Consider the following 288,358-nt stretch of genomic DNA (forward strand, 5'->3'; position numbering starts at 1 on the left):
ACTGCATTGAACTGAAAGCAAATCTGCAAAGGCTGTTTGCTAACGATGAAGATATTTATTAGATGAACACCGCGTGTGCTGTCTACTGTTCAACAGGTAATAACTTGGGCTACATTACAGAAAATGATACCTGTGACATTAGTTTGTTGTACGAGTGACTTATAACAGAAGGGAACCAAGTTGAATGAATCTTCCAAAAGACAAAAAATAGCCAATTAATAATAATAATAATTAATAATTCATTACATTTATATAGCGCTTTTCTAGGCACTCAAAGCGCTTACATTGTCAGGGGGTATCTCCTCATCCACCACCAGTGTGCAGCATCCACCTGGATGATGCGACGGCAGCCATAGTGCGCCAGAACGCCCACCACACACCAGCTTATGGTGGAGAGGAGACAGAGTGGTGAAGCCAATCAGCAGATATGGGGATTGTTAGGAGGCCATGATGGTCAGAGGCCAATGGGCAAATTTAGCCAGGATGCCGAGGTCACACCTCTACTCTTTTCGAAAGACTTCCTGGGATTTTTAATGACCACAGAGAGTCAGGACCTTGGTTTAACGTCTCATCCGAAGGACGGTGCTTGTTGACAGTATAGTGTCCCCATCACTACACTGGGGCGCTAGGACCCACACAGACCACAGGGTGAGCACCCCCTACTGGCCTCACTAGCACCTCTTCCAGCAGCAACCTAGTTTTCCCAGGAGGTCTCCCATCCAGGTACTGACCAGGCTCAGCCCTGCTTAGCTTCAGTGGGAAACCAGTCTTGGGCTCCAGGGTGATATGGCTGCCGGCTAATAATATTTTATTAATATTAATACAATCACACCTGCGTGAGAACGTTCAGCGAGTCATATCATCAGCTGCTAAATTCAGATCTGTGATCGCTTGCTGGCGATGAGCCAGAGACAGACGCGTTTTTACAGCACTGCTCATTATAACCAATCACACACGATTCTGTTGAGCTTTTGAATGCAATGGCCAATCAGAGGCGTTCAGATGAGTCATCGCTACAATTCCGGTTCTTCCTTCACTCGCTCACTGACTGAATACCTCTTTCTGGCAAATTCTCTCGTCGGAAACAACAAAGTGCAGATGTGTGTGCGAATCTGTAAATAAGATATTGATTTCACAGTGTTAACAGTTTCAGTGATTTTAATGGGAGTTTCTGAGAGTGATTGAACTCTAGACTGTCAGTGAAAATGATCTTTGATAATGTAAATTTTATTTGCTCTCTTTATGAACAATTAAATATTAGTAGCAGTTTTTATATCACATTGACTTTCAATGTTAAATTCACATTTAATATAAAGTCAGTCGTATTAAAAATATGTTATGGCATGACACCTATATCTGTTACTTAAGTAAACAGACAGATGTTCTGTAACTTAACGGTCATGTGAGGAGTTTTCTCTCTTCTCTGTGTCAGAGGTTATTTATACATATATAATACATACTTTAAAATATAATTTATTTTGTGATGCAAATCCGAATTTTCATCAGCTGTTACTCCAGTTTTCAGAGTTATGATCCTTCAAAATATAATTCTAATATATTGATTTATTAACAGTGCTGGAAACAGTTTTGCTGATTAATATTTTTTTGGAACCTGTGACATTTTGTTTAGGATTATGATAAAAAGAACATAATTGATAGTAAATCAACATATTGGAATGATTTATGAAAGATTATGTGACATTGAAGACTTGAGTAAAGGCTGATGAAATATATATATATATATTTATACATACACATATTACATACCTTTTATCTATATATCTAAATAAAAATAGGCTCAGTATATATGACCCAAAGTAACTAGTAACTAACTACTTGAGTAGATTTTTTATACGATACTTTTTTACTCTTACTCAAGTAACTATTCAGACTAGTACTTTTACTTTTACTTGAGTAAACATTTCTGTAAGTACTTTTACTTTTACCTGAGTACAGTTTTTGGGTACTCTACTCACCTCTGATTGTGGCACAGTGGGAAAAACGTGAAGTAATCCACCCGGGAAAAACTAATTTGCTTTTTAATTGCACACTTTGAACAATACAATGCTTTATTCATCTGAACTAACAGTCTTCAAGGCTGAGAGCTCTTAATAATGACCTTTGATGACAAATCAAGATTTTGGATCCTAAATCTAGATAAATGTATGGCTATAATATTAAGACCTCAATTAAAGGAATAGTTCACCCCAAAATGAAAAATTGTAGACAATGTACTCACCTTCATGCCATTCAAGATATAAATGAGTTTGTTTCTGTAATGATGATGTAGTGACATTGGGATTCTGGTGGTGATTCGGAGGGAGCCACAGAGGCACAATTTGTGACAGAGCCCCCTCCCTGCAAGTTCCTATGAAAGTCAGTGGTAAGAAAGGGATCTAGAATGTCCTCTGTGTTGACCCAAGACCACTTCCCAGGGGGCTCCCTGGTCACCTCTGCTCCTCTCAAACCACCAGTTGGCTTGAGCAAAGACACATGAAAAGTGGATGAGATACGATAATTTGAGGGCAAAACCAACTGAAATGAATGGGAGTTATTTGTATGAGAATCTTGAATGGACCCAAGTACCTGTGACTGAGTTTCTTGCAAGGGAGCCACACGCGAAGATCACGACGAAGACAGCCAGACCCACTGACCCAGCTGATAGTTGGGATTGGCCCACCGCCGCCGATCACCATGTTATCCTTATCCTTGTTGTTATCCTTATCCTTGTTCGGCCCTTTAAAGGTGGACATGTGCCTCATTCCAGGTCTACTCGCTATGTTGGAGCTATGGATTAAGAGCAGGTAAGTCTGAGGGCTCCCCGGACCATGGGAATAAGGGAGGTTGATTTTGGGAGGTGAACTGTGGGCCCTGATCGGAGACTATGTCTTCAGGAGGACCATAGAAACTGAACACGTAATTGCATAAGTATTCAGCTGTTTTGAGAGCAGTGGGCAGTTTGGGCAGAGGGATCAAGCAACATGACTTTTAGAATCGGTCAGTAACTGTGAGGATAGTGGTATGACCCCTGGACAAGGGTAGATCTGTGATAAAGTCTATGGCTATATGTGACCAGGGGCATTGTGGAATGGGTAGAGTTTGTAAGAGGTGAGAGGGTTTGATTACATTACATGTGGAACAGTCCCGGATATATGCTATCATCTCTGTCTGCAAAGTGGGCCACTAGGAGCACTTGGTGAGTAGCTGTACAGTGGCGGCAATACCTGGATGACCAGGACTGGGAGTCGAGTGAACCCAATGAATTACTCTTTGACGTAGAGCACAAGTGTGGTTTGGTTGACTTTCGGCTGGTTGTGGATCAGTGGCTGGGAGCGAGAACCAGGGTGGAATGGATGATGGATTTACAGGAGGGTGGTTACAAGGATGACTCATAAAGTCTTGACAGAGTGTCTGCTTTGACCCAGCAAATCAGCATGTCTCAGAACTCATCATTGATGAATGCTTGAAATATGGAAGGACTGTTGGACAGCCCGAATGGCATAACAAGATATTTGTAGTGCTCAGATGTAGTGGACAAGGCTGTCTTCTATTCATCACCTTCCTGGATATGAATTATATTGTAAGCATTGCGAAGATCAAGCTTGGTGAAATACTTGGCCTTCCGCAGATGTTCCAAGGCTGCTGGGACTAGTGGTAGGGGGCAACGGAGTTTGATAGTGATTTTGTTGAGACCACGGTAGTCAATGCAGAGACAAAGACCTCCATCCTTCTTTTTAACGAAGAAGAATCTGCTGAAGCAGGTGGGGTGGATGGTCGAATGAAGCCCTTAGTTAATTCCTCTTCAATATATGATTTCATGACTTCAGACTCGGGTTGTGATGGGAAAAACTCAGCCTTTGGTGGGATGTGAACCAGATAGAAGGTCGATAGCACTTGAACGATGGCGAGGTAGTTGTGACACTTTAGTTTTGCTGAAAGCCTCGATTAAATCGTGGTACTCCACAGGGATTTTGAGTGCAGTAATGGGCTTATTCTCTGTCTTGTGGGGAGTCAGGTTCAGACAACGTTGGTGGCAGGATTCAGACCACTTAGTTATCTGTTTCTTGGACCAGGAAATACACAAGTTATGCTTCTCGAAATCCCAGGATGATGGGTGTTTGAGGGGATTGAAAGACAGATAAACGGATAGTCTCAGTGTGGGGGGCTTCTGTGCACAGTGTTAAATCCTCTGTGATGAACTGAATCCAACCGGAGCCCAAATGACGTCTGTCTAATGCTGCCACTGCCAAATGAGATTTACATGGAAGAAGAGGAATATAATGAGTCTTGGAGAATTCAGAATCAATTAAATTTCCTGCTGCCCCAGAATCTATAAGAGCTGTGGTGTCAATAATCCCCATTAACCCTTAAAGTGACTGGTATTTGTAATACAGTAACTAGACTGGAAGTCTGACTCTCATATGTCCAGGGAGACAGCAGTATAGACATAGGTTCTGGCGAACAGGTCTCTCTTCTCCTCCATTCTGAGATGAGCATAGCTGATCTGCATTGCTTAAGTTTAATGTTGTAGAGGTGTCATAACTGTGGGAGCTGAAGTGATACGAGGTTGTCGTAGAGAGCGGATGAGTTTATCAATGCAAATTGCCATATCAGTGAATTGTTCCAGAGATTTACCCTCATCACGGCAGGCCAATTCAGACTGCAAGTCAGCATTGAGACCCTTGTGGAAGAGGAGCTTGAGAGGATCATCCAACCACCCTGTCTGAGCAGCGAGCGTGTGGAACTGAACTTCTTCCTCGATGGAGAGATAATAACTGCTCATCTAGCTCCTTGCCACCCTCAGGGTGTTCGAAAATCTCCCTGAAGCATTGAATAAAACTGGCAAACGAGGGGAAAACAGTGCGGTCCTCACTCCACACCCCAGTGGCCCATTCCAGCACTCTTCCAGTTAGGAGCAAACAAAGTCGATGCGACTACCAGAGGTGGGTAATAACGAGTAACATTTACTTAATTACATTTACTTGAGTAATTTTTTTTGGGTAACTAATACTTTTGGAGTATATTTAAAGATAGGTACTTTTACTCTTACTTAAAGTACATTTTAGTGAAAAAACTGTACTTTTACTTTGTTACTGTGGGCGGCGCTCCTCACGTTACTTTATCTTAATGCAATACAAGTTATACATGCTTCAGTTTATTCCAAACGCACCGTCTACTTTTCTCTGGGCAATGAGCGATGCCCATTCGCAGAAGATTCATTCTTTTGAGTCAATTCTGTTTAAACTAGTCAGTGAATTGTTTGGCGAATCAGTTTGAATGATTCGTTCAGTTACCTGCCGCATGCACTGAGCCGTCTGAAGTGGTTCTCACTCAGAGTTGTACCAGATAAGAATGTCAAGGGCGTTGAAGACGTGGCTTTGGATCTACACTCAATTGAAAGCAAATCTGCAAAGGCTATTTTTTGCTAGCAATGAAGATCTTTATTACATGAACTTCGCATGTGCTGTCTGCGGTTCAACAGGTATAGATAGGCTACATTCCATTACAGTACACGATAGCACTATGACATTAGTTTGTTGTACGTGTAACTACATTTAATACAATATTATTTTCTACACTAAATAAGCTGTCACAGAGTATGAAATAAATACCCACCAAACCTGCATTAGCTCTGTTCCAGGAGGAATGCCTTTGCCTAGAGAAACAATTAATATTGATTTTACACAATATTTACTCTTGCAGAAATATCCATTTGTTTACATTTTGCAGAACAGATGGAAGAAGATCCATCAATGTGCATTCGGTTTGTTATGTTCAGACATTCGGTAACCTAGCCTGATGAGTTTTCACTGTTCTCTGTGTCAGAGGTTATTTATATGTAAGGGAAACAGGTCAATTTAGCTCAAAGGGAATCATTTAATGTTTTAAAGGGAATTTGAACAGAATCACTGTTTCACAGCTGATCACTGAGACGGCCAGCGATTCATTGAACGAGCTGTATAACAGCAACTCTGCAATGGATATTAATATCTAAAGTATAGTGACAACACTATTAAATTAGCACAGTAACAAGATTGGCAGTTTAAGATATTAACTTGTAAGCAAAAAACACAAGATACTTCTCTTTTCAATATGAATAAGGCTTTATTAGATAAATCTAAGACATATAAACTAATCTAACACATAAGCACACGCACTCACATTCACACAAGTTGCGGGAAGATAGAAAGTTAGGGAAGAATGAGTTTAAGAGAATGAAAATGTGAAATCCCAAGTTTATAGCAATACGCAAAATTGCATAGACAATTAGACATGAAAGGCCATTAGTCACTTAGTTAACCCTCACATTGAGTTCCTCAATGAGGTTAAAATTGTATTAGATACACCAGTTCAGCTTAGTCTGGAGGTATGTTACTTGCGTTGCCTGTGTAAAGGGGGTTCCCTTTGTTGCCGTTGGAAAGGGGGTTTCCTAAAGTTGCTGATTGGCATTGAAGATCATTACACATTGAAGTGACGTCTTGGGATGCAGAGTTGTGGGCTGGTTGAAGTTGAATGGGCACTCGAGGTCAGACTTGGAGACACAACATTAAAAAACTTCTCAGAACACGAAACTCTCAAATGACTAAAAACATGACTAAAAGCAAAAGCTATGAGCAAAATTTGATGGTGTCCTGAGTATTTAAACTGGCCTTTTGGCCGCACCTCATATGTTGTCTTGACCAATTAGATATTGTCTTTGCTCGGGGAATCATAAATCATATGTTATCTTATCAAGCACGTGGTCCGAATTTTCCCGCTCTTGCAGGGTATAATTTTGGACATGATTCCTATAACAAGAATATGATACATTTGACAAATAACTGACGGTCAGAAACGTTTCAAGCAGCCAGATTGAAACACATACATACTAAACATGAATACGAATCCTTATTAAAAAAGACATACACAATAAGTGATTAGAAACATGATAGTCAAATGTGTGGGTTTCATAAATTATATGGAGTTAAGCAATGGACCGATATTCCTTTAGAAGTCTTTTTGAGTTCATTTTGGTGCATCTACATCTGTGAAAGACAGTTTCTCTGCCATTCCTTGACATAAAGATGTTCTGTGGAAACCAGAGGTTAAAAGGTCCCCTTAGGAATTTCAGTCTAGTTCTTCTAAGTGGAGGAAGTCAGTCCAATGAACTTGTGTACACTCATGGGTTTACATGTGATGGTCAGGCTGTGCATCTCTTTGACCACCAATCTTGAATACTTGCCCCAAATTTGACAATCTCTTTTCCGAATTGAAATTGTCAATAATTGTTCTAATAGTGTTAATTTTGAAAGCTGTTCTGTGAAAGGGTTGGTTGGTTAGTGGCCTTGCTTCTGACTTGTGGCACTAGGAATTGATTTACAACATCCTGTTGCCTTTCTGAGGAATTTGGCTCCTCATGTTTCAACCATACTCCTCATCGAATCTTTAATTTGTCTGGTTCGGGTCTGATATGCTACATATACCTATATAATACATAATTAATATACTTTAAAATATAATTTAATTCAGTGATGCAAATCAGAATTTTCATCAGCTGTGACTCCAGTTTTTTTCAGAGTCATGATCCTTCAAAAAATAATTCTAATATATTGATTTTTTTACAGCTGTAGAAACAGTTTTGCTGCTTAATATTTTATGGAACCTGTGAAATTTTGTTTAGAATTATTTGATGAATAGAAAGCTAAAAAGAACATCATTCATAGTAAATAAACATATTGGAATGATTTCTGAAGCGTTATGTGATTGTGTTTTTCTCTTAATCAAAAGTTACTATTCAGACTAGTACTTCTAGTTTTACTTGAGTAAATATTTCTATAAGTACTTTTACTTTTACTTGAGTACAGTTTTTGGGTACTCTACCCACCTCTGGCGACTACTGTCTGTGGTGTATAGCATGGGCTGTTGGTTAACGATCAAAAAACATTGAAGCAGAAACCCCTTACACTTTGTGGGTGATCCATCAAACTTTTCTGGAAATGCTAAGCAAGGGCTGGTGGTGACGGAAGCAGTTGCCAGAGTGTGAAGAGGTGGATTAAGTGGGGGAGTGCTGTCCTCGGGTGGTGGTATTCAGGTTTGGAGAAATGTAGCATTAAATCTCTTGCTCACCAATGGATCCTCTGCAGTGAATGGGTGCCGTCAGAATTAGAGTTCAAAGAGCTGTGATAAAAACATCCACAAGTAATCCACACTACTCCAGTCCCTCAATTAACATCTTGTAAAGCAAAAAGCTAAGTTTGTAAGAAACAAATTCATCAAGACATTGACTAAATACAAGTCCATAGTCCATAGTCCATATCAATGATTCATTTAGTGAAAAAGTCTATCCCTGTTGTCCTCTCACATCAAAATCCACTGAGATATGTGACCTTGGACCACAAAACCATAAGGGTAATTTTTTTTTGAGATTGATTAATCATCTGAAAGCTGAATAAATAAGCTTTCCATTGATGCATGGTTTTTAGGATAGGACAATATTTGGCCAATATACTGTACAACTATTTGAAAATCTGGAATATGAGGATGCAAAAAATCAAAATACTGAGAAAATAACCTTTACAATTGTCCAAATGAAGTTCTTAGCAATGCTTATTACTAATCAAAAATTAAGTTTTGATATATTCACGGTAGGAAATTTACAAAATATCTTCATGTAACATGATCTTTACTTAATATCCTGCTCATTTTGGATAATTTTGACACATACAATGTTTTTTATTGTATTATTATTATTATTATTATACATTTTTTGCTAAATATTAGCAAAAAAAGTATATTGCTAAAAATATACCCAAGGGACTTAAGGCTTTATGCTCCAGGATCACATATAGTGTTTGTTTTGGTCTGCTTTTACTCGTAAAGAGTGCTTGATATGTGCATATGTCTCTCCTGATTCAGACGAGATAAGTTTTTTCACTGAAAGCAATACTATAGGAAATAATGGTTTGAAGGTAAAACATCCTGATGGATTTGTTCCTTACACCCAGCTATTTACTTCACAAGAGGTTAACTGATATACTGGAGTGTTGTGGATTGTGATGTTTTAATCAGCTGTCTGGACTCTCATTCTGACGGCACCCATTCACTGCAGATGATCCAATGGCGAGCAAGTGATGCAATGCTACATTTCTCCAAAACTGTTCTAATGAAGAAACAAACTCATCTTCATCTTGGATGGCCTGTTGTTGGGTGACCTTTTCCTTTAATGGCTAAATTACAAAATAAAGTAAAATCATAAAGAAAACACTGGAAAAGATTCACTTCAGAGGTCTCAAACTACAAAACTGGAAAAAATGATAGAGCCCCTCAAGATTTAATACTTCATTATTAAATCCAGAACGCAATATGTATTAATTTTTGCGACTGCAACCTGTCTGATCTGCAGGAGAACACTGCCATTCATCTCAGGTGCCATTACTCTGCTAAACATGCAGAGCCGTATATGAGGATGAGATGAGGTATTCAGCTCTGAAAAGGCCCAACTATGCATCAATAACCATATTACTAGACCAACAGTTAAAATTCATGGTCGTTGAAACATTTATTTGTTGTGACTATTCAACTGACCTGTGCTACTGACCCTCAGGTAATTTGTGTTTGAGACCCAAAAATTAGTTGATGGCAGTTTATACGCTTATAGATTCTGAGTAAAGGCAAAATCAATTCAGCAGTTTTACCATTTGCCTTTCATTAATATGTAGCTCTTAGTAATCTTATTTCATATGGAGCTTATAAAATGACAAAACTGTTTGAATTAGCATTGTATAAATTAGAATTGACAAGTGGCATTTATCAAAACTGAAAATCACACACACACACACACACACACACACACACACACACACACACACACACACACACACACACACACACACACACACACACACACACACACACACACTTATATCTACCATATTGTGGCATTTAACATAGTTCTGAATTAGATTTTTTTAAACTTAAATATTGAACATTTGAAATTTAGCTTATTTGAATTTCAACTTTGTTCTGAATTGTTTGACTGCAAATATCCAGTTTTTAAAAATTTTCATGATTAAGAGGAAATTCTAAACATCAGATTCAATATTCTAAAATTCAATATGCAGAAATTCTGGGAGGAGGACAACAGGCGGAGTCCTGGGAGGAGACGATGGAGGGAGGAGCCAAGTAGAGAAAGGACGGACCCGGAGCAGGAGGAGTCCAGGCCACAGCCATGATGTCGACCCACGTAGGAACCGACAGAGAGAGGAGCCATGGAAGAGGAGCCCGAGACGGTGACGGAGAGCCAACGAGCCAGGGGGATGCAGAGGATCTGGAGCGCCAGGGTGGAGCTGAGGGCTCTGGCGACTGAGGTGGAGGTGGAGATCCGGAGATCCGCAGCGGAGCCGGAGCAACTGAGGACCAAGGTGGAGCTGGTGGAAGGAGGGCTCTGGCTCTGAAAAGTTTGGTTCCAAAACACGATAAACGCCATTTTTAAAAAGTTGAGTAAAGAAAACACATTTTTAATCAAATTAATCAATATGGATTTATAGTGTTTTGGAACCAAACTCTTTATTTCAAATGTTTAATATCCAGGCAAAAAATTAAAATAAATTAAAAGAATATAATTCAGAACTATGTTAAATGCCATATTCGGTTTTAATAAATGCCACTGGTCAATTATTCAAATTTATACAATACAAATTCAAATAGTTTTTTCACATTATAAGCTCCATAATTTCCCATTTAAATGTAAAAGCACACTGTTTAACTTGCTACCACAGCAGGTACCATAATGAATTTACTGAGCCCCTCATGTGCAGGGAGATACTGTAGCTTATTTCCAAACATCTGCCTAATTAAACATGGAATAGGTGTCATTTAAAGTCTTAATCTGTCACTATTGTTTATTAATCAATACATTTAACTTTTAATTAGTGAAATTAATCATGTTGTTTCTGTCTAATTAAAAATTACAGGATGAGCTGCCCTGACTAATACTGTACGGTATGACAGGATCTGCAATCCATCTCATGCTTTTAGGATCCAGCCAGTCGACAAGTGGTGAAGCTCTGGGGAGATGAGGAGATGCCAAGTTTTACCAGGATCCAACAAACAAGCCTGGAGAATGCGTTAAGGTTTTATGATTTGAGAAATTATGGGGCACTTTTAAACCAAGAGCTAATTTATTACGATACGGGAACAAATGGGATGATTAATTCAGAAATTAACTTGTGTAAATATCTCATAATTTGACAGTTTTAGTGATTACCATTGATATGTTTTCAGTGCTTTCAATGTTGCTTTTGAGCAGGGTTGCTATCATTAACTTAACTAAAAATAAGACTTAAACCATTAAAAACACCTGCAATAAAATGTTACCCTGTATTTGAAATCCAGGCTAAAGTCTCAAAATCTAATTATTAGATAACAAGCATTAAAGTTTGATGTCAACCATTAATTTCACTATGATTCCAATCTTTGACATGGCTTTACTCAGTCAATATTAAAGACATAAAGGTTATATTTTCACAGAATATTCTACATCTTTAGGAAGCCAGCCTGAGAGACTGGGGAGTTGAGGAGCTGGGTCCTATCAGACTCCCTCATGCCTGCCAGGTTCAGCCATAGGTAGCATTCCTGGACCACCAATGACCCAATGAACGTGCAGTCGGTAGCAGTGCACGCCTCCTGCAAGACTTCCAGGTCAGCACCGCCCTAGTGCAGCTCCTTGAGCACCTTGGCCTTGTAGACCTGGAGGGTGGCCATGGCATGCAGGGCAGAAGCGGCCTGACCCACAGCTCTGTATGCCTTGGCCACAAGTGTGGATGAGAACTTACAGGCCTTTGATGGGAGCTTGGGACAACCACACCAAGTGTAGGCACTCTGAGGACACAATTGCATCGCAACAGAGTTCTCCACTTGGGGTATCTTTGCATACGCTTTGGCCACCCCGCCATTGAGGGCAGTGAAGGTGAAGGTACCACCAGAATGGTTACGGGCAGTTACCAGCCACAAACTGGTAACTTTCTGATGCACCTCCGGGAAGAAAGGAACTGGAGAGGGGTGTTGGCGGTCAGCACGTGCAGCCCTCAGGAACCAATCGTACAGCCTCAAGCATTCGGGACAGGGTGGAGGGTTCACTCTACCCCCGATGCTCTCAGCTGCCCGGGAAAGCATGGCCATCAGCTCGGGATCAGATTTGGACAATACTGGCATCCCAGTGGGAGGCAACACAGCTGAATCCTCGCCTCCCGAGGACTCAAGCCCACCCTGTGATGCGGCAGTCGACATGCTGTCATCCTCGGGAGCCCCGAATGAGATGTTGGGGACCTGGTGAGAGCCGGAAGCACCACGGACTGTGGTGTTTGTAAGGGGGTGGTGGCCTGAGGAGGTTGTCTTGTCAGGGAAGCCCAAACCATCACCCTGAGATCACCCTTGCCACCAGCCAAAGTAGTACTCTCAAAGGAAGAGGAACTAGATTGGGGTTACAATACTGTTTCATGTATTCCGAGTTATTTACACTGTTAAAGAGTTGGATTTTAATGCTAAGCATGGACAATTTGGACAAAAAAAGGTTGAACTCCTTATATGGGTATTTCTCTCAGAAAGCACACCTGCGCACACATCGTCCAGAGCAATGCACCCATCAACATGCTTCATCTGGTGGCAGTGCTGCACGGGAATTGTTCGAGAAGAACGTTTCCAATCCAAAGAAGTGCGTTTTTGGTTGTAAGGGAAAGTTAACTTTTTTCAGCTTCCTAAAGAACACAGCTTTATGTAAACAGTGTATACAGTTTGTTTTTCCATGGCAGAAATGGAGTTTCACAAGTGTGTTTGTTGACGAACGTTTTATAAACAAGGCCCAGTTCGAAGCTCGATTTGCACATCATTTGATACTGAAAGATGGAGCTGTCCAAGCTGTAAAAGATCCCCGTCATGATTCAGAACTGCAGACGGTAAGTGAAATGATATCAAATATCTGTGTTTTGTTGGCAGTCGGAGCTGAAGTGCTCGTCACTCTTTAGCTCCACCCATGGCGCGCCTCCAGGAGCTTGGCTTTTTTCCGGAGAGAATCGTAAAGCTGTATCTTTCTTTTATAAATATGATAAAACTAAGGACTTTTTAAAGAGATCTTAAAGAGATATGGATGTAAGCAAAACAATTTACTTGCAATGATATTAACATCACAACATGATTCTTCTGAGAAACCATTATCACTGTAGCCCTTTAAAATAAAACTTCAATCACTGATAGATAAGCTGTCCTGTTTATACTGGCAATTTTGATATGCAGAACATACTGTACCCGTATCCATTAACTCTGCTTCTGACCCAAAAGAGATGATATAGTACATCTTAAGAGTGGTGTGACATGAATCCAGACATGAAAATTTATGAGTTCTTGCTTTGATTGCATCCTTGATTGCATGCAAAATTAAAAGAGAGAGAAGGATTTCAGTTTTACCATGAAGTATGTCTTTGTAAGAGTAACAGAAGTTTTAATTCAATTTACTCTAGAAGAGAAATGCTAATTCTCTTCTACACACCTTTCATTGTTCTTTAGAAGTTCCTTTTTTTTCGGTGTCGAACCAGATCCACTCAAGCACTTAACATATCTGAACCAAAGCGACTGCACACAACACGAGACCTTAATTTCTTTTGTCAAGAGTCGCTGATGGAAGTCCACAGGTTGCCAACATGCAGTAAGAATAAATGGCAGACACTTATACCTGCTGACACACTTATATATCATTTGCGGCTGCTGTATGTGTGAAATAAACAACAGCATTACAGCAGTGATAGCTTTTCTGATTTTATCATGGAAAAAAAAAGATGAATTAATACTCTTTGTATTCCAGTGTGTGTGTGTGTGTGTGTGTAAATATAAAGAGCAGGTTACATGTAATCTGAATTATGTAGGCACTCTGAGGACACAACTGCATCGCAACAGAGTTCTCCACTTGGGGTATCTTTGCATACGCTTTGGCCACCCCGCCATTGAGAGCAGTGAAGGTGAAGGTACCACCAGAATGGTTACGGGCAGTTAGCAGCCACAAACTTGTAACTTTCTGATGCACCTCCGGGAAGAAAGGAACTGGAGAGGGGTGTTGGCGGTCAGCACGTGCAGCCCTCAGGAACCAATCGTAATTATGTACAGTAATCAGATTACAACAACATTTTTACAAAATCATGTAATGTCAACATTTTGATAATGAATGAATAGAAGTCTTTACAGCAATATTTCCCTTATAAGATTGCCCTAAAATGTAGGATTCATCTGGAACACTTATACATTTACAAATAAATGATTTGAGTCAGGACATGAACTGATTATCTGTACTTGCCAGAGCTGCTTTCTCTATTCAAATCTCAATGTAACGCATCCAACAGTTATGCACCCAATCTTTGCAATGCACACTTACATCCATCATGCATTAGAAAATCTCTGTTTCCAAAATTATTCAAATAACTTGGCAAGAGAAGGAGACCTTGCACAGTGGATCAAAGAGTGTGAGAGGAGATCATAGGGTTTTTTTCCTTCCATTATTATACAATGCAACAGACGACGCTACTTTCAAAGAGTATGTTTCCTTTCAACTCAACATTTCTGCAATACAGCGCAACAATGACCACCTACTTTTTTACAGTGGTCTTAGTTCTGGAACTAGTTTTTGCATTTATTTTCTCCATAGGGGTTTGAAATAATTCTTCAGTTAAGAGTTCTTGTCATGAACAAAACCAACCGGCTGAGATGAATCACACCATTGCACACTTTGATTATAAGTAGAAAAAAAAGAATATGAAAATCAAAAGACACAGATTCAACATTGTGTTATAATGTTAATATTATACTACAAGTAATACATTACATTAAATTTCTGTATCATAATCCATAAAATGAGGGTATAATATAAAATGAATATTATTAAAGAAAATGAATGATTTAACATGGATTACACCGCCCTGCGTCATATTTGCTGAATGAAATCCAATACTTGTTTCTTACTAATTCTGTGGTACTGATTTGTAAGGTGCCATTTGGCACCATTTGTAAGGTGAAGATGTTTTGTATTAAACCTTAATCACTAGAAAAAAAAAGAAAAAAAAAATTAAAATAAAAAACGTACACAGAAAGACATTCCTATCTTCCTCTGAACCAGATTACAATTACAAGCCATTTTTTTACATTTATGAGTGATTTTTAAATCTTGATTTGTCTAATCATGTTTTCAAATTTAGAAACGAAATTTTCCCGGTTAGTTTAATCATACTGTCATGATCCGGGTTCTTTCTTTCTCTGTCCCCCTCTTGTGGTCATCCTACACACTCTTTCTCTACATCATCACTTTAACTTCATTAGTCCCAGCTGTTCCCACTTACCCAATCCTTCCACCTGTTTCCCCTTTTCCCTGATTCCTCCTGCTATTTCTACCTCCGCTTTCTCTAACCCTTTTGTCAGTTTATTCCTAGCGATCAATGCTGAAGACGCATCTCTTACCTGCTGTATCAATTGTTGTCCTGTCTCGTCCTGAGCGGTTTGTCTGGAAGTCATTCCCCTTCACGCTCCTTCCTTTGCTCTACCAACTCAGACGCTGTGGTCCTGAATGGACGCAGAATCCAGTCTACGGTACCCACGCTCTCTGCAGGCTTCGCCTCTCGCCATAGGCTCTGTCGGAATCTCCCACTGCACCTGGCTCGGCTGCCGCTCATCCCGAATCCCAGTAACCTGTTTACTTTTGTTAAAGCTCAGGGTTTACGAGCGAAGATTTCTGTTTGACTGATACCTCTGTCTCCAGAGTGGATTTATGTTTCCCATTTGATTCTTTGACTGTCTCATTTACATTAAAAGACAGTGATTGAGAGTCTCGCTTTTTGGTCCTCTTTCTCTTCCATAACAGAATAAACTGACCAGTTATGGACCATGTGAGCAGCAATCCCTTTCAAGCGGCGGTCAAGCTCCAGGGTGCTATGTTGGGCAGACACGAGCAGGAAATATCCACCGCTCGCCAGGCTGTCGACTCCCTTGCCAACCAGATGGCTGACCTCTCTCATCGGGTGCATCAGATTTGTCACAAGCCACCCACCACTGAGATCCGTGAGGTGCCTGAACCGCAAATCAACAATCCCCCTGACTACTCCGGCGAGCCAACTCAATGCCGCTCCTTTCTCACCCAGTGTGAGGTAGTCTTTTCGTTACAGTCCGCTACTTATGCTCAGGACCGGGCCAAGGTGGCCTACGTTATCTCCCTCCTCGCGGGACGAGCACGGGAATGGGGAGCGGCAAACTGGGAGGCGGAGAGTGGTTGCATCACCGACTTTACTCTCTTCAAGCGAGAGATGATCCGTGTCTTTGACTGGTCGGCCCACGGAGAAGAGGCCTCACGACTCCTTTCTTCCCTTCGCCAGGGTAGGCGCTCTGTTAGGACTTCTCCATAGAGTTTTGCACCCTGTCCACGTCTTGTGGGTGGAACGAACCGGCTCTGGTTGCACACTTCCTGGAGGCATTAAATCCTGATCTCAAGGACGAGATCTTCATGCGCGAGGTACCTGCTCGTCTTGATGCTCTTATTGATCTGGCGATTCGGATTGAGAAGCGGTTCGACCAGCGCCTTAGAGCACGCCGCGCCAAAGCCGCCCTCTTCTTGACTCTGCCTGCTGGTTCCGCCCCTCAAGCCTCCAACACGGACCCCGAACCCATGCAGCTCGGTGGGCTCCGTATTTCTGCCAAGGAACGCAAGCGACGCATCCACAATCGCCTGTGCATGTACTGTGCTTCAGGAAACCATTTCGTCTACAACTGTACGGTAAAAGCCAGAGCTCGTCAGTAGGTGAAGGGTTACTGGCGAGCGCGATGTCTAGGACCTCTCCATCCAAGTCCTGTACTACCTTTTTCTGCTCTTCTTCGGTGGCCCGTCTCATCTGTCTCCTGCAAGGCTCTGGTCGATTCGGGGGCAGAGGGTAATTTCATCTGAGTTGTGGGCTCAAAAGCAAGGTATTCCCCTCTTAGACTTAAAAGACTCCATCCCTCTTTTTGCCTTAGATGGTAGCGCCCTTCCTAGGATTAAGCTAAAGACTGTGCAATTTCAATTTCTTTTTTTATTTTTCATTCCCCCTTTACTCCTGTGGTTCTTGGTCACCGTTGGCGAGTACAACACAACCCCTAGATTAACTGGTCAGATGGTACCATTTTGTCATGGAAATTGTCCTGTCATGTTGAGTGTTTAACCTCTGCTGTTCCACCTGTCTCTGCTGTTTCTGTTTTTCAGGAGGAACCCGGTGATATGTCTGGAGTTCCGGAGGTCTAACACGATCTGCGGGAGGTCTTTAGTCTCCCCCCCCCCCCCCATCGTCCGTACGATTGCAGTATCGACCTTCTCCCAGGGACCACGCCCCCGCGCGGCAGGTTATATTCCCTGTCGGCTCCCGAACGGGAGGCACTGGCGGATTACCTGTCCGATTCCCTCAATGCCGGTACGATTGCGCCTTCCTCGTCACCCGCCGGAGCAGGGTTTTTTTTGGTCAAAAAGAAATATGGTTCGTTGCGTCCCTGTATTGATTACCGAGGGCTGAACGAGATCACTGTCAGGAATCATTATCCCTTGCCTTTAACCCTCTGGAGTCTAAGGGTATTTTTGGGGCCTGGAGAAGTTGTGTCATGCCCTGACATTTGTGCTTTTTTCAGTTTCTTATAAATATCTGAATTGGTAAAGTCTAATCTCACTGTAAACAGCACAAACTGGGCTATAATAATATGTAAAATGCATGTATGTACATGATTGTGTTTTTGAGAAAAAAAATATTATGCGTGGTTAGTGAAAAACTAAAAATGTTAAAACACTTGAAAAAGGCAAAAAAAAAAAAAACACATAGAGAACATTGGTTCCCGGGACTTTTGAGAACTGGAGCTTGTAGCCTAGAATTTTTATTTCAAAATTATGTGAAAATCATCTTGTTTACTCACTCACAGAAAACAATATATTGATTTACATTTTCTAAGACATTTTTTGTTTGTAAAAGTCTTATGCGAGTAGGCGTCAACTATCATGAATATCATTGTGATTTACACCTGAGAAGACAAAGGCCTGCATAATGAGCTGCATAATGAGCCATTCAGTCATCTGTGCCACTGTGAGGGAAGAGTTACAAGAAAGAATGTGAGAACAAAATAAATCTATATAATTTTATGTTTGTAGTTTATTTAGAATATATTTAATTATCCCACAACATACTTTAATATCCACTTGGGGGAGCAGTTAAACAGTTTATTAGGAACAATCAAAGCTGACTTTCAAACAAAAACAAGCCCACTGGGCTCTATTTTTTAACGCGTTTCGACTTCTCCATTTCCTATCGTCCGGGTTCTAAGAATGCCAAGGCTGATGTCCTTTCTCGCCTCTATGACCCCCCCTCTGCAGCTGAGATCCCTGAGGTTATTATTCCTCCCGGTCGAGTTGTGGGGACTGCCGTGTAGGGAGTCGAGAAATGGGTCAAACGAGCGCAATCTCAGGTTTCCGCACCCCGCAACTGTCCAGAGGGACTCCTTTTTTTCCTGTGGCCACTCGTCGCGCTGTCCTCCAGTGGGGACACTCGTCTAAATTGTCTGCCCATCCCTGTTAACGGGGCTCTCTCGCGTGTATTCCTCAACGTTTTTGGTGGCCTACTATGGAGCGTGATATGCTCCGTTTCATCGCCTCCTGTGTAACCTGCGCTCAGACTAAGACCGGTAACTCTCCCCCGGCGGGTTTACTTCGTCCTCTCCCCGTACCATCTCGTCCCTGGTCTCATATTGCTCTTGATTTTATTACGGGGCTTCCTTCGTCGGGTGGCAATACGGTAATCCTTACGGTTGTCGATTGCTTCTCTAAATCAGCTTGTTTCATCCCGCTCACTAAACTTCCTTCTGCCAGAGAGACAGCCCAGATTATGGTAGATCATGTCTTTAAGATACATGGTCTACCCACTGACGTGGTTTCAGATAGGGGTCCACAATTCTCCGCCTTTTTCTGGAAGGAGTTTTGTCGTCTCATTGGGGCAACGGCCAGCCTCTCATCAGGGTTTCACCCGCAAACCAACGGGCAGGCCGAGCGCGCCAATCAAATTGTCGCTCGTATGCTCCGCAGCCTTGCTCATTGTTGTCACGTGTCATGGTCTGAGCAGCTGGACTGCTCTGTTCCCTCCCTCCTATCCTCTGCTACGGGTCTTTCGCCTTTCCATTGTTGCCTCGGTTATCAACCTCCTTTATTCTCGTCTCAGGAAGCAGTGTCCAATTCGCCGTCTGTTCAAGCCTATATCGATCGTTGTAGGCACACTTGGAGGAGGGTGAGAACTGCACTTCACTGCTCTAACGCCTGCATGCGCATCACTGCCAATAGGCACTGAATTAAAAGTCCACGTTACGTTCATGGCCAGAGAGTGTGGCTTTCCACCGCTAATTTACCATTACAGTCCGAGTCCCGTAAGCTGGCGGTTTGTCTGGAAGTCATTCCCCTTCACGCTCCTTACTGTGCTCTACCAACTCAGACACTGTGGTCCTGAACGGACGCAGTAGCCAGCCTACGGTACCCATGCTCTCTGCAGGCTTCGCCTCTCGCCGTACCCTCTGTCGGAATCTCCCACTGCACCTGGCTCGGCTGCCGCTCATCCCGAATCCCAGTAACCTGTTTACTTTTGTTAAAGCTCAGGGTTTATGAGCAAAGATTTCTTTTTGACTGATACCTCTGTCTCCGGAGTGGATTTATGTTTCCCATTTGATTCTTTGACTGTCTCATTTACATTAAAAGACATGATTGAGAGTCTCGCCTTTTGGTCCTCTTTCTCTTCCATAACACATACATTCTGAATACTACTTCAAAACTTTTAAGATTTGAGTACTTTTAGTACTGATTTGATACGTTTGTTAAAGATGATATAATATAGAATTTTAAAATCTACAGTGTTCTTTTTTAGTAAACTGTACATGATGGAATTTTTTATTAGATATCTGTGAACTCTATATTTGTTTTGTGAACATGATCAAATTAAGTAATATTATGTATTTTCTTCAAATCATCACAACATTTTTAAAGATGCAGGGCTGTGTGTAAAAAGTAATACTACTTAAATAAATAATAAAATTTTGGTTCCCTGCCGTAGTTGCCTCTGGCTTGCTTAGTTGGGGACACTCAATTTCCAGTGATATCATTGACTTAATTGCACAGTTACTGTTGAAACTGAACTGAGCTGTATGATGACATCACTGAATTCAATAATGAACTGCCTTTAACTGAAAATTGAGTTTTTACTATTGTCCTTTTGCATTATAGACACTGTTTTCCTATTCCTATTTATAGCTGCTTTGATAAAATCTGTATTGTTAAAAGCACTATATAAACAAAGGTGACTTGACTTAAAAGTCAAAAATAAAAATCTAATTCAGTCAAAAAGTGTTAGTAAATTCTGAATTTCAAAAATAATTATGAAGTTTCATGAAGTTACACACTGACATTTTGAAGAAAGCCTGAAATAGTTTTTTCCTGCATACTCCAGTAAACTTTATTTTAATATATTGTTATTTAATACATTATTGTTTTTTATTTATATAAAAATAACTATAAATATATCGTATTTGTGTGTGTGTGTGTGTGTGTGTGTGTGTGTGTGTGTGTGTGTGTGTGTGTGTAGTTGTTAAGCATCAGTTTCTATAAATACAATGGGAAAAAAATAAGTTTCTATGAAGAAAAAAAATATTTTCACTATAACCTAGCTGTTGGACTCAATGTACCGTACTGACATCTCTCTGAAGTCTCTACTGCGCGTTTTCTGTCTCAATTCATCCTCCAGCAAATGAGTGGCAGTTGTACTTTCTGTTTCTCCCACGTCATTATCTTTCCTTCCTCTCACCACTTCCATTATTATCTTTCAAATTTAATAACCATCTCTCCAATAAATGGACGCATATCTTCGCGTCTTCATCTATCGCCTGGCAACCGGGGTTCTCGTGGCACAGACCGCACACAGCCATCCCACTTTTTAGTTGGTAAGAAAAAGACATTCTTGTCCAGCACTCAGTTAATTGACTCTCTCTGGGAGATTTATTGATAAGGAAATGTGGCTGAAATGATGTGCTGTTTTCACACGCGGCAGATCACATTTACATAGTTTAAACAAACAATTATCCCCGTTGTGCAATTATAATGATGCTAACATGATATTACGCATGCATATCATGCCTTTGTGTTCCACCATGACCATGCACAAAACAATTCGTGCAGCGCGAGGGATATTGCTCTTGTAGTTATGAAAGTGCGGCGGAGGGATAAATAGAGTGGGCTGAACATGTTTCAGCCATTATCACAAAGGCACTTAGTGTACTTTCAAATGTCGAAAGATTTGGTTTCTGAAATTACAGAGGTAGAGTCATTCATATGGAAATGACATCCCTTTTCCTCTTTTGCCACTCCTTGTTTTCGTGCTGAGTTGATATGTGGGTATAAGTATAAATTCTAATTTATACCGTAGGCCTACATTTTCATAGCCATATGGTGCACTAAGAAAAAGAGTAGGCCTATTAGTTCTCTTTCTAACTCGGTGCCTGTAAAATCAAGCTTAACCCCCTCTTTTTTATCTATAAAAAAAAAAAAAAAAAACTTTGGGTTTTTATGATGTTAATTATGAACTGTGGGTTGTAAAATGCTGCAATGGTAAAACATTACGAACATATTATGTGTCATTGCAATTTCTGTAAAGGGCTCTTTACTCAACAAGACCGCTGATGCGATCTTTGAAATATACAGCCTTGATTATGTCATGAGTCATGGTGCATATTCTAGCATTCACCACGTAATTGATCTGCAAGTGCTGTTCAAGATCTCCTGCTATCAGTAAGCTAACATGCTAATTAGCCAGCAGTTCTTCATTAAGATTCAAGGAATGCTGTGGTACATAAAACACATATACTGTAGAATAAACCAAAACATGTTTATTAAATGACAGCTCTAACATGTCCATTTGTTGGCTGTTTAGAATGATCTCCAGTGAAATTGAAAGTATTTCAGACAATGTAACTTATTTGGTTATTTAATTCAAACATTTTAATGTTATGTAATGTAACATAATTGGATACCTTCATTTTGTAATTTCAAAAATACGCAAAACTATTTATTTACGGCCTTTTCTGCTTTTATTTTATTTAATGGCATGCTCAAAACTTTGCAGAAATGTACTCACCTTCAGGCCATCCAAGATGTTTGTTCACCAGAACAGATTTGGAGAAAGTTAACTGACTTCACTTGCTCAACAATGGATCCTCTGCAGTGAATGGGAGCCATCAGAATGAGAGTCCAAACAGCATCTAAAAACATCACAATAACACTCCAGTGCATTAATGAATGTCTTGTGAAGTGAAAAGCTAACTGCAAAGCAGCTATATATTCTTCTCTCCTAATTCAGACAAGTTGTCTTTTTCACTTGGAGAAAGCAATATTATGCAGAATTTATGCAGAAGCAACGGTTTGAATTTAAAAATATGAAAAATGAAGCTTTTCTCTTCTCAAGGAGTCTCACAAACATTTATTGTTATGCTTGTATCAGCTGTTTGGACATTTTGACGGTACCCATTCACCACAGTTGCCCCAGCAAATATACATTTTTCCAAATCTGTTCTGATGAAGAAACAAACTTATCTGCATGGCCTGATGGAGGCCCGAGACTGACTATTTCCAGCATGTATTTTCAATTATTTTATTTTATTTTATTTTATTTTATTTTAAATAATCTGTGAAGATTTAATGCATGTACGAGCACTAGCACTATACAGCCCAAATAGCCCCAAGTCTCTATGATATTCCAGTCCTTACATACAATTATATTCTTCAGAAAATTATATTCTCTAATATTTTTTGGTCTGTTTTATCATCTGCCAAGTACAAAACCATAAATCTGTTTGCTTTGAAAACAAAATGTAAATCTCCCCTAAATCAGCCACATAATTTGCGACATCATTCATGTTTGCACCACTTAAGATTAATATTTTAAATAACACCTTACCCATATGTGCAGTAATAGTGTTTGAAATACTAATGCTTGCCTTAGCAAGCGCCGCTAATGATTAAAAATAAAGTCTTGAGTCACCTCTGAGTTAAAAGAACATCTGGCATGCTAACAATAAAAGTAATATTAAATCGAATGGAATAAAAACCAAACCTTCCCTTCAGTGAATGTTTCAACATTTTAACAAAATAAACAGCGGCTGGTTGTTCCCGTAGTGCAGGTAAATGTCCTATTACATATTTTTTTGCACAAAAAGGCAGTTTTTTTTTTATCAGTTCAAAGTTTCTGCTAAAACCCATCACAAATACACCCCATTTGCCTCTAATAATGAGAGTAAAAGCATCTCCACCTGAAGCCAGTCATTTCCTGGATAATTGTACATCAACATAATCAGCCTCTTTGTGCTCACATTCACAGCCATCTCTCTTAGGACTCCTCTGCGAAAAACTCTTTTGAGCCGCATTGCTAGCTCTTGACTCAATATGCCTGACGGTTTTTCTTCAGAAGCATGATTGATGCCAAAACAATACTTGGTCTTGACAGAAATGATCGGTTTGATACATTGATTGATTACCGTGAAAAGAAACAATAGCTGCTCTCAGAAAATCATTTCTTTGTGGCTCAGAAAAGCAGGTTGATATGTGTGTGTTAAGGCGGCAACGGGCAATTTTTCTCACGTTAGTCCCTCTAAAGCCATGGCAACAAGGAAGGGTGATTAGAGGGTGGCTTTCTTTGATATCCTTTTTCTTCTGATCCACAGAAACCCATAGTTAGGTTCCTGCATGGCCATTTGTACTTGTGAAGGGTATCTGGAGTCGTATCTCAAGAATGCATCCCAAAGTATCAATATTCCTCATGAAAACTGCCGCTTCAGCCCACTTTTGTGAAACGTAATGGACTTTCACAGTCTTACTAACAGCTTGATGCAGTGTAAAGACAAAATTTAGCAAAGAAAATGGATATTTATGGGAGGGGACGCTTTTCTTTCTCTTGAGTGACTTGTGTAATGGGCACTTTACCACAGCCCTGCCTTGAGAGACTCTTTGGAAACTTACAACTTTTATGTAACTCAAGTGTATGGATTGTATTCGCACCGCACAAAGGAATCTATTGTGACACACACACTTCAGGTAATGAGTGCAAAGAACTGTAATTTCATCGGCTGATTACAGATGGTAATTAAGACACTGATCCTGTAATTATTCTCAGGCAGATATTGCATGCCTGGAATACTGTTCTTTATGAAACGCATCCGGCTCTAGAGGCTGATCGGATGAGCCGCGTTGTAAAATAGCCCATAAACACACATCCGTGACTGCCACATCATAAATGCGATCGCTTCAGTATCTCATTTGCTACCCCCAGACATCAATAAGATGAAATGGAGAGCAAATGGACATTGTTGCTCAATTCTCCTGCTTCTCTTATATTTCTAAAAGAAAATCTAAGTTGAGATTTGATTAGATATTAAAAGTATGCAGGTTTCAATATGTGCTGAGATATTTCTGAGCACGTCCTTCAAGACCAAATGATCTGAGCTGCTCAGAAATGTTTGCAGCACTGTACTCTGTTTTTGGTTTTATTTCTTCTGAGGAGTTCTGGGAGAAACATCAAGGAGAGACAAGGCTGAAACGGATGATTTCAACCAAAACTGAAAATTCAGTCATATTAACTCAAAACCTTTATGACTTTCTTTGTTCATTGGTATCTTTTATTATATTACAACACTGAATGTCCAGCATTACTTAACTTCAGATCATGGCACACAATGGCCCTTAACCGCAGCAGCCTTCAGTGGCTTATTGCTTATTTTCTTTTGTGAGGAGGCAGTATCCACAGAGCACTGGTTTCATCATTGATCAATTATGGATCACCCCAAGGTAAATACTGACAGAAATTCTTGAGATGCTTGACTTGTCGGTGTACGTATGTTTACTACCATTCTACCTGGGAATGAAAAATAATAGATAATAAAATAAGATATTTAATAATACAATATAATTCTATTAATATAATAGTTATATTAAATGATGAGTAATTATATACAGTACAGTGTAAATGTTGCCCTGGTCAAGAATTTTGATGTTTCTAGGTTTGTAACAGAAAATATATAATAGACAATAATATATTATTTGTGAATATACACATTCAGAAACTCAATGCAAAAATAATTGCATTAGTAATTTGCAGTATGTATAAATAAATGATATCAAAAGTCACAATGTTATGTTTTTTTGTGGGGCTCTTTTGGGTTAAGTTTACCTTCGATGTTAATGGTGTAACAATACGATAATTTACTTAGTTATGTCACACCTAGCCTTAGTAATTTATGAATGGTGGGTACAACTGGCCCCTGTTGCTTTAATATGAAGTCGGCTAGAGAAACAGCTACAGAAGTCTAGCCACTCAAGTGATGTTTTGGATTTTTTTGCAGGGAGGGGGTCATCTTCTCTCTGTGTTATCAGCAGCATGACACAAACACCTCTGCCTTCCCTCTAAATAAATATCTAGACAGACAGCTGTTTCAGGAGACGAGTAACTACACATTCTCTCTATGAAACACTATTACTCACTGGCACAATTGTGTTTTCCACCCCGCATTAGCCTTTTCATGCAGCGACCGCTCACGTCTGAAGCAATCTTGAACATGCAACATCACATTTGCTGTTATGGTCTTTATGAAGTGCTTTGATTACTATGAATGCTCATTGTTTATTGCATACTGCATCTCTTTCTTTTCACAGACAAGCCTTGCAAAGCATGGCTTGTAATGAATGTGTCCATCAGTAACCGCACTTGCAACTCATTTAGAAAACTTTAAAATAAAAGACGCTTAGCATTTAATTGCTCTTTTTTGCATTAAATTTCTACACCATCAATGTCAAAGTCATTTTATATTATGAACAAAGATTATAGTGGCCAATTATGACATTCTATGATTATTAAGGTACTTAAAAATGGAATTTTATTCATACATTTTAATGGAAAGGTAAAGGTCTTTAGATCCTAATGCATCTGCATATCAGATGTGTCACAAACAAACCTTTTATCTACAGTTGTAAAGAATGAGTGCCTCTGAGAAAATATGAAACTTAGACAAGCAAATAACACTGACTTCTGTGAAAACAGCACATTCTATATTAAGCCTAAAGGAAAGAATGAATGTCTGCACTAAATTCATTGGTATTTTTGTCTAAAAAAATATACTTACAAAACCCATAACAATCGGATATAAGATAAAATATCCTACAGTACATTGCAATTCAGTCTAGTTACATTCTTGTTTAAAGGAATAGTTTACCTAAAAATAAAAAATTAGCTGAAAATTTATTCACCCTCAGGCCATCCAAGATGTAGTTGAATTTGTTTGTTCATCAGAACAGATTTGGATAAATTTAGCATCAAATCACTTACTCCAAACAGTCCAAACAGCTGATAAAAACCTCACAATAATCCAAAAGTAATCCACTCCAGGCCATTTTGTGAAGAGAAAAGCTGCATGTTTGTAAGAAACAAATCTACGAGTAAGGCATTTTAACTTTAAATCACCACTTCTGTCCAAAATACGAGTCCATAATAACCCATAATAAACTTCCTCTAGTGGAAATGTCTATACAGATGTACTGTATAGCAAGTCTATAGAACTGCTTTGGACTGGTTTAACTTGTGAACAGTGCTTGATCTGTGCATATTTCTCTCCATATTCAGATGAGACAACTTTTTTCACTTGAAAAAGCAATATTATGGACAGAGGCCTCGCATTGTACCTAATTTACAAAACATTAATTGATGGAGTGGAGTCATGTGGATTACTTACGGATTATTGTGATGTTTCCATTGGTGAGCAAGTGATGTAATGTTAAATCTGCTCTGATGAATAAACAAACTGATCTACAATGGTTGCCCTGAGGATGAGTATGTTTTCAGTAAGTTTTCATTCGTTCAGCAAAAAGAAACATTGATTCATTCCCACAAAATTAGTCAAGAAGCAAAGAGAATAAAAAGCAATTCACTTTTTTTTTCTTGCTTTATATTTTAAGCTTTGCTTATTTAAATGACAGCGAACACTTTGAGAATGATAAATAAGTGTTATTGATATAGCTTGTGATACAAAGTGAAACAGATTAATCAAGTAGTTTGGCTCTATCGTTACCTTTGTGATATCTCAGAGAAAAAAAGGATTGGAATCTGGGATTCAGGCAAAGCTCTCCACTGTCACAGTGCCTTCACTTTAAAAGACACTACCAGCTTTGAAGTTAACAAGTTTACACTAAAAACAGTATGTTGCAATAAAAGTTCAGCGATAACAAAAGAAGGAATTTCACCCCTTTTATCTTCTTTTGAAGTGAAGAACACTTCAGGTCAGTTTCTATATATATATATATATATATATATATATATATATATATATATATATATATATATTCTTTTTTCTTTAATTAACTAATGACAAAGTGGACACAAACCTAGCAGAGGCCATTTTCAATATTGTAAATGTCTTTGAAAAGTTGAACCTTGAATGAAACTGAAGCACAATTACACATGCAGTTGTAAAGGTGTGTAATATTTGACTGTAATAGCAGGATGTGTCAGATGTAAAAGAGCCCAACCATTAGATTTCTGATGTGTGGATTTTCAAAGCAACAGAAAATAACCATGTGTCTCAGAGGTTAAATTGCCAGAGCAATTGCAGGTCCATTGGTCACCAAAACTGGAAATTATTTGATGTGTCAAAGGGAATGGTCTCATATATAATGGCTGCTCATGCTAAACGTGGAAAAACTGTATTGGCAAAGAGCAAAAACAATTGTAAGCAACGGGCAGATGGCCACATAGATGTGCTAATTGGTTGTGTTAAAAAAAGGTACAGTTTTGAAAGTTAAATTGAAACAGAATGATTATCCAATCTGAACAAAACAGCTTCACAAAGCTGTAATTTATGGCAGAACTGACATTTGAAAACCGATTTACCTAAGACCATCAAATAAACACAAATAACCGCTGTGAGTTGCACAAAACGTAGACATCTTGACAAAGTAATGCAGTTGGTGGAGTTTTCAAACTATCCTGATAGCTTTACATGAAGAAAAATGCTTTTAGTCTAAAACTTCATTGCCAACTGTTGCTAGCACATGGGTGCCATTAGTTTGTATTGCTTTGAATGCATATACTGCCAAGGAAGATGAACCCATTTTGCAGTCTAGCAGCACCCTATTGTGAAACATATATTCCACTGATGTTCCCATATACTAGAATTATAATGGCAATAAATCCATTATGGCAAGTTTTGAAGTACATTTTGCAAAGTAGTTTTTCACATTCTGAATAGAACACCTCCTGTGTGCACTTTACAATTTTGATATACGAATACAAAGTGTAGTTTGTTTTGCAGGTGAAAACATACACTTCTTGTTTTGTGCTAGTTGAGACATATCCAACATTATGATGTATTAAACAGGACAGATCTGTTTAATGATTAGCTTTTACTATTATGAACAATAAGTTAGCAATATTTAAAGGGGCAGTTCATCCCCAATTTTTTTTTTAATTCTGTCATTAATTACTAACACTCATGTCGTTCCAAAGAGTGGTGTAAGGGACAGGCACGCACTGCAGGGGCCCCCGCGATAAGACGATGGAGTGTGTTGAAAGATGATGATCATGTTTCGACAATAGACAGAGATATTGTCATAAGCATTAAATATTGTCATTATTAAGAGTATTTGGCATTTTCAATTAATGTAGGCATGTTACAGTCTGGCTATTATTATAAGTGTTACTTTAAAAATAATATTACAATTAATTTGCTCCGCAATAATTTCATAGCGCATCACCACATAACTGACGCACTGTGAGGATAATCAAAGATTAGGCTATTAGCTTAGGCCTATTATAGCCTACAGGCCTATTATAGCCTACAATAAATTATAGGCCTATAGCCTAAATAAAATAAACACTTAAGCCCTCAATGATATGGAGCAGCTTTATTTCATCAGCACTGACTTACAAAAGCTACCTGTTCAACATGAAATACATTTCATTGTTTTCACTATGTTTGGGCCACAATAGAAACATTAAGGAAATATATTAAAACAGTTAAATACCAAATATTAAGCAGGAGAATTGTTTCTCATTGTCTCTGAATATTTGCAGTTAATGCGTGCATTGTCAGATGCGAAAGCTCCGTCAGTTTTTACTTTGACTTTTATGGTGAATGTGTCACGGTTGGCAAACCGTGATCTCTGGGTTTAGCACTTCGTGGTGAAGTCTGTGTGTTTCGCGTCTGCACTGATTAGTTTGTGGGCGTCTCCATTAATTGTCATCAGCAGCAGCTGTCACTCATTACACACTCCCTATATATTGGCTTGTCTCACGTCTTGTGTTTGTGAGAACGTTGTTTCATGTCTGATCTCTGTCTCTTGCTTCTGTGTTGTTTGCGTTGGATGTCCGTGTCTTCCCCCGGAACCTCATCCACTCTCCGCACTTCCACAAAACATCACGACTTACCTTCGGCTCTATTCCCCGCAGTTCCTGTGCCATCCTCTCCTGCTGCCTTCTCACCGTCACCATCCGGATTCCTCACCGCCTCACCGCCGTCTTGGATTGTCGTCTTCCCAGCATCATGTTGTACCCTTGTTTGTCTGTTTCATATTCATTAAACTGTTTAACTCACACTTGTTTCCAGCTCCTCCTTCACCCAGTCGTCACAGAAAGATGTTCACCGGCATTAGTCTTGCACAGAGTTTTCAGGTTGCTTGTGTGATACCCACTGGCTCGCCTTCATTGTTTAAAAGAGAACCATTTCCAAAATTGTGATGCAACCCCCAACCCCCTCAAATTTTGATGAAATCTGAGAGCTTTCTGACCCTGCATAGACAGCAACGCAACTGACACGTTCAAGGCCTAGAAAGCTAGTAAAGAGATCATTAAAGTAGTCCATGTGACATCATATGTGACACCATGTGACCCTAATATCATGAATTTACTAGAATACTTTCTGTGCACAAAGAAAACAAAAATAACTACTTTATTCAACAAATTCTTCTTTATAGTATCTTATTTTTTGTTCTACAGTAGGAAGAAAGTCACACAGGTTTGGAGCAACGAGAGAGTGAGTAAATGATGACAGAAATGTCATTTTTAGGGGGTGAACTATCCCTTTAAAATTCATTTCGTTACATAAAATTGAAGTGTACTATAGCTCAACCACTGTTATTGTGATGGACATGGTGAAGTTGTTGAGAAGTGGTGGCATATTCTTAAAGGAAATTGCTCTCTCAAACAGTAGCCCCTCAATGTTTTTCTATTAACTCATCTGAAGAAAAGAGATCTCTTCTCTCGGTGCTTGAGACTCCTCTTCAGACAGCCGACAACATCTATGACCAATGGTGCAAGGGACTGTAGTCTCCCTATGGCCGTCGGCATGCTGCGTTGGTGATTATTTTTTTTCCCTGAGTCATTAGACCCCTACCAGTGAAGTCCATGCCCTGCTGGGACCAATGTGTCTTGATAAATTTGCCCTATTTTGCTGATAAATTAGTCCATCTCCAAAACGTTCGGGGGCTCTCTGCAGCTGTGACCGGGGGCAATGCTTCTGTCATTACACTCTTTTAAATGTCATTCTATTATCTTCCCTGAGCACAGAAAAAAAAAAACAAGAGGCAAGAGGCAGAATTTAGATGAGTATGAAAGCGGATTCACTCTTAGTTGCCGCGTTCACATTAAATCCAATAATATGTTTTTACAAATAAGATTGTTAATTAATGATGTTGCATTAGGTAACAAAATAAAGCCAAAGTAAATAGCATTTACTGAATAAAATAAACACAAACACACTTTTCAAGAATATTTTAGACTGAAATATTTAACATCAATAAGCAAATCACTCACACTGAACACTGAAATGTTCTAGACAACGTTGCCCTCCAGATAAGAGTTCACCTTCAGATAAAGCAACAAAACAGGTGTTTATTCAGTAGAACGGCATGATTTTACACAAAATGTATGTGAAAAGCAGCGTTTTAGCTGTGGAGTAATGGTCTGCTTGTTTACCTCGACCAAAGCAGCAAATCATTGATATTCTGATGTCCTCTTTCATATATATCAAAAGTGAAAGTGGTTCCACCTGTATGGTTATTGCATCTGTTTGAAATCATAATCCATTATGTAGAATGTTAAGATTCTCCAGAGATACTATGAAAAGCCTGTTTACTTTAGGTGAACATTGTTTTTCTTTGCGTGGAGAGAGAAAAAATAACCCCTAACAACAGCAGAAAACTTTCCCAGAATGCTTTCATGCATGTGCAACTCCTACTCCTCTCCACTATTAAAGTTCACAAAAAGGTCATTTTGGCTTTCAAACACTCTCTTCTGCTGATGCTCCGGGCTGTTAAATGAAGCTCCTCCATCCTGCTTTGTCTTGCAACCATTATTAAGTTTAACAGCTATGTATGTTTCTAACAGAAAATCGGTAACGGGGCATCAGAAAATGTTGGCCTCTGGATTCCTTCTTGACAGTGTCTGTTTTCCCAGTCATTCACTATCAGATGGCCTTTATTACACAAAACCTTTAGAAGAACCTGGCAATGATACAGCTTTAAAGGGCATGAGCGAAATCACACACAGAATAATTATGAAGCCACTGACCTCTTGCTCATGCAGCAAACGCCACTGGCAAACATCTGGAGCGGAGAAAACGGGTGAGTGAGTTTAGTATTTCTGTAGTGTATCAAGTATTGGATTCTACAGCTTTACTTAAGAGGAACCTCATTTGAGGCCACATCCATTCATCAATACCACTTTAAGGATTGAAGTTGCATTAATATGCAAGATTTTAAAGCCTTGGTTTCTATCTTGGAAATGCAAACAAGAGCATCTATTGCAAAAAGTAGCTACAGTACACTGTTTACAGAAGCATGCCAGTAGCAAAACAGTGTAGCTTTTCAAGTAATGAGCTATTTTATCCATCAAGTAGGAATGTGTTTCTTGTCACACTTTAATGCTTTACCGCCGTGCAAACTGGGATAGTAATGAAATGTGCTCACCTAGTATAGGTCATCTGGAAAAGGCCCAAATGATGCATTTCATATGGACTTGCAGTCACATTGTCTTCGCTCATGGCTCCTGATATGTTCACAAACACCCATTTGAGTTCATTATACACAACAGTCCATTTGCATGTGGATATTTTTTGTTTGAATATGTTCATTCAGAAGGTTCATATAAACCCTTGAAACTGTTCATTTCGATGCTTCGTTTAAATTAAGCGGTTCAGAAAAGATTCATAGATTCATTTAAATTATATATATATATATATATATATATATATATATATATATATATATATATATATATATATATATTTTTTTTTTTTTTTTTTTTTTTTTTCATGTGCACACTCACACGCATGCACACACATACACACTTGCTGACATATTTGCTCAAGTGCCCCCTCATAAAGTTTGGTAATCTGCTTAATTAAAAAAAAAAAAAATTATAGAACCATTTAAATGAATCTATGAATCTTTTCTGAACCACTTAATTTAAATGAACCATCTAAATGAACAGTTTCAAGGACTTTTGGTAGTTCCTAGGACAGCAAAGTCCACTAAAGGAGGTAGAGCTTTTTCACAATTGGCTCTCAAACTCTGGAATAGCCTTCCTGATAATGTTCGGGGTTCAGACACACTCTCTCTGTTTAAATCTAGATTAAAAACACATCTCTTTCATAATTTGTGACTGCAGTTATATCTGATCAAATGCGCATCATTATTCTTTAGCTTAGGTTAAACTAATTAATTTGACTTTGTTGGAACAGCGGCTACGCTAATTATGTCTCTATTTGTTTCTCTGTTTTGCTGTAACTAGGATTTACACAAGCTCCAGTCTGGATCCAGAACACCTGAGAAGAGATGATGCTGACCCCTCAGAGGACCCCAGATGATGCTAACCCTGAAACAACAAACAGAACTAACAAATATTGCTACTTACTGTGCAATCAAATAATAATTGCTTTAAATAATGTTCATGGTCTGGGTGACTACATCTTGTATTAATTTTTCTGAAAATTCCTGTCATATGCACATAAACTGACAGTCACCACTTATAAGCTACTACTAAATATTGTAGAAACTTAATTTTCTGTAAAGTTGCTTTGCAATGATTTGTATCGTAAAAAGCGCTATACAGATAAACTTGATTTGAATTAATTTGATTTAATCTGTTTATTCAGTTACATAAACTGTTTTAAAAAAAGATTCTTAGATTCATGTAAACTCTTCAGTGTGTGTGTTCATATAAGAACCATATGGTTCAACAAATATTTAAATATTCATTATCATTCATTCATATATATTCATTCATAAAGGGGTCATATGACGTGTTTTAATATTTCCTTTGTCTTTAGAGTGAACTGCAAGCTGTTCGTGCATGTATAAGATCTGTAAAGTCGCAAAGATTACGGATCTTTGAAGTCTCAAACACAAAGAATATTCTTTCTAAAAGTTAAGACTAAACCAAGCCTTCCTAAAACAGCTGATTCAAACAAGCCCCCACATGTCTATGTCACTGTGTGGAACACCATCCAAATGTTTTACACAAAGAAGTGTGTAGTATTACACACTTGCTGTAGTATTGTTGTTGTCGCCACATTTCGTGAAGACACTGTGTGTTTCCAAATATGGTAAGGGACGTAACAATCCGGTCACACGCTTGAGGTATTCGGCCTCAATAGCTGGCCAATCAGAGCACACCATGCTTTTCAGTCCGATGAGCTCTGTAAAAATCAACACATTTCAGAAAGTCAGGGTAGAGAGGAGCAACAATAAAGAACAGTATGTGGAAAATAATGTGTAATGTAAAATAATGGGTAAATAACATTGCATTACACCAAATACACATAATAACGTTCAGTGCTCAAACCTTCAATCTTCTTCTTCTTTTCTAGTGATCAAAATGTTTTCTTCTTGGTTATAAAATTTGCTTGTGTGCTGTTATCGTTGAGCTGGGAACTCATATTCATTTTATGCAATCTTTTTCTTTGCATAGATGTTTCATTTAAATGAACTGGCTCAAAAAGTGAGTCACATTTTTGTATTACAGTATATAGTACAGCTAAAAACATTTCAAATGGGTAGCTCAGAAGCAGTTTCGAAAGTAGTTTTAAAGAAGCTTCCCCCACACTGCAGCATAAGTCATTGGTCTCATATGGTAACATGAAATGATAACATTTATTGAAGTGCTGATTGAGCTAATCGAGCAAAGAAGAAGAAATGCTGTACTACATAAGCAGCTTAAAGCTTCTCTCGGGCCCAGTTCATGTTTAAATGCCCCAGCGGGGTGCCTAACCTTTCAGTTAAAGAGGTTTTCAACTGGACTTTTTTGGCCCCACAAGCTGGACATTAAATGTCTCATACCACCATTTCAGCAAGGAACAGATGAGGACATCTAGAATGACAGCTTTCTTCTTTGAAGTTGAGAGGAAATGAAGGAGGGAACAAGAAAGGAGTGTCCTGACCTCTGATACTGTATCACTTTAACACTGACTCAAAAAAGGATCGAAAAAACCTGGCCCACCATATAAAATGATGGGACATTCTGTGATGATGGAAATTGCTGGCACAAAATTTCTGTTTCAGAATCTTTTTTTTTTTCTTTTTTCTTTTTTTTCCATGAGGCTGTCGATTAAATTAAAACGATATTTAAACTATTTACTATAAATTAGAACGAATAATGAAATGTGTTCATTCTGAAAACCCTAGTCCCCCCCCCAAAAAAAAAAACACACAAATGATGTTCAAAGTGAAAAAGTCCTGTACATTAGATCGTTAAATTACTTTATTTTTGATCTCATCATCAAAATTTTTACAAAACATTTTTTTTTTCTTCTGACAATAAAATACTCAAAGAAGAGCCACATTTTTGCATTTGGAGCAGGTCTTCACAAAACTGTTTTCAGTCTGCGTACAGACAAAAAAACAAAAAAAACAACAACAGCAAACTAACAGAAGGGTTATAACAATGCATATTTACATCCCACAGAAAAACAATAACTTGTAGCCTGAGACCAGGCAAAGCCAGAGAAACATGATTTTCATGGAAGTTAATGGGCCTACAGAGGATGAAGTGGAAGGTTAAAACACAGGGGGAGAATACAAATGAGAGACAATATTGCTTTTCATTGTGTTTTTGCCCTACGTAATCCATTAATAGATTGAGTGGGGGAAAATGAATCGGAACCAAAAAGCCAAAATTCACTTGATTCATTAGTTTGACTTCTCCATAAATCAACGTTTGCCAGATTGTTGAAATCTACACATTTAGCAGCGATGTTTCTATAGCTCTTGTATAAAACTGTTTCAATTCAAAGAATGGTGTTTGAGGTCTCATATTCTTTCCTACAAAGTAGCTCTGCTTTACAAATGGAACAAAACATCCGACTCAAAATGTTATGCTGAGGAACCTTGAATATGCTGGATGGGTTTGCAGACAGCCAGCTAACAGACGTCATTTTAACAAAAGCGTTTTTTTTTTCTTTTTTCTTTTTTGTGTTGATACATCAAGGCTTTAGGTAACAGTGAAAACGGATACATGGGCGCTACTGTGACAAGCAGGCCTGCTGTATATCAGTCGAAGTGTGAATGAAACGTCTGTCTATATCAGATGCTTTTTCCAGCAGATGACACTCAAAAGCACAAGAGCTCTAACGGCATTTCAAAATCAGCATGAAATACATAAAGCAATATGCTTTCGTTGATGCAATACTGAAACGGTCACAAACAAAAACAGCACTCTTTGAGATGGATGTACAGTCAGTTCAAGTTCTGTCAGTCATTCACACGATAAAACATTTATATTTCCAGAAATGTTCAATGATAAAAAGACTCCAGAAATCATGGGCTCGTGAAAAATAGATGATCTCAGACCAGCAGGACACACTGAACAGACCGTACTTCCATCCCTCCAGCCTGTTCGAATTTTCCCTGCCTAATGTTTGTAATTTCCTGTTCATTGATTATAATACGTTCAGGTCGGAGTGAGTTTTGTCCCATGGAGCTGCATTATAACCAATTTTATATTTGTAATGAATGTTTATAGCATATCAGAGGAAATTGTGTCTCGGTTCCAAAACATAGCGTGCTGCCTACGTAGGCAGCATTTTAAGGCATTATTGGCATGTTCCCCATTTAAAAGCATTCCAAAAGGTAGGCAGCATGATTAAGCTGCCTTCTAAAATATCTACTTTTGGCCAATTCAGTTCAAAATAGCAGGTCCACAGGCCTTCTTTGCTTGTTGAATACTTGTAAAACAGATGATTATGAATACAGTTTAATGTTCTATACATACTATTCTATGTATAATAGTCTACTTGGTTCATAAATTGGCATGTGTGCCCCAGAAAATCTGATTCATTTGATTGAATCAGTTTATTCAGATTGTTCACAAAAAAGTTTCATAGATTCATTTAAATCTATTTAATCCATTTAAAATTGCTATGCTTTTTACTTGATTATATAAATTTGCTTGTGGGTTGGCGAATCAGAATCATTTAAGTGGATCTGTTCAATCAGATGGTTAATTTGAATAAACTGTTTAAAAAAATACCTTTTTTAACCCATCCCCCCATCCTTTTTTATAACAGAGATCACTGTGTTATAGAGATCACTTGTTTATATGGATTTGCACTTGTGAAATATGATTCATTTGAGTAAATATGTTCAAATGGCTCATTTAAAAGAACTGGTTCAAACTTTTTCTTTCTTTCTTTCTTTCTTTCTTTCAATTTTTTTTTATTTTTTCTACTTAGCAGTATGAATGAACACAATTTGAGTTGGGAAATCAGATTCATTTACGTGAATCTGTGTATTCAGATGATTCAGAAAGTGCTACAAAAAGATTTGTAGATTCATCCAAACTTTTCCATCCATTTTTTTATTTTTTTTCCCCAAGTATTTTTTCTACAGTATTTGGTTATTTTAATATTAATTTTATTTGAGTTGGGAATTTTGAATCACTGGAATCAATATGTTCACTCAGATGATTCACTAAAATTAACTTGTTAAAAAAAGATTCAGATTTGTATTAGTATTATGTAGTGTAGAGTGTTTTTTTTTTTTTTTTTTAAATGAGTAGTCCATTACATGTCAAGTTTAGACAAGTTATAGAATATTTTACCCCAAATTAGTGTGCCATGTTTTTATGTTTACTAACATACAAGCTTAGCAACATGCTAACGCTCATGTAAAATGTGGATGTCTCTATGTAGAACGCTCCAAATTGGCCACTTCTGTAGATTCATGCTGGTTAGAATGCTGTCGACGTAGGTGGCGAGGGAACACGCTAGATTTTGGAACAGATCCTTTGGCTCCATTTTCACACCCGGCCGTTCTGTCCAACTTTCACTTGCTAAACTACAACACTTGATGTGTAGATAGTTTGTGGGCTAGAGTTCTGGTTAAATGTGGCAGATTTAGTAGAGAGAGAATAAGTATGGTGACAGAGCCAAGTCCACAATAGCAGCAGATGTTAGCCCCATGGGCCAACCCCCGCTCACTGACAACAGCGCAACCTCTCAGCCATGTGCAAGCCTGGAGATAAGCAAAGGGTTTTTTCTCCTCCAATTTCTGCACAGATGAGCAGATGTATGCATTTGTGTGTTTGTCGTATATAGCTCCTTTCACCAAGACTTTTGACCCAATATTTATATGGCTGCGCAGCAGAGAAGAAAACGGCCAGTGATCTGAAATTCCTTCCCTCTGACTTTCCTGTCCTTCTGGATATTTGCATTAGACACTCATTTAAGAGTCAACACAGACATATAAAAGTCTTTTCTGTTCCTTTAAATCCTACCCTTGAGGAAAAATGTGTTCCCAGAAGACACTGGAGCCCAAATCACAAGGGGAAAAAAGAACGACCAAAACAAACAAGCAGGAGGGATACTCAGTGAAGCTGTGATTTTTTTTCATTTTCTTTTGAAGCTCTAATTTCACTTTTATGTGAGTAGACTGTATTGATACATTCTTTGTATGGAAAGTTCTCTCTGAATATTAGCAGATCATGCCTACTGCTGTTAGACAACATCCTTTGCGGACAAAGACAAATTAATTGGAAATCTGCATTAAACTTGTTTGTTTTCTGCCAATTAATAACACCTGCTTGGATAGTTCCAGGGAAAAAAAAATCCTTGAAGTGTTTTGTTTTGTAAACATTAACACAGGTTTGATTTAAACCCCCTCTTGTCGCATGAAACTGTGCCCACCTATGATCCTTGTGCCAAATTGAAATGTGATTGCATTGGAATCCATTAATAATTCATGGATTCTTGATTAGGGATTATTAACATTAAGTAGAATGTTTTTTTTTTTCTGCTTGTAAAGTGTATTATGATTACAGATTTAAATAAAAAAATTATTTGTGTAAAAAGGTACACATTAAGGTTTATTTTGTATTTCACAAATAAATGACTAACATTAAAAATCACTGCTTCGCAGAAAGTGCAAGGCACTACATTTATTTTTATTATTATTATTATTAATATTTTTTTTAAATGTCAAGTATTTTGGGGTCAAATATTATTTACAAATTAAAAGTATACAAAACCATTCAAAAATGTGCGGTCTGTCCAATTTTGTAATGATTTTGAAGGAGTCACTTAGGCTGCATTTATTTGATTAAAAAAATGTTTCAAACTAGAAACATTGTGGAATATTTAAATATTTAAATAACTATTTTAAATTATTTTAATGTAGTAGTTTATTCCTGTGATGGCAATAATGAATTTTTCCTGCAGCCATTACTCCAGACTGATTTTGTTGCTTCATTAATTTAATGATTAATAGAAAAATGAAGATATAAATGATTAATAATGCCAAATCTGATTTTTTTTAAATAGTTATTTTCATACAAGAAATTATTATTATTATTATTATTTAGAATTGTGTTAAGACATTGTCACAAAGCCAGATTTTAATCAAAACTGAACCAAAATGTTCATATTTTTTATGTATTGTTTTTACCAAAAATAAACAAGACAACAGGAGGGTTAAAGACGTAAATGGCAAAATGTGAATGACAAGTGAAGAGAAGATGCGGGGCGTCCTCAGCCTTAGGTAAATGACCGTAAAGCAGCAAATTGTCAGAATAATGGGAAGAGACAGTTACATAAGGCGCCATGATTTGGTAACTCTGTGGAGGAGGAGAATCGTTGCTTTGAAAGACGGTTTAAGAGCTTAGATTATCTAGTCAAGGTAACTCATCCAAATAGTGATAGGATCAGATGCTTTCATACACATTTCTTGTTGAAATTTTGTGGTTCTGAATAAATTAGTATGTGCTACGTATATTATCCAGACTGACCAAGCAGAGAGTCCCAAACAGGAGGTCTATAATGCATGGAGAACATTAAATAAAATTATTTATTTAATTTCAATTAGAATAATTAGAACGAAATATTCTAGTTCCCCCTGAACAACAATCTGACTTTGCCTTTTCAAATTAAGGACACAGAAAGTGGTATGGATTTTCTGCAACACTGCCGTCGAGCTAATGCCTTGCTGTAAGGAGCGTTTTATGAGGTTGTAAAGTTCTTGCGACTTACTCAGAATTGAAATGCGGTGGGCAGGTAACCCTATTAGCATTTACTTAACAACATCAAGCTTATACTTGATACATCATGCATGAAGCCTCGGAGCAAAGTACAAGCCACTCTCATTGAACAAGTAGATATTATTTTGCCTGGGTGTCTCGAAAATACAAACTGAGGAGAAAGAGAGATAGGATCACAACGGTTAGGGGACATAGCAGAATCAAAGTATCAAAATGAGCATTGATATCAATCTTTCTATTCCCAAACAGATGTCAGCAGTAAAGCGATACGAAGAAAATGAAAATCTATGATGCTAATGAGATGAGGAACCCAATGAGACGGCAGATAGAAAAATATCAATCTTTCAAATGAGGGGTCATATCCAGTCTCTCTAGAAGCATATTCTTTGATCTGGGTGCGCGTTTAAACAGCTGAAGCTTCGGCCTTTTTCACAAAACTTGCGTCGAAAGAAGCAAAACAATATGTTTCTTTATACTCTCTATTTACAAGATAAACATACGAAGACAACTGGTGCCGGAAACCGTCAGGACATGTTTCAAAATGATCGTCTTGACAGCATCACTTCTCTTGAAGAGATTGAGACATGACAGTGTGAAATCCGTTTCTTAGCTCGCCAGCACATTTCCTGTGATGTCATTGCGTTTTATCCATCATTGTCCGTTATAAACATGCCAGCGTAGAGTCCTGGAGGGGCCAAAGCAGTTATCGTGGCTCCTGAGGAGACGGTGACATTCCGTCATTGTTCCGGAGGCCTTGAACAGGTTGAAATTTGCAATATCCACACTGACTGTTGGTGAGGTACCATGTCCACATTCATTGTGTGAAGTCCAACAAACAGGCACACAGGGTGAAAAAAAAGAACAAACAAACAAAAAAAATCTGTGTTTACAGGCAATAATTCTATATTCTCAAAGTCCTTGAAGGTTGAAAGAAAGAAAAAAACAAACAAAACATTAACGCAATTGGACAATGGCAACAGTTTCTTGAACAAAATGCTCTGTTTGAACCTCGGCGAGTGAAACAGCAAAATGAGTAATACAGAATCAGTGAAATGTGACTAATGGATGACCGCAGAAGTCTATTAGACTAGTAATAGTCCAATGTTCAAACAAAAAAAAACACACAGGAGCATCTGGTCTGCCTTAATCTCAACTCAAAATAAAAATGAACAGGCCCTCGAATGACTATGGGAGACCGGAGGCTATTGTAACACTTATTCAGCATATGCTCACTAGAGATTACTTTCTGCTTGAGGAAAAGCATGATCGTTTGACTTTGTGAGAAAAACCATTGATTTTTCTCCTTTGTTGTCTTAAAATAATAATAAAAATGATATAAAGCATTTTCCACTTAGACTTTGTGAAAACGATTCAGTAATAAACATATTACATCACTACCTATTAAATCAATATCACTATTATTTTGATTTGCACTCTTATTTGAGATACAATGGGATAATAATTTTTTTTTGTAATTGTTATGATTGCACCTCGTCACTGTCGCAATCAAACCCATAACCCTCTGACTACTTGTATTAAATTCATTGTAATGATACTATTACATTTGGGACATATATACATTTTGTTCATCAACACATGACATGTAGATTTGTAGAAGTCTGAGTTATATAGGAACATTGCTATTACAATTGTCTCCGGTCTCCCATACGTCTTAATGTTATAGCCAGTTATAGCAATTCCATCCATGTAGCTACTTTGTTGAGTGACATCTGGAGTCAGAAAATATTGGTTTATTCAGCTCTTTGATACAACTGGAGGCTCTTAATAGAGATTCATGCTTTGTTATTGTTAGATCATTGCAAAGCCATTTGAAAATGGGTTAGAAAGATTGTTTTGTCAGAAAAATGTCCCACACAAGCATGCAAACACTTCTAGCCAAGGTCCATTTCACACATTGTCATCTGCCAGAAACTCAAGTATGCGTTGAATTTTCAGCATTCTCAGGTTTTCCATTCAGGTCAATTACTGTCATAGCGTATAGCAACTGTTTGAAGAAAATATGGCTAAGCAAGTTAGCACACTTCTCAATAACGTATAGCTAGTCACCTCGATATAAACACACACAGTGTAATACCGCTCCCACTGGAGGTGTGTTACAACAGTGTTTGCACTTGCGATGTGTTGCATACTTGCGAAGAAGATATTTCCACAACTGTAATGTAACTCCAACACGCTAAGCGAGTGAGGGACGTTTGCTTTGCCCCCCTATGATTCTTCCCTCTTGAAGCTGAAGTGTGTAATTTTTTGGCTTTTTAGCAAAAAGCAGAGACAACTAGTATTCAGTAACAAGTATGAACAAGAGTATGGCTTCGCAGACACATATAAATACTTTTGCACTATCAAAATTTTTTTTGTTTGTTTAAACTCCAACAAGCCAACATAGCAACACTGGCTAAACCAATAGCATAGGTTTGAGGGTGAGGCTTTCTGTTTGCCTGACCAATGGCAGATTAGGGAAACCTTTTCGAAAACAGTCATTATTTTTCACACCACTGGGCGCAGAAATTACACACTTCAGCTTTTAAACTTAAAAAAACACATACACACTCACAAGCAAACACACACATACGCTATCTAGTCAACATGTAGCGTTCAAACACTGAGCTTGATGTTTTTCACACAGTATTGAATCCTACAGAATTGAAAATTAGTCATAAACTCCGGCGCCCGCACATTACAGTATGCAATAGACACATACCGATTAGTCTGATTACATTTTGAAAAGAAAGACAAGCTATGTACATCTAAAGTAGCTTGATCTTTGGTACATGTGCACTCTGAAAGACCTTGCTTTGTAAGACTTCATTTCACTTTTAATGAATGCTTTTTTTATACTCAAGAGATCTTCCATCTGAGATGCTCATGTCTGGACAGATCTGTCTTTTTAATCAAATAATGACAGCATTTATGAGTGCTCCCTGGCAACTAAATGAAAATAACAGCGAGAGGCCTTTGAGCTCTGGTGAACATTAATTTGTTTCGTTTCATTTTCTCGTTCTCACACTCTCTCCTTGTCAAAAAAAGAAAGAAAAAGACTTATTTATTGCACATTCCTATTCATTCTTCACTCAGCATGAGAGAATCACCATTATCTACTCTTCAGAGAAGGCGTCCTGTAGAGTTGGTACAGAGCGAGGGCTGAATGAAACCAAAGCCACGTTTAACGTCTTATGCATGTTGCATTGGATTTCAATTTGCCACTGAGCAGAATGGGGACAACAAAACGTGTACGGGCCTTTGAGTCGGAACAAAGAAAAGATGGAAAAAACAAATGGAATCCCATTTTCCAGGATACACTGCACTCCACAATGAAAGTGTACCATTTGCCAGATCCTCGTGTCCTCCAGTGATGTCGTTGGAATGTTTTTCACTTCTCTATATTTGCGAGAAACAGTTAGTGCACAGCAGTACGCGCAGTTTTCAGACGTGCCACTGCGTAAATGTGGATGTGGATCACCGCCCAGGCACATCCTCTTTTGAAAGTACCCATCATGCCTTGATTTGCGAGCGAAACTATTGGCGTCTAAAAGTGAGGGTGCTGGTGGAACGTTCTGTTGTTGGATAGTTAATGGAGCGTTCTGTGGTGGGGTATGCGATGCTGGGCCCCTCCATGGGTGCTCTCTGGCTGGGTGGGGAGCAAGGTCCCGTGGTGCCTGTGTTGATGGTGGGCACTGCCGGCAGGGCCACAGTCTGGATGGTGCTCCTCTCACGGAGGGGAAGCTCCTCCAGCCCCTCCAGGCTTTGCGGCGGCCCCTCGTAGCTCATGTTGAGCCGCAGGGGCTGATGAGCCTGGCAGTAGTCCACTATGGGCTGCTCATACCTGTAGAAGGCTAGAGTGCTCATCTGGTGAGGGACCTGTAGGGGGTAAAGGAGAGAGAGAGAGAGAGAGAGAGAGAGAGAGAAAGAGTGAGCTGAAGATCCCTAATTAGAATAATTAAGTCATTAACAGTCATTAAATTGTCATTAAAATGATTGAAAATTGAACATTTTGTCATTTTTTGCTGACCCTCATGTCAGTTTAGACCTGTATGACTTTCTTTCTTCTGTAGGACACAAAAAGAGAAATTTCTAAGATTGTGCTAGTTGCTCTTTTCCATTTGACTAACATAAATAGAGATTGAAAGATTAAAGCTTCACAAAATGATACAAAACAGCATCCATAAAACAGCGCTTCTCAATTCCAGTCCTCGCTTACCCTAGCTCTGCATATTTTGCATCTCTCTCTTTGTTAACACACTTGATTCAGATCATCAGCTCATTAGAAGTGAGCCCAATTCATGGACTGTGTTTTGTTTGATATGGTCCCTACACAGTGTCCATTTCCCCTACTCCCAATGCATGGAAAATCCATTGAAGTTTACTTCACTTCAGAATATTCATTCACAAATTTGCGCTGCACCACTGCCTGCAGCGTCTTCACACACAGACAAAACTTACTGGAGAAGTGTGAAGTGGGACAAAATATACCTCTGTAAATAAATACAATTCAAATTTACATCTCGCACACTTTAACGCCCTTTAACTGGAATCATTGTGGAATATCCAGTGATGTCCACTTTGCAGGGCACTTAAAGTCAAATATAACAAACGTCTGAAGCGATGAGAGAAACAAACAAAATGTCCAGGGCGGGGGTACGTGACGACTGGAATTAAGAGCTGCTGCCATAAAATATAAAAAAGTATTGCATTTGAGTTATGCTCATCACTGTAATAAATGTTGCATTTTTATAATTTTTTTTTATTTGAGTAAATTTCAAATGGTAAATTCATTAGTTTTTCTACATCAATATTTCAAGATTATTTCAATGTAACTTGCCATCTCCATGCCATTTTTTGTTAAATTTACTAGCAATTTATTGTATGACTGAAAATTGCTTCAATGTAGGGCCCTATGAAATCCATTTTCTTTTTTCCCAAATTCTGTTTTCTTTTTTTCCAAATTCCATTTTTTCCATTTACATTTTTCTGGATTCTGTTTTTTTCTTTTTTAATTTTTCTCAACTCCTTTTTAATGGTTAAATTAAATTGTATTAATCAAAAAGCATGTCCAATTAATTAAAATCATAAAACTTATACATTTTCACATCAATTTAATAAAAATTTGACAAAAATAACATGTTTAGGGCCCTATGAAATGGGGCACACACAAATATTTTTTCTTCACCATATGTTTTATTGTTACCTAATTCTGTGTTTTAGCATGTGTACTTATTTAAATGATTAAAAACAACTTAATTAAAAAAAATAGCCTTATGAAATGTTTTTTCCCCTTGGAAATTCAGTTGTGTATTAACATTTTTCTGGTTATCAAATGAAGGCATAAAACATTCATTGTGATTTTTCTTTTAATTATTGAAAATTAAGCAAACTTTATTTTTTGGTAAACAAAGGGGATTTACTAATAAAAATAAAACATGGAAGAAATGTTGTTTCATTTTAGTAGTAGTAGTGGTGGGCAATGTACATTCTGCTGAACAATAGTAATAGTACAAATGGCAAATACTTGTCATTAAATTAAACCGGATAGACTCTGCAGTTCTGGAGATCATGTTCATGTGTTTACTTCCTCATTTAGTGAGACGGCAGACTCTGAAACCACTGCGAGCTTCACGTGTGCTTCCGTGTGTGTAATAAACGAAACCGCGGATCTGTGCCATTCGTTAACACAGACACGCAGAACATGTCACATAACACAGACTTTTCCGGCTTAATATTTACAGATATTAGTCAATATCGTGATTTGATGTATGTGCAATGACCTACTTTTGATTAATTCAAAAGATTTGTTCACAAATTGCACATTGCTACATCTCCCATTAAGAATTTGAATCATTCAGAATGGAAATTTGGACTGGAAGTTTCGCTGAAAAGATCAGATAAAAAAAAAAAAAAGATGATTTGATTCAGTGAATAAAAGTGAATTTTCAGTGAATAATGACTTACATTTTGATCTTTATTTCATCACACAAAGCTATTGTATGACTCTGAATACTGCACGTGCTTTACAATACATGCTTTTTTGTCCTTTTGGAGCTTGACAGCCCATGTCCTCATTCTGTTTCCTTTATGGAAAAAAGCAATCAGGAAATTCATCAAAAATTCACCTACAGCATTGTGTTCCAAGGACGAATAAAGTCATTCAGGTTTGGACTGCCATGAAGCCAAGTAAATAATGACATTTTTCATTTTTGGGTGAACTATCCCTTTAATTAGAGTAATTAAAACACCCCCTTACCACAAGAGTCATTAAATAGTCATAAAATATCTCTGATAACGATTCTACCACCAAGAGACATGCACACACACAGAGTTCATTCCAACATCCCTCATTCCCGCATCGTTCTCAGCCCACTCGCAACTTCCTCTTTAAGCTCTGCTTCCGTCTTCATTTAGAAGCTGCCTCGTGGCGCCGCGTTTTCAAAGAGGCACCGCGCTGGTAGGGGTAATAGCTTTTTACACAGAGTGCACACCCAGCATCTGTCTTGCTTCCCAGTGTGTGTGCTGTGCTCGCTGGTGACTCACTCTGTGTATACACAAGAGGCAGAACACACACACACACACACACGTGAACCCCCGCACAGACTGCTGCAGCTATTCCTATGATAAGTGACACAAGCAAATATGCCTTTCCTTTTCATGGCGTGACTCCGGGAGAGTCACTGTGGAGAAACATGCCACATGTGGCTGCCTCATATATAGTGCAACAATCTATATTTTTATTTTTCCAGAAAAAGTGCACAAAATATTGGTCATGCATTTTACTGTATACGTTTTATACTGTACATTATTTCCAGAAAACAAGACAAAATCACGGATATATATATATATATGTATTTTTTTTACAGAGTTATATATAACCACACGCATGATAACACATTGACAAGTCAGCTGAAACGAGTTGCCATTTACTTCCACTGAAAAATCAGAGACCATTGCTTTTAAAGGAGCAAATTAGTGAATGCTTATAGTGAAGAGCAACCTGAGCGCGATTACCGTCGACGAGGACTAAGTGAACATTAGTGACAAGAGAGCTCTGCTGGTGTGACAGACGAAGAGGTTTTACAAAGAGACTCCTGACAGGAAGAAAAATAAATAAACAACGTCAAATGCAGGGCCGACTCTCAAGTGATAATGAGATGCGTTGTGTCAGCGGCTCGGGTTTAAAGCTCTTTGTATGCCACAATTAATCCACTTCCCCATATTCCCCTGAGCAGAGCGAAAGGCTTCTTTGCATGGGCACCAGCAGAATGCACAGCTACTTAAAAAACTGCTTTACTTAGAGTCTCATGGGATTTGTTAGGAGGAAATGGATAGTCATATACTGTAGGGTCACTACAAGGGATGCCAGAAGTACTAAAGCCGATACTAAAATGCGAATAGCGATTTTATACACTGACATGCCTGTTTGTGTTTATATGCATGTGAAAAGCACTTGCTCAACAAGATACAGCAATGCTGCAAAGCATGCAAATAATAAAATCAGATATGTATAAAAAAAAGTTCATCTGTGCTTTAGGTCTTAGTGCAATTTAATAGATCTGATGCTGTCTGTTACGTTTATATATATATATATATATATATATATATATAAATTAATCAAAAACAATATTGACACTACAAAAGATAAATGCTCACTTATGATAGCTTTAAGTCTCTACAATCAAATATGAGCACAAAATTAGGCCTAAAGAAAGCAAAATAATTAATTTGCACATTTTGATTACAGGCCTGATTCTCATTTAAACTCAAACAGCATCCAATATTAATGCATCGTATCTAATAGTCATGCAGTGAAGACTGTGCCAATTATTTAAGTGGTTTATTTTGCATTTGATTACTTGAATACATGATTCTGCTTTTACATAAAACTTTAAGCACTGTTGACTTCATTTGTTCTGTGGCTTATAACAAATATAATTTCCTGATGCAATTACGTGATGCAATGTTTATTTAATTGAGAAAAGCTGAAAACAGATAATTTTGTTATTAAGCTAAAAGTTTTGTGATTGGTTATCGGCAGATGATGATAATCATACATCGTCAAGTTTCTGCTAATTAATTGGCTTATCTGACACAGTATGTCAGTCCGGTTGACAATATCAATCACAAAGAAGCAGCAATCTTACAAAAACACAGGAAGAGGCTAGGAGCTGAGCTATTAAGTGATCCAAGATCCTGTTGAATTTGATGAGTTATTGGTGTGTTTAGGACACAGGTGGGTCCAACCTTCAGTCTACGAGGACCCTCATAACCATCAAAAGGTGCCCGGGTAGAATGAGCACTTGCCAAAATCCGAACCATTGCCCCAGGTGATTTGGAAAAATATAAAATAAACAAGAAAGAGGAAAAATCATTGTTGTCAAAATGAAAGAACCTTCACTATTATTTTTTCCCCCTCTTTTTTCTACAATCTGTCATAGATATTCGGAACCACAATATTGTAAATATTTAATAAGATACTATTGTATTTGTTGTTTCAAATGTTAATTTAAGCATACATATATTGTTGCCAAGTAGATTTATAACGTTTAATGCAAAAAGTTAAATACAGTAAAAATCTAGTTTAAAAAAATCATTACATTTTCTACAGTTTTACAATAAATGAACACAATGAAGAAAATTCACATACAGTACATTTGTTTAAAAATTCATACAATTTTTTTAATATATATATATATATATATATATATATATATATATATATATATATATATATATATATATATATTAGGGCTGTCACTTTTCGTTCGAAAATTGATTGCACAACCAATCGGACCAACCAAAAAAAGTTTCGAAAATGAAAATAAGGAATCGATTTTAACCAAATATGTACACTATTCATTTTAATAGAATTAAACAATAAAAAAATATATATATGTAACAAAACTTACAAACAAGCAAAATTATTTCAATATTAAGTCAATGTAAAGACGCATTTACGCGCGTCTGGAGGTCTCGCGGCGTGTTAGACGCGAATTCACCTCATCCGCGCATCTAGCTACAGGAGATTCTGAGTTATGAAAAGGACCATTGCAAGTTGACAGCGACCGGCTTTTGTGGTGGAAAATTGGCAGTAATACCCCCACCTTGCGCAGCTGTACCTGAGTGTCCCTGGGACATCAGTGCGGTCGGAGGGACGTCTTCTCAACAGCTGGACATATAGTGAATAAAAAACGCTCTGCTCTGGACCCCGAAAATGTTGATCGACTTGTTTTCCTGTCCAGTAAATTTGTAATGGCCCTAGCCTTTTTGCGCATTTCATTATGCCTGCCTAGTGCCGGTAACGTTCAATAAAAAAGCACCCATGGCCTGTTCTCAAGTCCATTTAAAGTTTAATTTTTTGAACAGTTGTTTGAAATGGATTGAATCATTATTTAAAGTAATCTTGGAGATTTTTGAATTGCCTAAATCATAAATTCAGCCGGGTTGAAGCCTGCAGTGATGTTTTTCTTTTGTTATGCCAGCCGTCCCCTCTGCATATATATTTTTTCGAGAATGTTGCACTCCTGTTGCTGTTTGTTATTCTGCACGAAACATCATGCCAATAAATAAGAAATATTGCTGACGTTCCTACGTTATTTGACGTTGAAAAAGGAAATGTCTTTTTTTTTAGACATGGAAAATCGATTTTACAATCGATTCAATGAACACTTCAATGAAAATGATTTTTTCACAAAAGTGACAGTCCTAAAAAAATAAATAAATAAATAATATATATATATATATATATATATATATATATATATATATATATATATATATATTTACCAAAGAACAAACAGCAATATTTCTCTTCATATATTTGTACATACATTTATACACTAACGTTGAAAAGTTTGAAATTGGTAAGATTTATGTTTTTGAAAGAAGTGTCTTATGTTCACCAAGCCTACATAAATTTGATTTAAACACACTAACAAACAAACAAGCAAATCAATCAATCAGTCAACAGTAGTATTATGAAATACATTTACGTAAACAGTTTCTTTTTTTAAATTGTAATTTATTCCTGTGATGCAATTTTCAGCATCATTACTCCAGTCTTCAGTGTCACATGATCCTTCAGAAATCATAGTAGAATAATGTAGATCAACTTAAAAAGTATGTCTTAAAAAAAATAAAAAAATAAAAAATAAAATAAAATGACCCCAAACCTTTGATCAGTAATAAGTTCGAACACAGTGTTTGGCTGTTGTCTAAGTTAAAGTGAAGCAAATTTTTCATACTGACTAGAAAAGACAAACACTTTTGTTTTATGCAGAATAGCACACACAAATGAATTAAGATTCATTAAGAAAGTAGATTGCTGATTTTGAGTTGCTGTTGGCTGGAAGCATCTACTCTGATGAAGTGGCAAGGTCAAATTGTGCTGAGCTACAGTGTGTGTCAGAGGAAAAGAGCAGTCAGCTGAGAACACAAATATTTAGACCAGGATGTTTATCCTACCGTGAATGAAGTGGACTATGCAAATGAAGAGACATATAAATGATAAACAGGGTGAATCCTGTACACTGAGGCAGACATTACACTCACAGTGAGTCAAACCTATCTAATGAGCACTCAGTGCTACCATAATATCACTCCTTCACTCTCTCCTGCTCAAATCAACTCGATTAAGCTACGTTTACTTATTGTAGACACTCAGTGGGTTAACACACACACACACACATACTGTACACACACTTTTCTCTCTCATCGCTATTCCTTCCTTCAGCCACTCCCAACTGATCTTCAGTGAAGTTGCATTGATTAATTATAATATATTAACTACTAACTGTTTCAGTGAATTCTGAAGAGTGCAGGGACTCAAATCTAACCTTAAAGTGTGTGTGTGTGTGAGATCGAGAGAAACGGTGTGTGACAAGTCATAACTACACCTTTCAGCATGGCAAAGTGACAGATGTGGACCTTAGTCAGGGTAGACACTATATTTAATTTAACACGAATGAAAAACGGCTGTGAGGGACAGACGTATGGTCCATTTAATGGGTTTCACTGGCTTAAAGGAACAGTTCATCCAGACCGGGTACCATGAACAGACTTGTGGGTTAATGACATGTTAATTTTGTAATAATAATAATAATTTTATATATATATATATATATATATATATATATATATATATATATATATATATATATATATATATATATATATATATATATATATATATATATATATATATATATATATATATATATATATATATATATATATATATATATATATATATATACATACAGTATATATAAGGATACATTCATAAGTACAATGAGTTGAATACACAGAAAGAAGCCTCATTGAAAGAATAATTTATTGAAAATCTTGTTAAGCAGGTTGGCATAATCTTTTATTATTATTTCATAGGGAAAAATATTTATATTAAAAATATACCTTTCATTGCTAGCTACTAATACTATTAATAAAGCAGAAATGCCCCTGCAGACCCTTTTGAATGTAAGTCAATAAGGCTCCTAAATAATTATTTTTGATTACAAAGGCAAGGTTAGTTCAGGATGTAAAATGTTGTGTGACTATAATTGCATATTAAAGCCAAAAGTCTGGGGTTTGTAGGATGTTTTAATGTTTTTGAAAGCACTATTTTTGAAATACTATTACAATGTAAACAAACTGTTTTCTATTTTTAATTTATTTTAAAACCTTTTTAGAAATCCTTCAGAATTTATGCTAATTTAGTGCTCAAGAAGCATTTCTTATTATTCATGTTGAACACAGCTGCTTAATAATACTGGTGCTTAATATTTTTGATGAAACAGTGGTAATTTCTTCAGGATTCTTTGATTAGCAAAAGTTTTTAGCATTTCTTCGAAACAGAAATCTTTTGTAACATTATAAATGTCTTTACTGTCACATTTAATCAATTAAATGTGTCCTCGCTATATTATAAAAAAATAATAACAATAAATATGACCCCAAACTTTTAAACTGTACAGTGTTTTAAAACTTTTCTTCACTCATATTTAATTACATTTTTAATTCCAAACTTTTCTTTTTCTTTAAATTAATTCTTTGTTTTCATCTCGGCTATTCTTATTTGTCACTGACCCTTATAATTCACCAGTCTTTTGCCATTTTTTAATGCTTATTCATAGTACACTAGTCAAGCTTTTTATTATTGGTAACGTACTGTGGTAATGACACATCATCAGTCATCTGTTACAGCTTGAAGACAATCCCATAATGCCTTTGGATGAGGTTTAAATAGCTTCTATTCAGCGTCTGTCACGAATCTCCTGTTCTGTTCCCGGGCTCTGGTGCTTTTATTTGGAGTGGTACATATTGTGATGTTTCTCAACTCACTGTCTCCTGCACCATTACCCAGACGACAACACTGCGGCCAACTACAGTCAAGTGCTGGGCTGTTTGTCCATTACGGGTGATGGTGAGAGCAGGGACTCATCAGTATGTGAGGGACACGGTCTCTTCGCCACTCCTGTTTATTCAGAGCTTAACTGGGAATTCTTGTGTCCTGGCCACTAGTTATGCAAATAAGCATGCTCACGTAGCATATTAAAGCAATAAAGTCAAGCGACCACTTTGATTTGTTGCACGCTGCTGGCCTTAGAAGCGTGCCAACTAGCTGACAGCAAAGGATATTAGATTGCCCCTTCCGAGCTCTGTAAGGAATCTATAGGATTCATTTTTCCCAATGTTCAGGCCAAAACCTTTCTATTACAAGAAACATTACTGCAGTGCATTTGCAGTGCATTCATGCAGGAGGAAAATCAGGGCAACAATGTATTTACCATGTCTAAAATGCTAAACAAGGCGAAAGACATTCACCATCTGCATGCATGAGTCATCCTGCTATAGCCAAGCGTGCGCAGTATAGAATCCGCTAGATCTTTAGTTAATAAGGTGACAAGTATGATAAGCAATATTAAATTACTCAGGTTTCCAAGCACAGCCTGCATGTAATGGGAAAATGCATGACTACATGAGAGAGGATGTTAAGACATTGTGCAAGTGTGAATGTGGTGCAATTGGAACAAATTTTCTATCATTATTTATTCTTCTGTATGTTGCACAGAAGAGGATTTATTTATTTATTTTTAATACCTGGACAAATAGGACTAAATATATAAATAAGAGGGACTAGATAAAAGGACTGAAAAAGTAAATAAATAAAATGACTAAATCAATACACAAGTATAAACAAACAAACAAATAAATAAATAAAATGACTAAATAAGTAAATAAATGTCAGTGAATAAAACCATACATTTTAATTCCTAAATAATTAAATAAAATGACTAAACAAATGAATAAAATCACAAAATTAATAAAGGACTTAATAAATAGATAAGTAAATAAAATGATTGAATATATATATATATATATATATATATATATATATATATATATATATATATATATATATATATATATATATATAGTGACTAAATACATAAAATGACTATATAAATGAATATATACACATATATACATAGCCAATCAATGTTTAAGTGCTTTTAAGTGGTCAGTATAATATTAAAAATAAAAATAAAAAAACCTTGAGGTAATTTATAATAATAAATAATGAAAAAGTTTCAGTTCGCAGGTATAAAGATCAGAAATAAAGTCACAATTACAAACAAATAAATAAATAAATAAATAAATAAAATTGTAATATAAATTCACAGTGTATAATATATACACATACTGTGAAAAAAACTGTAACAATTAAGCCAAATGCAGTGACAAAAAGAAATAAAAGTTGCCATTAAAATAAATAAAATACTTATTTTGAGAAATAAAATTGCAATCCTGAGAATTAAAAAAAAAAAAAAAGTCGTAATGTTTCTCACACAAGTCATAGTGGACATTTTTATGGTGGAAGGTTTTTTTTTTTTTTTTTTTTCAACCGGTTACTTGTCCTTTAGTTTATTTATTTATTTTGTCATTTTTGGAAGTTGACAACCTCTAATCACAATAGACTACTACTGGTAGACGAGAGTTGCTTGTATGAGTCTTTATAAATTGCTACTTTCTTTTGTTCCATGGGAAACATGAGGGAGAGAAAATAACAGCAGAATTGTCATTTATGGGTGAACTATCCCTTTTAGTTTGTTTACCAAAGCAGCAAACAGACACCAGGACAGGATCCGTAGTTACAAATTATCTTCACAATAGTGTGGCAGAAGTATTTTTATCACTGTCGAGAGAGTTTAAATCGTCCTGATGGGGCTTAAAAGTGTTCGCATGCATGTGCGTGAGAGTGTTGCATCAGGGTACGTGAAAAATTCATGTGTCTGTGCTGTGTGGAGGAAGACGACACAGATGCTGCATGGGGAGCCTGTGTGACACTAAAGACATCTGACACACTTTCAATGAAGTAAAACACATGTCTGAGGGCGAGTTTGCCTGAGCAGCATTACATTTAAACAAGCAGGAGGGCAAGAACATGTTTAAGAGAGAAAAGGGAATTTGAAGATGAAGTAACCATGACAAGAGTTTGCTTTTCATTTATGTAACAGATGAACTCATACATTATCTGTCAGAAAACTGAAGGCTTAATTGCATTTATCCAATAAAGGTCTGTGCACTGATCTTTGGGAAATGTTGGCAGAGTTGGTACACAGCAGAGGTGGAAAGTAACGAATTACATTTACTCGCGTTACTGTAATTGAGTAGCTTTTTTGTGTACTTCTACTTTTTAAAGTATTTTTTTTAATCTGTAATTTTACTTTTACTTAAGTATATTTTGTTTGAAGTATTGTACTTCGCTACATTTTAAAACACATTAATTACTGAGTAAAAAAAAAAAAATCGCTCCCTGGAAGCTATGTCAGTAAATAATGGGCAGGAGGGCAAACTGGCGCTAAAATCACAAGAAAGATGCAGACGGACAAAACAGGCGTTAGTGGTGGTGCAGACACCGCTGAAAACGAAACCCCGTCATATTCTGAAGTTGAACTCAATGAAATGAAGTGAACCCCTGGCCATATGTATGCTCTATTATGCTGTGCTTGCCTAGGGAGACCAAACTAGCAGTTTATAAAATCTCGACAAGACATCAACCCCACGTAAGCATATAGAGGTGAGCTAAATAATTGCGTCATTGCATTGGTGGTTAAAATGATGCTTTGACATTTTAGCAAGAGGTTTTGCACAAATTAGCCAAAAAGACTGCTGCGGAGTGTGCGATATATATTGTCTGCGATAATATCATAATTGTTGTTTTAATGATGTACGCGCGCATTTAGAGTGTTCTTTCACTGTGTGATTCAGTCTGTTGAAATGCATTTAGAATGAAATCAATCAAAATCATTTAGAATCAAAATCACACAAAGAATGCTGTCTTGTCCTCTAAAAATCATAATCACACACACACACATATATATATATAGTTAGATCAGTGGGGATTTCTTTAAGACTGTAAGGGAAGCTCAGCTTCCCCTCTATTGTAAAAAAAAAAAAACCCAACGGTCAAATATGTACTATTGTGTATTATGTATTGTGTTAATCAGCTACATGTCGGCTGACTCGATTTTCTTCTCCTACATTCCCGTAGCGTCACAGTGCATTTCCCTGTTGAAGCCGAGCGTCCATTGACTTCGATGGGGCTGCTTTGAACAGTTTTTTTCAGTGCTCCGAAGCTAGACGGTCATTGGATAAATGCTGCGATTATGTCCCGCCCACGGACGCTCAGCGTCTCTGGAGGTGAATGAAGACTGGGCTTCCGCGTGATGATTGGAGGATCTGTCGATCTCCTTTTGACTGACAGCGGTCTGCACCATAAGAAGTCGGTGAAGCTGTTTCACGCTCAGTCCCATGATCGCGGATTTCTCAAGTGTATTCGAAAGACAAACTGCGGCAATATTTCTTGATATTTGTAAAATACAGAACCACCACAAAATTAAATTGGTAACTAAGACAGATTGAAAATGTGCGCGCGCGCGCACACACACACACACACACACACACACACACACACACACACACACACACACACACACACACACACACACACACACACACACTATAGCCATCTAGTGGTTAAAGTGATTTATTACAATTTTTTAACTGAATTTTCTTACAAAAATCTTACATTAAACCTTATAAAATTATCCATGGTATCCCCATGTATGAAAGTTAGAAATCTGGGTCTTTTATGAAGTGAATTTTACCTGAAATGCTTTTTTCTTTTTTTGTAAAAAAAAAAAAGCCTATTTAAATAAATATTTATTTATTTATAGAAATGTAAAAGATTTAAATCCTCCAAAAACTGTACAAAGTTTAGTAAAAACATAAATGAACAGAGTAAAATTATATTTGTAAAAAATTTAAATATTTTACTATTACAAAATGAAATGTTATTGTCTGGGGTCAAAAAGACCCCGAGTGTCACTACAAATGAAGACCATCAGAGGGTTATAATGTAGGCGGGTTATAATGTAATATAATATAATATAATATAAAATTTTTTTTTTTTTTTTTTTTTTTTTTACAACAGGACAGTAAACTAAGAGACTTGCGTTTTAGACACCATATTACCATTGTTTTTGATCTATTTCTACAACAAAAATGTATTCCAAAAACAGCCACCAAAGCAAAATTTTGCATCTCTGAGCAACATGACAGTGTTTCGTTTCTGAATGAATCAACTGTTTAAATGATTTGGTTCAATCGCAATGACTCACTTATTAACAGTGACTTGCTGACACATACTGGCCATTTTAATTTCACATTTAAAGTATCTTTTGATTTTTTTTTTTTTATAATTAAGTTTTTATAATTTCAAATGAGTATTCAACATTTTATGTCTGGCATATCAAAACATTATTCATGCATTTGTAACTGCAGGTTAAATGCATTCTTGTCCTGCACTAAACAGTGTAATACATCTAAATGCCACGTCCGATGAAGCTTTTGCATTTCCTCTGTATTGAAAAGATGAGTTTGTTGATACTGATTTGCCAGATAACAGCCCAAATGTTTTATTATTCTAAATAACTGATTCCTTTAATTAAAAACAACTAGTTTGAGATTAATAGACCTATCCCAGGGGTGTCAAACTCAGTTCCTGGAGGGCCATAGCCCTAACCCTGCTCCAGCACACATATCATGTAGTTTTCAAATAAACCTAAATGATTAGATTAGCTGGATCAGGTGTGTTTAATTAGGGTTAAATCTAAACTGTGCAGGACTGTGGCCCTCCAGGAACTGAGTTTGACACCCTTGGTCTGTCCCATTTTTGACTCCCTCCCACTGTTAAAATGTAACTAAGTAATTTTTACTCTGAGTAAATTTTAAATGAGCTACTTTTTACTTTTACTTGAGTGGATTTTTTAGACTGGTACTTTTACTTGTACTTAAGTAAAATTTCATTAATGTAATGGTACTTTTACTTGAGTAGAATATTTTTTTACTCTTTCCACCTCTGGTACACAGTGACATTTTTAAAGGAATAGTTCACCCCAAAAACTTAAAACCTTAATGAGTGATTTGTTTTTTTACAAAGACACAGCTTTACTGTGTTAAGATGTTAACTGGGGGACTGGGGTAGTGGATTATTGTGATGTTTTTATCAGCTGTTTGGACTCTCATTCTGACGGCACCCATTCACTAAAGAAGGTCCATTGGTAAGCAAGTGATGCAATGCTACATTTCTCCAAAGGTCTTCTGATGAAGAAACAAATCTACATTTTCAGCAAATCAATCGATTTTCATGTAAATGGTCATATTTACACTCCCTCGTGCCATTTCTTTATTTCCGTTTCCTAAAATAAAATAATAATAATTTAACCAGTATATATATATATATATATATATATATATATATATATATATATTTTTTTTTTTTTTTTTTTTTTTTTTGCCTTAAATTACAATTCTGGAATTATTTATATTTATTTATTTATTTATTTGTGTTTTTGAAGAACGTTTCAGTTGGTTTTCTCAATATTACAAAAGTCAATGGGGTCCAAAGTTTTTACAATAATGTAACGTTTAGAAGATTTTAACTCTTTTAAGGATGTTTGTCTTTAAAGGGTTAGTTTAAAGGGTGTTTTATTCACCCTCAAGGCATCCTAGGTGTGTATGACTTTCTTCTTTCAGAGGAATCCAGTCGGAGTTATATAAAAAATTGTCCTGGCTATTCTTAGTTCTGTCATTGCAGTCGGCGTGTGTTACAGTCAACGTCGTCAAATAAAGCGCACACATCCATAATAAAATGTGTCTCACATGGCTCTGGGGGGTGAATAAAGATAATTTGTAGGAGGATTTCGATATAAACCAAGAGTAGACTGGTTTTCCTTTGCCAAAGTAAGGAAACTTTGCTTCATTTGCTCCTATGAACAAACTCGCGAGACTAGCATATCTCAGGAGCGCGTGCGCTGAGCATCCGTTGCTGCGTCATCCGCTGGAACTGCTTCAGTGTATAACAGTCAGCAGAAGTGAGAGAAAAGTATTTATTGTGTTTGAAATATGGATATTTTTCTTACAAAAACACATGGATTCGCTACAGTAGGCCTTTATTTACCCTCCGGAGCTATGTGAGGCACGTTTATTATGAATGCCCACACTTTAATCGACAACTTGTTGACTGCAATGAAAGAATTGTGAGGACACTTTTTAATATAACTCCGACTGGATTTGTCTGAAAGAAGAAAGTCATATACACCTGCTTCGAGGGTGAGTAAAACACAAGCTAATTTTAATTTTTGGGTGAACTAACCCTTTAAGGGTGAACTGTCACTTTAAGAAGAATTTAATTCTCTGATTAGACAAAAGCTTTAAACGATTTATCAATTCTGTGTTGGTGGTAACAAATAAATGACAAGATCGGAAACATCTAGGACGATCTGCGTTCATTTTGTGGCACTGCGCCATCTCCATCATCCTTTGAAAAGGTAAACTCCGTCTGCACGCCCAAAACTGCTGTGTCCATCCGTCCGAATCTACTTTCATTTTTACTATGTCTAGCTGACGAACATTTCCAAAAAAGTAAAAAGGATTTTTGGCTCTGTGGTCGCCACCCCTGTCAACTTTTAATCAGGGATATTGAAAAGGAGTGTGTGAACGGGTCTTTTTAAGCCGGGGCTAATCAGACATGCCTCCGTGAACTGGACCGAAGCCAGGCCTGTGTGAAGACCTCGCTCCGTCTCTGCCTTTGTTTCTTTCCCTTCTACTTTCTCTCTCCCGTCTGATTTCATTTCAGAGAGGGAGATTATCTAAAATGAGGCATTCTATCTAGAAAAGAGCACTCAGGATAAGCCTTTACTGAAGATGCGTCTGTTTGAAAAGGATCGATGCGGATTGTCTCTCCCTCCTGTGCATCTACGTCCTGGATTTCTGCTTTAAGGTGCTCTTGAGAAAGAAATACTAAGAATTTACTGCTCTTTGGTAAATGGACAAATCCCTAATTCTAATAAATGGAGCTGTAGACAACAGGTTTTGCTCCGCTGCTGGATCTCCTAGGAAAACATGTCATTTTTATTTATGTGTCTGTTTAGTATGCTTCTCTCCACCTCTACTCTAGTGGCAGCCTCAGACGGTACACCCACAACCTGTTCATTTACTGTCTGATGCAAATTGCACACACAACTGGCATGAAACCACTAATTGTGTTCTGATTGGCTGTTGCTACGCATCTTCATCTTATCGTCATTTCTTGTACCAGATCGAAGTGTGTTTCCCCAAATATACAGAAGCCCACTGTGGTCGTACATTACTAATCCATTGGTTTCTCAAGATCACAGTTTACTGTATAGCCATGTTGTGCCACCAGTGCAAGAAATTGTACAGTTCATCTTTACAGACAGATTTCAATTATTATTATTATTATTATTTTTTTTTTTTTATTACATTTTAAGAGAAAATGCATATTTTATGTGCCCTCACTGGATTTTAATCACTGTTTTTTCGACTCTCTTTTAATGTTTTAACACTATCACAATAATCCAAAAGTAATCCACACAACTCCAATCAATCAATTAATGTCTCGTGAAGTTAAAAGCTGCATGTTTGTAAAATTTTTTTAAAATCAATAATTTATTGAACTATCATGATGTTTTATCAGCTGTTTGGACTCTCATTCTGACAGCACCCATTCACTGCTGAGGATCCATTGGTGAGCAAGTGATGTAATGCTACATTTCTCCAAATCTGTTGTGATGAAGAAACAAACTCATTTACATCTTGGATGGCCTGAGGGTGAATATATTTTCAGCAAATTTTTATTTTTGGGTGAACTTTGTGGTAGTCATTATTCAACAAGTAAAACAATTATGAAGCAAAAACTGACAAATGAAACAGCAAAAATGCAAAAAAACAAAACAAAAAAATTACAAAAAATAATCAAATCATTGATTTCACCGAAAAAGTTCATAAATAATACATTTTATAAGTTTATAACCATTAAAACCTGTGACATTAAAACCTATCCTGGCCTAACATTTGTTGTGCGGAAAATGACAACACCATTTATTTTTAAATTTGGTTAATGTGTTTACTTGTTTAACTAGCAGCTAAAGCAAAAAGTTTCTTTGGGACGACAGGATTCACAAAAAATTATATTACATCTAGCCCTGGACTCCCTACCTATATTTAATTTGATCAATTTGACGATCCATTATGCTTTTTGCACAGTAGTAATGTAATTTGCCATCAAGTTATATCCAACCCATTAGAAAAACCTCTCTAAAACCATATAAACAATGTCATTTGCGCCACAGACACACATATACGCACCTTCAATTTTCAAAATCAGTCCACTTTCATTTACAGATTACCAAGCTGCAAAGGGCTGTGGAGGTGTACAGCTGATATGTAATTATATTGTGGTGTAATATCTCTCCAGCTCTCCTTGCCTGGCGTGTGATTACATTAGCAGAGAGCTGCAGTGCTGTTCAGCTCTGCCTGCTGTGGTGCTGGTGGGTTTGTTACCTTCATCGTGTGTGTTCCTGTGCTGGCACACTTCTGCATGCCGCGTCTAGACCACTAATCTGAATTAAAATGATAACAACAACTTATTTGGTGGTAATAAAGATAAATTGTATGGAATAAAATTAATGAAGGGGCATATGTTTTCATCTGCAGAGATAATTATCACGTGAAATCTATGGAAACAATGAAAGATCATATAGTTGCACATGAATTGATGACAGGATATGACTCGGTATGAGTAATTTTTATATCAAAAGTGGAGTAACTCACATTGTAGTAATATTTAACAAAATAATGACTTTTTTTGACTTGTGTGTTAGTGATTAGCAACAAATGTCTTGTCTGGGCTTCAGAGTTTATATAAACTAAAATAAAAGCTAAAAGCTGAGTTGAAAAGTTAAGGTAAAGTGCCAAAAAAAACAAAAAAACAAAAAAAAACCACCTGAAATAAATAATTATTTAAAACTACATAAAATAATAATAACTATATTTCAATAGCTAATTATATAACAATTATTTTAAAATGTAAATAAATAAATAAATAAATAAATAAATATATATATATAAACATGTCCACTGACCTGTAAAAAAATAAAATAAATAATCACATCGATTTAACAACTGGTTTAATGAAATGATATAAAATGAAAATAAAATAAATAAAATGCTTGTAAATTCACATACAGATACACATACATTGAGGAGTAAATAAGCACTGCCATTTCTGACTTACAGTTCACTAGATTATCTCCCCTTTAGATTCTGAACTTTGCCATCTGACATTTGAGCTCATATTTGTGTGTATAAACTGCTTCACTGTATATGGATTCAGATGTCTTGTGGTACAGTTTGTGTTGAATGCTTGGATCAATAGTGCTAATACAGACATACCAACCCATACAGCCTCCGACACTGAGCTCCTTATCAAAGCGGAGGCTGTGCTGCTTTGATCTGATGTTCAGTGAGGAAGAGATAAGACAGGACATCCAGGCATCAGACCTTGACCTCAGGCTTACGGTGAGCAGATTGTGCATTAGCAACCATAAACATTTTACAAACATACACTATTGCAATTACTGCTTTTTGACTTAAAAAGTTAAAGTGAACTCTAATTTTCACTTGCATTCCAATCCTCATTTTTGATTTCTGGCTCATCACCTCTTAAAATACTGCCAGTGATAGTTTGAGCTGTTAAACAGTTACCGAGGAAATGTCACATGGTTTATTCATGGTTTATTATTCCCCCTCTCCATCAGTGTGTAAACATCCGAACAACTGATCATAGTAGAACCAGAGGTGCAGCAAGGGGAGATTGTATTATTCCCTTTAGGAAAAGTGTATATTGCCAAACCGCTTTTTCTGTTCGAGCTGCTACTGGGTGAAATCTCACCCCCATAAACATCAGAAATCTAAACACATATAGTACATTTAAGATCCAGTTAAAGAAATGGCTCATTGATAATCAGAGCTGTCAACATTAGCTTACTACTAGACCTACTCTCGCTGCCCCCTGTTGTTTTTTGTTTGTTTGTGTGTGTGTGTGTGTGTACCTGTTCATGTATTCTGATGTTTGTCACTGACATCACTTGCTCACCAGTGGATCCTTGTATTAATCCACAAGTAATCCACACCACTCCAGACAATCAGCGTTATGAGAAGTGAAAAGCTGTATGTTTGTATGAAACGAATCATCATAAAGACCTTTTTAACTTCAAACTGTTGCTTCCAGCTAAAAAAACAAGAGCTCTTTTTAAAATAGAGTGAAAAAAATCAGTGAAAAAGCCATCTTGTCTCAAACAGCAGAGAAATATGCACAGATCAAGCACAGTTTACACGTGAAAACAGTCCAAAATAGTCCCAGTGGATTTTGATGTGAACCAACAACAGGGGATGGAATTTTTGGAATTATGGACTCACATATTTTGACACTTTTAAGTGAAAACCACTTAATAATGGATTTATTTCATATAAACATGCACCTTTTAACTTCTCAAGCCATTACTTGATGGACTGGAGTCATGTGGATTATTGTGATGTTTTTATCAGCTGTTTGGACTCTCATTCTGACGGCACCCATTCACTGCAGAGGATCGATTAGTGAGCAAGTGATACAGTAATGCTAAATTGATCCAAATCTGTTCTGATGAAGAAACAAACTCAGCTATATCTTGGATGGTCTGAGGAATACAAAGAAACTGAATAGGGAAATGGAACAGGGTCTAAAACTGCATGTGTGTGGTAGCATATTATTGATTAATTACTTTGTGATGCATAAAATTCAAGACAATTAAACCCCTACTGAACATATGCCACCTCTAACCTATAAAAATGATGACTCAAGTGGTCTTAATTCTATCCATTCTCATTAAAATAGTCTACATTCCTTAATTACTGTCTGAATCCTTTGGCACCATAAAGCAATACATTATGGATTAAATCATTCTGAGATAAATAGCTTTGGACAGACATATAACTACATTATTTAAGCTCCAGTGGGAAAAATGTGACACTTCCAGAATTACAGCAACAAATCCAAAGAGGTTTATTAATAATGCATGTGTGAGTATTAAGTATGTAAAAGTGCATTAAGAATGTGTTGTGTACGTTTACGTTTCAAATCGATAACAGCACCCTAGTTTCACTAGTGAGGCCACGAGAGGGTGCGTTTATCTCACTTACATCCTACTGTATTTACGCCAATGACACCCGTCCCTTGGTACTGTTTTTAAAAGGTCATGTAACAAGTGTAGTGAGATATTCACAAACACACTGGCTTACGGATGTCTATTTACGACTGCAGTTCTGCAGATAGTCAACAAATAAAATCTCTGAGTCAGCAAAGTGCTACAAAGTAGAAAATCTCGTCAAATCTAAATGTAAAACTTGCTTCTCACCTCACCTGGGACCAAATAATGTGTTTACTATTGCATGACTGGGGCTTCACATCCCGCTTACAATGTCAGAGATGAAATTCAACCTCAGTGGAAGATGTTGGGGTGGAATTAAGTGACATGAATAAAAATTTACAATATGAGGAAAAATGTAACTTATGGTAAGTTTAATTTAATGGTGTATTTAAAAAAAATGAGAGCACGGCAAAACATGGTCCCAATTGTTTAAAAGAATAGTTCACCATAAAATCAAAATTTACAGAAAAATCGACTCAAACTAATCAGATTTGGAGAAATGTAGATCCTGTGCAGTGAATGCTGACATCAGAGAACAATTAAAATTATTGTATCAATGCATTCTATGGCACCTTTAAAATCATTGAATTAATTTTGTTAACAAGAACTGTCAACGAGCAATACTTCTACAGCATTTTTTTCATCTTAATTCATTTTATTTCAACATCTAGGCTACCAATAAAAAAAAAAAAAACATTATTAAAATTCAAACGCATCAAATTAATAAATGCTGCAAAAAACAGTATACAGTATATTGCTTGTTGTTGGTTCGTTTTAGCTAATGCATAAATTAATGTTAACAAACATATTGTTAAGTGATAACCATAAACCATATTAATATATAATGTGGTTTATATGCAATATGAGAAAATGAGTTTCCGCAAACATGCCCTGAAAAATTCAAATCATTTTGTAAAGTTAATTTCAAACTCCCTCTTTTCACCCTTTGAAGCACAAAAGTGAAACTCTTTATTAAGTGAGGAGAATAAAAACCCATACAATGCCAACGACAGACAGCATCTTGAGAGAAAATGACTCTCTTTGAGCAATTCCCGCTGCTGATCTTTCATTCCTCAGTGGTTTATTTGAAAAGTGACGCTCAAGCACAGCAGGAGTCCACCGCCATTGAGAGATGAATGGAAGGCTGAGTAACCCCCAGAGCTGCAATTACCCTAAAGACTAAGTGGTCTTTTTCCCTTTAACCTCATTGTGACCCTTCATAGAAAGCATGAGCCGTCTTATGCACGCCTATAACACACCGAACATCAGCAGGCTCTAATCAAACTTTAATAAACACAGTTGATAACCAGTTACTTGACTGCAATGAAGATGTCCTGCTGGGTTGTCCTCTGGTGACTTTCGTCTAGCAAACCTTTTGCCCCCAAAATCAGGCTTCATCCTGCTGAGAGGGAAAAAAAAGTCCTTTGGAAAAACACTTTTGTTCCAAGACAGCTCTTCATATGTTGTGAAAAATAGTTAATCTCATGAAATGGTGGAGAACTTTAATGGTGTGCTCAACAGTTCCAGAGCACAATGCTGAATGATACTCCCACCGCTTCTTTCTCAGCCTCCGAGTTGCTCTTTGGCCCTGTGTGCCGAAAGTAAGAGTCTCTACAGAGGTGTTCTGATTTCAGAACAGCGTGCCCTGGCTAGCCCTCCTGTCACATCAAATCTCTTCCTGAGCTTGGTGGATGTGCTTGGAGCGAAATGGGTAAATACTGGGCCTAGGCTTGGTTTAAGTTGGCCAGATATACCATCACATTACAGATGGTTGTTTTAGGTTGCACGATTTACCCAGAGCATGTTATTGGTAATGGTACAGTTGCAATGTGCTGAGAAAATGATTCAGCCAAAACTTAAAGACTACATGGTTTTCCCATTTTTTGACTAAATAAATTTAATTTTTTTGGTCATTGTATTATTTTGAGAGGTTCACATAAATAAATGACACATAGCAAATAAGCACAATGAATATGTACATAGGTTTGGTATTGGTAAGGCTTTTATTTTTATACAATACAAAATACAGTAATATTGTGAAATAGTATCACTATTTAAAATAACGGTTTTCGATTTGAATATGCTTTAAAATCTATTCCTGTGATGCAAAGCTGATTTTTCAGCATCATTACTCCAGTCTTCAGTGTCACATGATCCTTCAGAAATCATTCTAATATGCTGATTTGCTGCTTAAGATTTTTTTTTCTAGTGCTTTCAAACGATTAATCACGATTAATCACATCCAAAATAAAAATGTTTTGATTCATATATATATATTTATTTTGGATGTGATTAATCGTTTTGACAGCAGTATTTTTTATTATAATGAATGTTGTGTTGACAGTTGTGCTGCTTCATATTTTTGTAAAAAACACAATACATTTTTGTGTATTCTTTGAATGTTATAGAAACAGTATTTATGTGAATTTCTTTACAATGTTAAAGTATTTACTGTCACTTTTGATCAATTTAATGCATCCTTGCTGAATTAAAGAATTTATATATTTTCAAAATTTGTTTATTGTATAAAAGTAGTAAACAGAAAATAAACATACAGGGCGACACCTATAGCACATTATAACTTAATGATCAACTCACACGATCATTTTACAGGTGCTGGTCATATAATTAGAATATCATCAAAAATTTGATTTATTTCACTAATTCCATTCAAAAAGTGAAACTTGTCTATTATATTCATTCATTGCACACAGACTGATATATTTCAAATGTTTATTTCTTTTTAATTTTGATGTTTATAACTGACAACTAAGGTAAATCTCAAATTCAGTATCTCTGAAAATTTGAATATTGTGAAAAGGTTCAGTATTGAAGACACCTGGTGCCACACTCTAATTAGCTAATTAACTCAAAACACCTGAAAGCCCTTTAAATGGTCTCTCAGTCTAGTTCTGTAGGCTACACAATCATGGGGAAGACTGCTGACTTGACAGTTGTCCAAAAGAAGTCCATTGACACCTTGCACAAGGAGGGCAAGACACAAAAGGTCATTGCAAAAGAGGCTGGATGTTCACAGACCTCTGTGTCCAAGCACATTAATAAAGAGGCGAAGGGAAGGAAAAGATGTGGTAGAAAAAAGTGTACAAGCAATAGGGATAACGTACTCTGAAGAGGATTGTGAAACAAAACTCATTCAAAAATGTGGGGGAGATTCACAAAGAGTGGACTGCAGCTGGAGTCAGTGCTTCAAGAACCACTATGCACAGACGTATGCAAGACACGGGTTTCAGCTGTCACATTCATTGTGTCAAGCCCCTCTTGAACAACAGACAGCGTCAGAAGCGTCTAGCTTCAAAAAGGACTGGACTGCTGCTGAGTGGTCCAAAGTTATGTTCTCTGATGAAAGTACATTTTGCATTTCCTTTGGATATCAGGGTCCCAGAGTCTGGAGGAAGAGAGGAGAAGCACACACTCCACGTTGCTTGAGGTCCAGTGTAAAGTTTCCACAGTCAATGATGGTTTGGGGTGCCATGTCATCTGCTGGTGTTGGTCCACTGTGTTTTCTGAGGTCCAAGGTCAACACAGCCGTATACCAGGAAGTTTTAGAGCACTTCATGCTTCCTGCTGTTGACCAACTTTATGGAAATGCATATTTCATTTTCCAACAGGACTTGGCACCTGCACACAGTGCCAAAGCTACCAGTACCTGGTTTAAGGACCATGGTATCCCTGTTCTTAACTGGCCAGCAAACTTGCCTGACCTTAACCCCACAAAAAATCTATGGGGTATTGGAAAGAGGAAGATGTGATATGCCAGACCCAAGAATGCAGAAGGGATGAAGGCCACTATCAGAGCAACCTGGGCTCTCATAACACCTGAGCAGGGCCACAGACTGATCGACTCCATGCCACGCCGCATTGCTGCAGTAATTCAGGCAAAAGGAGCCCCAACTAAGTATTGAGTGCTGTACATGCTCATACTTTTTATTTTCATACTTTTTAGTTGGCCAATATTTCTAAAAATCCTTTCTTTGTATTGGTATTAAGTTATATTCAAATTTTCTGAGATACTGAATTTGGGATTTTCCTTAGTTGTCAGTTATAGTCATCAAAATTAAAAGAAATAAACATTTGAAATATATCAGTCTGTGTGTAATGAATGAATATAATATACAAGTTTCACTTTTTGAATGGAATTAGTGAAATAAATCAACTTTTTGATGATATTCTAATTATATGACCATCACCTGTAAATGGATTTCAAACAGAAAACATCTTTACTTAAACATATTTATGTATCAGAATATAAAATATGTTAAAATGTCATTAACAAGTTTATAAAAAAAGAAAAAAAGATAATGGGTAATACTAAATCAGGAGACATATTGTGAAAAATTGTGAAATAACACATGACAAGCTTAATATGCCGCCATGAAAAGAAAATCTTGGTTAAAATCTCAGTTATTATTATTATTGAATTCAATGAGTTTTTCAGATCTGTAAATAAGAAATGACAGATCCCCTGATATTTCTTTGCTTTTCAGAAATGTGGCAACCTTATATTTATGTGCTATATCATCATTTTCCCCTTGGCTCTACATCCATTTCTCATTTTTTTTTACTTTCCCTGTCCATCTCTCTCCCTCCTTCGCCAATTTCTCCCTCCATTACGCCCACAAACAGCAGCTGAAAAGGTCTGGCACTTGTTCAGAATCCCAATGATCACCCTTCCCAAAAATGTCAATGGATGGAAATCAGGCAACGTCATTCGACCGAGGATTGAAGCGTGGCATTATGGGAGAGCGAAAAGCTCCGGCTGTGTGCGGAGATGGGGGAAGTGGTCCTCTCGCCACCCCTGCCCAGTCAGAGGCCTGGTGAAGGGTATAAATCAGCAGTTAAAAGTGAGGCGCCTCCGGCTGATTGGTGTATAATTGAGTGTCTTTTCCGGACATTTCTCAAGGCTCTGGCTCTGATCATTTTAATTTTGTAGTGTGACTCAGGGTTCTGGCCTAATCAGAAGAATCTGTGCCCTGTGAGATTTGCACACCAGAGCCAGTGTGAATGAATGGTGTTTAATATAAGAGAGTTGGTTTATAAAGACAAAAAGGGAAAGGAAATTATGCTGCAGGGAATTAAATTCATATCTGGAGTACGCACCTACTAATATGCACCTTCAATTTTGGGTGTTCATGGGCGAATGGAAACGTAAAAAAAGTGTGATACAATTTGGCAGTACTTTGAAAGGTCCAGTATAGTTTGGTATTTGATATTATGATGTTTAATCAGATATCAATTTAAGAAGAGTGATGGGATTAATAAATAAATAAATAATAATAACGATGATCATGTAAATAAAAACTCAAAAATCTAAATCCTGGACTTAATATATATATATATATTGATTAACTAGTACTCTATATGGATCTGTTTGGAAGACCAGAGCTAGAGATATTTTCTTTCTTTGATGGGAATCTCAGTTCTGATGAGTGATTGGGTCGGGGTAGATTCCTCTGAAATATCTCTCTGCATCTCTTTGTTTCAACATCATAACATCCATCATTCTCAGGTGCCACCTCTGCTGCCCCTTTTCATCACCTTCATCCTTCCTGTTCCACTGTTTCCATAGTGATGTGTGCTTGTGCCCATAATGACTAAGTATCTCTCAAAAAGGCTGCAGGGACTGGCAGGAACCCCTCTAATTTCTCTCGGCCCTTTTCTTTTCTTTCTACCACTCTTGTCACATTGATGCTAGCTCACCTTTTAAGAACAGTCTGTAGAGAACACATAAGCGTCTGAAAATGCAAAGTGCACATGGTGTCTGAAGAGGGGTGTATAATGTCACCGTGCCCCTTGTGTATGTTAGTCACAGCAAAACAAAACTGTAAAAACAAACCTGTTTAATCGAAATAGATCTTCAAATAGTGACGTTTTTTAACAACCTAGAACCAGGATTATTATTGTTAACTAAAACTATTAAATTTTTTTTTGATAATTAATTAAATAAAATGGGGTCTACAGCATTTTCTGAAGTCTAGTGTGAAGTAGTGTAAACGTAATGCATAACCGTAGCAAAAATTCAAATTTTGCCTTGCCAACTTACTGAAATAAGTTTAAGCTGAAGTACTGTAACTAAGTGTACATAGATTTGAAGAAAAATAAATTAAACCTAACTAGTAATATAAAAAAGAACTAATTAAAATTACAAATAAACATAAAAAAATTACTAACTAAAATATAAAAGGTAATTCAAAATATAAATTCAAACTGTAATAGTATACAACTGCCGTATTTTCCGGACTATAAGTCGCACTTTTTTACATAGTTTGGCTGGTCCCGCGACTTATAGTCAGGTGCGACTTATTTATCAAAATTAATTTGACATGAACCGAGAGAAATGAACCAAGAGAAAACATTACCGTCTCCAGCCGCGAGAGGGCGCTATATGCTGCTCAGTGCTCCTGTAGTCTACACTGAAAACATAGAGCGCCCTCTCACGGCTGGAGACGGTAATTTGTTCTCTTGGTCCTTGGTTCTAAATAAATGCGACTTATAGTCCGGTGCGACTTCTATATGTTTTTTTTTCTCGTCATGACGTATTTTTGGACTGATGCGACTTATACTCAGGTGCGACTTATAGTCCGAAAAATACGGTAATACTTATGATACCGCCTGGAACACAAAGGTTGGCAATTTCAAGCTGCTTCTTTTCCATACAATGAAAGTGAATGGTAACCATGACTGTCAAGGACAATTATCAGTAAATAATTATTTAAAATATAACCTGTTCCTCAAAGAAAGCTAACTAAGCTTAATATATATATATATATATATATATATATATATATATATATATATATATATTAGGGCTGGACAATTATGGCCTAAAATCAAAACCTCGGTTAATTGAACATTTTACCTCGATTACTGTTAATGAACGATTATTTTGTTTCTGTTTTTTTTTCTCATAATTCACTGACAAGGTTTGTACTGTAAATATGATTGACTATTAAAGGTGAGACATTTTTTCCTATTGAAAGAGCGATCTGACATCATAGCTCACTATCAGCAGTTATTTTATCTATGTTTGTAACATTTCTTACAGATTATTGCTCGGTGTAAGAGATAAATAAAGATCAGATAAAGATAAATTAGGACAGTAGTACGAGTGATTGCATATGTGAATTAGTCATACCCTCTATAATTGTGAAGCTGTGGGTTGTAAATAGCCTAGTTCCTTCAAAAGTAGAAAAATATGCTATAATAAGTTTTGAGATTCAAAGTTACTTTAGTGATAAATCACAGGACAGTGCTGACAACTAGTTTCTGGGTTCCTCTGTGCGCGCAATCTTCACAGCTACTGTTTATATGAGTGTTCGTGCCACAATGCAGCTGTGCGAACTAGGGCTGTCAAAATGGCTGAAAAACGAAATTCGAATTTGCAATTAAATATTATCCAAATTCAAATTATATTCGAATTTAAAATGCATAATTTTAGTTAGGGTGAAGAAAAGCTTTTGGCTTCTCTTCTGAGGCTACAAGAGGGCACATTTTGCAAAATATTACTAATGCACGTTTATTCAAAGCATAAGAAAATATGACTGTGAAAAAAAGTGTATAATATTTAAAAATGTTTATAAACCAGTTATAATTAAGTAGCTTAAATAACTATAAACAAAACAGCACCATGTGTGCATGTATAGTTTAATTCAAGGGGTGAAAGCCAATAACAGAGTACATTTTTTCATTAAAACATGAGATGCAGATGGGGAAAACCCACCATAAAGTCTCAAGAAATGTTTTTGAAAAAAACTGAACCCACCTTAATTTTACATGGCTTTCTAAACATGCGGCTGTATTGTGTGAGACCAGAGGTGAGACGCGAGTGCAAGGGTAATAGAAGACGTCCCTCTCTAGAAAATGCGTGAAATATGCGTTCTCCACATTCTCTTTTTCCGCAATATTTTGAATGAACATCGCAGAAGCACTGCATCTAGTTGCTTCAACTGTATACGTTAACAAAAACATTATAATGCAATGACACTTTTATATTGTCATCGCATCTCATGCGCCACTGATAAAGGCCAAAGTATAATTTGGCCATCCGCATCCGCATCCGCGCACCATCCGCATTATGTAATTTTCGTCATCAAGAAGGTTCTCGCTGACAGCCGCGCATCAGTCCACGCGGTCTCAAAAAGTGCCTGCACGCAGACGGGGTGCGCGGCTGTCAACAGCGCATGCATGAGGTGAATGATGACAGAAATGGTACTGCTCGTCGAGCTCGTCCGCCTTATGAAAGCTGTGCGGATGTAGCTGTGTAAGACGGAACAGAACACGGAATGTGAAGTATACCAGATGCGGGCCTTAAAGCTGCCTCCTTAACGGACACCTACAATTCGAATGCAACATTTTTTTTTCTTTTAGAAATATTCTTAATTCTATTTTTTTTTGACAGCCCTAGCGCGACCATGGTAGCTCGATATAATAATACACATCCGATCATCTAATCGCTTGAATGTCCAAACAAATACAACTGACAAAGTTTAGTGAAGACACAAGGCCATCACTATGTGTTGAACCAGCGTTCACCTCCGTGTTTTGCTTTAATGCCACTGACTGGACGGGGCAGAGTCATGTGGCTACACACGCGCTAGTATGCTTTTGAGTGGGAAGTATTAACAGGATTAAAAAACCGAAATAACCGACATGGGAAAATTACGTCGATAAGAGATTATTAATTTCGGTTTCGATTACTTTTCGATTAATCGTCCAGCCCTAATATATATATATATATATATATATATATATATATATTTATATATATATATATATATATATATATACACACAAAAATACAAAATACAAAATACAAAAAAAAAAAAAATCCATGGAAAAGTGGAGCATGAACATTCTTCTAAACTTCAAATTTTGTGTATCACAAAAAAACAAAAACAAATATACAGGTTTGGATCGCCACTTTTGAGTGAGCTATCCATTTAAGAAATGCAGAGAAACACAAATTTCTTGGAAGAAACCTTAATGGAATAAGACAGAAACAGTGAGGGATAGCACAGGGAAGAGAAAACTGGGACTGCTACAGCTGCTAAAGCAGAAGAAAAGAGCTTTTGCCCAGGAAAACAGAGGGGAAGGCTAAGCAGAGATGGAGAGCTGTAGCAAGACCGATCCAGAGGAAGAAGTTGGGGAGGGGTGCAGAAGAGCATTGAGCCATGGCCTGTGTAGCAGCATGCAGGCACTCGTTACTGATGTGGCAGAAAATATGTGCCGACAGGAAACGAGGATGCCAGCTGTCCCTCGATTATGACATTACCGCGCAAGAATGGGCGACAGCAAAATCGTATATGATTCACAGACAATGAATAATAGAGGCAAGAACCATGACCTTCTGGCCCTGCATTAGGGGCCACATACACACTCCCATCCTCCCTATGCAAGACCAACAATGTATATAAACAAAGACACTAAACCACCATGAGAGGCTTGATAGCAATAGCAATTAAAATGACTGTCTGTGCATGCAAAAAATCACATCTGGAACAGCTGAAAGCCATGCCTCTAGCAAAAAAAAACCAAACAAAAAAACTTGTTTTCCCTGCCAGTAACCATGCAAACATCCAAACAACAGCATTGGTGTGTGGGCAGCAAACAATTATTATGCGGACATTCCATTAGTTTTTCAGAATAAGTGACCTTGCTTTTATAATCTACTGGTGCAGAACTGTAGAGGAGTGAGAGAAGTCTAACACCACTACACAAGTATACAACCCATATTCACGTATGAATACTGCATTAACATAAATGCATACTAGAGATCCTCAGATTGGTCGTTTTGACTCTTTGAGTACTTAACTGCAAAATCAACCCAGCACTCCAGGATTCAGATGGTCAACTGGCTGTTTCATTGCTGTTTGAACGTAGCTTTTTAAAATGCGATGTCAAGTTAAAAATAGTTTTTAACATTTCTTTTGACTGGGGTGGCCATGTGTAATGCATAATTGAATAAAACAAGATTGAAAATGACACACACAGCGATAATAATACACTTTATTATTCATATTATTATTCCCACAGTCTTAAATGCAATTTTTTAAGTGTTCAATCAGATTTTATTGGTGGCCCTGTAAGTACAGACATCCCGCTGCAAAAAAGAGATTATCATACAATATGTGCATAGTTATTCCACCATCTCCATGGGGGGATCAGCCAATGTGTTCATACAATGAGCTGTGGACTCCTTTTATAAATGCACTGTAATCCGCTTCCTGCAGCGAACGCAGTTGCGGTAATGTGGTTACATATGGAAATTTCCATTTGACGTGAAAGAACCAGCTTTGTCCTTGGTACTTGTCAAATTAGTAGTCGCACTATTTTCGAGTCCAAAAGTTGCGTCAAAAACACTAGCATGGGGCAAGAACTATGGCCTGGCAAGCAACTGCTGCGATGCAATCCGGATGCCAGAATGTGCATGCTGCTAGTTTGGTCCCCTCGGCGACATAATCTCTAGAGAATAATGTTCAGCATATGAGACAGGGGAGAGCCATCAAGACTTAGCCATGTGGCCCATGGCACTGGAGATCATGCATATTTCATGGAAATGGCAAAAACAGACAGAAAGGGCCGCTAGGTCTCTCTTGAATGACAGCGTTGTGCTTTGGGCAGAGGATTGGTGGGTCGTGTTTGGTAAGCAATATTGGTAAGTAGCATAATAGACTTCTTAAATGGCTTTATAAAGGTATTTTGGAGAAACTCATGAATACCTGAACTCTTACACGAGGGAATATAATATCATAAAAAGAAATGAGTTTCTAAAATGCCAGTTGTTCATAATGCAATTTCAGATAACACACAAAATAAATAGCCTACCAAAACTGCTTCCAATGCACTGTTAAATAGACTACAGTAATGATCACTTCATATTATGAGACAAGTCTCTCTCTTTCTCTCCTATTCACACCCACACACACACTATGACATCAATAAATGCAAAAGACTGGAGAGATTCAGAATCCCTCTAAGATCTTCTATTTTATCCATGCTGGAGTAATTGCCACAGCTGGTTTCAACCTCCTCTTCCATCCTTCTGAAGAGCCCTAATGACTTCATATCACACAAGTAAAGTAAAACATTGATGGCTCACACGTGCACAGCATAATATTAATATCTATATAAATTGCATTTGTGAGGATCTCCTACATTAGAGACATGCCAGTTCTTTGCACCTGCTGAGAAACTGCTAATTAGTGGATCACATGTCCCCAGTTCACTGTCCCAATTGCAAAGAGTGCAGTGATATGGCTGCAGCCCCCAGGGGCCTGTGTACACGGCCCTGAATGAAACAAACCCAGTGCCATGTCTCTAAGATACTAATGGCACTTTTCCACTGAATGTTACGACTCGGCTTGGTACGACTCAGTATGGTGCGACATGACGTGACTTGGCTCGGTTTGCTATTCCACTGTAGTTTAGTACCGCTTTAGAGTGGGTGGGATTATTTAAATTGTTGCGCAGCCTCTACTGGCGCGACTCGTGAAAAATGTTTTCATTCCACATTGCCCCATCAATCTCTTGGAGGATCCACTCCTCTATTTTTAATGAGAGGAATGTATGTACTTCCTCAACATACAGTGAAACAGCCATTTTTGTGTTGATAAAAAAAGTGTGCTCGTTCAAAACAGTTGCGTTCAATCCTTGAAAAAGTACCAGGTACCAGGTACTGTACCCAGTGGGAAAACCCCTCAAAAGTGAACCGTACCGAACCGTACAGTGCTGTTCCATGCAGTGGAAAAGTGCCTTAAGATAGACCTGTATGGCTTAGGAGTGTTGCTAAAGGGTGTTTTGGACAGTTGCTAGAGTGCTGAGTCAAAAGAGCCCACCCCGGAGTCTCATTCTGTTCCTGAGATATAATGTTTAAATTCAGGGTAAATCTATGGGATTCTTTTTTTGTCAGATTTTTCATCCACCAGGCAAAAACTATAATTTGGACAGCTTAGAAATTTAAAAGCACAATAAGCTGCATGATTTGAAGCTTCATATCCAGGATAGGTTATGTGCCAAATTTCTTGTCTAGAAGAAGAAAGAAATATATGCCTTAAGAAGTTTTCAAAAAGGTTCCCCAAATACTCTTTAAGTGTTCAGATTAACCTTGGGCTGAACAGCATCGATCATGGATGGCCACTGTCCTGCAGAGTTCAGCTCTAACCCTAACCCAACACACCTGAACATGCTAATCGATGTCTTCAAGATCACCTTAAAGCTACAGTCAGGTGTGTTTGATTTGGGTTGGAGCTAAACTCTTCAGGACATTGGCCCTCCAGGACCCAGTTGCCCAGCTCTGGCCTAACCGGTAGTCCTGCCCCAAACTCAGTCCAATGTTGCTGAGATGGTTGACTGAAACAAGCACAGTTACGCTGAAAGCCCCACAGAGCCACCCTTCGGTGAAATCATCCTATGAAAAGCTTAACTATATTTGTCTCTCTGTGCACGTTAAGCTTAGATAGGAGTATTTTAACACCGAAAAAATTACATCAGATTGGCTCTCTCTTATTCCTGATATCACACTATAGAGCTGGTTGGGGTTATGTGGACTTAAACATCAACCCACTTTTAAGATTTATGATTACACAAATGTGTGTATCCAAAGTGCACTGTCTTTAAACTGTAAACAAAGTCTAAGTTGAGATGGAAATGCTTTGCAGTTTGTTTAAGGCCATCTGCTGAGAGCTTTGCTTTTGCTGTGTGTTGGATTTAAAGCTTTTCAAACAGGCTCAGAGATGATACTCCAGCCACAGTGGTTTTAATCTCAGTCATGGCACCGTCTCGATGCCCTCTGCCTTATATGTTTGGTAAGTGTCGGCCTCTACGTCAGTGTCAAAAAATATAAGAGATGTGCACTATCTGTTTACTCAGCAAGGTAAGAAATAGTGCACTTTTATTCCCAGCATCTTCAAGAGCTTTGACTATAGCTTCAGTAATGGGATCCTTCCATATAGGTGAGGCAGCAATCAGAAAAAGCATGAAACTGAGATTGAGAGGGGGAAATAGAAAGATAAGGCGGAGACAGGAAAGAAATAAAAGAGACATACTGTAGTAATTCTCATTGACATTTGAATAGACTGCAACAGCATTTCAGAGGCTTAGAGTGTGCAAAAGCTGAAGAGCCAGTGAATAAAAATATCATGTCAAGAAGAGAGAGAAGAGAAGATGCGCAGAGACATCGATAGAATGGGGGGTAGATAGAAAATCACCACTAGACCCAGTGGGTGTAAAGTTCAGCCTCCTCACAAATTGGACGGGGGAATTTGTTCTCCATTGACATTCTATGCAGAGGTGTCACACAGAGGAGCTGGCTGTCTGCTCTTTGGAGGGAGATGACAGGGGCATTGTCAGGCCAAAAAAAAAACACAGGCCCCACTCCCCCTGCGCTATCTGTTGTACATCACAATACGAAGGCAGCTTTTTGAATGCCAGAGCTTACCTCAAAACAGCAGGGTGGAGAGGGAAGCGATGTAGGCACTCAAACGGACTCTTGTGAGAGGCTGTTTTGGGATCAGCAGATAAAGAGGTTGTAGATCACGGTGTGTTTGGGGGAATACGGTGAACGTTCGTCTTAATTACCTCCCTGACATCTCGCAGCTATCTGTTATGTTTGCAAGAGACCTGATGAATTCCTGTGAGGGTTAGGAATGTCTGAATACAGAGGGAAGACAGCGCTCTGTACCAATTTCTTCATCAACCACATCATCATTTCTCACACCCAGCTTGCGATGGTGGCCACATGGGAAATGGTTGGAAACTACCCACCCTGCCCCATCTGACAGAATTTCACATGCCTCACAAAATAAACTCTACTTTATCTGGGGAAACAGACACAGACACCTTCCAAATTAACTGCAGCAAAAAAGAAAAAAAGAAAAGAAAAGAAAAGCTAGGCATGATCCCTCGATGTTTCCAGCTTATCACGGTACGTTTGGTCATTAGCAGATTTGCCAACACAAATGTGCAAGCTTATCCTAAAGGGACACATCAAGGTCCGATTTTTTGCATACCGCTGCTTTTCAAAAGCAAAACCAACTAAAACCGACTTGATTACTGCATGATGCTGAAACCAATGAGGTCTTTAATATCTGAAAAAAGCTGTTCGTTAGAATACATATTGATCTGAATGGTAGTCAGTAATAACTGTCACAGGAGACAATTCAGACTCTGCCATCTTCACTCATGTTACCATAGAACAACTCCTACAGTCCTATGCTGCGATGGTGTAGGTAACATTAAGCATCTACCATTTACCTGGGGTGTGTCAAATCATGCTCCTGGAGGCCAAGGTCCTGCAGAGTTTATCTGCAATCATCTCCAAAACATCTGCCTGGAAGTGTCTAGCGAGTCTGAAGACTTTGATCATGTATGCTGGTTTATTTGCGCTTAATTAGGGTTAAAGCTAAACTTTGCAGGACAACAGAGCTGTCATTGGCATTGCCAGTGCCATTCTTTACTGTTTATGTTGACAGTGAGGAAACCAACAGGGGTTAACTGGGATACTGTATATTAATGAGCCAAACCTTAACCACTCTGAAACAGAGAATAGGATATGTAGCTGTCCTTGGTCCTGAAACTACATCAGTTCAGTAATTGAGCTGTACTGAACCAAGTGCATCAGGTAACTGTCCAGGGTCCTAAAACATTTCACTACACATCTGTCCAGAATCCTAGCCAGCTGTCTGAACTCAGCTGACACAATGCAGAGCTCATATGAGAATCAGTGTCAGTAGGTTGGCACAACAAAACAGAGAACAAAGAGAATATGGGCAGCAGACGCACCATGTCGAGACGTCATGCGACCGGATTATAGGCAGAGTGACACTGCAGAAGCCCTAATCCTTATCTGGGAGATTAGGAAAACATGACACTGTGCTCATCAAATCCTTTTAATCATCCAAATGTTCTGGTCTCCTCAAATTCAGAAAAATGTGGCCAAATGGAAAGAGAAATAGAATCTGTCTGGAAGTTACTGTCTGGCTGCATTGCCCCACATTGCCTTGACACCATTACAAAATATATCTGAAAGTAAGCATAAGGTCATGCAGTGCAGTTGTCTGCAATAGGCTAAGAAGAAGACCTCTTCTTTTGGTTTTGATGGATAAGTGTAAGGCATGCATGTGAATCGTATCAAACAAGTCTTGCTCAGATATCTGACAGAGGAAGTATGTCTTCCTCAGGCGTCAAAAGTGGTACAAAAAAGAAGAGTTGTATGTGCACTGAGAACTCCTAAGGGGTTTCTAGGCAAGGCTTTGGATGAGATTTTAATGGAGCAATAGAAGAGGAAGTCATGTAAAATTAAGTGCCAACACAAGACGAATGAGTCATTGTGACCCCTTAACCTAGTGTCCCGACTCTGATCTTTGGTTTTCTCATAAGTTTTGTCTTTGGATGCTTCTCTTCAAGAGCATAAACAGAGTTTAGACAAGAGCCAATAATGGTTTTGTCTGAGCTATGAATCAAGTATAACAATTAAAGAATTAACATTTTATTTGTATTATCATATTATTTTAGTGGTTAGAATATGTACGTTTTGGGCTAAATTGGGACTCTCTTTTCATTATTTTGCCGCTTTAGCAAGTTAACAAATATTTGTTGTTTCCGTTGTGTACTGAGTCATTTTTGGCTGAATTGCACAGGGGATTTGAAGCAATGGCCTTGATTGTGGTGTGTGATGCAGTATTAATTTTAAGCATGTATGCAAGCCTTAAGATTGACCCTCGGCTTGTGACAGCTGAAGTGGATATTGTGAAATGTCGCTGATTCCTCGAGAAACTTAAAGATGTAGTAGGCTCCAAAAGAAAAATATACAGACTTTTTCAGACTACTACAGTTTGCACTCATTGGTTCGACTACATCAGAAAGTTTCTCAGTTATGAAGAGCAGTGTTGGGAGTAACGCATTTCAGAAGTAATGCATTACAGAAACATGTTACTTTTTGCTGTAACGCAGTAGTGTAAGGCATTACTAATCAATAACACTTGCATTACAACACACTTTTAGACCAAAATGTAATTGTTCAAAGAAAATAAAAAAAAATAGCAAGACCGCAAGACATTAACAAATCAAAAATGCAGCAAATAAGTTATATTTCCTGTTTGTGGTCAAGCAATAGCTGCGTGTGGTGTCCAAGTTCGATAATGAAGATTTAACGACAGCTTTTCTTATATAGTTGTTTAGCATTTTATTTTTTATTCATCTCCCTCTTGCTGGTGGAACTTTGTATTGTGTGACGTAGTCCAGTGAAAGCATTTTTTTGGGCGGGTTTTACAGGAGTGCCGCGAGGATACTGGAATGTCGCAACATGATCTTGGCCTCTGTGCTCGAGGTCCGAGGCTATTTCATCCGCCCAGCTCGCTGTTAGCCCCGGCTCGCACTGGCCAGTGGAAAAGAGGCTAATGGGTGAAGATGGCAGAAGACTGTACATTCACAAGATTTATGTATGCGCATCTGGCATTGGAGTTTACATATAATCCTGTTGTGTCTAATAGTAATAGACCCAAGCAATTCACAGATATTGCCAGATAATCACTTTACTTCTACCATACTCTTAACAGACTTGAATCATTTGTAATTCTGGCTGTCATCTTTTCTTGCATTGTAGCTTAACTCATAGCACGTACAATAAAAAAAGTTCACTGAATACACCGAATGGAACTGTTCTGAGGCGTGGAAAACACCGCATGACGATAAATAAGTTCACTGTGTTCACTGTGAACGGAGACATTCATACAAATGTGTGCTCTTCGGTTTGAAATGCACAGCGCAAACAGACTTGATGAAGAGATTAATCCATATTGTGCCTTTGGTTTTAGTTAGTTTGACAGATACTATACCAAAGCATAATGGCCCAAAACACAACATTAAAGACCTTTTATGTTAGAATAAGTTTAAATATATTTTAAAAACTTTTTTGCCGGAAGACCTATAGTTTCATTTTGTTTTGTGACCACGATAATATCTAGAGAGTTTTTCTATCATAATATCACGATATTGATATCCATAGCATATACACATAATTGTAAAATATAAATAACTTGCTACTAAAGCTAAACCAATTCTGATCCTTGGTTCCAACAAACATTCCAAGTGAGAAAACATTACACTGAGGTAGGAAGCAATAACAAAAATCATATCATACATGTGTTTGTGTGCACACATTTATTACAACAATATCCCAAGGCAGAAGACACATGCTGTACCTGGACCGCTGTCATGTGGAATTGTGTGATGGTACTCAAATTAAGTCATTACTACCTTTTCCTTCATGTCACATACAGCAACCACAGAGGATTCAGCTCAATAGCCAATTCTACACACATAGGCTCATTCTGATTCAAACACAAACACATGCACACTCCAGAGTCCTCAAGGGACTTTCTCAGAATCTTAAAATACAGTTATCTAGCATTTTATCTGCTCTACAGTGGCTTTATACAAACACATTCATATATTTGCACTGGGATGTGCAAAACCTGAGTAGATGAAGGAAAAACAAGGAAAGGACGTGACATGTGGGCAAGTATGGTGCCACAAACAAACACACGCACACACGGTGAGTACACAATTGCAAGCAACAGGCATTCATTTTTGCAGTGGCGCCCGGGGAGCTGTGGGGGGTTCAGTGCTTTGAGGGTGAAAGAAAGCACAGGTCATTCAAAAACTCACCCTTAGGCCTTCCAAGGTGCATATGAGTTTTTCTTTTTTCTTCATTTGAACAGATGTGGAGAAAATTAGCTTTATATCACTTGTTCACCAATGGATCTCCTACAGTGAATGAGTGCCATTATAGTTGATTAAAAGAATTACAATATTCCGCAAATAATAAACACGTCTCCAGTAGATAAATGAACATCTTATGAAGTGAAAAGCTGCTTGTTTGTAAGAAACAAGTCCATCACCCAGGTGGTTTGATTTTAAACGGTCGCTTCTGGCCAAAATAACAGTCCTTAATGTATATTAACACTTGTTGCAATAAAAACTATTGATAGAGAACTCGTATTTTAGCCAGAATTTGATTACTTTGTTTCTTACAAACATACAGCTTTTTGCTTTGCTTCATTGGAGTTGTGTGGAATACTTGTGTGGATTTATTTTATCAGATGTTTGGAATCTCATTGATGCCTCTGCAGAGGATCCATTCTTGAGCAAGTGATGTTATGCAATAATGTAAGTTCCCCAAATTTGTTCTGATAAACAAACTTAACATCTTTCTTGGATGGCCTAAAGGGTAACTTTACATTTTTTAACTTTTTTTCCTGTAGTTTTTTCCTTGAATGCCTACAAAATAGGGAAGTCGTGGCCTTATGGTTAGAGAGTCAGACTCGTAATCCAAAGGTTGCAAGTTTGAGTTTTGGGCCGACAGGAATTGGCAGGGGGTGAGGTGAATGTACAGCGCTCTCTCCACCTTCAATACCATGACTTAGGTGCCCTTGAGCAAGGCACCGAACCCGCAACTGCTCCCCGGGCCCTGCAACATAAATGGCTGCCCACTGCTCCGGGTTTGTGTTTATGATGTCACTGCTGTGTGTGCACACTTTGGATGGGTTAAATGGAGAGCACGAATTCTCAGTATAGGTCACCATACTTGGCTGTATGTCACATCACTTTCACAAACAAATCCCTGCAGCCCATTATAGTATCACAATGGCAAAATGTACACACAGTACAAGGCAAAGCTTCGCCCGCTGCTAGTATGCTAATTAAAGCAACATTAGTTAAAAGAAAAAGAAAAGAAACAAGACAAACTGCTCTGCCTCCCTAATCAACTGCTCTGTTGAACTTTGATGACTTAACCACCGTGACTCATTCCTAGCAGATGAGCTTTTTGGCAAAAATCCACTCTACCCCTACCCAGCAGGCAACTAGCCACCTGAACTCTCTCTAACACGTCCAACAAAGAATCATTCAGTGCTGCTGACTCTGTCACTGTGAAAACATTCTCACAAGAAAGCCCTTTCCCCTGAATTTATTCAGAAATCAGGGAACATGTCCATATGCACGGGCACTGTGATAAACTGCTCAATTCCACTATTGCCAAGTCTACAGCAGAAAGCCGTGCCTCCAGTGTGTTGTAATTGTGATTCTTGTTTCAGAGTGTGAGCCTTCAGGCTGCCCTTTTGGTTTATTCATGAGTTGGGTTTGAGGATGGGAGTGGTGGAGAAGAATCTTTAATTTTACTATCAGCCTGGGCCTGGCAGATCTATGTGAAGATGCCTCTAATTAAAGTCAAAAGGAACATCGACCGTTTTCTAATGGAATAATTCAGATGAGCCATGTTTGTCCATGCCAGTTTCTCTTCCTCCATTCTCATTCATTAGAATGCATTACACTTGTGTGATTTCTGGCAGCAAGTATTTGCTTCAAGATCACAAGCCAGTGTTGCCGTCAAAGAGAATTGCTCTCGCCTTCTCTCCCTCTCAAGTGTGTTTGCCAGTTGGTGCAGGAAGTGACCCGATGAGGAAAGCAAGGGATTATGTGCACTGGTTAACCCTGTAAAACCTGACATATGAAATAATAAATAGTCAGAATGATGATATGATGTGATGTGAGTATGATGATGAAGAAGACAAAAAAAAAACACATCAGTGTTATACAGAAGCCTTAACTGAGCATAAACATGCAGTTTGGTGCAGTTGTTAGATGCAGTTTATTTTGTTATTTAAATGGCAAAAAAGTATGGTTATGAAGAAACTTTCATCAATCATTTAGATCTTTTATATATAAAATGCTTACAAACTGGCATTCTATATCTCCCAATAACATGTCTTTAAAAAAATGATACTTAATGCTTGGTTTTACATTCAAAGCTCTTTAGTTCTTCTTATAATGGGGCAAATGTACATACAAATGCAATACAATGATGAGTGAAAGATACAAATTCCTAAATTTCACAGTGATGTACAAATCATCAAGTAAACCCAAGTTGCTTCAGTCCAACAAGAATTCATCTTAAAATATTACTAACAACATAACACTTAAGTTTGCTTGGAAAAAATCATTAAAAGATTTCACAGCAAAAAGACACCCGAATTACAACGTGATACTAAAAGGTGTTTTACTCACTAAAAAGACGACAGAAGGAATGTAGAGGATTGTGTACAACAGGTGGTTTTGAACATATTGATAATTCAGAAGCCTTAGAAATGTGTGTATTAAATTGATACAGTAGGCTTTATAGGGTTAAATAGAGGCTGAAATGTAAGCAAAGTTGGGCTGGAGAGTGGGCTAGGAAACTGCAGGTAACACCGGGATGGAGACCACGCCGCACACACCGTGCATGAAGCCATCAATAGTTTCACAGAATAGAGGTGTGAAAAGAGGATATCAGAAGAGTACATGGCTATAATACACTGTAAAAATGGCACATTAAAACTCTGTGGTCTTGTGAAAGTGGCCATTTTTGTGTGTGGTTAAACGTACAGTCTATGGGTTAAACAGACATTCAACCAGTTATTTAATACTCGACTGCAGTGAATAAAGTAACTAAGCATCAACCAAAAACAAATCAGGTTAATCTGATTAGTAGCACCTGAGGGCAAATTATATTGAGATACTATCTTTATTAAATCTAATTTTGAAGATAAATAACAAATAACCATGATGCAATTAAACTGCCAGTAACACTTCAATAAATATTTATCCATATAAAATATTAAACAGATTGGCCAACAAACATACTTTTTCCTGCAATCCATTAGCGCAGATACATCCTGAATGGCTTTAAGTACCATTTCAAAGCTTGTGGAAAAACCTAAACAGGAACTCAGTCGCAGAGAGATCTAAATTCGCAGCACTTTGAGGAGGATGTCACGCCATGTGGTTCCTTAGCGGATTGTGAGCAAGTTCCACTAAGCCTTGGAGACAGATGCCTCTCTAGTTCCCACTCACTTGCCTCTTGGCCTAGCGTAGATGTTCACCCAATGGTTTTTCTGAAGACGCACTGTCAACATAACAACATGACAAGCACTCATGAAGCCTGACGGAAACGTTTTCAAATATGCATTAAATCTCACGACTAGCGATGCGGAGTCCCTCACAACATTTGTGGAAACGAGTCACGTTGACTGAGTCATGCATGGTTTGTTGCCGTTACGGGACGTTGGGGAGATGTATTATTCCCCCCAAAAAAACAGGATAAAAAAAATCAGAGCTACTTTGCTCTTGGTGTACATGTTGTACGTTTGCTCAAGTGATCAATCGGAATCTCTTGAGATGTTTTCTGAGTTTCAGATTCAGTGTGGCTCCATCCTTATTTCCATTAACACCTAGCTAAACCCGTTAATGAGATTCTTTAACCTGTGCCTAATTAGGCATCAGTAAGGACAGCGGGAGCTGATGTGGGATTTAATCTCCCAAGATTTCGCTTTGATCATCCCTTAACCCCGTGCACGGCTCTGGGGGTCTGGTTTTAGCGGCCGTCTGGGGGTGAGAATCAAAGCGGCAAGGGTCGAAAGTCTAGAGGACTGTGGTTGGGGATGAAAGCCAGGATTGGGAATACAAAGGCAAAACGAAGGACTTTGCTATTAGGAAAGGTAAGTCTATTTACAGCAACACTGTCAGGGGAGGAAGAGAGAGAACAAGGGAGTGAAAAAAAAGGACAGCTTCGGGAAACATTTCCCCTGATTGGGGAAGAAACAAGGTGAAACAAACAAACCAAGCACACGAAATGCAGAGAGAAGAGCTTCAAAGCCTGCAGGTTGATTTAACAATTAACTTCATTAGCATATGGTTGACTTAAGTACGTGGCTTAAAAACACAAAGGCGTCTTGTCGAGAAACAGCACAGGATTATACTCAGAAATAAATCATACATGACAGTGATACTGTTCAGTAGCACTAGAGATACAATGTTCATTATACTAAATACTCCCACATACTGTAGGCTTATCTCTCCATATATCCCTTAGAATGTACAACCTGAGCTAGCATTTCATATCAGTGAGTGCAAATCACATAGGCTGTCTCTAAAGGTATCCTTTCGTATTTTTCTGTCTCTACACTTATGGTAAAAACTGAGGTGCTTAGTCAAATCACTGAGGCTTGAAGAGCAGAGAGGGCTAAATTATTTACACTCAAATGAGGGCAACACTGCCGACTTGTACGTTGTAAACAAAAGAGCCGGGACATTTACTGCAGTTATTTACCCTGGAAAAACTTGAGCCTGTTAATGAAGTCCACTCAAAAACGACAAGCTAAAGCAAGTAGCAGCTAGCATAAACAAGCTCTTATTAAGGAACAATGCCAACAAAGCATTCTGATGCTAATAAAGTTAAGGTCATGCCTTACAGTCCCTTAGAAAAAAAGTACTGTGGTATAATTAACTGTATGTATTCTGGTGTAAAAGTAATAAATTCAGAAAAAATAAAATAAAAAATAAAATAAATCCACAGAAATGGCAGATAGAAAGAACAAAATGTTGATTACAAACCATTTTACTTTATCAGCCAAAAGTTGTTAACATAATATTTTTTCTTTCTCTTTATACCTGTATAATAGTGTTAGCATTATAACATGCAAATGTTAAACAGTTGAAATTGAGTATCTCCATTCATTTTGTGTTGGATGTGTGCCATTTGAACAGTTGCTGCCTAGGTAGGGAACTCAAATCTGGATGACATCAACAGTGTTCAGCTGTTGTTAAATCTAAGGTTAAGTCTTAGAGTTCTTTACAAAAAGTACTGTAGTAAAAATAACTACGTCCCTAATGAAAATTAACCATGGATTTATTATAGAAAAATTGTAGTAACCATGTTTTTTTTGACAAACAGATCACTATTTAGTTTTCCTGTAGAGCATTGCGTTATCAAGCGCAAGGTTGGGGGTTCGATTCCCCGGGAACACATGATAGGTAAAAATTGATAGCCTGAATGCATAAATTTTTAATTTGATTTTATTTATTTGTATTACCACAGTTTTACTTAAAATACCATAGTTAAACTAACAAAACCATGGTTCATTTGTGGTTACCATGGTTTACCTTTACCTTTTTTTTACTGTATTTATTTACTGTATGTAGTAGTAAAACCATGGTTTTTGTAAGAGGTATTCTGGTGGAAAAGCACTGGATTCACTGAAAAACAAAATCTGTCCAAAATGCCAGATAAAATGAGCAAAATGTTCTTTACAAACCATTTACTTCATGAGGCAACACCAAAAAAAGCTCTAAACAAAAAATGTCTTTAACACAAAAATGTATTTACTATGCTTTTAATATTTATTAATTTATTATGGTGTTAGCATAGCAACATGCTAATGTTAAACTATTGAAATCAACGGAGAATCGAATTTCCTGTTCATTTCATGTTGGAGGTGCGCCATTTTAACAGTTTCTGCCTATGTAGGGCACTCCATATATGTCACTTTGGTTCCACACAAGGTTTATGACAGGAAGAATAATGCATTAATAGCAGACAACAACACAGCTTACTTGGTTTTGAAACAGAGCCAGTGTTTTACAAAATTGTGGGTATAGTTAGTTTTAAAAGGGAATAGTTGACCTACCATTGATTGACATGGCTGCGCTGCAAGAACTACGGTAGATTTTCAGATATAACCACATTTTGCTGTGGCCTGTTTTGTGTCATAGATCGATGCTAAATAGCTAGCTTCATTTGATAATTTGAGCTCTTGGCGCACGCTGCAGCAGGCTGAATTTGACAGCTGCACATTTGAACTCCAAAGTCTGTTTTCCCCGGGTTTCTTGAAAGAGATGTTACTCCCTGCGCTCAGTGGGGGGACATTTTTATTTGGCACCAGACAAAGTATTATCCAAATGTACCTATCTACATCAGATAACCCAGCAGCTTCAGTCTGTCTCTGGATTTTTCCAGTTCAATTTCCGTGCAGGAAGTCCTCAGAGACGGCAAATTATACAGTCCATAGCAACACAGGTGCAAGCTGGCTGATATACTGAACAAAGCAGCAAGGCCACCCAGCATCATCTCCTTAGAAGCAGATAAAAATGAAAATCCAGACATTTACTTGTGGATTAAAAGATTAGATAGGCAACAGTGTATACGAGACATACAATGACATATAGTAACATCAAAAAACGTTCATGACTGTAGTCAGTGTTTTTTGTAACGGAAATAGTTGCTCACCCACACATTCAAGGGCGCTAGCATACACACAAGCAAAAAATGACAAACTGATAGACATGGTTTTCTCTCCGACATGTGTCAATTTTCAAAAGCGCGAAGCGACTTGTGACTGAAACGGGATGCAGCGAGGATCGCTCCATCAAAACAACATAACCTTGATGTCTGCAGTTCAATAGTTCCCGTCTGAGCTACACACCATTGACTCCACCATCTCGGGCTTCCTGTGGATAAACAGGTGAAGAAAAATAATAACGTGGGAGAAACGAGCAAGAGAATTCAGGAAGAGAAAACTGACTAAACTTGACAAAACTGACAGATAGAGGTGACAGACAGACAGAAGATCAATGGGTTTCTGACAGGGCTCTTTTGACATGACAGCTGTGTTAATAATGCTAATGTGTTAATGACTGTGACATATGCAGTTTCAGATCTGCGGGCAGAGAAGAAATAGATGAAATCTGTGGTGCAGGGAAGGAGTTATACTGATGTTCAAAGATGACTAGACAGTGCATCGTCTGAATAACAGTTTGTCAGACATTTTCATTCAAAGGACTCCTAAACGTAACATTTACTTTGTAAAGGTAAAATTCTGGCCATATATTTTCATGTATAAAAAAATATACAATACTACTAAAAAGTTAAAGCACTAAAAGAAGTGTCTTATGCACAATAAGGATACATTCATTTGATAACAAATATAGTAATATGAAATAGTTTTAAAATTTACAATAACTTTTATATTTTGCTATATTTTAAAATGAAATTTCGTCAGCCGTTACTTCAATCTTTAAAGACAAATGCCCCTTTAGAAATCATGCTAATATGCTGATTAGGTGCTCCAAATAACATTTATTTTTTTTATTTATGTTTAGCATTCATTGATTTATATAAAGCATGAACAGCATGTACTGCATTTGCAAAAGATTTGCTAAATAATTTTTTACCAATTTAATATTTTCTTGAATTAAATGAATTAATAAAACAAATAAAATAAAATAAATAAATTTTACTTCCCCCAATCTGGAAATGTATACAAAATTATCATAATAAAAATTATAATGATATACCATGTTAAAAAAAGAGTAATACTAAATGTTATTATTTAAAAATATAATATTAATTAAATAGTTGGCTTTTTGTCACTGTAGTAAACCCACATTTAATATAAACTATTTGTATTAAATTTTACTAAATTATATTATATTATAGTATATATATATATATATATATATATATATAATAGTGTATATTATATTAATATAAACACATAGTATTTATTTTAAATAAATATTCCCAATATAACACTTTTTTTGTATATTGTTTTCTAAAAGAAAAATGTTTCAAGTTATTTCAATTGTTTATTTTTTTTTTTTTAAATGTTTTTGTTGAACTACTTTGTCATTTAAATTACACAAGATATTCAATACAAAAGCAACTGTGTCTAAATTCACCCCCTGCTGCTGAAAAAAATACTAAAGCTAAAATTCAAAAAGCTCACCTCAACAACTAGTTGACCAGCCTAGCCCTGTTATATGCTAAAAATTGGCAGAAAATAATTATCCTCCCTAACATTTGTGATTAGAGTTGGTTGTGTTACGAGCCTCTACTCATTGGCCACTTTATGCACTTCTCTAATACTGCGTCTGCTGCGTCTAGTGCTTTGTAACATGGTGTGTTATCCAACTGCAAACAGCCATGACAAGATAGGCAGAATGAGGCTATAAAAGGGTGCACATGGTCTGCGACAATACTCAGGTATGCTGTGACATTTAAACAATGCTCAACTGGTGTTAAGGGCCTAATGCGGGCCAAGAAAATATTTCCCACATTACACCGACACTACGAGCCTGAACGGATGACACAGGGCAGAATAGATGCATGGATTCACAGTTGATGTCAAATTCTGACCCTACCAAACTTATACATTTGTAACTGACAGAGGTACAAACTGAAGTGGTCATTTGCTGCAGTGGCTCATCATATTAGGTTTGATTCAAGGTACATTCAGAGATTCTCTTCTGCATGGCATGTTGTAAAGCTTGCCTGCTCTCACCTTCCTGTCAGCTTGAAGCAGGCTGGCCATTCTCCTCTGACCTCTCTCATTACCAAGGCATTTTCGCCCACAGAACTGCCTCTCACTGGATGCGTTCTGTTCTTCGCAAAATTCTCTGCAATCCCTAGAGTCTCCCGTACATGAAAAATCCCCGGAGATCAGCAGTTTCTGAGATACTGAGATAACATTTTGTCCCAATTCTGATGTTTAGTTTGAACAACAACTGAAGCACTTGATCACATGTGTGTTCCAATCACCTCTAGTTTCCTGTGAATTGAACTCTGGAATTTTTAGAAACAGTTACTAGGCAGTTGTCAGTATAAATGCACCAAATATGTAAACCATGCCATTGCCATGATCATAACGTAACATAACATAGTTTCAGCAAATAAATCACTGTAAATAAGTAATCTTTTCTTATATAACATTTTAAAAAATTATTCTTATAAATTGTATAATTTAAATTTAAAACTAATCTTTTGAGAGAAGAGATTCAAATTCAATTAGATACATGCCACATGATTGGCTGGTTATATATCTGCATGCAATCTTTAATTTTCTTTTATTTATTTTTTTGGCAGAGATTATTAGAGTTAGACAACATTACAAAAAACACTGGTTAAAAGCAGCTCCAGTGGCATAAATAGTAACGTGCGTAAAAATGACCTTTTGTTGCGACCGAGTTCAAATCCACCTTTTGCTGAACTCATTCTTCTCTCTTTTTTGCATCGCATATCACATCAGAAAGGCATTTATTTTCAATAAAAATGAAGGAAATAATCGAAAAGTGGAAAATAATGTGCCTCAATGCTGTTTATTGGTTAGGGTTAGTTATAGGGAGGGCTTTATTGTACCAATTAGCAGCATCCATTTAATAATTTTAATTAAAAAAATATATAATTTACACTTAGTACATTAGTATTGCATAGTGTCTTATAATGTACAAAAAATCTGATGAGCAGATATCTGCCACTATTTGCATTAAGTGGTATAAATAGCACATTACTAATAATATAGTAAAGAAAATTATCCTATTTTAAACAGTTTAAATAGAATCTATTGCTATTTTCACTTAGTCTAAATAGCCGCTGCCTATATTAATATATGAAAGTTTGATAAAATGTTCAATAAATTCTTATTTAATCATGAATGACTATGAATCACTGACTTATCCGATTCATTAAAAACATTGACGCAAAGCACAAAAAATACATTTGTTTTTGTTCACCTACTGGAATATCAATGTAACCTACAGAAAATGCCACCAAATTAATCAGTAAATTAATCTGAACTAATCTTTTTGCCAAACTGATTTAAGGATTCAAATTCACTAAGATTAATCAAAAATGACCATCACTAATTTCTGCTGCTCAAGTCAAGCTGCTGCCACATTGACTGGTTAGGTATTTGCATGCATACTTTTCATTTCCCCCATGTTTCCATTTTTACATACTAGGCTAATATGATAGGTAAAGTTGATATGTTGATTAGATATTTGCATTAGCAAGCAGGTTCCTGAATGTACACACATCACACATACCGAGACCCCAGCAGGCAGACACAGGAATATAGTCCGGCCAACATCCACTTCACTTCTGCTTGAGTTATTACAGCCATTCGAGGCCTTTAAAACCCCTCCATCAGCCACAGCTACCGAACAGGATTAAAGGGGTATTAGATATCACCAGGAACTAAAGGTTTAACCTTTAATTTGAGTTTAGAAATGATATTTAGCAATTATTTAAATTCGGCTTCCATTAATTCCACAAAAAACTAAGGGGTGTAGTGACATTTGCACTCGCTTCCTCTAGTACCTGCCCACCGATGCATTAGATACAAAGAGTCAGGGCTGTTTCTTTAAGGTTATGAGTGCCTTAAAATAATATATGCATATCAATCCCTTTGACCTTTATTGAATTCTGTCTGGCACCTGGTGAACGGGAGTTTAGTTTTACGACTAGTATCCGCACCATAGATTTAGCATGCAACAGCATCTTCAAGTAAAAGATCTTTAGGGATCAGCAGTTGTTTCTGATACAGAAAACAACAGTTGTTTCCCATACAGAAATGATGAATTGGTGAAACGGTAAATGTTAGAGAATATTTTCCAAATACGACGGCCTGACACAAAACCTGTAGCAGCAAAACTGTCAGTAGTCTAAAAAATAATGCTTCTTCAGTCTGGTGCTTTGTTGTTCAGGCTCAAAGCCGGAGTTGTGATTTTGACTAAGAATCGGCTCAGGTATAAGAAAAGTTTGCAATATACGTCTAACCCATTTTTCAGATAAAAGGACATGTGTCAAATCCAGGCACGACAGATGCATTATTCTGTATCTGACGAAACCAGACTGTCGCACTTGTTAGGGGACTACATCTAGCAAACAAAATTCTAATAGTGGATGGGATATAAAGAGGGCATTTATCTTCAGATCGCACCTAGCGCTTTCCACGGGGTGCCGCTTCGTTCAAAGAGCAAAGATAAAGAAATGGAAGCTCATCTTTGTCATTTTCAGTCTCAGTTAACCGAATAGTTAGCGGGGGGCCACCAAATCGAAGATAGTGCAGCGTTCTAGCTGCGGGTAACCCCTGCAGAGTTCAGATCTATCTTCTGACTGTCTGCCAGAGCTCTTGAGGCAAAGAAAAGGCCATCAGAGGAATTTTTTCTCCTCAGCTCAGCCATCTGAAATGTAGGGTTGTGGGATCCGTCGTGGACGGCCTCAGAAGTGAGACTGCGTCCTGGGGAGGAAGCTCTCTGGGGAGGCTGCTCTAGGGGAGCGTGGGGAAATGTACCCGGAGTCAATCTGCTGTCAGCCTGCCAAACACAGGACAACGTGACAGGCAGGAGAAAGGAGACATTACTGGTCCTCGGGGAGACTTTTCAGAAGCCGGGCTGGTGCAGGTGGATGTGGCAGAACAAATGGCAAATGTTGTGTTTTGAATGGTAAGTCGCAACAGAGCGTTCTGTGGCTCTGAAGGACAAGGGCACACTTCAACAGGATCCTTTCCAGATACCTTGTTTTTCGTTTTTTTTTTTTGCAGGGAGGGTGACATCTTTTAGACACAGTCCCTGGAGCTACAACCTCAAGTTCCCATTTTTTATCGCTCTACACACTCTCTATGATGCACTGTCAGGTGAGGCAGTCGATTTTGGGAGACCTCGTCAGATCTGTGCTCTCGCTTGAATGATGGGGAACTGTAAAACTATTGATTCCTCGCTTGAGGTTATGTTGTATTTAAAAAGTGCTTCTGTTTTAGTTGCTGCGACAGACGGCATTTAAAGTGAGGTGTGTAATTTTTATGACACTAGGGTCAGCAAACAGAGGTTCACCAAACGGACTTAAAAAGTGATAAAAAATTGTGAAAAACTTTGGGGATCATTTACATGACATATATATCTTGAACAAACCTCTATACCTCTCTAATAACTAAATACAATTAACTAAATAAATGAGATTTACAAAATATACAGTATTTATGTTTTACATGTAAATACCATTTCAGTCTGTTTATAAAAAAAAAAATATATATATATATATATATATATATATATATATATATATATATATATATATATATATATATAAGTCTCGTAAATATAAGATCATTTGACAATTTTATGACAAAGTTTAAAACAGTAAAATTGATTATGAATTACTAATTCTTATGTATCATTTTAAATTAAAATATTTTTTTACTTGGAAAAATACATTTAAAAATTATTAAGATTAAGTGTACATCTACGTTACTTTTTTTTTTTTTTTTACTTTTCAGAGGAATCAACCTATGAACTGTTTACTTCTACTTGTTTCTTCATATTCAGCTGAAAAAAAAAACAGCCTCAACAACATAAAACATTAAATAACAGGCACAGAAGCAAGGTCATCCACATTAATTGCAGCCAGTAAAGCAAGAACACAGTATTTCTTGCAGACATTGAGGTGAATATATCTTGGCGTACCTTACAAAATGTTCCACTTAAAGGTGAGTTGAATCTTTACTCTTGGTCTATGTGCTCTACTTAGAGCCTGTGTTATAAGGCTTCATAACCCAAACTGAACGCCTTTGTAGCTCTCTGCTAAATTCACCTTTCTCTTGAGGCTCTGTGTCTTTCCTCTTTTTCCCCCACTTTAAATGAATTAATTTCCATTTGTCTCTTCCCATGTCTTTCCGTTTCCCCGGTATGTAAATGACTGTCCTAGATAAAAGTGTGAAGCACCTACTGCAATATTCACACGGATTATACGTCTAATCTCAACACTTCATCATATCATTTTCAACGGTACAGCTCATAAAAGCCGTAGCAGTCCATAATGTGAGAAAATGTAGAAAAAAATACACCAAACCTCTGTAAGTGTCCTCAAAATAAACAGGCTCCTGAGAAGTGTGGATGTGTGAATTATTGAGAAGCAGTGATGAGAATGGTAAATTCGGGTTGTGATTCAGATTTTTGTCTCCAACAGCAATTGTTTTAGTACTTTTGAAAAAGAAATATGTGCAAACACAAAACAAAATTCTTATTACATTTACAGCCCTCAGCAGTCTGATGACACATGATGAGATCATTTCAGATTTTCAGTGTGTTTTCATGCTTTTCAGAAGCAGACAATGCAAATGCAATCCAATAACCGGCATTAACTTCAAGAAGTATTTTCTTCTTTGAAGCCTTTTTTAATAAAAAAAATAATACAATAAAACTGTAATATTGTGAAATATTATTTAATTATTTTTTTTAATACATTTAAAAATGGAATGCATTCCTGTTCTGACAAAGCAGAATATTTAGCATCATTACTCCAATTTTTGGAGCTGCGTGGTCAAATGCTGATCAAGTTATGATTCAGTAAAAGAACTGCATCCTTGTAATTTACTCAGATTTGCTGAAAAAATAAAATAAAATCTCAGTAGAGTCATGCATGGATATGTTAGTAAGTCATTCTGTCTGCACATCGTCATGAAAATACTTTTACTTCTTTTTCTTTTTTTAAGAAGAAAGAAATTATTCTTTATTAGTCTCATTTATAAGTGGATGCACCCTAGTTAAGCTATGAAATGTATTATATAGACATTGTCTTATTAAAAGAAGAGGACTACACTGCAGAGAGATGCAATGTAGGACCCACGGGACAAAATCTTCCCCACCACATGGTTATCAGTGCCAGTTTATCACAATCCAGACATATTTTGAAAATTCACTTGCCCCTTGTGCACTGCGACTGAATGATGCATCACAATAAATCAGAAATCTCCCGTAATAATGAACCAACTTGTCTGCACTTCCAGAGAGTTTGAAGATTATAATTTGTCTACACTGCAAACAAGAGGACAGTGTCAAAACTTGATGCATGTACCCATTATTACAAATGAAGCCGTGTGACGATCGCGTTCCAGTAAGACACCGGGAGAGAGATAGATCCAATTGCAGGTATGATTTATTATTGGGGTAATCCAAAACGTAATGAAAACAAGCCAGGTTCAAAACCAGAAAGCAGTCCAAAAACAAACAAACAATGGAACAGAAAAGGAAATGGAACGGGAACTCGGAAAACGAGGGGTCTCGGAGGACGAGAAGACTGGGATACGCAAGGAAAGGACTCCATACAGACAACAGGAAAGGACTGGCAAATATAGGGAGGCTAATGCCAATTAAGTGAAAGCACCTGGTGCAATTAGCAGGAGTGCAATTACTGTGATGAAGGGACAAGACTAGTGGAATTCTAGTGCCTACGGTGAAGTGCCTAAGGGGAAGTGAGCCCACTAGTGGACACCCAGGGAAACAGAGACTAGACAGCGTGACATTACCCCCTCCTCCACAGAGCAGCTGCCAGATGCTCCACCCGAACCCAAGAAGAGACCAAAGACATAAAGAGACCAGGAGGGAGGTGGAGCGGCGGAGGACCAGGGGGAGGGACGGAGGGCCAGGTAAAATGGGGAAACAGAGACAAGAGGACCAGGTAAAATGGGGAAACAGAGACAAGAGAAGTAAAACAGAGACTAGACAGAGTGACATTACCCCCTCCTCCACGGAGCAGCTGCCAGATGCTCCACCCGAACCCAAGAAGAGACCAAAGACATAAAGAGACCAGGAGGGAGGTGGACTGGCGGAGGATCAGGGGGAGGGACGGAGGGCCAGGTCCATAGGTGGAAAACAGACAGAAGAACAAAAACAAAACAAACACAAAACACAAGTCCAGGAAGGACCTAACGTGAAGCCCACCAGGGCGGAGCAGAAGACCAACAAATCCGTGTGGTCGAGACAGAAGCCCACCCGGGCAGAGCAGAAGACCACCACATCCGTGTGGTCGAGACAGAAGCCCCCCAGGGCCGCGCAGAAGACCATCACATCTGAGAACATCAGAGAACATGAACAAGTTAAGGGTAGCCTCCGTGGCCACGACAGGATCAGTCGAGCGCTCAGAGAGTTCGGCTGATATGTGATGATGCTCTGGAAGTTCCGCAGAGGCGAGGAGAGAATCTGGTAATTCAGCCGAGACGAGGAAAGGCTGTAGTAGTTCAGCAGAGACCTGGAGAGGCTCTGGTAGTTCAGCAGAGGCATGGAAAGGCTCTGTTAGTCCAGCAGAGACGTGGAGAGACTCTGGTAATCCCATGGTGTTTAGACTGGACTCCAGAAGATCAATGTTGACTTGACTCTGCTCATGAAGATCATTGGTGACTTGCATTTGTTCATGAAGATCATTGGTGACTTTTATTTGTTCATGAAGATCATTGGTGACTTGCATTTGTTCATGAAGATCAATGGTGACTTGCCCTTGCCCATGAAGATAGTCGGTGACTTGACCTTGCCCATGAATTTCACCGGGGACTTGACTTGACTCCGGAGTGTCAACGGTGACTAGTCCTGACTCTGGAAGGTCAACGGTGACTAGCTCTGACTCTAGAAGGTCAACGGTGACTAGCCCTGACTCTGGAAGGTCAACGGTGACTAGCCCTGACTCTGGAAGGTCTACGTTGACTAGCCCTGACTCTGGAGGGTCAACGGTGACTAGCCCTGACTCTGGAAGGTCAATGGTGACTAGCCCTGACTCTGGAGGGACTCTGGCAATCTAGGGCCAGTCTAGTGGCACTGGGCTGGCGGCCATCCTGGGCAATGGCGCTGGGCCGACGGCCATTCTGCGCAGCGGCGCTGGGCTGGCGGCCATCTTGTGCAGTGGCATTGGATCAGCAGACGTGCGCTTCCTCTCCCCTCTCCATCCGCCATGGTGAGACGGCGGCTCCGATCCGTTCCACACGAGCCCAGGGTCGAAGGGGGGCCATGGTGGAGAGCGATGCCGGACCTCCTCTTGACCACTAACTCCCCTGCGACCTCCCCTGGTCCCACGGAAAACAACCAGGCGGGTTCCCTCAAAACCACTCCTATCCCGCTTGGTGGCTGGGGAGGAAATATCAAAGAACATACCGCTGGATCTAGATTGATGGAGTCCTTCTGTGACGATCGCGTTCCAGTAAGACACAGGGAGAGAGATAGATCCAATTGCAGGTATGATTCATTATTGGGGTAATCCAAAACGTAATGAAAACAAGCCAGGTTCAAAACCAGAAAGCAGTCCAAAAACAAACAAATAAAGGAAGGAACAGAAAAGGAAATGGAACGGGAACTCGGAAAACGAGGGGTCTCGGAGGACGAGAAGACTTACGAAGAATCTCGGAGGACGAGAAGACTGGGATACGAAAGGAAAGGACTCCGTACAGACAACAGGAAAGGACTGGTAAATATAGGGAGGCTAATGACAATTAAGTGAAAGCACCTGGTGCAATTAGCAGGAGTGCAATTACTGTGATGAAGGGACAAGACTAGCGGAATTCTAGTGCCTACGGTGAAGTGCCTAAGGGGAAGTGAGCCCACTTGTGGACACCCAGGGAAACAGAGACTAGACAGCGTGACAAGCCGACAACACTTGTAAGTGCTTGTAATGGAAGTTAGAAAACTTACTCACCCTCAGGCCATCCAATATTTAGATGAGTTTGTTTCTTTACATGAACAGATTTGGAGAAATGAAGCACTACATCACTTGCTTACCAATGGATTCTGTGCAGTGAATGGGTGCCGGCAAAATGACAGTCCATCAGTTAATGTTTTGTGACGTGCAAGGCATTTGTGGATTATTGTTTGTATATTGTTGTATGTTTTTCATCAGCTGTTTGGACTCTCATTCTGACAGCACCCATTCACTGCAGAGGATCCACTGGTGAGCAAGATTTAACAAAATCTGTTTCAATGAAAAAACAGGATGGCCTGAGGGTGAGGTGATAAAAATAAGATCCTGTGACTGTTGAAAGCAAATAAAACCCAAGTAACATTACAATAACAAGGTCATATTGATTCACTGGGCCTTGCATTTTCTAAAAGTGGCCCCTAGGCTGTGTAATTTGAATATCCCACCTATACTATGTAGTCAAGTCAAGTCAAGTCACCTTTATTTATATAGCGCTTTAAACAAATTACATTGCGTCAAAGCAAGTGAACAACATTCATTAGGAAAACAGGGTGTCAATAATGCAAAATGATAGTTAAAGGCAGTTCATCATTGAATTCAGTGATGTCATCTCTGTTCAGTTAAATAGTGTCTGTGCATTTATTTGCAATCAAGTCAACGATATCGCTGTAGATGAAGTGACCCCAGCTAAGCAAGCCAGAGGCGACAGCGGCAAGGAACCGAAACTCCATCGGTGACAGAATGGAGAAAAAAACCTTGGGAGAAACCAGGCTCAGTTGGGGGGCCAGTTCTCCTCTGACCAGACGAAACCAGTAGTTCAATTCCAGGCTGCAGCAAAGTCAGATTGTGCAGAAGAATCATCTGTTTCCTGTGGTCTTGTCCTGGTGGTCCTCTGAGACAAGGTCTTTACAGGGGATGTGTATCTGGGGCTCTAGTTGTCCTGGTCTCCACTGTCTTTCAGGGCAGTAGAGGTCCTTTCTAGGTGCTGATCCACCATCTGGTCTGGATACGTACTGGATCCGGGTGACTGCAGTGACCCTCTGATCTGGATACAGACTGGATCTGGTGGCTACGGTGACCTCTGAATAAGAGAGAAACAGACAAATATTAGCGTAGATGCCATTCTTCTAATGATGTAGCAAGTACATAGGGTGTTATGGGAAGTGTTCCCGGTTCCGGTTTACCTAATTAATGCAGCCTAAAAATCCTTTAACGGATTTGGATATTAAAAGCATATTAGTATGTTATGTGTAAGCCAGGTTAAAGAGATGGGTCTTTAATCTAGATTTAAACTGCAAGAGTGTGTCTGCCTCCCGAACAATGTTAGGTAGGTTATTCCAGAGTTTAGGCGCCAAATAGGAAAAGGATCTGCCACCCGCAGTTGATTTTGATGTTCTAGGTATTATCAAATTGCCTCAGTTTTGAGAACGTAGTGGACGTAGAGGATTATAATGTAAAAGGTGCTCATTCAAATACTGAAGTGCTAAACCATTCAGGGCTTTATAAGTAATAAGCAATATTTTAAAATCTATACGATGTTTGATAGGGAGCCAATGCAGTGTTGACAGGACCGGGCTAATATGGTAATACGTCCTGGTTCTAGTAAGAACTCTTGCTGCTACATTTTGGACTAACTGTAGTTTGTTTACTAAGCGTGCAGAACAACCACCTAATAAAGCATTACAATAATCTAACCTTGAGGTCATAAATGCATGGATTAACATTTCTGCATTTGAAATTGAGAGCATGGGCTGTAATTTAGATATATTTTTGAGATGGAAAAATGCAGTTTTACAAATGCTAGAAACGTGGCTTTCTAAGGAAAGATTGCGATCAAATAGCACACCTAGGTTCCGAACTGATGACGAAGAATTGACAGAGCAACCATCAAGTCTTAGACAGTGTTCTAGGTTATTAGAAGCAGAGTTTTTAGGTCCTATAATTAACACCTCTGTTTTTTCAGAATTCAGCAGTAAGAAATTACTCATCATCCAGTTTTTTATATCGACTATGCATTCCATTTATTTTTCAAATTGGTGTGTTTCACCGGGCCGCGAAGAAATATAGAGCTGAGTATCATCAGCATAACAGTGAAAGCTAACACCATGTTTCCTGATGATATCTCCCAAGGGTAACATATAAAGAGTGAAGAGTAGCGGCCCTAGTACTGAGCCTTGAGGTACTGCATACTGCACTTGTGATTGATATGATACATCTTCATTCACTGCTACGAACTGATGGCGGTCATATAAGTACGATTTAAACCATGCTAATGCACTTCCATTAATGCCAACAAAGTGTTCAAGTCTATGCAAAAGAATGTTGTGGTCAATTGTGTCAAACGCACAGTGTTGGGAAGGTTACTTTGGAAATGTAATAGGTTACAGATTACAAGTTACCCTGTTTAAAATGTAATAGTAGTGTAACTTTTTCAATTACTTTATTAAAGTAATGTAACTAATTACTTTTAAATACTTTTTGATTACTTTTCTAAATTTGTGAAAATTAAAGAATAATGAATAAAAGCATATACATCAACTCAAATACAGTTATCTAATAAGCATGTGTCGTATTCTGTGTAATAAACTCCTGAAACATTGGTGTTTTTTTTAAACTGCTGTCTCTTTGTATATGATATGATGATAGTTTTCTCAAAATAAGTAAAATGCACATGAAGTGACACAGAACAGTTCTAGAAATTATGTTTATGTGCTCGTGTACTCCTATATTGAGGCGGCAGGGGTTGAAAACACTGCGAGCTTCAGTAGGCCTATGTGTAGTAAATGAAGCCATGTCTTTGCCATTAATTTACAGGAGGGGCGGACTGGGAAAAAAATTCAGACTGGAAAATTCAAACTCATACAAACAAATTCACGGACAAAACTATTTTTTGTATGGACCTAACATAAAAAAGGTTTAAATCTTTAATTTGGGGACATGCTAAATAATTAAAAGTTCTCTCCTGAACTGCACCTTCACTTCCATTTTTCTCTTCAGTCTCTTTATTTTGCCCTGTTATCCATCTCTCTCATGACTTTAATACTCAAGATTGAACAAAACTATACTTTACAATACAATACGCTACAATACTACAATATCTTTATAGAAAAATCCTAATACTGTACACGAGTCATGTTTTCCTTACAAAAATTGACCATGCTTTTTTTAGCCTATATACAATAACCTTTTTTTTTGTTTAGTTTTTTGCAAATGGATTTGTATTTATTTTTAAATAACTCAATTTGTCAAATCATTTTAAATTTTTGGTTACCACAGTTAAACAATAGTAACTATTTTCTCTGGATTTATAGAAATATATTAAAACGTTAATTTTCGTAAGGGTTGTGTTGTTGTCTGTCCGTAGCTCCCCCTAAACCTATAAAAAAAATCTGATTGTTTTTCAGCTAAATTACTACTGTAACATTACAACTGATAATAATGATGTCCTTTATATAGTATTTTGAGTGATGACTGATGAGCAACGTGCTGCTGCTTGATTAATTAAATAAATTGCACTTATATAGGAGACAAGGATTAAATATTAAATAAAATTTATTTAATGCCTAAAAATGTGTATGCGTGGTTGTCATCGCGTGACAACGAGACGAGGAGAAAGAGAGAGAGGGGGAAAGATGGTGAGTTTCACACCGAGTGACCAGGTCTCGAAAAAGAACACAACTTCTGCAGTTTGCCAGTATTTCGGGTTTCGACCGAACGAGAAGGGAGAGGTGGTAAATAAGGACGAGGCTATTTGCAAATTGTGCCCTCACGAAAAAAGATGACTATGGGAATATGCAGCAAAAAAAAAAAAAGCCGATGCAATGGCAGGTCCTGTTGGCATCGGCAACGTAGAGGACCGAATCGGAGCTGAAATAACAGCCTACTGTTTAGAGCCAGTTACTCAAGGAGACGAGGACCCTCTTCATTCATGGAAAAAGGCTGCCTGGTGTTTTCCCCAGATGTCGCGAGTGGCACGAAAGTACCTGTGCGTCTGTGCCACAAGCACACCATCAGAGCAGGCTTTCAGCACCGCAGGTAAAGTTGTCGGTCCACAACGTGCCCTAGCGAAAAATCTTGACTAGATTGTATGCCACTTGCCATTCGTTCCTATTGGCACTGTGTTTATTTTTTATTTATTTAATAGATTCAGGTATTTTTATTTGGTTTTCATTAAAAACTATTTTGGAAAGAAGACTGGAAAGAAGAAGTTTTTATTTAGACCTATTGCTTTTCAATAATTTTTATTATTTATCCCTTGTCGGTTGTTGGGGACGTTTTCGTCCACTAGGGGGTAAAGTTGAGTCTTATTTTGGCCACAACTTTCTCTGTGTTTGAGCTAATAGAATGATTTTTGGTGACAAATCTTATTTTGACCCATATTTTGGGAAAATGCTTTGAAATTTTTCACAAACTCAACGATACACTGTGGGCAAATTCACTACCCTTTCGGGATGTTCGTGGATGAAAACATCCACTAAATTAAACTGCTGTAAAAATGTATCAGATAAATATTTTTTTCAATTTTTTTTGCATAAATCTATTAATCAGCCTCAGTCCTGATCAAAACTACCAAATTTTTAAAAAAAATTCCAAGATTTTAACTTTTTAATTACCAAATTCATAAATTATGTCACTGATTTGGGGAAAAAAACACACAAAATTACATATTTTCAATATAAAAAGTGATTGTGGACTGGATTTTTTTTACCTTTTATCACAGTCTTGGGCATGTCAAAGATTAGTAACAAGATTGGCTTTGATGCATTGTTAGTTTTTGTGCAGCATTAGATTAAAATTTTTTCTCCCTAATTAGCTGTTGGTGGCTGTTTTTGCCCCATTGACTTCCATTATAACGACATGTTTTGATTGCAAAGCCATGACACCATATAATCATGCATTCTTGATTGTTTGTGGTTTTCACTTTTGGGAAGAGGTAAAAAAATGTATTTTTACAGTTGATCACTAGGTGGGACCATTAACCCTTTAAATAGGCATGTGCAAAAAAAGGCTTAGTTTCTGGCTTGTATATGGAGTTATATGGAGTATAACAGCAAATTATAGTGTTTGTGTGTGAGATTCTTGATTGTTGGTGGTTTTTCCTGTTGGGAAGAGGTAACATTTGTTATTTTTTACAGTTGATCACTAGGTGGGACCATTAACCCTTTAGATAGGCCTGTGCAAAAAAAGGCATAGTTTCTGACTTGTATGGGGTTATATGGAGTATAATAGCAAATTATAGTGTGTGTGTATGTGTGATAGAGAGAGAGAGAGAAAGAGAGGGTGTGAGAGAGACCTTTGTGCACTTACCCTGATGTACAGTATTTGAAAAAATCAAAAAATGCACCTCATGCTCTCAGAACTACATGGAATAAACAATAAAAAAAGAAGTGTGTTTATGCACCTGCTTCCTTTTGATGGTGAAAAGTACATATGGCCTATAAGTGAAATGCTCCTCTTTTCTTGATGGTAAAGCCAGTTTAAAACCTTAAAATCCTGTAAAAAATATACTTTGCATCAAATTTATGAACATAATGTATTATGAACCAAAATGCAATACCAACTTCAAATAAGCTGCAGCTCGCTGGAGGGGTCACGCTACATAATCATTTCTATAAACTTTGGTACAAGTCAAGCCCTTTCTCGTGTTGCTTGCTGCTTTTCTCACCATTAAATATCCAGCACGATGGCATGCAAGTGTTTAAATCCACGTACTTTGCTTTTGTTTAGTCTATTCGCTTATTAAGTCTGACGTCACGTAGCAGCGCTTCCGTGTCCAAACGCTCTATCAGTTACCACGAGAAACAACAAAAGGAGCTAATATAAACTGTGATAGAATACTAGTGAAAAAGTTATAACATTAACCTTTAACTCCATACTGAAGCACCAGATAGCCAGACAATGAAAATATAAATATAAAAAAAATATCTTAAAATTATTTGTGTTTGGGACGCTGTGAGCACGGAGACTGTAGTGTATATCGTAAGTTTGAAAGCGTTTAACTTAAATTATCAATATGAATAATCAGTGCTCATAAACGGCTGCTGAGGTCATATTCTCAAGTGAAGCGAGTTGAGGCCTGGACCCGGAAACAGCGCTTCTTACGTCATCACTTAACAACCGAATACTTTCACCACCATTAAAAGGCAGCAGGTGCATAAATACACTTTTGTTTACTCCATGTAGTTCTAAGAGCTGAGGTGTACATTGTGATTTTCTAAATAACTTTAAGGATAAGTTCGCAAAGGTCTCTCTCACACACACTCTCTCTCTCTTTCTCACACACACATACACATACACACTCAATATAATATGCTGTTATACTCCATATAGCTTCATATACAAGTCAGAAACTAAGCTTTTTTTGCACAGGCCTATCTAAATGGTTAATGGTCCCACCTAGTGATCAACTGTAAAAATAAAAAAATGTTACCTCTTCCCAACAGGGAAAACCACCAACAATCAAGAATTTCACACACACACAAACACTATAATTTGCTGTTATACTCCATATAACTCCATATACAAGCCAGAAACTAAGCCTTTTTTTGCACAGGCCTATCTAAAGGGTTAATGGTCCCACCTAGTGATCAACTGTAAAATTAACAAATTTTACCTCTTCCCAAAAGGGAAAACCACAAACAATCAAGAATGCATGATTACATGGTGTCATGGCTTTGCAATCAAAAAATGTCGTTATAATGGAAGTCAATGGGGCAAAAACAGCCACCAACAACTAATTAGGGAGAAAAAAATTAAATCTAATGTTGCACAAAAACTAAAAATGCATCAAAGCCAATGTTGCTACTAAACTTTGACATGCCCAATACTGTTATAAAAAGTAAAAAAAAAAAATCCAGCCACAATTACTTTTATATTGAAAATAAGTCATTTTGTGTGTTTTTTTCCTCAAATCAGTGACATCATTTATGAACTTGGCAATTAAAGAGTTAAAATCTTGGATTTTTTAAAAACATTTGGTAGTTTTGATCAGGACTGAGGTTAATTAACAGATTTATGCAAAAAAAAATTGAAAAAAAAAATATGAATCTGATACATTTTTACAGCAGTTTAATTGAGTGGATGTTTTCATCCCGAACAACTCCAAAGGGTAGTGAATTTGAACAATCCACAAGGGATGTTTTTTTTTATTTAACTCTGGTTGACTGTTGTGGGTCTATTTGCTCTTGTTTTATAAGCTGCTCTTTGTTATTAAAAGTTGTTCGTGCAGTGTGATTTTTATGGATGGGCGTTTTTCCGCAAATATCACATTCGAATAATTTTGAGCTCACAAAAAACGAATATTTGTTTAGGCTATTTAAATTTAGTTTAATGAGACAGACGTTATTTTTCAGCAACATTTATTGTTTATGTCATTTTTGAACAAGCTTACACACAATAAGCTTGAACATTACACATTGTGTTTTGTAGCTGAAAAAACTTTAACAATGCAAACAAACAAAAGTACAGATTAAAAGCAAAAAAATAAATAAAAAATGAACAGAAAAAACATAAAGCAGCCTGCAGCAATTAGGCTATTGTACAGAATGTAGCTTACACTTAACTTTGAAACTGTCAGCAAATCTTTTTTGCTTTTTTTTCTATTGTTTTACATGTTCTTGTTAAGAAACACAGGCATGTAAACATGATCAGGGGAAAGTCGGCTCCTTAGTCTGTTAACAATAAGGCCGGCCGCGGAGAAAACGCGCTCTGACGGGACAGACGTTGGCGGGACTCACAAATAACGGTGTGCTAAGCGAATAAGTTTTGTGAAGCGCTTCGTGTTTTGGTTTCACCACTGAATGGGATCCTCATCTGGTGGAATACATGGCTCCAGCAAGAACTGTTCCCACTCGTCTCGGCTGGACTCTCTGTAATCATCGCTGAACTGGCTCAGCCTTTTCCGACGAGTGGGCATTGCATCCTCTTCATCGTTGGTGGCGCAGCACTCGTATCAAGGAAAATGTTCTGATAATGTTCAAAAAAGTTTTTTTTCTTACTTCTCTCATGTTTTCATCGAGAAACCTGAGATGTTTGGGCCGAGGGTCTAGGGCAGACACGAGAAGAGGAGTTTTCTCTGCATTCTCCAAGTTAGCGGTGTTTATTCATTGCTTGAGAGATGCCGCAACAATGTTCTTGAATTCGGTCACTTTCTGTGATTCTCCACGGCATATTTGAAGAAGACCGCAGTTCTTATTCATTCATTAATTATTTTTTGCTTGCATACATCTTCAAATATGCCTTGGAGAATCACAGAAAGTGACCGAATTAGGTTCTATTGTGGACTTTTTTCCCTTTTTTTTTCTTTATGGCAAGCAAAAATATGTCGAAATTCGAATATCATTTTTATTTATCGAATAATTAGAGCAGAACGAATATTATTATAATAATATCTGTGCACACCCCTAGTGATTTTGATTTGTGTGCGCATCTCTGCGCAAAAACTGTTCTGTATGTTTATGTAAATTTAATTCTGTTTGACTATTGCTATTTGTTGCTAATATAAGTTGTTAATATTGTTGTGCATGTAATTTTGTTATTGTTTCAGTATTAGTGTTTGGTATTCAGTTTCTGAATGGTTTAGGCACAAGCCAACAGTTTGGTGAGGCTGTCTCAGCCTTACGTCATAATTTTTTAATTATTCACGGTAATACCGTATACCGAGGTAAAATAGGGAGGAGGTTTTTTATCAAAATTGGGATACCGCCCAAGCCTAAGAGATATACACCCACGATCAGATGACAAGAGCAGATCATTTGTAACTCTAAGGAGAGCAGTCTCACCAAACTCTTTAATAAAGTCTGTATGGTGCCCTGGTGGCCTGTATACAGTAGCCAGTGCAAACATAACAGGGGATTTATCATTAACATTTGTTTCTCTGGATAATTGTTATATGAAGCATCATTACTTCAAACGAGTTATACTTGAAGCCTGCCCTCTGAGAAATCCTGAAAACGCTGTTATAAATTGAAGCAACACCTCCCCCTTTGCCTTTTACACGCGGCTCGTGTTTATAACAGTAATCTTGCGGGGTGAACTCATTAAAAATGATGTAATCATCAGGTTTTAGCCAGGTTTCTGTCAAACAGAGCACATCTAGATTATGATCAGTGATCATATTATTTACAAAAAGTGTTTTCGTAGAAAGGGGTCTGATATTCAATAAGCCAAGCTTTATCATTTGTTTATCCATATTGCATCTGTTTTTTATTTGTTGAACCTCAATTAAATTGTTAATCTTAACTTGGTTTGGACGTTTTTTGTATTTTCTAGTTCGGGGGAACAGACACAGACTCTATAGTGTGATGTCTAGGTGAAAGAGTCTCTATGTGCTGATAATTAGCTGACCTCTGTGACGTGAGGCAGCTATCAGACGGTCGGTTTAGCCAGTCTGTCTGCTTCCTGACCTTGGCCCCAGTTAGTCAAGTATAAACACTAAGACTATTTGCCATATTTCTAGAGAGAAGAGTGGCGCCACCCCAGGAGGGATGAAGACCATCTCTTTTCAACAGGTCAGGTCTGCCCCAAAAGCTTGTCCAATTGTCTATGAAACCTATGTTATTCTGTGGGAACCACTTAGACATACAGCCATTGAGTGATGACAATCTGCTATGCATCTCGACACCACGGTAAGCAGGGAGGGGACCAGAGCATATTACAGTGTCTGACATCATGCTTGCAAGTTCACACACCTCTTTAATGTTATTTTTAGTGATCTCCGACTGGCGAACATCATTAGCGCCGGCATGAATAACAATCTTACTGTATTTACGTTTAACATTAGCCAGCACTTTTAAATTTGCCAAGATGTCAGGTGCTCTGGCTCCCAGTAAACATTTGACTATGGTGGCTGGTGTCTCTATATTCACGTTCCGTACAATAGAATCACCAATAACTAGAGCACTTTCATCAGGTTTCTCAGTGGGTGCATCACTGAGTGGGGAGAACCTGTTTAATGTTTTGATCGAACTGAAGAGCGGTGTTTTGACCCACGACCACGCTGCCTCACTGTCACCCAGTTGCCCTGCTGCAGGGGCTCTGTTGCCGGAACCGAACAATGTACAGGAATCCCTGAGCTAGACGCATCCAAAGCCGTATCTGGAGCCCTAACATTCTTGCTGTCCTCAATTAAAGTTTGGATGTGTGTCTCTAATTCTGAAATCTTCTCTGTCAGCCTAACTATTTCCCTGCATTTATCACATGTGAATCCCTCATCTGTGACAGAGATAGATAAACTGTACATGTGGCAAGAGGTGCAAATAAAAATAGCAGGAGAAGCCATTACTCACCGTGCTTGATGCGATATTCTTACTGCGGTTGTTTGATGAACTTATGAAAAACTGGAGCAAGAGAGAGGAGAGGAGAAAAGAAAACAGCGATAGGTTCGAATGAAAATGCTAATGACAAGCTAACGAGTGCTAACGCTTTGCAGGTGTACTGCACTCACGGATCAATGTAGTACAGTCCATCGTTGCAGAATCTTCTAAAATCTTGATTTATCAGAGCTAGCGTTGTGCAAGTGCACTATATCTTTAACTACCCTCATTATCTTTCTTCAAAGTACAAGTTTAATTGGCTAGGAAGAGAACTTAAATTTATTTTCCTTTTATGACTAATTAAACTCAGGATGTGATATGCTGTTTGAATCTGCTCCTTGCAACCTTGTTAGCCACAATGCTAAAACTTGTTTGCGTGAGTGACTCAGGAGTACAAACTTTACACTGAAAGGCCAGGAAGGTTAACAGCTTACATGTCTAAGTCCAATGGAACCTGCTCTTGGTACATTAGATATTAGCATTGCTACTCTTTGGCTACATCATGACTGTAGCAGAATATAGATGTCAGCCCTGTTCAGAGTGCTATACGGCTATGTACATGATGAATGTGAATTCTTACAGACAGCTTCTTCACGATACCTCTTGTGAATAAGACATACACTCTAGCATAAAGCAAATCTTAAAAGAGTACTGCACTTTCTGCAAATCACAACTTAAAAAAAAAAAAAAATATATATATATATATATATATATATATATATATATATATATATTCGTTTTTATTTTATTTTAGTCAGATATAATATAAAATATTGGCAAATAAAACCAAATGTTTACATAAACAGTATTAACATATGTTTATAGTGGAATCAAAATATAAATACAAAACACATTATAGAGCCATTATTCCGTTATCAACAATATTTCTAATGAACACCATTTTCACCAACACAAGTTTTAAAAAGTTTTTTATTTATTTAGTCTTCTTTCAAATTAGTCTTAGACCTGTGTCAAATGTGCTTTTAAGTTATTATCATAATTGTCAACATTGTGCTGTTTGTATTTAGTCAAAATTTAGTCAACTGAACGTCAAAGCATTTTTAGTAAATGAAATCTTCACATATCACATTTCTGTCATGCTGTACAGTTACATTGATAAAAGTTATTTTTGGTCAAAATTATAATCATAATGAATGTTGTGATTTGAGAAATGTATTTCTCCATTTCAGCTATTGCACTTTTACCAATAAGCACAAAACAACAGAATGTCGAATCATACACATGGTTTATTTTACCTCGTCTGCTGGATTGATTTATTATAGGCTATTTATTATATAAATAAATATTAAATACTTTGATATACACATTCGGTCTATATTACTGGTAACTGGTATATATTATAACTGTGAAATTCCCAATAGTAATTCCAATCATTCTAATTTGCAAATTATTTTTTAAGAGCATTTATTCAGCAACCACAATTGCAAACAATATAGTTAAGATCTCATGAGTCATGACAGAACACTGACTGGCTGGATGACACTTTCATTTAAGCCTAGATTTCTAAACTTCAGCTTATTTGTTTGTCTATGTTGTCAGATCATTGTCTGCACTTCCGCAATAAAGAGCGAGTACATGAGCAAGGTTTCAGAATGCAAAAATTAGACCAAACACCAGGCAGAAAATGTGTTTAACAGAGAAGCTCTGAATTGGGGATTTGGACTTTTGATATCTAGCAACCGCACACAAGAAATCTTGTGTAGTATATAATAATATTTTGTATCCTTTTTTGATGAAAATAACAAGATTTTGGTAAAGTTTTCATCTTTTATCATCATCGATATTGCATGTGGATTTAGTCACAGATATTGTTTACTGACATTATTGTCATCAGGTCATCGACTTGTTTTAGTGTATTGAAAAGAGCTTTTCAACAAAATTTTTCGTCATAGTTTTTGTTGTACGAAATAACACTAACACCAAGCCTAAATTTATTCATTAACATGTTTGATATAATTTCATTATCTAAGTTGCTTTAGAAAAGAATATACAGAATGTTTCAGAAAAAAGGGGTAACACTTTATTTTGATAGTGCACTTTAGGAATTTGCAATTACATGTCAACAAGCAGTCATTAGAGTATCAGTAGACTGTCTGCTTAATAATAACACTTTCTTTGATGGGTCCACAACATACAACATACTGACTATGAGAAACTTTGCAGGTATATTTAAACTTATTCTACTAACCCTTAACCTAACCTAACTCTGAGAATTAGTTGACATGTAGTTGCAAAGTTACTTATGTATAAAGTGGACTTTTAAAATATAGTGTAACCAAAAAAGGGACTTGCATTCTAGAACGAGATGGGGATTATGGAAATAATATAAATTGAATGTTTTTTTCAAGAATTCAATTGCATCTTAATTGCTATTAAATGCATTAGAATTTAAATTCATATTTAAAGCAATTAGCTGAAATTGAGTGTTTTTTTTTACTTAAGTAGGATCTTAAATCTGTATGTTATTATATAATTTATGCAATTTTGTAATTTCATAATTACCTATATTGTCTTTGAAATATGGTTAAGTACACTTAAGTGGCCTTTTATTTCCTTAATTTTGTTATCTGCAATTTTGTTTTTCAAGAGTCACACCTGTTAGCAAACACTCCCAAACATTTACTTTGTGAATGAAGCCTAGCCATTCCCCACCCCTTGTATTGCTTTAGCATTAGCATTCTCCACACAAGTGTTTCTTAGCAGTCAGCAGCATTTCTAGCCATTGACCGGGCCGCGCAATTTGATCAGCGGTTAATGACACTTAACGCAATCACTTCAAGACAAACCCAGTGCTGTTTAGAGCAGAACAGATGTTTTGGCAAAGCGATCTCATGGTTTAATTAGCCATTGATACTAAGTGCATTAGCGGTGAGAAACGTCACAGCTTGAGATACGGCTGTTGCGCTGCACGTGCTAAAGCTAATAGGGACTGGGACTGACGATGTGGTGATAGTGAAGACGATCAATGCGTCTTCCAAATGGCTGAATGGAAAACGTCGACACGGAGGAGTGTTTTTGTTGGGAGCTGCTTAAGGAGGTGTTTTATGGCTGCTAACATCTGGAGCTCGCGCAGATGTGCATGTGACAAACAGGAGGACGCCTTAATAGGTCTCACTAGGTGAAAGTCATTACTGCCCATTACACAGTCGACTGAGAATGATATCCACGGTGTTCTGATGATCTTAATAACTTAATTAAACGCTTTGATTGATAATACAAGCATATATTGTCATCAAGCTGTGATTATAAGAGCGGCATGTAAGATTAGTTAAGTAATTTTCAGCTTCCCCTTACTCACTGGCAATTATTCAAAATCATTCATTAAGCTTGAACGTTATGCATAAGTTATAAAACATGGATTAGTGTTCGAAAGTGTTGTACTTGTACATAAAGTCATTCAAAGTCACAAAGTTACTTTCCTTATGCAATCAAATCCCAGCAGTATACATAGTTATTATTATTTCAAACCGGTGTTGCTTGATTGAAGGCTAAAACAACAAAAAGGCATACAAAAAAGAAGTAAAAATAGCTAAATTAATTAATTAAAAACAAACTCACTAAGTAGGTTTTCTTTTTTTTTTCTCAGTGAATTAAATTATATTTTGCCCATGCTCCAATTCCAAAATTTATCTTTAAGGGATTTCGAAAATGATGAAAATCGTGTCAGTTTCCAAATAGATATGGACCTGTATATATATATGTAACATCGTAAAAATTGTGCAAGGTCATATAGCAATACTGATAACTGTGCAGCCCTAACTGTGCTTATTTCCAGTCGGTCTCACACAAGGCAACAAGATTGGCTCTCATCCACCAGCGGTGGTTCAGCCACCTGGCCTCCGCAAGCTCCAAAACTACCTCATCAAGCTTGCTGTAGCCCCAGCTGAGGCAGCGTTTAACCTTAAAGACACTTGTATCTGTTCCCCAGCGCCACCCTCTCCTCTCACACCTCGACCCACCTGCCTCGGCTATCCGAAATGTCAGGTCACGGGTCGCCGGTCTCAAACCACACTCACACACTGGCCCTCACAACCGCCCGATGGTCCACTGACCGTAGCGCTGGTAAAAATGACCTTTCAAAGCTTGTCTGAGACTGAGATTTTTTTTTTAATAGCGTCAATGATCTGAGATTTTCTGAGACTTGCTTGATCAGGGCAGAAGGGCAATTCTCACCACAGCCTTCTGAAGTGGTTATTTTTTGAGTTTCATCTGCCCTAGGGCTGGTAACTGTAGCTGATTCAAAGGGCTACATCCTATTAAATGACAACCGAAATGAATTTCCAGTTAGAGGTTATTGTTGCATGTAACGGGCCCCAAGCTGCCAAGCTTTAAAGGTGTTTAACAGGGTTTAACGGTTCTCTGTGTTGACCAAAGAAAGCAGCATATCGGAATTGTATTAAAGATGATACATCAGACTCTTCATACGGTCGTAAACACCCACAGGAGATTCGGTGGTCATAAAAAAGGACATAAAACATGGCCTGAGCTCATAATCCTAAGCTTTTTGCAATAAGGAGCATCAAACATGCAACTTTATATTCGCACTCCAAACAGACAATGCTTCTAATTAAAAATGCACATTTCAAAAATATATAATTAAAGGATGCTTGTCACGAGGATGAATGGTGCAGTAAAAAGTTTACAATGAAGCAAAGAAATGGAATTTAAAGTGGTAAATGCCTTAGGGGGACAGCTGATGCATGCTGGGAATGATGAAGGGAGTTTGGGAGGCTGGATGCAACAATTAAAAAGAAAAAAAAGAAAAAACATGTATTTGCAGGCAAAAACCTCCTGAGTAATCAGTGCAAAGTGACATAAACAGACACAGATGAAAAGAACACTTCCTTTGAAAAGGATGAATCAAAACATGTTGAGCCAAATTAATTTACACAAATTAATAATTTGCTTAAAGACAATGAAGCTTAGTTTAGGACCAGTAATATCTTTCTACCATTATTATTATTATTATTATTATTAATAACACCACCAAAAACAACGACATTCTCATTAGTATGATGTGAAAACATTTCATCAATATAAGGTCACAATGCATATAGGGTTAATATATATGTATAAAAGCATCATAATAGTGAAAAGAAACGTACTTGCATGTTGAGAATCATTGTTCAGAATAAAATATTAAAAAAGTAAAATGCTTAAATACACCACAATAATGAGAATAATTGTTCATAATCTAAAGCAAAATAATGTCATAATGCAAAAGAGATTCTTAATAATAGTTTCATTTTCTTAGCAAAAAATAAGACCACTAATGTAATAAAAATAATAAAAAACTTTAATTTCATTAAAGTGATAATTTTTTTTATTATATATTATTTAAATGGAGAAGTATTCATAAATCAAGATAGTGTTTATTGAAACTACATTTATGCAGATAAAAAAATAATAATACTGTAATACAATAATGTGCATCTAATGAGAATCATTATTCAGAAGAAATAAAAAAAATAGTAAAACCTTTTAAATCTAAACGCACCACAGTAATGAGGAAAATTGTGCTTATAAAAAAAAGTCTCAATGCAAAAGATATTCTAATTAGTTAAAAAAGTACTTTTCTTTAACAAAACCATTTCTTCCGTTTAAAGACTGAAATGTGCTTTTTTTTCTCAAGAGCTTCAGAATTGCATTTAGGCTTCTGTGATAAACAGAGATCAAGTGATATACTCTCTGTTTGTATCTGTAACCCTGTTGGAAAACAATTGGTTATTACGGTGTCTGTGCCCATGATTACAGTATCACTGCATTACCCGGCTAATAGACCGATTTGTGGGGCAGAACCTTGTGCAAATCACTCAGGGCCGTATTTTAGAGCGAGCCACTGAAGCCCTGTTCTGTATTTCCATAATGGCTCTTGTGGGTTGTGTGTGAGGTGACAGATTAAAGGCAAAGAGAGTCAGGGGTATAATATCGGGTAAAAGCAAGGCTGCCAAGTGTATTTTTGATGTGGCCCATTGTGGCAAGTGCTATTGTGTGAGGCTGTGAAAGTGTGTGTGCTGTGGATGCAGAGCATGTGGGCGTTAGGTAGTGTGTTTGATGTAAAGGTAAAAAGCCTGATTGTGTTTTCTCTGTCCCCGAGGAAGTGACAGGGCTGTATTGTAATTCCACTCTCATTTGCTGCACCATGGCGACCGCAGCTCTGTCACTCAAGCGCATGAGAGAATGGCTCTGCCAATCAATCAGGCCTCCATTACGCAGGACCCCCTTTCCAAACCTACACTTTTTTCTCCAGTGCCACTTTAGCATAACTAAGTTTGAGCTCTTTGTCATTGGCGACCATGGATCGTGATTGGTGTGGTAAGTGAAAATAACGTGATACGGGGAAGAGAAGATGCGGCGCTACTCAATGCACGGATCATAAACCGCATGCAGCATTTGTGGCCTATGAGGCAACCAGGCTTATATGTCATCTTATATGTTTAAGAAGAGCAGGACCAGGCGGTGTGATGTGATGATGTGTACCTTGCAATTGTTCTAGATGACCATTTATACTGCAATTACAAATGTTTAACTCATAATCGCGACCTTATTTTATTATAATTGCATTTGTAACAAATGTGAGATATGAAGTTACAATTACGAGGACAAAGTTGAAACCGCAAGTTCTTATCTAACATTGGTGACTGAATATCTCACCATGCATTGTGACTCTCAACTGTAAATTTTTGTCTCAGAATTGTGACATATTTCAAATTTGTGATTTCTTATAATTGACCCTTCGCGAAGGCCCAATAAATACTGTTGCTATATCCGGCAAGCCATGTCGCTCTCACACTACAAATCATGTTATCAGACCGTGAAAAACACATTGCGAAGCAAAGAGGAAACTGACAACGTGCCAACAGACAAGCCAGAGCAGGTTACTTAAAAATTCCAAAGTCTTTTTTTAAAGAAATTCAAACAAGAGACACCATTTTTGTGGCTCTTATATCACATTTTTTACTTTTTCGTAATCGTAATTATGTCATCTCTCTTTACAGTCACAGATGTGACATACAAAGTTACAATTACAAGAATAAAGTTGGGTTGCGAGTTCATAATAACACTGGTGATGTTATATAATCATTGTGTTTCATAAATACAAATTTATATCCCAGAATTGTAATATATTTTACATTTGTGAGTGTTTTCATAATTGCAGCTCCAGTTCCCGTACTTGAAACTTCATATCGCACATTCATAACGACTGAACGGTTGAAATGTTTCAATACAGGTAATGTTAGGGACTGCTTTGGTGGTATTGGTAGGTTAAGATGATATGAAACAGTCAACAGTGTAATTGAAACAATAATTACAGATGTAATAACATGTAGGTATTTTTAAGATATAAGTACGATGTAAAAACATGTATTTTCAGAATTGTGACATTTTACAGTTGTGTTTCTCACAATTGCAACTTTAGTTTTCATACTTGCAACTTCATAGCACACATTTGTCTTAATTATGAATCTCTAAATTGCGACTTATTTTACACTGGCAAAAATGTCTTGCAATTATGGCTATTTCTTTCAGTGTAACTATACACAATATTACTTATTTATAAATATATTAAATTCTAATATAAAGCAATATAAAAATTTATATCCATATAAAATTTAAGCTGTCTGTAAAGCTGTACAGCACACAGTCTCTCCTCATTAATAAATAAATAATTTCTATGAAAAAGAAAATATTTAATTTCATAAGTATACATGTTTTATGTCCCCTGAGCTTTCCGAAGCTGGAACGGAGTAGGGGAATAAAGAAAATTATTAGCTTACATAACCTTATCTTCCATCTGACTATCAGAAAACGCAAAAAAAAAAAAAAAAGATATGCCCTATCTATGTATTCAGAATTTGAGATGGTGACTGGACATTTGGTCTGAAAGCGTCTAGTAGGGAAATAAATGTATATAAACGTGTGACAGCCCTATAAATTGAGCCTCCAACTCTTCAGTCATACAAATCTGACAGATATGCACAACATACTCTCTATAATTGGGAACTCACAGCTCACCTTTCTCTCTAAAGAGATATATGCGTGAAAAGAAAGAATTGAGTGTTCCAGAGAGAAATAAATGGGAATATGACACTAAAAAGGTAAATGCAAGACCGACCAAAATGAGATGAAACCGTGATGTAAAAGGAAACTGTGACGGGGTTAAGCAGTCAATATGTGTTGTGTGACGTTCAAACGGAGCGGAACATTACTTTTTTCTTTTCCATTTCCAACAAAGACAAAAGTACAAAACAACACTCACATGTTGAGTGAGAGCAGGAGAGAAGCGAGGAAAATTAGAAGCAACAGCCTATCTTGAAACTGTCAGTAGGACTAATTTTTTATGCTACACCTTGACAAAGACTAAACTGCATTATGCAAAATGTTTTTTTGTTTTTTTTTGACACTTTAAGACAGCTGAAATTGTCCCAAGCTGTGCCATTTATTACTCACCCTGTTGTCTTCAAAATAAATATTTTTTAGAGTAAATATCCTCTTTAACCCCCTGTGTTCAACATGATATTAAAGTGGGCCGAAAGGCACAAATTTTAATGACTTTGAAAACACTTTACGATTTAATTTCTTTGCCACTAAATGGCTTTTGTACATACAAATACACTATGTCCATTAAATACATAAATATAACAAATATACGACCAGGATAAATAAATAAACAATGCATGAACACTATTTTTCTAATAAATACATTGTATCAGCTGTTCTAATAAAATAAAATAAAATGTATCTTTTTTTTCTTTTAAAAATTGTATTAACAATTTTAGCAATGTTCCAATGCCTAAAAGCTTGTCTCTAAAAAGAGTTTAAAAACCTGTGGTTTCATGAGTTTGTAATGCAACAATAAATTCAGATTGTTTATTAAACAATAAATAAATACTGAAATCACATACAACCTTTACAAAATTAACAAGTAAACAACTGTGTAAATAACACATCTCAGCTGGACTGGAATGTAATATTGATAAACTCATATTCCCCATAAGTTTAGTAGAAATATTTACCAACGTAGCTAAAAAAAAAAAAAAAAAATTACACCAAACACACACTAAGAGGATATAAATAAACCACATAGTTGTCATAAACAGTAAATGAGGTTTCTGTGCCGTTCTTAAGTCTTCAGGGTATTTCCAAAGAAAGATATCTCATAAAAAATATCAAATGTAATGAATGTCCTTTAAAAACGTTAATGATATTCCTCTATCCCACACTAAGTAGGCTTTAGGCTAGTCATACAAACTGAGGGTGACATTTGCAGAGGTAGGATATATATGCTAATAAAATGTCAGCCCTCTCTGACAGCGTTTTAAGTAGTTCCTGACACGTTTCGATGCCCCTTTCCGATCCACACTGCAGTGTTGACTTACATCAAGATTTGATCATGTTTTCAAATCAGTGGGTCACAGAGGCTATTTTCACAATAGATGTAGTGCAGATTTAGCCCTCAGCTATTCACTACGGTTCTGCAAAATGGCTTCTGCTCTTTGTAAAGAATCTATACGGGGGTCGGGGCAGGCATGCTGTTGAAGCCCAGGACCAGCTCTAAGGTTAAGTGCTTCACTTAAGGGTACTGGACCACTGGACAGGGAACGGACATCAGAACTTATGACCTTCAGCAAGTGAGTTAACATCCACTACTCCACGGGGAGATCCAGTGACCTCATGTCTGCTGCTGTAAGGCCACTACCTGGCACTTTCCACAAATAGGGCCTAAGACATGAAGTAATTTCCCTTTTCTCTCTCTCCCTCTCTCTCTCTCTCTCTCTCTCTCTCCCAAAACTGTCAATGAAGGTGCTTAACCTCAGGAGGTCAAAATAACTGACTGAATTAATGAACAAATAAATACTGTATGTGCTGTTTTTTCTTTCTTTTTTCTTTAAATATTTTTCTATTAAATGAATAGGCAAATAAATAAATAAATAAATACATAACTGCATGTAAAGTTGTTTTTAAAATTATAAATAGAAATTATATCCTAATGAGGTTTACAATTTTACCCTTTTAAATGCCGCAATGTCTCATAATTTGTCTTTAATGTCTCTAAAAAAGTAAAAAAAAAAAAAATGTATTTGTGGGATTTCTTGCTTTTCAAATGATAAATAAACACTGCAATATGCAAAATTGCATAGGACATTTCTCAGAAGGGCTTATACGCATTATTGATTAATTTATATATAAATTATATATAAAATGTAAACATATAAATAAATTGGGGGGTGGTGGGGGGAGTTTGGTACCACGGTTGAATGGTTGAGTTTGGGGGGAAAAATGCAATGAACATACCATTTGTATAAAAATTAGGAAACCAGAACAAGATTATCATTTGACCCAATAATGTTAACGATGGAAAAATAAATAACCATTAATTAAATTAAACAAACAAATGATCAAAAAGATTTAAAACAAATTTTTAAATAAGAAACACTTCCCAAAATATTTTGATGTATTAATATTAAGCAATTATTCATTCTTTTATGCCCCACATAGGAAAGTAAGTCATACAGTTTTGGAACAACACAAGGGTTCTTATTTTCAAGTGAACTATCCCTTTAAGACCTTGTATCTCCGTCCCTCATAGCCTCATTTTTTGCATCACAGTAGATATGCTATCTGCTCTGAACAGCGGCTCTCAACGGCTGGGTTCTGTGTTGCATCATCTCTAGATCTCCCAATGTGAAAATGTGTTGAAAAGCCCTGACATAGATGGAAACATGAAGACATAGAGTATCATAAAGTCTCTGTCCCTGCGAGTCTCAGAGATATGTTTTTCCTTCTGTTAACATTGTACCAGCAGAGACTCTCATTAATCAAAAATGATTGGCCAGTTAAAAACACTTTGTGCCGTCCTCTCCCTGCAGAGCACTACATCCAAACCTGCCTCTCTTTCAGTTGCTTTCTGTGCCAGAATGAAACTGCTGGCACTAAACACACACAGGTCCATAAGGGACAAGCAATCGATCGCTCTGAGTCAGCTCTGTCCACTTTAATTCATTAAAACCCCCCTGTCAATGCCCTTTGGGTAATTCCAGTAATGTGAAAGAACTTGGAAGTGCCTGTGTATGCACACGCAGTACATGTCTTACTACATACAATTTTCCATGAAGGAAGAGAGCTGCTAATCCATCAAACCTTTTCAATTGGATTATTAACAATGTATGGGAATTCATTAATGGCAATTAAATGCAAATGCAATTAATTACAAAAATTTTAATAACTCCAAAGCAGGTCATTATTTGAGCAATTTTTCAAATGAGAAACAAACAAACAAACAAAAAATATACTTAAATGACAAATACTAGATTTATTAAATTAACAAAAAAATAAAACAGAGTTGCACAAATTAGCATAAATTAGGCTGTCAAACAAGTTGTAATGTATTTTACATTTAAAATCGAATTACTAACATTAAACGGCAATTCATTTATGACAGTGAATTGCATATTGTGGTGGGAGGAGCACAAGACAGACACAGTGGGCGTGGCGTCAGGCCTCGGAGAGGCTTTTATTAACAGAACTCAAATAAAACATGGGATAAAGGCGGCCAAAGGTGAAGAGTGTCCAAAATAAACAGGGAATCTGGTGTCCTCGTCGTGCTGCGGGGTTCGTGTGGGTCGGGCAGTGTTCATGGAGGAAGGGTCCAGGTATGGGGCGGCGGCCGCACGTGCTCCCCTCTTCGGTCCGGGGCGCGAGGGGCGGCGGCTTCCTCTAGCGGCCGCATCACTCTTGTTGGCCGCGGCGCTGGCAGGGGATGCGGCCCGGCATCCTGGCCCGACGGCCGTGCAAACGGGTGCGGTTCCCATCCGGATCGCGGGTCCGGCAGCTCACGTCTCTAGTGGCGCGGGAGTCCCTCAACGCACCCTTCCTGGACCCACGAGGACACCAGTGTGCATGCACGGGGAAGAGACCGGTCTCCCGAGGAGAGGCGCGTTGGGCTTTTGAACAGCGGCGGTGATGAGGCTACATTTCCTTCAGGTGTGCCCAATCACACGCCGCCAGCCCTGACTCGTCCAGCGCCCCTCCTCTCACACACCCACTTCAGTCGGGAGCCTGGTGAAGGGCGGCGATTTAGGACGGGGTGCCGGTGACAATCAGGGAGGAGGCAGCTGACTCGTCACGATATGCATACAGTATATTGATAACAAAAGAAATATAAAATAATTGCGATGTTTATTATTCTTGTTAGTGCAAATTTGTGAAATTTTTAAGCAATGCACTGAAGTTGTCAATCAATGAAATATTTTACATTAAATTATTAACACTTTAATGGTAATTAATTACTAATATGTAATTACATGTCAATAATGAAAAAAAAATCAAATAATTGCAAAACCATTATTATTATCTTTTTTGTGACTTTTAAATGAAAAAGAATGACTAAATACTGAATTAGCCTAAATTCAATTAATCACACGTTTAACTGAGCATATGAATACAAAAATATACATATATTATTCTTATAAATTTTGCAATTTCCCATTGGGCAATGAGCTTATTTTAAGATGCCAATCAATAAGGCGTTTTAAATATAATTATTTTAGTTATTTTTAATCAATCAATCAATCAATCAGTAAGACAGGGCTGCAAAATGAATGAATGAATGAATGAATTAATTAAGTTACATATATAAAAATAAATAAATAAATAAAAAATTGGGCCCAACTCTTGCTATTAACAAACCATTAAATATGACTTTTGCCTCAATAATCCTTGCTTAAATTGGCTGCTTATTAGTAGTTAGTAAGGTGTCAAGTCTAGGTATTGTGCAGGATTAGGGATGTGGAATATGGTCATGTAGAATATGTGCTTTATAACTACTAATAAACAGCCAATATTTGAATAACAGGCATGCTAAAAAGCAGCTAGTTAAAAGTGAGAATTGGTCCCTATACTAAAGAGTTACCTTAAATAATTAACATTATATTGCAATGAATGAATGAATGAATTTGTGATTTATCAATACGTATAGAATTTATAATTTTTTTTATTTGTTATTAAATTTGTTATTACTAATTATTTATTTATTTATTTTTTATTTTTTATTTAAAGCACCAACTTAACATTCAAAGCCATGATTTACAATACCACAATAAAATAATCTGGATTTGTGGTGTCATTGTGTCAGACTCCATGAACACAAGGATTTTGTTCCAAATAGGATTAATGCGAGAAGATTTCAAATGGCCACATTAGGCAGTCATGCAGTTCCCACAATGCCGTCTTTATCGGATGTTGAGTAGCTTTAGTTAGGCGAGGAAAGACATCAGAACACAGTGAGGCATGAGCGCCACTCTCAAGCTATTACGAGTCTGAGTTAAAGGAGCAGAGGACAGAACATTCAGCAACAAAATCGCACTCGCGATATGCACGCAATCACATTCCACACTTGTCAACTTAAAAGGTCACCGTATTAGTGTGGGCCCCGCGTCCATGCTGGTGGCTCATTTCCAATGCACTGTTCGTTCCAATGTACTTGATGGGGAGAAGTAGCATGGAAAATAATTGGATGCATATTTTGATGAATTCATGAGACGAAAAATAATCTCCATCTTTAGTTTGACATTAAAAACTGCTGTTTCACACAACGGCTGAAGTGGAACCAAGTCTGAAATGAGAATTACAGGCTAGTAGGGACAGCACAATCTTGACAAGGCCCAGAACAACTATTTGTTGAAGCAGTTTATTATACGTAATATTCCACACAAAACATTAGTGGACAGGACCATACATTTTTTTTATCATGAATTTCTGTTCTGGCTTGACTTAACTCACCCAAGGTATCGTGCAATATCAGTTTTTCACACGTAACATCAAGTTTACATCGGATTTGTAAGTAATGAAAAATAAATAAATATTTTGAATTTCATTTTACACAGCTCATTTTGTGCTTAAACTTCATCTTCAAGTAAGAGGTTAGTGAGCTGTTGCTGAGAAATGTAAAGTTTGAGTTGGGATTGGATTTAAAAGTTGAACCGGTTGGGTCGGGTCACAAGTTTTTGTTTACAGTGCAGTTTCAAGCATTAACTTAATGCTTTTTGCAGGCCTCTATCATGCAGTTGTACTCATAAGTATATAGAGTACACCCCTGGCAAAGTCTATGAGAAAATAAAAAAATACAAATAAAGCATTTTGCTTATTTGGTGCAGCCTTTAAACCATTTGACAACGGATATATTCCCCAAGACTAAATAATAATCAAATTTACACAAATGATTCTGTTAAAAAAGTTTGTATACCCTTAGTACTTAATATTGAGTGCTATTTTTTTTTTTTTAATCCTCAACATTTTACAGATTCTTCAAGAGGGAAGTAAACTTGTGAGTGAAAAAGTGGTTGTATAGTTGAGCAGTACATCCATACACTCTTATCAAGATACTGAATTATGGGAATGGTTCACCAGTGCATATTGTGGATGATGCAGCAGGAAAAAAAAAATATTTTGAGTCCAGCAATCTCCGTTTCTACTAACACAAAACCCACACACCAACTTCCCCAAAACGGAAAAGAGTGATGGTTTGAAGGCTTCTTTTTGCTCTTTTTTTGGACTGAAAGAGCATTTGGATTCTGGCGAAGACCGTTCCTTGTAGCAGCCTTTGCCAGCCACTTAATTTGCCGTTTATAGTTTCACCATGGCAGTAATTTAATCTGTAGCCCGCAGAATATTTCTGCCAACGCTGATGTGTGTGTGGCGATGTGAGAGGATGTGTCGAGCACATCCTTAAAGGGATAGCTTACTTGAAAATTGAAATTCTGTCATCATTTACTTGCCTGACTGTCATTTCAAACCTGTATGAGTTTATTCTGTGGAATACAAAAGAAGACGGTTTGAAGACTGTTGTCCATATTATTTGAGGACTGTAGCATTGAAGCTTCAAAAAAGGATGAAAGAGCACCACTGAGATATCATATGGTCAATGTGACATATTTCATGTTTACAGATTTGATCAAGGTAAATTTAACAGTTTTAAAGAACTTTTTAAGGCAAAGTGAAAAATAAAATAAAATAAAATAAGCAAAACAAATTAAAGGGACCAAAAAAACATCAAAATGTTCTCTTAATGCAAATGTCTAGGGTGCACAAAATGAGTTACATTAGCAATACTTAAAAGTTAGAAAATACAATCTCTGCTCCAAAACCACTAGAATATGAAAATAACTTTTATTGCACCTCTGATCATAATGCAAAAAAGTGATGTTCCTCAGCATTTTTGACTTGTTTTCCAATACAAATGTCAAAAGATTTTTTATGTTTACTTAAGAAGCAAAATAAGATAAAACATAAGATAAAAGTCTTGTTTTCCATGGAACTGATCGAAATGAAATGAATTTATGATTAAAACAAAAACAAATATCTGCCAGTCAACTTAATTTGATGGGAAAACATGTTTTTTTTAACCTAATTTTGTTCAGTTTTTCAAGACTTCATTTTACGACTGCATCTCAAACAAACGTATCTTGATTTAAAGATGTCTGGATATTTGTGCTGGAAAACAAAAATAATGAGAAACAATCTTTTCTTTTTCCCTTTCCCTTTCTCTCTCTTTTTTTTTTTTTTTGCAATGCATTCAAGATTTAATGCCACAACTTTATGAATTTAAAACTTTCCACTCCGATATAAGACTTTTCAAGGCCCTGTTTTGTGACAGGATGAATTAGGACTATTTAAGACCCACATAAACCCTGTTTTATGAAGTCATGCAATAGATTTGTGTCAGAAAAACAAAATTCACATTATTATTCACAGATAATCTTGACACCCATCCTAGCTATCTTTAGCATATTCATGAGACAAGTAGCCTCGTATGATTCCTAGTTGAATCTTTTGATCAGTTTACAAAACCGGAGTAAATGAATCACTCTAATCCAGTTGGAGTTCAAATCACTAATTAGCAGAAAGCAATGAATTAAACTTCAATCTATAATCAGATTTATGACTCGCATTGACTACTTTTATTACGCATTTATATAATTTTCAAAGCTTGACATCTTCGGTACTCATTCATCGCAACTGTGTGGAATAACTTTTGTGTTCTGCAGAAGAAAGTAAGGTGAGAAAATAATGACTGGATGTTTGCATGTACTGTCCCTTTAAGATATGTTTAAGAAGCATTTATGTCAAGGGGTTTACATGTACGGAGACAGCCTAAACGGTCGATGAACGTGTGCATTAATATTACTCTGCTCTCAAACATATTTTGTGGGTGAGAATGCATCTTTTCAGTGTCTGTGTGTGTTTGTGGTTGTTTTACCAGTTAGCCTCGTGGGATGAAGCAGTGGTATTCAGATCCTCTTATTTAGATGCAAGTCCTAGCATGGTTTAACAGTGCTGGGAGATGGAGCGAGGTGGGAGGGAAATGGGGGGATTGGCTGTCCTTGTCTCCAGTCTCCTGCCCTCTGGGCTTCCCGAGACCTATTGAACCCTCTCCAAAGGCATAAATGGTAATAAACAAAATCTCTTTACAGCTTTATCACAAAGTAGTCACCACTAACATGCTTTTTTTTGTTATAAGAAAACTACTTGGTTTGCAATGGCATCGGGCCAGTTAATATTATTCACATCCATGCAGTTTAATGAATCAAGGACATTTTAAATTTCTTTATCACCATATATCGAGATGCCCATATCTTTATCTTCACAAATATTCCCAATGACTTTCAACAGGGTATTATTCTTTCCCAGATAACCATTATTCACTAACAGGTCAACGAGAGTCCATTACAGACAGTGGACATCATACTTAAATGCTCATTTATCTTAATCAGATATGTTGCTGCATGGCACACCTCTTGCATTAAAAAAAATGTTTATTTAATGATCCTTTTAGGCTGCAACCCTACTGATTTAATGAAGCCTATGAGCCACATTTTTCCACTTACACATGTGAAACTTATGTGACTTACACACCCAAAGTGCCGTAAGGTTCACCCCTGCAATTTCCTGTTCCCAGAAGTCTCTTCAATTGAATACGCTCTCACTAAACCTCCTCCCTCTGTGGTAGCAAATATCTGGATTTTAAGGAAAAATTACAGCCTTTGAGAATTTCACTCTGCCTATTGCCTCGATGTCGTTTCTGCTTTACAGACTACAGATGGAAATTTTGCCACCAGAAAGCAACGGTAAAACAACATGGCTGTCATCAAACGTATAAAGATGCTTTGGAAATATTTCACACACTAAAGCAAGCCATCAGTCACAACAAAATGCCTGTTTTTCAAGAGCTTCCTGACAAATTTACAAGTCAGCTGGCTTGAGCCATGAAGACCAAAGATCTCCAGCAGATCTAAGGCTACATCTGAATAAGTGATTTAAGCATTTCTTTGGCGCTTTCAATTTCTTTGTCATTGTGTCATGAGATCAGAGCCTCACCGTCTTCCTTCATCTCATCGGCTGACTTCAACTGTCCGCGGCACTCGAAGAAAAGTGCGCCTGAGCTTAATGAACATGTCGGAATTCAATGAATTCTAATTTGCCTGTACTTTCGAAAGAGCTCAGGGAAAAAAAAGGGAAGAAAATTTATTAAAGAGAAAATTGAAAAGGGGGCCCTCTCTTGCTGCTTGATTTCCTGCACACATTCCAAGAGGGGCTGAAAAGCAATTAGCTCTCCGTCTATGATAGTAAATGAGAGGTATGAATGCCCAGGATGGATAGCTTTCCAGGAATGAAAATTCTGCAAATGTTAAACAGTCCATACCAAAAAATCCAGGTTGCATGGTGCTTGAGCAAATGCTCTGTTAGACGTAATCCTCCCCGGAGCCCAATTTTCTTGCAATGTGTATTGATTATTTGAAAAGGATGAAAGGAAACAAGATATACAGAGAGCATGCGTTATAGATAAATGCATCAACCAATTTGTTTTGGCAGTCTTCAGCGAAGTAGCTAAATTGCACCGCTCGCACTGCTTTGCATTGTTGTGTCAGAAGGCACGCTTGCATAGAGATGCTCTCTCTGCTAAACACTTAATTAGCAGCCAGGCTGCCGTGCACTGCCCCGAGTCTGTCCAGCCTCTGGCTCTTCCCTGCCAATCAACAGGAAATGGACTGGACCTATATGTCAATCTTCGATGGAGTCTCTATGGTTTCCCAGCAAGAAGTCGGCATGAGATGTTTCAGGCTCTCAGTTTTAGAGATGCTGATGCAACATGTTAACGTAGCTCCATAAGGGAGAATGGGGGGTTTTGTAACATGGGGTGAGTTGTAACAATGTCAGCTAAACTAATTAAAACTAAGGTGGAGAGTAATCATCATGTATGACCACCAGCCTACCGAGAAGACTCTGTATAAAAATATATTTCAAATATATAGCATTCATGTGTGTTTTACATCTACAATATAAGACCAAAATGGGAATATTATAGCTATATTTGGGACACACTGATGTTCAAACAAAATGCGTTACAGGTATTCCTTACTAGTGATTAATATATGTGATTCCCTGTCAAGGGAACTTCGAACTGTGTCCTCTGAGGGGACACTATGGGGAACACCTCGTCGTGACCCGTGTCTGAAGCATACTTTAAAAAACGCCAGCGTGTTGGCCAGCGACAGCCTCTGATGTCACTACCAGCGTGACTATAAATACGCGCCCGTAGGACCCGTCACTCATCTTCTTCGTCTTCATTGACCGTTTTGTTTGAAACGTGCATCAGAGAAACGACCGAAACGGTAAGAGCGATCAATTATTGTTATCATGGCATCCACTAGCAAGGCATTTAAACAGTGTGTGCATCCATGCCAGCGTTATTTGACACCTGATGACACACACACTCTTTGCGTCTCTTGTTTGGGTGAAGAGCACGCGTGGATGTCCTTGAGGGGGCAATCTGCGTGCACTGTGAGCGTTTTTCTGTGAAAAAGCTCCGCTCTCATTTGTCTCTCTTTTCGAGGAAAGAGGGACAGCCATCTGGTTCCCGCGGCTCAGGACCCGCCGTTGCCGAGGCACGGAGGAGGATGAGCTTGTGGGGATCACAGGTGGATCTCGCTGAGGAGTGTAGAGAGGGACTTTTCCTTTCACACTCTCCGGCAGCAAACGAGAGTGAACTTCAGGAGGAAGATGCGTTGTCATTAACCCATTCTGATACTGAAGTTAGTGCTCTGCTGGGTTCTACCCAGAAAGAGCAGGAGATGTCTGAGAGTGGCGAAGAAGCTGAGGCTGAGCCTTCTCAATCCTCCTGCCCTGCGTATGAGGAGCTGTTAGAGGTTATGGATCGCGCCACGGCAAAATTAGACTTGCCATGGAAGCGTGCCAGAAAGGTAACGTCGCGAGGTCGCCTCGATGAGCGTTATTTGTCTGACCATAGCCCTCCAGCCCAGGTGAGCCTTCCATTCTTGCCTGACTTACATGCTGAAGTCGAATAGGAATGGAAGAGGCATTCCTCTCGCATCCAACGGTTTCAGCATACGAGTTATGCTAAAATCGAGGGCATGCACGAAAACGGCTATGAGAGGATGCACCCTGTAGAAGAGACGCTGGCTGGCTATCTCTCTGTGGGGGAAACATCCTCTCTTAAATCTCCCTCTTTGCCAGCTTAAATGGTAAATCATACGCAGCAGCAGGTCAGGCTGTGGCCTCGTTCCATACAATGGCAGTGCTTCAGGCTTACCAGGCTGACCTGCTGAAGGACCTGGATACAGGCGAGGGCCTTTCAGCTGACCAGGTAGCCGAGCTTCGCCACACCACAGACCTCTCTCTCTGGGCTACCAAGCAGGCCACCACCGCCATGGGTAGGTCTATGGCGGCCATGGTGGTAACGGAGAGACATCTGTGGGTGAACCTGGCAGACATCGGGAGGGAAGAAAGGTGGTTTCTTCTCGATGCTCCGGTCTCGCTTTCTGAGCTTTTCGGTACATCCGTCAAGATGGTGGTCGGAAAGTTCAGGGCGGCAAGGGCGTGCTCAGCTGCCTTCAAATCCTTCATTCCACGTAGGTCCAGGTCCGTGCCCGAACAACAAAGGGGTCCTGGCTCATCTCGATCTGAGGATCGAAGATGGGCGCAGAAGGCTAGTGTCGCGGATCGCGCTCCTCCCCCGCCTAAGGGCAGGGGCAAGAGGAATCGCGGGTCACGAAGAGGTAAGCAGGGTCTGAGGGATGTGATTCAGACGAGGCAGCGTCCTCGTCCGGATCGGAGCGATACCTAGGAGTTACTCACTTACTTTGGATGTTTTTAAACCTTTTGTTTTTATTCTCCCCTGCCTAATTCCCCTGTAGCAACCAGCTCTCCACCTGATCGAGGTTAGGTGGAAAGTTTCTCACATAACAGTCAACTATCCTGGACCTATGGTGTTTTTGGTGGTTCTATATTCATAGTAACCAACTTACTGATGGTCCGGACAAAAAAACGGCGGCCCGTAAGCGGGACTCCAGTACAGGAGGGTGGGTGAGTATGTAACCCTTTCTTTATCTGCTTATGGGTGTTATGTTGCTGGTGGTTATATGTCTACTAACAAACTGTGTGAGTTTCCTTTACAGTGCTCTGGTATTAGGTGGCCAAGATCAAAGGCTTTCGGCAGGCGGCCGCGCCGCGTGGGTTCCCGCCCCCGGGGCGAGACACCCACCACGGAGTGAGATCCGCGCGTGGGAAGCAAGCGCTCTGCAGTTGTCCATCCCACACCCCCTCCCGAGGAGCCTGGTTGATCGCCAGAATGACCACTTCATTCAACCAGTGTGTATTTGTTATACACCTCAAGCATCGCTTCCGTCAACATGAGGGGTTGTGTGGACGTACTGTGGTTATCAACTAGTAGGCCTCACCAGGCCTCCCTGGAGTTGAGTTCCAAATTACTTTCAGTTTCCACTTAAGGTGGTTATCTGGTAACAGGTAGTAGGCCTCTCTGTAGGTGAACTCCCACATATTGTGGTTATCAGGTAGTAGGCTTCATCAGGCCTCTCTGAAGCTGAGCTCCCACATACTGTGGTTGTCAGGTAGTAGGCCTCACCAGGCCTCCCTGGAGGTTTAGCTCGCACATACTGTGCGTTTCCATTGAATAGCATGGTTTTTCAGGTAGTAGGCCCCTCCAGGTCTCTCTGTAAGCGAGTTCACATGTTTTGTGGTTGTCAGGTAGTAGGCCTCACCAGGCCTCCCTGGAGTTGAGTTCCAGATTACTTTCAGTTTCCACTTAAGGTGGTTATCTGGTAACAGGTAGTAGGCCTCTCTAGGCCTCTCTGTAGGTGAACTCCCACATATAGTGGTAGTTTAGCAGCGCTCCCTTTTTTCAAAGGAAATAGGTCGCCTATGAGCGTGCTACTCTGAGCTCGGAGCCCTTCTATCATAGGAGACTGAATTCTCGGTTTTTTCAACAGAGCACTCCAGTACTACATACTGTTTTTGAGACGCACTGTGAGAGCAGACATCCTGCTGAGGCAGGGTCTAAGGCTCGGGGAATGGCGCCTTCGCACCAAGGTGTTGAATTTGATTTGGAGAGGTTGTCCAGGCTTGGGTGGATCGGTTTTTGCGGCTTGAGAGAGCATCGCACTATCCCCTCTGGCTTCGTCTGACTCATCCAGCTCCATTGGGGCTGGACGACATGGTACACACGTGGCGAGGCTTCATCTGTACATTCCTTCCTCCAATTGCTCTGCTCCCGGGCCATTCCATCTACGAGCTGCTCTATCAGAGTGCCACGAGAGCCCCTCCTTAGAACAGTATTTGTAAATCCATGTTATGGTAAGTGTGCACGTGAAGTCTTTGCACACTTTCTGAAATCCACACTGTGGTAAGTTCGCACGCTAGTACTCTGCGTTCTTTCTAAAATCCTATATGGTGAGGGCTTCGCGCGGCTGCTTCGTGCCCTTTCTTGAGTCGGTTAAAGCGCCATTCATCTTGGGCGGCACTCCACCCAGGTATCCTCTGATACCCATCTAGAACAGGGCGTTGCTACTAGAGTACTGTTGGGACAGCTCTTTCGGCAAGTTTTTTGCGAAAGCTAGCAGTAGCCCCTGTGTGACAGGCAAGACTTGGTAGAAGAAAGTGCTAGGTTCTTATCCGTATCCCTTTAAAGGAATCTTTTGTGATTCCAAGCCTTCAGCTCTACCCCGGGCCAAGGCTGGAGTTGGTCCATTGTGTTTAAAAAAAAAAAGAAAAAAAAAGTCACTACCCGTTTACCAAGAAATTCTGCTGACCAACTTTTTGAAGATTCTGATTTCATTTTCCAGCAGGATTTGGCACCTGCCCACACTGCCCAAAGCACCAGAAGTTGGTTAAATGACCATGGTGTTGGTGTGCTTGACTGGCCAGCAAACTCCCCAGACCTGAACCCCACAGAGAATCACCTCCATGCCACGCCGAATTGAGGCAAAAGTAGAAGGAGCCCCTACCAAGTATTGAGTACATGTACAGTAAATGAACATACTTTCCAGAAGGCCAACAATTCACTAATTTTTTATTTATTTATTGGTCTTATGAAGTATTGTAATTTGTTGAGATAGTGAATTGGTGGGTTTTTGTTAAATGTGAGCCAAAATCATCATAATTAACCAAAGACTTGAAGTACTTCATTCTTTTGAGATGCACTTGTGTGTGTGTGTATGTATATATATATATATCTATGTATATATCTTCATATTGTCACACCACAGGACCATTTTTCATTCCCCATGTGCTCTGTGTGACCTAGTTTCCTATTGATTGTGTCATTATGTTCAGGTGTGTTTTGTCAATTACCCTCATTAACGTTCCCCTTATAAGTTACACTCTGTTCAGTGTTTGGTTGTCCAGTCTTGTTGATGTGTACTTGTGTTTCTGCCATCTCTCTGTGGATTATCCCTATGTGGTTTATTAAAGACTTTGTAAAAAATGTTTTTGTTTATGTGCTTCTCTCCCGCACCTCACCGTGACACATGTATATAAAACTATGTGGTGACATGTGCCTCTAAATGTAATTACACTTTACAGTCTGTAAAATTACAACCCAAATACACCCCAATGTACAGTGTTAATACTATGGCATTTTCTTTCTTTATTTTATTTTTACAGCTATTTTACCCATATTTTGTTGTTAAGGTTATTAAACAGAAAATGTACTAGTCACTTTCTTTCAGGACATCACCCCTTTTTCCGAATATTTTTATTTATTTATGTATTATTATGTACAGTGTAAACAAACACTAGGTGTACAATCCAAAAACATAAAAAACAGAATTTTTTTTTTCACTTTTTACATGATATCATGATGTATGATACAGTATGACCTAAATAACGAATGGAAGCCCTCATATGTGCTCCATTAAAACTGTACAAAAACAGATTGTATCCTTAATTGGGAATACTCTGATCATATATGGCTACAGAAGCTCATTTGCAATTTCCCTGCAGCTTTAAAAAGACCATCAGAGGTTTTCTATTCATTAATTACTACTAAGCAAATCTACATTATTTATGAGCTCCCCATTGTATATAAGCTATACTCTCCAAAGCTTATACAATGTCCTGATCTTCATGCCATATTAACAGACATGCCTGCACTCTCTTACACACACCCAGGCTTGCTGCTCTAACGAACCCTTCTCCTTTTGGTGATTTATAGCACTTAAAGGAGGTGACAAGATGACACTGAACTCTGCCATCATATATCTCCCCATCATACATGTGGGTCACATGAGAGGCCCGGCGCCTGTCATAACCTGAAGCCACTTGCCTTCACTGACAGACAACTTCTCTATCACTCTTCAAGGAGAAACGCAGAGGGAAATCAAACTAAGCATTCATTTCAGTCACTCACTGCTTTGTTTATTGGCACATACTGTCTGCGTTCTCTAAAGTGGCACAAGCGAATTTACCCCTCAGGCATCACCTAACCAGGCAAACATCAGGCCATTTTACTTTGCATTTAATTTATGTAGAGAACTAATCTTTTTGCTTCATTAAAAGAGAGAAAGAGAGATAGATAGAGAGGGAAAGAGAGAGAGAGGAAGAGGAAAACAATATAGAGAGTTGTGTGCTTATGCTGTTGCTTGGTGACTGACTCTATCCAGCTCCCATGGCCCACTGGTCATGTACAAGTATGGCTAAATTTCCCTGCAAAGAGAGAAAGGTGCTAGTCATGCTATTTGCATTAAAAGTATAGCAGAAAAGCTCTTGCCCACTTTTTCTCAATCCCTCACACCCCCACTAATTTCAGTATGTGAGCACTGCAGAATGGATATAGAGTGGGTAGTGATGGGAAGTCATTTCCCTGAACCGGTTATTTGATACAGTTTTCAAGAACCGGTTCTAGTACAGTTCCAGACGCTGATAATTTGATACCTGACATCCAAGTGTGAATACTGTATTACCTTTTTTTAAGCATTCAGATAATGTAGGCACATCTGCTATTTATTACAGGCCTATTTCCCATTAATTAGTATGTTTAGTTAAAGTATTTAATTAGTAAACTATCAGTAAACCTATAAGTTCACTTTTAATATAATTGCAGTACAAACTACAAACATAAAGGTAAACTAGTAGTATACTCAAATTTTGCTACTATTATACTTAAGGTATACTTAAAAGTATACTTTTATATACTAGAAAGTGGGCCAATTTAGTCCCAAGGAGTATTGAAACAGTACACTTACAAGTATACTACTAGAACACTGATATTTGTATACTTGCTACATAAAGTATACTTAAAAATATACTTGAAATTTACTTAAGTATACTTAGTAAAATAAACTTGAAGTATACTACTTTTTTGTAAGGGATGTTATAACCCTAATGGTATGTAGACACCAAATGCGAATAGAATTATTTGCGCAAGTAGATTACATACAAAGTCAATGCAAAGACGTGAATGACATTGATTGGACAGTGCATTTGCTGCGAAGGCATGACATTTCTCAGTCGTGTCTTTTGCGCAACCTGAAATATTCTTAAATGCATTGTCATCACAACCATATAGAAATTGAGTAAACATGATCTCACTCTATATATTTCATGCTTGTTTATGTTTAAACTAAAATAATTAATACAATTCTAAGGACATCACAATGGAGCAGTACTGTGCAACAAATTCCTAACACAGTGAGTGAGAGACCCAGAGTGGAATTTGAGCAAAGTAATTACAGAATTCTTTTAGCAACAAATACAACACTACAAATGCACCTCCTTAAAAAAAAAAAAAAAAAAAAATGTTTATCTTAAGCTAATTTCTGAAACATCCACAGCATTGAGGTTCTTTGTATTCAAGCAAGTTGTGGCAGTTTAAACATAAACTCTATTAACCCAGCTTAAAGACCATTCAGTTAGAGCTCAGATGTACAGAGGGGACTCTTAGGCAAACTCAGCATGGCAAATTAACAGCAACACACACACAATGTTTGTAGTTGGCATTATATTTAGAGGTAACACTCAACACTTCAGTCTTATTACAATTCCACATGCATTTTGAAAATAGGCTCCACTACAAAATGCAGAGCCCGATAATGAACTACAGACAAAATGAGTGAATCATTTATGGGAGGTAAGGAAAACATTACGGGTAAATAAATTAACTTAACTCTCCCAAGTAAACAAACAAATGAATACCGCACTCCTCCCATCCCTCCACCACCAAAGCTCTTCAATGGCAGCTTATTTGAGAATAAGTGTAGGGAACGCTTGGCGTATGGCTCCTGTTTGTGGAAGTGGAGCTAAGCCCAGTATGAGACAATGCAGTAGCTAATTACCAGTTCTGAAAGATTTATAAGCTATTACGGAGCAGGCTCACTGTTGCTTATGCTGTTTGTGCATTTGTAGTTTTCTTTATTCATTAAAAACTGGGAAATTAAGTGATTAAAAACAAAGGTAATGAAGGCATTTGTGGCTCTCAGCGTGAGCCAAACTGGGTGGTTAAACTCAGTGGATAAATGGTGCTGTTGGAAGAGAGCTCAATTCTCTCTCTTGATCTCTTGGTGTGTGGTGAGAGTGCTTAATGCTGGCCAGAGCTTAGGACTCTACAGGGCCATTTATTTCTCTTGGCGTTCAACAAATCACCACTTTAAATCTTAGCTGTCATAATGCCATTTACTCAAAATGGGACCACAACAACACGTAACTCAATATGACCCCCATGTTAATTCAATATAGAGCAAGAGTTCACATGCACAGTTGCTCTGGACTGTTAATGTGGGGAACCGTGGTGAGAACAGAAAGTTCTCCTTGCTTATTGGATGGGGTGGAATGAGGGGGCGGGTCTCTGTCATGCAGGGGCCTCATACAACATCAATTTTTGATTGAAGAGGCTTCAGATACAAACATGTTTGACTTGGGACAACAGACAACACAAGACTTCACCTACCTGTTGAAAACTTTTTTAGCAAGTTAGTAATAAGACATGCTACCCAATTCTGTTCCTGGAGGGCCACTGTCCTGTAAAGTTTAGCCCCAACCCCAATTAAACACACCTGAACCAGCTAATCAAGCTCTTATTAGGCATACTAGAAATTTCCAGGCAGGTGTGTTGAGGCAAGTTGGAGCTAAACTCTCCAGCACCGAGTCTGGACATCCCTTGTCTTAAGGTAAGCTTGTTTATTTTTATTTTTTTGTCTAAGATTGGACATATTCAATAGTGTGCATGTATCTATGATGCTTTCTAGGAGCAAATTGGAGAAAACAGGTGTCTTACAACATGTTTTAAAAACTGGGAGCATGTTTAACTTGACACGCTAAAAACGGGTATGAATTTAAAGATGAAAACATCTGGCAGGGCACTAGACCTCAGTCTGAATAGGAACAATGCTTCTGTACCATGGATGGCTAGGCCCATCGCAATGATCCAGAGGGAGGGTGCCAAGAGAGGGCAGGAGTGAGCAGTGACAAAAGACTACGTAAGGATGGAAACGAGATGGATGGAGGACTGCATTAATGGGGAACTACAGGGGCTGGCAGAGACCGGTTGAAGAGACGAAAAGTAAATAGGAGGGAGAGGCAGGCATAGAAAGGAAGATAGAGGAGTAGGAGAATAAATGGATGGCAAGCATAGGAGAATGAAAAGACGTCAAGTTGGGGAAATAAATGTCTGCCGGAATGCTTACAGGTGAATTTAAAGAAGGATTAGTTGGTGTGTACATGGAGAAGCGAAAGACAACTATGTTCCAAAACCTAGTGAGCTGCTAAGCAAGCAGCATTTTAAGGCATCATAAGCATGCTTAAATTGCGAAGACAGATTATAAATGTAGCATCCCAAACCAGCCACTTTTGAGGTTCTGTTGCAGTTATGTTACAGTTATGTCCTGCTTATGACTCTTGATTGTTCACAAATGCCTACAGATTGAGCAGAATCGATTCGATTTGACCTCTTCTTTATGTTCTGTATACTCACTATGGCTCTGTTACAAATCACAACGTCCTTATCTTTACTTGATTCCTTTTTTTTTTTTTGTGCTGAAACATTGTGGTGTTCAAATTTTGAAATTCAAATTATGGCTAATCAGAGTATATAAAAATCTATTTGGATTCTTCTTTTAACTGGTCTCTCTGGTCTCTTTTCTAAAGAAATTACTCAAAGAAGGAATTTCCCTGCAGGTATACATCTCTAGATGTTCAATAATTTAGCCACATAAAATGTTTTATTTCACAGCCCACTGTAACTAAGCCCATTTTGAGTGCTAGTTTTTTTGAAAGCAAACAAAAATCGGGAAGCCCAAAGTTGTGATGATGCAGTCAGATTAGCAACAGTGACCACCCAGTAAAAACAAGTGTGAACCGTTAATCCCTGAGTGTTACAGCAGAAATAACCACAGTGGGATGTAAATTTTAGGCCATAGAGGCATTTCTGCTTGATCGAGCCCCTAACAGCAATAATTGTCATTTACATTTGATTTCATAGGGCAAGATATACGCTAAGTGTTAACACTAACCAATCACAAGAAACTCTCCTCCTAACCTCAGGCTAGTTGCCACATTCAATGATTTATCGGAGGACAGTTAATTAGCCTCCTGCGTTAAGATATCTGCAGGCGCTGTCAAGGGGCTGCCCGTCACATACATCAGCACTGATGCCTGTCAATCAGAGCTGGCGGCTGAGCCCCTTAAGCCTGTAAAGCTCCTGCTGAGCCCACGCCAGCATGACCAGTTTAGAATGAAAAGAGAAGCTGCATGAAGCTGGAGCGAGCTGTTCTACAGCTCTGTGATATGAACTCATGAAATAAGCCAGAGTCACACTCAGTTCTCCTCCGTTTCACCCATTTTCTGGGCTGCTGCTCCTGATGTTACCGCCCAACTGTACCGAATGTCCATCTCCCACTGAGATGAGTTATGTGAAATTCCCTGCTGGCATGAGGCAAGCCACCCCATCACACACTTGATGCACCATAAAGGACACCAAAAGCCCATTCCCATGTAACAAGTTGAGGATTGCAAAAGTATATGAGTGGAAAGTTCAACTTTGCAAAGAACAGTATTTCTTAAACTATTACAACCCGAATTCTGAAAAAGATGGGACGTTTTTTAAATTTTAATAAAATGAAAACTAAAGGAATTTCAAACCACATGAGCCAATATTTTATTCACAATAGAACATAGATAACGTAGCAAATGTTTAAACTGAGAAATTTTACACTTTTATCCACTTAATTAGCTCATTTAAAATTTAATGCCTGCTACAGGTCTCAAAAAAGTTGGCACGGGGGCAACAAATGGCTAAAAAAGCAAGCAGTTTTGAAAAGATTCAGCTGGGAGAACATCTAGTGATTAATTAAGTTAATTGATATCAGGTCTGTAACATGATTAGCTATAAAAGCTTTGTCTTAGAGAAGCAGAGTCTCTCAGAAGTAAAGATGGGCAGAGGCTCTCCAATCTGTGAAAGACTGCGTAAAAAAATTGTGGAAAACAATGTTCCTCAACGTCAAATTGCAAAGGCTTAGCAAATCTCATCATCTACAGTGCATAACATCATCAAAAGATTCAGAGAAACTGGAGAAATCTCTGTGCGTAAGGGACAAGGCCGGAGACCTTTATTGGATGCCCGTGGTCTTCGGGCTCTCGGACGACACACGGCATGATTGTGTCAATGACATTACTAAATGGGACCAGGAATACTTTCAGAAACCACTGTCGGTAAACACAATCCGCCGTGCCATCAGCAGATGCCAACTAAAGCTCTATCATGCAAAAAGGAAGCCATATGTGAACATGGTCCAGAAGCGCCGTCGTGTCCTGTGGGCCAAGGCTCATTTAAAATGGACTATTTCAAAGTGGAATAGTGTTTTATGGTCAGACGAGTCCAAATTTGACATTCTTGTTGGAAATCACGGACGCCGTGTCCTCCGGGCTAAAGAGGAGGGAGACCTTCCAGCATGTTATCAGCGTTCAGTTCAAAAGCCAGCATCTCTGATGGTATGGGGGTGCATAAGTACATACGGTATGGGCAGCTTGCATGTTCTGGAAGGCTCTGTGAATGCTGAAAGGTATATAAAGGTTTTAGAGCAACATATGCTTCCCTCCAAACAACGTCTATTTCAGGGAAGGCCTCGTTTATTTCAGCAGGACAATGCAAAACCACATACTGCAGCTATAACAACAGCATGGCTTCGTCGTAGAAGAGTCCGGGTGCTAACCTGGCCTGCCTGCAGTCCAGATCTTTCACGTATAGAGAACATTTGGCGCATCATTAAAAGAAAAATACGTCAAAGACGACCACGAACTCTTCAGCAGCTGGAAATCTATATAAGGCAAGAATGGGACCAAATTCCAACAGCAAAACTCCAGCAACTCATAGCCTCAATGCCCAGACGTCTTCAAACTGTTTTGAAAAGAAAAGGAGATGCTACACCATGGTAAACATGCCCCGTCCCAACTATTTTGAGACCTGTAGCAGAAATCAAAATTGAAATGAGCTCATTTTGTGCATAAAATTGTATACTTTCTCAGTTTAAACATTTGCTATGTTATCTATGTTCTATTGTGAATAAAATATTGGCTCATGTGATTTGAAAGTCTTTTAGTTTTCATTTTATTAAAATTTAACTTTTCCGGAATTTGGGTTGTAGTTGACCCTTCAAAAATTGCTTTATTCCACTGAAGAGAGAAAGAGACTGTTAGCTCATTAACCCTCCTATCAAAAAAGTTCATTAACAAATAAAAATGAGGTAAACTTTGCCAAACAAAACATACTATATCCATAGGACAATTTTTAGGGAAATAACAAGGATTTGTAAAGCTTAGGTGAAGGGAGATGTTGCGGTGAATCTAAACCGGTTCTGTACCAGGAGAGCCAATACCCCAAGCCTCATATCTCTTCTCCATATTTCTGAGCACCCTTCCTCAACAAGAGAGCCTTTGAGTCTTCTCCCCCTCCAGTCAAACCGAATGAGCTGAGGAACAATTGCTCAGTTTGAGCACGAGAGTTGAGGCTAACCCCTCCAGGCACTGCAGCAGTCGATGGGATGAAGAAGGAAGGAAGGGAAATAGGACTGCATTTAGAGAAAAACAAATAGTGAAAAGAAAAAAAAGAAAGATGTTTGATGAGGTAAACTGATCAAATCATGGTAACTTTCTGTGTCAAAAAAGAAAAAAACGCTTTGGTCATATTTGTGATGATTAAAAGGCTATCCATTACAAAATCATATTTGGATTGTTAGGCACTGAAAGACATGGCTCCAAACATAGTTGGAATTTCAAGCAAAAACCTTCTCATTTGACTCACATTAACTTGCACGGACTCCTTAGGTAAAGACTGCCACATGTCATTTGACTCATTGAAACTTTAATATATTCCTTGGGTAAAGAATGCCATATGAAATTACCAAGGTTTCCCCATCAATTAAGTAATTTCCACTATGATTTGGTGCTCCACGGTGCATTTGTTGGAGACTGCTTTATTTTGACAAGGACATTAATGCAGCAGGAATTTATTTATAACTCAGAGAAGGCGTGAGGATGAAGAGTGTAGGAATATAGGAAAGGATATTTATCTGGAGGCTCGTTAGACAAACATCAGATTTTAGCCTGTCAAAAGAAGGTAAGAGTAAACCTCCACAGAACTTGGTGCCCTGGGTCTTCAACTCACCTTACATTTTCGGAATGGGAGTCAGCGGTCATTACGTCTGCATGCTCGATGAGTCCTTCTACTAGACTATGCTTCCTGGTTGGTCTCTCTTTTCCAGTGAGCTGGTGTTGTTAACATTTCAAACACTATTGCTAATATTGACATTTCCTTGAACAAAAATGATGTAGCACCCCTACCGTTGAGGTCTATACCACAATGAGGCTATGCAACAATGGAGAATATCCCCAAACTCTTAACCTCTCTAAAGGGTTCCTCTTGTCAGATTTGACCTTGTTCCATGCTAGCTGCTGGGGCTTTATTTCTTTGCCTTCCCACTATTCAGCGGCTCATTATTTATCATCCCTGTTGTGAATTAGCTTCCTATGATCAGCCATGAACGTCTGGACCATCATAAAGGAGACTGCTGGGCCATTTCCGGACTCTTCCGATTCGCCTACAGTGCATTAGCAAACACAAGTGAAGCACCTGCTGGTCCCATGACTGCATATGTGTCTAGACACTGCAGCCTTTCGATCAAATGAGTCTATGGAAAATAATAAAACTAAGGAAGAGTTCAATCAGAATTCTGGACTTTTACAATATTTGTGGATTTACACAGTTGTGAAATCAGTATGTGGCAACTACAGGAAGTAGTGCATACAAGGATAAAGCTATGGGAGTAAAGTTATCTATGGCATAATCCACTTCTTCACCCCCTTCTTCAGCATATCTCAGCATGTCATCTCAATGTCGCCAATTTTGTTGCTCACCCACTGCTTGGTAATTACACCACCCATCAAGACTAAGCCAAAGTCTAGAATACAAATGCGCAGTCTTGCAAAAACTAACAGCTAAATAGGGCCATAATCTCAATATTGTCTTCTGTTCTAGATTTATTGTGTCTTTCCAATAAGTCTTAAAGCTTTCACTGTCCAGCCACCAGTGGAATTCTAACCACAGACAATTCAAAAGCCAGGCAATGCTAAAAAAGCCCCTCCCCAAATCTAGTCAGGAGCAGAAAAAAAAGTCTGAAATGGAAATTGGAGCCATTATGTCTTCTTTGACTGCCCATATGGTCCTGCCAGACTCAGCAGCTAGGACACTTTCCATCTATGATTTCGGACGCAACATATCCGGAACCAGTTACCTCCAGGGCAATGAGAAACAGCAGGGTTTATTGAAGGAAGCTGTTTGATATTCAAGGTCCAAAGACCAAACTGTATACCAATTGTCTCAAAGTGTCTTGTGTTTCTGCTTATGAACACTCTTGTATCTGACATGAAGAGTCTGGACATTCCACTGTCTCAGCCTTATTTATTCTCCTGCAAAAAGGCTCCAAATACAGGGCTTGTCTCTATCTCTTTCTTGCTCAATGGAGGGGAGCCATTGATAGGCGCAGGAGCAGATGGGGATTGACAGAGCTCCTAGGCAGAAAGCTAATTGAAGGAGACTGGGGAGGACTTTGACGGCACTCAAATGCCAGCAATGATTGGGAAATCAATGAAAGCGTCCAGTGTACTACCTCCAACAGAATTCAAGGAACTCATTTCTAATTTTCACTTAAGTGCAAATTTAGTTTTTCTGGTTGTGGATCAAAAAATAAAACCTAATCCAGGCCGCTTCTCTGAGTTTCCTATATTTAGAAGTATAAAGCACTGTGTGATGGAGATTGAACCAAAAGCAATTCCCCCTTACCACTTAAAGCATTCTGTAATTACTCTAACCCACTCCAGGTTTTCATTTCCCACTACTCATGCTCTTTTAAATATCTACTGTAAAATTAATGTTAAAGTATCATGAACTAACAATGAAAAACACATTTTATAATTATAATTTATGAATATACAATTGTTCATTAATTCATGCACAAATACACTCAACTTGAAATGTTAAAATAAAATACAGTTAACCGAAATTAATGCTGTACAATCACTGTTCATTGTTATTTAATTAAATCTGATACATCAATTAACTTTTTTTTTTTTTTTTTTGTAATCGTGGCATTTCATACAATAAGTAAAATCATCTTTTTGCATGTGTTTGACGTATTTGCTATCTTAGAATGCCTTTTAAGATCTTGAAGTGAGAGAGTACATCTCTGCTCCATCGTTCAAAAAGGGAAAAAAAACTCCTCACTTCAGGCAATATTGTGAACTCACTGCTTTATGTCCATTCACACACTCTAATCGATGATTCTTGCTGTTGGAAAGCCTTGTATGAGAAGCAGCTGCAATATGAAAAAAAAGAAGAGAAACTCTGAGTGGTCAGCGCTCCAGACACTTTGGATGAGCAATTTGGAGTGCCACTGTAATCTTCAGCCACAACAATATCCACCTATAAATAATAACAGTACATCAATACATCATTCATTTTCCATGTGTAAGTGAGTCATTCTTAAAAACAGTTACAGGTCAAAAAAGTGGTTAGTCGCAGGCATTTGATGTGTTGTGAGACTCACCAAGCATAGCCAGCCAGGCTTTCGTTTTACATATGGCGAGAGACAGACGACAAAGTGGAGCACCTTCAGATCTAAAGTGGGAGAGAATGGTCCAGGCTGGAATGTCCACCAAACAGCTTCTTGAATGACAGAGCAATATCTGTGATTCATATTTCCTTCTGTTGCAAACAGGTACTGTGTGCCTGATCTCAATGTCTGAGATCAGGGTTTTTTGAACCATTTAATAACATGGACCCAATATGTGATAAACAGGTATACTTTATATCTTTAACTTGGGTCATGTCTTGCACTGCATAAAAAGCCTACTTTTATTTGGTGAGAAATTTAGAATTTTAAACATAAGCTTGAGGCACACTTTAGCCAGAAGCTCAAGAAACTGATGAGAAAGCACTTATATTTTTATGAAGTAAAAAAAACTGTTGAGGAAATTCTACATCCATAGGGAGGTGTAGTGCACTTTATGACTTGTTTCTTTCCCAGATTTTTGATGTCAGATAGGTTGCCAAGCCACTGATAGCTGCCACTTGATTTCAGGCAGATAAAGTGTACCTGAATTGTAAATGAAACAAAGGAAAACACAATGTACAAAGTATGAGTCACACAGAACACTAAGCAAACCCGATACAAAATTCATAGGCTGGTAGAAGGAAAGGTGGTTGGACAAAATTTTGTGTTTTTGTGTTGCCATAACAACCACAACCCACGCTATTGTTTTGAGACTATTCAGCCTACATTGTAAGGTGTTTGTTTTTCTGCCATTATAAGATATTTATATTACTCTGATTAATCTTTACTATCTTGTTGACTAGGCTACAGTACCGAGTAGGGATGTTCATTTTAACCAGTTATCTATAAACCGACGGTAAGTATTATGACTGATTAATACAATCAGTTAAACGTTTAAAAGTCATTTATTTATTTTTCCAGTAATTTGTCAAAATATTTTAATTTGAAGACTCACCATGTGTATCCTCATGTGTTGTTGTTTGCTGCTTTTTGCGCATGCAAAATTAATCCTCGGAAAACAAATGCTAGTATTTTTAAAGGGTCAAAGACACATATCCTAATTTATTTAAATTCTAATTTAAAATAATCTTTATAGTTAATGGTTAATAATCGGTTAACGAGCGTTGGTTGTCTGTTAGAAGAAATAACTGAAATGAACATCCCTAATACAGAGTCTCATCTAATCTTACACAGCTCCTAGTTTGAATGCTTTATTAACTGACATTAAATATTCTCTAAATACTTTTACCCTAAAGTTTGGTGTTGTACTAAAGCCAAAACAAATTAAAAACAAAAACAATATTCACTTACTCTTAAGCTGACAGTGCACCTATTTTTCTACTCATAATAAAGATAACTGTGACAACAATCTTTTCACGTGTTCTCTTTCTCTCAAATTTACATTCAGTGCTACCTTTGCATACACACTTTTTAAAAACTCTGCTCTCAATAACACAGCAAAAAATTGTGACCATTAATTTTCACATCTCTCTTGATGTTCAAAGGCTTTGTTTCAGATGCAAAATGCAAGCATACAAAATAAATAAAACTCAAACAATATGACTCCCTCACAAAAACAACTGCATCAAGAATTTTAGAAAAGCACAAGCCCTTGTTGCCTCTTTTTTTTCCTCCTCTCAAAAAATATTATCTCATTCTGAGAGCAAGGCAGAGTAGTGGGTGGTTTGGGTAGCATCTGACTTATCTGACACAGCCAGAGATAGCCCGAAGGGTGCTATGCTAAAGAGGCATATCCAAAAATTGATGCCTGAATTAAGCAACACAGTAGAAGGTGATAGTACCCTCACTTAAATCTAAAACAAAGCTTACCTATTCAGGAAGAAAACACCTCAGCACGGGTCTTGTTTGAGAACACGGTACGGCATAAGCACAAACAACAGTGATTCTGTACGAAGGAATTAAATATGAAAATCAAACAGAGAGCATCTTTTATGCGTAGGCCCCATGAGAAACAAAGATTGTGGGAGATAGCATACAGGGGTACATCTATGATAGAGGAGGGGTGTGTTAGAATTACAGATGGAAAGAGTAGGGGGCTCTTGAGGATGCGAGGGGTATAGGCAAAGTAAATCATAAGTGGATCATTTCATTTGGGACGGTCGCAGGCACCAGTGTTGAAAGGAGTGTTTACCACTCTGCAGCCCCTCGATGGAGGTATTAAGGAGCCCCACTTTAAAAAATAGGCCATCTGTAGAGTGCCAGCCACTTCACTAGAAAAAAAGCCAGAGCCAGTTTAGATCACCACGATCTAAAAATTCCCATCTGAAGATTCTCTGCTTTTCCGAGGTGCAGCAAAAATAATTACCTAGTACATTTTGCATGAAAACCCTAAAGGGGGTTCTAGAGAGGCTCAATGGTAAGTGCATCGTTCCTCAGTTGATGACTGCTGTGGTACCCTTGAGCAAGGCACTTAACAACTATAAGCTCCAGGTGTGCTGCAATATAAATGAATTTATGTTTCAGCGCACAAGTTGCATCCAAAAGCAAAAACAGATGAACGGTCAGTCAAAAACTTTGTCTGAAAGCTAAGGCAGCAGACTATCTGCATCTGTCCTATGGAGGTAACCTTATGAAACTGATTCTGGACAGACTTCTGAGGCAGCGTATTGGTTTAACAATCTACAACAAATCAGAGATAGCTTTGATGATTACTAAGTGAACAATTATTAATAACTACAATACTCATTTCTTGCTAGAAATAACATTAAAAGTGGAAAAAATTAGTCAGAAACATACATTTGCACACAACCTACCACCAATCAAAACTTCCAGATGCCATATTTCTTTTTAGCTTTTTAACTGTAATAGAATGGAAAGCAAAGGGTTATGGGACATCTTTAAGGATACATTTATGAAGTTAACATCAATTAGGTGCATGCAGGTTAACATTGGATTCGGACAAGCCTTGATGCCTTCCTACCTTGGAATTAATTCTTCAAAAGCAGCATTTTTTTTTTTGCTTTTGGATGCAGCCCAAGTATAAGTGGTACCCTGATTTCAGGTACGAGACTAATAACTTGAAAGTGAATGGTGCTCACCACAAACCATTTTTGACCGTCCAAAATCCTAGAAGATTCAATGTAATCCACATGATTCCAGATGACAAATAAAAGTCTTCTCTTTTAAACTACACATGCTCACCTTTGTCCAGCTTGATTTACTTCACAATATCTCCTGTGACGTATTCTCATGTTTTAAGCACAGCCTTTGTCCAACTTAATGTGAGAACAGTTGTAAAAGGAATTATGAATTACACCTAAAATAACATTAAATTAACCTAATTTTATTTGCTAATAAACTGACTGAAGCTCAATATTCAGAGACATAACCCTAGATATAATGAAGGTGTTAAAAGCTAGACCTGCTGGAGATAATTATGCTTTAGAGAGCTACAGCTAATGAAAATAAAATTCAAAATTGCAAGTGCCAGCGAAATTGTATATCAGCTAGGCACTATACTTCGAATTGTTCACAATGAGACCCGTGAGACCTTCAAGACACTGAGCCCCAGTCACAGGGAACAGTCATTACCTGCAAAACCACACTTGGTTATCTCACCATTCTGACAGGAGACAGGCTTTAGTCCCAGGGCTCAGTTAAGTGCATGCTCCCAACAGGCCTTGGCAGACATTGCAGACAAGACATTGCAGACATTGAAATGATGCATGAAGGATTATATGGCAGCCAAACAACACTTCCAGTGATGAGTTAGACATGTCATCCTCTCACTCTGTCCAGGGACAATGTTTTTCGACCTCATTGCCATTGAGATTGCTCTCTGAGCACTTCTCTTGACACAAAGCCGCCCTAGATTTGCTCAGAATAAGCATTCCTCATGAGCTTGCTCTCTTGCGACTATCTTCCTAAGATATGTAAAATGCACAAGATGAACTACGAAGGCCAATTATAATTGTAGTTGTCCTAGCACCAGGTAAAATCTAGAGGTGAACAATTTATCGTTTTTAATTTGTAGTGACAGAAGCTTATGGAACTATCAGATATTGGCTTATGGAGTTCTGATTGCACAAAAAACTACGCCTGAGATGTCATACAGGTATAATTTAAAATCATCTTGTTTTCTAACTGTAGTTATGAACATTGCCAATATCCAAACATAGGATGAAGTTCTTGTAAAAACTGAATTCAGGTAAATATATCCACTTCACAAGCTATCCGGCAAAGACATTTATAACCATTGGGGTATGCATTTCTGAGACACGACTTTAAAGGTCATTTCCCAGATCACCTCTCCTTCCACAATGAAAGCTCTACTGTCCTTGTTTCATTTCCTCAACCTTCCTGAATCTGCCCTCTCCAAAGATAAAAAAGAACGGTTCACGATAACAGGACCGAAGAGAAATGTGGTGACCGCCCCAGTCGTGAGGGAGGTGAGATGACCTTGATACGCCAATAGACCTTCTTTAAAAAAGAAGGGGAAAAAAGAAAGCCACTAAAGATATTTATCATACAGCGGGCCATTGGCAGGAAAGTAGATGGGTTCTGCTTCATTTAATTATCATCGTCTATAATATTTCAATTTTCCCACAGCCAGTAGGTTTTAAAGAGGTTTCAAACAATTGCTCCTCAAAAACAGGAAAGTCTGTACCAACATAAATGCGAGTAATAGATGACAAGGTTTTAATTTTTGGGTGAACTATCCATTCAAGCACAATGAACCTCTGCCTGAAAAAGGAATAAACAGCCGTTTAAGCTGACAACACCCTTTCTTCACTAACGTATGCGCTTGACATTTGAGGTTCTGCTAATTCCATCCTTGAGTCGCTGCACTATAATCATAATCAGCGGTATTCTTCTGCTCAAAACTGAGCTTCTGAACAAGAAACATGCTTTAGCCCACCATGCACCTTGTACTCGAGAGGTGAGAGCCTCATGTGTGCCTACTGGGCCAAATGCCTGCTCAAGCACGACATGAGAACACGGGAGGGCTCCAGCCCAGGGCCGAGGGCCAGACACGGAACACAATGACCAGCTCTCCCATTCTGCCATCTTCGAGCGCCTTACAAACAATGCCCAGTCAGGGAAACAAGCCCTCGATATCAGTCCACAGCTGTGCTTTTGTCTCTCTCTCCATCCGTCAGAGACACACCACGCAGGCTTAGACACCTACGCCGTCGCCTCTGCTGCCCTCTGCGACGGAGAAAGCTTGTTTATCACACCGAAGCATATTGCCGATGTCCACACAAGGCAAGGGAGAGAAAGAGAGAGACGGGAAGATGGAGAGTCGGACACAAGTAAAGGGAACGAAAGAGAAACAGAACAAATAGAGGCTGTGAAAAAGATGAATAGAGAAAGAGCAGCAAACAAAGCGAGGGAGAGAGGACACCATAAAAACACTGAGATAAAGAGCAGGAGAGAGAGAAACGGAGCGAATGCATTGGAAAGCACATAATGGAGGGGACAGAAGCTAATTAAGGAAGGCCGGATTAATTAGGCTTTTAGTTTGCCTGCCTCTCATTCTCCCACTGTGTTTCCTGCCAGTGCTACCCTCCATTCACTCATAAAACATGCCACATTGTTATTGTATGGATTTTAATGCTCCAGTCTTTGGAATGTACATGAGTCTGTAATTTCCAGTGGGAAGGGTACTTTGTTAGCTGTGTAGGCAAATACAAGGTAAGGCTGGGTGGAATGATGCTACTGTATATAATGTGTGATGGGAGAAATGTGTTAAACATGCTATATCGCTTATACCACAAAGTATCCACAACGTAATTAAAAAATACTTGATGCCAAGCGGAAAATTATAGCCTGAGGCAGCAGGATTTGTGTATCGCTCCATGAGGTAGTTGGCCATTTCAACCCTATAGCATCTAACAATTAAAAATGAAATAAATATAGTTAGAGATGCATAGGTATTAAAAAGCTCAGTTAAATATGAAAAATGGATATTCACTGGATTTTTGAGAATGGATGTTTAAAGATTAGATTTAGTCCAAATGCAAAAAAGAAGGAAATAAGCATATAATCTAATATTATTTGATATTTATTCAAATCCAAATCCAATAAACAATCTGGTTCAGACATACTTCACATTACTGAATTATCTTTCACTTAAATAACTTATTGACCTTCACTAATATAGACACAAAACCACCACTCAATGTCTCAAACCATGACATAAAATTTTAGTCATATGTCCATCTTCCAAAAAAAGGTAATAAATTCATGACAGGACAAAAACAAGTTGCAATAATTAAAAACGTTTTTTTTTTTTGTGATTAAACTTTATTCTACAGAGTACAGTACAAAGCCAATTAAATACAGAAGTTTGCAGAGCTGATATCTTGGACATTTTGCATAAACGGTTGACATTAACTATGTACCAGTGGAATACGTAATGTCTGCTCATGTCACAAATCCAGTAAAGCACACTAAAGAGATTTGTGGGAGTTCAAATGTGAATGAACCATTGAATTACTGTCACTTTTCAGCCAAGGGTGCCTGCACTCCACTAGACTGTCATTTACAAAAGCCTCCAAACAACATCTATGTTTTACACAGACAACTTGGACCAACCACCATGGAAACCAACTAAATCACTTCAACTCTGTTTTTCATAAAACTGAGTTACAAGAGGCCATCTGGGACACAAAACAATCCTCTCTCACAATCCCAAATACCCCCCCCCCCCACCCCCCCACCCCAAAAAAAAAAACACTCGCCTCTCAATGGCACTATTTTCATGAGGGGCCACTTTTGCAGTGAGAGCCCTCATTGGTTCAGTTCCCTATCCCTGCTTGATGAAGCAAACGATGAGGACCCTTCAGCCCTGCTCACTATGCAGGATCCTTGGCCAAAAATGACAGGCACTGATGGGCATAAATATTTATCAGGTGCCAAAGCTTTGCCAACCTGAGGATTTTGGGACAAAAATAAGAAGAGTTGAAGAAAAAGCATGGTTAGCCGTTTCATAATGATTGACGTCAAGGCTTGCTATCACAAAGTCATTCTGCAAGGGGAGGCTGGAATGCCCTTGTGCCAGGCTGCAGTCTCAAGTTTATGATAATCCCAATAAATTATAATGTACTCTGCAGACATTAAAAAGCATGATTGGTGCTAAATTAAATGGGCTGTGACTCTCAGGTCACAGTGAGATGGATCTGTTCTTCTAGATTCTTTCTCATCCCATTTCTCACTTCTTGTACCATCAGAGAAGATTCTTTCCTTTTTCTGCTAGATTCAATTAGTAATGTTCATGTGGAGTAGGAAAGAGAGGGGTAAGCTGTGCCACTATATTTAAACTGTCCTCTAGTCAAAGAGAAATGTGGTAGAGGTGCAATTAATACTTCTGATTGTATTTCAGGATGTATGGTATCAACTGAAATTAGAAGAATGCACCTATAATAGAAACATACAAAGAAATCGTTTTACAAAAGGAGAAAAAAAGTTGTCCAGGGGCAATTTTAAATAAAAATATGTAGATAAACTGAATAGAAAATAAATAAAATGAAAACATAAATAAAATGAAAACATTCCTCATGATTACAGTCAGCTGTATGTTTTTTTTCCCATTTTTAAATAAAAGATCACTACTGAAACACCATTGAGTAGGTGATTATTTCTAATTTCCCATGTTTAATGCTGAACTGAAAAACATTTTTATTCGTGCCCCTGTTTGCTGAAAAAAGAAAGTTAGCTTTTTTGATCAGTGAGCAGAATGAACTTAATTGTGTGTGCATTTCTCTTCACCTTTCCTTCTCTATTTAAGTCCAGCTGTCCAGTTTTGTATTCATGAGCCCATTCTGAACTGTTAACCAGATTTGTGGTCCAAACGTTAATCTCCAGCAGGCACTTTTGTCTGTTTGGGGGGAGGTGGGGGATTAGTCCATTTTCATTATTTGCTGGGGTCAAAGGTACTGTTCAACACTGTTAAAATTTGTTGAGTCTAATGATGATTAATGCCCTTGTTCTAGGCCTTTCACTGTTACACGAAGCAAATTTCTTGTTCTTTTTTTTCTACAAAAGCAATTAGAGCAATTTTAAGTCCACGAAACACATCACGGGCTGACAGGTTAAGCTTTTAATGCAAATGTGACAGCAACATAATGTACAATATGACAAAATGTGATGGTACTGGCCTAATTGCTCACAACTAAAAAGAATTAATATTGAATGAGGTGCCTTCAAAAACACGCTTGATTTCAGAGTCTCCATGACTAACACATACACACACAATAGCCCCAATGGGCCTGGCAGAGTGACGCCCTCGTTCCTGCACTTATGTGAGTATTTTATGTTTTATGAGAACATGTAATGAGGTATAAGCTGCAATGTAAAGATAACTGATGGTTTTGTGACATCTCCCAACAACTAAAATAATAAATACTGGAAATGGAAAACTGTGACAACTATTATAAAGGTCAAATATTAAGCTGCTTGTTTGTTTTTATTACAATCATGTCATTTCAAAGTATATTTTATTAATCAAAATGAATAAATCATGACTACAAAAGCAAAGAACACAACTGTACAGTTCTAATCTGCTATAGCATGATGACTGCTCAGTAAAATAAACTTCATCACCTAAATAAATGGATTGAATGTGCACTTCGTCCGGAGTTGAGCCTTTATGAGTTCTGACGATAAAGACCCTCGGTTGATCTAAATCGATCGAAGAAGACATTAGATCTTGGCATTATATTTTACGATGAAAGATGGCTAAATCGTATGTCAGTTTAACAGAGAACCGCTTTCAAGGTGAGGTCAGAGGACAATACCTCTTAGCAGTCTCTTCCACACCTTTATGCCATTTGTGATTCGCAACAGAAGCAATGTAAGGCATGAGGAGAACACTGGTTTTCAAGACAGGAGCAATCTGAACTGTGTGTTTGAATCTAGTCTTTTGGCTTGATGTGAAAAGCCCGTAAATCAGGTGCACGTGTGGAATACCAAATCGCAAGAGAGAGAATAGAACTCATCAATCATGGGTGACGTGCGCTTTGCTGCACGGGAGGGAAGCCAAACCACATTAGTGTTGATGCAGCAATGCTGTGGTATGCAGGATGGCAGGGGAAAAAAAGAGGCAAACAATTCAGAATTATAGACTATTAATGGAAAACATTATGGAAACAGGTCAAGTGCGTGCACTCGATGTTAAGCCTTTTGATGATTATGGAGTTGACAGGTTCAACCTAAAATTTAGACAATAGTTAGCAATGTATTATTTTGAAATAACTGTTGATCGACAAAATTACTTGTACTGCAAGAAGGTGAAGTTACGGTATCTGCTAGCAAGAGCAAATAAGGTCATGCTAACAAGCCAAACCGTGACCCTTTGCCCAAGCACGTCGTAAAACAAACTGTTTTCTTTTTCAGTTGTTCTATTGTGCTATCACGACCTATCATCACAATATCAAAAAGGGACACGTTTTGTGCAAGAGACTTAGGGATTTGCACGTAATAATGAAAAAAGTTTGTTCCTCGACTTCGGAAAGTCACAAGAGAAAAACATGCCAATCTGCTGGACTCTGATGTGCACCTCTGATCTCTCAGAAAATGCTTTGAGGTGGCAGATCAGAGAAAGGGCAGGGACCCATGCGCAGAGGTCAACATCGCTGTCAGGATGTCATTCTGTGTGTGCCTTTGTGTTCTTACACACCTTTATAGTCTTTTCCTCCTGTGACCTGATTTGGCATACCTGTTTACCTGTCTAGAATGTCTTCCTGCCTTTCTTGTTTCACTCAGCCCTGTCTTGCTTGCCACCAGCATATATGCCCTATTATGGCCCTGCCAGAGGCAGTGTCTGCCTCTAATGACACCTTACTGCACTACTGACAGGTTTCTTAGTCCGAAGGAGTACAGGTAGCATCTGCCCCTTGGGAAAAGCATGAACTCATGTAAATATAGCCATTAGGGATATGCCGGTATCAAATTTTCATGCTGCGATTAATTGGTAATGTTTTTTATCACACGGTATTATCACAATAATTAAATTTAGTTAAAAAAAAGTGGCCATAATACAGTTTAACATGTTCAATAACTTTGTTTCATATAAAAAAAAAAACTGAATATTTAAATACAATAAAGCAATACAGAAAAATATATAAAGTTAAATGTTTTACACAGATTAAAGTGCAATAGAACTATAAAGACCAATAGGTATCAATTTTCAATAAGACCGCATTAATTTTCAAATAGACCTCATTGTTTCAACATTAATAATAATAATAATAATAACAATAAATATTTTTTTTTCTCCTTTTTTGTAGAAAATCTTTTGCAAAAAATTCAGCTTTGAAAGTCGGCTTTAATTGTTCCTTATAAACAGTTTAACTGGACTCGTAAGTGGATATTAAATTACGTTGTGAGATAATAAAATATAATCTAAATAAACTACAAACATAAAATTATAAACATTTATTTTGTCCTCACATTCTTTCTTGTAACTCTTCCCTCTCAGTGACACAGCTGACTGAAAGACTCATTATGCATCTCATTATGCAGCTCATTATGCAGGCCTTTGTCTTCTCAGGTGTAAATCACAATGATATTCATGATAGTTGACGCCTACTCGCATATGACTTTTACCAACAAAAAGTGTCTTAGAAAATTTTAATCAATATATTGTTTTCTGTGAGTGAGTAAACAAGATGATTTTCACATAATTTAGAAAGAAAATTTCTAGGCTGCAAGCTCCAGTTCTCAAAAGTCCCGGGAACCATTGTTCTGTATGTGTTTTATGGTCTTATTGAAGTGATTTAACATTTTTAGTTTTTCACTAACCACACATAAAAAAATTTTTTCTCAAAAACACAATCATGTACACATGCTGCTCACATATTATTATAGCCCAGTTTGTGCTGGTTACAGTGAGATTTTACTAGACTTTTAGCCTTTAGCCATTTAGATGTTTATAAGAAACTGAAAAAAGCACAAATGTCGGGGCATGACAAAACTTCTCCAGGCCCCAAAAATACCCTAAGACTCCAGAGGGTTAACCTTAGTTAATGCACTAACATTCACAATGAGCAATAGCTACATTTGCTACAGAGGTTATTAATCTTTGTTAAAAAATACAAGTCTTAGTTCATGATAGCTCATTAAATATCACAGCTGCAGCTTTCGATTTTAACAATGTGTTATTAAATATTGGAATGCCTAAGATTGATGAATGTTCAGAAGAATTTTTCATTGGCAGTTAAGTGTTAACGAATAATAAAGAATCAAAACACTTTCAAACAATACGGTATGGTCAATACAATATCAGGTCTATTTGAAAATGAATGAGGTCTTATTGAAAATTGATACCTATTGGTCTTTGCACTTTAATCTGTGTAAAACGTTTAACTTTATATGTTTTTCAGATAAAAAAAAAAGTTTGAAAATGAATAGCCTATTAAGTCTAAATATTTAAGTATTTGGCACTTTACATAGAAGGAACAACATAGAAAATCCACAAATCTGAATGGCTATGTAAATCTATTTAAATACATTTCAGAAAGTAGCAGCTGCTTTATTTATTGGGTTTCCAGGTTAACGTCTGCATTTCTGCAGTTTAGCACCATCTGCTGTCAGAGAGTGAATGTGCTTTCATTCAGCACGTCTCTCACGTGTTCCCCCTTGTGCTTCTCATGCATGCTTGTTTACATCAGAGCGTCACATGTCTTTTAAGCAGCATACAGCGGTGTTGTGCATTTTGACCAGTTGATGGGAAAAATATTCTTAAAATGCATCCCAAATTCTGAATAATTTGTAATGTATAATTATTCACAGTATTTAGAAGTGCCCACGATAACAATATAATGCATATTCATTAATGTGATATATCGCATTACTGAATACCGGCACATGTCTAATAGCCATGCCATGTATACAAACCACACACAAAACCAGCTCCTTAAAATGTGGCAATTGACCCCAGCTGTCAACACACGATGTCAGCGGAGTCCTGAGGGGCATACAATCTGTATTTTGCAAACTGGAACTTCATACTGTGGTGAAGTATAAAAGAGGATGATCTAAATGAGGGAAATATGATTCAAGAGTGAAGGATGAGTGTGAAGCAAAGATAAGAGGCCAAAATAAAGGTACGAAGCCATACACAAGGAAGTCAAATAAGAGCCCTTGGAAGATAAAGTGGGGGTGTCATTAAAGACATTATTGTAGCCCCAGGAAGATCACGAGGAAAAAAAGACAGAAAATAGAGAGATCCATTGTGTTTCACACTACACTTTGCTCTGTTTCACACTAACTATGAGTAAGGATCAAACTGTATTAAAATGAGTGTATAGGAGTCAGGATTAGAAGTATAGTTGGAAGCTTTTTTTTTCAATAATAGGATGTGTTTGAAGATACCCATAGACAAAATCATTTCATTACAGTCTCGTGAGTCACTGAACATACGTACATATGTTAATGAAGACAAATAAATAATTGTAACACAGCATCTTATTAAGGACGTTTGTTTTCCTGTGATTACTGTAACTACAATTTTCAAAGAATCACAAATATCTTTGGGATAAAAGAACAAGCAAGAGCAAGAGACAAGAGCATATTATAACCCATCCTATCATCTTCAAGTAGAAGCCCCACAGGTAGAAGGAGGTTTTGCAGGTAGACGTACTGTATCAGTGTAAAAATACAGTGTTCTACCACACCCCAAAATACAATTGTTCCTAAAAGACATATAATCAACTGGATTAACAGAACTTATCAAATATGCACTAACAAATCAATATGCAATTGTAAATTCACACCTCATACAAGGTTAAACAAACCACATAATGTGCCAAAAACATTTCAAAAACATGTCCTTCCTAAAACATCCCTGCCAAAAACATATACTTCCCACACATAATTTTATCCAACACTTACAATCTCCAAAAAAGGGATCAAAACAGCACAAGAAGTGAAGAACCTTCTTAAAAGCAGTTACCTTGCTTCATACCAAATCCAATGGATAATTAGCTTTGTGGAGTCTTACCTCACATTCTCTGGAGCCAGAGATGGTGTAGGTGCATGGCCCGGTACCATTGACCAGCACATCCGTGCCCTCTGTGTTATTAGGCTTGTAGTCCACATAGTACTCCTGCAATGGTGTGCTGAGTGTGCGCTCTGTCTCCCGTGACTTTTTTCGACGTTTGCGAGCTGCAGCCGAGTTTTCCTGTAGCTGCTTAACACTGCTTGGATAGCGCTTCCATGACACATAAATTACAAGGAGGATCATGGCAACCGACAGGAAGAGGGCAACACTTCCTGCCACTATCTTGTGGAATGATACAGGTTCAAAGTCTTGCTCAGGTGGTGGGACAGCGGGCTGAGAAGGTGCAGAAGAGGTGGTACCTTCCAAGGATGTCCCCTGGCCCCTTCTGCTGTCTCCAGACTTTAGAGTTGGCATGAAAGAGCTGGCTGTGGTCTGGGCAAAGGCGATAAATGGGGTAGAGGGAACAATTACAGTTGATGGCATAGCAGGGGCAGCCCTACAAACCCCATTGGCATCAACAGCATCCATAACCTTCTCCCCTTGGACTTCTTTGGGTGATGCGCAAATCATATTAATTTCTTTGTTTCCACGGAAGGTTCTTAGCCAGGCCACCAGTGGGCAAACAACTGGTCCACAGTCCCACATGTTGCCTGCCAGACTAATTGCTGTCAAAGAGGTCCAGGCATCCACAGCTTCTTGAGACACATTAACAAGCTTGTTTGAATCCAGGTTAAGTGTCTGAAGATTTGGTATGCCCCGGTACACCTCTGCAGCGATCTCCTGAAGGTCATTTCCTGAAAGGTCTAGCTTCTGCAATGATGTCCAGGTCCATGTAAGGCCTTCACTCATGGTCCTAATGCGGTTCCACTGTAGGTAAAGAGCACGCAAGTTATAGAAGCGTGGAAAGTTGAAAAAGTTGATTTTGGAGAACTGGTTATGCTCAATATGCAGCTCAGTTAGCTTCATCAGGCCGGACATTGAATTGCGAGTAATGCTGCGTAGTCGGTTGTAACCAAGGTCAAGGAATTCAAGATTACGGCAGTCTTGAAAAAGGCGAGAGGGAAGATTCTTAAGGGAGTTTGAGCGCATATGCAAGCTGAGTAGCTTGCGCAGTCCCTGGAACTGCCCTGGTTGTAGAGCTTGTAGCTTGTTATAGGAAAGGTCCAGGTTCCTCAAGTTGGGTACCAGGTGAAATGTGGTGTTACGTAGCAGTGTGATCTTGTTGGAGCTCAGTATTAGCTCTTTGAGCCTCCGTATCCCTTGAAAAGCACGTGCATCCACATTGGCAATGTAGTTGTGGTCCAGGTACAGCCAAATGAGCTGGTTGAGGCCAACAAATTGGCCTGCCTTCAGGCTTGCTAAGCTGTTATACCGCAGGGACAGGCCTTGACAGCCGCCTGAGAGGTTCTTGGGAACATCACGAAATGCGCTAGACTCACAGTATACAATTTTGCCATCGCATCGACAGCTCCGGGGGCAAGGACGCTCACCAAAGCAAGGGGTGGCAGACAGCCATGCCTGCATTAGCAGTGGCACCATGAACCAGCGGTGCCTCATAGCAAAGCCTAAAATAGAAAAAGAAAAAACTGTTAAGAAACTACTTACTTCCTGATTACACAAATAAACAAATTATTAGGGTTTTACCTAAGTCATGCTACTTAAAAAGGGATTTATTTATTTAAACTTGAATTCAATGTGTACATACATTATTATTCACACATTAAATCAAACAGCAAGAGAGTTTGAAACACATTTGAAACAGCATATTCACTTTCCCTGACACAGTATCTCTCACACTTTTTTGCCGCAGATTTAATCATGATCCTATTAGGGCGTTATGATGCATTGCAACTTGTTGAATCGTGAAATGTGCAAAATGATGTGCATCGTATTGTGAAGTAGTTGACAATACCCTGCCCTAATTATTGAGCTGTTTCAAAGCAGAGATTAAGACGACTAATGAGAGAAGAAATATTGTAATTGTTCTGTGATTATAAACCCTTGAAATATTACATTTATACAGCAATATGATACCACACAGGACTCAATTAACAGTGGTGATTGTGCAAATCAATCCAGTCATGCCATGTTGTTTAATTCTTCTCTCTGGCAATGGCAAACATGCTATCAGAGCAAGCCAGTCCTCCAATAAGCTTGGACACGAGCCCACTACAGTATCAAAGGAAATGTCCTGAGAGATATGCCTTGGCCATCCTATTAGTCCCTAATTATAATCTAAATGATTGTCAGTCAACCAAATCAGGTGTATTTGCCTGGCTGCTCAGTGACTCTGCTACCAGCCTTTGTCCATATTTCCTTTTATACGCAATGGAAAGCCTACATGTTGTTATTTTCAATATAAATGGGGGAGATGGTGGTGGGGGGGTGAAGCGAGGAATTATATCAGCAGTGAGTTCCCGGCTAGGCATTGGCTCAAGAGGTTAGAGGTCTGGGTAAAATACACATGTTCTTTTTGTGAAGGTCTTGGCCACAGCCTGGACATTTTCCAGTAATGGGATTTTATCATTTGTGCTGCATCTTTCTGGCCTTAATGCCTACACTGTGTTGCTGTAAAAGGGTTTCAATTCTATCTCTGATGCATAAACTTTTACAAAGCTTCCTAGAAATTACATTCTGAAATGAAGTTCCTAAGGCATTATATGTCTGTACAAGATGAAGAATGTGGCTATGACACATTAATATTGTCATAAGAATTCACGAAAGTGGTTATGAAATATCAAAACAACCATTTAGCTTGAAAGCAAAATGACTCCAGACCCATCCAAACAACATTTTAAAACCATATGCATGTAATAAAATGGTTTTGATTAATCAGTACTGTTACAGTAATTCTGCCAGATGTTCTCTGAGGTTAAAAAGGAGAAAATATTCATAAAGTACTCTAGTACTCATGAAGTAATTTAACAGCATATCAGAACCAAACATTTATGAAATTTATTAATACACCTCCTGTTCATGATTATAATATACAGTGGCCTCAAAAAATTACTTCCATTATACCTACAAATGATGAAATCACTGCACAAGACAACTAAATAGCAAACCCTCTTCTCAACAAATGATGCTAGATCTCAAATTTAACTACACATTTCTTATCCATTTTCGCAATTAATTTTAATCAGCTGATAAGACTGACAAAGCTGATAATCAGAAAACATCTGAATAACTGTCTTAATTTAGAAAAGTATAACATTTCTTATCGCATCATGTCACATCTAACAAATGTCTATTTGGGAGATGTTTTATTTTCTGATAAGGTTGGTGCCATCTTTCCTTTAAAAAAAAAAAAAAAGCCACTTGATTTGATATTTTCTTATTAATTGCAATGACCTTATTATACTACTGCATGTCTGCAGGCTTCAGGGTTCAAGCAATATTTGGAAGCCACTGATTGTGATTTAAAAAACAAAGCAAAGAGGTGCCGATATCCATGAGTATACAGTTGCCAACAACTGATGCACAAGCAGGCTGCAGTACAATAAAGTAATTACGTCACTCGCTCCATTCATACTAAACAGACAATCATACTGTATCAGCTTAATGACATTGCTAATGAAATGATGCTGATAAAGTTAATGATCCAAGAGAAGTCTAATGAAAATTAATTTGTAGCAAACTTGCACTGCCACTTTTCTTATTTTAGATTCAACTACACCTTTTTCTCTCTTGGTAAAACTGATTTTGCCTCTGCACAGGCCTGCATACCCTTCACAGCGATGCTCCAAAATTTTTGCCAGGTTGATTATTTTATGTTTGCTGTCAAAATCGCCCACTATAGTGCTGCAAAGCTGCAAGCATAGCTCATCATTTTACGAGCTGTGGAAGGCCATCTTGCTGCACATCGCTAACGAATAACAATCAGAGCAGGTCACATATCTGTCAAACAACCTCTGTAAAATGATTGGAAGCACATCTATAATCAAGTACTCTAATGTGGCCATGAGAAGGTCTGCGGCTTACAGTTAATCACAGTGCTTAGTTACATAATGAGTCTAGAAATCATGAGAAATATGTAAGGAATATAACTAGTATGCATAATTTACCAAATGCAAAATGACACAGATTAACATCTAAAGAAACTGTTAACATTGATCCAGTGCATGGTGATGGTGTCCACATTGTTTTCTGTCAAAACATAAAATATGCTGCGTCGCCTTCCTTTGATGATGAAGAAATAACTCAGTTGCTCAAACAAGCTAATTATGCAAACTGAACAACAATTCATTAAGCACTCCAGGCATTGAATGCACACTTTGCGTTGCAAAAAATTTGCACGCATACCACAATGCAAGCACATAATGTGCATCTTTTCTAACAGCACAGGCAAGTAAGAAATCTACAAAAGATTATCAACTGTGTGCTATCAATAATGCACAGGCACATTCTGAGAAATTGCCTTGCTGCCAAAAATGAGGTTCAATTAGCATTCCAGTGTTAATCAATGAGTTGGCATCAGTCTGCTCTTTAAATCAGTGAGAGATGGAGCACAGAGATAGGCCAATAATCAGTCTTACTGATATTTTTAAACAATATTCACACTTTTCAACTTAATTGGCTGTTAGGTTTAGGGATAAATGGCACCATTTGGTGGATCACAATTGAAGAGCGCCTAACAACAGCATTTTTAAGTAAATAATACAATTATTTAATATATTGTTAAGACATTCAACTTTGTAGATAAGGACAGTTCATTCTTGATTGAGAAATATGTTGTTTAGCAATTAGTCCTTAACCCTATAGTAGTCCAGCCCACAGATTGCAATGATATTGCTACAATTGAGATAAATAACAGCAATAATGTATATAAGGTTTTAGGATCTCATTTTAAATATTTTACAGTTATATATTAGAAGCAACATAAATATGAAAAAAACACTAATACATAATGTTTACTTTGCTGTAGTACAATGATCATTTAGATATTGTTGTCAATTATACATATTAGTTATCAGACTCTGTTCGTTTATTTTATGGTCATTTGTTCAGTTTATATATATATATATATAAACTGAACAAATGACCATAAAATAAACGAACAGTTGGATACACTTGATTGTGCCTCACCAGAATCAAACCACTTGTGAGATGATGTGAACGCACGGTCAAATTTGAGTACTAAATATGTATGATTATAATATGTACAATAAATCGATGCATGCAAATTAAGGCGAACATCCAATAAATATATGCATAAATATGCATGAGCATTTTGTGCTTTATCAGAGTACATTCAATCTCTTAGTTTTACTGCATGCACACCGTCTGAAACCAGTTAATATTACATTGCAAAATGTATAAAACTGATGGAACTCTCCCCCCAATTAATCAACCCATAAAACATCCACTGTGGTTTCCACGTTCACTTAGGACCGAGTGAGAACACGCAAACTTACCCATCACCGCGTCTCAGTCAACTCCTGGCCACAGGTTTTACAGCTTTCTACCGCTCGAGACCCAAAACGGCATGGCACGCGCTCTCTTCAGATGGTTCGGTTCTTCCACGAGCGCCCGCCTGTAGTCTTCCACCGCAGAGCAGGCGCGGGAAATTTTCAGTCTCTCCTGACTGACCACTGACCATATCTTTCAATTCCCCCTCAAAACAAAATTCGCATCATAAACATCCGCTGGAACAGAAAGAATCCATTTTACATCCTAAAATTATACCTCAATTCACAAACAGAGCAGAAGACGCGCGATTCCAAATCCAAGTTATCTACCACAAGTCAAACTTATGGAAATCCCAGCAATTCCATTCCGTCTCAGTATATTCCATCGCAGCATACTGCGCAAATACTGTCTTTCCCGAAAGGATGATGCTTACCGTTGATTAATCCGTGGATATTAAAATATCAGTGTGAATTAGGATGTTTAGAAGATTTCAATCCAGTCCCAAATCACTGCGCTTATAGAATACTGTTTAGAAGTGTTACTCCATCGGGAATGTTTCTCCTCTCTTGTACAGTTCCCGACAGTACAGAGATGCAGCAGGATTGTGAGTGGTTAACCACAACCGCCTGTCGCACCATAACTTTGTCCGACAGCATCCGAATGCCCCCTTCTGGCGAACTGACATCTCCAGCAACAATCTCTTTCCCTCTCATATCACTCTTACTCGATATTTCCACTGGAAAACGAGTGAGAGACTGTCTATTAGCACGACTAACGTAAAAGAACAAAAAACCATTTCTCTACCCAACGAGACTCAGAAATCTCCAAATATTTTCTGCACTGATTTTATGTTCCGTTTGACGTTTTAGATTAATTTTGGGTTAGATAAATGAAACATTAACTATTTTGTTCGACTAATTCGCTTTCTGGTGCACGTGGACATAGCTAATTATTATTGATTTTGGACGAAATAAAATGTACACACTGTACAGTTTCATATCTCGCTTTCTTTATTCATGGCTAATGCATGATTTATCTGTGTATTTTATCATTCTCGTGCTGCCAAAGAGGAGGGTGGGAAATGTAGTTTGCTCACATAGGTAATAAGATAATTAGCATTTAGCAGCCATGGGTTCACTCATAAATTTAGACAGCCTACTGGTTTGTTTATTTATTTCATATTTGGTATTACATTAACCCTCTGGAGTCTAAGGGTATTTTGGGGGCCTGGAGAAGTTTTGTCATGCCCTGACATTTGTGCTTTTTTCAGTTTCTTATGAATATCTAAATGGCTAAAGTCTAATCTCACTGTAATCAGCACAAACTGGGCTATAATAATATGTGAAATGCATGTATGTACATGATTGTATTTTTTAGGAAAAAAAAATGTTATGCGTGGTTAGTGAAAAACTAAAAATGTTAAATCACTTCAATAAGACCATAAAACACATACAGAACAATGGTTCCTGGGATTTGTGAGAACTGGGGCTTGTAGCCTAGAATTTATCTTTCTAAACTATGTGAAAATCATCTTGTTTACTCACTTACAGAAAACAATATATTGATTAAAATTTTCTGTGACACTTTTTGTTGGTAAAAGTCATATGGGAGTAGGCGTCAACTATCATGAATATCATTGTGATTTACACCTGAGAAGCATACAAGCAGTATACAAGCATACTAAGGTTAATTTTGAAGTGGCTGTGTTTTATAAATGGTAAGTCTGTAAATAAAGGATATACAGTGTATTCCTTCTTATCAGTCATCCCCTGTTTTCCAGATATTAAATAGCATTTGTCTAAATATATAATGTGATTAATTATTTTATCAATTATTTCAGATTGTTTTTCGTTTGATATAGCCTCACCTAAAGGCCCTGGGTTTGATTGACATTGCTATTATGAATTCCACAATGACAGTCTAATAAATTATTATGGGCTTTCACATCAGACTTGAATCTGATTGGCTGTGGTTGTCCTCATTGCAAAGGAAATGTTTGAGTGGCACTGCTATTTCCTGCTTCATCATTAGCACAACCCTGCAATTTCTGTCCATCAAGTGTCCCCTTCAAACTAACAAGCCAGTTAACAAAAGCATTTAACCTATCAAGTCTGTGAACTGATTTATCAAAGCCAATTACTGAGAAGCTGACCATCTTATATATTCAATATTATATAATAGGTGAATCCTTGTTGCCAAGAGTGAAAAGAGGCTTGTGTTCTAACATGATCTGCCTGTCTTTAAAGAGAAAAGCTTATTCAGTAGACTGAGTCTCAGCAGTTGTACAATTGCCTGGAAATCGAGGCCAGACAGCTGCGGTCTTTAACAACAGTCCAGAAAAAGGTCATGGGAGGAGAAGAGTGTTCCTGACTATGCTGGTTTATCCACTTCAGGACCACATATATATATATATATATATATATATATATATATATATATATATATATATATATATATATGTATGTATATATATATATATATATATATATGTTTTCTTTATTTTCATGACTGTGAAAATTGTAGATTCACACTGAAGGCATCAAAACTATGAATTAACACATGTGGAATTATATACATAACAAAAAAGTGTGAAACAACTGAAAATATGTTATAGTCTAGGTTCTTCAAAGTAGCAACCTTTTGCTTTGATTACTGCTTTGCACACTCTTGGCATTCTCTTGATGAGCTTCAAGAGGTAGTCACCTGAAATGGTCTTCCAACAGTCTTGAAGGAGTTCCCCGAGAGATGCTTAGCACTTGTTGGCCCTTTTGCCTTCTGTCTGCGGTCCAGCTCACCCCTAAACCATCTCGATTGGGTTCAGGTCCGGTGACTGTGGAGGGCAGGTCATCTGGCGCAGCACCCCATCACTCTCCTTCTTGGTCAAATAGCCCTTGATGCCTTCAGTGTGACTCTACAATTTTCATAGTCATGAAAATAAAGAAAACTCTTTGAATGAGAAGGTGTGTCCAAACTTGGTCTGTACTGTGTGTATATATATATAATATATATATATATATATATATATATATATATATATATATATATATATATATATATATATATATATTTTTTTTTTTTTTTTTTTGTAGGTTTTGGTAGATGTTCTCATCACTGCTATGCTATTGCTTAAAGGAATAGTTTCCCAAATAAATAATTACTCACTCTCAGGCCATCCAAAACATCATTTGCTCAACAATGGATTATTTGCAGTGAATAGGTGCAGTCAGAATGAGAGTCCAAACAGCTGATAAAAAAAACATCACAATAATCACAAGAAATCCACACCACTCCAGTCCATCAGTCAACATATTATAAAATAAAAACAAAACAGTATTTGTAAGAAGTAAATCAATTATTGAGACATTTTAACTTTAAACTGTAGTTTTGGCCAGAAAAAAAATCCATACTCCATAAAAAGTCAATCCTCTGTTGTCCTCTCACATCAGAATCCACCAAAATATTTGTTTAGAACTGTTTTGGACTGATTTTGCTTGTAAATACTGCTTAATCTCTGCATATTTCTTTCCTGTTTCAGATTTCACTCGTGAAAGCAATGGTATGGATAGATTAGATTTCTATTTTAGCCAAAAGCAATGCAGCTTTTCACTTCACAAGATATTAATTGATTGACTGGATGTGTGTGGATTACTTGTGGATTATTGTGATATTTTTATCAGCTGTATGGACTCTCATTCTGATAGCACCCATTCACTGCAGATGATCCACTGGTCAGCAAGTGATGTAATGCTAAGTCTAAGAAAAAAGAATCACATATTGGATGGCCTGATGGTGAGTAAATTTACATTTTTGGGTAAACGATTCCTTTGGCTGCGCAAATATCAGAGCACTCTGGATGGTTGCAGGTCTCTATGATGTTCTGGCACCAATATATTGCACTTTCATTGTAAATCAATGGGAGTTTTTTTTTTTTTTTTGCCCAGCAAGCAAAAATAGAATCTATTAATTTGCATAAATTTTTATGAACACTAAAACATACTCTGATCAGTTTTTGAGCTAACTGTCATTCTATAAGTAGGCATAATTTTCAGTCGCACATTTCAATTCACTGCTGTGAATATTACCAGAGGCTCAGAGTTCTACCTGGCCTCAGCACTTTTTCAGAAATTGAGCTTGACACCTTGATCAGTAATGCAAAAACATCATTCCCTGGAACTCTTACTTACATACCTACTGGACTCCAATTTGGCTGATGGGCCGGTCCTTGGCCAGAGTTCAACGAGCAGAGACAATCCTGCTGACAGTGGTGAAACAATTAATACCCTGTGAAGTTATGATGCTGGCAGCTGCCCTTGTCCCATGTAGTGCTTTCACTCTGGTGTCAATGCTATCTTTCTTTTTGCTGCTACACATGCTGACATTATAGTTAGATATCTGCCCAGGCTTATATCACGGGAAGGAGAAAATATCAAGCTAAATCCAGGGCATCTGCGATAATCAAGTGTTATTACCATTTTAAATATTGACTTTATGTCCAAGAAAACCAATATACTGTACTCAGGAACAGCAGGTGCAATTGTGCAATGATGTTCTCCAGTATACATACATACATATATATATATATATATATATATATATATATATATATATATATATATATATATATATATATATATATATATATATTAATCACACAATCAGCTTATCAAATAAGTACAGCTTGGAAAGAATACAGTAATCTATTGTCCAAACTATTGATTTATTTATTGTTTTTAGATTTTGGGGGCAGAAAATGAGATGGTGGATTTTCACAATTTCACAAGATAATAATTGATGGACTGGAGTGGTGTGGATTACTTGTGGATTGTTGTGATGTTTTTAGCAGCTGTTTGGACTGTCATTCTGACGGCACCCATTCACTGCATAGGATCACCCGGTGGGGAAGTGATGTAGTGCTATATTCTCCAAATCTTTTCCAATGAAGAAACAAACTCATGTACTTCTTGGATGACCTGAGAATCTTCATTATTGGGTAAAGTATTTCTTTATTGTTTATTTTTTATGTAGCCATCCAATTTTGCAATAAAGACTTTATTGGCCTATAGAAAGTTACAGAACTAACAAAGACGACTGGAGAAATCTAAAAACCGAGTCTTTAGAAGACTAAAGAAATGCTTTAAATGGGACAAACCAGTAGATCTTCTAAAATGAACTGCTCTTTTTCAGCCATGCCACATCATCTCAAAACATTTAGGTCAGAACATCGACTAAACTACTCTAAAACTTGTAGTTTGTTTCCTTTCAGCCATTCAGATCTGCAATTGCTTCTGTGTTTTGGTTTGTTGTCTGGCTGCATCACGCAGTTACACTTAAGCTTCAGCTTACGCACAGATGGATGGATATTCTCCTTCAGAATTGCCTGGTATACAGCAGAACTTATGCTTCTTGCACTGATAACAAGTCATCCAGTTCCCAAGGCAGCAGCACATCCCCACAGACTCAAGCTGTCACTATATGTTTCACTATAGATGTGACATTCTTGCAGTAGAATGCTGTATTTAGCAGGACTCATCTATCCATAGAATATTTTCCCAGAATTCATCCAGGGATCATCCAGGTGCAAACATGAGATGAGCTTTGATGTTCCTCTTGGCAAGCAGTGGTTTTTCGCCTAGCTGCTCTTCTTATTGTTCTCTTTATAAGTCACGAACACTGACCTTACAGCTAATGCTAGAGATATCTGCAGTTCTTTGAAACCATATTCTGGGATTTATTTGAAACTTCCCAGAGGAGGTACCACAATGCCCTTGGAGAAAGTTTGGCAGGTTGGCTACTTTTGTGTGTTCACCACCACTTCGAACCCCCTCCATTCGAAAGAATTGACTCACACTGTGGTTTTATTGAGTCCAAGAACCTCTGAAATGGCTTTGTAACCCTTTCCAAACTGACAAAGTTAATTGCTCCGTTTTTTTTTTTTTTTTTTTTTTTTGAGGAATTGAGTGTGGAGTATGAAACTTTGAGGTGAGCACTTCTCTCTGGTTGAATGGTTCAATATATATACAATTTAAACTCAACAGAAAGGCCTAACTGTGTTCAGCCTCCTTGAATTATCACTGAAAATGTTGTTGATTTATGGGGCAATTACTTTTTCACAGCTGCCATATGGATAATTGTTGACTTTTCCTGAGGTTAAATTCTTATTTCATAGAATGAGCTGTTCATGGAAATCCCATCGTGTTGGATGATTTTTAAAAACAGATGATATACTGTAGAATGCAATATCATATATTGTTATTTATATATTATTTCATGTATTGCTATTTATGTATTAATATAGTATATCAAAAAGTGATTTATACAAGTTTATTTTGAATATTATTTATGTGTTTGTTTTTTGCTTTGTTTTGTTTTGTTGTTCCACGCTCTGACATATTTGGACCATTTGCGTATTTCTCCTCAAGGTGTTAATGTAAGATTTATGTATTGAAAATGTATTGGGATTACACAGTTTTAACATAAGCTACTAAATGTAATGTGATCCATATTTGTCAGACATACACAAATGACACGGATAAGAAACATGTCAAATCAGTTATTTATGATTATTATTTACAAATATTTATTCATTTAAAAAGTATGAACATGAAACATGAACATGAAAGTAAACATGGTTGTGTATTTAAAGCACAATCAGTTTATTAGGTCTATTACAGAAATCCTACCCAATTATTTCATGTATGACTGCTAAATATGCATCATATTAACTTTATTAGTTTTATGTTAAAGCTGTGTTACCAAAACCAATAGGAATTTCATATGCAATTCAAGTACACAAATATTTATTCCTAACTATATGTTGAGTGTACACAATTTAAATGTTGTGCAATATATTTTTACAAAGTAGAATATTGTGGATTTTCCCAGTACTGTAGATAGGAGTCTGTGCCTCAGCACTGATGAAAGGCTTGAGAAATGCAGCAGTGGTTTTCTTCTATTCGTCTTCTTAACAAATCCCTGTTCAAAAATTAAAAGGTTGAACAATCACCAGGTGGTGATTGCTGCACTTTCGCCAAACCGTGAAATAACATTAAAGTGGAAGCATCAAACTGCGGCAAATAAAATGACAGATGCTTCGTTGGTTTGTTGACAAGACTTGTGAAGTGTGGCGGCACTTCAGTTCAGGAGCGTGTGTATCATTGTGCTTGAGTGGGTTTTAGTGTGCTTGTGTGTGTGTGTGTGTGTGTGTGTGTATTTGGTGGGGGTGGGGGGGTAGACCTTCCCAACCTTTGCCACAAGCTGTGTCCCAATCTGGAGAGCTGTTATCTAAACAGAGAATCATAGGATGCTGGGATTGGATTTACAGGAAAAGGACATATGGATCCTTTTGTAACTTACTGCAGAGTGAAAAGCATAGATCAGAGTTACAAATTAAAACAAAGAAAACAGAAAACAGAAACCCAACTTTGTATTTCTCTGTAACATTCCAGGTAGAATTACTTATACCACCATAATAAACTGTGGATGATTTCAGTTAAGTAAAATATCAAATGTATTAATTTCTACTGATTTACAGTACTGCATACAGTATATGGTATTTGATTTGCTTAATGCTTTAAATTGGTCACTTGGGTGACCAAGTTCATTTATAGCCTCACAGAACTTTGCGGAATCTGAAACCAGGGCGATTTATGGCCTGTGTCTTTAACTATACAGCCCTGCCTGTCAAAACCAGCAGTGTTAAAGCGCCACTCATCATAATGCCCAGATATTCAAAGAAAACAGGCATGGAGAGACCATCAGAGGAAACAGCAGAAGGAAAAGAGACCTTCAAATAAATTACCACTCCCATCAGTGTCATAGCAATTATTAAAGGTCATTAAATGATATTGTTTCATATTCCACTCAGATCAAACATTAATTAAATCACATTGAGGGGTGGAATCCAAGCATGGCGGTAGCATTATCTGCTATTTGTATTATAGGCTATTTGTGTTTATACTTTCACTTATGTCACTGAGTGTGGTTATCTTGTAAACACTGATTTGAAGGCATTTCATTTTGCTCATTTATAGTTACAAGATATGGGGAATGTTTGCTTTAAGAGCCAGGCAAACATTTAGACAGTTTACACTCATTGAATTTGCTTATCACTCCTTGGCTCTGTTTTAAAACCTAGTGAACTGCAAACTTTATTGAATTACAACACGTGTTTGCGATGCCAAAGTTGTTCCAAACACGGCAGTCTTGCTAAAGTCTTTGTGACCAACTCATAGATAAACACATCAGAGACCCTGCTGCAGGTAATAAGCACATTTACTATTTTCATCACTTGCTTGACAGGTCTTCAGTGGTCAGAGCTGTGCTTTTAATGCAGTGTGTCAAATAATAATAATATATCCAAGGGAGCAGCAGTTTGTTTTAATTGTAGACCTTTTACCATTTCCAGGTTTCTCAGCAGCAGAAGTCATCATAGATGGGTTAACTTCGAGAGCAGTGAAAGGGAGAGTACCACAAACACATTTTTGCATTCTCATTTACTCAAATAGCAAAAAAAAAAAAAAAAAAAAAAAAAAATTTGATGGAAAGGCAATTATAACACAATGTATAGTGATAAAATTGTACATACATTTTTTTAAATATATTAAAAAAAAAACTTTAGAGGATTTTTCAATGCTGATGACCATTTAAACGTCCTTCGTATGCACAAATGCTCTCCAATTTGATGCTGTAATAATAATTTAATGACATAGTTTTTGTATAGTTTCTATGAATTTAGAATTCAGTAAAAAGTAATGTCAAATATAATAATGCATGATCAGTTAACGTGACTAATCTAAATGTATTATTAATATTATGTGCGTGCACGTTCACTGTTAGCTTAGCAATATGCTAACTGCAAACGCAATTGAATTTTGAGAGATTTGAAGAAGAATTTTGTTTAAGAAAGAAGAGTCTATGCATGATCTTTTCCAAATCTAGACTGTGTTTTAAATCACCCCCCTATATAGTTCACTAGCCTAAACTTGAGGGGACAGCAATTTGTAGTGAAGTCCGGAATAATAGTGGACAGTTTTGAGTGCACTTATTAAATCCCACAATGCACCTCAATAATGAGAGCACAACCTAGCTAGCCGCTAGGGAACTGTAAGGGGATCAAATGAATTCCTAATTTCACCAGATGTCCACAGTCCGTCCAGCACACTCAGTGTCAGAATTCACTCACCCGTTTTCAATCAATCATTCAGCGGACTATATTAGTAGATATAGGGAAGAGGAAATAAGTAAATGCAATCAATTTCAGATACAGCTAAGCTGTAGTCACATTATATACATTTTGCAGGCTAAAAATGTCCACTGAATATTGCCCAGCAGGAACAGGATGTCAATATAATGTCAGGTTTACGTTGGACAGAAGTTGCATTTTGGATGAGACTGAGAATCAGGTTGACATCAGTATTTGATGCCAATTTGACGTTGACTTAAGACTGTATTTTGGTTACACAACCTAAAAACAACTAATATCAATGTCAGCTGACGTCGGTATTGGACATCAAATTAACATTGACATTAGACGTTGAATTGACATAGGATTTTGGTCACCTGACTTCACAACGAAATGTAACCAAATATCAAAGTCTTACGATGTTGTGTGCCTGCTGGGTTGTATATAACTTATATATACATTTCCCCCCAATTTTACAGTCTCTGCACTGGCTACCTATTAAGTTCCGTATCAGTTACAAATTATCATTACTTACCTATAAGGCCCTAAATGGTTTAGCTCCTGCATACCTAACTAGCCTTATACCACGTTACAATCCACCACGCTCCCGAAGGTCTCAAAACGCTCGACTTTTGGTAGTTCCTAGGATAGAAAAGTCCACTAAAGGAGGTAGAGCTTTTTCACATTTGGCTCCCAAACTCTGGACTAGCCTTCCTGATAATGTTCGGGGTTCAGACACACTCTCTCTGTTTAAATCTAGATTAAAGACACATCTCTTTCGCCAAGCATTCAAATAATGCATCTCCAAATTTTGGACTGCAGTTATATCTGATCAAATGCATATTATTATTCTTTAGCTGGGGTTCAACTAATTAATTTTACTTTGTTGGAACAGCAGCTACGCTAATTATATCTCTATTTGTTTCTCTGTTTTGCCGTAACTAGGATTTACACAAGCTCCAGTCTGGATCCAGAACACCTGAGAAGAGATGATGCTGACCCCTCAGAGGACCCCAGATGTTGCTAACCCTAAATCAACAAACAGAACTAACAAATATTGCTTTAAAGTGTGACTGCATCATATAATAATTGCTGTTAATAGTGTTCATCGTCTGGTTGACTACGTCAAAAAATCCTGTCATATGCACACAAACTGACAGTCATCACTTATAAGCTACTACTAAGTATTGTAGAAACGTATAATTTTCTGTAAAGTTGCTTTGTAATGATTTGTATCATAAAAAGCGCTTTACAAATAAACTTGAATTGAATTAAATTGAATTGAATTGAATTAATTGAATTGAATTTTTGAAGCACCTCTCACACAGACAACTATTTGGCAATTTTAAAGCTAGGAATTAAATGGAACTATATTGGTACAAAAGAGTTTTGTTTTCATATAGCGTACCAAAATGTTATGTTTACAGTAGTCAATAAGGCATATAATATACTGTGCTAGAATATTTATATTTGCAATCGACCTGCATGACTAAAGAGTGTGCCCTTACATTTTATTATGGGAAAATAAAATACCATAAACTTAGAATAAATACAGGTCCACTAGCCCAGACCTGCATGGACATGCATGCTGGTGTCTTTTATCAGGAATCAAATCATGGGTAAAGCTCTCAAATGTATTAAAAACAGTAAACCATGGTAGGGAACAACAAGGTGTCTCCTGAGGCTGACTTCACTTTCAAATATTAATGGAAAACCAAATCTGCCATTATCAAAGTTCACTGCAGTGTAGTTGTTTAGAGGAAATATTGCCTGTTTTGCTCGTACCTGAGGCTGGAGAGGAGGAGGTCTATAGAAGGTCATTCCTGCAGTGCGTAATTAGACAGCAAACTGCCTCACTAAACATGGCGGCTGTCCTGCAGAGAACATTCCTACACGAACACACACTCACCTCAAAAAACAAATGCACGACTATGAGTTTAACACCAGCTGGACAAACAAGTGAATAACTCTCTCTCTCTCTCTATCTGGCTAAATTATTATTCTGTCAGATTTGGAGTTCTGTCAGGACAGGTAAAATCATCAGTGTTATACGCTCTAGCACACACAATGCTATATGTCTATATTTTATGTTAAATAATATATGCCAAGTACTCAAAGGAATGTGGTAAATGAATCATTTAGAATCTTCAAAGAGTTTGATATGGGCAAATGTAATGTTAAATATTTAAATGAAGAAGAAATAATGACATACTGACCACACAGAATCTTTTGCTCTGAATAATTATGCAGCTAAAGGTTATTTTTCTGCTAAGTAATGTATCTCTCTCTAAATATATATATATATATATATATATTCTATAGTACATCTGATTACAAATTCATGAACTGATTACTGCTTTGTTTTAAAAAAGAATATGATTATCACACTTAGTCTATTATTATAAAAATGTCAGCATTTTCTTTGTGTGTAAACTATGGCTGGCTGTCAAGCAATTAAATGTTTTCTAATTAATCACACATAAAATCTTGTTGAGAAATGACCCCCAGACCTTCATTTAAATGCACTGTGTTAAATTTGAAAAACATAATAGACATTAATTTAAAGAAATGAAAACTGTTAGTAGGTGGCGATAAATGTCATAATGAGTAAGTCATCGAGTGAGTGATTCATTCATTCGATTCATTCAAATGGCCGATTCATCCAGGAATTAAGTAAATGGCTAAATGGGCTATTGAATCATTCACCTGATTCATTCTTCATTTTTTAATCGTTCATCTGTTTAGTTTAAAACAGATTTATTCATCATTGCGTGTTGAGACAGGCACCCATTCTGCTGTGGCTTTAAACCTAATATTTTCACTGGCAAATTGAGCGAAGAGAGACAGCATTGTTCCCAAAACATAACACCAAATTAACTTCTTATTTATTTAACTGTTGAATAAAATCAATATCACATTTGCACTCATGCTATTCAGGACAAAAAGTTTATTAAAACAGCCATAGTATAAACAAATGCCCAAAATATGACCCATGGTTCCTATTTAGATCAAATAAATAAATAAACAAATAAAAAGTAATAAAATTGTCATAATACGCAGTTCACCTTTGGTAATTCAGTGCCGAGCAAGCATTTCTTTGATGCCTTTATTTCCTCATTCCTAATTCATTTACACAGTGCAAGAAGAGCTTTATTGGGATTTTATGTCAAAACATTGAACATGAGTAGAATGAGGTACTGCTTCAGGTAGTCTGTTGGTTTCTCTGGTCCGGCAGCCATACATAATTAAAGTCGTTTAGCAAGGCTTGGGGTTGGTTTGCATCCTTAAAGTGTTGTTTAACCTTTGAAGCCCTGCCAAGACCTGCAATCCACAAAAGATAGGTGAACCACTGCTCCGGAGAACTGATGGCCAAACATTTATAGCGAGATATGTGCTAGTGTGAATGGTTTGATTTGATCCTTTTTGATGGCATTAGGGTTGTGAGAGTTTTCTGTATCGATGTTTAGCTTCGTTTAACCATAGTCACCCCTCGAAATGGCCCCAGATTGTCTCGATTTATGATTCGCTTGCAGCCTCCAGCAAGCCCAGCTGAATAATTTACATTGTGCTGAAGCCTGCGTGCCTGGAATGGCTGATAGCATTGTTGCTCGTGTGGATGTATGTGTGTGTCTGTGTGCATGTCAGGCAGAGAGGAATAAGACCAGCAACAGAGGGTAGAAGAAAAAGGCTGAAAGGTAAGTGACGTGTGAAGGCGAAGGTTTAGTGACGTATGCAAGAAGGAGATCCCAGTAATACTAAAGTCACCCTCAATTTCTTATTGTAGTTACCTAAATCTTAATTGTATTTAAAAGAATAGTTCACCTAGGAATGAAAATGGTCATTTATTCAATTAATGGTGTTTAAAACACATATGGTGTGTTTTGGTAGAACATGCACACACATACAAAAAAAAAAAGAAGAAAAAAAAAACTCTTAAAAAAGTTTGAGCAGAATAATATTGGCTGTCATTTAAACTTAAATTATATTAATCATATATTATGTGATTTTATTACATAAATCATGTTATATCTCATATAATATATGAAAAAATAAAGCTTTATTAAAAATAAAAGCGTGATAAAATTTAAATGTTATAATAATAATAATAATAATAATTGTATTATTAAAATGTATTATTATTATTATTATTATCATATAAGAATCATAATACAGATTTAGTATTTATACTATATTTACGTATATTTATATACAGATTATAGTATTTTTTATTTATCTCATATAATATATGGAAAATATCTATAAATAAAATAAAAACATGCTAAAATTAAAATGAAATAATAATAAGAATTATTATTATTATTATTATATAAGCATAATAAGAAAATTATAGTATTTATCTGGGTATTATAGTATTTTATATATTTATCTCATATAATATATGGAACATTTACATTACATTTTCAAAAAATACAATTAAAATATGATAAAATTAAAATAATAATATAATAATAATGTGTGTGTGCATGTGTGCACGTGAATTTATACAGCACAACCTTAAATATGTATAAAAGGTAATGTATTTTTTATTAAGCAGTCGAGATATGTTGATATAGGCCAATGAATCAAAACTATGACAGCTGAAAGCACTAAAGGAATGAATTCTTTATTAAAGCACTTGATTCCTCTATTCACATACACATGTATTTGATAAAGTGAGTGCTTCAACACAAGATCCTTGTTCATATCTAATCTAGATGTACAGTAGCAGTTCAGTGTCAGTATTTTGAGAGATATAATGTCTCACGTCCAGGGCTCAACACACGGTGTGTGTGTAGATGAAGTCACTCAGTCCTTATCTGTCTGCCCATCAGAGCACCACACCTCCCGCTCGCCCTCGCTCTTCATGACACTTTCTCAGTGGAGGTACAGCCTCGGGGAAGATGCTGCAGAGACCTTGATGTCTTTTCCACTTGAATATGCTTTCCTTTCCTTGTGTCGGCCTCAATCTCCTGCCATGTTTTCTCCAGAGCTTGAGAGCAGCTCCTCTGAGACTCATTATATGCTTTTTCATATTTAAACTCTGGCTTCTTGCCAAGTTTGCCTTGATGTTCTTTTCTATGGAGATCGGCATCACTCATTCCTGAACCTCTCCGCTCGGTGTCGTTCAATCATGAGATCTGTAGAACATCTTGGGTGCTTCGCTATCATATCTCTCAGTCATATTGATGGCAAATCGTGAAAGGCTGCTTGTATGGCCTTCCAAGAAGTAATTTGTGCAAAATTCATATGAACTCTTATTAACTGAGGTACAAATTCATGCATGACATTTCAGGTCTGATTAAAAAGAACGAGCAAGGCTTGGAGTACATGCTTTCATTTAGTCTGCTTTCATGCTTTCATTTATAAAACAATTTGACGGCACAAGTGTGTAGAAAAAGAAAAAAAAAGAGCCTCAGCAAGGGAGTGTCTTTAAAAACCCTCTTTTGCACAGAAATACCTACTTCCATCATGGATTCAGTTTAACAGATCAGTCCAAGCCTTAGTTATTCATTTGAAAATGTCACTTTAGAAGTACTAACGAAGGAACGTTGAGTTGCTTCATTAAAAGCATTTTGTATTACTCTGTGGAGTTTTTATTATTATTATTATTATTATTATTATTATTATTATTATGTGGAGCAGAGTATTATGAGACAGATGGAATGAGGGAGTATGATTACCTGCATATAATACAGAATTAATTTTTCAGCTTAATCTCATATTCACAATAAAACAGTGTGTTTTATAATAAAAATAACTACCTTGTTTACAACCCTTTTTCAGTGTCTTTCAACATAAAAGTCATTACTGCTGACTCACACAGTAATGTAACTATAATCACCATCACAAACACACACACATTGTTTCTCAGTACGGAAACAATTATTAAATACTGCTATTAATTATATAAAATATTATTTATTGAATAATGATGTTTAACTTTATATAAAAAGCCATCATAAAAATCACTAGGCGATGCATTTAAAAGTACAAAGGCAGTGCTCTGATATACAGCATTAACGTTATATAAAATATAATGTTATGACCCTTTGTTTTGAGCCAAAACTATTTGCTCTGGAACAAATAATAGTTTCATGAGACCAAAGACTGCCCATTAGATTTACCCAAAACAAATAATATCCCATGCTTAACCACTATAGAGACATCAAAGCCAGCGGTAAATTCCAGAAGATCTGGCCGAGGTAAGGTTGCTCTCGGTGGGTTCATGAGCGCTGAATAGTCACTGACACCCTGGAGCTCACATCTCTGAAAACGTTGAAGCAAATTTTTAAGTAGATCTTTCTTTTTAAAAGGCTCAACAAATTCATTCTGACCTAAACAAAAAAAAAATTAAAACTTCATTCTGTGACACAAAAACAGTATTATTTATAACATTATAGTGGATTTGGCCATCTGCCATGACACTCGCTATGAGAAATAATGCAAGCAGAGTGATACAAACATTGAAAGATTAGAGATCTGTTATCATTAGAATATTGCGCAGCTGCAAGGCTGTCAACCAGACAGATCTGAGGACCAGAAGGAACATATGTAATATATACTGTATATAGACAACCATATTTTGTATCATTCTGTATGCTCTTGTTCATACATGTAATGAAAATTGGCTTAGTAGCAAGTTAAAAATAATAATATCTGATAATTTCTCATAGTAATAGACATATTTCTCTGCTTTAAAAATGGATCATTATTTCATGGGAATAGATGCTTGACTTTAATAAGATCTGAATATACGAATAAGAGTCAAAAATATTTCCACACTCAGATTCGCCTGAAAGCACACGGCATCACCTCTCAACACCTCCAAGTCACATGCTTTATCCACTAAAACACTCCATTAATTTAACCGGAGAGATGTGGTGAAGGATTTAATGGGAAACTGTCATACTCCGTTACTAACCAATGCTAATCTGATCCAAATTAGGTTGAGTACATGCGCACAAAGGCAAAGAACAAGAAGCCTCAAGAGAAATTAAAGGGACAGTTCAACCAAAATGGAAAATTTTGTCATCCTTTACTTTCCCTGAAGTTGTTTCAAACCTGTATTCTTTCTTATGCTGAACACAAAAGATGATATGTTGAATAATTCTGGTAGCCAAACAGTAGACAGTAGCCATTGACTTCAACTTCAGTTTTTGGGTAAACTATGCTTTTAAGGAAGATTAAAGATGCAGGTAAAAGTATCGTTTCCTATCTTTTTTTTTATAGAATAATAATAGGAAATCTTTAGAAAACAGAAAGAAATGTTACTGTATTATGGTTACGGAAGCAGACGGACAACAAGGTAAGTAATGATGATAGTGTTTATTAAAACAGCAGAGTCTCAGGATGAATCAACGTGCAGGAATGGGTGAGTATCAGAGTTCAGATATGGAGAATTCTTGAATGCAATCCGTGAATGAATAATGGTTCTTTCCTTTGCAGGAACGACGGGAGGAGATTTCCAGAATGGATACAAACTTCGTTTGAAGAGGATGACAGGCTGATGGCACACATCCACGCACCACTGACAGGATTGAATGGCTTACGGCTCGCACACCACTGGAGAGGAGATCTTGACAGACTGGAATCGGCACCGAATACTGGTAAGTAAACACAGGTAAGTATAGTTAGTGACACTCGCAGAGAGAAGCACTAAGAGTCCGCTACGTAAGATCGAGCCCGGACAATGAGGGGTGCGTGGTGTGCGCTTATGATGCAGAGTGGCTGATGGGGTGCAGGTGTGTATCATTAAAACTCAGGTGACTGTGATCGCTGGGTGATTGTGGTGGAAGAACCTGGCCAATCCGTGACAATTATGAATATTAGTTAAATAATAATTTCATTATTAATTTAAGTGCAGATTCCAAAACATATTAAGAATGTTCTCTTCTTTATTTTTATTTAATATTATTTATATTTTCTCCAGATAGATAGCACCCTTTGTGGAATCCCCAGACTGTAATTTGACAACCCCTATTCTAGAGAGTTTTTTTGTTTGTTTGTTTGTTTTTTCATAACAATACTTGTTAGATTAAAAATTAAGATATTCTTTCCAAAGAAAATGGACCAAAAATATTGATGACTCATTCTGCACCACACATTTCTGACCAATCAAAATGCTCTTTAGAATATGAAGGTCACTCCCTCTAATACAGCCTTCAACTAACCATCATAGCAAATCATAGTTCATGTCTCTTCAGTAAGCCCTCTGATATATGTCTTATCACAATTTCTATACAGGCCTATATTGTAATCCTTAAGTCCTGTTTTTCTCAGCCTTGTAGAAAAGCCAGTTAAACAGCCAGAAACTCAAAATCAACCCTTCTGTGTATCCAGTACAAACAAAAACACATCTTGAGACTCAGTACATGCTTTTTCATCCTTTTAAATTTGTTTTACATGTCCGCACACTTCTTTCCATATTTCTCCATCAGGGTAAATATGTGAATACTTAGTGTCTTGCAAGCTAGGACAATCTCATTATGATTATAAGATTGAATGCAGTGAGCCGTGAGGTAACCAAAATATTAAAACCTACCGGACTCATCCATTTCCTGAAAGCTACTAAAAGGGTTCAGAGCAGGAGTTCGTCTTCAGGGATGGGTTATTAATTCAATTAGGATGCCACATTTTTGAGCTTAGGTGATCCTCATGGAAATCTCCCAGCTTTTAACACACACAGTTTGTTTCTCGATAGTACTATTGTTTATATGCCGCATATCCCTCCAGCAAGAAACCCACATCTGTTCAGCTCCATGTTTTTATTGTTCTGCTCACAACCCTGATCTCTTGGAGTGTGTAGTCAAGTGCTAGATTACAGACAGACAGATGATGGCAGGATTAAAAAAGATCTCTATGAACCAAATGATGGTGGTGGTGGGGGGGGGGGGGGGGGGTTGCAAGACAAAAGTGGGTTAAAGTATGGTTGAGGGCAATATGACTATATAATGAAGATGTTGTGTTTTAAGAGATTCTTTTGTTGTTTTTGATAATGGCGCATATTTATAATGTGTTTTTCAATTAAAAATCTGTGAATCTAATTACATTACATTATTCATGGGGAAATAAGCAAATATCTAGTATCTGTGTAAAATGTGTCCCTAGAGATGGAGACAAACAAAAACAAAGGCATGACACACACACATGCACACACACACACACAGACAAACCAAATCACCGTAAATCGCAGCAGGATCCCACTCCTCTAGCATAGTGCTAATAAAATATGGTGCTGCTCTGCACAGGATTTATGAGCTAAATCAATTTCCTTCAGCCTGATCTCCATCTTGTCCCTAGGTTTCTTTCTCAAGAGCCTTATCAATTATATGTAGCCAAGGGAGGCTGTATCGCTTGTGTCGGTGTAGTCGATGTTGTAAAGCAGCTTGGATAATGGATTCACACCTTTGGCGATAGTGGATGCCATCTTGGGGTGGGCACTGGGATATGTGAGGTAGGCAACTAATGTCAGGAGAAAAATGGAAATGATTTTGCCATTAAAAGTACAAAGCTGTCTTTCTTCTGTTGAGCACATTTTACCCTCTCTTCCACCTGTGAGCCAAAAATTAAACTGGGTGTTCCAGTTCAAGCTTTTAAGCTATTTGCATTCTCATCCTTTCAAAAAACATCATTTCAAACTTATCATGCAGATTCTGGTTTATCATAGCATATCCGTTTCGCTCTATTGTTTATAATACCCCAACATTGATTATTAGTTATAGAATATGCATGAGCAAACAGTGTTGCAAGTATGAAATGGAAACCTCAAACTAACATTTATTTTGATGTCAGTATCACACCCAAAAGCCCTTACCTGATGTACAGTGGTTGCTCATTCATTAAAAGTAATCAATCTGGGTACACTCTAATGAATACAGCTGTGGCCAAGACATTTAGGTATCCAAAAATTATTACTCACATGAAATGCTCTGCATCCTTAAATCATGCGGACAACATTAATAAACATTTCCCGCTGTTTGCTGAGGCGGTAGATATGAAGACTGTGATTTCCCAAAAGTGTAAACAGACGTAAACACTCTGAGTGATGTTCTTGTCAAACATCAACATGGATTCTAGCAGGGTCTTCTTGTGGAAATTCAATTTAAATTTGCTGTGGCTGGCAAAATACAAAACAATAGGGGACTTGTGCCACTTTTTAATTAGGAGTAATGAGATGAGATGAGAGAGGCATTATTAGATGTAAAAATATTACGTCTGATGTCTGCTAATAACTGTAAAAGAATGTGTTTATAGGTCAGGACCATAGAAATTTGTCCTCTCAAATATGTCTAGCCCAGTGACACATTGAAATGCAAAGTCATGGCACATCTTACACTGAAGTATTGGCTATGGTTCACAGTATTACATTTACTATTTTAGTTTCAAAAATGAAGATTCATTCAACAAAGTCAAGAGAGTCTCATAAAATAATTCTTTATAATTCTTAATAATTCTTCTTTCAAATAAAAGCCTAGTGAGTAGTTTTATATTTTATTTAAATGACTTGTTCATGAACAAAACAAGTGTCTGGCTTCATTAGTAAGTAATTGAATCGTGAGTCATTGAATAATGATTCATTTAACAGATTCGTTCAAACGATTCATTCAGATACGAATCAATTGACTTTTATCATGTGCATATCGATGAGGCCATGGTAAATATTTCCTAATGACAAAAAAATAGGCAGCATATGATACACTAAAAGAGTGATGCAGCTGACACATCTTACCCCACTCATCTATGTGCTCCCCAAAATCGGCAAACAGTTTTAACTTGTTTTGGCAGATGGAACAGTTTATAGAGCTCTAAAAGTTGAGGAAGTTTATTACTTCTGCCTGGCTTCATATTCCGAGCATTTTTCTCTCGCGCGCGCTCTCTCTCTCTCTGTCACCATAGAAATAGTTGAGAATGAGACAGAGTGGATGGGAAGTGTGGGTCCTGGATCTGAGCCAAATCTGTGCCTGATGTCTGCATCTGGGATGACAAGAGAACACAAGGCTTTCATCATGTGAGCCTGTCACTAATGCATAAAGGCATCAGTAGTAGCAGTTCATACCATTTTATGACAATGTTAGAGGGGATTTTAGATAACTGCTTACTCAAGACTTTTTCCAATATAAAATTCACTGTGGTAACTAACATTTTCATTCAAGATTTCACAGTTACTGTAAACCTTACTTAAAAGGATAGTTTACTCCAAATTGAAACTTCTGTAATTTACTCGCCATTTGCTCAATTCTGTAATTTCCTCACCAAAACCTGCATTGTTTTCTTCATCTTATTCATCAAAGACTGACACCCAATAGAAGAAGTTGGTGTATAAATTACATCTTTTTGTTTTCTTTGTACACAAAAAAGTATTGCAACTATTTTAACAATGCCCTTATGACCTTTCTGGACCTTGAACGTGGTAGTTGCATTGCTGTCTAAGGAGAATCAGAAAGCTCTCGGATTTCGTCAAAAATATCAAAAATAACGGTTTTGGAACAACATGAGATTGATTAATTAATGACAAAACTTTCATTTTTGGGTGAGCTATGCCTTTAAGTGGTCTAAATGTATTTCTATGTATTTATCTGTAGATAATCTGTCTCGGGTTACGTATATAACCATAGTTCCCTGAGTAGGGAACGAGACACCAAATAGCCCCTCATGTTGAGGGAAGCGATGCTTGAAGTGTATAAACAAATACACACTGGCTGAATGGATCCCAAGGAACCAAGGTCTAATCATCTCAAGAAAGGGAATGAAGCGGAGCGCGTAACCCTTATCGTGCAAGATTTCAGAAAGTTTGCAGAGTCTTGCGTGCAAACTTACCACTTGTGGATTTTTAGAAAGTACGCAAAGTGTTCACGTATACCTGTATTCTCACGAGCTCATTTTCTTCCACACCTCAGCGCGGACAGATCCTGAAATGCGGGAAGCAGATGGCTACCTTTTTTTTTTCAGAAAAGAGACGAACGAGAAAGGAGCTTATTCCATTGAAAAAATGCTCACAATGCACGCAGATTGCCTCCTCAAGACATCGCGTGCGTGCTCTTCACCCAAACAAATGACAAAGATTGCATGTGTCATCGGGTGTCAAATAACTCCGACACGGATGCACATATCGTCTAAACGCTTGCTAGTTGTTGCCATGATAAACAGAGAAAGATCGCCCTTACCGGTTCTTTTAGATGCACGCTTCAAACAAAACAGTCAGTGAAGATGAAGAAGATAATGACGTGCTCTCCCGGTGCTGATTTATAGTCGCACCGGTAGTGACGTCGGAGGCTGTCGCCGGCCAACAAGTTGGTGTTTTGTATGCTTCAGACACGGGTCACGACGAGGTGTTCCCCAAAGCGCCCCCTAGAGGATGCAGTTCGAAGTTCCCTCGAAAGGGAACTGTGGAAGGCGTGGGACCATAAAATGTTTGTTCAATCATATCCCTTGATCCGAGGGCTATGATAGGTGTCCTACCTGCCTGTCAACATATGTTTTTGCAACCAGGTCACGCAGACACGGTAGTTCATCAGCATTGTCCATTGCAGACCGAGCAAGAATGGAAGACATTATCATTTTTATTATTATGGTTAGTCTCTGGTCTGCCGGTGTGCGGTCATGTGTTTTGGAGGAGGCGAGGCTTTGGTGAGTTATTCACAGGGAGGGTGGGATTGTATGCTTTCAAAACTAGCTTGCTATTGCTAGCCACTCTGATGTCCACAGGAAATTTTTTTTTTTTTTTTTTGAGGTACATCTGTGAAATCATTAGAATATTCTTCTGTGCCTCTGTACGGCCGGTCACAGAATGACACTTCTCTGTAATTGTGGCTGGACACTTTCCATGTTGGTCAGACCGACATTTCCTTTCTAAGTGGGCGATTCTTGGCTAGACAAAGCACCAAACTGTACAAGACTCTATGGCAACTGTCAAAAGTGAGTGATTTTTAAAAAGGAATTTGTTAGCAAGCTTATTTTTTTAGTGTAAAAATACTAATACTGATACTGAAGCTCGTCAGGCAAGCTACCCTCTCTGTCCCCTACCACAGACGGGTATAGGCTAGTACATACAAAATGAATAATGGAAATGCAAATGGAAGGGCTCACATGGAGGGCGTGATGCTGAATGGGGTGCTGACTCAGCCAAACTCTCTGAGAAGCAGATGAGCAACAGCAGCAGAGACTGGCGTAGTATCCATATCTGCCCGGGGACAGAAGACTTACTGTGCACAGGGGGCCTCCCGCATGGGTGGGAAACGACCTGTCTGCACCGAGCTGACACTCATTCCATCTTCAAGACCAACACAGGCTTGTTTTCTCAATATTGCACTTTAGAAGATCTTTAGAAGATTTAACACACTTTGACTGATGAAATTAAAATATTTAAGTTAAACTACCAGTACATTTAAGAATGAAGTGTCAGTAATTTACAGTTAATTTAATTACATATATTTTTATTGTATGTCCTTTCTTATTCAGTTCACAAAAAAATCAAAAACAATAAAATAAATTCATTTGTAATTGCTAAAAAATTGTAAATCCAGAAGGTAGAAAACAAGTCAACATTTTCATTTTAGTCTTTCTGTCACATATCAAGCTTAACCTTTCTTCAAAAGGGAATTCTTCTAAGCTTTCAGTTTTTTAAGAGAAGTCAGTTGAGGAAGCGACCTTGGATTTTTCGCTTTGTTTGAATGGGGTAGAGGCTTGTGCAATAGGGAATTGTTTTTCTCTGCTCATGTTTGCACCCAGCATCCAGTTTTCTCTGGACCAGGTGTTATTTTATTTATCACACCAACAGAAATAACCTTTATATCTGGGGTGTTTGTGTATGCTAGGTGGGAGGAATGATTCGGTTTCATCTGACTGAAAAGTTGTTCAAAGAACCAATAGAAGAAGCGACTTTACTCCACAAATATAGTATAAAACCCAATTCACCTGGTAAATGTTTTACATACAGTACAGACCTTGTTCTAATCAGCATTTACAGATGCTAATCTGTGATTTTTATAGCCGTCTGAATCAAACATTTCGATCTTGTTCTCCTGCCACCTGGAGAAAATTATAAGCCAAATTGCCAACTTTTTAACTTTAATAAGAATAAGCTTATTACGTTTTATGAGACTTTGTGAAGGAATTGACCTTGGCAATCTGTTATTTGACATTTTTGCATCAAATTATTGGCCACATAAACAAGTTTTGGCAGTAACATCTCTGTTAAATAAAGCCATGGCTTCCTGCTTTGGTGTCTCAAATGTGAAACTAATTAAAAAACCCATTTTTAACTAAAGTAATTTTACTGAAGCAGATATTATCATATGACTTTTTTGTAAACCAAAAAAATTCTGTTCAATCAAAAAATCCAGTGAATCCATTCTGATTTAATCCAGTTTATAGTTGCATGTGTACGTGTTATTGTCTATATGACTAAAGTTACATCACAGCTGCATCCGGATGCATGAGTTTTATCACAGCAGACCCATTACTGTTTGAAAATGTCTCCTGTGCTCATTTCCCGACAATGTAATCAAATTTGCCTCTGTTCCATGGCAATCACACAAAAGCAGCCTTTTGACTGCCTTTGAACATTGTCCAGACAAGGTAACTATGGTGGTCAGTCAAAAAGAGATACCGGGCGCTTCAGTTGCTACCCCTACAGAGAAGAGAATGGCGGAGTAGTTCTGTTGGGTTTGCTGGTGATTAATGGACTGTGTTGTTACACTGTGAGAGTCAGATAATGAAGGAAGCAATAGCCTTTGTGTTTTTGAGTCTGTGTACCAGCCTTTATATGCTTTAGATTTAATGATCAGTCACCAGACGTCCAAATAGATGCAGTTAAAGCAATCAGTATGGAGTTAAACTGCCTTGTTTCCCCTACTACCCACTTGTAAAAAAAGAAAAAAAAAAAAAGATAGGTCTATTTGGATTATAAATAAATGCAATTGATGACCGTGGCACTAGGTTGTGTAGTAGTGTGGTAATATAGCTTTAACGTGATTTGCTGAATGTGTTCTTTAACACTTTTACCAAATTGGATAATTGTTTTAACAAAAGTAAAGTCATTTGCACTCATTGTATAAAGGAAATGACTTTACTTTATTTACTGGATTTAAGTATATAAGTATATATTAAGTATATTAATACGGAGTTCTAGCATGAAACTCTAGATGGCGCAGTCCAATAGATCTAACTGAGTCTGACCTAATGACATCATTATCACATGGCACAGCTGATTGGTCCTCTCCTATATAAGCTCTGAAACCCTCCACCAGCTCCACCTGTATAGTTCTACTAGGAGGTGATCAATGTATGCTTTATGGGGGTTATTTCATGTATATTATATTTGCAGCAGCAGTATTTCTTATATGCTCACAACAGCATGCTGTGGATGTATTGGTAGTAGCAAGTCTCTGTACTTGCTCTGACACATCAGCAGCAGCAGCGTAGCAGGTCTATTCCACTAAGGACTATATATATATATATATATATATATATATATATATATATATATATATATATATATATATATATTGTGACTAGCGTCCTCTGAGGAATCAGTGTCACCCTGGCAATCAACACAGAACACCTGCACGTCCTCACCGCCGGCTGATCGGTCACAGCTGCTCCCCATCAGCCTGCGCACTTTTAAGCAGCACACGCTGCACTCATAAGACGGTCTCGAGCCGAATGAAACGCTGGTCTAATCCTTCTCTCGTTTCTCCTCAGAAAGCAGCGAGTGACCGACAGCCCACTCACCTTGGAGCACGTCTGGACACCCACTTTCGCTTTGGATTTGCACCGAAGAGCACAGGAACGCATGGGAAGCACCAGCCATCACGAAGCGGCTCACCTCACTTCACCAGGCACTTTTGAATAAATCCGCCCTCCGGGGCTTTACATTCACGAAACCTTGTCGAGTGATTCTTCACCCCGTGACTATATATATATAATCATTATTGCAGATTTAAATTGAGTTGCATTTTATTTCCTATGCATTTCGATAGGGTTTCTGAAACATTAATACTTTGTATGCTAGTGGCATGTATGCAAAATTCCCTACACGGGTGCTGTGTTATGTTATGCATGAGTGAAATGCATGTGTTATGATATCTGGTGTTGGCAAATCAAAAATAGCTTTTCCCTACCAGTTAGAGTTATGCTAAACCAGTAGGCTAGCTTATTGACAGACAATTTCCAGCCTAAAGTACTGATTTGTTTTTTTTTTGTTTTTTTTTTAGAGGTGTGAAAGTATCATAATAAAGATAAAACCTTCTTGTATGGACACCATTTTTCTCCCTTTTTTAAGTGTTATTTGTAATTTTAATGTAGTAGTAAAAATTTTAACTGGAAATAATTACATATAAACATGCAAAACACTCTGAAACCACTAATGAGCAGGCTCCTATGAAAGAAAAAAAAATGTTGGATGTATTTTTTTCTTTAAATAAGGCATTCAGTAACTGACTAATAACCTTTCCTTTGCCTTTAAGTGAAATCACTGAACCTAAACACAGGAGCCCGATAATAATGGTAATTTAAAATAAATAAAAGCTCAGACAGACTTAAGAGTTTTTGCATCTGAAATCTTCATATGCTAATATGTATGCTTATGTGTTTTATTAAACATAAGCCTCTATCTGGCCAATCAACCAAAGTGATCCATTTTACAATTGTGTGGTTGTGTTGCATGGCTTAAATCCCATAAATATGTACGTATAGTATAATTTTGATGATGCTGTTGTAGAGAGTCAGAAATCATCCTAGTACAAACATTCATAGCGCCTCTTGTTCAGGTGCCCTATTTTCCCAGGTAGCAGCTGTTGGAGATGCAGCACCAGGGACGCGTGCAGAATGAAGTCCCAAGAGCTTCTGTTGGATTAGAGAGCAGGTTTGCCTACGCTCAAAATTCAGGTAAATCTAACGAGGGTTCAGCAAGCTTTCACTCATGGCTCCTACAAGACTTGTAAGTTTTGTAAAACTCAGCAGTGCTTTTCTGTCTCTTTGTGTCCGCTCACGTGTTTTCTGTGGGCAGGTACAATAACGGCTGCCAGCGGGAGCGCAGATTTGTGGCTTGAGGCATTTTCCCCCTTTGTGTTTGCCAGTGGGTAATTTTCAAGTTTTTTGCAGCTCCCATTTGCAAAATCTGTATTTATTCAGAGCGCTATAAAGCCGTACATACTGCAGCTCGGCCTTTTGATTATCCAAATGCTGTAAAAGCCAACGGCACAGCAGCCTTGTTAAGAAAACCTACATCATTAAAGTGTGTGCAGCTAGGAAAGGAAGAAATAACTTCCTATTGTGCCATTCAAGAGTAAAATTGCATTAATGATCTCAGCTTGGCTTCTTCGAAATAATCTCTCTGATAAAGAAAGTGTGTCTAAACAGATGCATTAGCAATTTCTCTAATTCCAAACAGCATAGTACTTATTAACCCATTATTTCAAACTCCCTGTGAAAAACTCCAAATGCTTCTGTTTTTCTGGAGATATTACAGTATATAGTGACAAAACAAAAATGAAATTAGCACATTCTGATACATAAATATATAAATAAGTCATCATTTACTTATATTCAAATTGTTCCAACCCTGTATGAATCATTTTTTATTTTTTCTGCTGAAAACAAAAGAAGATATATAAAATAAGATGGGAACCAAACAGTTGACGGTAGCCATGGAGTATCATAGTATGGAGAAAAAAATTTAAATAACAATCGGGACCATAAACTGTTTGGTTACAGACATTCTTCAAAATATCTTCTTTTGTGTTCAACAGAAGAAAGATCCATGCAGGTTTAGAACAACTTGAGATAACTTGAGTAAATTATGACAGAATTAAATTTTTTTGGGTGAGCTATTCCTTTTAAACACAGAAGTCAAAAAAAAAAAAAGTTTCTGTATGACTTTTTGATTTTGAGCATTGATATCAAAAAGCAATTTTGAGATGTTATTTGCTACAAGATGCAAACACTGCTTTTTATATACTCTAACAGAAACAATAGAAAAATCACTTTACTATGTTTTTTTTTATCATGAAAACTGAAACATCTTTCAAATTATTCTACTGTTCAAAGGTTTGGGATCAGACAGATTTTCTATGTTTTTAAAGAAGTATCCTATGCTCATTAAAGCTGCAAAAAACAACTAATATTATGAAATATTTAAATTAAAGGTTTACTAGTTCAATATACTTAAGAAAAAACTATTACTGTGATGTAAAGCTGCATCTTTTATGTTGGAAATAGTTTTTGAATAAATAAAATGAATAAAACATACAAAAGAACAGCAATTATTAAAAAAGAACATTTATTACCAAAATTTATATATATATATATATATATACACACTACCATTTAAATATTTGGGCTCAGAATATTTTACTTATTTATTTATTTATTTTTATATTCAAGGATGTGTTAAATTAATAAAGCAAACATAAAAAAATGACTCATCAAAAAGATAATAATAATGTTATGAAGCACAACTGTTTCATTGATAATAAGTCAGCATATTGTTAATAAATCAAATTGATTTCTAAAGGATCATGTGACACATAAAATGCTGTATGCTGGTACAATGTAGCACACAGTGCTGGTGTTCTCAAAGCTCTGATGCTGGCATACAGGACAACCCCTAGGTCTATACCCTCCTGCCTAAGCACTTTCACTCAGATTTCCATTTCCTCCCACTCAACGAATGATGATGGTCCCATCACAGCGTGAGACAAGGTCACTTTCAAAACCTTCATACTCCCTCAGTGGCGGAACAAACTATTAACCTTCACCTGAACAGCAGAATACATTGAAATCTTCACACATGGCTGGAGACACGTCTTCTGGGAGTGTTTGACTAACTAACCCCTTACTACTCTTACTAGTGCTGTAGTATATGATATGTACGCTGTGCACAGTATGCAAATTTCCAACAGAGTCGGTTTCCAGAAGTAAAAACCCTATTAATTTTCTCCACAGGGAAATTTATTCGTATTGACCTTTAAATCTTATAAATCTTTTAAAACAGACCTACTGTAAGCTACAAGGTTGATGATTAATGTTTTTTCAACAATTAGGCCACATTACATAAACTTGTTTAAATAAGTGTTGTAACAACAGAATTGTTGGTTAAAACTACATTAATAATTATTCTGCAAAAAAATCCACCAATCAGAGAATCATACAGTAGCTAGCAGATCACACCAAAAGAACATTTTATTGCCCACCAACTTCCAGGAAGCATTGTACATGTAAATGATTTAATAGAGTCAGTCTCTATGCTCTCTGCTTAAATATTTGTATGCATAAGCGTGTTTTGCAATATAAAATATATTGTTTCTATAAATCTCTTTTATATGCATATTTTAATACTGTATTTACAATCCTTCATGAGTTCTTTTCCTCATTAAAGCAAGTAATTACACACTTCAGATCAAAGTTAATAATTTGATTCACCTTATAGCTGGTTGGTTTGATTCGCTTATAATTCTTAAATAATGATTCTTATTAAAAAAATTAAATCACTATAAGAAAAATTAACAGTGCTGAAAAAGTCTGAACACACGGTTTAACTTTTTATGAAGAAATACATACTATATTTAATGTGAGCACTTAACAACAGAGGATACTACATGCCACACTGTACCCCAAAATGCATTGTGCTCCACTTGACCAGAATTGTGATTTTTCATTTCTTATTTATTCATTTATTTTTTATGTGAGAGCCATGTCCTCCAGACCAGCAGGTGGCAGAAATGCATCTCGTGTCACCATAAAACATAAAAGATAATTAAGTCTGTCACAATTCTGGCACAAAATTGGATTAAACATAGAAAATAACTGCTGTTACCATGAGGATAATTTGGAAACTGGATGATCTACTGTTTCTGGTCAGATTTTGAAGTGCACATCCAGTAAACACTTTACTATCCCCCTTGAGGCCATGGGGGAGGATTTGTAAATGACAGCAGAGCAACTGATGCTGGTAGGTCGCATGATAATGACAACAACACAAATGTAGTACATTCATACTACACACATTTATACCGAACATACAGATTTCAAACATTTTCAAAATAAGTACCAACTCAGAGAGTGTGTGATTTTGAACACAGCCTTACACTTCCTAGTCTGGTACTCACAGAAAATATGTATTAATCACTTCTGTTTGAATTATTCTCTTATTAGACAAAAATAAATACACTCATCTGCCCACCTGATTTTTTTTATTTTTTATTAGGTCACACAACCTGATGGTTGTCCATCTTTGAACTATATTTTACAACTGAAGATAGTTTGTTAAGATTTAAGATTTTTTTCTGGTCAGATATATCAGTCTTCATAAACAAATGCTTTGGTGACTCAAATTTGACAGCATGCTAAAAATAAATGCAGTCGCCTTTTAGTGGCTTTTGAAAATTAAGTAATAAATTGCTATTCCCATGCAGCTAAAAATGAATCTACTTGGTAGATTAGATTTCTGAGTGTGGATTTTTCAGGAAATGCAGTCATAATGGCAGGAATATGCGCTTGACTGCACGCTATTTGTCTGCATTACCTGGAGGGTCTCGGCGGCTCGGGCGACCTGACTCTCTAGTGCTTTGTAATGAGGGGATTTAATTATTGCTCACTCTGTGTGAAGACTCAACAGCACTCGTAGGACCCTCACCGTCTGTCCCCTCCACACTTTCTGATCTAAAAACAAGCTTAGCGTCTCCATGGAAACAACTCTTGATGTTCTCTGATTTAAATGCCCGGCCTTGTGCTGTTTGACTGCTTGTTTTTGTAAAATTAAAGTGAAATTTGGCTTTGAGAGCCACTTTGTTTGATTTTGCACAAGTGAATGTTGGTTTGTCAACAAATATTGCCTGCTTCATTTTATAGACTGGCAAAAAGAAAAGAAGACCCATAAGGACATTTTTACTTCTCAGATTTTACATTTGAGGCATAATGGAGTTCCCAGTTATGTTTCAGATAAGTATTAACTAATGTTGGTTTGAGTCCTAGTTCAACTGAGTAAGAAAAGTCTTGGTTAAGTATGGTAACCCTCGTTCCCTGAAGGAGGGAATGGAGACGCCACGACGGTGACCGACGCAAAATGGGATATCGCTTCGATAGACCAATCTACATTGAGTGTAAAATAAACGAGCCAATGCGCATTGGCATGCAAGTATTGCATCCAGCTGCCGCTGATCACAGCATGAGTATAAGAAGGCAGCAGGTGCAATGCATACCAGCTTTTCACTTCGAAGCCGAGCGACAGTATTGTTCTGCTTACCTCAACTGTGTCTACGGTGAACTGTGAGTTCAGCCCACTCTGGGAGGCTTCCTGTGTTGGTGAGACGCCATTTCAGTGGCGGTCGTTCCAGTGTCGAGTGGGTTGCACACTTCAGGTTGCACTACCCCTCTGTCTTGTTGCAAGCGGCCATCTCCCCTGTGCGCTTCAGCACTAAAAGAGCATTTTCTAAGAGCAAATGTCCTCTAAAAGAGCTCTACGGTGGGTCTTTGGTTTGCCACCACTGTGACCCTTAAACATTTTAGTTTACACTCAAAGTAGATTGGTCAATCGAAGCGATATCCCATTTTGCATCAGTCTCCGACGTGGCGTCGAGAGTGACCAACTGAAAGGGAATATTTATTACTGTAACTTTATCTTCAAATTTTGTTGTTACTTTTTTTTTTTGTCTTTCATGTTACACATGATTCATCTGTACTTTGAAATATATCAATTCTAAGTCCAAGTTCACTCATAATTGCAGTCCGAGTCTAAGTATTGAGATAAAAATGGAGATCTTACTAAATGTTGTGTTGCTTTGTTTTTTGTTTTGTTTTCTATTCAGTTTCATCATTCATTTATTTGAGCTTTTTGTTTCATCCAAAGTCACTGTCTTCTAATTTACATGTGGTTATGTAGAAGCACTACACCAAGGCCAGATATCACCATGTTAAAGAGACACTACACTGTCTCATCAGCTAATTGAGTAACTTGCCAAACTGTCCACTCTGTAGTGATACAGAAGCATCCACCCCTTAATTTATCATGATTTGGTGATTGGTTAGTTTACAGTTAAGTGATGAAGCTGTCTTTGTTTCTGTGTGGACGCAGCAGGTCAGCTGCTTCAGTGAGAGAGGATTTGTTGTGGAAACTTCTGCCATTACTGATGGCGCAAGCACATCTGCGGTTTTTAGAAACAGTGGGAATTTTTTGCCAGGCATTTGTTATTGCATTGTTTTGACCCCATTCTGAAGGTGAGTCATGCATTGGTCATCTCATATGCAGAGAAGGGACTCTGCAAAGTCAATGTGCTAATTAAGGTGAGGCGTAATCATTAAACAATGATGACACATCAAACATTCAAGAGGCCAGTTAAATATACACTACCTGACCTCCAGTTGCAACAAGCAAAACTATTTTTTTACATCTGAAAACTTGCACTTTGAAATCTGTTTTCAAAAATGTTGTGTTTTGTGTCACAAAAGCTTTCCGCTTATGTATAGCTAGTAGCATGTTGATTGATTATTTTGGTTTCTTTTTTGTTGAGTAGCCCGCCCACTGGGAAATATGATTGGTCAAATGTCTCGCTCCTATTAACTTTTTTTAAGCATCGTATATCTGCTGACTGGCTTTGATACGGACACAAATTACTTTTAGAAAACTGGTTATGACAGTGCTATTATAAACCTCGCTGGCCTTGTCAAGCAATGCTAGAGACAAGAATGTTAGCTCCACCAATCTGAGAAAGATGCACTGCCTGCCCATTCAGGTTCAACAAATTGTTTAGTCTGTAAAAGACAATACAGCTGTCAGCTACTCCATTTTTTTTTCTTTAGATATCTCTTTTCATGCTTCTAACCGGGTCTCTAGAGATATGCCTGCTGAAAAGTTAACAAAAGGAGCTTCCAAAATGAACAAAAATCCCTCATAATTATATTAGCATATTTCGGCTTTCAATGACTTGCAGTGTTTCATTACCACACGCATCTACACCCGCATATTCTCATTTACAGCTGCAAGATGAGATAAAAAAAAAACTTGGACAATATCTGATTAGTTGGAGAACGTTTTAGGCATGGAGAAAATGAGATGCTACTTGGCTGAGAAGCTGGAAAGGAGTTGCTGCCTTGGGAGAGAGTGCAAAGCACCATTTTAATGATCAAAAACTAAATGAGCAAGCTTGTAATGCTTTTAGAGAGTAGATTTAATCCACCTGGAGGTTTAACATAATTAAAATCACTAATGAACGAGCCCTTGGACTGGCAGACAGGGCCACAGAGTATTTGAGAGTGAACTGAATACTCTCTGTCTGATTAGGTAAGTCAATCCGCCTGCTTTAGCTTTTATTAATATCTATAAAAACAGCAATAGATAACAAATGATCAGTCTGTTCATCACACAAGACTATCATATAGCCTTAAACCCAACGTTAAACCATGAAAATCTGTTATACAAATATGAATCATCACATTTCAAATTAAAATCTAAAATGTCTATTATCAAAAAATGATTTATATAAAACTTTTTCTGAAGTTTGTATACTTGATTTTCACGAGGTTTCATGTGAAAAACTAAGTTTGTGTTTTTCTTATAAAGTAATTGTGTCAAATGAAGCATTAAGTTTAATATTATGTAATTGTATAACATTGAGATACATAAAAATTAGCATTGGCAGTTCAAAGCAATACATTCTAAGAAATTTTCAACATTTAATAATTTCCATCACAAGATGATAATTATTAAATATAATTATGATACAAATACTCCTAATACAATACAAAATGTGTACATTTGAAATGAATCATACTTTATAAATAGAAATAACAATACAATGTCAGTGTTTGAGTGTATAAATAAAGCAGCAACTAAAAGTGGAAGATGTCAAAGTATTTGCAGTTCACAGACCATAGAATTTAGTGTACATTTACAATGTAAATTTAGTATTATTTATATACCTTATTGATGTTTATTAATGTTTAAATTTAGCTTTATTTTTATACTTTCAGTTTTCATTTTAGCTTGAGTTTAAGTCATTTTGATATTGATTTTTTTTACTTCTATTATTACGATTTAATTGTTTTATTTATTTATATTTATTTCACTTTGTTTGTTTTATTTTTATTCAATTATTTTATTTTTTTGTCATTTCAATTGTATTTCTTATATTCCTTCACGGTTTCATCTGATATTTTTATTTATATTTTCTTTTTGTCATTTAAATGTTATTTCAATTTTTCCTTCCAGGTTTTCATCTGATATTTTTTTTTTCAGTTAATGAAAATTATTCATTAGTTTTAGTTAACAATAACACTGTATTGAAATTAAGCCATTCTCAATGCTAATTATTTTCTCTCCATCTCTCCGTTTCTTCCCAGATAACAGCAATCATTACAGACTTATACCGTATGTCATCTTGTAGGCTGATACAAAGTTGATTACTTCTTGACAGATGACAGGATGACACTGAAGTGTCCTGCCACCATTAGCAGTGATTGACACCAATTTCAGGGAAAAGAAAGAGGTTGTTTAGGTGACAAAAGACTGCAGCACCTCCCCATCAGGGTCTAAAACCAGCAGAACGTGTGATGCTGATCATTAATTATGACAGTCTTTGCTGCAAAGACAGTTGAAGAAAAGTTGCAACCCAAAATCTTCTAGTTTGGAGCTAAAATTAATGTAACCATGAACTGATCCTTCGTTTCAGCTCAATAATGGGAGCTCAAGCATTTGAAAATGTGGGTTTGGAATTTAAATAAGGAATTTCTTATTTCTTATTGAAAACCAAACACATCTGAAAAGACAGAAATAGGTTCCTAACCCATTTTTCAAATAAATAGTCTGTTCAAAGGTCTTTTTCTTAGAGACAGGGTATTCCTTTCAAATAATTTACCTAGAAGGCATTCACTTCTTTTTTCAGTCCTTCTTAAATGTTCTTTGGTGCATTAATGATCCTCCTAGTCCTTGTTGTGCTGTAGATTAATGTCGAGTGTAATACTTCTCCTCACACCTTGGCTGACAAATTAATGAGATGGCTGGAATAGCTGTTACGATTCAGCTAAAAAATAAAACTCTTGCCAGTTTTTGTTTATGCTTTTTGAGGTGTGAATGGTGAAAAATTTTAAATTGTGCAATAAAATGAGAAAAAAACATAAAAAAAAACTTGCACTACGCTTACAAAAAAGTAGCTTGGTACTTTCTGAACTAGTGAACTAGAGATATTCTGCTGAAAACATGTAGGTAGGTTATACACTTCTAATTTGTATTCCTAAACACTGGTGATACATACACAATTAACGATGGGGAAAAAATACGGGACTGCTGTTTCTATCCTGTAAAAAAGGCCTATGAAAATGAGATTAAATGGGATCCTTATGAAACAGGACAGTGCAGTGTTCTTAGAACTTCCTCTGTGTGGCTTTGATAGGCAGACAAAAAAAGGAACAAAGTGAAATGGCAACAAATCAAAGATGCAGACTGAAAGCGCAGATGGAAGGTAAATTGCATTGTTAATATTTTATAGTGTTGTGCATGGATACTTCTATATTGTGAGTGTTGGAGAGAACGACAGGATAAAAGGGGAAATAGATTTTTATTCTTCTGCATTTTAAAAGCTTAGGTTTCAAAGGTGAGCAAAAATTTGACCATGACCTAGCGGTTCGCATTCGTGCTTCAGCATACTGAGATGTGGTAGGAGTTTGACTCCTCACTTTACCATTTTTTAGAAAGTCAACAACCTGCTTTCATGATAAAACACAACTGTTTTAGGAGGTGGTGGTTTTTTTAAGAATGTGTACAATGTGATTCATTCAGAAACACACTGTTTTTAGTGCCTGGATTTTGTGGATGGAAGTGGGACAAAACATAACAATTGTGGCAAGGAACGGAAAGAACTAGAGCAAGTAATAACTCTGCTTATTTTTCTCCAAAGGGAAATAGATTTTTAACAATAACTAATAAACCTTTAAAGAGAGACCGACTGTGAGCTCTATATGCCTGTTCCATTAAAAGGGCTAATTCACCCCAAAATACAAATTCTGTCATTAATTACTCACCGTCATGTCGTTCCAAGCCTGTAAGATCTTCATTCATCTTTGGAGCACAAATTAAGTTATTTTTTAATAATATCTTAGAGCTTTCATACCCTGCATAGACAGCAAAGCAACTAACATGTTAAAAGCCCAGAAAGGTAGTAAGGGCATCATTAAAATAGTCCATGTGACATCAGTGGTTCAAATGTAATTTTATGAAGCTATGAGAATACTTTTTGTGCACAAAGAAAACAAAAATAACGACTTCATTCAACAATTTCTTCTCTTCCGTGTCATCCTTTGACGCAGGTTCACATGAGAACCTGCATGCACTGTGCCTTGTTTACAAGCAGAAGAAGATGCACACTATTTATAAAAACTTTGTAGACATGACTGAAGATTTCAACAGAGAGGATGACTTGCAATTTTTTGCCCAGCCTCACTTATTCGAATCAGAATAACCAGACAATGAACTAAGAGCTCCTGGGTCAGCAGCATCACATGCATTAAGTACATGAAGCAATTACTTTTAGGATTTAGCCGATATGTAGCTTAAACGCTGCTGTTATGATATGTTTGATGTATAATTTAGATTGTGTTATAGTTGTATTGGGTGTATTCTACTGTTTTTTTTCTATTGTCACCCTAATTAAAATTCATATTATGTACTGTATGTACATGTATGTGTAGCTACTCTTTCCAAAAAGTAGCTTCACTGTATTTATTTTGTTCTATAACATAAAATGAGCAAAAATTACCTTCCACTGACATGCGCGAAACATCATGTTAATAACATTTTCCCATTCACATTGCATCTTATTTCAAATAGAGGCAATCAAGTGTCATAATTTCCTTGCAGGCTGACATTATGTGACCAGCACAAGTAGATGTGAATGGACTAATGCAGTGGAGAACACAGGCGGTTTGCCGCAGCTCTTGATTTGTCATGGCAGATCAAAGGTGACTGTAGGTTGGGTCTGCATCATCTTGTACTTCTGTCCCTCTCCACTTTCATCTGCTCTATGAGGCCTGGATGAGTCTCCTCTTCAGCTGGAGCAATCTTGTCATTTTCCACAGCAATCATACTCAAGGTTGAAGTCGCAGCTTTTTTATTGATCTGGGCCGAGCGTGATGAGTTTCATTTCTGAGGGCTCGGTGTATCAGTCAAAGATAGACAGAAACACACACTCGCAAGACGGCCCGCACAAACACACCATATACTTCCTTATTGCATTTATAAGTTGAGATTCACATATTTTTATGCCTCCATCCCAAAGTGATACATACAAATCAAAAATAGTTCAGCCCAAAATTTATATTTTCTCATAATTTATGTATTCTCATATTGCTCCGACCCTCCATAGCTTTCTTTCTACTGTGGAGAAAAAAATATATTTAATAACTTTTTAAACTTTGATATGTACACTACCAAGTTTTTAATCTAATACAAATCTTTTTGAGATGTTGCCTATGAATCAAAACAATGGCCTACAATTTTGCAAAGCATTTTGTCTATACAGTACAGTGAAGAATAACATCAAGAGTTTGCCTGCATTTACGAAACTGTGGGACTTTGACTCTTGTTGCTGATTTGAATGGCGATGTTTCTCATTTTAAGTGTCAGTTGATGGCCTTTCATTTTTAACCAGAAATGTGCGAGGCGCTTTTTTGATAAGTTTACTGTTTATTTTTTATGTGTCACTTGAGATGAGTCCTTTTTAAATCAATGTGTTAAATACGTGAGGAAAAACGTCTGTTGCTGGAAATGAAATTACTGATTGATATGTTTATACCTCAATAAAGTTTGCTTTAATATCACTTTATTAGTTTAGTTTGCAAGATCTTGCTCAGAAAGTTGGAAGTTGGGCCAGGACCGGTTCCAGAATACACTGTGTTCCAATTATTATGCAAGTGATTGGTGATTTTTGTCCCGTCCTTTGCTTATCAGTGATATCTTGAGAATGAATCCTGCATCAAATGCTTGGAGCACAGTGGGGAAATTGCTCTGATTATCACTAAAAGAATCACTCGTCAAAATTCATCGCGATCTCACAAAGTTCTGTTATAATCAAGCTCTCTAAACTACACAATAGCCTAAATCTCTTATTTACATCGCGTCTGCACTTAGTTATTCATGAGATGATTCTATATTATGAAAACTGTAACGTCTCTGATTGGCCACTATGTTGAAGAAATCAACAGACATGTTTTTGATTGGCTACATTGCTCAACGCTGCAAAAAACATATTAGATAGTTTGCCAGATCTTTTAAAGGGGTCCTATTATGCTTTTTCATAGTCTTGATTTTGTTTCAGGGGTGTAGTAGAACAGGCTATCATACTAGGTTGTTCGAAAAACATTCATTTTGACATATTTTATATTATTACAACACCTATCTCCCCGGTTTGGCATGAACGGCTAGAACTGTTCCTGTATCAAATTAAGGCTCATCTTCTGAAATACGAAATGTGCTGTGTGTTGTGATTGGCTCCACTTGGTGCATGGTCGGGAAATGTCATGCACCTTACTATAGTCCCCTGCGAGCTTCATTCTAAATATTGGTCAAAATCAAATCAATTTGAGAGCGGTTTAAACCCACATGATAATAACCACTCTAAGCTCGTCTGCCTTGGGAAAGCTATCATGTCATGCAAATGTGACTTTACGTGACATTGTTTACAAGCCATTATATTGACGTCTTTGCGTGGCTGAAACACAGATTGAGCGATTACATGAGACAGGATACATATTGTAAAGTTGTACTCTTTCTTTCAACTTACCTTCAGATGTTTATTCATGTTTATTTTGTGCTAAAGCTGTTAAACTGAGGCACGATGCACTACAGCAGCGATCTGTCACTCCACATTAAACAGCGCCAAAACACAGAGGTTTATTGTATTTATTGTTTGAATACTGCAATACAATGGACAGAATTTGAAATATGAGACTTTGTTTCATAGTAAAAGTACAATTCTTATTGTGATATATTGGATAGGAGTCACCCTTCAGTGTTCCATCCATTATCTGAAAACTGAACAATTCTTAGGATTTAAGAATCGATTTCTGTTAAATAAAATATCTCCATTTGAATTGGACTTTGAGCATTATAACTTTGCAGATCTTTTTTATGCTCAAACCAAAGGTGGAGCCAGGGGGTGGCCTGCAGTTTTTGTCCCTTTTTTTCTTGATAAGAAATGCCTTTATTATGATGCGGAAGCTCCTAATCTCTTTATGACCACATCAGACAGGAGTCTTTTCAGTCGCACATTTCAGTTTCACTTCAAGGCATGAGTCAAACAAGTGTGGAAAAACTGCAGCAGCCAAATGAGCTTCAGTAGAACAACTGTGAACTGCGGTCTGATGAGATGTTGTTAGACTACTGTTTATGTCAGTAAAACACACTTTGCTTTCCCAGCAGCCATTTTACTGTTCTCACGGCGCACACTCTTCAACGGTACACAAATATGTGGAGCATATCACTTCATCATATATAATCTGCACAAGAAACTATTAGCATACACAGTTCTGTCATCAGCTATATCATGAAATTACCAAAAAGGCAATTAAAACTGTAAACTGCATGTGTACGCAGCACACAACAACGTCTCTCAAATGCATGTACAAATAAAATATATTGTGCAATTCGAGATCACAATTTAAGACACAAGCTGATATGTATTTAAGGCCCGAGCACCGATGGTGCGAGGACCCTCTTGTATCTGCTTTGTCTATTATTATTATTCCGCTTCTTCTTTTCTTCTTCCCCCGAATAAATCGCATTTTTGAGGGCTCAAACATGCTCAAAAAGTCATGAAGCTTTGCATACGCGTCAAACCTGGTGAAAATTTTTGTCTAATATAGGATTCAGAAGACGGTGTGGCAAAATGGCTTGACAGCGCCACCTATACTAAAAAAATCAACAGCCTCCCAGCTATGTTTCACGTACATGCACGAAAATTGGCACACACATGTAACACACCAATACCTACAAAAAAGACTCTTGGAGCAAAATTCTAAACCCAACAGGAAGTCGGTTATTTCTAATATTATGAGCAAATTTTGTGTAATTTTTGTCATTTCCATGTGTTGTATTTTTGCGATGTTAACTTGCGAAGATCTTGAGTTTTCGTTGAAGGGCGTGTCCGTAATGGCCTGCCGAATTTTTATGATTCGCCATGAAAAATGAAGTTGCTATAACTCAGACATACAATGTCCAATCTGCCCCAAACTTCACATGTTAGATAAGACTCCGAACCTGAACAGATTGACATGCCCATATTCAGTTATAGTCATAGCACCACCTATTGGCAACAGAAAGTGACATATTTTACACTGCGACGAACTACTCCTAGAAATTTTATGACATTAATGACTTTTTTGTGGTCAGTCAAATCTAAAGGCCTGTGCGATGTTCAGTTGTGAAGATCTTGAGATTTTGTTAAAAGGTGTGTCCATGGCAACGTGGCGAAGTTCGATGTCTCGACATGGAAATAAAAGATGTTATAACTCAGGCATAAAATGTCCGATCTTCCCCAAACTTCACATGTGTGATAAGAGTCCTGGCCTGAACAGATCTGAAGGCCAATATTCCATCGGGTGTGGCAAAATGGCTCAATGGCACCACCTATACACTTTCAACGGAGTGCGCCTCAAGCTATGTTTCACGTACATGTACAAAAATTGGTACACACATGTAACACACCAATACCTATGAAAAAGTCTCTTGGTACGAAATCCGAATCCCAACAGGAAGTGAGTTATTTAGAACTTTCTCTACAAAATTGTTGTTGTTTTTGCCATTTTCAGGGGTTGTACTTTAACGAACAAATTTTGATGTTTCCTGACAAATTTTGATGTTTCGCCATGAAAAAGGAAGTTGCTGTAACTCAGACATACAATGTCCAATCTGCCCCAAACTTCACATGTTAGATAAGACTTCTGTCCTAAACAGATCTACATGCCCATATTCAGTTATAGTCATAGAACCCCCTGCTGGCAACAGGAAGTGACATGTTTTACGCTGCGACAAACTACTCCTAGAATTTTTTTTACATTAATGTATTTTTTGTGATCAGTCTAATCTAAAGCCCTGTGCAATGTTAAATTGTGGAGATCTTGAGTTTTTGTTAAAGGGCGTGCCCATGGCAAAAATTGAAGTCTCACCACAGCAAGAGAAGTTGTTGTAACTCAGGCATAAAATGTTCGATCTTCCCCAAACTTCACATGTTTGATAAGAGTCCTGGCCTGAACCTGATTCCATTATAATGATAGCGCCACCTGCTGGCAACAGGAAGATTGGCACATATATGGAACATACTTTAATATATTCCTCTTATATTTATGACTTTAAATGCATATTTCTCAACGTTCACCTTTTTACTAAAGCCACTCGCTGCCGGTGAGCCCGGGTGCGAGGGCCCGTTCATCGCTGCTTGCAGCTTTAATTTTTATTTGTAATTTAAAGCACAAATAAATGTGAGCACAGTGCACTTATACTAGAAAAAAATGAAAATGAAACGAATATAACTAATTTTATATTCTGGCATTTATGTTGATTACTGTTGATTTCCGGCCTTTTTTTCACATTTTTATTACTATCTGCATGCCTCATCCATGAGTATGCAATGTTGGAGAGCAAGCATTTATGAGTTTTGAGAAGTTTTGAGAATAGTGAACCCATTTATCCAAATACCTGGAATTGAGGAATAATACAAAAATCGTTATATTAACTCAGTATTACTTGATCAAATTCACAAATATCTCAATTACAGTTACGTAGAAATTAATTATACTCAAACAGCAACATTAAAGACTATCTAAAGTTGAAAAAGTGAAAAAGCATAATAGGACCTCTTTAATTGCCTTTGCTTCCTTTTGAGGGTATTTATCACCATCACGTATCCCTGTACAACCAGGACTGGTCTGACAAAAGAGATTCCATGACTGACGATATGGAGGGCCAACTGCCCACCCTTGTCCCTCCCCCCAATGTCGCCCATGTAGACAACTATTTTTCTAGGCTGTGGCTTACCCTTGGTCTGAACACTCACCTAGCAATTAATCCTTGTTCAAAGCTTCCTGCTTCTTCAAACTGACTCCTTGTTGTAATAAATCAGGCTCACTCGGTCTCTAATGAGGGTTCCTGACATCAAAGTTACCCTCTCAACCTCATTAACCTGTCTGGGGAAGAAGGACACTGATACTGGTGGTCCCTTAATCTCTGTCTCCCTTCCTTTCCATGGCATCTGTGTATTAGCAGTAGAATAGCAGACACACTTTGATGTTCCCAATGATATCCCTTATTTGTATTTCAGATTGCTCAGCTGCGCCAGATGACAGGCTTTAAACTTCACACTTGCTTTACAGGTGAAGTGTATAATTTCTGCAGACGGAATTGAAAGGCATGTTCTGTAGATGGTTGCAAAGAAGTTGCTGTTTCTGTGCGATTGTGTAGCTTATATTTAAAATGCGATTAGTCCTATCTAATTTATGCATCTCTGACACTGTTGGTGATTTTTTATTTTACATTTTTCTCATGTGTCACATGGCGCTGGCGATGCGTCATCTAATAGCACATTTGGACAGTTGGGTGCTTTCATATTAATCACATGTATCTCTTTCATCACACCATCTCCATATTGAAGTCATGCTGCTGTCAGATGTTAAAACAGAGAAAACTTACAACGGGGACATTCATTATCAGATCTGTTCCCGTAGAATGTGATGTCCAGCCTGTACTTTCTGTTTATTCAGGTTAAGAGCTTGTTAAACTTGCATTACTGAAAAGTAACAACAATTTTCAAAAAACAAAAAGTTGCAGTTCTTCCAAATTTAAGGTGAAATTATTCACCCGAAAATCTAAATGCAGTCATATGCTCACTTCCAATCACTTAAAAATCTCCTCTTAATTTGAACCCTGTAAAGCCTGGAATTTGAAATATATATGTGTGGAACGCTTCATAAGGTTATGAAGGAAAGCTTGTCACCAGAAAGGTTTAGAAAAAGCTACTGTAATTAAATTTTGTATGGAATTCGTATTTGTTGTTAAATTGATGTAATGTAAAATATGAATTAACATTTGATCTGTAATTAGTATATATATATATATATATATATATATATAATTTTTTTTTTTCAGAGGAGAGTTTATAAATATGTGAATATAGTACTCCAAGACATCTCATGAGAGCTAATTTCAGTACTCATATTTCTGTGTCTTTCATTGAACTGCAGGAGGTAGGAGATTCTAACTTTGACAGAAACAGCTAAATGATTTGAAGCTAGAGAAACTGATTCGTCTTGATTGCCTCATGGCCACCCACAGTAGAGTTATTCCATGTTATATGGCCATTTTAGCTTTGAAGAAATGGGGTAAAAAAAAATTGTGAAATAGAGAAATGTGTAATTTTTCTCCACGCTGTTTGAAGATTAATATGCTGAGACAACTGTTAGTAAGCCATTTATAATAAACAATGAGTTAAAATAAATGATTAACTAATCTGCTTATCTAACCAACATAAGACAGACATGTTTGAGGTCCTGCTTGAAAATTAGTAAAGTTTCGTAATCATAATACAGTACATAATTTTAAATAAGGTGCATACTCCAGCTTTAAAGTAGACTATCTTCTCCAGTTCCACTTGGAAGGTGAGTTGTGGGAACATTGTAAGGGTAGATGGCAGTGAGATATGTGTTAGCTAGACACAAATATTGATTGGACAGAGTGAAAAGAGACCTCGGTTGCTGTCGTTGAGGATGAAGACTGAAAAGTGAGATCTATCTCAGGCAACCAAAGAAGTTAAACTCCCTCATTTTCTACTGCAGTTCATTTTTTTTCCTCAGAGTTCTGTTGCTATGGAGTCAGAGCTTTTCACTAGTACAGTGCACTTTGTTGACTTTTTTTTTTTCTTTGAAAGCATTAGAGGCCCATCTCCCTTTTTGTTCTTTGTTGTAAGAACAATTGGATTATAATTGATCTAATATAAATCATACATGCAATAAGACTGTCAGCTGATTTATAATAATAATAATAATAATACCTATTTAATTGTACAGGTTTTCATTATTAATTGTGATTTTATTGCTTACATTAAAATTTGTAATTAAAAAATATAATTTCACATTTACTCTCCGAATTGAGGTGGAAACATCAAAAAGACAGTATTTTATTCATTTGATATTTAAAACAATGTAGTTATACCAGTATCAGTCATATTTGTACAGATACGGATGCTTCTATTAAATTAATTTTCTATTATGAAAAAAAATCAGAATACAGCATGTTAGCCCTGGCATCATTTGGACCCTTTCTACAACATGGCAGAAAGACAAATAATTGTATTAATTTAAATTTGTAATGTTGACTACATTCACAAGCTCACATTTGACACACACAAAAAAAAGAAAAATAACAAAAAAACAACACACACACTAAATACAGATTAATTGTGGCAACGTCTCCAAGATGCTTCAAGAAACCTACCTGCAAAGCTAAAGTACTGTTAAAAGTTTTAGACACTTAAAATCAATCAATAAATCAATGGTACCACATAAAACTATGGTTAGTGTAAAATGAGGATGCTGTCAAAAATAATGTCATAAATTTATTTTCTTTATTAGTTTACTTCTATTAACTAAAATAAATCAACATCTGGTCTGAGCATCCTTTGCGTTTAAAGCAGTCGTTGTTAGGTTTACTTTTCAGTTTTTAAGTAGTTTAGCAGGTAGGTTTCTTAAAGCATCTTGGAGACTTTGCCACTCTTCTTCTGGGTTTAGTCTGTCTAAGTTTGTTCGGTGTCATCATGCCATTCCAGACAGACCAGTAATGATGAGATCAGATCTCTGTTTATCAATAACTGCAAAAAAACATTTGGTCCCAGACTGTCTAGCCCCTATTTAGCGACAGAATAGCTGCACCTCTGTTGGCCATTGTGTTTTTTTTTTTTGTGTTTTTTTGCACATTTGCATTCTAAATTTATCAGGGCTCAGAAAATAGAAAATAAAATAGAAAAAAAAGCAAAAAGTTATCAGTTTTATCCGCTGTTTGGTTCCCTTCAAGTGCAGAAGACAAAGCTATACAACAAGATAAAAATCTCACAAAGCATCAAGGACATGCAAGCATGTGAAAATCTTAATATCCAGAAATCTTTTGGATGTCACAAAAAGCACACCTTTCTTTTTGTTCTGTTCTCTCACCTGAAATTTGCAGAGGTACCAGATCCCAATTTCCTTTTTTAGGTTCTTTGCAGTGTGTAGGACAAGCATTAAATGACTCATGAAAACTCTTCAGTCACTGTTCTAATTGGTAAAGTAATCAGACTGTCGATTAGCAGTGACTTTTTGCCTGTCAGCTTTGAGTAACGTAGGCGCTAAAATAATTTTTAGCCTCACCAGATTCCACTTTATCACCTGGGACGTTTCCCAAATTGACGCCACCTGGTGTGTGTTCATCAATGGTGCTTTCTGTATACGGTATGAATGAAACATTAGAAACCTGTAATGTCTCACATTCAGCCACATCCTGTTCTTTATCGAAGTATAACAAGTGTTAACTAGTGCCTTCTCTACAGTATGTAGCTTTCCCTCTTAATTTGCCTCTCTTTAATGAGTTTGTATTTCCTGTAGGTTAGGACATGAGCTGCTTCCTTAGAATGGCAAAAGAGGTATATTAAGTTATTAATGCACATGTTTGTTTTAAAAAGCTTTTGATATCTGTGCTGCTGAGACCAACAATAAGAAGTCTTCCAAACTTCCAAAGTTGCTGGAAAAGGATCAAGTCGTCAATAATCTGTATGATTCTTTTTAGTCTGGTTTAGTCGTGCTTTTTGCTGAGATTGTTTTTCTAGGTTTGTCAGTGTCTTCCAAATTCCCCACAGCTCTCCTTACTCACAGTGTCCTTCAGGGGTCTGTACCCGGATATCTGCTCTTCATAATCTATATACACTTCCCTGAAATTTTCATCGCTGCCATTTTGCCAGATACTTAGATTCACGAGTTCGCATTTACTTATAATTAAATAAAGGTTATGCGTATTTGGCGTGCTGTCCGGGGGGAGAGCTCCGAGCCCGGCAAGACTCCCGAGCCCGGGGCACCCCCCCTCGTCCGGGGAGAGGGGTCTGAGCTCGGAGTTCGGCTTAGGCCAAATGCTCCCCTGAGTTTTTCTACCTGAGCTGGGGTAGAAACTTGGCTGAAGGTGCGAGATCGGGGTGGCGGAGGGATTCTGAAAGTCGAGAGATAACGAAGGTAGGATGTACTTGAATATTTATAGGCGTTTTCTAGAGCTGATTGGTAACCAGTGTAATTGCTGATGATGATGAACTGGCCGTGTTAATTATCCGTGCACGCTTCTCCCGAAATTCGTTTGTGAAATGTCACTTCACGAGTTCGCATTTACTTATAATTAAATAAAGGTTATGCGTATTTGGCGTGCTGTCCGGGGGGAGAGCTACGAGCCCGGCAAGACTCCCGAGCCTGGGGCACCCCCCAACCCCTCCCCCCCCCCCCCCCGTCCGGGGAGAGGGGTCTGAGCTCGGAGTTCGGCTTAGCCCAAGTGCTCCCCAAAAAGCAATTTGAATGGGACAGCAGCCAGATACGCAAATTTAGGTCTCCCCAAAAGCTGTGCTTAAATGTTAGATGGGTGCTGGGCGTCCTTTGGTGTATAAATGTTACGGCAGTGTCTATTTGACTTCCATGGAAGCATCCACTTGAAAGAGAGAGATGGGAACTCCCACTGGAGACGCGATTATTGCGGCAGTTGGGAAGATCGAAAAGGCTCCTGCGGGAGCATACAATGCTGCGGCAGTGAGGATAATATGGAAAAGGCTCCTGCGGGAGCATGCACTGCTGCAGCAGTGAGGAAATATGGAGAGGCTCCTGCGGGAGCATACACTGTTGCGGCAGTAAGGGAATATGGAAAGGCTCCTGCATGAGCTGGCACTGCTGCGGCAGTAAGGGAATATGGAAAGGCTCCTGCGGAAGCTGGCACTGCTGCGGCAGTGGAAAAATACGGAATGGCTCCTGCGGGAGCATACACTGCTGCGTCAGTGAGAAAAATATGGAAAAAGCTCTTGCGGGAGCTGACACTGCTGCGGCAGTGAGAAAAATATGGAGAGGCTCCTGCGGGAGCATACACTGCTGCGTAAGTGAGAAAAATATGGAGAGGCTCCTGCGGGAGCATACACTGCTGCGGCAGTGAGAAAATATGGAAAAGGCTCTTGCGGGAGCTGACACAGCTGCGGCAGTGAGAAAAATATGGAGAGGCTCCTGCGGGAGCTGACACTGCTGCGGCAGTGAGAAAAATATGGAGAGGCTCCTGAGGGAGCTGACACTGGTGCGGCAGTGAGAAAATATGGAGAGGCTCCTGCGGGAGCTGACACTGCTGCGGCAGTGAGAAAATTTGGAGAGGCTCCTGCGGGAGCTGACACTGCTGCGGCAGTGAGAAAATATGGAGAGGCTCCTGCGGGAGCATATACTGCTGCGGCAGTGAGAAAATATGGAGAGGCTCCTGCGGGAGCATATACTGCTGCGGCAGTGAGGATAATATGAAAAAGGGCTCTTGCGGGAGCTGACACTGCTGCGGTAGTGAGGAAATACATAAGGGCTCCTGCGGGAGCTAACACTGCTGCGGCAGTGAGGAAATACGTAAAGGCTCCTGCGGGAGCTGACACTGCTGCGGAAGTGAGGAAATTCGTAAAGGCCCCTGCGGGAGCCGACGCTGCTGCGGTAGTGAGGAAATATGTAAAGGATCCTGCGGGAGCTGACTCTGCTGCGGCAGTGAGGAAAAAACACGTGAAGGCTCCTGCGGGAGCTGACACTGCTGTAGCAGTGGGGGAAAAATATGATGGCTCCTGAAGGAGCGGGGTGCTGTTGGAATTGGGAAATGGAGATGGCTAGGGGAAAAAAAAACGGGTGGCTGATGAGGGTTTGATGGGCTTTCTTGAGATTTACGCGGTCTGATCGGATGTAGCTCTTAAAAGCTTCTGATGACCAGCGACCGAGTGTTTGGATCTGATGTTGGGAAAGGCCATTTTGAGCCGCTGTGGTGGCTGCACCGATTCTGAAGGAATGGCTGGAGAAATCGTCAGCTGAGATGCCGGACAGACGTAAGACAGATTTCAAGTGTTTCTGGAACCAAAGACGGGAGACGGGGCGGCTACAGTCGTCTGTGAAAAGAGGGTCGGAAAGGGATTTAGCTTGGGCTTTCCTGGGCTGGAGGAAGGCTAGGAGAGTTTGGTATTGGAGAATATGTGATTGGAGGTTAAAAATAAAAATAAAGTGGCCCTTCATGGTCTGATCTGTTTTACTTCGCTTTATATGAAATGACATGACTTCATTGTCCAGGACTGCTAGATCAGAAATGGTGGGGTGGATATTTGGATTAAAGCTGGAAGTGGTAGTGAGCTCTGAGCATCTGAGAAAGCCGAAGAAGGCTAGAATAAACATGGCATCTAGCGTTCGAGCAGTGTGGATGGAATGGTAACCTTTGCGAAGCGTAGAAATGCATTTAATCAGGATTTCGAAGGTTATGGGCTGCCTGGAGTCTGGGCGCGTGGGGTGGGCTCTTTGAATGCCTTTGATGAGAAGGGAGGTCTTTTTGGGGTGAGGGTGAACCAAATATGAGTTTATGGAAAAATTGGATTCCACTTAGATAGCTTTTGATGGAGCTGACTTGGAGGGTTTTGTTAAGGTTGAGGTGTGATATAAATGAGGTGATGGAGAGCAGGGAAAAATCAGGGAATGGTAGATTAAAGGCGGAGTGGAATGCTTTAAAGCATTTCCATGCTGTGAAGTATGACTGCAGGGTACTTGGGGAAATGGCTTGGAGAATAGAATCTCTTGAAGTTTCGAGAAGGGGTCTCAGAGGATGATTCAGAGGAATATTAGTTCTGAATAAGGAGGTACTGGGGTTGGGAGTGGTTCCGCCTGCGGTGCCAACAGCCTGAATTTCTGAAAGGCAAAACTTGCCTCAGGAATGTGTTTTGAGGTTATGATGAACTGATCGTTAGCGGAGATCCAGATTAAACGTCTTTGAAAGGGCATTAAGGTGGGTGAATGAGAACGGCCATTATTAATTCAATGTACAGTAGCCTCGTTATCGCAGTGAATAACGATGCTGGACCATTCTTTTCCCCACAGAAAGGCTGCCAGGACAAGATGATATAGCTCAAAAAGGGGTGAGGATATTAATGGCTGGGGAAAATGTAACGGCTGGGAGGGCCATGTAGAAGCGGACCAGTGATTTTGGTGAAATCCTCTGAAACCGATGGAGGGGGCGGTGGCTTTTGATTATTGGTGATTCCATAGGCTCTCTCTCGCGCACCTGCGCGGTTTAAAACATCCAATAGTTATGATTTGTCAAGAACAAAGGGTTTAGCTCCACCCATGCATGATATTATCGTGCATTGTCGATCTTACAGGCTGACGATATGACGATTTGAAAAAATGACCATATCGCCCAACTCTAGTGGGAGCGAGAACTGCTGCGGCACTGAGGAAATATGGAAAAAGGATCCTGCGGGACCGGGCACTGCTGCGGCAGCGGGGAAATACAGATGGACGCTCCTGCTGGAGCAGACGCTGCTGTGGCAGTGGAGAAAAACAGATAGAGGCTCCTGCAGGAGCAGGCACTGCTGGGATGCTGGAGTGAGGATGGGCTATTATGGATGGATAAGGGGATGTTTAAAGACGGTTAGTTATGGTGGGTCACGAGTTTGAGTGAACAGGGATGGACTGGCATTAAGGGGGTTGGCTGATGAGGGTTCAGTGATCTTTTATATGGAGACATTAGGGTATGGCGGAACAGAGAAGTAATGAGGAGCATGAGAGGAGGAGGAAAGGTAGCTGCTGGAGCCGCCTGCGGAGATGTGCTTACGCTTGGGACGGTTCTAGTAGTGGAATAAAGAGAGGGTAAATGGCGGGCATTGGGGCCTGCGCCATTAGCGGAGGAATGCTCACACTTGGGACAGCTCTGGGAGTGGAAGAGAGAGGGGAAAGGAGGGGAATGGCGGACAACGGGGCCTGAGCAAAGGGTGTTCGGAGGGATGGGTAGGGCGGAACATAGAGAAGGAAGGGGGAGCAAGAGAGGAGGAGGAAAGATAGCTGCTGGAGCCGCCTGCGGAGATGTGCTTACGCTTGGGACGGTTCTGGTAGTGGAATAAAGAGAGGGTAAATGGCGGGCATTGGGGCCTGCGCCATTAGCGGAGGAATGCTCACGCTTGGGGCGGCTTCGGAAGTGGATGAAAAGAGGGGGAAAGAGGAGGTGAATGGCAGGTGTAGGGGCCTGCGCCAATTTGAGAGGCAATGTCACACTGGGGTTAGACTGTGGGGCTGCAGGCCATGAGTAGGGGAGAGGGTTGTCGGAAAAGGGGGTTGTGGATGGGTCTGCACCGCTATCGGAGGCATGCTCGCGTTAGCGTCTGTTACGGGAGCTGGAGGCCACTGAAATGGAAAAAGGAGGTAAGTAGCAGCAGGAAGAAAGTCAGGGTCTGGGTTGCAAGTGGAAGCAGCTTCGCACTTGCTTCACATGTTGTTGGTCACAGGAAGGGAATCCTGAAGAACCTATGTGCAACCTGCACTACTACCGGAGGCAGCCTTACGCTAGTGTTTACTATGGGAGCTGGAGGCCGCTGAACAGAAAATGGTTTATTAATAGCATGAGGGAGCGGAAGAGTTGTGGGCATTTTTACAAATGGAGGCAGCCTCACGTTTGCTTCAGCTGCTGTAGCTGTAGGCCATGCGAATGGGTTGGGGTGTGTGATGTCTTGAACCTGAGTAGCCTGCACTGCTAGCAGAGGCAGCCTTATGCTAATGTCTGCTACTTGAGCTGGAGGACACTAAAAAAGAAAAAGGGGGGGGGGGGGGGGTTAGAAGTAACAGGATGCAAATACTGGGATGTGCAGGCCAGTGTTGTAAGTAAAAGCAGCTTATGCTTGCTTCGGCTGCTGTAGATGTTGGCTGCGGGAAAGTAGAGGGGTTAGTAACATTAGACAATTCCTCGAGCCTTGTCCACATTAATATGTTCCTGTTGAAAAACATCTTTTCCTCTCGTTTTGGCCTTCCAGCCTTTGAACGCTCTCCAGAGTGGATAAATTTGAAGATGCTGTTTTCACGTTGTAGTATGGACTGTAGAAACAGAGGCTTTGAAAACGAAGCATGTTTAGTCTTGTAACACATTCTACCAATAGACATGTTTATAGCAGTTAACTTCTAGTTATGTGCTATTCACTTTCACATGGTTTCTAAAAAATTATTTTGCATGCTTTTCATATTACAGTCCTAAAAGACAACAGAAAATTTACTTACGATTGCTGTCCTGCGGAAAACACGAGGGCAGTGGCATTTTAGATCAATTCTGAGTGATCGCGCCAGTAAATGGTGAAATATTTCCATAAATAAATTGATCCTGCCAGAAAATTTAATGAAACTTATGTCTGTATCATCTGAGTGAGGTTTGGACATGCACGGTAAGGCAGGTGTAACGTTAATGGGTTCAGACATTTCGATGTGGATAACAACTCTGAAAAAATACCTTGTTGGCTTCATGGATAAAAATGGCATCGACATCGGACAGAATTACGTCATAACATCGTTTAACAAACTTTAGCAGCGAAACCTGCATTTTAGCAGCTTCACCTGAAAATATTAATTTTCAACACACGGTCTGCGCTACTAGTGGAAGCAGCCTCGAACTGCGTTGCGGCCAGAAGCCGCGGTGAATGCCGGGCTGAGCCGCGGCAGCAAGTGAGTGAGGCTTTGCTTCGGTGAGATCTGGGGCGCGGCCCCATTACTTCTCTGGTGGTGTCGAGCGAGGCGAGCTCGGGGCTTTGCACGGTCTGTTGGCCACAGCGTGTGGCTGTTTGAGAAGAGCAGGTGTCGCGATAACGCTTGATGCTCGGCGGCTGTGTTAGGCGGGATAGGAGTGATCATGGGGCCGGCGAATTGCAGCAGATCTGAAAAAATCCCCGGTCTAACGTTAGATCTCTTCGTTGGATGGAAAATTGGGTCTATGGTGAGATGGCAAACTGCGTGAACCGAATTCTGAAAGTCGAGAGATAACTAAGGTAGGATGTACTTGATTATTTATAGGCGTTTTCTAGAGCTGATTGGTAACCAGTGTAATTGCTGATGATGATGAACTGGCCGTGTTAATTATCCGTGCACGCTTCTCCCGAAATTCATTTGTGAAACGTCACTTAAAAAAAAAAAAAAACTTAAACTTTCATGCCTTTATAACTTGGGCTCCTTCCCAGCTCTCTTTGTAGCTCACTGACTGACAAAACTATATTTCCATTCAAAATTACAAATCCCCCCACAGCTCTCCTCACTCATGGAGTCCCTCAGGGCTCTGTACTCAGACATCTGTTATTTATAATCTAAAGGCACTTCCCTTAGCAAAACTGTGGGTTTCATCATAGATTATTGGATAAAAGGATGCTTTAACATTAGTTAATGCCTTTATAAATTCATTCTGGGATTACTGTCTGGGAGTACTTTATTCAGCTGTAAAATTTTGTCACAAACTTAATTGATTCTTGCTTGCATCCTGGACATGAATGTTAAAAATGAAGTCAGGCACTAAAGCTGTGAATTATGTATGCTACCATGCTGGCTTTTTTGATCAATGACCCCGCGTGCAATACTGCCATTGCAGACAAGCTCATCTCTGGACACCCTGCTAGTACCTTTCTGGCAGGTCCAGATAGGGGAACTAATTAACTCCCTGGACAAGGAAACGCACAGTGATGTCGTGGCGTCAGGTTGTTGTTTCATTCTGTTTCTCAGGTGCCAGAACAGAATAAGCAAACAAAAAACGTATTGAAGGCCTGGGCTTTGCGACCCACCAGTGTACCACAATCCACCAATATAATTTGGTACAAAAAGGACAGCTCACAAGGGAACATATCTCTGTTTTAGTGGACCAGCTTCTTAACTGAGAAACTAATAATGCAGCTTAATGCAACACCTCATGTCGTGATGATAGGCTGATGAGATAGAGAGCTTAAAGAACAGCCTTCATAGATTTGGGATGTCTGTTATGAGCCTCCCCCCACTTTCAGTATTGCAGCTTCATCAGCTCGTGCTGTGCACCACTGGAGACCCAACAACCAAGACATTCAGCACCACTTCTTAATTACAAGGCAGATGTTAATGATACAATTAATTAGTTTCTGCTCCAGTAACTGAGTTACAAAAGAGCTGGGGTTTCTCCACTGAGATTGTGCTTTTTTATTAAGGGCATAAAATTGAAGTGACAGACACTCACTGCTCTTGAAGAGTGTTGACAATAAATAAGTGTAGAGTGTGCGAGAAATCAACCTGAAGTGAATTCCTGTTGCTTTTTATGATAGATTAATTTCCCAATTTAAGGAGCGATAATTATACATCTCCCATTATTATTTTCTTAAAGGAATAGTTCTCATTTACTGTCTCCCTTATGTCCTTCCAAACCTATATTTATTACTCTTTTTTTCTGTGCTGTTTCTCTCAATTTTCAATTGTAAAGTTTGATAATGCGCATGTTATTTATTTATTACATTATGATCGTTTGGCATCTTTGGTTTAAAACCTGGCATGACATGTCTGAATGTTCCACATTTGAATATAGCAAACGTGCATTAGATTTAAGAACTATGGCAGATAATAATGTATTATTAATGTTTTCATACCAGCTCTATAGAACATACAGCTGCTGGTCAAATAATTAGAATATCATCAAAAAGTTGATTTATTCATATATTCATATTCATTCATTACACACAGACTGATATATTTCAGATGTTTAATTCTTATTCATTTTGATTATTATAACTGACAACTAAGGAAAGGGAGCAGTTGGGGGGTTGGTGCTTTGCTCAAGGGCGCCTAAGTCATAGTATTGCCGGGCCGAGACTCAAACCCACAACCCTAGGGTTAGGAGTCAAACTCTCTAACCACTAGGCCACAACTTCCCCTGGTTAGAGAGTTTGACTCCTAACCCTAGGGTTGTGGGGTTGAGTCTCGGCCCGGCAATACTATGACTTTTGGCTGCCCACTGCTCCGGGTGTGTGTTCATGGTTTGTGTGTGTTCACTGCTGTGTGTGTGCACTTTGGATGGGTTAAATGCAGAGCACACATTCTGAGTATGGTTCACCATACTTGGCTGGGCTTTAGACAGAAAGTACTGACTAACACCAGCAGATGACATGGTAACCCTTGGGGTGCAATGTCATCTGCTGGTGTTGGTCCACTGTGTTTTCTGAGGTCCAAGGTCAATGCAGTCATATACCAGGACGTTTTAGAGCGCTTCATGCTTCCTGCTGCTGACCAACTTTATGGAGATGCAGAATTCATTTTCCAACAGGACTTGGCACCTGCACAGAGTGCCAAAGCTACCAGTACCTGGTTTAAGGACCATGGTATCCCTGTTCTTAATTGGACAAAATCTATGGGGTATTGTGAAGAGGAAGATGCCATATGCCAGACCCAACAATGCAGAAGAGCTGAAGGCCACTATCAGAGCAACCTGGGATCTCATAAAACCTGAGCAGTGCCACAGACTGATCGACTCCATGACACGCCGCATTGCTGCAGTAATTCAGGCAAAAGGAGCCCCAACTAAGTATTGAGTGCTGAACATGCTCATACTTTTCATGTTCATACTTTTCAGTTGGCCAATATTTCTAAAAATCCTTTCTTTGTATTGGTCTTAAAGGGTTAGTTCATCCAAAAGTGAAAATTATGTCATTAATGACTCACCCTCATGTCGTTCCAAACGACATCTCCGTTCATCTTCGGAACACAGTTTAAGATATTTTAGATTTCTTTCTGTCCCTCCATTGAAAATTTATGTACGGTATACTGTCCATGTCCAGAAAGGTACTAAAAACATCAACAAAGTAGTCCATGTGACATCAGAGGGTCAGTTAGAATTTGTTGAAGCATTGAAAATACATTTTGGTCCAAAATGTATTCTAAACAAATTCTCTAGAGCCCCCAAAACCCCTCAGACCCAGAGGAGTGAAGTTAAATAGAGTATTTGAGTATTTCAACTTATAAACATGCTTATTCAGTTCAATAATTATGACATTTTCAACATTTCAACAAGTTCTTTTTAAGAGAAATGCAGACAGGTGACATTTGTCAGCCATCATAGTGAGCTTATGCATAAAGGCTGAAAGATTTAATCATCAACAAATTTGCTAATTAACCTGTTAAATGAATAAATTCAGAAACTGTACATTCATTCATTCATTCATTCATTCATTCATTCATTCATTTATTTATTGATTGATTGATTTATTCATTAATTTATTTATTTAGTAGTCAACCATTCACTTTTTATGGTATGGAAAATCAGCATGAACATCCCACTATATTTCTCCTTCTGCATTTCCTAAAAAAAAAATGTAAGTCAAAAATCTTTGTAATAAGAGTGAGTAAATGATAAAAACTCTTTGTTATAGAGTTAAAAAAAAGAGGGTGGAGAAGGGAAAAACTCAATAAATAAATTGACAATTCATATGTGCCAGAAATAAAATCTGACTTTGGTTTGTAATATTACATACAAGCATTTATTCGTTCATTTGTAATTTAAAGTATTTATGGCACCTACAATAATTTTCTCTTTTTTATTCAAACTATTCATTCTGCCGCAAGCTACTCTGAACAATAGAACAATGGGGAATTTTAATAGCAGAATCATTTCAAGTGAGGTATGACAACTTAAAAAAATTGTAGCACCGTTTTGTTAGCAGTAAAATAATATATATATTTTTTTTAATCCCCCACATAACTCTATTTGCCACATATTATTCTGTCTTTTGCCTTTATTTCTACAGCAAATTTCTTTTGGCATTGACATATGTTTCTCTCTGGAGCTTATGAGTGCACGTCCCTAGATCTAACATAATAATTGTAGGAAGGAAAGGAGAAATAATATATTTGTGTTTTATTCATTTGAAAAAAAAGTGTTCTATCTTGTATTATTCACAAGAATGGGGAGTGAATCATATTCATAAATGCATATAATCCATGGGCTAGTTGTCTTACAGCAATTTATCTCAGTAACTAAGGTGTTTTGAGTCAAAAGGGCCTTTCGCACCACGGGAACCTTTTCATAGTACCAAAACTCATTGTGAAACTACACACTTTTTGACGTTTTCGTACTGCCAGAACTGGGTACGATTTTATATACCGGACTGCATTTTTTGAGAACCAAATCAGCTCCTACTTCAGAGCAGGGTCTAACCAGCACAACTGGTACAACCTGTGACGTAAGTAAACACTGATTGGCCAGACGCGTTCGGAAACGCCCTCACCAGCCATGATTTAAAACGCAGTGTAAACATACTGTAAACATTGTGACAACTCATTGTCGCAAGTATTATGAACAGTGATAGACAGATGGAAGCTGAAGTGCAGGCACTTGTAGCAAATGTAGCACTGCCAGTTGGCATTGGAGATTCTTAGTCCTCCTTTCTGTCCTTTCAGTCGATTTACGTATACGTCGATATTCCATGTCCATTATTGTGAAACCCACGAGACACAACAAAAACACACATCCAATCACAGTGTCCTCCATCCTCCTGTTGTTAACTTCGTTCTTCTTTTTTCCAATGTTGAACGCCGCGTACAAATGATGTTGCTTCCGTCACTTCTTAGTACACACTGCCGGTGCAAAAGGCCGTTATTAAAGTAAAGTTATAAAAATGCAGAATTTAAATTTTTGTGTAAATTAGTCTTTTTCATAAATATCAGGTAGCAGTCATATCTATCCTCTCATAGCAATTCTAAGAAATGTTCTTAATCATATTTGCTCCATACTGCTGTGGATACAGCCTTGGATACATTCAACTCTGATTGTGTGGCTTTTACATTTGCTGTGCCTGCAGGAAAGAGTCCACACTGTCACACTCTCTGTTTTCATTAGCATGCTTTGGCTGTGGAGTGAGCTGTTGTTTCTGACTCAACAGATTTGTTTTCATGGATATCATGTCACCCTTGACATCTCATCTCAGGCCCAGAATTACTCAGCAGCCCTTGCCTCAGAGTTCCCCAGCATATGCAAGAAGCATTAGCCTTGCACTTCAATTATTCACTGTTCAGTTCCTACCTGTCTCTTACCCAACCATGCACCCTATACAAGATCACAACACCATCCTGCAACGCAGGTAACTGTGGGATCAAAACTCACTCATTCTATAGACAAAAATAAAATTGAGCTCACCCTGATAAATAAAACAGCTTAACCTAGGCCAAGAAGGCCAGGGTGCTCTGTTTCGAAGGTTTTAGAGGGATTTGGGGTACTTTTAGCTGGGAAGGCTAAAATTATTTTTATTTTTTTTAAAAGGATTTGTGCCAAGTTAATATACAGTTGTGAAATTTTGTAACAAATGATTCTATTTAATTAGTAAATAAATGTTTAGTTAATTATTTTGAATTGGGATAATAGAATTATATGAATAATATAACTAATTTTATTTACATTTCTGCCACCAATGGTATTTACGTTGAGATCACACTGTAGAAATGATTGGTCTGAACTTTAATGTTAAAAGACTGTAAAAACTGCTATGGTAAAAAAAAAAAAAAACAAAAAAAAAAAAACCTCTGTTCGTTGGTTAACTGTATATTCCTTAATCTGTAAACAACTGTATTTGAGGATGTTATGAGATATTTAATAGAATTTTACAGTAAAATGCTGTTAAATGTGTAGATTTTGGAAGTGAAAAGAACAAATAATGTTGTCACATACAATAAAAAAAATAAAAAAACATAAATGTTGTGTGTTTTCTTTTAATGATTTTGTCATAATTTACTCATGCTCTCATCTCTTAAAATAATAAATAAATAAATAAATAAATAAATAAATGTCTGTACCAGATACAGTTTGATTACCAAAATAGCTTATTTTATGTTCAACAGAAAAAAAAAAAAAACTTGGAATAACTTCAGAGTGAGTCAAGACCGGCTTCACCAGCTAATACTAACAAACCAGGCTGTTTTAAATGCAATTTCAAGTCAAACATTAAAAAACATTCCACTCTGCATTTCAGATGGTGAGTTTCTCTCAAAGTGTGAATAAATGATGTCAGTCAATCTAAATCGACAATCATTTATCGCTACTGATTTGCGAGTGAAATGGAAGTCTTTGTGAGGAGAGCAGCAGGACGTCAGACAGAGTGAATGCTGTAGGCTTCATGACGTTTTTAAACCAGGCAAAAAGAACACACTTCAGCTTTAGAAAATTAGCAGCAATTGCTGGTGAAATTTTTAAGTCTTTCTAAAGAAAAAAGGGCTTCCTGGGTTCTACAGTTTATTGTACAATTTTTATTCAACACAAAGTTTTTCTCAGAATCACCTACTGCGTTTCCAATTCCAGACTATTGAAGTATACAGCACATGTGCTGAGAGCAGCCCTTGGGTTATCTTTAAGGGTCCAGTGCAGCACTGAACAGGCTCATGATCCAGAACCTCCCGCTGATGTAGGAGGTCATCTGCTATGCAGTCCAGAGCCTAATGAATACACGACGGGCCACGACTGCCCGCAGGATAGCTGCCTACACGGCTTGAGGTTTTGTAGTACAGACTGTACCACTACAGTGAGAACCGAAACAAGAGAAGACGACTAGAAAGTGGAGTGTGACAAATCCCTTTCTGAATTCTGTCAAACTCAAAAACAAGGACGTAGCCTAAAGGTCACAATAGCTGCTTTGAAACATGAAATTGCCAAGCATTGCTAAAACTTTTCCAGCAACATGAAAGGGATAATTAGTCTGGTTTTGTAGAGCTGTGTGTTGAAGTATGCACTCTGAAGTATGTCTGACATTGTATTGAAAAAAAAATGTGGAAAAAACACTTGCTTGACGGTATTATAGACACATAAGTGGCCTGTATAGCCATCATGCAACCATTAAAGGGATCGTATAATAAATGTTTTATCATTCAATATTTTTCAGTTAGGTTCTCTATCTAAGGCTGTGCCAGTGCAGCTATTATCTGGATGTGGATATGTTGTAATGATAAAGTTACCTTTAAGTATTTGGATAAAACTGAGGAGTGTGCACGGAAGTACATAATTGCATTTAACATTATAACATTTGTGTTTTTGGTTTTTTTTTGAAAAAGAAGACAAAATTGAAATTGATTTCTTTATTCAACATGGATGCCTAAAATTGATCCAAAATTACAGTGACCTTCACAATGATAGAAAAGATTTCAGTTTTCGAAAAAATGCTCAGAATTTATTCCACAAAAAATCCTGAAAAGGTCCAATCTACTACTACTACTAATAAATAAATAAAACTGCACTTTCCGCACTTTCTGTTTTCATAATAATCAGCAGTGATATTAGAAAAAAAAAAAAAAAAAAAAACAGAAAAACAGACCCTACAAACTTACTGATCCTAAACTTCTGAATGATAGTGTATAAATTATTTGTTCTTTACTAGTTGTTTAAAAAAAGCATATGAGCATACAACCATTATTTCAGACAGTCTAAAAAAATAAAATATTTTAAAACGATTTCTTATTCTTTCTCTCTATTTATAGTTTTATACAATTGCATCAATGTTGCATCAACCTCTGTAATTCTAGGTTAACCTTTTAACACTGAAACATTTGCTATTTATTTATGTGAAAAATATAGTTTTGCTGTTGGGTCAAAACTGTTTGCAAAGCCTTCATCGCATCGTGGCAGCTTCACAAAACTATCTGTTGTTCAATCTGAAGTTAGATTAGAATGACCCAGGACCTTATTCATAACTTCATCCTCTCTAACCCAAAGTTAGGACGCTTCAGGGCCGCAGGTGCTCCTACCACACAGCAAGGAACAGCACAAACTTTGCTGGACTTATATACTGAATTGAATAACAATATCATCTGAGTTAACAATTGCAAGATGCATTAGGAGTTAAAACCACCGAAGTCTGATTTTAAATGATTTACAAAATAGTTGAACACTTTCATTTGTTTGCATCCTCTGGAGAAGGGCCTCGTCTCTCATTTGCCTGCTTTGTCATAACTGCATTTTTCATGACTTGTGGAGGTGCAAGTTGGTGCTCTAGTTTTGCATGTAAGATGTTATCCATCACAGTGTCCGATAGTTAGGATAGCTGGAGGTTATGTAGTCTATAAAGGGTAAGACTGTAGCAGCTGGTTGAAAGAGAGGTCATTGCTAGGCAGAGCAGGTGCTGTTACTGCACTGAGGGGGTTTGTTCTGCCCTTTAGAAGAGCAGCTTCCTATGAGACTGACCTTTGACATGATTCTACATAAGCTACTCAGAGCGCTGGAGCTCGCCTTTGTTTTTTCTGACTAATCTGAGATTCCTGTCATACAGTATAACAGATATGTATCTGTTTTTATACAATGTTATGAGATTTCAGTTGCACAAAGGGCATGAAGGTCAATGATAAAATGTCCATGACCGTTTAGAACAAGTTCTTATAAATTTAACCTTTTTATATTCATGTTTGTTTCTTATTGTTTGGTACTTGTATACCATTTTCCAAAAAATATATATATATATATTTTTTTTTACAAATGCAACATTTTTGACTTTATGTCCCAAAAATATCTAAATTAATTTCAAAACATGAATTATTACATGCTTGTCAAATAAAAGGTGCATTCAAATCAATGTATGCAATGTTTTTTCATGTGAACAGTATTTTTTATTTTATTTTTTATTAAAAAAATTTGGTTAAATTTGCTTCACTTTTTTTGTTGTATGCAAAAGAGCAATTTGGGCATTTTGCTAAATATATCAATTCATGCCCCACAAAACTGCAGATTATGAGTGAAATGTCAGTGAATAGATGACGGCTGTTCCTTTTACTCTGACGTCTTTCTTTGTGTTCGTTTGAAAATCGTTTATGCATTTGTTTGCGTTCATCTTGAGGGAAGGAAATTTATTCACTTTCTGGTGAATTGCACACCCAGAAATAGATGCAGCTCAGCCTGAAATCGCTTAAAGGCACCTCAGTTTGGGATTTGCTGACAGCATACAGCAGGCCATTCTGAATAATTTATGTCATACAGTCCATTGTGCACCGAAAGCGTAACGAAAGGTTGAGGTTTATAGTCTATAAAACAGAGGAATCCAGTAAGAAAATGATCAGAGTGAAGGAGGGCAAAGATTCGTTGGGGTCGTTTCAGGAAATCCTCGCAAATTGGCTCCAAGTCCAGGTGAAAATGAGAGTCATGACTCAAAAAGTCGGCACGCTTTTGTTGCCACCCACTTTCATCACGTGCACCGCAGTGGTGCTGACCTTCTTGGAAACAGCACACACTTGCGTGGCCTTGAATTAATTCAAACCGTGGCCTCAGCTCCTCTGTTGCTTATTTGGGTGGTACATTTGTACAGATATTGTCCTGCGTAAGTGTTTTTTTAGTCGAACCAGTAACCTTTCTCAAGCACAGGGGAGCTTTATTCCCTTTCTGTTTAATTGCCCTTAGCAGGTTGCTGAATTCTCAAAAACTCTGAACTACCATGTACTACATAGGAAGTTATGTATTAGTCATGAGACGGGATCCTTAGAAGGGGCTTGTTGGCAAGGCATCAGGTGGGCAACCTGGGTCTGGGTGTCATTATTAAGCAAGCTCATGTCTATGTGTTTTGAGTCCCTGATTCCCTCAACCGTCCACAAAAGAGCCACTTGCAATAGGCGCTTTCATGGATAGCTGCTACTTCATGGATACTGAAATTTTGTGTCCTATCTATTCATTTATTTAAAAATACATCAAAAATATAATTACTTGAATGACTTGAATCTACTTGAATTTACATAAGATTCATTTTTATATATTCTGGGGGGCATAAAGTCAAAAATCTCTATCATAAATGGGGGTATAACTGTCCTGATAAGATTATTAAGAAAAGTTTTTGCGGTAGTTTGACATAATTATTTTTTATTTCTTAAAAAAAAAAAAAAAAAAAAAAACATTGTACATTTTAACAAGACTAAAGATGGACTCACTAAAAATCTTTGTAAGAAAGAAGTTATGCAAATTTCTTAACATAAATACAATTCTTGAAAAATAACATTTCTAAATCGTATTATGTTTAATTACAACTATTTATTAAATATATTCCACTAAATCCCAACATCCTTATTTTGAAAAGGTATCTCTTTTGAGAAGATTTTGAATTGTGTAAAGTTTCACCCAGTGATAAGGTTGGGAGCAGGCTTCACTATGTTTTTTTTAGATTTTCAGAGTGCTGGCCTTATATAACACATATGAAACAAAGTAAAGAGGCCGCACTATGCATATAAAACGTTTATTTGATAAATAAACGTTTTATATGCATAGTGCGGCCTCTTTACTTTGTTTCATAAAGTTTCACCCAAAAATTAAAATTCAGTCAAGAATTCAGTCATTTGAATTCATTTAAAATGTTTTCTTCCAAACAACTTTTAAAAACATAAGAACATTGTTAAGTAGTATATTTTAGAATACAAAATATTGCTGAAGGCAGCTGAAGGTATAGTTCATCCAAAAAATGAAAATTACCTCACAATTTACTATCCTTCAAGCCATCCTAAGTGTATATGACTTTCTTATTTCAGACAAACACAATGAGAGTTATATATAACATATATAATGTATTCTTGCTCTTCCAAGCTTTATAATGGCAGTGAATGGTGGTCAAGATTTTAAAGACCAAAAAAGTGCATTCATCCATCATAAAAAGTGCTCCACACAGGTCTGGGGATTAATAAAGGCCCCCTGATTTGAATCAATGCTTTGTGTAAGAAAAATATTCATATTTAAAACTTTATGAACCATAATCTCTAGCTTCCGCTAACTTCACATTCACAAGAGAGTGGTGTTCCAGTCATTTTCATTTTTGGGTGAAACTTTCCCTTTAAGAAGACTTGTACTTTTAAAAAAGTTTTAAAAATGAATCTACTGTAGCTCCTGCCAAATACTATTTGAAAAGTACTGTTGTACAACCAACATGTATATAATATAATAAAACAATAACTTATAATATTTGTTAAAAAAAATATATAATTATATATATATATATATAGGTATTTAAAAAAATTGGTATAATAATAATTCAGATTGTCCATCCGTATTGCTATGTATTTATTATGTATGCCATGGTGACAACATCCAATTATGCTTTTTTACAAAGAGTTTGCTAGTCGAGAACAGAGGTTAGTGCTTTTGGTATACATTTATTTAACAAAGATGCAGATGTTTCACTTTGTTTCAAGTGCACTACAGTTTTATGACCCTGATATAGAGCCAGTAAAAGTTAAACCTTCCCTTTCACTGGCAATTCACCCCATATAGGTGTCAAATTCAATCACATCTGGAAATGAATGGCCTGTCACTTCAACTGAAAATCTGATTACTAAGACTGCAGTAAAATGGGGTTTCTGCGCTCTAGCCAAGGCGGCTAAATGAATTAACTTCAGTTGTTAATTTTTAACTCAGAATGTGTTTGAATCAGTTGGTGTTGGATGACTGAGGCACATAAACTAACAGCAGACAGAAAAGACAGTCGTTTGTTAAATTTTAGCTTATAAATAGCGGTTCCTCATATGGAGAACTCAATTGAAAAATATTTTGTTAAAATAAAAAATAAAAAAAATACTGTATTTACTTATGATGTTATATAAAATAATGTAGATAAGATCATTAATGATCAACATCAACTTTTGTGGTGTGACTGCTTCCTCTACCATATTGTTGGTTTTCATTCTACAGACCATTTTTAGTTAATCATTATTTAACTAGACATTTTTATTGAAAGCAACTTTATCTTAAGTTCCTTGATCAATAAAAATGAATATGGGAGCTTTTTACTTTTCTTTAAGTCTCTGGATTACAAGCCCAGACCTTTACCCACTATACTATAATCAACTTTTTGAATTGAAATGTTCTTAGATTATGACTGAAAATGTAAACCCTTTAATCTAACACAATTCATAATTTCTGAGCATTCTGACAAGGGTATATCAAGAGTAACTTGTCGTTGACTATAGCCGGTCTTCTGTCATGAAGGAAAGTAATTACATTAATCCAGATCACATTACAGTTGCTGATTATAAAAATTTCAGCAAGCAACATGTTTGAAATGAAAGATTGGAGAATTAATGGCCCTCATTCGGTGTCCTCCTTTCCCAGACAGGTTAATGAGATTGTGAGAGGACTGTTAGCATCAGAGTTCCTCATTAAAAAGACACTGGACCTTTATTCATCTCACCTGAGATGAAGGATGTGAAAGCAAGGACACATACTATGAGAATTAATCGCTCAGTCAATGTTGATTTTGACCAAGGGCAAGCCATAGATACAGTTCTGGAAAACAACTGCTGGAACTCCAGGGTGCCGACAGCCATCAAGTGTTTTCTCTTCAAAGCTTCAGGTGTTGTCGAGCACATTCTGGGATATTGTGTTTATCCCACCACCCTGCTGGTGATAACAACTTATGATTAATTCCAGACAACCCAGTGCTTGGAATCGCACCAAATCCTTGAAAATAACCAATGGAATGACGCTTGAGATTGGACATCTGATTTACAAAGTCAATGAGATCAATCATCCCTTACTTCTGTGAGAAGTATTATTTATGGCATTTCCAACTAAAGCAGTCTTCTATTGGTTATAGTGCAGGTGGGAGAATTTTGAGTATTCCCAATTCCAACTTTGTTTGGAATGCAGCACTGTTTTTTTTTTTTTTTTTTTTTTGTGCTGATCCAAGCTAAGAGATCAAGATTTGGATGTCTGGCATGGCCTAGTTGTAAACAACATTTGGTTACGTTTAAATTAAAACCCGCAAATATCTACATAAGTATATATACATGTAGTTTATACATGTAGGTATAAGGGAACAATGTGTTACGTTTGGGTAATAAGGGGGTGGCAACCAGATATGCAACCTGCAAAGAACTGCGTAAGTCAACTGAAGTTACAGTGTAACTTTTTTTGTAATTATGGTGTACCTATGCAGTACCTCCGTGTAGGTAGGGGAATAATATGCAACATTCGCGGACTAAAGGGTTAACTACCTGTAAAATTACAAATCATTTATACTATAATATTTTTATCTATTTTCTCAAGATCTAAGGACAAAATTTAAAAGCATTTGAATACCCTGAAAATAGTGTTCTGAAAAACCATCATAACTTCAAATTAGCATAACCTCAACTTGTCTTAAATACCCCAAAGTTTGATTATTTATTTATTTGTTTGTTTTCACTATAGGGTAATACTTTTTAATTATTATATACTAATAAAGTATTTACAATCAATTGGCAAACAATAATATACTTTATTCAAATAAGTTCTTCATTCATTGTCTCTGTAATTAATCAAACAATTATTGTTAGGGCTGGGAAATTTGGCCAAAAAAAAAAAAAATCATGATTTTTTTTTAGAACTTTGACTTATCGATGAACTAGTTCAAGTAACTTCTTCTTTATTATCCCCATAATTAATGAAAATTCTTTTCTATGTGCACCACACATGAAGTTGTCAAGATGATGTAAATGTTTAAAAAAAATCACTTGTTAAATATCTGTGCATTAAAAAATGCAAAGTGTCAAATGTTAACGTTTGGTAAAATTTCTATTCAAAATTGCGATTTCTCGATTTCTAAAAAAAATTATTGCGGCAAAAGATTACATTTGAATTAATTGATAAAATTGCTAAAATCGCTCAGCCCTAAGTATTATTTAATTATTGTGTGTATGTGCGTGTGAGAGAGAGAGTCCTCAATGTATTAATGCAATGTATGAATATGATTGCAATGTTATGTTATGTTAATGTTAAATAAAAGTTGGTTTAAAGCACTTAATTAATGACATTTTCCCATTTTCCATGACATATATAACACAGTTCATAGAATGGGAAGAAGGAGACAGGAACCGTCGAACATTTAAAGACTTAATATTAAAATAAACAAACACAAAATGAAAGTAAAGCGGCAGCCCCTCACGAAAAACTGCTCCACACAAAATACAAAATAAAGCCCAGGCCAGGTCATCACTCCGTGGGACTCGAGACCAGTAAGTGGTGCATGTGTCGCTTATTACCATTCAACTCCACTGGCCTCGCTCCGCTCCCAAGGATCTCTGCCCTGCCTCACTCATTACAATGTAATCAAAAATAAGAGCCACTCTTTATTACAAATTAACAATTCCTTTACTAAGCTAAAAAAAAATTATAATTGTGTTAATTACAGTGATAATGAAGGCTCACTTTTTGAATAGTCTATTAATGCATGAACTACAGTTTATAAACTATGAATTACCTATATGAAATGATTTGTAAGTACTTTATTACTGCATACTTATTATACAGTGTTCACTGTCCATCCATAATAAAGGTAATATCTAACATATATTATATGTATCCCATATGATAAAGACAGACTCTTTAAAAACAACTATTTAAAATGCATGGCACATGATTGTTTACCTCCTGTCATGCCAGTCACGATTTAAATAGCCTGTGTGCTTATTTTTACGATCTTTGAATGTTACTGGACTATGTAATGTTTTTTTTTTTTTTGATCAACTTGTTTCTTGCTAATAAAATAAAATAAAATAAAATAAAATAAAATAAAATAAAATAAAATAAAATAAAATAAAATAAAATAAAATAAAATAAAATAAAATAAAATAAAATAAAATAAAATAAATTTTAACCAGACTAGACATAAATGCAATACACTTGATTTCCAAGAATGATCAGATTTTCAGATTATACTTTTCAAAAATTGAACTTTGCAGGAATATTATTTCAAACTTAGCTTATTTTAAGAAATTTCGTAACTTAGTTCTTAAGTAGGTTTTCAAGACATACCACCACCCCTACTCTTACATGAGCTGTGGATAAATCTCTCATGCATCACCTGTCTTTGTAGGTCTGAAGAAACCATATACAGTTGCCAACAGACACAAACCATGTGCAAAGGGTGTGTGTGTAATTGAAACACTGATCCTTCAGGCACATGGCATGGTGTGGCATCTTTGTGGATCAATAAATAATCCATTCCTCTGACCTTGAGCGAGACGAGAGAGGAAAATGACAAGACTGTGAAGAGGGTCTCATCACTAGCAGGCAGTTTGAGGGCTACTCAGTGCTGAGATGAAACGAGGATGTAGACCCACACAACCAAGAGCACTTTCTTTTGATATGCCTGCCTGCTGAAAACTCGCCCCTCCTGTTGCATGACAAACCACTGATTTCACAAATATGCAAACAACTAAATTAATTTGATTGCTAACAAGACCATGCCATTTACATTTCTGCCAAGGTTATTATAAGTTATAATTGTTGCAAGGTTTTTTATTTTGTTTTGTATTTGTTATAAAATGTGTATTTCTTTTTTTTTTCTTTTTTTTATAATTTTATATCTGCTTTTAACCCACATGTTGTGTTTAGGTCCAGAGAGTTTTTTTTTTCCCTTCTCTGTTACACTTGTGGTTTTCCTTGCCTACAAAAACGTCTTAGCAATTTTTGGTATATTTTATTATTAACAAATATTAAATTTAATCTTGTCTTCAGTTAGCACACTTTTTTTCTTTTCTTTTTTTCTTTTTTCTTTTGGAACTGAGTGATTGTAGGCCTTGATTTTTGATAATGCACCTCAGTTTTGGAGTGAAAATTGCCGAAATTATCCACAAATAATATAAATATATATATATATATATATAATTTTTTTTTTTTTTTTTTTTTTTTTTATGTTTTGCATACACTCAGATCAGTGAGACCTATGAACAATCAGTTCCAAAAAGAAATAAAAAACCTGTGCTAACGGAGTGAGAATAATTTGATTACAAAATTTAACACAATGATAATATACCATAATGGAAGATTTACAAGCAGTTTTCAAAAGGCCAGTCATTTTTTACCAGTATTCCAAATTTGGTAAAGGATTTTCAACCCAGCACAAGGGTAAGTAGTAGTAGTAGTAGTATATAAATTATAAAATACTATTATTTCAACATTTTTTATTTATTTATATATTTATTTCTTTTTACAAATTTGTAATAAATTATAGTACGAGTAATGCCTAGGTCGCTGGTTTGATTCCCAAGAAAATGCATAAACGATAATGTATACTTTAAATGCAAGTCACTTCCAAATGCAGAAATCTAAGATATTTAATTAAATGACTTTCTTCAACATATGTTACTGAAAATGTAGAACTTATACTACTGAACAAAGCGCACATGTTCCGAACACAAAGCTGACAGTTGTTCAGGGTTCCAGTGCATGATGGGATATTGACTGCTTGTGGCTGACACAGTATTTCCTTGAGAAACAATAAACGTGCTAACAACAGCCCTTCTACAACATATCACTGCCACTTTGGCCACAGTAGTGGGATCTTTATTGTCCTCTTTATGGAGATGCGTTATCTTCCTTAGGGGCAGTAAACAGAGGCTACAGAGAGAAGTCAATGATCGCAAAGCTCATAAAATAACCATGTTCACCATAAGCCATCATACCCGCTGTATTCATAGCATTACTGTATGATGAAAAGCTCCCTCAAACCGGTTTTTAACCATTGGTGTTATTTACACAGACCTAATGGGTCATCTTTTCCCTTGGCGATGTTGTTTAGAAGACCATATACTCACACCCTGTGGATGTTATTAAGATTAGGTCTGATTGTGCTGATCTTTTTGTGGCTTGACAGATGGTCCGTGGCACCACGTTCTGATGTTGATAGATGTCAAGTCAGAATGTCCAGACCTCACAGCCTGCGATCCAGCAGGTATTAATGGTCATTCCAGAGGCGGCCGCTAACACGACATGACAGGAAGTTTATCTCTGAGGCAAAGTGTTTGCTGGATTAGGCTGAGGTGTCACTGATTAGCCGCCGATGGACTTATTCATGCACAAGAGGTTGAAGCACATGTCTGGACATGTTAAGAGATGTTTAACATCAGTGAGCTGACCTAGTTGCTCATGTTAGCATGCATTTGCTAACAGTTAGCATTCCCATTCAGCACAACAAGGTTATTATTGTTAAGTAAAACTATTTGGTAACACTTTTTTTATAGTCTACTTTTGTGTTTACAAAACAATGAGCATAATACTGGGTTGCAATGACATGAGGGTGAATAAGTGATGACAAAATGTTCATTTTTGGATGAACTATCCAAACATAGTCGCTAAGAATGAGAACACGAGAAATGCTAGTAGTAAATCCTGATGAATGTCTACTTGTCTTCATGGAAACTAATACCACTTTCCTAAAGACCCTAAATGACTGTGGGTAAACTTCAAATTAATGATCGAGTCAGTCCAAGGTATTTGGTGGATGAAACGAGGATGTAAATAATGGATTTCCTTATCTTCTTTCCTTTCCCTTGACAGAGCAATCATTCCTCCGTTATTAATTGCAAGGTGGGGGACATATTGTCTCCGCCTTTCTGCATTTTTTTCACTTTAATTAGAGAAACAGGCTATTGTGAGCTCCATCACAATGTCGTGGGGTGGCCTTCCACTGAGCGTGGTAATTAACCTTGTGTTTTCAAGTAGTCAGTATTTACTGATCGGTTAAGAATTTTTTATAAGAACCAAACAACTCACAGAAATATGTTGTTTGTCTAAGAATTATGAGAGTTTTAAAATATCACTAGTTTTTAATTGTCATTTGGTTGTGGTTTTCAATTTTAATTTACTTTTATTTAATTTTGGTGTGAGTATTTTTTGATTATTATTTTAATATCTGTATGTCTTTATGAGTTTTAGTTTCCATTAAAAGTGTTGCTCTTGATCTTAAATCTTCCTGTACTCTTTCGAAGTTTAATTATAATTTCATCAAGATCTTTATTATATTGTTGCTATTTGCTGGATTTGCCAAACTTTGCATGATTCATAGCGCAGAATTTGTATTTTTTTGCGGTTGTTTGGATCAGTTACATATTTATTATATACCAATATACCAAAAATATCTGTCTCGGGCAGTTTTCACTTAAATGCAATCAGTTATGTCTTAAGTGAACATACACAGTTGGGAAAATAATTCTAGAATTAGAACTAAAATAAATCTAGAATCGTCACTACTTGGAAAGGCTCTATATATTTTGTGTTGGGGTCAAATTGACCCCCCTTCGGTTTTCATGCAAAAACATTCGCCAAAACATCATCAAGGAAAATTGATTACTAGATTGTTGCAGCACTGAAAATACTACTTTCATCAACTACAGCAATGTTAGACACTATTTATATTTGTTTGTAGTTATTTGCACCTCAGTGTGCAAATAGACACTACAAGTAGTCATGACACAACAAAAAATCCAAACCAATGTGGGTCTGTTTAACCCGCAACAATAAAGTTGTGACCAGTTTGTTTTACCACAACAGCAGGGCTAGTATAGTTTAATCCATTGGAGTGGGCAATTTTTATTTATTTTTTATTTTTTTTTAGTTAAGAATACTAACTGTGCTACACATTAACTCATGTAGGTTTACCCAGGATGGACTATGGATAGTTTACCTCTTGTTGTGTTAGTGGCTGAAAGGCAAGTGATGCTGTGGTGTGCCTAAATTAAAAAGAGACACAATCGGTTCCCTCCATGTTCTGTTCGACGAACTAGGCTGACCTTTTCCTTTCTAATTAAAACAGACAGATACCCTGGATCGCTCTCATTAAATACTCTACAAACCCTTCACTTAAGGGCTATCAGTGGCTCACTCATGTGTGTGAAACTGTCCTCTCCAATCAGATTTACACCAGCCTCATGGGCTTTTAACAGCACCCTGAGACTGTGAAAAAATACACGTGTTCCTGAAAGTCTCAGATATTATTCAGTGAGAGTTTATTCATTAGAACAGACCGGCAGATGTAGCATCATTCATTGTGACAATATCCACCATGTGTGTTGAATAAGCTGGCTGTGTGGCGACATGCGAGACTATCAGTGTCAGGATCTTGAACTCCTGACGTGCTTAATAAACATCTGAAAGGATTGAATAGTTATTAGTCATTTGCAAACTTTTCAGTTGGTGACATTTTAAATTATACATGTTGTTAATTGCAATAGTACGTCACCATCTTTTCTTAATGAAAACTTGGAGAATCGTCATCGCTTGCTGCGTGTTTTGATCAAGAATGGCTTTTCATGCCAGTCTTATTAAATTTCTCGTGAACTTTTGACACACTGGGCCACATTCATGAAAAATGTGCAGAAATAATTTCTGCATAAATAATTTGTAGAACTATTTTAATGTATTTTCTATGCGAGTTATTTCTAAATATATTGTTTTAATATTTAAACACTTAAGTTTCATGAAAGAGGCCAACTGAAACCATTTCAATTCAGTGCCATAGTTAATCTCAAAAATAATTGTACTCTCTACACCACTGTTTCATAAAAGAGGTGCATTGCAGCCATTCTTGCATGAAATGTTGAATTCAGTTTTAAGTAACGTGGGTTTATGAGAAATTCATGTTTTCAGTGTGCTAGGAAAAAAAAAGTCCTAAAATTCCTGTAAAAAATTAGATTTTTGTATTCAATTTAATACAGCAGTTTTCTACACAGCAGTTTTACTTTTTCTTTTGAGTAACATAAAAGAAGATTGTGGCGAGTGGGGCGGGGCCGAGGGACGTGGGAACACGAGTGAGGTAGGCAGTGATTGGGCAAATCAGTGGCACCTGCAGCCCAGGCCTGGTCCTCTCTCGTCCTTCACTGTCGTCGCTCCAGTTTTATATCCTTCCATCTCCTACGTGGGACTCGAGACCAGCGGTGGGCCGCAGGTGCCACTGATTTGCCCAATCACTGCCGGCCTCACTCGTGTTCCCACGTCCCTCGGCCCCGCCCCACTCGCCACATACCCCCATCGCCCCTCGCAGGCCGGGGGGTACCCACGAGACTGCGCTCTACTCCCCCCCCCCCCTCCCTCGGGGGGGGGGAACCGCTCACGGGAACCTGCGGGAACCTGGGGGTAGGACAGACGAGGCGAGAGAAAAAGAGATGGAAGGAGGATAGACAGAGACGAGAGAGGGGAGAAAAAAAAAAAAAAATTCCGGTTCCCAGACGCACTGCTGCTCGGCCCTCCACCGGCTGGGCGATCTCCTCCGCGGTGCCTGGCGGTGGCACTGGACGGCCCTCGGCGGACGGCATGACACCCCTCCGCCGCCCGGTGGACGGCGACGGCTCCTCCGGTTTTGGGCAGCCGGCAGGAGTCCCCCGTTCCCTGCTCCTCCGGATACCTTCACGGAGGCAGCAGGCTCCGGCCCCCTGGCGAACGGCGCCGACTCCTCCGCTCCCTCACGGAGGCAGCCGCCCCTCCCTATCGTGGGTGGTCGGCAGCGAGCTCGCCCGTCCCCGGCAACTCGCTCCAGTCCACCGCCTCGAGCGTCCATGGCGGCATCCTCCTCGCCAGCTCGATGGCACCGTGGATTCACCACAGCGGCGAGGGATCTTCAGCAGCGCGTCCCTCCTTCTCCCAGGCTTCGGCACCACTGTAATGATAAAAACCTTCGTATTCATCCGGAAGAAGGAGGCGGGAACCGGCAGACAATCAAATCACATTTTAATAATACAAAATAAACACAAAACAGCGCACCAGCCCCTCACGGACGACTGGTGCGCTCAAATAAAAACCAAAACACAACTAAAAGCCCAGGCCTGGTCCTCTCTCGTCCTTCACTGTCGTCGCTCCAGTTTTATATCCTTCCATCTCCTACGTGGGACTCGAGACCGGCGGTGGGCCGCAGGTGCCACTGATTTGCCCAATCACTGCCGGCCTCACTCTAATTCCCACGTCCCTCGGTCCCGCCCCACTCGCCACAAAGATATTTTGAAGAACGTTGCTAACCAAACTATTTTGTTTGCTATTGTATGAACATACACTCAAAGATAGAAAATGAGATATTTCTTCAATTGTCTCATTTTATGTTCCACAGAAGTCATACAGGTATGAAACAACAGAGTGAGGGTGAGTAGATTATGGCAGAAGTTTCATTTTTGAGTGAACTCTCATTTTAAAACCCATTAATCTCATGGCATTATTTATGCAGTTGTAATTGCAGTGTAAATGCATTCATGTCACCTCTGAGCTGCAATAAATGACTGTCTGTAAATACATCTAAATACCAATTCAGATGCTGGACCAAAAAATAATAATAATAATAATACATAATAATAATAATAATAAGAAGAAGAAGAAGAAGAATCATAGCCATTGTAGCCTGAAAGTTTATGTAACAAATTCTATGTTGAAAAAGATAAAAATCTGATAAAATATTTCTTTCTAAAGGTACTTTTTGTGATCTTTACTTTTTGTATTTTTTGTATTTTTTATTTAATTTTTTTTTGTCTATTTGATGCTTTTCTTATATATCTCAATAATAACTTTCATTTTGGGGTAATTTCTTAGCCAAATCTGACGTGCAATTAATCAGATTAATTAATAGCCACATTGTGTAATTAATTTGATTTTAAAAATTTAATTGCTTGAGAGCCCTACTTTTGTGCTTTGCATTGTGATGCTTGTGTAGACAATGCGAATTTAAGTCAACTTGCATCATTTGCCACGTCGTGTTGACTTTTTATTTACTGTCCTCTATGCACTGCTTAAATAAAAAAGTATGGCAACATTCATACAATTATAAATAAATAAATGAACTCAAGATGTTCGTATTGTTTATGAATATTGATGTCTTCTTTGTTTGTCCACCACAGCACAAACTGCCTCCTGGACTATTTACTGTTATTTTCTATTTGATGGGGCTACAGTTCCATTCCCTGCTGTTACATTTGAGTGAAACAGAAATAAGGCAATATCATGCCTCCATGTGGACCAGCTCGAAAAAAAGGGGAAACAACAACAACAACTAGACAGCAGGGCAAGCGGCCAAATTCGCCCTCAGTCCTTCAGCGCTGCATTAATGGGCGGTAAGTGAGCTGGTCAACACGAGGGACACACTGATTACTCACCGATGTTTTTCTCTAATTGTCATTCCCCAAAGAGTGCTTTATCCTCTGGGTCCACACGCTCTGGGCAAAGATAAACACTTCTCACCCACTGCCCTTCAGCGTCACAAATAGCCGTTCGGGAATTCGGCTCGTTCCAAGTCTGGTACATCACTTGTTATCTCAGACTCGTGCTTATCTATTTGTATGTGTGCTTGTATCTCATATCTCTGCTCTATTCTCGGCGGCTGCGTTTTTTAGTGTACGACTCTCAAAGAGCTCTTTATATCTGGCCGGCACATTGTCCTAGATAGAGTGGTAATTGATTGGGAGTCTTCAGCCCGAAGGAGTCACGCTGTGTCTTCCGTGAGCCCGCAGACATTCATTAGTTGGCCTTAAACTAAGAAATGGTCAAACGGTGATGGATGATAGACGGAGAGGCTCTGTATCACGTAGGGTAGATGAGGGGAGAAATGAGGGAAGCGGGGAGGAGGGGAGCTTAATGAACGGCGGTCTGTTTCGGGCCAGTTACTCAATTAGCTGAAGTGACAAAGATCCCTTCCCCTTCTCACACTGGGGTTTAGCTTCGCCTCACTGTTTGCCTTTATATAGAGAGAGGGCTTAATACCATTTGTGAAGACTGATGAAGGTGGTGTAGCGCATGCAGTTTGGATTACTTAATCTTCGCTGAGATCGCTTCTTTGATAAAACATCATATTTTTGCATATATTTTCAGTGTTGAACATGGCTAATACAGGTTAGCTTAAGGAAGACTGTGTGAACGTCAGAGTAAAAAATGCAGGTACTTTTGTATAATATAGATACTTTGATATAAATATATAGCCTTTAAGCATTGTTCGTAAAACAGGCATTAATCTGTCCTTTACTTGCTCAACGACTCCCAAACGATTCCCTCAACGATTCATTTTTCCAAACTCCTCCTTTGTGTGACGCTAATCTGCGGTTATTGGCCTGATTGGTCAGTTAAATTTCAATTTCATCATGCCTGTAAGTAATTCCTGATAAAGCAGTGTTTGTGAGCACAGTGCTTATTTGTGTGCAGGGTTATCGGGGAAACGGCTATCATTACGGCTCCAATCTTTGCACCTAGTGGCAAAGATTGAATTTGCTTTTTCATTCAGACCAACGAAAAGACGAACAAGTTGGCGGGCAATATTTTGACGTAAACGTGAAACAGCTTGGGATTCATAAAAAAAAAAATTAATTTTAAAATGTCAACTCTTTCTTTGAGAGACAATAACTTTATACAGGGTGCACTTTCAGTGCAGGATTTTTTCATTTACTTAGAACAGTGTTCCACACTGCATACATGCCACTTAAACAAAAAAAACTCCATAATAGGGGCACTTTAAATTATTTCAAATAACAGTATTCAACGTTTTATGTTTAATATATCAAAAAATTATTTATGCATTTGTAATTGCAGGTTAAATGCATTCATGTTCTGCATTTAATATATTATTTGCAAAGTAAATTAAATAATTTACAAAATATTATCTAATTATCTTTATCGATAAAAATCCCAGAAATTACAGAGATATTATTTTTTGTCAATAGTGTGAGTATTTGACACATTGAGAATGTTGTATAGGCTCAAACCTTGTTTGACCTATGTTTGTCCTTGTTAAACCTATGTTTGACCTGCATTGTGTTGTGATTTATTGAAATACCAAATTAATTTTGGTATTTCCCATTCATTTCCAATGGGTGGAATTTTTGGGCAGACTTAACATTGTTGAATCAAGTGTTTTTGTGTGTTCAGATGGCAAACTTACAAAAGTAAGCAAGTCTTGAACTGCTCAGATTAAGAAAAAATGCCCAAATTTGTCCCAAATCTAATCTAAGAACTAAAGCCACATTGGAAATGGGTTTCCATAAATTCCACTGCAATGATAGAAATGGCCTATACTGTTAAATCAAATCTAATGTAAATTGTAAAAAAAAGACTAAATGCACTGGAAATAGCTTAAAATAAATATATTTGAGGGAAATGTGCAGGATCTAAAAGACTGACCATGTAGCTAAGTAGAAATATGCCTTATGGCAATTTAATGTAAATTCCATGCATAATGTGCATGTGAAAAATGAAGTAATGTGAAAATACATATGTAAAGAAGTAAAGATAGGGAAGATCTTGTTAATAACGTGTTTAATTCAGTATGTTTGCAAAGCAATGTATTTATTTTACAATTTAATATAAAATATTTTGTATGTTATTGTAAAGTAATATAATATAAAATTAATATAATTTATTAACCTTGCTGTTTTGTGGGGTAGGTAAGATTTTACAATTTTTATAAAAAAAAAAAATTTGAATATAATTTAAAATGTAATTTACTTATTCACTTTTATAACATTATAATATACTATAGTTTAAAACAACTTAATGCATCTTTCTGAGTAATAGTATTAATAATTAGTTCAATTAGTTCAAATCTTATTCAGTAAATAAATAGTTTTTTTATTTTTGTTGTTTTGAGTTTTATAAATGCTGTTGCTAGAGTATCATTAATTTCAGTATTCATCAAAGTATTTCAGTTAGAACGTATTTAACTCTCTAGATTGCCAAAAGTCTACTTAAATAAAAACTTTCATATTTATTAAATGGTCAGCTAAATTAACTGTTTTTGTACCACTGTGACAAAATGACCATTAAAAATGGTCATTAAAAAAGTTAAAAAGTGCATTTAGTGTGGTTTGATCTGCATTTGCTAATGTCATCATGTCTTTGCCTTTTTTTCCTGCTGGAGATTGAACTATTAGAGATGTTCTTTATGGATGTAAAGCAAATTATTCCACTTGCTGTTGCCGTGGTGACAGTAGTCTGTTGGATAGCGATGGATGGGATTGAGAGGCTGTGCTGGCAGCACACAGCGGGGTGCATTAGGAGATGTGCACTTATTCACTTATGCTGTGCTCCTTACACCCAGAACTACTGGCATCCTTTCCCAAACCCGCTTAAAGACATAAACATATATAAGCCATTAAAAGGTGTTTCTAAGGCCAGCAGCGGTGACAACTAATATATATATATATTTCTAATAAATTACCCTATAAAGTTACATTTAGTAACCCTAGGGCAGTATTGTTTTGTTGCAAGTAGGTTCTTAAATATATTTTCTTGTCTGTGGAGATAATTGAAAATTGAAAGGCTCCCACAAAGCCAAGTATAGCTTTCAGGGTATTTGCTAGTCAGTTGCCATCTGAAATTACCTAACCATTTTATCATTTAGTGGGAGAGAAGTGCTGACAGTTGGACTGTGCTGAGCATGTGTATTAATCCCTCGAGCGTCTTTAAAACTCGTGCTGGGACTGACATCAAACACTTAAAGCCCCAAAGATTGGATTGGATAGGACTGAACTGCAGAAAGCATAGTTTATTATGTGGTATAATACTGCAAGAGATGGACACCTTTTATTTCTCCATAATATTTCTCCTTTTTATTTTATTTACTTTTAGGTAACTCTTTACAAAAGGTCTTATTTGTTAACTTTAGTAAATGCGTTGAACTTACCTACACAGCATTTAATCTTTTGTAAGTGTTAAAAATAAAAATACAGATTTTCATAGTTTGTTTTAGCTACCTTAACTACTGTTGACAGATACAGCATTTATTAAATATGTATCAATAAATGTTTAAATTAATTAAGATGAATAACTGCAAGTATTAAGTCATGCTAACTAAAATAGTGAACAAAACTAAATCGTATTGTTCTGTTATCTATACACATTTTAATAAGTATTATTTAGCTATTATTTGAATTTATTTTGAGACCAATTATAAGTGTTAGTTTATATAAAAAAATGTGTTTTTCAATGTTTTATGTAATATGATCATATTTTCAAATCACCTGCATTTATTTAAAAATTATAGTGATTATTGTGTAATCTAAATAACATGCATCCATATATAGTGTGCTTTTTTCTTAGATGATGTATTTATTTTGTATTATTATATTAATATTACATCATGTTCATATTGTATTAACACTAACATATCTTAAAAATAATTCTTGAAATACTATTAATTTCATGGCCATAGACCACACTGCCTCCTGAAACAGTTTTTGAGAGCTTTGATTGTTCAGGCCTTTGCTGAAAAGGAAATTGAGAGACTGAACCTCTTGGAACTTTAATTGAATATCCCTGAGCTGAAGGTTTAAATCAATTCATCTCCTCAAGGTTAATCTTACATTTTGAGATTAACCCTGACATCCCTGTGGGCTTTTGAGTCAAGTGAATATTAAGGATTCACACAGACTCTTTCTTAACCCTTTCTCATCCTAATGAGATTTTTCACAGTCGGCGGTCTGAAGCACCTGCGATTCGTAGCTCGAATCCAAAAACAAGTGTGTTGTGACTGAAGTATATAACAAATCACAACATTAGCATCTGAAAATAGTCGGGCATGAAACGGGCATGTTTGTTTGTTTACGCAGAGCAAGTCATGCTGCGGTGAAACAGTCAGCTTTCAATTATTTTGCCTGCTTTTATGCATTACACTCCTAGTGTTTGATGCTCCCTGAATCATCCACTGTTGTTTATGCGTAATAAAAGCAATTGAATGTAAGTCTATAAATATACCTCTTCAGCATCTACCGATATGACAGCATTGAAGCTCCTAATTCAAGTTTTACTGCACGATTCCAATGACCTTGGTTTGTGAAATACCACGCCATCTCGTGCGGAAAGTTTGCCTCGCCCCGGAGGTTTGGATTTTAATTACACACCCAGCCCATTAAATAGCAGTGACGTTTATTAGGCGAAGGAGAAAAATAAACAAGCCCTAATTGGCTGACATCAGAGCAGGTTTCTTTCCCCTCTACCGTCATTTGAAGACAGACAAGGGAGTGCTAAACAAACACATTGAGAACGACAGATAGCGCTGACCTTTTACCCTCAAGCTGCCATCGTTATATGTGTTCAATCACTACGGTAATTAACTCGAAAGGTCATCAAATAATGTCAACTGCTTAAAGAAACATCGCACCAGATCCCTGCTGTCTGGAGACACAGAGCTTCTACAAGTGGTCGGGATCAGAGGGATGTTCTGATGAGAGGAGGAAGGATGTGGCTGTGGGGTATATAACTTAAAAAAAAAAATAATAATAAAACTTTTAAAGATCATTTAATGAAGAAAAAATATTTAAAAAAAAAAGCATTTATTTGGAATATAAATCTTTTGTGACACTGAATACAAATTAAATTGTGTTTGTACAGTGTCAACATGCTGTTTATGTGGGCATTTACTGTATATAATTACTGGTTATAGAATAAATAGTTTATATATTAAAGAGTAAAATGACTGCATATTTAATTGGGTGAAAATATTAGCCAGATATTTTGTTAAATTTTAAATCTAACCATTTAAAAATCCCTATTTATTGTATATATATATATATATATATATATATATATATATATAAATAGCAACCACTTAGAACTGGACTAGCATCCTTCAGAACAGCCTAGGAACCAGCAGAACACCTAAAACAAGCCTAACACCACCAAAACTGGTCTAATATCCTTCAGAACGCCATAGAAAACATTAGAAGACCATATCAGCCTAGAACTCTATCAACGCCAAAAACTGGTCTAACATCCATAAGAACACCCTAGGACCAACCACCAAATCTGGTCTAGCTTTCATCAGAACACCCTATCACCCACTAAAACTGGTCTAACGTCCATAAGAACAGCCTAGGGACCGCCAGAACACCATATCATCCTAAAACCTGCCTAGCAACCTCCAAAACTGGTCTAGCAACTATCAAAACACCCTAGGAAGCCCCTTGAACTGGCCTTTCAACCGTCCCAAACACCCTAGCAATCACACAGCAATGTGCTAAAACCCACAGAACACAAGTGACCACAAAGCAACATTTCGGCAGCCGCTCACAGCACTCGAGCCCTGCGATGATGACTTCAGCACACGTATGCACCAGAAAGTGTACTTGTATCTAATTATAGAGTTTTGATGAATTGTGGGATTTTATCTGGCCAGCACTAACCAATCACAGGCAAGCAGAACATCCAGAGAAGGTGTTCACAAGAAAAAGTGCATCAGGAATAAACTCAAATGAAGGTTTAATCCCAGTGTTATGCAAACTGACAGCCCACAATGGAGAAGTGCCGCCCTATCTCTGCCCTGCAGCCGTCGCCCTCGCTCAACAGAGCGACTCAGCAGCACAGGAGAAATCTTATTAGTGTGCACCGGTGATATTATTCACTATCTGCCATAACCAACAGAGAATAGACAATAATGCTACAAAATATGCTTGTTTGTTCTCATGCTGCCTCCAGAGATACAGCATAAACTTTTATTAAACAGACCTAAATTTGCTGCTGGATTGTCTTGTGAGTATGCAGGGGTTGCTGCTATGGTAATTACACTTGGTTCAGTCTGCTATCATGGTAGAGGGAATGGATCAACTATCTTTTATTAAAACAATGTTTTTGTTGTTATTAAGGAAAAATAATCTACAAAATGTATTTACTGCTTATTAAGATTTAGTTTTTTTTGTAGTTTTTTAAGAATTCTTTTTTTTTTTTTTCAATTATTGATTGTTCCAAATCCAAAAAAATGGTTGCATCCAAAGAATAAACAAACAAACAAACAAACTATAATATTTTCACAAAATTATTTACTGCTTATTAATAATTATTGTTTATTCCACCAAATCAAAGTAATATTGTTGCAATTATTTAACTTTTATAATTACTGTTTATTCGTTCAAATCAAATTTTTACAACCCCCCCACCATATATATATATATATATATATATATATATATATATATATATGAACATATATTTAAAAGCTTTTTTTTTAAATAACAATTGAGATTATATATTATTGGCAAGTTAAAAGGAATATATATGTAATTACTTTTTACGTAATGGTTGCATCACTTGACATTTTTAGACTCATGAAATTGAAACCTTTCTTGAAAATCGTATAAAATATTCAAAACCAGAATAAACCAACATAAATGCAAAGAGCACATTTCTAAAAACCTGCCATGTGTTAAACAGGACTTTTCCTTGCCTTTCTCATGGACACTCTAATACGTTATTGACCTTTAACAATACAAGCATCAATGTCATGAAATATTGTTTGCTTTTTTTTCTCTACCTAATGGGGCATACTCTGATTCTGCATGGCTCTGTGTGTTTATGTGCTGTTTTGATTTTTCCTCATCCCTAATGCACTGCTGAATTATCTATATTCCACAGTATAATAAGCCTCACCTCCCCAGCACAGACACAAAGCCATATTTCACCCGGAGCCATTCCCCTTGGAGGGATAGGAAGGATAGATCATATAGCCGGTGCTGTAGATTTGTGGGAAATGGGAAGACATTGCGGATGCCACATCCTGATACCCCCTCCATGGCTCAGGCCGTTTGATGCATGGAGAGGGTCGACACGCCTGACATACAGTAAATCAAGCACTCTTGTGCACACTCTACTCCTTAGTCCTTTTTTCCCCTCCTTTGCCGGGTGAGGGAAAGCAGGTGTAGGTCCTCCTGCCATACTTGTTTGGACAGAGATGAAGAGTACATCTGAGAAGAGAGATTTTCCTGGTACCGTGTCACTAAACGCCTAATGGCTGCCAAAAAGCCCTGCAGGAGCAGATATAATCGCTCTGCCAATCCCTGTCTCGTTTTTGGATCTGAATGTTCCAGTTTTGTAGATAAACTATTAAATCTTTGCTCGTCAATGTACACTACTTTTTGTCAAAAAATCCTGAAGGAAGGAAGGAAACAAAGAAAGACTGGATTACAGATCTGCTTAAAAATTCAGCTTTGCCATCATATGAAAAAAATATATATATTACAATTATTTTAAATATTTTAAATTATAATAATGTTCCAAAATATTACTTTATTTTTGATCAACTATAGCCTCAAAAACATAAAAAAACATGTAAAAAATTAAAATAAAATAACTTACCAACCCCAAATTTAAATAGCATTGTACGTGTATCATGTTATAAGTGATTTTTTTGCTGAATATCATTGCTAGTCTTTGCCTTATATTGAAAATAAATGAAAAAAATGTAATATAAAATTATTTTTAAAAACAAATGGTTCATATGGCTTGTACACTTTATTGAAGTCATATAATGGCTTTAGGTTATGAATGAAATGTTAATTTGAGTCATTTCTTATTAATAAATCCACAGGCCCAGTGCATAGAACCAGACTGTAAGATTCATGTCTGAATCAGATTGTTCAGATTCTTGAGAATCAGACTGATTCATGAATCACCCATTGATTCAGTGATTTTCAACAAACTTGAATTTACTCAAAACTGTTGGATGGCTTCAGAAGACTTGAAATAAATAGTGTATATATTATTCTTTTCATTCTTTATTTCTTTCTTTAGTACTTGAATGGAAAAAGTGACCAGCACATTACAAGTTACAAATTTCTAGTTTTGTCTTCCACAGAAAAAAAGAAAAGTCAGATTTGGAACGACATAGGATGAGTAAATTAAGTTGCATTTTTCCTACCATATTGGCAAATAGTTTTTATCTTTTTTTTCCAAGTGTAAATACATAAGAACATAACTCGATTCAAGATTTAGTGTATATTTTACATGATTTCCATACATTTCATGCAGCAGCACCTTGAAATCTTGCCCGTTCTATTTGCCGAGCTGCAATCATTCCAGAACAAGCTGTACTGCTATATTCATATATGCATCTGACTTGCTATTATGCGCTGAAAATCATGTTTGGCTTATGGCTGTTTCTGGATACCCTGAAGATGAATTAAGACTCGATGCTCAGAGTGTCAGCAGAAGTGTGGGAGAGGAGAGCAGTGATAGCAGCATAACACAGAGGCAAAAAAAATAACCGGGAGAAAGCCATGAGAACAGGTACAGCGGGATTCACAGCAGAACAGCGGAGCATGACAGTTAAAGGCAGTCTCATTAATAATCTGAATGAAACTGAATCAAGAGATACTTCAGACGGCAGAGTAAGGGAAATGTACGATGATTTTGGGAAAGGCGGGTGGCGACTCTAGCAGATGATTAATCGTTATGCCAGGCGCCAAATGAAACTGTTTGACTGGTAGGCTTTGAGAAACCGTCCACGAGAATCATCACCCTCATTTGCAGAGGTTGACTTTGGATAAGCCAGCAAGTGTGAGTGTTACTGATAAAAACCTTGGTTTAATTGACTGTCCTTCAGGTCAGACTCACTCTCTTGGTGGTGATTAGTACATTGATGCCCAGTGACAGGTCTTGGCACCCAATCTGGAACCTTTCTGCACATTTCCACCTAAGAAATGGCCGTTTGGGGCTGGAGAAATTGACTAAAACATGCTGGTCTGAAACAAGGAGTCAATGCCTCTGTTTAAATTTAATGAATCTGTTTGCACTTCAAAAGCCTGATGCAACACGTATTCAGTTGAAGGACATTTAACTTCCTGTTTTTGATTTGCTGCATTTTTTTAGACATCTGAATTAAATCTATTTTATAAATGCAAATGTCTGACCATTAAATGCATGCAGTCATTATTTTATGTAATATAAAATACATTCATTTAAATGTATTTTATTATATTATTAATAACAACAACAACATATAGCAATCAGTTCACACACATACACACACACACACATACACACAATAGTGTATTTGTTTAAATACCTTATATATACTTTGTAAAAGTATGGTTTTTTGTTTTATACTTATTCTTTATTTAATTTATTATTATTATTATTATTAATATATTGTAATATAATAATATGGTACTTATTCATAACTATATGTCTTTCTTATTTACTTCATAATAATCATGTTCTATTATAAAAAAATAGATATTTTAGTTTAGTTTAGTTTAGTTTAGTTTAGTTTAGTTTAGTTTAGGTTAGTCCAAGCTGACTTTGACAATGTTAAGTCAGACATTTCAATTAACAAATATATTTCATTTAGACATTTAAATATATTCAATCTAATTATTAATTAAGACATATAAACATATTCAATTTAATTATTTCAATATATTTAATGATGTTAAATATGTCACAATCTGACTTCGCTGCAGCCTGGAATTGAACTACTGGTTTCGTCTGGTCAGAGGAGAACTGGCCCCCCAACTGAGCCTGGTTTCTCCCAAGGTTTTTTTCTCCATTCTGTCACTGATGGAGTTTCGGTTCCTTGCCGCTGTCGCCTCTGGCTTGCTTAGTTGGGGACACTTCATCTACAGCGATATCGTTGACTTGATTGCAAATAAATGCACAGACACTATTTAACTGAACAGAGATGACATCACTGAATTCAATGATGAACTGCCTTTAACTATCATTTTGCATTATTGACACTGTTTTCCTAATGAATGTTGTTCAGTTGCTTTGACGCAATGTATTTTGTTTAAAGCGCTATATAAATAAAGGTGATTTGACTTGACTTGATGTATAAATGTAAACAATAGCATATAGCAATCAATTCACAAAAATGCTTCTATTTTACGTTTATATTTACAAACAAGAAAAATATTCAGACAGAAATAATGGTGTCTTTGTTTACATCCTACACCTAGCTTTGAGAATGTATTTACCTATCAAATTGCAAATATTTTATATCTGTAATTTGATTAAAATTTTATTTACTTTAATAAAATAATTCTAAAATCTAGCAGTAAAAAATGACACAAATATGTTGTATTATTTTTAAATATTTAGTCAGATGGTTAGGTTAAACGGTAATTTAGTAAATATTTAAACAGTTATTTCATAAATAGACTATTTATGTCTTTATTTGGAATTTAAGTTGGTGGAAATGGGGATGTTCATCAGGGTGCAACAGCCAGAAACGTTGTCCAGACGCTTTCCTGAGGTCCTCTATCTTGAGCCTATTCAGTGAGTCTGCGAACCAAAAACCATTTGTTCCAGCCCTTGAATTTTAGCCAGGCCCTGAATGCTGCCCAAGATCAGTTAATCTCCACAATCTTTTGACACCAAGACTAATTTCAAAGTTCTTCAAGGAACACAGTTAATTTGTTTTTTGGCATAACAGCGTCTTGTTTCTTTGTCTTATCTCGCAACACTGGCTATAATCGATATCAACCGCAGCTTATAATTAGCCTCAGTGTGTCCAGCGGTTTAGGGTGACGTCACGGTAACTAATGGAAGAGATCGAGCGAGCCAGAGAATGTCCCAGGCTTTTAAAGCATCTGGAAGAGCTTCCATCGCCATGATTATCTTCACTTCCTTATTAACGCTGCTTGAAGAGCTGTGATCTAATGACTAATGACTGCAGTGGCGCTGCCGCATTTCCATTCTGGCTATTGCAGAGACAGCTCGCCGGCGGCCCGGTCGCTAATGCGTCTGTGGGCGTAATGAAAACTTTGTGCATCAATAATCAACTATTACAAAAGAGATTCTCCAGCCATGAGTTTTTGGGGTAAGAGGTCTTCCCCTTGCACAGAATTAATCTGCCTAATGTATTTAGCTTGAACACAGATAACCGCTCCAGCAAACCAGTCCTCTTTCTTGTGCCTTTAACCGAGTTCAGTTGAGGACACTGTAAAGTGAAAGTAGAGTGCTTCTATTTTCTAAACACACCGTTCATTAACAAGTGCCACGCTTTCTGGCTTACTGCGACATCTAAAGTAATTACAATAATGGAAAGGACTGTATTGAGTGTAGTGTGTTATTTGATCAGGATTCATTTTAGTTAAATGATGTGGGTTTAATCTACAAAGCCAACGTTAATCAATTAAGCGGCTGAAGTGAAATACTCCTGTTCATATTTCGTCTTTAAAATCAAGGCCATCTGAAAAGGAACGCTGATAATTATCAAGACGAAGCAACATTAAAATTGGAAAATACAGAAGAATAAATGAAATAACTTATTTACTTAATTATTATATTCCATTATTATGGAGTGTAGCAGTGGCATTCCCATAATATGTATGTGTGTGTTTGTATGAATTTTTTATAATTTATATTAAAAAAAATGAATCTAAAAATAAAATGTATATAATGTATTACACTGTATTATGACATTTTATTTACTTTATATCGTTCATTTCATAATTATAATAATTACATTCTATTCTATGATAAATACTCTGCATATAATATCAGTGTTTTATATATATATATATATATATATATATATATATATATATATATATATTGTTTTATTATAGCATTATTCTATGTATATGAGTATATGTAATGTGTATGATGTGTGTGCATACTTCACAATAATTGCTCTCTTATATGTAATATTAGTCTAGCAGTGTTATTCTCATAAACTATATGTATTATTCCATACAAAATATTTGTATTATATTATGATATTATTTATATCACAGTATTTAATTCATTATAATTACATTCTCTTATAAATAAATATGTTGTGTATATCTAAGTCTATCGATGTTGTTCTTGTAAGCCAAATTATGAAAATGTTTGTTGATAAAACGTTTTATGATTTCATGCAGTTTGACATTTTTTCATCATGTTGTCAACTAAAATGACAAATTATATGTCATTTCAGTCAGAGTGAAATGGATGAAAGTAATGAATGTGACATGATGAAATATTGACTAAAATACATTTTTGTCAAGAAAGACAGTGTTAGGGTTAGTTTTTGTCTTGTTTTGATTGTGCTTCCTGTTCACCTGTTCCCCGTTGACCTAGTTTTACTTTATCTCCTAATTGTCATTTCATTCACCTGTGTTTGATTAATTTACTCATTAGTTCTTTTGTTTGCTCACCTTCAAATACTCTCAGTTCTTCCTTAGTCTTCGTCCGTTCACTGTCATGTCTAGTTGTTCTTTGGTTTATCGGTCTCCTGGTTATTTTCCTAATTTGGAGTTGGAATTAAAATATATTTTGCTGGATTACTCCTGTGTTGTGCACCTATCTACTAAGAGCACAAACCTGTGACTTCTAGTGTGACAACATATGACATGGCAAACAATTTTATTTTTATTTAGTTTGAAATTATTTCAACAGGAAAAAATTACAAAGTTCTCACAGATTGAAGTTCCTGTGAATAAAATTATCTTAATTAAAAAATGCATGTTTTATTTCAGTATTTATATAGTTTCTTCCAGTGTAGACATCTGTAGATCATTTCTTCTGTTTTTTTTTTCTTTTGTTTGAGAGAGAGGACAGCAGTTGGAGAGCAGTTCTTTAACAAGCACATTACAGTCTATACTGCTTGTGAAGGTGACTTCCATTTCTGAGAAAATGATTTTTGAATGTACTGTAGATTGTCACAGCACCTCACATCTGAGAGCATGGAATGACACAAATGTCAGATTTGTTTTGAAAGAGCGAGAATGAAATACTGACCTGACCATTCAATCTAACAAGCCAGGAGATTTCCTAAAATCCTAGTGTATATGTGTTTGTGTCCCTGAAGCGCTATCACACAAGGACACCTGCTACCTGCGGAAGAGTCTTTTCCTTTAAGAGCTTCAACAGCGTGTTAATGGTGTGTGTGCTGTTCATTGGTGTTACAGCCTCAAGAAAAGCATTTGGTGGTTACTAAGTCAAGCATCACTATTTCTACAGCTCAAAGCACTAGCTCGGCTGGTATCATTTGTGCTAAACACATGAATAACACCTCGAACGTGTAAATTGTGGAGAAATTGTGTGGTATTGTCTTTTTGAGTGATTTGCGATTTTGCCTGACGGTCAATAAAATGTTCTTACATTAAAGAAATAACATCAGTCATAGAGACCAGAGCATCATGTCTGGGTTCATTTAAGGGAAGTCGTGGCCTAATGGTTAGAGAGTCGGACTCCCAATCGAAAGGTTGTGAGTTGTGAGTTCGTGTCTCGGGCCGGCAGGAATTGTGGGTGGGGGGAGTGCATGTACAGTTCTCTCTCCACCTTCAATACCATGACTTAGGTGCCCTTGAGCAAGGCATCGAACCCCCAACTGCTCCCCGGGCGCCGCAGCATAAATGGCTGCCCACTGCTCCGGGTGTGTGCTCACAGTGTGTGTGTGTGTGTGTTCACTGCTCTGTGTGTGGGCATTTCGGATGGGTTAAATGCAGAGCACAAATTCTGAGTATGGGTCACCATACTTGGCTGAATGTCACTTCACTTTCACTTCACTTTCATCATAACATGTCTGTTTGCTTGGTGAACAGCATAAGCATTTCATTATGATGATAATAATAATAATAATAACTGGATAATGTTACATTTTAAATATTATCAATAACTATAATATTATTATATATTTGCAAAACTTATTATTATTGTATTAATTATTTCATTGGGTTGTTAATTATTTATTTAAATATTTTGTAAGATGTATTAATAATAACAATCATTTGTTGTTGTTGATGATGATGATGTTAAACATTTATTGTTTGTTTTATAACAATGAAATGACAAGTATACAGTATACATTATATTTGCAATTGTCATCTAATTGTAATATTAATCAATGTTGTTATTTTATAAATGTATATTAATTTTTTATTTATTTGTTTGTTTGTTTGTTTAACAACTTGAGGATTTAATAATAATTTAATTATATTACATTTATAATTATGATAAACAACAATATTGTTATATATTTGCATTACTAGTTATTGTATTATTTAATTAATTGTCACATTGTTACCAATGTTTCATATTAAACCAATTTGTATGACTCAATAATAATAATAATAATAATAATAAACAATAATAATAATTATGTTGTTGTTACATATTTATTGTTTTAATATTATGAACAAGTTTTATATAATTGTTACAACAATCAATATGTTGTTGTTTTATAAATGTATATTTAATTGTTATTGGTTGATTGATTGATATATTGATTGATTGAGCATTTAATAATAATTGAATGATATTACGTATATGAATATTATAAACAACAATAATATTATTATATATTTGCAATACTATTTATTGTTATAATTGTATTTTTATTTTTATTTAATAACAAAAATTAGCATTTGTATTAGTATTCGCAACAGCTGTTGTTATTGTCATAAAACTATTAGTTAATTTTATAATATTTCAATTATATTATAATCATACAGATTGTTAATTTTTACATTATTATGTAATTGCATAATCTTTTTTTTCCTTTTTTTTAAGCGTTATTAGAGATACAATTACAATAATCATACCATGCATCACAACATTAACTAATCTGTCATCTGGTATTGGTTAGGATACATCGGATTCACACGAAGCAGCGAGTTAAATGCACTCAGAGTTAAATGCACTCAGTCGTCATGTCCACAGCTGTTGCTTAAAAACACTAATAAAAACTAAACAACTAACATCATTTTTAAATATCAATACTCTCAGAACAAACATTCGGTCAGAACTGATCGACTGTAACTTTGACCAAAGCTGATAAAAATGAACATCTGTGTTCTCCTAACAATGCATGAAATGTGATTATATGGAGATAAGCTGAATAATGTGCGACTCAGGGGTCAAAACTAATCTAAATTGGAATAGCTTCATCCCTTGGGCTCTATGACAAAACAGCAAGGTGAGATGAGTTCAGCTGACTCACTATACCCTTTGATTGGATTTTTTGAGTCAGGGTGGGGCAGAGGAGAAATTAACACAAACCTTCTGGACGATCTGCAGACATGTTCAGTTTAATAGTTTGGAAACCTGTTTTGTTTTTCTCATATGGCAAATCAAATCAAGGACAAACTCTGACAAGTTTTGCATCTTAAAAAATAATTATTGTTAAAAAAAGAATGTTTTATGGTGTATAAAATGTAAAAGAACAGTTCACTCAAAAATGAAAATTTGCTAAAAAAAAATGTACACTCAGGCCATCCAAGATGTAGATGAGTTTTGGAGAAATTTAGCATTAAATCACTTGCTCACTAATGATCCTTTGCATTGAACAGTGTTGGGAAGGTTACTTTGGAAATGTAATTGTTACAGATTACAAGTGACCCTATTTAAAATGTAATCATTTGTGTAATTATTTTAATTACTTTATTAAAGTAATGTAACTAGTTACTTTGTTAAATTAACTGTTTAATTTTTACATTTTGTTAACTTTACAGTGGTACTCATCACTGACAACTCAACATCACAATAATTCACAAGCAATCCACATTACTCAAGTCTGTCTTGTGAAGCAAAAAGCTTCATGTTAATAAGAAACATGTCAATATTTAATATGTTTTTAACGAAAAACCATTGCTTCTGGCTAAAATAAGAGTCCTCTATCCATTATATTGCTTTCTCCAGTGGAAAAGATATCTTGTCTGAAACAGGAGAGATATATGCACAGATCAAGTACCATTTAAAACAGATTTTGATGTGAGAGGACAACAGGGAATGGATTTTTTCACTGGAGAAAAGGTTATTATGCATTATGGACTCTTGCTTTAGGAAGAAGAAGCAACAAGTTCAAATGCCTTGATGGATGTATTTATTACAAACTTGAAGCATTTCTCATCACACGATGTTAACTGAGGGACTGGAGTTGTGTGGATTACTTGTGGAGTACTGTGATGTTTTTCTCAGTTGTCTGAACTCTCATTCTGACGGCACCCATTCACTGTAGAGCAATCGGTGAGCAAGTGATGCAGTGCTAAATTTCTCCAAATCTGTTCTGATTAACAAACAAACTCACTCATCTACATCTTGGATGGCCCAAGGGTGAATAAATGTTTAGTAAATGTTAGTTTTCAGGTGAACTACTTTAAGGAGGATGCCTGTCGCCAGCGGGTATCATTATCTGTCGTAGGTGTTGTTGTCATCATTTCATTTGTTGCTTTTGGGAGATGCTGTGTTTAAGCCCAACGGTGCGACACATGTTGTTGTGGGTGGATCCTGCTGGGAGCTGGTGGGGAATGTCAACCTGTAGGATATATACCCACCAGCTTTGTTGTATGCTATAGGGAAACCAGAGGGTGCTTGTGGTCTTTAAATCGGCCAACATGACATTTGTGGAGAAGTGAAATGTGAGGGACCCTTCCTGCACCGCAGAGCCCTATGGGACGTCGTATTTTCTCCATAGGCACGGCAATGGATGTCAGGAGCGCTTTATAAAAGTGGTTATTTCAGACGCTTTGAGCATCTTAAGCTTCGGTTATCAAATGAAACCCCACGTACATTGGCAAAACAGATAAAAGTTTTTCACTGTTAAAGGTCTGAGGTCTGGAGAAGTTCACAGAGCTTCATTCAGCAGAGATTCTTTCATAAAAAAAAAAAACATTTTTCCACCAGCGTCTCATGTCTAAACGCTGCTTTATCAGAACAAACAGATGATGCCAACCACCGCCATGAGGATGATTTTACTCATCTGCATTGTGTTTATTTATTTTTTTATTGTTTTGTTTACTGCCTAAAGCAGTAGGTATTTGTCTTTGTACTTTCATGAATAATGCAGCTCGCCTCCTGGGATTGATGATCTTTAACTTCCTCAACTTTCATCCATATGCTTATATGTTCATTTATCTATGAAACCATTCCATTGCCAGGGGGAATGAGGTAACTGAGGACGCCGCCAATGTGTCGGCAGGGAAGTTTTGTGCCATTTTACCTGACAGTTGGATTTCTGTTACCCGCAGATGGTTGGAAATTTTAGATTTAAATTCAGCCATGCACAGTAAGGTTGTTGCATCTATTATATAAGTATAAACAAGCAACAGCCTGGAGTTGAAATCTTGAACATTTCCGGGGGAAAGAAACTGGATACACTGGACACCTCAAAAGTCAGCATTTCAAAACATTATTGAATAGTATTTTAGTTTTAAATTATGTAAAATAATTATGTTAAAAGATAACTCTCTCTTTCAAAAAACTTAAAAACTTAAAAAACGTAAAAAAAAAACTAAAAATATGGAATATATTTAAATATCAAAATAATTAAATCACCTTAAATTGTACCAATGAAAAAAAATCTAAATGTAAACAGTATTGTTTCATTAATTTAGTCAGTATTGTTCATATTTAGTTCTATCTAAAGTTAGTTTATGTTTCGTTATACTTAGATATCGTTATAATTATATATCATTTCATGTACGCTTTAAGAAAAAAAGTATTTAGTTATTCCCCCAAACCACCAAAACAAATACATGTGATTTTTATTAGTATTGTAATTATTAATTGTACTAAATTAATTTGTTTAATTATCATGAAATATATCAGCTGGGACATTTCAGCTGAAATACCTTTTGAAGTGATAGTTCATGTCATTCCAAACCTGAACACAAAATAAAATATTCTGAAGAATGTAAGTAGTTAGTAGTTTCAGTTGTATTGTAGAGAGAAAAAAAATACAATGGACATCAATTGAAATTGAAAGTTTCTGGTTATCAACAATTCTGAAAATGTATGTTTATGTTGTTTCTGTTCCCTCCCATGTATTTTTGTTCATTTAATGGAAGTCAATGGAAACGGAAGCCCTACCCTACAGTCTTCAAAATATCTTCTTTTGTGATCAGCAGAAGAAAGAAAGTTTTGAATGACATGAGGGGAGTAAAGGTTGACGTTTTTTTTTGTTTTTTTTTTCATTCAAGGGTGGGCTATTATTTTAAGATCAGATTGTTCGGGACAAACAAAAACTTGAAATATCAAAATAATGAAATAAAAAAAGTGTCAATCATCGTTAAAGGGACTGAAATTGTCTCACCTTGGCAATCTGTCATCCGTGTTCATATCTCACGGCCTTGACAAGCGCTGACTCTGGGTCAGTACAGCATCACAGTCCCTGTATTGTATCAGTGCGCACAGCCTTTTGAAGTCTGAGTAGTTTATAAAATAGTAAAAGAGCAAATACTGTACCCCCGACGCAGTCCTTAAACGCAGCAACCGTTAAAATATTTTATAAGGTTATTCCCAAAGCCTAAATTTTTAAGTATGTTTGAAAAACTGTATTTCCCTCGAGTACTTGGTTTATGCCAAACTCAAGAACACTGTGAAGCTGTTGAATCGTGCAGCAGTTAGAAATGACTTATCATCCAGTGAGAGTCCATTGAGCACTGTCTTTCACAGCCAAACTGGTATTTCCTTCTAAACGGCTTTTGCTATTGACCTTGCACCTACACATTGTAGGAAAAGATTAACTAATGGCTTCTTGTTAAACATTCCCAATTTTGCATATGTAGGATAATTAATGAAGTAATTAAACAGCACAGGACGAAGCTGCAGAATCATCAGAAAAATAACAACCGCAACAACAAAAACAACATGCTTTTGTGTGTCCTCTCAAGCTTGTCCTCTGGTTGTTCATGCTGTTTTCACACAATTGTTTTCTTGCTCAATTCCATTAGGGGGATATTAAAGAGGAAGCGCAACGAAAAATGCCATTTTTGTTATCGTTTACTCAACCTCAGATTGTTTCAAACCCTTGTGACTTTTTTTATTCTGTGGAATACAACAGGAGATGTTTTGGGGTGGGAAATCACGTGGTTCTATTCCACAAACAAAGACTTAATCAAATATCACTCATACATGCACATATCTAAACTTAACTATGGTAATCTAAACTAAGCTGTTGAGAGAATATTGACAGTCTGTGTAATTGGATGGATGGGCTCCAGAAAATCGGTAATGAGGTAATGATAGTTTTCAGATTTCAAAAGCAAAAAGACGTGAATAAATTCTACATGTAAAAAACCTTTAAAGAATCTTTATTTTGTAAATTTCACACAACAGGCAAGCAGTATATATGATTATCTGTTATCTAGTATAATACAGATTAATTTCTTTTAAAACCTAGCTGTTGGGTAAAATTTATTTTGCTTTTGATGATAATTTGCCGCTGAATAAACAAAAAACGGAAGAGAGTGGCATTAGCTCATTAGCTCATTATCATTTAAAGAGACAAGCACCGAAACGGCTTGCTTTGAACAGAGCTGTTTTTGACAATGTAGAAAAGGTTGTTGTTTTACACAAACATTGAGAAATTATAAACAAAGGTATTTTCCAGATATTTCATGAAGACCCTAAAGAATACTTTCCAATCTTCTTTTGAGTTCCACAGATGAAAGAAAGTGATACAGGTTTGGATCAACACAAGGGTGAGAAAACGAAGACAAAAATTAAATTTTGGGGTAAACTGTCCCTTTAAAACCTAGTTTGCAGGTCGTGAAAAGTGGTCCACCTGTTACTCACAGTTTCCCTCTTTCCACTGCAGGTTTCTCAGCGCACCACAGGAAAAGCTCAGAGTAATGCTACAGACAATCTGCTGACCTCATGTGTAAGTGCTGAAGAATAGGCCTCCGCTGAAGACCTTGCCCACGGTGCTTTCCTGGATTTATGCTCGACTTGGTGGAATGAGTCCGTCTCCCGGGTGCCAGCAGGGTTGAAATAGAGGCTGTGATGAAGTAAGGAAAAGAACAAACTTACATGATTTTAATAAGGGGTTGTCACAACAGATAAGTTGGCCCTGTATCAGCCGGGCCCAGGGAGCTGGAGGCATTCCAACTACTTTAAATACAGCTGTTCTGCCAGAGCCAGATACATTCGCTGTATCAGGGTTACAAAAGTTCCAGGCATATTCATAATAGTGAGCGCACAAACTCTAGTATCTCTCGCTCATCTGATCCAGACTCTCTGTCGCTCTCATCCGCACTCTTATAACAGCGCTGCTGATAACAGCCAATGAGAATAATGTCTGAAAAGACATGTTGCAAGGCAGATAAGTCAGTCATATTGGGTCTCTTCCAGTCACCTTGTATTGATCTGCAGTGGACTTCACAGGTGTTTGGCAATCCTAATAACCTTAATTATAGGGAGCATGAACACTCAGTCTTATTTATTTATTTATTGACAATGTGAGGGGGAACAATATATCAAAGTAGTGAATGATGTTTATCTGAAAGTGTAACAATGCAAACAGGTTTTCTGTAAGGGGAAGGTTTAGGTTTAGGTTTTGGTTTAGGTGATAGAAAATATTGTTTGGTCAGAGTAAAAGTAATAGAAATTATAAAGTCTGTGGAAAAATCCCCAGAATTCACAGAAACAAACAGAAAAGTGTGTGTGTGTGTGTGTGTGTGTGTGTGTGTGTGTGTGTGTGTGTGCGTGTGTGTGTGTGTGTGTGCTATGTCATATTATTATATGAATGAGAATGCTAATAATAATAAACAATTATTATTATTATTATTATTATTAGGGGTTCAAGCATTCAGTGCTGAAACCCTATTGTATCTGTTAGGATTTTTATTATTATTATTATTATTATTATTATTATTATTATTAGGGGTTCAAGCACGAAGTGCTGATACCCTATTGTAATTGTACTGATTTTTATTATTTTTCTTCTCCGCTAAAACGCGTTGTGCAGCCCAAACCGTAAGAGCTGGAACCTTGAAACTTTGCCAGATGGTAGTACAAAAATCGAGGAGAGGTTCAGAGAGTATGACCCCGATTGGCCCATAGGTGGCGCTATAGCAACCAAAATCATGAAACTGGTCATAACTCCTAGACCGTGGGTCGTAGGCTTATATCAATGGAAAGCTGGACACCTGAAGATCAAAATGTATATCTCCGATTTCATTTCCGGTATGCAAATTTTTCCGCCATTTTGAATTTTGTTTAAAACCTACTTTTGTGAACTAGTCCGTGGTTTTTTGCCCCGATCGGAACCAAACCAGTGCAGAAATGTTCTATGGAGTCTGAACATCAATAATTATTGAAAACAAGTTGAAATTTCCATTCACGGTCGCTAGGAGGTGCAAAATTAACGTTGTGGGAGGAGCCTATTTTACTAAAATGGCTATAAGTCCAGAAGTCAATGAGATATCCTCACTTCTTTGTCCTCCTCCTCCCCCTCCTGCTTCATCTCTAATAGCTGACGACTTTGCAACGTTTTTCATTAATAAAATTAAACACATTAGTGCACAATTTTCCACACCACAATCAGTCAAGCTCATATCACCAGCAAACTTACACTCATTTACATCCTTCTCTTCACTCTCTGAGGCAGAAGTCTCAAAACTCATCCTTTCTAATCACCCTACAACTTGCCCACTTGATCCTATTCCATCTCATCTCCTTCAAGCCATTTCTCCTGCAGTTGTAACTGTACTCACTCACATCATCAACACATCCCTCTACACTGGTGTTTTTCCCTCATCATTTAGACAGGCACGTATAACTCCACTACTTAAAAAAACCCAACCTCAATCCATCTCTTTTAGAGAACTACAGACCAATTTCCCTTCTTCCTTTCATTGCAAAAACACTTGAACGAGCTGTGTTCAACCAAGTCTCTACATTTCTCACACACAACAACCTCCTTGACAGCAACCAATCTGGCTTCAGAAGTGGACATTCAACTGAGACTGCCTTGCTCTCAGTTGTTGAAGCTCTAAGACTGGCAAGAGCGGAATCCAAATCTTAAGTACTTATCCTGCTTGATCTGTCCGCTGCTTTTGACACGGTTAACCACCAGATCCTCCTATCAACCCTACTGGCAAAAGGCATCTCAGGAACCACACTTCAATGGTTTGAGTCTTACCTATCAGATGGGTCCTTCAAAGTATCTTGGAGAGGTGAGGTGTCCAAGTCACAACATCTAACTACTGGGGTGCCTCAGGGCTCAGTTCTTGGACCACTCCTCTTCTCTGTCTACATGGCATCATTAGGTTCTGTCATTCAGAAACATGGCTTTTCATACCACTGCTATGCTGATGACACTCAACTCTACCTCTCATTCCATCCTGATGATCCAACAGTAGCTATTCGCATCTCAGCTTGTCTAACAGACATTTCTTCCTGGATGATGGACCATCACCTTCAACTCAACCTTGCCAAGACAGAACTGCTTGTGATTCCAGAAAACCCATCATTTCATCACAATTTCACCATCAAGTTAGGCACATCAACCATAACTCCTTCAAAACCGGCTAGAAGCCATGGAGTTATGATTGATGATCAGCTGACTTTCTCAGACCATATTGCTAAAACTGTCCGATCCTGCAGATTTGCTTCATTCAACATCAAGAAGATCAAGCCCTTTCTTTCGAAACATGTTGCACAACTCCTTGTTCAAGCTCTTGTTCTGTCCAGGCTGGACTATTGCAATGCCCTCTTGGCAGGTCTTCCAGCCAATTCTATCAAACCTTTACAATTAATTCAGAACGCGGAAGCAAAATTAATTTTTAATGAGCCAAAAAGAATACGTCACACCTCTGTTTATCAATTTGCACTGGCTTCCAATAGCTGCTCGTATAAAATTCGAGGCATTGATGTTTGCCTACAAAACTACCACTGGCTCTGCACCCATTTACCTAAATTTGTTACTTCAGACTTATGTGCCCTCTAGAAGCTTGCGTTCTGCAAGTGAACGTCGCTTGATTGTGCCATCCCAAAGAAGCACAAAGTCACTTTTACGGACTTTTAAATTAAATGTTCCCTCCTGGTGGAATGACCTCCCCAACTCAATCCGGACAGCTGAGTCCTTAGCCATCTTCAAGAATCGGGCTTAAAACCCATCTCTTCCATCTTTATTTGACCCTCTAACTTTAACACTCACTATTCTAATTATATTCTTTAAAAAAATCTAACTACCTTTCTAATCTTTTTATATTCTATTTTCTTTTCATTAATTATGCAATTGTATGTGTGTGTGTGTGTGTGTGTGTGTGTATGTGTAAAGACCTCTAACACTAGCTTGCTCTATTCTTTTTTTATTCTATCTGTTTCATTATATTATATTATTTAAAATCCCATGCTAGGTGTACTGTGTTAACCTAACTAAGACTTGTTATAGCACTCATATATCATTGCTCTTTTTGTTGTTTTTGATTGCTTCCACTGTCCTCATCTGTAAGTCGCTTTGGATAAAAGCGTCTGCTAAATGAATAAATGTAAATGTAGATATCTTCACCAAACTTGGTACACATATGTATGAGCTCAATCTTTGGTCAAATAAAAAAAAATTGCGCATCTCTGCCACTTGGGGGTGCTATAAGATAGAAAAAACACATAAATGGGTATAACTAGGCAACCGTTGGCTCGATCGACTTGAAAATTGGTATGCAGTGTCTTTGTCTGAAGGGGCACAAGTACCTATGAGGACATTTGCATATCTCAAAAAACATGGCCGCCATTGGCCAAACAATTTTAAGCACCTATTTGAAAGGGTTAATGGAAGTTGATCGGAACGAAACTCGCTGGGTACGTTTGACTCATGAACCTTAAGGTCTGTAAGAATTTTAAAAGAAATCGGCCACTAGTTGGCGCTAATGAGTTTTATGGCTCTGTAATCACGTGGTGTTTCACATATCAACACAATATGTTATATTTATTAATAACAACAACGTTGATATTATCAACATTTATTTAAATGCATAACATATTTTGGTAACACTTTCCATGAAGCCCATATTTAAAATAGATTATAAGGGTATTCTTAAGGCATTATAATGTATGCATAATGCATTATAAAAAACCTTTTAATATGTTATAGCATCTTATGAATATTCATGAGAACAGTTTTAATGTATTAGAATATTTACTTATTTGTGGCTATAGCTTTTAAGAGTATGATGATTTATAACACACAGTGAACAATATAATAATCAAAGTTTATAATAATAGTTCAAGTTTAGTTTATTTATAAAGCACATTTGAAAACAGCCACAGGCCGACCAAAGTGCTGTACAAGTTGCATTTGATCAAAAATACAGAAAAAATATTTAATATTGTGATATATTATTACAATTTAAAATAATTGTTTTTAAATGTATTATACTTTAAATTATCATTTATTTCTGTGATGCAAAGCTGTATTTTTAGGATCATTATCCCATGATCCTTTAGAAATCATTCTAATATGATGATTCATTATCAAAGTTGGAAACAGTTCTGCTGCTTAATATTTTTTCAGAACATGTGATACTTTTTTAGGATACTTTGATGAATAAAAAGTAAAAAAAAAAGAAGCTATGTTTTTAAAATATAAATATTTTGTAATAACAATATACACTACCAGTCAGTAATTTGGGGTCAGTAATTTTTTTTTCTTCTTTTTAAATAAAATCAATACTTTTATTCTGCAAGGATGTGTTAAATTGATAAAAAGGGTATAGTAAAGAAAATATATTATTAGAATATATATTATTAGAATTTTTTTTTTTTTTGAATAAATGCAGTTCTTTTTAACCTTTTCTTCATCAAATATATTAGACAGCAGAACTGTTTCCAACACTCATAATAAATCAGAATATTAGAATGATTTCTAAATGATCATGTGATAGACTGGATGTTACATGTGACACTGAAGGCTGGAGTAATGATGCAGAAAATTCAGCTTTGCATCACAGGAATAAATTTTTTTTTTTTAAGTATATTCGAATAGAAAACTATTATTTTAAGTTGTAATAATATTACTGTTTTTTCTGTATTTTGGATCAAATAAATGCAGGCTTGATGAGCAGAAGAAACTTCTTTCAAAAACATAAAAAATAGTAATGTTTCCAAACTTTTGGTCTGTACTGTATATATATATATGTATATAATATTGATGGTACCCTTTAGACAGCTGTTGATAGGTAACCCTGCAACTACATTTGAACTAACTTTCATTAGAGTAGCATGTCTGCTAAATATATGCTAACACTTTATTTTGATTGTTCCCCAACAGACAAACTGGCAATAAGTAATTTTGCAAGTACGTCAGCATTTTTCCTAAAAACCTTAACCTAATACTACTAATACTCTAATGAGAGTTTGTTGACATGTAGTTGCAATGTTGCTTATAGTCAATAGACTAAGGAGACCATCAAAACAAAATGTAACCTAACATATGAACATTGCATTTGTTCTAGTCGAACTCACATCAAAATTAATATTACCCTCACAGGGAACACACATGGTGGTTCGATTGTTTTTCAAAATATTTTTTTCCCCCGGTTGTGGAATACCTCTTTAACATTAAAGCTTGTGTACACAATGGCATAAAAATTAAATAAAATAAAAATAAAGGGTAAAATTCAAACTTTTTGTTGTAATTCTGGCTTTTATTCTTCCAATTATACATTTTTATCTCACAATTCTATCTCTTTTTTTTCAGAATATCTGAGAAACATGAGAATTGTGAGATTTAAACTCACAAAAAGTCAAACTTAGGTTATATTTATGGGCTTTTATGCCTTTATTGGGATATGACAGTATTGGGCAGAGAGGGGGAACAGCAGCGGGACGTCCAGATCGAATTGGTCACCATGAGTGCAGTTGCACTATATGTGTATTAATTTTTATTCTGTGGTAGAAGCAGGCTTCCAACAGGCTCAGTTGTTGAGTAATTAATTTAGCTGACCACTAATGTGAATATTTGTAGCAAGTGCATTTACATGCTCAGGAATGTTCCATCACAGTTCAAGCAAAAAAACAACAATAATGTTCTCTGTGTTCTCTAGAAACCAAGAACCAACCAGAATCCTCATCATTTGTGTCAGACCACTCAAACTCACCAATCCTGAGGGTGCACTGTGATTCTGAAGGTCATTTTTCACCTTGCTAAAACAGACAAGGCACAAACATGTATGGTACTGCTCAAAACCAGTGAATTCTGGGATAGAAGATAGAAAAGATAACACTCCACACCTAATGTAGTAAGATATTGTGCAGATCTTAAATTAACAATGTCCAGATTATATTATATTATATTATATTATATTATATTATATTATATTATATTATATTATATTATATTATATTATATTATATTATATTATATTATATTATATTATATTATTTAATTATATGAATGATTTAATTATATATATATATATATATATATATATATATATATCTATAATGGGGATATCAGGAACAGCCGACACTTACTACACCATTCTTGAGATTATGTAATAAATTCAATTATTTTTTATAACGGAACACAAAATGAAAATAATGAAGGTATATATCTTTTGAAAGTGTTGTAAGGTATCCAGCACTCGTCCCCATAACTAATTTGGTCTCTTTGCCTAGTGTGTTCTCACCCTCCCACTTAACAAGTGGCACCCTAACTAGCTACAGGAGCAGCCTAGCTTTAATTAAACAGTGTTAATTATGACAGAGAGGAGGGACACATTCATTATCCCGATAACAGCTGCTCACGCTAACACTAGTCAAACACCCCCGGAAAGCATACAAGATATCAGAAAAGTGTGTTTATACAAACTCATAACAAACACACACACACACACAATCAGAATCAGCTAATGCATATGCACACACACACACACACACACACACACCTCCTTTGTACAGACAGACAGTCTTCCTCCACTATATGACATAACTTCACATTCAGAGTTCAGGGGGTGTGATGTGTTTTGTAAGGCCGGTGTGTGTGTGTGTGTGTGTGTTTTAGCAATAAATTGTCACATTAAACCCACAGCCATTTACTCACTGTAGGGGGGCAAGCTGCTGATTTTCCTTTCAATGAATCGCATAACCTGCAGCCATTGACTTATAGTTCATGTAAATCTTTTATATATTTGGGGCTATTAAGATGTAGAAAGTATTAATATGGAAAAGTATTAATAAACACTAGAAAGGCCAACGGATATAATCAACGCAAAATGCCCCCATACAAGCTGCCTATTGTTAAATCTTATTTATATTTTCAATAGTTGATTCCGATGAATCATTTGTGCCATTCTGTGGTCAAATATTTTTGCATAATGAGCGCTAAATTGGCTGTTGTCCCCGGCAACCAATTTCCTCCATAGCTGCGCTCTTTTTCTTCTCAGCTCCAATCAATATTTCATGCCCATGTATTTGTTTATTTTGTAAGTAGCTATTTAATTAGCAGGATAATGTAAAGTCATTTAAATAAGTTATTATAATGATGATTAATTATAGTAGTAGCTATTACACCGTTTGTCATAATACAATTTATCATAATACCATTATTTTAAAATAATGTAGTATTGTTATTAATCTCTCTATTATAATAATCAAATAATTTGATAAATGTATTATCATTTGGATTATTTATTTTAATGTTACTAGTTAAAATAATGCATTATTATTATTATTATTATTATTATTATTATTATTATTATTATTATTATCATTACACAGTTGATCATAATACAATTTATTATAATATCATTATTTTGAAATAGTGTGTTATTATTCATCTGTTGTTATAATAATGAAATAATTTGATTAATGTATTGTTATTTTGATTAATAGACATTATAATTTTATTAATTGAATTAAAAGCATTATTATTATTGTTTATATAGTAAAAAAATGCTTTGTTATAACATTGTTTAAATAAATATTGTTACAAATAATACAATTTTTTGGGTCTGTCCTTAATTTTTATTTTATTTATTTTTTTCTTCTCAAATTTTCTGTGGATCCCCAGAACCCTCTAAAACCCCCGATCTGGAACCATGAAACGTCTCTCAACCAATCAGAATCAAGCGTTCAATTGTATAACACAAAGTCACCCTGACTGGGAATGACTAAAGGACTTATTTAATTGTATTTTTGGTGAGTGTGTGTGGGTGAGTGAGTTCAGATTGATGTATGAAGGAAGATGTATGCCAGTTCTCCATGAAATGACGTTGCATTTCAATAAGAAAAGCTCTTTATGTGTCCGCCTTGCAGTTGACAGGCCCATTGTTTGCAAAACGATGATGACGCTGCTATAGCTAATGTTTCACTGAGGCCGGGTGGTGCGATAGCTGAAGCCTGAATCAAAATAGGACCACAAACACCGTCTGACTGAGGCTAATGATGTGGTCACTTCATAAGCCACCTGAATTCTCCACAGAGCACTACTCTGGGAATTGCGTTTCTGTTTGTCGTCTGGCAAAAAGCCACACAATCCGCTCCATGCCAGGTGTTCTTTTATTTATCACACCAGCAAAAGTGACCTTTATCCGCACATTAAAGAGAGGAATTTACCTCCCAGAGATCTTCAATCCAATATATTTTTCTTAGGGGTGAAACAGACGAAACAGCCATCTGACATTATTCCCTCGATTTCTACTTCTGCTGATGACTACAGTCCATTTTATGTGGACAAATGCACAAATAAAAATATTTTCCCAAGATTATGCTATCTTTATTGGCCTCTAAAATAGCAAAACTCTTCTTAAAAGTGTATTTGAGGGAGTAGAAGGGAAAGAAGTCTGGATCCTGCTGTTAAGAAGCAGCTCAACGATGCTGGAGAACATAATTTTTAGGACATTGTTAACTGAGTGAAAGTGTAAATTGAGACGGCTGCGTTTGATCCCCGAGGTGATAAAGTGCTCCGATCTGTTCTGACTAAAGTACTTTCAGAAAGTGTTTAGAATGACATTACGTTTGAGAAACTCCAGCAAAGTGACACCATTTACTATGCTGTAATATTGTAGGTGGAATTAAGTTCCTATGGCAAGTGCTACAATAAAAGTAAAGGACGGAAATAAAGTTCCAAGGAAGATGAATGTCCGTCCTGAATGTAAATGTGAACAATGCTTAACCTGTGTAAACCACTGTAATGCAGTTGCTAAGGTTGTTCTGCGTGCTTGCAATTGCATTGGTTGGTATGTTGGTATGCTGTTGCTATGGGTGCCTAGCACACTATATTTACATGTACATTTAATCATTTAGCAGACGCTTTTATCCAAAGCGACTTACAAATGAGAACAATAGAAGCAGTCAGGTCAACAAGAGAACAACTACAGTAAACAAGTGCCATGACAAGTCTCAGTGAGTCTAGTATAGAACGCATAGGCAGGGTTTTTTTTTTTTTTTAAATGAAAAGACAAGAAAAGGAAAAGTGCTAGTGTTAGTTGGTTAAGTGCAGGCGAAAAAGATGAGTCTTTAGCTGTTTCTTGAAAATGAGTAAAGACTCAGCTGTACGAATTGAGATTGGGAGGTCATTCCACCAGCTGGGCACAGTCCAGGAAAAGGTCCTTAAGAGTGATTTTGAACTTCTTTGGGAAGGCACCACAAGGCGTCGTTTACTTGCAGAGCGCAAACTTCTGGAGGATACATAAGATTTAACCAGTGAGTTTAGGTAAGTTGGTGCCGTGCCAGTGGTCGTCTTGTAGGCAAGCATCAGTACCTTGAATTTGATGCGAGCGGCTACTGGTAGCCAGTGTAACTTGATGAGGAGAGGAGTAACGTACGTTTTTTTTGGCTCATTGAAGACAACCATCGCAGCTGCATTCTGGATTAACTGCAGAGGCTTGACTGTACATGCAGGAAGGCCTGCCAGGAGAGCATTACAATAGTCCAGTCTGGAGAGAACAAGAGCTTGGACAAGAAGTTGGGTTGCTTGCTCTGACAGGAAGGGTCTAATCTTCCTAATGTTGTATAAGGCAAACCTTCAGGACCGGGTCGTTGTAGCAATGTGGTCTGTGAAGCTTAACTGATGATCCATCACAACTATATGGTTGTTAAGGTGTCTGTTATTGCATTGGTTGGTGAGTTTTTATTGTTGATGTGCTGTTGCCAGCATGATCAGAGTAGTTTAGGTGGTTGTATATTAAGGTAAAAGACGCCAAATGTCTGTGTCAATAAAAACAACTACCGTAAAATAATGTACTTAATTGCATTATTTAAAACATAAAGAAAGAAAGAAAGAAAGAAAGAAAGAAAGAAAAGCACCAAATAAATTATTAAAATGTTAGTGATTATGCATAAATTGAAATATTAGGAAATGAATGAATGAATGAATGAATGAATGAATGAATGAATTATTGAATGAATGAATGAATGAATGAATGAATGAATGAATGAATGAATGCATGTTTTATTCAAAGAAAGAAAGAAAGAAAGAAAGAAAGAAAGAAAGAAAGAAAATACTAAAATTATATAATAAATAGTGAACTTGCATTATTTGAAATATTGGGAAATGGTTGAATGAATTACTATGTCAATAAAAAAAGACTAATAACTAAAATAATTTAATTAAATGCTTTAATTTAAAGTAGATTCATTGAGGGAATTAATTAATTAATCAGTGCATTAGATTTTTTTTATCAAATATTATAAATAAATAAAAGATTCTAGTATTAAAAGTAATTACTAATACAGACTATTTCACATATTCAAAAAGTTAACATTCCAAATATTCAATATTTGTAACATTTATGAATACTGGGATTATTCATTCATATTTACTGATTTTCTTTTCTTAATTTTTTTTTTTTTTTTTTTTAATCGACATTTTCTGTATTAATCCACAGCATCATATGAAACGCACAAAGGTCAGGCCAAGCTGACTGTTGATTAACTCTAATTAAAGCCATATTTTTTATGCCTTGCAGATCGATATTGAAGATTTCACAGCACGCTGCTGCCAGTGCACAATGGAGTCTAGTTGCCATGGTGAAATATGGCCATCACAATGAGAATATGATTTCTACATTGTAGAGCATTACATTAGATTAGAGGAATTTTTTGTTGCTCTCAGTGTACTGATTCACATGATACACATTCCCATGATAATGTGTAAAATGCATCACACTGTCTGCTGGCCATCCATCCATCATTCCCTTCACAGAAGCTAAGAAGGATTTGATGTGTTCCTGACTGATTGGTCTGCTCTCATTTTGTGTTTTCTCTATGTAATATCCTTGATTGAAAGTAAGAACAACTGGACATAAGCATTTATGACATTTAATATGTCTGAAGCTGGAAAATTGTGCTTTTCTCACATAAGTAAAGCAGTACTGACAGATTTATTCAGGCCAATTTAAACTCTCATCTAGTAAAGTCATGAAAGCACAGAGACGTCTAATATTATCTAGAACAGTTAAAGTTATATCTGATGCGATCTTCGGCAAAGTTAATTTTTTCATTACAGAGAAGAGAAAATCAGTCAACTCTTCGTGAATCCAACCTATTTTCGCCCGACGATGATGAAAACTCAGAAGCGCGAAGTTCAGTGAGAAGATAGCATGATTTTTCACTCTCTGACGTGAGATTTTGACCTTAATGGATTTTATTCCATTCTTTTCCCCTCACTTAGGCTGATAATTAGAGCAGTATATGAGCCGTAAAGCCACAGCTCCTCCGAAGAATTCTTGAGAGTTGTGCGCCATCTGCTCCTCCTGTACGTCTCTGCACAACAACACACATTACACACACCCACAAACACACACACACACACACCAGCCGACACATGAATGAGTGTCTGTGTTAATATTTGAACCCCAGTCCCCTCGTCTGAAATGAAGCAGAAAAGAAAAGTTAGGTGTGAACAGACAGGTAATCTGCAGCACTGCTTGATTAATAGCTGTGTCCAGGTGTGCAGAATTACTGTTTAGGGCAAAGAATTATATCTATATGAATAAGTAAAGCTTCTCATCACTGGATAATTATACACTGTAAAATGATGTCACAGGAAAAGACTGTTTTATTTTGGTGGAATTTAGTAGCAAATTTTGAAAATTGTGTGGGGAAAATTATATACAATTTGTGTGTGTGTTTGCGGGGATAAATTGTTGAGTTATTGTAATAGTTACATTTCAAATTTGTTTAGAGATCAGGTTTTTTTTTTTGTCTGTTTTTGAGATTCTTTTATCAAACACAGCTGTCATCATGTAGTTCATTATCTTTGTGTATTTAAGTCCCTCGGCGTGTTCCTTCATTGTCCAGTATCAATGATGTCAATGTACCGATGTACCTTCAGAGTCAATGATGACAGAATTTTTTTTTTTCAGTTTAGTTGAACTGTTAATAGTGTACACAGTGTTCTTCGAATAGTATAGCAGATTCATATAAGGCTGTTACCCTTCAAGCCAAATCAGCTTAATACAATCAACTGCGATTTTATGCAGTAATAGCATCTTTAAGCGCTGTTTCTCCCACACCTCCAGTTTTGCCTGAAATCTTGTCAGATGAAGAGGTGGCACTTTGAGGCCCAGGCCATGTACGCCTCACTTTGCTCGGCATCTCAGCGAAACAGTTCACGTTTGTGGCCCCTGAATGAAATATATCGATACCTGTGGGCTGACGGCAGTATAAGCCTGTTTGATTCCTCAGCAGCCCTCAACCAATTCCTCATGTTTAATCATTCCTCTGGCCTTCATCTGCCCCTGCAGGGTCACCGTCATTAATTACCCTTCAGCTGGCCAGTAGCAAAAACACTTGGGATAACAGTGACAGTAATCGTATAAACCGCTGGACCGAACAGCTGAATAGAGCTCCCAGTGGCCCCGTATAGCCAGGGTTTGAGATATAGACCAGAAGGACCTTGAGGTTTTTTGTTAATTTTGTTTTAAAGTCCTTTTTTATATCTTAATTTAAAAAAGTGATTAATCTTTGTAATTAACTACATGAATCGATTTGTGGTTGTATTTTATTCTGTTATGCTCAGTCTTGTCACTCTGAATATTGACAGGTAATAAACTTCATACAGTCAATTACAATATCATGCATTAATTGTGCTTAAAGCTCTGTCAGCTATGAAACAAATCCATCATTAAGGCATTTTATCTTTAAACTGTCAATCTGGTCTGAGTCCACACTAAAAAAAAAATAAAGGTTCTTTATTGACATCAATGGTTCCACAAAGAACCTTTACCATCCATGGAATCTTTTCATTCCACAAAATGTTCTTTACAGTGGAAAATGGTTCTTTAGATAATTACAAAGTTCTTCACACTAAGAAAAAAATGGTTCTTTTAAGAACTGTTTACTGAAAGGTTATTTGGGGAACCAAAACTGGTTCTTCTTTGACATCGCTGTGAAAACCCCCCTTTGGAACCTTTATAATAATACTTCCTCCAGAGAAAAAATTCCATCCACTGTCCTCTCACATTAAAACCCACATTTTTTTTTTTTCTAGAGCTATTTTGAGCTGTTTTCACTTTTAAACGTTGCTTGATCTGTGTATATTTTTCTCCTGGTTCATACGAGATGACTTTTTCAAAATATGATGTACTATGGACTGATATTTTAGTCAGAAGCATTGGGTTGAAGCTAAAAATTTCTTGGTGATGGGTTTATTTCTTACAAACTTGCAGATTTGTGCTTCACAATATATTAAATGGTATGGATTACTTGTGGATTATTGTGATTTTTTTATCAGTTGTTTGGACTCTCATTCTGGCGGCTGGATGAAAGTTCCAATTCATGTTGACTTCAAATGCTATTTTTGTGTTCACTTGTACCTACACGTGTCACTTATCATCCTCTTGAGATTGTTCTTTATAGTCTCCGATCTGTATCACTGAAATTTACAATAATAAAAAAAGGAGTTAAGTTGCGCAACACCACTTTTGGCACTCTAAAGTGTTTACTGTTGTCTGTTGTTGGGAAAGTCGTGGCCTTATGGTTAGAGATTCGGACTCCTAATCCAAAGGTTGCGAGTTTGAGTCTCAGGCTGGCAGGAATTGAAGGTGGGAGGAGTGAATGTACAGTGCTTTCTCCACTGTTAAATCCCTGAAATGGCTAAGGGCATGATATTGATATAATATTGATAATTCCCGGATTAATTAAACCTGTTAACATTTTTAAGGTGCTGGTTCAAAGGGTCGCAAGGACAAAAAAAAATAGGGTTTGATAAAGATAGGGTTTCATAAAAATACATATATTTATTTATAGCACCAACGTGCATAAAAAAGAGGAATACAAAAACCATGCCCATGGAGTAGGAACCTGAGCTGGGCTAAATTAAAGATATAAACAAAACAAAACCCACAATCCAACTACATTCCCCATCCTCACTAATCTACTACATCAAGCAAATAAAACAAAAACAAAATCAACGGTGCACAACACGCCCTACCTAACCTACACTACATAAAAACCAAAACATACACAAATAGCACCCGCTCCTTAGCTGATGTATTAAAACGGATTTCCCTTGGTGTTGCATGAATGGAAGTCACGTGACATACTTTCCTACTCACTACTCCCTGGCCGGTTATAAAGCAATATAAAAAAAAAACACGTAAGAACTCAAGTTCCACGTAAACCAAAAGTAACAACCATCAATAGAAAACCAAATGGTTAACTCAATATATAACAATATATAACAAAACAAACAAACAAAAAACAAGGCACGCTACCGCGTGAGCCCAAAACGAAAACCAACAGAGCTCCTTCTCTCTCTCTCGCTTCCAATCAGGGCTGGACTGGGACAAAAAATCGGCCCGGGCATTTTTGCCAGACCGGCCCACTATATGATCATAAACACCACCCATCTTTGCACGCCCTTAATTATATGCATATCAACTCCTATTCATTAAAATAACTAATGCCATGTAATGAGTGAGAATAGGAACGAGTGAGAGTTAACAGATGAAATAAGTCAAAATTTTATATTTATTAATACAGTTGAACTATACTCCACAGCGGTGAATCCTAAAACAAGCTATAAGCGGCTCTGGCATAGCAATACCAGTGTTTCTTACAGGATTTTTGTTAAAACTATGGTGGTGTGTCCTCGGTCTTTCTAGGGGGGTTCGTGGGCATGCCCCCCCCGTGAGAAAATTTTGTGCATTTTAATGTTAAATTCATTAATCTGGTGCACTTTGAGAGTTTAAAATTAAAAGCTCCAACCCATATTCAGTGTGCAAATTAAACAAAGAAAAATTCAAACCTCTTTTAGTTACAGTGTCTATTTACATTACACCTATACATAATAATAGTTATAATATTAATCCAATGACAGTAATAGCCATATTTTGTAAAAACAAATGCACAAAAAAATAAAGAAAACTTTCTTAATTAGTTGTACCAATTTCTATACTTGAAAGAGGTAAGCACATGATCTTTTATTTTGACGCAAACTGCATCAAGCTTTTATTTTGGCGGAAAACATGGTTTTCAAATGCCTCTTATTAAATTTCTAGTGAATTGCGGTAATCGTCAACTATGCAGATGTGGAAATAATCTACACTCATGACATGGCCTAAGTGTTTTGAAAGTAGTTATGCTTACCGCAGGCTCTACACTTTCTCATCTCTCTCCTGATCCTCCGTCCTCACTATCATCATCTGCCACAGGAGCTGGTGAAGGTCAGAAAACATATATTTTGACACAGTTTACAGTGTCTGCTTTAAGGGCCTGGTTCTATTTTTACACGCTATTTATCTGCACATTCCTTGTTTTTCTTCTCCATCTTTTTTACAGATACACACTGACACTGCTGCCGCTCGCTCACTCATTTAAAGTTGTGATTGGGCCAGCCCAGTGTCAATCAAGAAAAGAGCCAATGGGCCGCTGATCTAAGTGTTTCATGGGCTGGTCTGTCAGAAAAAAAAAATAACACTGACTTTGACCAATGCATTACACCGGCACAAACCCAGCGCCGCCAATTAAGCAAAACAAAACGAATGGGCCGCCGATGTACAAATTTTATGGGCCGTTTAAAAAAATAAAATAAATAAAAAATAAAGTATGAGTATGAGATATCGGCCCAAAAAGCACGTCGGCCTACCGGGCAAATGCCCGGTATGCCCAATGGCCAGTCCAGCCATGCTTCCAATCTACGTCCATCTTTTTTAGACGCCCATTCAGGTGTAAGTCGTAATGATGATGGACAGCCAGCAGCACCGCCCTGAAAAGTGATAGCAGAGAGAGTGACAGCAAAAACAACAAAAAACACCATATCCTCAGATCACGTAACATCCACCCTTAATACCACAACTTAGGTGCACCTAATGCAAGGCACCGAACCCCCAACTGCTCCCCGGGCATCGCAGCATAAATGGCTGCCCACTGCTCCAGGTGTGTGTTCATGGTGTGTGTGTGTTCACTGCTGTGTGTGTGCACTTTGGATGGGTTAAATTCAGAGCACGAATTCTGAGTATAGGTCACCATACTTGGCTGTATGTCACGTCACTAGTTATTTGATTAAGCAGAAGGTTACACAGAATGTGGAAATGATATTAAAACTGTCATTATTATGAATCTGACAGAATCTGAGACACTCACAAAAAAAAACCCCACAAAAAACACTTACCACATAAAAAAAGCTTAAACTTTTAGTTTTTTAAACTAGCATGAATTTCCATGATGGTTTATAGGTTTAGTGAGACAGACATATATCCAACCTGGTCTCCTGATAAAAAACATACCTCTGGAAACTGCTAAATACATGGTGCAATGTACGTTTCGTGATATTCAAATGTTTGCTTTTTTCCCCCAAAAAAGATGAACGTACATATGGTACTTTTTATGTGCCGTTGTTTTTGTAGGTGTCACCGCAGCTCTATCTTGAAATATCCATTTAGTGGTGCTATAACTATGCTCCATAACATTTTAAAATAACTTACCATCTGTACTACACCTAAACCTACCTGATAGTATGAACAAAAGCAAATGTTAAAACAAAAGCAAATGTGCGTAAAAAACGCATTCACAAGCATGCCTTTTTAGCTTGTTTTTCGATCTCTCATCTTTCAACTCTTTCATCCTGTCATTTTTTCGACGGGATTTGTTCCAGAGGATTTGGCATCCTAAACTACGATAGCATTGTTCATTGTTAGTTTATGTTAACCACTGTCTCAAATTTTTAAAAAAATATGGAATAATAACTGCATGGAAATACATGGGAATACTAGGCTAGTTGCTAATTAAGGCACAACAAGGATTTGGATACATTCAACAAATTTGACAAACAAAACACACCTAACCAACAATCTCGCTAACTCTTTTCCAAGCCTCATTTTTCCTATTAATGTCTCTGTATGATTCTAGAGAAGAATCACACAGAATGGTGTTTTCTGAGACCGCGAGGATAAGCTTCTTTCCCATGCTGCCATGTACGATCATAATGAAATTTCAGTGCAAACTGCCACTAGGGGGCGAATTCCGACAGTTGTGTCCGAATGTCGTGTACTGTGAAAGGCGGTTTAAACTTGTTACGTCTGGAAAGTGAAACATATGGAGCTGTAATCATAACTGTGCATGAAAACAATTATACATTCTTGTTGTGTTCATTTCTGTTTGAAACTGCAGTGAAATATACTTATTGACACAAATTTCGCGTCTTGCAAAAAGTTCCAAGAGGTACGTTTTCGTCATGAGACCAGGTAACACATATCTGTTGTTCTTCAGCAAAGCTTGCAGCAAAAAAGCACTTTTACCAGGAAAACCTTAAGCTAGTTAAAAAGACAAGCAGGCAAGAAGTCAAGCAACTATGATATTTTTAGTTCGATATGAGAAAATCATGCAAAAATGTATTTTTACTTCAGCTCTTTCATTATTCTACATATTTCTTCAACTTTTGCTTCACAGGAAGTCTACAGATTCATGCCACCCGCCTGCTCAAGAGTATATCCAGCCGATTACACACCCTAAGCAGCCAATGAATATTTCACACCAGCTACAGGCCGAGGAGGAATATGAATACAGATGTCACTCAGTTGTCAAGATCTCTCCAACGCCTCTGCTGTACTGCCATGAAGACGCCACACACAGTCTCAATGGATCCCGCCTGAAGCGACATGCCGTCTATCTATAGCGCTGTGAAATATTTTAAGGTTTTATGCTTCTGCACCCCATTAACAATTGCCTCTGTGACAGGCTAAAGCTAAACCTGAACTGCTGAGGCTGCAGAACCTACAGCTCCATGTAAATCCATGAAAAAGATTCACAGAATATTAGCTTTCATTTTATATTTGGTGCAGCTTGTAGCTGTTTTTACATTATCGCTTTTGAGGCACAAAATTATGAATGCATAATGATAACAGGGCTGTAAATGGTACACTAACAAGCTGCTAATGGGGCATCTTGATAGCTACGCGCTATCTTATTGGGTATGTACATTTTATGTACACTTGGCATCATGAATGTTTCTCTGCAAAATGGATATAAATCTGATCTATTTTTTCAATGCTATATGTAGTTCACTTTTAAAAGAACACTAATTCAGGGCTTCTTTGTGGTCTCAAAATGTCTGTATGTTGATTTAGGCTCATTTTGAAGGAGTGAAATGTATCTGGTCTGAACAAGCAAGCCTTGTCTCAAATCACCTCCTGTTCAGTATGGAATCAGTCTTGCATAAGTCTTGGAGGGTGTTGACACATGTTTCTTTCTCTTTGGAGACCGTAATTTAACCATCTTACAAACAGACAGTTTTTTGAAACCATTAGGGAAGTCGTGGCCTATAATGGTTAGAGAGTTTGACTTCTAACCCTAAGGTTGTGATTTCGAGTCTCTAAATGTTAAGCAAATATAAATTTTTCAGTTAACTATTCAAGTGGACCAATTAAAAATATCTGAATGGGTTATATCGATGTTTCGGTCATTCTGTATACATGTGTCGCTCTGTTGTTTGTTTCTGCACAGTCACACACACACACACATATTTCACAGATCACACATACAGTCCCACCATGCGTATTTAACAACAGCATGGTTGTCTCATTCTGATGTGCAGATGGGGCTTTTATGCGATGTCTGAGATTTCTTGTGTTTGCTCACCCTGTGAAGGGGATATAAGGACTGTTTTGAGTTTGTCTATGTGGGATAAGAGACCAGACTGTGTGAGACATCTGCTCTGTACCAGTGCTAATAGATGTCTCTGTAAACATGAATTCTCTCATCTACAGACTATAGTCGTGCAACCCAAAACATCAAAAGTAGCCTACTTATTTGAATGGCCTCAAATTCAACAACTTGCAAATAATTTTAAATATGAATTGTAAATTAATTATATCATACTATACAAAATAAATAATAAAATGTATAATTACATTATAAATTTGTATCATGTTTGCATGTAAAGTCCTTTTACATTTTAGCTTTAATGGTTTAATTCAAGTTCAGTGATCAAACAATGTCATTCATAAAACTTTAACTATTTAATGATTTATTAAAATCATAACAATTGTGCCATTTTTCTGGATTCTTTGTTTTATGATTTGATATGGTGGTAATAAAATAAATGCATACAATTTAATTACTCTTTTAAAATTTTAAACAATTCCTTTAATTTTTGGCAAACAAAGTGCTGTTCAACAGATGTTCGTGGTTTAAATTAAAACATGGTTTCAAAAATTGCGTGATCTTTGAAAAATATATGTTTTAGTAATTTGTACATTTTTATTGTTAGCTAACAATGCTTTTGGGAAACATACCCCAGGACAGTTTTTGCTTCTGTCACTTGCAAAATATGTAAAAACTGTCTTTGCATGGATAATAATCATTATTTAAGGTTGTGTTTTTCCTGTCTGGTCCAACATAGATGGCACAGCCTCATCTTTCACTCAGAGCCTCTTTCAGCAAAGCCTGCATTACATTGTGACAGGTTCACAAAACAGTGTGCTGAAATGTGCCTCACAAATGTCAAGCTGAGACTGAAATTAAAGTAAACATCAGCAGCTAGTTTTTAACGTTTGAAGCCAGAAACAGCAGGATGTTTAGCAAACTTTTCCTGTCCTTTCCCCACTTCCAACTTATTCTATTTTGTGCCTAGAAATTATAAACTATATGAATAAAAAGTGTGGGGACACACTTAATTATTAAAGTCAGGTGCTTCATTACAGGTGTATAAAATCAAGCACTTAACCATGCACTCGGTCTTAATGAACATTTGTGAGAAGAAAAAAAAAGGCGGTTCTGAAGAGCTCAGTGAATTCAGGCATGGTACTGTTATAGCAGGCCACCCTTGCAATGAGAGGTGCAGAGTTAAAGTCACCAATGCTCTGATGATTCCATAGCTTCCACTGGCATTAATATAAATGTAAAAACAGAGTGGCATGAGCCTCATGCAATGGGTTTTCATGGCTGAACAGCTGCACACAAGCCTCACATCATGTACAATGCCAAGCATCGAATGGAGTTGTGTAAAGCACACTACTACTGGACTCTGGAGCAGTGGAAACCTGTTCTGTTACTTTCAGTAAAGGGAAATCTTACTGCTTCATCATACCAAGACATTTTGGACAATGTTAACTTTGTGAGAATAGTTTGAAGAAGCTTGCTCGGCATGACAAGATTCATTAAGACATGGTTGGATGAGTTTGGAGAGTAAGAACTTGACTGTCTAGCTAAGAGCCCTGACCTCAACCCCATCAAACACCTTTGGGATTAACTGAAATGAAGACTGAGAGCCAGGCCTTTTCATCCAACATTAATTCCTGACCCAACACATGCTGGATGAATAGGCACAAAAACCCACAGAGATGCTCCAAAATCTTGTGGAAAGCCTTGTGGGAAACATGCAGCTTGGCACTCTAGTGAATGCACGTTGAAGACTTTCACAGAAGAGGCTGAGAGGCTGAGAAATTAACAACAGAATTATCAGAAAGTATGAAAAAAAACCCTGATTTTACAGTATATATCTGTGAAAGTTTTGATGTATTCTTTCTTTTACATTTTTATATATTAAAATAAATATGTGTGTTTGTTTGTATAGGCACATTATATATGGAAGAAATTAGGTCTTCCAGCTCTTTCCCATTACAGATGTTGTTCATAAAAATTTTAATTTTGAAAAGAAAATAACATGTAAGCAAAATTCTAAATTGTCTACAAAATGAATTTAAAGCATTTAAGCATAAGCTTGTTAATTATAAATGTAAGCCTTGTGATTTATACAGTACATCACGCCTTATATATATTGTTGTATGAATGTGGCCCTCCTGGCTTCTGAAGCAGAGTAGCTCTGCCTTAGAGTATAAGGTGTATTCAGTGTTGCAACAATGCTATTATTTAGCCATGCACATCTCTTTGGCCATTCAGAAATCTGTAATATACATTTTTTTATAATGAGAAGTTCTTAAAATACCGGCTAAACACAAACTGCACACCCAAACAGATTGTGTCACTCAGCAAAAAACAAAAAAGTACCTGAATTTGTGAGTTTTATCTTTCCCCCGCAAAGCTTTGGCATAATAATGTGAATGTAATGCCCATGAGGAGGTTGTTTGAGATGTTGATGATGATAATGTTGATGATGAAACTTACAAAGAGGGCAAAGGAGATGAGAAAAAAGGAAAGAATATGATGGTGATGGTGATGATGACAGCAGTGATTATAACAGTGGAAAATTTCTCACGCTGAGACCGAAACAACCATTTGCCTCCAAGCAATGCAAATCTCAAAGAACATTTCCCACAGAAACCTTGATTTCTCATTGATCAAGCATTAAGCACTTTTCCATTCCCATCAGTCATTAGAAACAGACAGAGATCATAATGTACAAAGAGCATCGAGAGAGACGGAGTGGGTGTCAGGCTGGTGAAGATCAGGTCATTTGCTTCTCATGCAGGAGACCTCCTGCGTTCGAGCCCGTTTTCTCTCTTTAAGCCGCTGATGCTGTAGTTATGGATGCTGATGTTAGTCAGAGTGTTGGGGAAGTTCATTTTAAAGTTAATTTTAGTTTGGCAAGCTTCAAAATACTGACAGTCTAAACTACTTTATTCAAGATACTCTTAAAAAGTAGTTAGCTGCACAACAAAATGCATCAAACAACACTGGATATGTTAGAAATTATAAAACAGTTAGTTGCTTTGTAGGTGCTTTGATTTGATTGACCAAGCTAATCTTTAGCATTTAGCACAACACTGGGACATTTTACAGTTCATATCATATCTACCAATGTGTTTTTTTTAAACTATGAATACATTTTGGGAAAACATTGAAAAAACATATTTTGTTAAAACATACTATGTATTCCGATTCCACGTCTCGGTTATGTGTGTAAAGAGGGAACGGAGATGTCGGTAATGACTGATGAATTTGGATATCGCTTAGAAGGACCAATCCACTTCGTGTGTAAAATAAACAAGAAAATGCACATTGGCATGCGATGACTACATCCAGCCGCGCGAGTATAACAAGGCAGCAGGTGCAACAAATACTCAGGTTTTCGCAGAGGATCCGAGCCAGTGACCCGGACGCTCAGAGGTGGTACAGCAGCTGTGGCGACGAGTAACGAGGGTTGCATACGTAACCGAGACGTTCCTTTTCAACTGGTCACTCTCCACGTCACTTCAGTAATGACCGACAAATTGGGATCCCTACCAAAACGCCATGGATGCTGCCCCTTCCAGTCTCCTGTGCGATCCTTCTGTGCCACCTTTTCGTGTAGGCTGGTGCTCGCAACAAGGAGGCCAGTCACTGTTGTTTTAGCACTACCCACTCAGTGAGACTGGATAACACTGGTAAAATGTACCCGCTCCACCTGGAACAAGAACATTGTGGAAGCCCCATCCTTCCCAAAACACACATGTGAAAAACCGTTAAAGTAAATTTGAAATCTAAATTTACTGTCTAAAGATAAAATTGAATGCAGCATCTCTAACCCTCTGCACACCAACGCGTTCACTTTCAGTTTTTCCTGATTCACAGAGAAACCTTAAATACTCAGATACAGATAAGAATAAATCAGTTTAATCTAAAAAGGGCCTACTTTTATTTGTGTACACTGACAATAACAACAAAACTTTGTGCTTTTGCAAAAAATAAAAAAATTCAAAACGGTGCACTTTCTGCCATCTAGGTCTCCGTGAGCAACTTTCTACATGTCACAAACTCAGCGTCTCACAGAGACATTAGAAATATGTCTATAGAAAGCCTGTGTCTATTTTTTAATGAAAACGAATATTCTCTGATTATGTAATCCATATGAAACTAAAGATAGGTATCTATCTGAATCTGAGCTTGAAGTGTCTAATTTTAAATGAATGAAATCAAATCAAAAACGAATACTATCTGATCATGTAATCCATATGAAACTAAAGCGAGGTCATAGGCCCATTGTCCGGTATAGGACCAATGATACAACCGCAGCTGCACAGAGGTGTTGATGTCGTGTGAAGGCATCTCCACAATATAATGAAAAATACCACTATATTTGAAGGATATAACTATGAGAAAACGGTAAGATTTGCACGTTTCCTTTTTAAAATAATTTGTCTGTGACTTGCCGAACCAGACAATTGTATTTACACTGCAATAAATATGGGCTGAAATCTGTTTCCACTAAAAATAGCTAAAATATGTTAATTAGCAAAACTGCATACATTTAATTTGAATTGTTTAAAACTATTGAAATACTATCTGGCCAGAGTAAAAGAATGAGATCAACTCTCTTCTTAAATATGTCTGAGAACAACTTTAAACCATTTTGTTTTTATGGATATTTTAATATATTTATTATAAAACATAACAAGGATACTGGATAATTTTTTGCAATAAACATTTACGCGTATGCCACAAATGGCATTATAGTCTCCATCCCATATTTCCTTAATGTCTCTGTGTTAAACATGGTGTCACGTGCATCTGAATATGCAAGGAAATGATATGCAGATGAGGTTATGCATAGTAAAACAAGGCATTGTAAGCTCCATATATGGTCATCTTGGGGAGGAGACGAGGTGGAGATGCACGTACGCAAAATCTTTTCCTGACTGTGATTTATAAAGGGATTTTTGCGCAGGTTCTGGCGTAATCTAGCTTTTGTGCCTACGTTCACTTTTAGGATGAAATCTATGGAGAGTTTTATAAATGAGACCTGAAGCTTTGCATCCGGTTTACATACCATCTTAAGGCTCGAACAGGACAAAGCAAAGCTGAGCTGGGTCTGCCTCCTCAGTGGGCAGAGCTTGCATGCAGGCTCACCACTCGATCCCTGAAGGAAGTAGTGGGAATCTTGGGCACACAGCCAGGCCAGGGCCTCAGGATTACCAGGAAGTCAGCTGGCCCAAACTCTAGGCATGAATCGATAACTGTGAATGCGTGCAGGTCCCTTACCCTCTGGATGGAGGTCAGTGCAAGCAGGAGCAGAGTTTTCATTGATAGAAACTTCAGCTCAACTGACTACAAATGCTCGAATGTGCCCTGCTGTAGCTCTTAGAGCTCTAGAGACAGGTCCCAAGAGGGTATAGATGGGGGCCGGGAAGATTTAACCTTCTGAGGAACCTGATGACCAAGTAATGCTTCCCTGCCGACTTCCCTTCCAAGAGGTCGCAGTTAGCAGCAATCGCAGCAACATAGACTTTAAGGGTGGAGGGAAATAGCCTTCGCTCCAATCCCTGCTACAAAAAGGACAGCACGACTCTGATTGGGCATCTTCAGGGGTCTTCTCGATGAGAAGAACACCACTTGACGAACAGGTTCCACTTTTAAGGCGTAAGTTTGTTTTGTAGACGGTGCGCTCGCCAAAGTGATAGTGTCAATTAACTGCTTGGGAAGGTCACCTAGAACCTCCACGTCCCGTCCAGGGACCAGACATGAAGTTTCCAGAGATCTGGATGCGGGTGCCGCAGGGTGCCCAGTCTCTGAGTCAGTAGTTTTGATCACTTAGCTATTCCATCAGTGTTGAAGAGAAGTGTTTGTATTTTCATTCAGGTCAGATTGTAACTGATTCTTTTTGATCAAGTTCACTTAAATGAATCAGTCTGAATGAACCAATGCACTACAGCAAATTGGCAATACTCCACAATAAGTAGAAGTTCCACAGGTTTACATTAGTCTCTGCATTAACTAATGAGTAATACATTTGCTGCAGTACTTTTACTATTGGTTAAAAATACAACTGAAATTAATATTAACTAAGATTAATAAATATTTTAGAAGATTTTTATCATTTGTTCATTTTAACTAACAAAGTCAACTAGTGTTAAATCAAATGGAACCGTACTGTAAAGTGTTACAACATCTTTTTACTTAAAAAAATATAATAAAAATATTATATATATAAAAGTCACAATACAATGTGAAACCTTTCCATAAATATAGTGAATTTCATATGTTGTTACTTCACATTTTTAAGGCAACTGATAATAATAAATGTTTGTTCATTTAAATTTCTATATTAACTTTTTAATTTCTTCTTTTAATCTCAGGACCCTCCTACAGTGTCATCATAAGCCACTAACTGAGAAACCTTTCTCTAATAAACTAATAATTGTCACAGACCACACTCCAAGCATTATTATTATATGCTTAATTATACTTATTGCTCAAAAAGTCAAGACTTTTAAGAAATTTTAGATGGGGCAGAGGCTTTCAGTTAAGTAATCTGTCATGGTCGGGAGTCATTGTTGTTAATGATGCTGTAATTTCAGCATGTGCCAAACAATCCACTTCACCTTTAAAATATCAAACTACATGACTGCCCCTCTTTTTCAGCCTTTCTGAGATCCTCTTTGTAAATGTATGTATTTAGTTCACATGAACACTCCAGCTGGACTATCTGTCTGTTGACTAATGGAAGGCGATTGAGTATTCAAGAAGCCAGTTATTTTTGCAATTCTCTTCACTGATGCTAATGGCACAAAAATTACACACTTCAGATTTAAGTTCCAGTATAAGACACTTTAACAAAATCTTGACAAATATTTTTTTGGTGTGCTTGTGAATAAGACGTATAGGTGAAGTAGAACAGGAAATACACAAAGGTGTCTCCTCTCTTGAAAAATATATTTAAGCAGAAGCCATAGATCAGAGAGACTCCAGAGCGGCCAGGAACATTAATCAGACGCCAAAAATAGAGAAGCGTACAATAGTGTGTACATGGCTTCTTTAAGCCCAAAGGAGTGAGAAAGAGCTCTCTCACAAACACTGGATCTCTTCCAAAACTAGTAAGCTGGCTTGCTGTCTACTGCCTACATAGCAGACTAACTAAGATAAAACTGTTTAAATGAAAGATTTAGAACACACTACATAGAAAGAAAGTTTGTCAAAAAATGCCACTCCAGTTGATGAAGCTACTTAGGATGTGTAGCCTGCCAAGCTACAAGCTAATCATAATTTGAAGTAGTTAAACTTCAGCAAGTGACTGCTTTAAAAAAGTAGTTAGATAAACTACAAGCTACAAACAAAAAGCAGCAAACTATATGAGAGGGCTATATGTTTTTATAATAATAATTAAAAAAAAAAAAAAAAAAAACAGTTATCCGTATATATCGTTAACAATGAGGGGTCGTGAATTAATGTTATGAATCTCAAATAGGGTGACATTATTACACTTGAAAAGGTAAATAATGAAAAAAAAAAAAAAAATATATATATATATATATATATATATATATACAACCCGAATTCCGGAAAAGTTGGGACGTTTTTTAAATTTTAATAAAATGAAAACTAAAAGACTTTCAGATCACATGAGCCAATATTTTATTCACAATAGAACATAGATAACATAGCAAATGTTTAAACTGAGAAAGTTTACAATTTTATGCACAAAATGAGCTCATTTCAATTTGGAGTTCTGCTACAGGTCTCAAAATAGTTGGGACGGGGCATGTTTACCATGGTGTAGCATCTCCTTTTCTTTTCAAAACAGTTTGAAGACGTCTGGGCATTGAGGCTATGAGTTGCTGGAGTTTTACTGTTGGAATTTGGTCCCATTCTTGCCTTATATAGATTTCCAGCTGCTGAAGAGTTCGTGGTCGTCTTTGACATATTTTTCGTTTAATGATGCGCCAAATGTTCTCTATAGGTGAAAGATCTGGACTGCAGGCAGGCCAGGTTAGCACCCGGACTCTTCTACGACGAAGCCATGCTGTTGTTATAGCTGCAGTATGTGGTTTTGCATTGTCCTGCTGAAATAAACAAGGCCTTCCCTGAAATAGACGTTGTTTGGAGGGAAGCATATGTTGCTCTAAAACCTTTATATACCTTTCAGCATTCACAGAGCCTTCCAAAACATGCAAGCTGCCCATACCGTATGCACTTATGCACCCCCATACCATCAGAGATGCTGGCTTTTGAACTGAACGCTGATAACATGCTGGAAGGTCTCCCTCCTCTTTAGCCCGGAGGACACGGCGTCCGTGATTTCCAACAAGAATGTCAAATTTGGACTCGTCTGACCATAAAACACTATTCCACTTTGAAATAGTCCATTTTAAATGAGCCTTGGCCCACAGGACACGACGGCGCTTCTGGACCATGTACACATATGGCTTCCTTTTTGCATGATAGAGCTTTAGTTGGCATCTGCTGATGGCACGGCGGATTGTGTTTACCGACAGTGGTTTCTGAAAGTATTCCTGGGCCCATTTAGTAATGTCATTGACACAATCATGCCGATGAGTGATGCAGTGTCATCTGAGAGCCCGAAGACCACGGGCATCCAATAAAGGTCTCCAGCCTTGTCCCTTACGCACAGAGATTTCTCCAGTTTCTCTGAATCTTTTGATGATGTTATGCACTGTAGATGATGAGATTTGCAAAGCCTTTGCAATTTGACGTTGAGGAACATTGTTTTTAAAGTTTTCCACAATTTTTTTACACAGTCTTTCACAGATTGGAGAGCCTCTGCCCATCTTTACTTCTGAGAGACTCTGCTTCTCTAAGACAAAGCTTTTATAGCTAATCATGTTACAGACCTGATATCAATTAACTTAATTAATCACTAGATGTTCTCCCAGCTGAATCTTTTCAAAACTGCTTGCTTTTTTAGCCATTTGTTGCCCCCGTGCCAACTTTTTTGAGACCTGTAGCAGGCATTAAATTTTAAATGAGCTAATTAAGTGGTGTAAAATTTCTCAGTTTAAACATTTGCTACGTAATCTATGTTCTATTGTGAATAAAATATTGGCTCATGTGATTTGAAATTCCTTTAGTTTTCATTTTATTAAAATTTAAAAAACGTCCCAACTTTTCCGGAATTCGGGTTGTATATATATATATATATATATATATATATATAGAACGAATTTTACGAATTTGTTCATTTAAATAAATCGTCCAAACAAACAGATTCACTAGAATGAATCAAACTTTCTGCAGTAATAAAAACTTGCTTGCAATTGACCAGTATAGGTTATAAAAACATTGTGGGAACATTATTTTTTAACATTTAAAGGTTCCTAAGACTTTTTGACAATGTTCTACTAACTTTATTTTTCATCCAAACGTTAGTTTCATCCAAAGAACGTTAAAGTCTCCAAAATAAACTAAAAAATTAAATAAAATATAATATAAAATAAACAAGTTTTCTTGTTATGATTAGAACATTTAAAGTTGTCTAAAACATTTCTTGAAACATTCTTCTAACTTTATTTTCATCCAAAATATAACGTTATTAAAACTTTTAGTTTTTAATATTCTTGTCACAGTGTCTGGGTTGTGTTCCCTGGGTTTCCACTAGGTGTCCTCCTTTCTCACGGTGTCTGTCTCCTTATCACTTCCTGTTCCCTTATTTGGTCACCTTCCTGCTGTTTAGTAATTGATTGTTCCCCACCTGTCTCCTGTTCCCTCATTATCCTTCTGTGTATTTATACCCGGTCTGTCTGAGTCTGTGTCACGGAGTCCTTGTTTAATGTCCTATAGTTATTCATGTCCGTCGCTTCTTGCCTTGCCTTGCCTTGCCTTGCCTTGTCTTGTCTTCTTGTTCTTGTTCTGTTTATGTTTGGATATTCCGGTTTTGACCCTGCCTGGACTGTTTACCCCTTTGGATTACCCTTTGAATAAATAACTTACCTGCAATTGGTTCTATCTCCGTGCCTCATTGGATCCCTGCCGTGACAGAAGGACTCCGTCTTTCTAGGAACCAGCGGTATGTCGTCTTTCCGTTCCCCAGCCAAGATGGCGGAGCGGCGAGCCAAGTATCTTAGGTTGATCACCCTCCGCCAAGAGGGAAATGAAGTGGGTGCCCAGGCTCAGGTGTTCTGGTCCCTGGCCGAGGGCATGGGCTACAATGATGCGGCCCTCAAGGACTATTTCAATGGCGGGCTGGATGATCCAGTGTCTCAGGAGGAAATGGCGCAGTTAGAGACACTGGAATTCTGGGAATTCGTGCGCTACCTGCAGCATCGGCTTCGGTGGGATGCCCCAGCCACTTCTGTCTCTTCCGGCGGGGTGGTCGTCAGCCCAGCGCCACTGCCCAGGATGGCAACCAGCCAAGCGCCACAACCCAAGATGGCAGCCAGTCCAGCACCACTGCCCAGGATGGCTACCAACCAAGCGCCACAACCCAAGATGGCCGCCAGTCCAGCACCACTGCCCAGGATGGCTACCAGCCAAGCGCCACAGCACAAGATGGCCGCTAACCCAGCGCCAATGCCCAAATTGGCCACCGTTCCATCGCCACAGCCCAAGATGGCCGCCAGCCCAGCGCCAATGCCCAAATTGGCCACCGGTTCAGCTCCACAGCCCAAGATGTCCGTCAGTCCAGCGCCACAGCACAAGATGGCCGTCAGTCCAGCGCCACAGCGCAAGATGGCCGCTATCCCAGCGCCAATGCCCAAATTGGCCACCGGTCCAGCGCCACAGTACAAGATGGCCGCCAGTCCAGCGCCACAACCCCAGGTGGCCGCCAGCCCAGCACCACAGTACAAGATGGCCACCTGTCCAGAGTCATGGCCCAAGATGGCTGCTTGCCCAGCGCCGCTGCACTGGATGAGAGTCTCAGCTGACCCTCCGGAGTCGAGTCAGGTGCCAGTTGACCCTCCAGAGTCGAGTCAGGTGCCAGTGAACTCTCCAGAGTCGAGTCAGGTGCCAGTGAACTCTCCAGAGTCGAGTCAGGTGCCAGTGAACTCTCCAGAGTCGAGTCAGGTGCCAGTGAACTCTCCAGAGTCGAGTCAGGTGCCAGTGTACTCTCCAGAGTCGGGGCTAGTCACCGCTGATCCTCCAGAGTCGGGGCTAGTCACCGCTGATCCTCCAGAGTCGGGGCTAGTCACCGCTGATCCTCCAGAGTCGGGGCTAGTCACCGCTGATCCTCCAGAGTCAGGGCTAGTCACCGCTGACCCTCCAGAGTCAGGGCTAGTCACCGCTGATCTTCATGAACAAGGACAAGTCACCGCTGATCTTCATGAACAAGGACAAGTCACCTCTGATCTTCATGAACAAGGACAAGTCACCTCTGATCTTCATGAACAAGGACAAGTCACCTCTGATCTTCATGAACAAGGACAAGTCACCTCTGATCTTCATGAACAAGGACAAGTCACCTCTGATCTTCATGAACAAGGACAAGTCGCCTCTGATCATCATGAACAAGGACAAGTCACCTCTGATCTTCATGAACAAGGGCAAGTCACCATTGATCTTCATGAACAAAGGCAAGTCACCATTGATCTTCATGAGCAAATACAAATCACCAATGATCTTCATGAGCAGGGTCAGGCCAGCACCAATCTTCTGGAGTCCAGTAAGGACACCAGGGAATTACCAGAGTTTCGTCGTCCCGTTGGTCCAGCCGCACGGAGGTCTGCTCCACCTTGGGGGGCTCTGGTCCTGACCACATGGCTGTGGGGGTCTTCCGCTCCGCCCTGGAGGACTCTGGCTTCGTCCACAAGGACGTGGTGGTCTTCTGCTCCGCCCTGGGGGACTTCCGTCCTGACCACACGGTTGTGGTGGTCTTCTGCTCCGCCCTGGGGGGCTTCCGTCCTGACCACACGGTTGTGGTGGTCTTCTGCTCCGCCCTGGGGGGCTTCCGCCTTGACCACACGGCTGTGGTGGTCTTCTGCTCCGCCCTGGGGGGCGCCACATGATGTCCTTATGGATTTCTGTTTTGTGTTTCTTGGTTTCTGTTATGTTTCTGTCTGTTCCCCTCAGTGAGTCTGGCCCTCCGTCCCTCCCCCTGAGCCTCCACCTGTCCGCCTCCCTCCTGGTCTGTGTCATGTCTTGTCGTGGAGCGTCTGGGAGCCGCTCCGTAGAGGGGGGGTCCTGTCACAGTGTCTGAGTTGTGTTCCCTGGGTTTCCACTAGGTGTCCTCCTTTCTCACGGTGTCTGTCTCCTTATCACTTCCTGTTCCCTTATTTGGTCACCTTCCTGCTGTTTAGTAATTGATTGTTCCCCACCTGTCTCCTGTTCCCTCATTATCCTTCTGTGTATTTATACCTGGTCTGTCTGAGTCTGTGTCACGGAGTCCTTGTTTAATGTCCTATAGTTATTCATGTCCGTCGCTTCTTGCCTTGCCTTGCCTTGCCTTGTCTTGTCTTCTTGTTCTTGTTCTGTTTATGTTTGGATATTCCGGTTTTGACCCTGCCTGGACTGTTTACCCCTTTGGATTACCCTTTGAATAAATAACTTACCTGCAATTGGTTCTATCTCCGTGCCTCATTGGATCCCTGCCGTGACAATTCTAGGACCATTAAAATATAATTTTATTCAAATGTTTATTTTTACTATTTTAAGAATGTTATTATTTAAATATGATGAAAATATTTTAGTTATTTTAAATAATTGTATTTTCATCCAAAACATGTTATTGAATGTTTATTTTTAATATTCTAAGAATGTTTTCTCTCAACATTATGAAAACATTCCTCAAGTACAAATAATAACATGAGAATATTACGTGAACATTGATCTCTGTTTTAAAATAACTTCATGAGGACATTCTGAGATTTTTTATTATCCAAGAACATTTTCTCTCAACATTATAAGAATGCATTTCAAACATATAGTAAAGTTAAGGAAAAGAAAATTCCATAAACATTACTTTAAGAATTTTTTGTCCTAACATGTATATAACTTTTTTTTAAAAATGTCAGGGAAAGTTCTTTGTTAGCTGGGTTTTCTACTTATAAAATGAATTTCTGGTATCTGGCCCAATTGTGTATAACTTTTGATTACCCGATGCGACACGCTACATTATAGTATTGTTAAACACAATATTTCACAATATTAAAGGGGTTATATAATGCTGCTAAAAAGAATGTTATTTTGTGTATTTGGTGTAATGAAATATGTTTATGCGGTTTAAGGTTAAAAAACACATTATTTTCCACATAATGTACATTATTGTTTCTCCTCTACGCCCCACCTTCTGAAACGCGGCAGTTTTTATAAGGCTCATTGGTCTGAAAAGCGAGGTGTGTTGTGATTGGCCAGCTATCCAGTGTGTTGTGATTGGCTGAATACCTCAAGCACGTTACAGAAATGTTACACCCCTTAAAGGGGTCATATGATGCTTCTAAAAAGAATATTATTTTGTGTATTTGGTGTAATGCAATGTGTTTATGCAGTTTAAGGTAAAAAAAAAAAAAAAAAAAAAAAACCTTATTTTCCATATAATGAACATTATTGATTCTCCTATATGCCCCACCTTCTGAAACGTGCTGATTTTTACAAGGCTCTTTGTTCTGAAAAACAAAATGTCCTCTGATTGGCCAGCTATCCAGCGCATTATGATTGGCCGAATGCCTCAAGCGCGTGACAAAAAGGTTACGCCCCTTAACATATGCCGTCTCCCAGGCCAGCAGCACGAGTCTCAGTCCAGCTGCTCTGCTTGTGCACATCCCATCATCAGGTCCCTTTTAGCAGTTCAGTCAATTACTGTTAGGAGTAACTGAGTAACTCTGGATATTGGTTTATTTCGCATCAGAGTGAGTGTAAGGCACGTTTATAAACTGAATAACTTAAATCATTTGTGGATTAGTGCATACTGGAGACGTGAACCATTTCAAACGATTCAGTTCAATTTGCTGAACTGGTTCGACAGGTTCAGTAAGAAGATCCGGTTAAATAGAAAGATTAATTCAGGATCCGGGCATCACTAGACGAGACAAAACCAATAAAACCCATTACAAACTAGGTATTTGTTGGATCCAGTTGAGACATAATTACTGATTGTAATGACTTATACTGTCTTTTTACACGTTGCTTTGCGTATCACGATGCATAAACAGAAAACCATGTCTGCATTTGTGATCTAAAAAAACAACAAACAAGCCTACTCTACACTGCTCAAAACTCGCGTTTGAATCATCATTGGCAAATGATTTAAATATAAATAATGTACTTACAGGCTGTGAATCAGAAGTGCCAGACTTTCCTTGCAACGTTTGAACTGTCCAACTTTATAGAAACAACCATTGTGACACAGATGCATTGCAGGCTAGTGGTTCAGGAAAGAATCCTCATCCTCTATAAAATGCACAGCACACATCTGAATATTTGGGTTGGACTGTTCTGGAACAGTGTTGAAATACAACTTAACCAACGATTTCTAGTTATGTCCTCTTTTGGAGGGCCAAACAAGCAGTTTCGCTTTCACAACAAAACACACAGTGACTTCACAACATGGCAGCTCCGGCAACAGAGAGAATACAAGTTACACCTTCTTTATTTGCATGCACATTTAGGTGGTGCTATGCAAATCTTCACACATAGTGATGTAGAGATGTGGGGGCGTGTCAGAACGAGCTGTTTTAGGGGGGTGTGGACGAGTATTAACTTTTATAAAGATTATATCTTTGGATTTGAGACTTTAGTCTTTGCAACTTCACAGATCTTCTTCATGCACCAAGACCTTGTAAATTTCTAAATATCTGTTCAGTAGTCTATATGCATAACAGAAGACGCACTGTATTAATTAGGTTGCATCTAATTTAGTGATAAAAAACAGTTGCAAACGTTTTACAAACTAAACATTCATTTATATTCATTTTTTTTTACACCACTACAGTGTGCAACACTTTCTGTTTCACAACCACATTATACAGTATGTAATTTCCTATTATAAAAAAAATCCATGTTCACATTGTATGATTTTGGACACAATTTGGCTGCCTGAGACCAATTTTGCAAATCCTAAAAAAATTAAACATTAAGTCCAATGAAATGCTACTCTACTAGTGTCAGATGTTTTGAGGCACAGTACTGCAGTGTGGCTTTTCCTACGACAACTGTATATCGAGAACCATTAGGAGAACAGAACAAAAACTCCAGATGAGTCGTCTTGCGTGTATACACTTTTAACTGCCTTACTTTCAAACAAAATGCATGTAACTGCTGAGTGACTTCTGTGGAAAGTGAATACTTTGAGAACGTCTTCAGACTAGAAATATTCTGCTGCATTGTTTTCGTTAGAAAACTGGTTTTATTTGTAGTGACAACTTAATATTGGGCTGATAAAGAGAAAATCCGAAGGCAAGACTTTCCTCAGCTGGGACTGTTTGAGTTGTTGGTGGAGAAGTGAGTTTTAAAACCAACATGGCAAGCTTGAGTGCCTTAACACGAGGCAAATCAATTCCTCAATAGGCCATTAGAGGATGATAAGCCTTGTCTCGATTGTGTAATTTAAGTGAATAAAACTTGTTTAGCTGTCACCTGTCAAGCCAGCTGTGCTTGATACCTAAACCTGATTAACGGTGGGAAATTAGCTAATCAAGGTGTCAGTGTTGCCTTATCTCTCCAAGTGTCTTTACTTTAGCATGTCAGATAGTCAAGACTGAGCTCGAGAGCACAAACTGGGTTTGATCTAGACTCATTACTTGCATCTCCAGTGAGAGATGTCGTGCGGCTGGCAATGTTATGCCAATATCTTATAAGCATGTCATGTACTCAGACCAAAACACATTAGCGTTTCGTGATTTTTCCTTGCGGTTGATCTCAGAGCTCAATAACATCCCAGAGATTATCCACTTCATTACTGATAGGATCATAAGGCTTGAAAGAGACTTTGGAGGTCCCAATGTCAACCGAATGGTCCTTAGAAGTTTTTAATAACTATTATTTGCTATGCTAATATGATTTCTGTTTGCAAAGCTGGCTAAATAGCATGATCATTTGAGCCCCCTGTTGGTAGATGGTGCAACTGCACCTGAACCCTCTTTTTTTTTCTTTATTTGCTAGTGAAGGGATTGGAAGATGAATAGAAAAGCTAAAAAATAGCTTTCTCTTTGCCTTTGGGGACATGTGTTAAAGAAATGGGGGTGGACTAATCTAGAGAGCAATGTTAGGAAATGAGTGAAATCGCTTACATCACCTTTAAAAGATAAGATTATGTTAATAGATCTGGATTAAATGTTACAGCTCCTATTTGTTCCCACGAATCACTGGCACAGAAATGAAACATCGCGCCCATTCGAACACCATTAGTCATGTTGTGCAGCAGAATGTGTGGATCAAAGCCCTCTGCGTTTTAAAATGACTCCATCTTCCGGTTGCTTTCAGGTCGTGAGGAAAATGTCGCTGCCTTGTGGCGGTGGGAAGCCTGCAAAAATTTTGATTCGCTGAGATAAGACAGGAAAAAATGTCTGGAGATGAAAGTGAACACACGTTTCCTTTC

The 288,358-nt window shown here is 37.5% G+C and overlaps 1 protein-coding gene across 1 annotated transcript; it reads right to left on the minus strand.

Moving 5' to 3' along the window:
* Positions 1-38,135: 38,135 nt before the first annotated feature.
* Positions 38,136-160,033, minus strand: LOC132127311 (leucine-rich repeat transmembrane neuronal protein 4-like). The gene is made up of 3 exons (XM_059539110.1): positions 159,466-160,033; positions 154,052-155,616; positions 38,136-43,481 (listed from the first exon to the last, which is right to left on the minus strand). Exons 1-3 carry the CDS (start codon positions 159,467-159,469, stop codon positions 43,140-43,142), a joined length of 1,911 nt encoding a protein of 636 aa, XP_059395093.1. The 5' UTR covers positions 159,470-160,033; the 3' UTR covers positions 38,136-43,139.
* Between the last annotated feature and the right edge of the window lie 128,325 nt (positions 160,034-288,358).

This window comes from Carassius carassius, chromosome 45 (assembly GCF_963082965.1).
Source record: "Carassius carassius chromosome 45, fCarCar2.1, whole genome shotgun sequence".
Classification (NCBI taxonomy): domain Eukaryota; kingdom Metazoa; phylum Chordata; class Actinopteri; order Cypriniformes; family Cyprinidae; genus Carassius; species Carassius carassius.

What these genes read in the sequence shown, in the direction of transcription:
- LOC132127311 (XM_059539110.1), bottom strand. An exon ending in CTGGCTCCAGAGAATGTGAG is followed by an intron (nt 43,482 to 154,051) that starts GTAAGACTCCAC and finishes TACCCCCTACAG; the next exon opens with GTCCCTCACCAGATGAGCAC.